Here is a 288,358-nt window from a genome sequence, read left to right as displayed (position 1 = left end):
AGGGAAACAATCGATCTAATAGTAGTACAATAGGAAACAGGAGAAAATATATCATCATAGTATCCTCCCTCTTTCTGGGAGAAGCCTCGGGCCATGAACCTTGCTTTTTACTTCTCAATGCTTCCACTAGCTCCATACTTGATCTTATATATCCATTTTGAAGTTACGATGGACTTTCCCTTAGGTCTTGACACAACATCCCATACATCATTATTCATAATTGATTCATATTCTCTGGCCATGGAATCCTTCCAAATGTGTTCCTTCATATCTTCTTCAAAAGTAGAAGGCTCAATCTGGATCATAGTTCTCATAACTACAATGTATCCCTGATATCGACATGGCTTATTACTTTCTATAAATATCCTTTTGGCAAGAACATATCTCTAGGCATCTTATAAAGTATCACAAAGCCATAATGGTCTCTTTCTAGAAGGGGGGTCACTTGGAGGAGGATCCAAGGGGTCTATAGGCTCCACGGGATCATCAACAATGTCATTCTAAGATTTCAACACAAAAGTACCTTCTAATATGTTCATATCATCATCTTTCTTCTCAGCGAGAGGAGGTGGAGGAAGGTCCCTTACTTCTCTAAGGGAAACATCTTCATAGAAAGTTACGACCTTTCTAAACTCGATCTTCCTTTAACCAGATATGTATATTATAAATGCTTTAGAACTTTCATTGTAACCAACAAATGTACCTTTCTTTGCAATGGCTTCCAACATTTTCCTCTTTTCCTTAGGCACATCGAAATATATGGGGCAACCAAATATCCTAAGATGTCCAATTACGGGCTTCATATCTGTGAATACTTCTTCGGGAGTCTTGTTGTCCAATTATTGATGAGAAATCTATTTTTGAACATTACTGTTGAATTTGTAGCTTCTCCTAAGAGGAAATTCAACAACTTTTTGATCATGCAACATAGCTCAGGAAACTTCCACAATGGACCTATTCTTTCTTTAGGCCACTCCATTATTCTCGGGATTATAAGGTACAATGGTTTCCTTCTTGATACCTTCCTCCTTGCAGAAGTTAATGAATTCAATTGAAATGTACTCTCCAGATTGTCAAACCTGAAGATTTTGATTTCTATCAACACCTTGAAGTCCTTGAACATATCAAAAGCCTCATCCTTATGCTTCAAATAGTATATCCATGTCTTCCTGGAGAAGTCATCAATAAATATTATATAGTAGAGATGTCCACCAATAGAGTGCATAGGCATGGGTCTGCATAGGTCATAATGAATGAGTTGAAGAATATCATCGGTCTTGTTCCTGTTAGAGGGGAATGGTCCCCTTGTCTTCTTTCCATTGGCACATCTTAGACATACTCCATCATGATTGGCTTGAACATTAGGCATCCCAGAGACTAACTTCTTCAATTTTGGTAGAGCTTCATAATGTAGATGTGCCAACCTTCGGTGCCATAGCTCACTTTGATGATTAGTGTCATGGACCATTGCTAGTAGAGGTCTTCCATTGACTCTATAAAGTCCTTCAACTCTATATCCCAAGGTAAAAGCATCCCTAATGCGAGATTCCACAAGCCAAGTGAGGACTTTTCCTTTGATGAAAGCTACTCTCATGCCCTTATCTTCCAAAGAAGAAATAGAAACCAAGTTCTTATTTAATCCTGGAACGTACATCAGATCATGAAGAAGAATGGATTCACCAAATTCTAAATGAAATTTGATGAAACCAAAACCCTTCACAAGATGAGAATTGTCTCCAAGAATGATTTTCAAACATGTCTCCCTCTCAACCAGGTTAGAGAGGACTTCCTTATACCCAGAGAAATTCCCAGAAGCCCCATTATCTACCAAATAATTGTCATACAAATCTAAAAGGGAAGAACTAGAAAGAGCACAAATAAGAATATATTCAAATTGACTATAAACTGCCTTATTTTCATACATGGGATTCCTTGACCTTTGAGGATGACAACCTTCTTCGTAGCCATCTGGAGTATCTCTTCTCCTCTTGTCATACCTTCTTCTTCTATCATCTCCTCTTCTTCAATCATCACCTCTTCTTCTATTGTTGAACCTGTTATTGTTGAAGCCACGATTATTGTTGTAATTGGACCTTGAAGTATCTCTCTTCTTTAGGCAGTCTTGAGCATAGTGACCATGCTTTTGAGAATTGTAGCATTCAATATCCCTTGATCTTATATTAGAGTCCTTTGATTTAGGAGGAGGCCTTCTTAAACCAGATGGTCTTCCCCTTCCTTTTATCTTCTTGTCTTGAGTGAAAAATGTAGGGGGCTCTCAGTCTTCATGCTTTTTAATTCTTCCTCTGGAAACCATCCTGACCTCTTCTTGAGTGCATTTACTAGCGATATCATCAAATGACAGAAGAAAATTATTATTGCTTAAATTAATAATGAAGGTTTCGCAAATATGAGGAAGACCTTGAATAGTCACCACCACTAACTCTATGTTAGATATTTGTTCACTAGCAAATTACAATTGATCCCTTAAGCGGTATACTCTCATGATATAGGCTTGCACAGATTCTGTTTTATTCATCTTAATTTTTTGAGTTGATTTTTCTAAGATAGGATATGATTCAAGTTGTTAACTTCATACATCCCAACCAAATTTTCATAAATATCCTTAGATTTCTTCAAGTTACCAACATAAACAAGAAAATGATCTTGCAAACCATCAATGATAATCTTAATGGCTTCAAGCTCACCTTTCCTGTCTTTGGATTTGATAACAATAGAAGCATTTGATGGAGGCTCAGATACCTTTCCTTGCACATATTCCAAAATATTGTTGTCATCTAGTACAACTTCTAGCCTGATCTTTTGAGCAAAAAATTTAGGTGAGTCACCCAACTTCTCATTATCCTTGAAGTTAGAGGTAGACATCTTGGCCAAATCAAATAAGATCCTTAATCTTCTTTCAAGAATGATTGCTATTGTCTCTTGTCTCCTTAGGCTTGTCTTCACCTGAGCTCTGATCCTGTGTTAATTTTCCACTATTCTATGCTAGTACAATCACTTTAGCCCAATAATTTTCTCTAATTTGCAATATTTCAACACAAATTAATCTTCCAATGATCAATAGAAATTGTGGATAGATTGATAAATGCAACAGAGATTATAATGCAATTAAGAGCAATAAGAGACATAAGAATATGGTCAAATACTAGGGGAAAACCCACAATGGGGAAAACCCTTTCAAATTTTTCTTCTAACTAGATTGTCATAAAATGTTCAACAAAGAAAGTACAATGCTCCAATTCACCAATCAAGATTCAAAGTCAATCCCAAAGCCAACCAAACAATATCCAATAGATGAGCCCTGTAGACAAATCTGATCAAAGTCAAAATCTCTTAATTTTGCGGTCAACGGTTAACAAAATTTAGGTCAAGATCATAGCCGCATGGACCAGTGATAGTGAGTGTGACTGAAGCTCTCCAGCCACAGGGAATACCCTATCAAGCAAGCAAATGCAGCCTAGATTTCCACGAACCAACCTTGCGACTCCAAAACAATATCTTCTTTTCGCACATGTGATATCAGACCCTACAATTTCATACGTACAACCAATTTCAAACCTGTGCGAACCAATCCAAAGAAGAGAGAGAAGAAGATACTTGATGATGATGTCCAAATGAGGTTAACTTGTCTTATATTTCTATGCTTCCAAGGGTGTCCAATTTCTCTTAAATTCAACCTATACTTTTTTGCACATGTGGGTTTCCTCCTTAAAACTACATTTTTCCTTAACCAAATTAATTCTACCAAAGGCTAGGAGGGGTCTTTCTTGATGAGGAAGATTGTCCAAAGGAGGGAATTGTCCTAGAGTTTCCAAATTAATAATGTCTTCATTTGTCCAAATATTGAGGCTAAATTTCATGTAGGTCGAAACACCATCTTCCTGTCAATTTCGTCATCTACCCATCAGAGCTTTCCAATCTGAGAAACATGATCGACATTTAACAGTGTTAAAAATCATGCATGTTTCATCACTATCCACCATTGATTGAACCACTAAACCTTGATGCACCCAAAAGATGTACACTATTTAACAAATTTTGTGTCAGTGATTTTTCCCTATAGTTTATGTCCTTCACCTAATGCTCATCTTCAAATGGTCATAACTTCTCATTAGGGAGGATTTTTTCAAAGTGTGATATACCATTAGAAAGTTCTTGACAAAGACTAGCCAATCATACTATCCATATGCTTATTATGACATAATAATCTTGTCAAAAACTCAAAAAATTTCAAACCTATTTGACTTCAATGTATGAGGGTATGCAAGAGCTCAAGCTATCATACTACTTCATGGATGATACTATTGCTTCCTTATGCATCCCCTCTGACATCAATGACACATGTTATCATCAATGAAAACACTATGTACAATGTAACACCCTCCGAGGTAAATGTGCATATAAAAAACATAATAGGAACATAAATACAATAAACATATCAACCATCAAAATCCATATATATATCAGTACATATGCACTTGAAAATCAAGGGAATGAATTTTCATTAGTAAATGCAATAAACCAACCGGTGATGGGACTACCATGTTCCACCCTACCATAGATTGGTTGAACCAAGTCTCTCTTCAGCCAATCACCCTTGTGCCATATTCTAAGTATGAATGTGGGACTCATAGAACACATCAAAAACACCAAATCAATGTGGATGCCACCGGAGTTCTCCGCCTACACTGTGAGGAATTTGAGTGCCTCCTATTCTCTCAGGCTTTACAGTGCATCCGTTGTCTAATCCAGGGATCACTAGGCCCTACATCGATACATACTCTCCAAGCTTTACTGTGCATTCCATCCAAGAATCACTAGGCCCAACCGAGAGAAAATCCACCTCTTGGCTTTACCGTATATCCTGCCATTCATCGGCAAGGATTCTAGGTCCACCAAGGCACATGATCTAGCTTTACCGCAACCCACAGTCTGGTTTAGGGGTTACTAGGCCAATGGCTTCGTGCATCTTTAGTCTGGTTCAAGGACCACTACGACCATGTGTTTGTCAATTCAGAGATCCACCCCACTCAGCTTCAAATCCAATCCGGCCATCCCCCACAAAACGCATGAGAGAACCCATCTCATCAAAGCTATCGGGAAATGGAAAGGCTAGGCTGAAAATATTGTCACACTTAGCAAAACCCATGCCATGGTAGAAAAGAAACAGATGCAATCCCATGCATGCCAAATCTAGCAAGGAAAATACACATGTAATCCCATGCATGCCAAATCTAGCAAGGAAAATACACATGCAAGTTGATACCTGCAATGAAGCCTGTTGTAGCTACTTGATCTTGCCTTTGCCTGCTTGATCTTTGCTTCCTCTTGCCTTCTTTTCCTTTCTTGCTCCAATGCCAAAGTGATCCAAGAAATATCTAAGTGTCCAAGAGTATGAGAGAGAGAGAATAATGAGAGAGCTCCAAAGCTAAACTGACCAAGTCCTCCCCATTGATCCTTAGAAGCCTTGTTATTAATGAGGCCTCTATTTTCTTCATTTTCCATTATTTTCCTTCAATTTCCTCCTCACATGCAACCTGTGACCTTTCACCTTCCTTTTCTCCTAATTTCCATTATTTTCATAAATAAATGTGCCAAAATATCTTTTTGCCTCTTTAATGCCTTAATCGTTGCCTTTGCCAATTTCCTTAGCCATAAACAACCAAATGAACACCCCTAGGATGTCTTTCCCACCATTCAGCTTGGAATATGTGTCCCATCATCTGTGGTATTTATATATTTTTACATGGAATTTTCACCAGGGTTGTTACAGAACCCTCCCCCTTGGGGGAACACCGTCCTCGGTGTTCAATGACACCTATAACCAAAAGACAATTCAAAACAAAACATACTGCCCATGGAGCTTTATAACACAACTCGTTGTAGTATTTACAATGAGCGACCTACTCAAAAGCAAAACATCATGACAACATGACCAAATAAAAACCATACCGCATATTGGAGCTTTATAACACAACTCATTACAGTATTTACAATGATATACACATATACACATTTTCTTAACCAACAAATAAATGATACGATGTCATATCAATCAACAAGGGAATCTAGAGGCTCACACCTCCACCCTCAAAGTAATACCAGGATTCACCTCCTTCCAAGGAAGTCCAGAATCCACTGCAAAGTCAAATCTGCATCTAATGTCCTGCACTATAATCCTGCACTACTTGTCCTCTCAGCAAACGGTTATCGGCTCATTGTTCTAGGGCGCACTCCCAATGTGCATATGATTCCATATGGCAATGCTAATGACCAAAGCAAACCCATCCATGACCTTCCCTTCTCTGGTACACAGTCCCTCGGGAATTCGGTCACCCCTTCCATGTAGTCACTCACCTTCCAAGTTCTGTTGGCACCCCCATCCTGGGAAGTCCATCCCTTGGCAAGGCTTCCTCGTATCGGAAGATTAAAAAACCAAGGCATATACCTACATCAACACATCATACTAGTCATAGCATGCTCATGACAATCAATGGACACTATTGGGTACCAACGTCTCACAATGGCCCTGCTCCTCAAGTGTTTTACCAATATACTGCTGCATGTTTCAATTCCTTTGCTGCTGCTACTAATTCTTGCAATCAATTTCAACCACCCAACTGGGCATTTCATTTATTCTTGTAGCAAGCACCTAAATAACATTAGATTTAAAATAAATTGAAATAACTTCAAATCATACCTCATTGGTAGTTCGTCAATAAGGTACACTTGGAATCATGTTTGCTTCCTGTCACAAGAAGTCAAACTAGCATCTTTGACCAAATCAACATGTATAAATATCATATCAGATTAGCTTGAAACACAACCATCATAGATCAAAATCATAAATCACATGTAACCATCATAAACCATAATCATATATCATAAACCAGAATCATAGATCATAAATCAAAATCATAGATCATAAACCATAATCATAATTCACATGTAATCATCATATACCATAATCATAAGTCACGTGAATAATAAAACTGAAATACAATACCAATACCTATCCTTCATTGATCCTTACTTCTGCCTTTGTTCTTTTGTATAGACACTGGATTGGTTGCCACACCCAACAAACACCCAGTGCCTTCTTCTCTACCAGGTGCACATACGCATAGTGTGCATCACACACATACAACCACACCTGACACACAACACCATGCAATACATGCACCTGCACCTTACGTAGAACGCATAAACCTATACCCAGTGTACAACACAATGCATCCGTCTATACTTGATGTGCAATACTACCCAATACATGTACCTACACAGAGTACAACACAATGAGTACACACATTGCAATACCACGACTACATGATGCACATACATAATACCACATGCCCTCAACACAACATGTATTACACGCACACAATACCACACGTGTACCAAAACCATATGTACAACATGTACACAGTACCACCTGTACATGACACCACCTACACAACGTGTGCACAACATCACATGTACATGGCGCCACTTGCACAACATGTACACAATGCCACAGGTACACTACACCACTGTACAACGTGTACACAATACCACATGTACATAGTACCACACGCACGATGTGTACGCGACATCATATGTACATAGCATCACATGCACGACATGTACACAACACTGCACACATGATGTGTACACAACACCATATGTACATAGCATCACATGCACGACATGGACACAACACCGCATGCTCATAGCACCTTATGTACAACATGTACCCGACACCACATGCTCACAACATCACTTATACAACCATGCACACAACACCATATGTACATAGCACCATATGTACAACATGCACGCAACACCAAGTGTACATAGCACTACATATCCAACATGTACATAGCATCATCTATACACAACACTGCATATCCAACATGCACAGAGCACCATATGCACACACACCGCATATACATCATGAAGACAATACAATATGTATACAACACCCCATATGCAATATTCGCACAACCCTATTTGTACCATCTTGTACATAACATTGCATAAATAACATGTACACATGCTATGTATACACAACACCACAAGTGCACACATCATAGATGCAACATGTACAACATATACAACATATGCTCAACAATAGTACCACACATCCAAAACCACACTGTCCTTACCAAGAAACCTTGCTTCTAGTATCTCATCCATGCTTATCCTAGCATGCCGCAGACCACACTGCTTTCACTTTATTGATGTGTCCTTCAACATTACCTTTTATAACATAGACATAGGCATAATACAAGTATACAATATCAAATCATATCCACATGATATTGACCTCATATATTTGTCATGACTGTTCTTCCCAATTGATTCCTCATAAGACTAGGAACCTCTTCATGTTTTTCTCCTGCATAAGGAATCATTCCTCTACAAGAATGATCCCTAACAACCCTGTTAGATAGTAACATAGATACATGGATACATACATACCTATATAAATGTTAGCATAAAACAATTGTGATCCTGTTAGACAAAGACATGCATTCATACATGTATACATATATAAACTTCAACATAATCATGACCATAAAATAATTATGAGATAACATAAGGTCTAGGTTAAGAGAACTTCCTTATTTATGCACAAGCATTGAGAGCAATAGTTCCCAACATAGCCAAAGCATATGACACCTCAAATCCATTTACTTTACATTTTCATGTTACCTTTCTCATGACTATATTGCTACCATCCATTTACCCTAATGAACCCAACCAGGCCAAATGATTGTCATAGTCTTACCTTTCGTTGCGCTCACTCATGCACAACGCTTCATCTGAGTCTTACAACACTTGTTGGGTACCACATAGCTCTCCTCGAGCTACATTAACTTTCCTCTTCCCAACCAATTCCCAAGACCCAAAACATAAAGGCAAGGCAAGAAACAAACAAGAAGAATACCATAAAAACCAATAACAACATGACTCTACAAACAAAGTGGTATGGCCATACACTAGACATAAACAAAGCCACAAATCAAGCTCAACAATTCATAAAATACCAAAAGCACAAGACTAACAACAAACACCATGACTCAATCCCCATGGTTCCTAGGGAAAGCTCAACCCAAGCCTTCTTCAAGATTTCATGGCAACCTCTCTTTCCATGCAACTCCCTGAATCATGCTCACACATGTCAACCACATGTTCCAAATATCAAGACAATCATATCTATCCATTTGAAATCAACTCTTACAAACAACCATGTCATAATCCATAATTAACTCATAGTCATTAGACATAATGCTACAACTATCACCTACTAAACTCAAGTACATATCAATTGTCTCAACACATAAGTGTTATCATAATTATCTTAATACAATATCAATCCTTCATGCCACTCTATAGACTTATACTCATATCATGAAATAAATAAGTCATTCAACAAACAATAAATATACCATGTTAGATCATTCAACTAGGCGACATAATAGGCACCAAACACTCAAACACCAAATAGATGACATAATCAACTATGAAACACCAAGTATAATACATAGGCAAACTCATACCTTAGTGTACCTCTGGGGAGGCTATCTTGTCTACATAATCAATCTAGTTAGCGATATATAACTTACAACATGTCAACATAACAATAACTAACTAACATGTTCATGATATCCATTACAGTAACTAACTAACATGTTCAGATTACAAGCTCATAAGCATCTGTCGTTCATGCATAATAATCACATATGTATGATCAATCTAGATTAGTATGACACCATATCACAAATATGTCAACTCATACCTTAGTATCGCAACCATAACCATCTACATAGGTCAAACCAGGTTAACACAATACATATAACATCAAGATCTTCAATGCAATGAACATAACCATCACACATATGACCAATCCAAATTACAACATTAGGATCTCAATGAAATAACCCTAATGATCAAGTTAATAGCACATAACAATAATAAGCTATATATCATGCTCATCACAACATAAAACTTAATCGTCAAGCTAACTATCCTTGAACATAGTCAACAACAATATATAACATAATCATCAATTTATCTAACATAAACAACAAAAGCAGTGCATACAACCACATGTTACTATCACTCATGACTATCTGACACATGTGCATATAACTACACTAATCATCTAACATTTATCATGAATGTAACCATAACATCAAATGCATGTACATAAACCTAATGTATATAACCCTAATTCATATAATAATCCTTAACTTACATACCTGCATGCCAAACATACACTACCTGTACGATGATCTGCTCTTATCCCAAAGTCTAATGCTGCAACCTCATTATGATGATCTACATCCCTTGCTCTATCTCAACTAGTTCATTAACATCATAATAATCAATAGCATCATGATGACCTAAATTGCATACAATGACTTCACAAAGCATGTTTGACCTACTATACATGCATAATCATAGCCACGGCCATACATGCATAACACCTACATATACACACATAACAAATGAGTACAAAACCATATACGCATCATTCTAGCTAGAGTCTAGTCATCAATGCATGACCATATCAAGTACACAAACCATGACCTCATGCATGACAAAAACCATTACTCCATTGTACACATTGCCACATGCAACCAAAAGTATGCATAAGCAATGCCTAATCAACTACACATATGCATGAATTCATGTAGTTGAACATAAGTGATCAGATCTTGTAATCAACCTACAATACTGATGCATGTAATCAAAATATTAAAAAATGCAACCTAACATACAAGGATGTAAGTAGGTATCATGAAATCAACATGTAAGCAACATATAATCCACACATAGTCAATCACATGTTCAAAAAAATCAAGACATCGTGTCTATTAATTTGAAATCGACTTTTACCAATACTAACAACCTATAAGCATACCCCCTTACTATCCATGGTCCACACTAAGGTATAAGGAGGAAGCTACTATAATGGCTTGATCTCCAATGTCCAATTATGGAAATGGGATCTCCAAAACTCTACTAAGTTTAACCACACTTGAAAATAAATTGATTTTTATTTCTCATACACTTGTATGAGGTTAAGTTAAAACATTGCACTTATTCCACTTGTAACATAATAAACAAAAACATGCCACTTTTCCATTTCCTTACATGCAACTTTTCAAATTCCTTGCATGCAACCTTTCAAATTCCCTACATGCAACTCTTCAAATGATTTTCATGAAAATAGGCATAGATCAGCTACTTCCATATTATAATACAACAATACTATTACATTTAAAAAATAACATTTTCTTCAAACAATTACCATACTTTTACATTTTCCTCAAACAACTACTATACTATTACATTTGCATGTAAGCATTTCTTCAAACACTTTACATGCAAACTAATATAGCAAAGTATTTGCATAAAAGTAAGCATATATCACTACAACAATACTATTACACATCAATGATATCCCCAACCACAAACAACATACTCATTGGGGCATTTTATCAAACAGTTTGTATGCAATTAATCATTGAACCATTTAAGCATTTCATCAAACACGTTGCATGCAACTATAATACTGAATGATTCAATACATATATCTTAAAATGTAGTAGTACAAGTTATGGAAACTGAACCATATTATCATTGGTATTTTCCCTCATTATGGTTCAAGTTTCAACTTCTGATATTTCATAGATGAAAAGTTATAACAAAAATACCAACACAATCCTATTTGGTGCACAATTATAGGAGTATCCAGAAAGCTCGACTTCCACTGGTCATATCTCCTAAAATATAGCGAATAAATGTCTAAATTTTTTATCACAATATCAGTGGGATTTCCACTCATTGTGGAAAAAATCCTAGCTCCTGAGAGTGCCTAGAAGAAAAGTTATAACAAAAATGTTTTCGTGACCTATTTGAGGCCTGATTTTAGGAGCATTCAGAAGGATCGACTCCCTCTACTCATATTGTTGAAATATGGCAACAAGAATATTCCAATTTAATTTGTCCTTGAATTAAAATCGAATTTAGTCTTAACAACTACTTGAAAATAATTAATTAATTTATTTTAAATTAATTAGTTGGAAAAATTCAAGTTAGAAGTCTTTCTGAAGTCATGCAAGGGTTATCCCTTAAAATAAGGAGATAAGATTGAGTTATATTTTAGTTGTAATTAGTTAACTCAATTTACTGAGTTAAGTCCAATTAAATTAGTTCCAAACTGTTTGAGGAACTAATAATGAGTTAATAGTCAGTTGATGCATTAATGCACTCAACTAGTGCCACTCCAGTTAACTGAAGATTCTCTCATCAGAAACTCATACATGTCTATTCTGAGAAAGACCCATATGAGATTAATCTTCAAGGATGGTGTACTATTAGTTGCATGTGTTTTCTCATGGATAAAACTCATGCATGTAGTCAAGGATTCATCCTTGAGGATTGCGCAGTTTTGAAGGCTTGGTTTTCCACTCGGTAAAAGGAAAATCATCCACAAGGAACAACACAAGGAAATAGGAGCTTGGAGGGCAAAGAGGAAGGCTAGATAGAAGCCAAGATTGCTTGTGAGCATTTGTGAGGATTGTTGTTGGACATGGAATCCCCCAAATCTTGTTGTAAAAGCTCTGCAAATTGCGGGCATGGGGCGCGAAAGTATGATAGAGTCATAGGGTATCAGGCTGCGAGGAACAAAAGGCACGCGAAGCCACCTACGCAAAGGAACAAACAGTGGACCAGTCGAACTCATTAGACATCTCCAGGGTGCGGAAACCTGGTTCTAGCACCCTCCCATACTACTTCAGGTGAGACCTCAGTCCATGCTCCGCGGACTGTTGCCAAAAGGGCCAGTAGTACAAGGATTTGTTTGGCTAATTAACTCCAAACCTGGGTCAAGCCCCAACAAGACAACAAATGGTTCCATTTCCAGGACCAGGATCTGCACAGAGATGTCTGATGTCGTATCACTGGAATCTGACAAAGAAAGGAATTGAAGAGTGGTTGGACAGAAGGATTCATGAGTTCATCGTGCAGGAAAACAGGAATCTGTGACTGTCAAAGGACGAGTGGTTAGATTGCTACTTGTATACGGAAATCCATGAAATTTTATTCTCATCCTTCCCTACTGAGTTGTACGAGTGGATCACGAAGATAGCAAATAGCCAAGGAAGGTGTAAACTCGACAAACCTATTGTGTGGACTCCAGAATTGGTGCACGAACTGGAAGCATTGGAAGATAAGATCGTGCATGCTGTCGATCACTGGCTCGATCGAATCATAGGAGGATTCATCACCGAATCCATGGTAGATACTTCAGTCAGCTATATCTAGGCAGAACGACACTTCTTCAAGGGACCACGAGGTAAGTATGTTAAATCTTTGAACATTTGGATTAAAATGCTACTGTGTGAAAACCAGGTTATGTGAATAAATTGATGATTGGGGCTACGCGAATTGGGAGAATCTACGAAACGAAGGTAGCACAGAACTAGAGACTAGCCCCTTGATTTCACCTCCGCGAGGAGGCGAAGAAGAGCTTGTGAAGGTCTCACAAAGAAGTGTGATCAATCTAATAAGGCAAATAATTCCGCACATACCACCTCCACCCACACCACCACCAGTTTCACCGTCTTCACCCCCGACTTCGCCCATCCCACCTCCGCCACCACCGCGAAGCAGTATGGCCAGTGCAATAAAGCTACCAGTATTCAAGGGAGTAGGGAATGAAGATCCAGAACAATTTTGGTTCATGATAAAAGCTGTATGGGAAGCACAGGGTGTCACAGACGACAATATAAAAAAAAGCAATGTTGGTCAGCGCTCTACAGGATCGCGTGATGACCTAGTACATTAAGCATTCCAATGACAATTCGAATGCAAGGATAGAGGATATCCAAGTTGCGCTAAAAAAAGAATTTAGTAGGCCAAAATCGGAGGCATAGTCGATTATTGGATTCAAGGAAATCACAATGCTACCAGAAGAAACCCTGTGGGATTTGGATCAAAGACTGAAGTGCACAATTTGCAAAGCAAACATGAAATTAACAGATGGGAAACACCGCGAATGGTTTGTAGCATCGTTAACGCCGCATCTACGAAATGCACTGGCGCAACAAATACTAACCACTCAGGCTGAAGCTTTGGAGGTTGAAATGAGATTGCATGAGACTCCAATACAAGATCCTAACCTGCGAGTTCAACAGATTCACGCGCAGCTAAAAAACTTGTGCCTTGAGATGCAGAGTTTGAAACAAGATAGGATGGCCCATCCAGAAGTGCGCAACGGGGTATGGTGCATAAAGTGAAAGGGTCAGGGGCACGACAAGGACCACTGCCTAGTGTTCATGAATTACCTCGCGGGAGGAGGACCAATGCCATTGAGACCAGAGGCAAAAGTAGGACCAAGCGCAGTGCCTGCATTATGGTGCGTGATTTTTCAAATAGGAGGAAAGCATGCCACAGATAACTGCCATCTATTACAAAAGTATATGCATAATTCCCAGCAGTTGTTCCGTAATTTCTGCAGGTCAGTAGGCCATGATGAGTGCACTTGTAGAAGTTATGAACTGATGATGGATCGGACTCCTACCTACAGAGTTTAGGCTGAAACACGGCCCCTTGACCAGAATGCAGGGATGGAGCGAACCGGATTTCAAGGGCGTGGATGAGGCCGAGGTGGAATGGGACTAGGAAGAGGTCACAGACAATTGATATGTTACAATTGCGGAGGGCCAGGAAATTATGCTCGCGATTGTACGAATCCAATGCAACCATCATGCTTGTACTGTACGTTGTTTGATCATGAGACAGAGGATTGTCCCACACTGATAGCAAGGTTGCGCGATAAAGGAACACTCCAGCCTCCCTTGACTCAAAACCTACAAATGATGAGGTTTGAGCCGCACAAGGAATACCCTAATGTAAATATCATGCTCTAGAATGGTATTATGATGGGGGGATGACAAAGGCAAGCAGCCTGAAGAAAGTACTTGGGTTCACAAGGCTCCAAGGAAGGAACTAGAATTTGATTTGGAGCACGCTAAGGAGACATTCATGGAAGCTAAGAGGAGCTTCGCTGATGCCTCCACTTCAGGAATTAAAATAGACTAGAGCCAGAAATGGACCCATCAATGCTCACTACATTCTTGGAGACATGCATGAAGCTGTTGCGCAACGTCAAGGCTATAAAGGGGCTGCAAGAACTCATAACTAGATGCGCTAGGACCATGCCAGGAGAACCACATGTAGTCTAGAAGCTCGGGAAGCACACGACGCAAACAGGGAGGGAGATGAGATTGACCACGCAGATCGAGGAATATGAGATGGATCAAGTGATTTTGGACCTAGGATCGGACGCGAACGTCCTGCCGAAGCAGACATGTGAGCGCATGGGCAGACCTGTGTTGCAATGGTCTCCTATCCAACTGCGGATGGTGAACTAGAAAAAGATCCTACCTATGGGGAGATTGCAAGGAATCACAGTAGATATCGAAGGAGCGAGCGCGCTAGCAGATTTCGAAGTGGTAGAGATTGTTGATGACAGCAATCCCTGCCCCACGCTATTGGGAATAGATTAGGCCACTGACATGAATGGAGTGATAAATCTAAAGAAGCGCAAGATGATTTTTGAGAAAAAGTCACTATGCGTAGTAGTACCTTTAGACCCTGCGAAAGGATCGCACTACACAGAGCCAGCATGCGACTACAACAACGACGATGACTTGTGTTGTATTTACAAAATAACCACGCTGGAGCAGGACTGGGTAAATCCAACCGTGGATGGCCGAATCTTGTGGGAGCGTGAAAGCTCCTGCACATCAGATTCTGACGAGGAGATAGAGCGATGGAAAAACCGTTTACACGAGGTAACTGTTGGAAATAATACTGAGAGGGGGGGTGAATCAGTATTATCAGATCTGTAAAACTTTTTCAATGCTCAGAAACATATACGCTACTTCAGTTAAGTAAAACTGCGTGTACACGCTACTGTGTCTAAAGAAACCAGCGTATAATCAGAAAACTTATGATTCAGCAGTTTATCTTCAGTAAATGCATCAGGACATTATTAACCATGATAGTAAAACAGATGCAGTATAACAGAACAGATCATCACACAAAAACCACACACATGAACACCAAGATATAAGGTGGAAACCCAATGTGGGTGAAAACCACCTGCTGCAAGTTGTCTCTATCTTTCTTTAATATGAAACTTCAGTTTACAATCTTTTTGTACTGGTGCAGCCTTATACCAGTACGCAGGCTACAACCTGCAGAAGGCTACAACCTTCTCTCGTTCTCCAAACTTCCTTGGAAGGGAGCTCCAACCCCCTTTGCTCTTGTACTAGCTAAGATACTAGTACGTAGGTGCTGACCTACAATCTTCTTTCTTTCAGGTACCACCTTTCATACATTTTCAGACTGGATATTCCTGAAGCACAACATTACAATCTGAAGACCACAATTCATTCAACTTTCACAACAGATCATTGAAGCACAAAACAACCAATACTAGCATCATCAATCTTTGAATCACTGAACCACTGAAAACCCTGTCAACACCAGTCACAAGAACACAGAGCAGATTACAGAACTCTGCAATAGCAGTCAGATCCAACTGCAACCCCAAAATCAAACTTCAAAAGATATACGCTACTTCAATGAGAGAAACCCGCGTATACACGCGCTTTTACCGAAGGCAAACAACGTACAGATCTAAAAATAAATTCTCTTAACTTGCAGCTGTACCAGACATCAGTTAGACCCAGAACATAACATTGCGTCAGTATGCAGATCTAGAAATACGCATGATCAACCATATCATAATAGTGCATTTCAAACCAATAGACCTCGATCTATCCTTAGATCTAGACTTCCATCAACCGATGTGATCTCTCCTTAGCTTAGATCAAGCAACCCAGAACCTGCATACCAGATCTCTTTCTTTTCAGATATTCAAGCCTTTTCAAGATGATCTTGCCTAATGATCTTCTTCTCCTTATATAGCCTTAGGCCTTGCTCAATACCAAGAGCCAAAACCATAGAAATCCAAAACCATCAACTTCAAAACTAGAGATCTACACGTCTGTCGAGGTACTTTGGTCCAAAGACATGGGCACAAGTACCGAGGACTAACTACCATGGACCAAAAGGAAACTTCCCGACATATACGCCCTTTTCTGTTCATACATCTGCGTGTATACACGCCTTCGTATATAGATCTCCTGCGTATACGCGACTTAGTATGCATATCACCAGCGTGTATACGCAACTTTGACTTAAATAACCTGCGTATATGAGATTTCTTTTCATTCTTGTAGTCTGAACGGAGATCTGTCATCAAAGAGAGTTGCCATCAAGGACAACACCTGTATCATAGCGCCACACCTGAGCCAAAATGCCAACAATCTCCCCCTTTGGACTTGATGGCAACCTTCAAATCCTTAGAATCATTCTCCCCCTTTGTCATCAAGGGCAAAGGGCTGTGCTCCCCCTGAGTACATGCTGATACCTCTGCTTGGCTGTGCTGAAACATGCTCCCCCTGACTGTAGGCCAGATCTGCAAAAGATGTTCTTCAACAAGAACCAAGACTTATACACCATAAGGGACCTTCCTATCACCAAAAGACTCAATACATACATCCATACTCCCTACCAAGAGGGGACACATCAGAAACAATCAATTATATTACATCATTCATCCCAGGCATAGTGGGGAAACCAACATAGGCCTTTACATGACCTTGACACCATAAAAGAGATATCACAAAAGAGAGACATGACATAGAGACAACAGATCCAGACCAAGACTTATGAAAGTCACCAGCAGCATCTGATAAACATCTTTTAGATCAGCAACCAGGATTTTTTTTTTTTTTTTTTGAGCTCCTTCTCCTGAAACCAACAACCAAAACATCTAAATGCCAACAATGCTTAATGAGACTTTTAAGCTGCTCCCCCTGAACCTGTGCCTGCTGCACCCCCTGAAACTGAGTCTGATGAATTCTGACATACCCATCTCAGACCTTTTCAAACCATAGTTTGCCCTTGCTGTTCAGAACTCCATATACGCGATTTCTCCTGCATAAACCAGCGTATGTACGCGGATATACTTTCTGCAACAAGCGTACAACATACACGCGACTTACCTTTACGTAACCTGCGTATACCAACTTTTCTGTAGAACAAACATGCTTCAACAGCAGGATGAAGCATCAACTACTCCCAGCTTTTGTCTGAGATATTCAAAAGTTTCCCTGGGCAGTGGTTTTGTGAGAATATCAGCAACTTGTTCCTTAGAAGGAACATACTCCAACTTGACCTTCTGCTCAAGCACTTGCTCCCGAAGAAAATGGTACTTGATTGGTATGTGCTTGGTCTTTGAGTGCATGACTGGATTCTTTGAAATGCTGATTGCACTTGTATTGTCACATAAGATAGATACTGGTGGAGTGCAAGTGATTTGAAAGTCCTGCAAGGTCTGCATCATCCAAAGAAGTTGTGTGCAACAAGATGCCGTAGCCACATATTCTGCTTCAGCTGTAGATAAGGCAATCGAACTCTGTTTCTTGCTGAACCATGATACTAATCTGGAACCCATGAAGAAGGCACCACCACTTGTGCTTTTCCTATCATCCACACTTCCAGCCCAATCTGTATCTGTGTAAGCATGAAGAGTGAGATCTGTATTTCTAGGATACCATAAGCCATAGTTTTGGGTCCCTTGAAGATACTTGAAGATTCTTTTGACTGCCTGAAGATGAGTTTCCTTTGGGTTGGCTTGAAATCTTCCAACAATTCCTACTGCATGTGTAATATCTGGTCGGGTACCTGTCAAATAAAGCAAACTCCCAATCATGGATCTATAAGTGGGTTGGTGAACGGCTGCTGATTCATCATTTGCACTGAGGCTGCATCCTGTAACCATGGGTGTACATACTGGCTTTGACTCTTCCATGCCATACTTCTTCAAGATCTGCTTGAGGTATTTGATTTGAGACAAGAATATACCTCCTTCATTTTGTTGGATTTGCAATCCAAGAAAATATGTCAATTCTCCAAGTAGTGACATTTCGAATTCTTTCTGCATAACCAAGGCAAAGTTTTGACTCATAGTCTCTTCATTGCTGCCAAAGATAATATCATCTACATAAACAACAAGAATTAGCAATTTGTTATTTTCAACTTTTATATAGAGATTGCTATATGCTGATCCTTTTGAAAAGCCTTGTTGGTGAAGATATTTGTCCAACCGATAGTACCAAGCCCTTGGAGCTTGTTTGAGTCCATAGAGAGCCTTTTTCAATCTGCATACAAGGTTTGGATCATTCCCAAGAATGAAACCATCTGGCTGCTCAATATATACTTCTTCTAAGTCTCCATTCAGAAAAGCTGATTTCACGTCCATTTGAAATACCTTGAAGTTTTGAAAGCTTGAGAGAGCAAGGAACATTCGGATGGCCTCAAGTCTTGCTACAGGAGCAAAGGTCTCTTCAAAATCTATTCCTTCTTGCTGAGCATACCCTTTACAAACAAGTCTGGCCTTGTTTCTAATTACTTCTCCATTTTCATTCAATTTATTTTTGAAGACCCATTTTGTCCCTATGACATTCTTATCTTTTGGTCTAGGGACCAGTTCCCAAGTGTTGTTCTTTTCTATCTGCTCAAGTTCTTCATCCATTGCTTTGACCCAACATTCATCTTTGCATGCCTCTTTCACATTTTGTGGTTCAATGGAGGAGAGTAATGCCAAATAGCTTGAAGCTTCTGCAAGTGTCCTTCTTGTTTGTACTCCTGCTTCTTTCTGCCCCACAATCTGAGATTCTGGATGATTCTTTTGAACATATCTGGATGGAGTCTTCTCTTCTATTCTTTTCTGCTCCTCTGGTTCTTCTTGAGATTCTTCTTCTTCTTGAGGTTCTTCTTCTTCATCATTCCGCCTTTGAGGGTAGCCTTCATCTTCTTCAATGTCTTCATGATGAACTTGCCTAGGAATATATCCCTTCTCATCAACCACTACATCAATGTTGTCAACAATTCTGCCAAGTTTTTTATTGTAGCACTTGTATGCTTTTCTATGTGGAGAATAACCAAGAAGAATACCTTCATCTGCTCTTGGTTCAAGTTTTCCAAGTTGCTCATCAGTATTCTTAATATAACATTTGCTCCCAAAGATTTTGAAGTGCTTCACCGAAGGAGTCTTACCACTCCAGAGCTCATGAGGTGTTTGAGTGCTGTTTACTCGGACATTTGTTTTGTTAAGAATAATAACAGCAGCATGTGCAGCTTCACCCCAGAAGGTTGCGGGAGTACCTGATTCATCGAGCATAGCACGAGCCATTTGTTGGATAGTTCTGTTCATTCTTTCCACAACCCCATTTTGCTGAGGAGTTCTAGCTGTAGAGAATTCTCTTCTTATCCCATGTTCGTCACAGAAATCGAAAAATTCATTTGAGGTGAACTCCCCACCTCTGTCAGATCTGAGGCACTTAATTTTGTGTCCTTATTCATTTTCAACCAAGGCTTTGAAGGATTTGAATTTTTCGAATGCTTCATCTTTGTGCTTCATGAGCCCTAACCAAACAAATCTGGAGAAATCATCAATGAATAATATCAGATATTCTTCTCCTCTAGGTGTCCTCTTCCTAAATGGACCTCATACATCTGTATGGACTAGCTCGAGAGGCATGCTAGCTGATCCTTCCTTCTCTGGAAAGTTAGTTCTGGTTTGTTTTCCAAACTGACAAGATTTGCATATGGTATTGTCTGGAATTTTGATATCTGGAAGACCACGAACTGCCTGATATTTGCATGCTTTCCTTATTTGTGAAAAGCTTAGATGCCCCAACCTCCGATGCCATAGCCAATGTTCATCATTCTTGCTTAAGTAGCATTGTTGTCCTTCCTCAAAGATATATAGATTATTTGGAGTCCTTCTTCCTTTGATCACAGTTTTACCTGTATCAAGATCGCGAACACAACATCCATTTGATCTAAATATTACCTCGGTTCCTTGATCGCACATCTGACTGACACTTAGAAGATTATGCTTCAATCCATCAACATATAAAACATTTCCTGCTTTGACTTTCTCTTTCAACGGAGCAACACCTTTTCCTTTTATGGCTGCAGAGATATCGTTCCCAAAAGAAACTTTCTTCCCTTTTTCTAATGCGGTATATGATTCAAGCTTTTCTTTGTCCCCTGTCATATGCTTCGAACATCCGCTGTCAATGTACCATAGACTTTCTTGACCTTCTGCATAAAAGGCTATCCCACATTTTTCTGGTTGTGATTCTTTTATTCTCCATGTTCTAACATTTGAGGTTTGTTCCTTCTGAGTTGTCTTCCGGAATCTGCTCCTGCATTCAGAGTCTTCATGACCAAAGTTATTACAAATAGAGCATTCAACTTCATTTTCAAGAACCGAAAAATTGTTATAAGTCCTTTTCATGATTCCAGTCATTCTCCCTTGCTTTTGAGCTTCTCTAGTCATGATTGTTTTGTAGGCAACACATTGAGCTGCTTTGTGACCGAAGTTATGGCAAGAAAAGCATTGGCCATTAAAGAAACTTTTGCGATAATCAGATCTATCATCCAACCGATTGTAGCTTCTATTCATTCTTGGAGCAAATTGGGAAGATTTTACCTGTGGCTGATTGTAGCTTCTGTTTGTCCTTAAGGCAGTTTGTCCCTAAATTTCTTGATGGTCTTTATTTGTTCTTGAGATAAACTATCCCTGATTCACCTGATGACTTTTATTTGGCCTTTGCTCGCTTCTCCTTGCTGCATCAAGATAACTTTTAGAGGTAGAGGCTTGAGATGTTTCTCCATTATATCCAAGACCTGTCTTGATCAGAGGAGATCGCTGCACATTGATAATCTCATCCAAGGTTTCAGATCCTTTAACAAACTTAAGATTAATTGCTTTGGTTTTCTCAATCTCCTTTCTAAGACAAACAATCTCACATTCCAATTTTTCAAGATGTTTTTCCTTTTCAGTTAGTTGACATTGTAGAGAATCAATAATAGCATTCTTCTCTTCTAAACAAACTTTGAGATCTTTCATTTCTTCATAAAAGCCTTCTACATCTATAGCATCCATGTAGTCATCATCTTCAAAAGCCATTAAAAGTTTATATCTATTACCTTGTTCATCTTCATCACTATTTGAAAGACCATCACTATCCTCATGAGTGTAATAGCTTTTCTTCTTTTCATTCTGTTTCTTGTTCCATCTAATAGGTTCCTTTCCCTTGTCATTCTTATCTTTGTGAGGACATTTGGCAGCATAATGACCTACTCTTCCACAAGCAAAACATTTAAAAGGTAACTTACCTCTGAACCTTCCGGAACCCCTTTGAAGATTTCTGACAAAATTTGATTCTTCTTCTTCATCTTCTGGCACATGATTTGCTTCATAATAATCTTCTTTGCCTGAAGCTTTGAAGGCAGCTTCTCTTCTGTCTGATGGACCTCCCTTTCTCATTTCATAAGCGGTTAGAATTCCATGAAGCTGAGACATAGTGAGAATTCGGAGATTTTCCTTTTCTTCTATTGCAGATACTTTAGATTCAAACTTGGGGGACAATGATCTTAGAACCTTTTCAACTACTATAGCCTCTTTTATTTCTTCACCCAAATTTTTCATACAATTAACAATCTCATCTACCCGAAGAAAATAATTAGCCACACTTTCATCATTATACATCTTGAGAGTCTCATACTGAATCCTAAGAGTTTGAAGTTTAGCACGCTTTACCTGTTCATCTCCTTCATAGCTTGTGACCATTTTGTCCCATATCTCTTTTGCGGATTTGAAGTGCATTACCTTCATGAATTCCGTTTGGGATATACTTCCTAATAGAGTACTGACTGCTTTTGCATTTGTTTCATACTTCTTTTTCTCAGCTGGATCTGTAGGAGTAGCTGAAGGAAAAGCATAGCCTGTTTCTACAATGTCCCACACTTCTGTACCAAGAGATTGAAGATATGAAGTAACTCTTACCTTCCAATAATTGAAGTTTGTCCCATCAAAAACCGGTGGCCTGATTGATGCTTCTTTCTCGTAGTTGCTCATGATGAATGATCTACCTTCAAGCGATCAAGCTTCTCTGAAGGACCGGCTCTGATACCAATTGTTGGAAATAATACTGAGAGGGGGGGTGAATCAGTATTATCAGATCTGTAAAACTTTTTTGAATGCTCAGAAACATATACGCTACTTCAGTTAAGTAAAATTGCGTGTACACGCTATTGTGTCTAAAGAAACCAACGTATAATCAGAAAACTTATGATTCAGCAGTTTATCTTCAGTAAATGCATCAGGACATTATTAACCATGATAGTAAAACAGATGCAGTATAACAGAACAGATCATCACACAAAAACCACACACATGAACACCAAGATATAAGGTGGAAACCCAATGTGGGTGAAAACCACCTGCTGCAAGTTGTCTCTATCTTTCTTTAATATGAAACTTCAGTTTACAATCTTTTTGTACTGGTGCAGCCTTATACCAGTACGCAGGCTACAACCTGCAGAAGGCTACAACCTTCTCTCGTTCTCCAAACTTCCTTGGAAGGGAGCTCCAACCCCCTTTGCTCTTGTACTAGCTAAGATACTAGTACGTAGGTGCTGACCTACAATCTTCTTTCTTTCAGGTACCACCTTTCATACATTTTCAGACTGGATATTCCTGAAGCACAACATTACAATCTGAAGACCACAATTCATTCAACTTTCACAACAGATCATTGAAGCACAAAACAACCAATACTAGCATCATCAATCTTTGAATCACTGAACCACTGAAAACCCTGTCAACACCAGTCACAAGAACACAGAGCAGATTACAGAACTCTGCAATAGCAGTCAGATCCAACTGCAACCCCAAAATCAAACTTCAAAAGATATACGCTACTTCAATGAGAGAAACCCGCGTATACACGCGCTTTTACCGAAGGCAAACATCGTACAGATCTAAAAATAAATTCTCTTAACTTGCAGCTGTACCAGACATCAGTTAGACCCAAAACATAACATTGCGTCAGTATGCAGATCTAGAAATACGCATGATCAACCATATCATAATAGTGCATTTCAAACCAATAGACCTCGATCTATCCTTAGATCTAGACTTCCATCAACCGATGTGATCTCTCCTTAGCTTAGATCAAGCAACCCAGAACCTGCATACCAGATCTCTTTCTTTTCAGATATTCAAGCCTTTTCAAGATGATCTTGCCTAATGATCTTCTTCTCCTTATATAGCCTTAGGCCTTGCTCAATACCAAGAGCCAAAACCATAGAAATCCAAAACCATCAACTTCAAAACTAGAGATCTACACGTCTGTCGAGGTACTTTGGTCCAAAGACATGGGCACAAGTACCGAGGACTAACTACCATGGACCAAAAGGAAACTTCCCGACATATACGCCCTTTTCTGTTCATACATCTGCGTGTATACGCGCCTTCGTATATAGATCTCCTGTGTATACGCGACTTAGTATGCATATCACCAGCGTGTATACGCAACTTTGACTTAATTAACCTGCGTATATGAGATTTCTCTTCATTCTTGTAGTCTGAACGGAGATCTGTCATCAAAGAGAGTTGCCATCAAGGACAACACCTGTATCATAGCGCCACACCTGAGCCAAAATGCCAACAGTAACCATGCTCAATTGTAACATGATGACAAGGTCGCTGCATTGTGTAACAACAGAGATAAGGGATTTGCCTACGTACGACAGGTTAGGTGAAGTGGAGGATTTCATGAACAAATTTGGAAGAGAAGTGCCGGAACAACAATGTTTCGACACTCTGAAATGGATACTGCACGCTATGCCCACAAGGTGGTGGGATATGCACCAGAAGAGTTTTGAGGACTGGCGTGACTGCCGAAGGATGATGCGCCTACAATTTGGGAAGCCTCGGATGCGGTTAAAAGTCAAGTATGATGGACGAAACAGCCCACGCACCCACCTTTCTAGGTGGATACAAGCATATGGTGCATAACTTACCGGAATTCATGCCATCCTCACGATAGGAGACACAATAGGTAAGCAGGTGCAGGTAAGGCAAGGACGCGAACGACCTCTCCGGTCGGGACCACGAAGTATGGAAAGACCAAGTGCACAGAAGAATATCCACGCAGAAGCTTTTACAAAGTACGTGAAGCACTGAACAAGGTCCACAATGTGAAGCGGACTGACTGGGACCTGTGCATACCAGCGGTTCTATGGGCTTATAGGACCGCGTGCAAGAACCTGACAGCGCAGGCACCGCCAAGGCTGGAGTATGAAGCAACCATAGTAAGCCCTATAGTACTTGGAGAACTTAGACCGTGCACAATAACACTGATAGACACAACAGTACGTGGAACCTTGGAAGAAGAAATCTAATAGAGAAATCTCAGACTTCGGGAACTTGAAAAATAAAGGGTACAATTAAGGAAGAAAAGTGCTCTAGTGGATGCAAAAGTTAAAAAGATGGAGGACGAGATAAAGGAAGGTTTTCTGAAAAAATAGGGTGATAAGGCAGGATGCGTACGATCGTGATGATAGGTTTAAGGCATATCGCCATGAATTGATCAGTCTAATGCCTTGGCTTGGATCGCACATTGCTAAGCATATTGACCAGGGTAGCGCGTTGCAGATGGTAAAGTGCGCGATGCCGACCGTAACAATAAAAGGTGGGTATTCTCTAGGAAACATGATGGATGATAGGATGAAACTTTTCACGAGTGGTGCGGCCACCTGACTAACCGAAGAAATTACAGTCTTAGTGCTCCAAGCAGTTGAAAGGAAGCGCGGGACTATAAACTACTCTGCTCAGGAGCTGCGCGATGTTGGAACTGCGTGTAGAAACAAAACGTCACAAGGTCTGCGACCATGCATGGGGGGCAGCGCTGCCGAGCGAGTTGGCTAGAAAGTGATCGTTGAAGTCACTATTCACGATGGGATTCTCGACTTGAGGCCAAATGGAGTGGGTGGCAAGCATTTAAGACGTGATTTATGGGCAAGATTTGGAAAAATCTGTCTCCAAGGGAGCATTAATGAACCGGATTTAGGGGGAACGGTCGAATTCAAATTCAAAAAGCGCTATAAAATAAAAAGGGCTGCCCAACAAACAATAGTTGGTCATTTGCGAATTGAGCCATTGAGCAGAGCCTTAATTGTTGTGAGTCGAGCGTCGATTGAGCCCCTGAGTTAGAGAGTGCTAGATTCCTGGACAAACACGATGGCAACAGCTGCAGACATTATGGACATAACTGAAATGAAGGCCAAAGAGGCGCGCAGGCCTGACTGTGGGGGATGCTCCGAAAGGCGTCGGGATTGTGGCAGAAATCCCAAAATCACCGCGCACGCAAAGACCCAAGAAGGTCAAACAAGAAATGATTCCCGTACATGTGTCCTTGTGGAATTCGCTGCGCACTAAGCTATCAATGGAGGAGAAGGGGAAAGTCATCACCATAGAAACCGATGAAGAAGAGGAAGACATAGAGGACCTAATCATCGCAAAAGACGAGGATGAAGGCATGGAGGAGGAAACTCAGCCTGCGGACCCCCAGAAAAATTTACCCGCATATGTCCCCCCCCCCCCGAAAATGGAAGGCTAAAGTGCCCAAGGACCTGGATGAGACCAAGAGCTCACTCCAGACCCCACTCCTTCCAGACAACATTATGCTTCAGGGCACGCACCTGGGATGGGTGCCAAGCCTAAAATTCGAAGATTAGGACCTCGCTGAACACGAGAAGTTCCCTCACCTTGAGACCAGGCACCTCATGAAGCCCAAGTAGAACACCGCGGTGGGGGTTACATAATTAGAGCCACAGAAGTGGTTGCGCGGAGTGGAAAAGGCTGAACTACTGAATCTGCTCTTGGTGTCGCATTTCCACCGTGCCCCAATAACAATTTTCATCATCAGGCAGCTGCTCTTCCTGGTGCATGATGGGTGTTTGTGGCTAGAGGAGCCCATCCCCATCACGGGAGAATTGATTCACCGATCTCCCAGCTTCCATGCAAAGGAGAGGACCTCGCGGACATATCGGAGGGGAAGAGCAACGAATTGGTCATTGCGGAGGCCATGAAGAAAAAGTACAAGTTGGAAAAGAAGAATAGGGGCTATGCCATCTCCAGCATCAATGACAAAGCAATACACGTGGCGACCTAAATCCTGGCTGGAAAGGTTATGCATAAGTGTCGTGCGGAAGCATAAGTGCGAGCGGCGCGGGACGCTGCACAAAAACCAACTGAGCAAGAAAGGGCCACAGCAGCACAAGAGGGAGCTGCAAAGGCGGGCAAGGGCCAAGCGATGCCTTCGCAGAGGCAGGAAGCAGAGGAAGCAGAGACAGAAGAGGGAGGCACGGACCCAAAAACTGCGTCAATGCAGTTGAAGCGCCAACAACCAACAGAGCAAGCAGGGTCGTGTAAGAAGGTCGCATCAAAGTTGTCTATTGACCCAATCACTCTAACCAAAGGTGATCTGCATAACATCGACGAGACGGTGCGCGATGGCACTAATGAGGCTCTCCAAGGTTTCATGTAGGAGAACCAGATTGCGTTGGAGGCCCTTAGAGCGTAGTTGCAGGAATTATAGGTGTGCCTTCCTTAGGTTGGTACCCTTTCGACCAGCCTCATAGTCAGAACAATGCTAGCAGAACAAATGTTGCGCGCGCGGATGACAAATACCATAGTGCTGCCAAAAGGGGCACTCATGACAACAAATGAGGTCGACAGGCCTACAGTGAGCGTGTTGAAAGGTCTCGATCTCAATATGGTTGCACTCCTGTGAGAGACCTTATATGTTTTGCAGGATGGGATAACTGCAGAGTTGCGCGCTAGGGAGAGCCGCACACTGCAAGTCCTTAGTGAGCAGAAAATAAATATGGAACAAATGAGCTTGCAGCGCGATGAAGTGTTGTCGCAGAACCAACAACTGTTACAAGTAATAGATGATGCTTGCCAAAGCATCCCGGAGCTGGCCATCCCATCAGACATTCCAGTAGAGGCGCAGATCCATAGGTTAGTAGCAGGGGTCCGTGAGGCAAGGGAAGAAATGACAAAGGTTCAGCTGGAGCTGAACCTTTAGATTGCCAAGTTGCAGTTGAAGATGCAGCCATCCACCCCCCCGAAAGTCAGAGAACAGCGCGCTAATGCTATCACAGCGGGACTGGATGAGATTGATGGTGCAGTGTGAGACTGCACCAGTATGTTGGAAGAATCGCTTGAGGTCCCCTCAAATATGCAGGAGGACCCCAACATCCAGCGTTTAGAAACATAGGCATGAGAACTCCAACAACAGTATGACAACATTCGAGGAACTGCGTAGACAGTGATCCTCACTCAGAGGCTCGCGCGAATGCAACAGGATAAGGTGCCAAAAAAACAAGTGGATGCGGCACGACACAAGGAAGCAGTCCTGAAGGCGCACGTTCAGCTTTGGATCGACGAGGCCTTCACCATCACAGTAGAAATTGAAGGTAAGCTCGCACACATGCAGGGGATGCACATACTAATGTAGAGAAGCACTGCCAACATAGAGGTCTTGGAACAATGTATGCAGCAGATCCAGCAAGCAGCAGCTCAGTGCGTTGCTGACCTTGCCGCAGTTCGAGAATAGTTGGAGGGACTCTGTGCAAAGATCTCGGCGCCGACAGAGTGACTCAAGGGCAAGTCACGATGTTTGTGTTAGGGGGTTTTTGGGCATGGAATCCCCCTAAGGCATGTTTTGGGGCATAAATCCCAAGTTTTGACCAAATCTTGTTGTAAAAGCTCCACGAATTGTGGGCGTGAGGCGAGAAAGTGTGATAGAGTCACAAGGTTGTCCGCCCTAGTTTTGTAATGTAATGTCGGCTAGATAGACCTATGGGATTGTATAAATAGAGCGAGGCTCTAAGTATAAAAGAAGAAGGAATAACAAAGAGAGGTTTAAGGGATTGAGTCAAAGTGTAAAGTGTGTCTGTGGGTCGTAGAGTAGGAGAAGGCTCTGCAGCTGATGCGCAGACGCCTAGTAGTCCGTAGCTGAGTGCGCAGACCCCTGTAGCTGAGTGCGCCGGGCGGGTCGAGTCTATAACCGTTGGAGAATCAATAAAGAGAAGTTTGGCTATAATTCTGTGTATCTTTTCCTAGTTTAATGCATGATTGGATATAATTTGCAAATATACTGTTTATTTATTGCGTGAACCTATATGAATGTTTTAAGACTCTTAAGTAGTCAAAGGTGATTAAACAATATTGGAAGTTAAATAAGATCTCGGGTAATAGCGCAGAGCGCGGCACAGCCCTTGGTTAGGGATGCGCGAAGGCAAGGTATCAGGTCGCAAGGAACGAAAGTTGTGTGAAGCCACCTGCGCGAAGGAACAAACAGTGGACCAGTCGAACTCATCAGACATCTCCAGGGTGCGGAAACCTATTCTAGCACCCTCCCATACTACTTTGGGTGAGGCTTCAGTCCACGCTCCATGGACTATTGCCAAAAGGGCCAGTAGTACAGCGATTTGTTTCGCTAATTAACTCCAAACCTAGGTTAGGCCCCAACAAGCCAACAATTGTACTAAGAGTTGGCTAGTTGTGAGAGCTAAGGCTTTGTATAATTCCTATGTATTTCCACCATGTATGATAATACAATAGTGTGGGGTTTTTAGCTGAGGCTTTCCCCAAAGTATTTTCATGTGTATTGTGCCATTGATCTTCTTCTTTTGGTTATATTTTTCAGCTCAATCTTTAAGCTTCCGCAAATTGATAGTAGAAGTAGGTTATAATATTCTGCTTTGATTTATATTGCATTATCGGGTTAACCTATCATAGATTTTCTACATGGTATCAGAGTTGTGAATAGTATACTGAGAAGAGAATTCGAAGTTTGAAGTTCGGGGTTGCAAGTGCAAATCAAATTCATATCATACTTCAAGGTTAGCCAATGGCATTCTATGGCTTGTGACTCGAGTATGCCTTGGAAGGTAGCTTGAATTACACAACATGGAAAGATAGAATGGAGGTTGTATTAGAAGACAATGGCTTGAAGGAATTCATTAATCAAGAAATCCCAAAGTCAGCTCAACTAATGCACAAGAGTTGGCTGAGTGGAAGAAGTGTGTGGCGAAGGCGAGACAAATCATCCTTGAGGGAGTTCGAGACCATATTGTCTTAAGTCTCCATGGAAGGATACTCCATTTTCAATGTGGAAGACATTGAAGGACCTCTACCAAAATAGTAGCGACCAGAGGAAATTGGCGCTCAAGGATAAGCTTCGAAGAATCAAGATGGAGAAGGGCGATACTATTTCCACATATTTGAACAAGCTCACCACCTGTAGAGATGAGCTTGGCAGTGTGTGAATAACTACTGCCGATGATGATATGGTGAGCCTCGCTCTCCTTGGCCTTCCAAAGAGTTAGAATACCTACCAGGACTCTGTGAATGGAAGGGAGAAACTAGCGGATTGGGAATGACTGTGGTCGGATCTTATGCGGGAGGAGATCAGGAGGAGCACACAAGATGGTTCTTCATTCAAGAATGATGATGAATAAAATTTGGCCTTAGCAAGTAAGGCAAGGAAATGGAAGGGGAAGGCTTCCCATTCAATATCGAATCCTTCTCATGGAGGGAAGAAGGGTGACATGTCTAAAGTAAGTTGCTTTAATTTTCACAAGATGGGACACTATGCGACTAATTTCCCATCGAAGAAGTCCAAGAAGGGATCCTCGGAAGGATCGGATGGTGAGGCATTAGCCTCTCAGTTTGAAATGGGCTTTACCCTCATTTCATGCATGGTGTCATCGATGATGGGTTGTGTCTGGTATCTGGACAGTGGAGCCTCATTCCACATGAATAGTGATAAAAATTTATCTAGTGCCTTAGAGGAGAAAGACCTCAAGATGCGCATAGACATGGGTGACGACTGAAGGTATAGCGTTTTAGGAGTGGGCACGGTTGCTTTTCAGAGGGAGCATGGATCTCCTCTCACCTTGACAGATGTGATGTATGTGCCTGGATTGAAGAAGAACTTGGTATCGGTCGTGATGTTGGAGGAAAAAGGATACGATGTTGTCTTCAGTAAAGGAAAGGCGTTCTTAAGACACATAGCCATGGGTCAGACCAAGAGGATAGGGATTCGGGTGAAGAATCTATATAAACTAGAGGTAGATGATTGTGCAACATTGAGTATGAAAGCAGAATTGGTGCAAAGCCAAGACATTGGTGAGTTGTGGCACAGGCGGTTGGGCCATTTGCATCATGGGGCTTTGAAGATAATGCAGCAAATATCTACAGGACTTCCCAAAGTTAAACTTGAGCAAGTTGACACATGCAAAGGTTGTACCTTGGGAAAGTACACTAAGTCTTCCTTTCATGATCGAGACAGTCAAGCAGAGGCTATCTTAGAGCAAGTTCATATTGATTTGTGTGGACCATTCTCGACAACATCCACAGTGAAGCAAAGGTATTATGTGATTTTCATTGATGACTATTCTCATAAACGCTAGATTTATTTCATGCAGAAGAAGGACCAAACCTTCACAAAGTTTTGTGAGTTCAAAGCTTTGGTCGAGAAAGAGTCAGGGAAGAAGATCAAGGCCTTGAGAAGCGATAATGGTGGAGAATATGTCTCTCAAGAGTTCAAGGACTTCTTTGCAGCGGAAGGAATTAAATGAGAGTTAGCGGCACGTCATAAACCACAGCAGAATGGGGTGGCCGAGAGGAAGAACATAACTATTGTATGGGTAGCACAGGCAATGTTGCATGACCAAGGCATACCACTTCACTTGTGGGTTGAGGCATGCAACATAACGGTCTATTTGCAGAATAGAAGCTCGCATCACATATTTGTGATGAAGACACCAGAGGAAGCTTTCTCCGGTAAGACACCAGATGTGGGTCACTTCAGGGTATTTGGCTCATTGGTATATTTCCATGTGACAAAGGATGCACGAAAGAAGCTTGAGTCGACAACAAAGTTGGGGATGTTTGTGGGGTACACTAATACACCTCACAACTATCAGGTGTACTTGCCTGCTAGTTGGAGGATAGTGGTTCGTAGAGATCTCAAGTTTGATGAGCAGAAGGTCATGCGAGTTTCCCTTGAGAGGGAGCTCCAACTACAGGCTATGGAGGAACTGTGGATTCCTAAGGAGGAGGAGCCTCAAACTGATGCGGAGCAACCGCATGCAGGGGTTCTAGGAGTGGAGACATCCACTCAAGCAGAGTCTTCCAGAGATGGATGGAAGCGCACAAGAGAAGCTGACAGATTGTTTGAGGATGTGAGAGAAAACGTGGGAGCACCATCTTCTCAGCACAGATAGAGGAGGTCACTTGAGAGGTACACTAGATACATGGCCCTTGTTAGGGAATGTGTTGAGACCGAGCCATCTTCCTTTGAGGAAGCAGTGTAGTAGCCGATTTAGGTTGATGTTATGGTGGAGGAGTATGACTCCATAGTTCGTAACCGTGTTTAGGACGTGGTTCCGAGACCAGAGAACAAGTCAGTTGTGAGTTCCCGTTGGCTTTACAAGGTAAAGCAAGCTACTAATGGTAGTGTGGAGAAGCATAAGGCAATATTTGTTGCTCGTGGCTTTTCACAGGTCGAGAGGATCATGTTGCTACAGTATATTTCGACAAAGGAGCATGATGCTGATATTTTGACAAAGACATTGTCAAAGTGTAAATTCGAGTTCCATAGAGACAGGATCGGGGTGGCAAATAATCCTTTTCTTGTTGAGAGGGAGTGTTGAAATATGGCAACAAGAATATTCCAATTTAATTTGTCCTTGAATTAAATTGTGAATTAAAATCGAATTTAGTCTTAACAGCTACTTGGAAATAATTAATTAATTTATTTTAAATTAATTAGTTGGAGAAATTCAAGTTAGAAGTCTTTCTGAAGTCATGCAAGAGTTTTCCCTTAAAATAAGGAGATAATATTGAGTTATATTTGAGTTTTAATTAGTTAACTCAGTTTACTGAGTTAAGTCCAGTTAAATTAGTTCCAAACTGTTTGAGGAACTAATAGTGAGTTAACAGTCAGTTGATGCATTAATGCACTCAACTAGTGCTACTCCAGTTAACTGAAGATTCCCTCATCAGAAACTCATGCATGTCTATTATGAGAAAGACCCAGTTGAGATTAATGTTCAAGGATAGTGTACTATCATTTGCATGTATTTTCTCATGGAGAAAACTCATGCATGCAGTCAAGGATTCATCCTTAAGGATTGCGCAGTTTTGAAGGCTTGGTTTTCCACTTTGTAAAAGGCAAATCATTGACAAGGAAAATCACAAGGAAATAGGAGCTTGGAGGGCAGAGAGGAAGGCTAGAGAGAAGCCAAGATTTCCTTTGAGCATCTGTGAGGATTGTACTGAGAGCTGGCTAGCTGTGAGAGCTAAGGCTTTGTATAATTCCTATGTATTTCCACCATGTATGACAATAAAATAGTGTGGGGTTTTTAGCTAAGGTTTTCCCCAAAGTATTTTCATGTGTATTGTGTCATTGATTCTTCTTCTTCTGGTTATATTGTTCAGCTTGATCTTTAAGCTTCCGCAAATTGATAGTAGAAGTAGGTTATAGTATTCTGCTTTGATTTATATTGCATTATCGGGTTAACCTATCATAGATTTTCTACACATATTTCCTAAAATATTGCGACCAAGTATCTGAAATTTATACCACATAACCAGTGGTATGTCCCCTCAATTTCGAAAATTTTTTAGCTTTTGAAAGCCTACAAAAGATGAGTTATTGCAGAAATTCCAACATGACCTGTTTAATGGTGCATTCAGGAAGGCCATCTTCCTTAGATCATAACTCCTAAAGTATTGTGAACCAATATCTAAAATTTTTACCACATTATCAATGGGATTTACCTTCAATATGGACAAATTTTAAACTTCTAATATGCCACAAAAGAAAATTTATAACAGATATGACAGAAAGTTCTAAAATTTAACCTTTGTTCTTCATTTCACCTATGATAGAGCCCATCTTGTTGAAGTGTTTGAACCATGCTCTGATACCACTCTGTAACACCCTCCGGGGTAAATGTGCATATAAAAAACATAATAGGAACATAAATACAATAAACATATCAGCCATCAAAATCCATATATATATCAGTACATTTGCACATGAAAATCAAGGGAATGAATTTTTCATTAATAAATGCAATGAACTAACCGGTGATGGGACTACCACGTTCCGCCTGACATAGATTGGTTGAGCCAAGTCTCTCTTCAGCCAATCACCCCCATGCCATATTCCAAGCATGAATGTGGGACTCATAGAACACATCAAAAACACCAAATCAATGTGGATGCCACCGGAGTTCTCTGCCTACACCGTGAGGAATTTGAGTGCCTCCTAGTCTCTTGGGCTTTACCATGCATCCACCGTCTGATCCAAGGATCACTAGGCCCTACACTGAGACATACTCTCTAGGCTTTACCGTGCATTCCATCCCGAAATCACTAGGCCCAACGGAGAGAAAATCCACCTCTTGGCTTTACTGTATATCCTGCCATTCACCAGCAAGGATTCTTAGGCCCACTGAAGCACACAATTTGGCTTTACCGCAACCTAAAGTCTGGTTCAGGGGCTACTAGGTTAGTGGCTTCGTGCATCATCAGTCTAGTTCAGGGACCACTACCACCATGTGTTTGTCAATTCAGAGATCCACCCCACTCAGCTTCGAATCCAATCCGGCCATCCCCCACAAAACGCATGAGAGAACCCATCTCATCAAAACTATCAAGAAATGGAAAGGCTAGGCTAAAAATACTGTCACACCTGGAAAAACCTATGCCTTGGTAGAAAAGAAACACATGCAATCCCATGCATGTCAAATCTAGCAAGGAAAATACACATGCAATCCCATGCATGCCAAATCTAGCAAGGAAAATACACATGTAAGTTGATACCTGCAATGAAGCCTGTTGTAGCTACTTGATCCTGCCTTTCCCTGCTTGATCTTTACTTCCTCTTGCCTTATTTTCCTTTCTTGCTCCAATGCCAAAGTGATCCAAGAAAACTCTAAGTGTCCAAGAGTATGAGAGAGAGAATAATGAGAGAGCTCCAAAGCTAAATTGACCAAGTCCTCCCCATTGATCCTCAGAAGCCTTTTTATTAATGAGGCCTCTATTTTCTTCATTTTCCATTATTTTCCTTCAATTTCCTCCTCACATGAAACTTGTGACCTTTCACCTTCCTTTTCTCCTAATTTCCATTATTTTCATAAATAAATGTGCCAAAATACATGTTTGCCTCTTTAATGCCTTAAACATTGCCTTTGCCAATTTCCTTAGCCATAAACAACCAAATGAACACCCCCTAGGATGTCTTGCCCACCATTCAGCTTGGGATACGTGTCCCATCATCTGTGGTATTTATATATTTTTACATGGAATTTTCACCACGGTTGTTACATACAACATGAGTTGTTAGTATTGACAAGGTTGGCTTTGTCATGAGAGAAATGGGTTAGGCACAGTGAGATTAGAGCCCTATAGGAGCTTCCTTTGCCTTATTGGTATCATGGTTTAGCTTGGGGGTGGAATCTATAGTTGATTCCTATGGTTGAGCAATGAATCACTCCTTAGTGACTCTTTTGGTAGGTTTGCACTCATTTACTATTAATTATTCATATGTGATTTTCTATGGAATATTTTATGTTTGTAATCTATTACAAGGTCTCATTAATTCAAATGGGTGTTGAATGATTTTGAAATATGCAATGTGATTTTTATTTCTATCTTTATGTTGCATATGAATATTGTTTTCAAAGTTCAATTTTAGCCTAATAGTTAGTTAATATAAAGAAGGAAAACTGTATGGATTTCCCTAATGGTAAAAGGATGCATCTAGGTACATTACAACCTATCTCGTAGCTTAGGTTAGAGGAGAACCCCCTCATTCAATGTATGGAAGTAAATTTGATTCTAACTTCTAGTGAAACTTTCAACTGGCATGTTGTAGGAAGCAAATCTAGGTAATGGGAAAGTGAGAACTTAGTCTTAAGTCCTCATTAAGAAAGTGATGGAATCATTTTCCAAAACAAGAGGGATGAATGTCCTATGATTATTTATTAAAGACTTAGAAAAATGTGTTTATAGATTTTCAAATCTTCATAAGACTATTGAACACACCCTGGAATAGACTCTTTGGTAGTCAATGAAATCTTCAAATTTTCATTTACTTTCACCTAATTTGTTAGATATATAAATGTTATGAGAGTTTTCCCCACCTTTAACACAACCTAATTGACCCTTATCACCTATTCAATCTTAATGACACATCATCTTAAATATTTTTGCACATAACTTATTGATAAAGTGTTACCTGTGCAATTTTTAATTAACTTTTACAAATTATTTCATAATTACCTTACAAACTCTTATTCTAATATATTCCACTAAATTAAATATATCATTCTACTACTCAATCTAACTTATGTAATCCCAATACAAGTCCAAACCATTTTAACTTATATAGTTCACACATAAAGGTCCAAATCATTTTATATTTTTCATTTAAAAAAATGTAAAACATTAAACTTAAAAAGCGGGGAAAATATATATATATACTTCTTAATCAATAAACAAAAACACTAATTCATTAAATTTTAACATATATAAATATTAAATAATTAAATGAATAAAATACAATTTACAAATATTACGTATTCCAATCTTTTCAAAATGGTTGGAATTAAGTAAACCAAATATTACAACATTATTTTTTGGCGGTAACAAAACTTCCACGTAAATACAAGACCTTTTCATTGAGTTTTTTCAGTGTTACATAGTCACTCATTGGAAGTAGTATATACTTATCTTTAAAATACCTATTGTATTGAAAATTTCATCATTAACCATAAAAATTCATCACACTCTTTTAACTTACATATTGGAATCACAAATACTTCTAAGCTCAATAAACAACTTTTTATACAAAATTTATTCCAAATAAATTGATGAGTTTGGATCATTTCTTCATTCTGAGGATATAAAACATTTTCCAAAAGAATTAATGAGTTGGATCAGTTCTCCGATCGACAAATAGTAAAGTTTAAATAATTTAATTTTTATGTTGTAATATATATATATATAAATATATAAATGATTTACATTTTCAAAAATAAAAAATATTTGGATGCGTTTGTACATAATATATATATGAATTAAAGTTTTTTACTTAGAATTAATTTGAATTTTATTTCTAAATAGATTATATTGAGATTTTCAATATAATAAATTATAAAATTTCTAATAATTTTTTAATTTTTTGGGATAATCACATCAAAATTCATTTGTGAACGTCTCTCGAATTAACAAGTGTGATTCATCGTCAGGTTAAGATGAAGAATCAGATCATAGCAACAAGTTAAATAGAGAGACCAATCACTCTAAACTAGAAAGAAATAATATTTTTGACTGACCAAAAATTAAAGAAAATTTTAATAATTAATTAATTTAGTTAATTAATTAATTTAAATATATATAAAAATAAATAAATATATTTTAGAGAACTAAAAAAGTATATATATATATATATAAAAGTTGTTTTTATGTCCATGGGGTTTTGGATTGACGGTGAATGGGTGCATTGTTATGGCACTCCTTGTGATAGGTCACTGGTTCAAATCCTTGTGGGTGCACTTACCAAAAAAATATAATAGTTGTTTTACATTTTAATAAATAACTAACAATATATATTAGTATAATTTATATCCCTGAACGAAAAGAATTATACCCAATATATAATTATTAATTTATTATCTCAATATATAAGTATCCCATATATATATAAGTATCCCATATATATATATATATATATATATATATATATACCTAATAATTTATTAATTTTTTATTTTAGACTTTTGTGATCTATATTGATTTTCATAAATTCTCTCGGATTAATCACATTATGAGTTGTTGGTCGACATTTCAAACCATCTAATGTGGTTCATTCTCAAGATTATTTATTAATTCTTAATATTGATTGATAACACTTCATAATAATAATAATAAAATTGAAACAATTGATAATCTGAAATATGTGAAATTGTTGAAATTCGAAAGACCCATATTCAATGCCCCGTTTGTGACCCAGTGTATGAAGAAGAAGACAACCCATAGACCCCACACATTCACTAATAGTTACGTGTAAGCGACCTACTAAATTCCCCTAATAAAAATTAAAAATAAATAAATTAAAATTATGGTATGGTTGCTCTAACCGGAGTCAATGGCTTAAGAACAGTTTGTAAAATAATTAATTCTAACCAGGAAAGGAATCTCAATGTTTGTGTTTTATGCCTCTTTTCTTTATTTATCAAGAAATAGAGGGCATGTCCCCATCATGCATCGTGATGAAATGGGCCCTTTGGTTTTATTGAGAATTAAATGACATGTCCACATCCTTATCCTGCATTGTCATGAAATGCGTCGCTTCGATGAAAGTAAATCTAGAAGCAGAGGCACGACTGAACACGGTCATTATTGAAGATACGGGGTCGAGAGCGATGTTCTCCAACTTATTTGAAAAAAAAAAAAAAAAATGTCATATGATTGTACTTGAGCCCATGTTTATGTGAATAATAAATGTTATGGAAATAGGTTCGATTCCATGTATATATGAATGAATGAATAATAAATGTTATAATTTTTTTTTTAATATGTTGGGTAATTTTAAAATTAAAATATTTTAAAAATTATGTAATTTGTTACATTTGGGATTTTTAAATGATTTATTTAAAAAAAAAAATTAAATTTTTTAATTAAAATAAAATAGTTATAAAATATGAGTTGAAAATTTGTTTATTAAGATAAGGTTTTTATTATTAATATTAAAAAATAATAATATTCATAATAGTATAATTTTCTGGTGTGACAGCAACTTAAAATTAAAATAAATATTGAAATTTTTATATAATGATCAAAATATTATATAAAAAGAAAATTGTATTATTATAAAAACATCACTGATGTATCTTATTAAAGTTTTTAGGAAGGAAAAAAATAATTACCAAAGTTAATAATTAATTTACATTAGTGGTATAATAAAATTAAAGTTTAATTATTTTGTGTTTTAGTTAGTCAGTTTGTTTGTTTTGTTTTGTTTTGTGTTTTTTTTTTTTTACAATTTTGTTGAAAGAGCGCTTTGAATATCAAGACTGGTATTCATAGTATGTTTCAAATTGCAAAGCAGATCCATCTTTGAACAAAAGAAAACGACACTGAAATTTAAGATTATACAATTAAAGTTTTTGTTATTTAAATTACATTTTTGAATATATAAATCAATTCAACGACTTGAAAAACCCTAAAGCATTAAGATTGTGTCGACTACACAACTCAAATTTACAATTCCAACAAATCTATGTTGAAACAAAATTGACCCAAAAAATATACATCTAAAAAAACCAAAGCTTATAACAATTATACTACACTCATAACAAAACTATTATATTATTATAAAAACACCATTAATGATAGATTTGATGATTTTTCTTACCTTATTAAAGTTTTCAGCAGGAAAAAAGATAATTACCAAATTAATAATTAATTTAGATGAAGGGTATAATAAAGATACAATATAATTATTCTAAGTTTTAGTCCTTTTTTTTAATTTAATTATACAATTCTTATCCTCAAAAGCATTAAGATTATGTAAACTACACAACTCAAATTTACAATTCCAACAAATTTATGCAGAATTTAATATATATATATATATATATATATATATAAAACAAAAAAATTATGTCCAAAAAACCAAAACTTACACTCATAACAAAACATATAAATAAACTATATTAAAAACCTCTTAAATATTAAATCTTTATGTAAATAATTTATTCCTTTTTAAAATATATTTTATAAATAATATTAAATATATTATGTATTTATAAATATTTTCTTGATTTTTTAAAACAAGTAAGTTTGAAACATTTATAATAAATCAACCAACACTTATATTAAATATATTGATGGTGGTGGTGGTGGTGGTTAACGTCCACTGAGACCAAACTTTCGTCTATTAAACCTAAAGAAAAGAATTATTTAGTTTGATTCAAGATTTTATTCCTATGCTCAAAAAACTTATTTATAAATATTTTGATCAGTTTTTTAAATAAAAGTAATTGAATTAGTTTTAAAATCTTTATTATAAATCAACCAAATCAAGTTCGAGAACTTTATTATAAATGTATACTCATATTAAAATAAATATCCAATTAATTTTTTAGGTTAGTTTAAATGGATTCGTAAAAATAGTTTTTTTGGATTTTGATGAAATTTAATTGAAATTTTTGGAAATTTAAATTATATTATTAAGTTTTAGAATTTTAGATACTACATAAATATTAAATCTATTTCCACTATTAAAAAATAATTCAAACACTCTTATTATTTAAAAAAAAAATTATAAAATTCCAAAAAAAAATAATCACATAGATAAAATTATCCATTGCTATTACTTTTCTTTTTCTTTTTTTCTTTTTTTCTTATCTTTTTTCTTTTTTTTTTTTTTTCTTTTTTTCTTTTTTTCTTTTTTTCTTTTTTCTTTCTTCTTTCTTTTCTTTTTTTTTTTTTTTTTTTTTTTTTTCAATGGGGGAGTGAATCCTCGCTAAAGAATCATAATACATCATATATCGCCAAAGCGAGCAGATTTCCTCATACAATATTAATCGTCGAAGCGAGCAGAATACGTGCAGAATATGTCAACATCGGAACACATACGTCATCATTGAATCATAAACTGCAGCAGCAACGCGCAGCAGTGGCAAAAATCGATCCTGGCTGAGGGGTGCGAAAGCCAACCGCCCCCACCAACGCATCATGCACTCATGTGTTACTTTCTTAAATTATATATTTCTTTCTTAAAAAAATTTTGACCAAACCAATTTTAAAATTATTAAAAAAACCAGCATCAACCTCTCACACATATAATTTTAATATAATTTTTTTGTCAAAAGCTATTATTGATCAATAGTTAGTGAACGCTCTAAATAATGGTTGGAAGTATTTTTTAATGTTAATCAAAAGTGGATTATCGTCGAAGCTAAATTTTAATTTGAATGGTATTTAAAATGGAACCATGGTCTAGTAGGATTATCTTAAGTTTTTGAAGAGCGCTAGAGATATATTTTAAGAATTTGTTATTATATTTTTTTTAAGAAAATATTATGTCAGGAAGATATTTGAAGTTTTTTATTTTAAGTATTATGGAAAAAGTTTAAAAATTAAAATAAGTAAATTTATATTTTGATTTTAAGACTTTATTTTGAATGGTTTTAATTTATTTTAACAAAGATTAAGATTAAGAATTAAAAAACAAGTTAACCAGGGTGGAATTTTGCGTGGACTAAAAAAGTTGATTATGTTCGTTTTTTAACTCATTCCAATTTTTAATGTTGTTTTAAAGAAGAATATCTTAGAGAGTAACTCAAAGATAGTAATATCTATCATCTTATAATAGATCCAAAAGTTTCTTAATAGGAAGTGGCTAACTCATAGTACAAAAGACTAATTCAACTTCTAAAGGAAAATGAGATTATCATGTTAAAAGATCAACTAATCATAGGTGAATTAGTAGGCAAATTGGGTTATAGCTACAAAGAGTATATGTGTGTGGGTTGTATTGCACCCCCTTGGTGGAGAAAGAGAAAGATGAGTTATCTAGGTGCCTAGACCCACCATGTAAGGCTTTTACTTGTGACTACTCAATTTGTTAAGGCAAGCATGAAAGGAAGTAACAATAGGTTATGTTGTAGCTCCCAGAGACAGCCTTGGATTGCTTACAGGACTAGTGCCTGGGCACATCTAGATTTTGAGTGTCTCAAATGATTCTCAGTAAAATGGAGGCCTCACATATATTCTATATGTATATATAAGATAGAATGGGTTGGTTCAATCATCTAAAGGAGTAAGACATGGATTTATGGTATTTCTTCACATGTACAAATCATGGAAATATAGGCATAAAACAGTGGAGGCCAAGTAGTTCAAGGACTTACAACTTAATAAGATTTTGTAGAGAAAATGAGAGAGGATGAGGAGAAAGAGCAACTCATTACATAGAGCTTAAAACCTCAAGAATTCTATCTTCAACACATAGAGCTTGAAGCATTAAGGATTTCTACACTTGATTGCGTCGGGGATAGAAGAGGGATTGAATGATATGATTCATGGAGTACAACCTTTAAAGATATAATTTCAATAATCCATATAGGCACATGCCTTAACAATGTCGATGCAAATGAATCTCTAAGTAGGTTACAGAGACATGCATTAACATATCAATACAAATGAATCTGTGAGGCAGTTTGAAATATTTCTAGCAATTATGATTACATGAATTCAGTTAAGAACATGAACATAATGGGTTTTAACAGAGGGATAACATATTGTAATACTCGAAGGGGCAATCACGACCATATGCTTGATATTCTGAAAGATCTATATTATCAAGTTATACAGTCTGAAAATAACATGTAGTGTTTTCTTTAGAATTTCTAAACCTTTGTGAAGTGTTGCTTCCCCCTATTTATCTAGAGAGGGGAGCATAGAATCATTGATTACAACAAAATATCTTCAGCCGAGTCTTAGTTGTCAGGTTGACTAGTTGTCTTAGTCGGGGATGGCTTTGTGGCCCAAAAACATTACAACATATTAAATGCCTCATTAAGGGTAGTACATTACAGGAGACAGATCAGTCAAAATCAAATGAACATGATAAGGAGATATATTCGCGCCCATATCTGTGATCGCCATTGCTTCAGGTTGAATTGTGCTCGTGGTCTGACCTCCTATGTTACTCAGCTAACTCTTGTCGCTTTAGTCTTTACTGCTTGTATCATCCCTCCTTTAAAGCTGGGAGTGGGTGCTATCATTTTCATGTTACAGTACTAAAGTGGAGGACCCCTAGGTGGTACCTCGTTTCCCCTCTCTATGGGAGACAATGCCGGATAATTAAATCCTTCTGAGCCACTAAGTCCCTTTTTACTCCTGTCAGTGTTGACCCTGGTTCTGTGTCACAGTAGGCCTTTCTGGATCAGCCCATGTCGGGTTTGAATGCACCACATGTTTTCTTAAAAGCCACAGTTACCGACCCATCACACTTTTAAAGTCCTACACTGCACTATCGACGCCCTGATATGCTTGGTGATGCGCTTATGGTGCAATATGAAGGACTTTCCGATGCTGGCCTCTATCACTAAATCATTGCGAAACATGTGGGTCTCGATCCTCTTTAGGCCCCTTTTCTTGAGCCTCTTTCTATAATATTCTTCATATGACTAGGGTCTTGAACCAGGTGCTTAGCTCGAAGGCGCTAGAGCCTTTAAAAGCTTGTCCAGGGGCATTTTTCGTTTGATACATGAAATCCCACACGTCGGCGATTTCTAATGTTTGCCATTGATATTTCCTTTGGACCCTTGCAATCGTCGATTTGCGGGGTTTGGCCCACCGAAGGTATCGCAATCGCCATACAGGAGAGAGAGAGAGACCCCTTTTCCTTCTTTCATAGCTTTGGCCAACAGTCCGGATGTGAAATCCTCACAAGATATAACACATAAAATATCGTGTCCAGGAGGATCTTCGCATGTCGCAATCGCAAGTCGGAGGGGACTTTAGTGGATGAGGTACCTTGCCTCACGCGATCACCGATCGCCAATTTGCAATGGATGTTGTCATCACTGCCACTTGTCACCCTGTGAGTGGTGACATGTGTCACCCAAAAATGCCCCCTTAGGACCACTAAAACTGCCAAATTTGTGTGCCATGTGTCCTTTATACTACCACGTCATCTCCGTATTGCCACATCATGGTGACATAAGATGCCATGTCATTTATAAGGACCAATGGTATTCTGCCATGTGCCCCCTAAAGGAGAGAGAAAAAGGCTTGCCCGTCCTTGTTTTTGCATTGATTTCCTTTGTTAAGTGTTTTTCGACCTTCCCCGATGATTTAACACTCTTATCACAACATAGCGATATCACAAGGTTTTTAGAGTTGTATCCCCGTTGTCACGTCGATTCATCGATTGCGATGCCTTGGACCATGAAACCCCTCAATATGCCCGATACGCCAATAGGCCAGACCCGTGGGTATGCAATTTGCAATATTGGCGATCGGCCAATCGCAACTTCAGGTGTCTTCCTCTTTGTAGCTACTTTGGTAAGCCTCAATCTGCGACTTGCGATGAGCCCGACCCTTAGCCATTTTTCCTTTGTTCAGTGGCATTGAAAGGGCATCTTTAATATGCTCTAACTTCTGATCCAGGAGTCCGTTTTTGGACTTCCACCCACCGTTGGAAAGCTAGTTTTGAGCACTATGAAATGGAGAGGGTCTTATTCAGCTTTGAGTACTTCAATGGCCTAGAAGATGGCTCCAAACTTCACTTCTCTTTGGTAACTTTGATCAACTGAAAAATCATAATGCAGTGAGTGACAACATTGGCTCCAACTGGGGAGAGTGCCTTGTTGGAAAGGTGCTTAGAACCTACAGACCAGTAGCTTTCCTTGCATTGGGCATTGAATTATTTCTAAACAAACGATAATTCTGTGAAATTGAACTTTTAAACATAAATTGGAAATTTCATATAACAATTACAATACAGTATTTACAATGAGTGCAAGACAGGTACCTCTAGTTTTCAAAATAAAGTTTGAGGAATTGACCATTTACTGGCAGTTCTAGAGATTCACTGTCTAGATTTTCAAGTATGTACATGTTTGGTGAGTGCTAGTATTGCAGCAAGAATGCTACAACTCCCGGGGTGCCAACTTTACTTTTATCAACCCAGTAGTTCATAACAAACTTGGAAGCATCGGTGCTATATGCACAAGTACTAGTTCTCACTATAGGTTGTCACTTGGTCAGTCGGCGTGAGATCACTAGGAGCTCAAGCAAACTTTTATAGATTTCATAAGAAGCTCTATGTATGATGAAAGGAAAGAAAGATTACTCTACAGATGCTATTCTAATTGCAGAAAGGAGAAAGACTGGAATGTAAAGCAAAACCTAGTAAGGCCTAATTAACAAGCTAATTCTAGTTTTTCCAAAAACACTATGAAAGCCATGAAATAAACGCCATTACCTACTTAAGGAAGTAAACAACATCTAACCATGCTATTTCTGGGAGTAAATAAGAAAAATACATATTTTTGGATTTTTATGTGTTTTTATGTGAATTTAACATGCATCTATTTTATTGTGTGTGTGTGGCAGCGAACAGGTGGTGTTAGAGGGCGGTTTTGGAGCTTGGGAGGAAATAGGATGATGTGGATGGATCCTAGGAGGTCTTAGGTGGCCTTCTGGAGGCTTTTCCCACACTCGGCCTTCAAAAGAAAGCCTACAGGAAAACTACAGGAGGACACAGGAAAACCACAGGAGGAAAACAAGGAAACTACAGGAGGCCGAGAGAAATTTTCACTGTTTTGAGGGTGTGAGAGTGGGTGGAAAAGGTGGATGAAGGTTGGAATGAGGTGTTAGGGCACCTAAGGTCCACCATGAATCACTAGGAGAGAGAAAGATGATTGGGTTTGTTCAAGGAGAGAGGAAGAAGTTTTATGAAAAATGAAGGAAACTAGGGAAGAATTGAGGTGAGGTTTGGGAGACCTACAGGGCATGGATCAGATGGAAGGTGTGATTGCTGGTAAGCTAGCCTACTTCTGGAAGAGATCTGCTACATAGAAACTGACAGTCAACTAAGAAAATCAAGCAACCAATGAAATGAGTGCATCCTAGGAAAAACAGAGTTTTGCATTAAAATGGCCTAAACTATGTTGTATAAAAGGAAATGCTAGGAAATGTTGTAAGGAAGGAAAGCATGAAAGAAAAATATTGAAAATCAGGAAGTGAACATGATAAAGAAGATCTAAAGCAAAGCAAAACTGGACTATCAACCTACTAGAGAGCTGCGAACACTAAAAGTCCTAGGAATGAGGAAAATCTGTGTTTTTGGGGCAGTAAGAGAGTCTTTGCCTCAAATAATAGTCCCATAAGGAGGAAGAGAGGTAAAGGCATTGCTGCTAGCCTTTTGAATCTTCTCTGATCACTACTTAACCTACTACAGAAAGCATAAATGGAAGCAAGCTACTAAATCATCAAAAGCAACCTATTCTTAACCATAAAGGAAATACATCTAACAACAAATTAATCTATAAACTGAAGTAAAGCATACAAATACAAGTAAAGAGAAGCTTGGCTACTTGGATTGGGCCCTAACCCAAGAGCTTCAGCCCTCTGAGGTAACTCAGTGCTAGCTCAAAAAGGATTCCATCTTCATTATCAAAAAATAGCAAGATTACATAAAACTATCACAATCTAGTAAGCTCGAAATTTGAGCAGAGTTTACACAAGAAAAAAAAATCCGACCCTAGTGAGGCCCTAGGCCTCTCTACTTATACATCTGAAGCTACCAACAACTTCCATAAAATCAAGGAGGCTTGGCTCCCAAAACTCGAGATAACTATCAATCATCTTCCACTTGCTCAGCTGCCTTCTTAGTACATGATTTGGTTGCTTGTACTCCGAGCTGAATGAAGGTGAATTCAAAGTGAGGAGAAATAAATGAGGGGGATTCCCTCCTATAAGTCCTCTCCTCTGTCTACTTTGACTTATTGCTGCATTTTGACCACTAGATCCTTGACTTTGACCTTGAAATCCATCAATAATCTGCATTAAATACATGTTAGACCACATGGCATAATAATTAACTCAACTCACCCTATAAGCATAAATATAATCAGAAAATCATACAATAAGCTAAAAGAATGGTTGAGGTTAGGAGGTAAAATGAGCCCATATAATTACCCATTTATGAGGCTCATCGTCACCCCCCTACTGAAGGTGTTGCTCATCCTCTAAGAAACCTAGTCAATCTCTTCGTCTTTTATGGCCCTGGTGGCCTCCCTAGCATCCCAGGATTCTGATGTGGTTTGCTCATGTTCTCCATAAAATCATGTCTTTTTGTATATGTCCTTCCACTACTCATCCTCTTCTTCTTCTCTTCTGCCTTCCAGCATGCCTAATATGAGTGGAGGACTCAGTTTGAGGCCAATCCAGTTGACCTTCAGCCTCTGCATGGAGCGCTTGTACAATGACACTCTTTTCAATGCCTCCTTTAGCCTCATGGGGGAATGGTATTCCCTGATCTCCAAACTGTGGGGTAGGGTGTTCCATCTTCTCATGAATGCATGCACACAATCCTCCCCAAGTAGCCTAAACATATCTTCAAAGTGTGCAATGGCTTGTTCCTGATTGGCTAGATATTTAGGGGCAATTTGAGGGTCATTGGAAAGCAGGTTGTGTGTGCTGATGAGTGCCATAGGATATGATGGCTCAACTCTTATCATCAATGGTTCATTCTACTCTTTTATTAACAATATTTTCATTTCTGCTGCCCTCAATTCTTCATGGTTCATCCATGATGCCATGGCCATTAATTGCAGATCCCCTAGCTTGGCATTGGGGTCCCACACATTTAGGTCTGTGAGGGCCATGTTGTGTAGATAGAACTCTACCATATTTTCTTTGTCCTCGGAGGTGCTTTGGTCACACAAATCCATGAACTGCCTATAGTCTTGGAAAGGCATTGTGCCTCTTTGTGCCAAAGTTTTTATTTGGAATTGAAGCCATTGATCCTTCAGATAGAGGCCATAAGATTTGGCTGGTGTTCTGCATTGTAATGCTTCCATGGATAAGCTGGCCATGTATGCCAAATGAGTCTCTTTCTCCTATAGCTACCTCCTTAGTATTTCATTCTCATTCTCAAGGTGGCTTCTTGTGATGGCTTCTCTGTCTCTGACAACACTCAATTCCCTGCCCATTTCCCTGAGTTTGTTTTCCATGTGGCCAATATCCTCAACTCCTTTGGACTTGGCTATCGGCATCCACCTATGTTCCTCACTCTCTCTTTCTCCAATTCTAAAAACGGTGGAATTGCAAATTTCTGTGGGATTATATTGCCTCCCTCAAGTAGTCTACAATAGGAGTCAAGATTAGGTTGAGGGTCAGGTTCTTGTAGCTCTTGTTCTTTCTCTTTCACCTCTGGCTATCCTCCTATCTTTCCCTCAAGTTTTTGTGTCTCCTATAGTTTGGACAATGTCTCCTGTAAGACTGTTTTAGCCCCCTGTAGGTCCGGCTTGGGGTCCTGTAAAATTGCCTTCCCCTTCCATGTAGAGGATCTTGGAGTCCCCCTTTCATAGGTTATGGGTGTCTTGGAAGGAGATTCTTTCACCTTGGCAAATGGTGAATCTTTGATGGTAATGGGAGTCTTTGATGAGGGCTGAGGTTTACCTGTTTTAATTCTTGTACTCTTCCTTGCCCTGAAATACATGGAGGTTTTTCTTTTCCTATTCTTCTTCTGCTTGACTGGTGTATTGAGAGCCACAAGGGTAGCTGCTACTTCTCTTTCCCAAGTTTCAGGGGACTCTTCTCTTTGCTCTACTCTCTCTGCCTCCTTTTCTCCCTCTTCTGCCTCTTTTTCTTCCTCCTGCTCTGTCCCTTCAACTCTCTCCTCCTCTCTTTATTTTCTTTCCTCCTCCCTCTCTTCCTCTGCTATGCCACCACTGGCTTCATCTTCTTCTCCTTGCTATTCTCCATCCTCACTAATAGCAGTACTGACATCATAGGTTAATGCCTTGATGTCATCCTCAACTGTCATATTTCTAAAAACTTCCCATGCCATAGGGATTGTAAGGGTATGGAGGGATTCTTCTACTAGGATCTTGATTAGGCCATGTGAGCTAGCTGCTGTGAATTTCCTACTTGTACTTTGGTGCCAGAGTCAATGAGGGACTAAAGGAGAAAGTAAGGGATATTGATCTTTTGATGTGCTGGGGTATTCATGCCATATCTCAAATATTGGAGGATCCTGAAATGTTATCCATAAACAGTGTTGTGCCTCCCCTCACAAGAAATGTATTTGATCTCTTGGTAGCTAACCTCATCCCAGGGATATGGTATACTAACCCTCCTAATTCCATTCTTGTCTTCAACAGGGGTTTCATTCTCTTGGAAAAATCTCTTCTTGGCAACCTAGCCAATTGGTTTCTCATGTTTACTCCAAGGCAACCCAAGAGGAAGGGTAGTGACCCTACTGATGAATTCAGGGGTTATTTCGATGGAGAGGCCTCTAATGGTTACAGTAGCATGAATTTTTATGTGAGGGACCAAAGAGAGAACAAATTCATGGGCAATTTCCTCATCAAACCCTATAAACTTCTCAAAGAAATTCAGCCAATTTGCCCTTGTAAATATTTCCACCACTTGAGGATGTGCATGGAGTCTAGTGGAGTTAGTGGGCTCTTTTCTCATAAACCCCCTTGTTATATTGCCTGTACTTCTTTTGAAAAACCAAATATGGAGGTGGAGACATAGAGTTTTGAGTGAAATAGAAAAACAGAAGGGACTGTGTTTTAAAAAAAAAAACAGATATATATATATATATATATATTATTTATTTATTTTATTTTTTTATGTATTTCTACCCTCTTAAAGACTCATTTCATCTTCAATTTGAGGCCACTTCTTTCACATTTTGATATTCAACAGAGGCCATTCATGAACCCTACCTCCTCAGACTGAAATTTGTGCCAGAAATCACGTTTCCTCCCTTCAAAATGATTCACTGCCCCTCCTGTAGAAGCCTGTTGTCCCTCCTGTAGATTTCCTGTAGGTGCTCCTATAGATTTCCTGTAGGTGCTCCTGTAGAAAATGCCAAGAGAAAAAGTATGAGGAAATCGATGGAGGATGGTGGATATGAGGCTGTGGGGGCATAAGAAGATTGTTGTGGCTGAGTTACGAGGAGAAAACTGAAGAAAAGTTGGTGAGAATGCGTGGGGAAGAGTGCTCATTAACTTTTATGGATATTTTCGGTTATGAGTGCTGAGCTGGAAAGGTGTACGTTGCCCGGATTAGGACCGTTGGTCCCCACCTGCTTGGTCATCATGACCCCTCCTCGTAATCATCCCCTCATGACTACGGCAGAGTTAACTCTTCCTCCCACTACCTGTCCTTGGCATCTTGTGCTTGAGTTGATTGTGCACATGTGTGGGTGACATCTCGGTTAAGTGGAGTTGCCTTTGTATGATTCCTAATTATACAAATGCAGATGGAGGAGTGACTTAGCTACTTACCTGTGATTTGAGTGTATTTGCTTCCATTGACTGTGAGGTGTTGTGGCTTTCTCTATTGCATGCCTTCATTTTCCTTCATGCATGTTGTCTATGCTTGCTGATGTGTTGTTGTGTGCTTTTGCAGGTTCTTATTTTGCTGGAGCTAAGCTACATGTGCCTTTCCAACCTGCAGATGTGCACTCTCTTGCTATTGGTGTTGGACTTCTATGGGAACAACTGCTATAGGAATTCCTATAGGAGCTCCTGTAGCTGCTTCTCCCCTTGAAACTTCAGCTATTTCCCTATGCTTGGAGCTTGAGAATGATGTCAGAGGTGGAGATGAATGATGGAGGGATAGTAGGTAAGCTTCAGGTAAGGTTACTAGTGCCTTTTCCTCCTTTTATTTTTGTTTTTTTCCAAAACTAACAAACTGTTTTTCTGTGTTTTTCTTGGACAGGGAAAAAAATAATGATGCTTGGAGTGTGATGCAGGCTTGGAAATGATGGCAAGGAGGTTTGAAGATGGTAATAGGGACTATGGGTTCCTCATGAAGCTTTTCTTGTCCCTCAAACCGCCTCTTGTAGACACTTTTGGCTCTCTGTAATTCCTACAGGAGCCTTCTATAGAAAACACAGAGCCTCCTTTAGAAAACAAAGTTTTGGAAGAAAAAGGTACAATGGGGTGAAAGAGATGCCAAAAATGATGGAGGAAGGTGTGGAGAAGATGAGATGGATGCTAGTATGAATGTCAGAGTTCCCTTGGCACCTTCTTTTGCTCCCTATAGTCCTCTTGCAAACCTACAATGCAATACAAATTCATTTTTCTGTTTCTCTCTCTTTTTTTTTTTTTGAAAACAGCGAGGGTGCCTCAAAGAGGTTTTCACCTTAATTGCTTGCCCTGGGGGCCTCAAAGAGGTTTTCACCTTAATTGCCTACCCTGGGCGCCTCCAAGGGGGGTTTTCACCCAGGGATCTTATTTTTCTTTTTTCTTTTTTCTTGACATCACTAGGCCGCCTCAAAAGAGGTTTTCAACCCAATGATGGGACTCAAGCACCTCATGGAGGTTTTCACTTGAGTCCTTAGTTTTCTCTTTTTTCTTCAGTGAGTGGGTGAAGCGGAAGCTAAGACATGCTCCACTGCCATCACTGTTTGATTCAAATCTTCAATAAATTCTCGCTTGGAGAGGGGTTTCTTATATACTTTCAACCGATGTCCATTGACAAGCATGGGAATGGCTTCATCATCAATGGTTCTGACTAGAACTGAACCATTGTCATTAGATTTATCTATAGTGTAGGGTCCCAGCCATCTTGTCCTCAGCTTGCCTTTGAAATCCTTGTATCTTGAATCATAGAGTAGTGCTCAATCTTCCTCTTGGAATTGCTTCTCCTTGATATTTCTGTCATGCCATATCTTTCTCTAAAGCTGAACTACCTTTGTACAGAGAAGGGCTTGCAATCTGTATTCATCCAATCCATTGAGCTGAAGTAGTCTCTCCTTCTGTGCATGGTTGAGGTCTAGGTCCAGTTGAGTTGCCATCCTTAGGGTATTGAATTCAAACTCTATTGACAGCAAAGCCTTCTTCCCATAGACCAGTTCATAGGGTGTGAACCTGGTAGTGGTCTTCCATGTTGTGTTGTAGGCCCAAGTGGCCTCAACTAATTTGTCCGCCCAGTCTTTTCTACTGCTGCTCACTACCTTGGTTAGGATCCCTTCCAATACTCTGTTAGTGACCTCCACTTGCCCATTGGCTTGTGGATTGTAAGGCGTGGAAGTCGTGTGCTTGATCTTATGATGTGTGAGTAGGCCTTCAATCAGGTTGGAAGTGAACTGATTGCCTTGGTCTGTGACCAACTCTCTCGGATACCCGAACTTGTAGAATATGTTTTCCCTCAAAAACTCAGCTACTTTTTCCTATGTTGCTGCTTTGATTGCTTTTGTCTCCACCCACTTTGTCAAATAGTTGGTGCACACAATGATGTACTGCTTCTGCTTTGAAGGGGGGTTGATAGGCCCCACAAAGTCCATGCCCGAATTCTCAAATGGTTCAAAGGTCACTTGACGTTGCATGGGCATTTCATCCTTTGGAGTGGGTTTCCCCATCCTCTAACACTGGTCACACTGGCTCGTGTATCTCCTCACATCCTGATGAAGAGTGGGCGAGTAGTAGCCTACTTGCAATATCTTGAAGGCGGTTCTTTTTGCTGCAAAATGACCTCCACAAGGCCCGTCATGTCAGGTCAGGGGGATGTCAAAGACTTCCTCCTCCCTGACACATCTTCTCAAGATCTAATATGGGCCAAGTTTGAAGAGATTGCCTCCAATCCAGGTGAAAGGGGTGCTTTTCCTTACTATCTTGCTCTTCTCTTTTGAGGATAGGTGTGGTGGGAACTGTGCTAAAACCAAGTAGTTTTCTATATCAGTAAACCATGGAGAGAGTACTGATATAGAAAATAGGTGTTCATCTAGCATTTGGTCATCCACCATTCCTTCTTCACCTGCAGGCAAATTTACTCTAGACAAAAAGTCAGCAACAACATTCTCTTTACCAGGCTTATCAATAATGGTCAAATCAAACTGCTGCAGTAAAAGCAACCATCTAATAATGCGAGCATTTACATCTGGTTTTTTCATTAAATATCTAATTGTAGCATGATCAGTGTGCACGAAGGTTTTAAAGCCTGTGATATAATGTTTGAATTTGTTTAAGGAATGCACGATAGCTAGGAGTTCCTTCTCGATCACTGTATAGTTTAACTCTGCCTTTGACAAGTTCTTGCTTATAAAGTATATGGCATAAGGTAACTTTTCATCAATTTATCCTAAGGCTACTCCTATTGCTTTGTTCGAGGCATCTGTGTGAATGTGAAATGGTAGGGCCCAGTTTGGGCCTCTAAGAATTGGGGCAGTCACTAGCTTGCTCTTCAAGGTATCTAGGGCTTCTTGACAGTTTTCTGACCATATGAACTCAACATCTTTGCCTAGGAGGCCAAACAAAGGAGAGGCTATCTTGGTAAAGTCTTTAATGAATCTCCTATAATATCTAGCTAAGCCTAGGAAGCTTCTGACATCTATCACATTTTGAGGAGGTGGGACCCTTTGGATGATGGAAATTTTGTTGGGGTCCACCTGCAGTCCTTGTTGAGATATTGCATGACCTGGCACAGTCCCTTCAGTCATCAACAATTCACATTTTTCCGGACTGAGGGACAGGTTCATTTCAATACACTTATCTAGAACTTTTCCTAGGTTAGATAAAGCTTCTTGAAAGTCAAAGCCATAAGGAGTAAAATCATCCATGTATATTTCTACTGCATCATGAACTAGTTCATAAAATATACTCAATACTGCTCTTTGGAAAGTGGCTGGAGCATTGCACAAACCAAAAGGAAGGACCTGGTATGCAAAGGTACCCCAAGGACAAGTGAAAGTGGTCTTATCTTGGTCTTCCGGGCTGATTTGAATCTGATTGTACCCGCTAAACCCATCTAGGAAGGAGAAAAACTTTTTCCCTGCCAGACCGTCTAACACTTGATCTATGAAAGGTAAAGGAAAATGGTCCTTTTTAGTGGCTTTGTTCAATTCCCGATAGTCGACACAGATTCTCCACTTACCATTTTTTTTTGGCACTAGCACCAAAGGAGAGACCCATTCACTGTCAGAGATGGGATAGATGAATCTTGCATCAAGCAATTTCTGCAGTTCTTCCTTAACAATATCTTTAAGTGTTGATTTCATCCTCCTTTGTGGCTGCCTGACTGGCTTGCTATATTTCTTGATGTATATATGATGAGTACATACGTGCACTCCCTTCATCTCCTTATAACTCCAGGCAAAGGCATCTAGATGTTTTCTCAGTATGCTGCATAACTCCTTCTCCTCGGAAGTAGATAGGGATGGATTGATCTTCAATGTTCTTTCTGGGCTGAACTCTATGTTTTTAACACGGAGATAAGTAGGGTCGGCCACACAGAGATCAGTTGAGGGGTTGTTTTGGGTTTCTCTTACTATGTCTTCTAATGGTGATACACTGGGAGGTGGATTTTGAATCAATTTTTCAATCATATCATCCTCATCATGCGGTTTCCTCCCCATGGCGATTTCTAATGCACAAAGTGGTGAAGAATAAACTTCATCCTCATCCTCCTCCAACCAGAGAGGTAGATCATGTTCTAGCAAGGGTTGGGCAGGAGGATATAGGGTTAACTGCTTGGACATGTGCCCGTTCTTTGTGGTCATGTTCCTAGCTCGGTAGCTAATGTAGGCATTGGTTGTAGCCAACCAGGGTCTTCCCATAATGAGAGGATACCTAATGAGCTTTTCCTTTGGCCAGAGAACTAAGAAATCAATAAAGTACTCCCAAGAATCAATGGAGACCATCACATCTTCCACAATCCCCTCAAAGGTCACTGTGGAGCGGTCAGCTAGCTGCAGCACTATCGTAGTCTTCCTCAAGGAGCCTTGAAGATTAAGTTTTAGCATTGTGTCCTTTTTCATCACATTAAAGGCAACTCCCAGATCAATCAAGGTATGTGGGACCATTGTGCCATTGATGTGGACATCAACTACTGGGCTTCCAGGGTCTAGATATTTTGGACAGGTTATCTGCCCCAACATTAGGTCGGATAGTTGTCCTATGACATTGATGGTTGGGGCATCTCTCTTGCGCCTTCCTAGATGCCTAAAGAACTTCTCTTTGATAAACCTATTGTAGATAGGCACATCTTTTATGGATTGGAGAAGTGGTATCTTCACACATAAATGTTTCAATTCTCCCAAGAGTTCAGTCTCTTCCAGGGTAGGTTGTATTGTCATGGATAGTCTCTTAGGAAAAGGTGGATTTGCTTTAGGTTCTATTTCCTTTTTATCTTCCTCAACCTCCCTGGGTGGAGGCTGGCTATCTAGGAGAACTTTCCCAGATCACAAGTTAATTTCTTGAATCTCCACAGCATAAGTTGGGCATGATGGTTCCCCACTATACACTTGCTGAGCCTGTCTGTTGTTCGGGTTTGGATTTGGCTGGGCAGGCATTTGGGGCTACCTTGGTGGAGAAGAAGGTAACGGTTGTGGTTGGGTAGGTGGTGGAGGCAGAATAGTTGGAAGAAATTTGTAATGGGGCCTCCAACCCTGATGAGATTCATTCCACTGAGGTTGCGGCTGAGCATAGGATTGAAATGAATGGGTGGCTGGTTGGGCATGATATTGAGACGTGAAGGACCAAGGAGGAGGAGTGGACCAGGAAGGATGAGCAGGTGGCCCCCAAGAAGGTATTGAGTTGACTTGGTTGGGGTTGTAATATTCCTAAGATATCCCTTGCATCCCCTGCTGGTATGGTCTAGGTCCATGCGGCCTCCTTTGGTTTATGTAATAGATCTGTTCAGTGACTCCTTCAGCCCCTTGGTATATAGCTTTAAGTCCAGGCAAGGAAGGGCACTTATCTGTAGAATGATCTTCTACACAAACTGAACAAACCTCTATAGAGTTCAATGAGCATTCATTCCTAGGATGCCTCCTGGTGCATCTAGGGAAAAAAATGGCCAAAGCCCTCTCTACTTCCTCTTGTTTTATTTTGATATGTAAGGTATCCATTTGCATGGCAAGAGTTTGCAACATCTCACTCTTGAATTCTTCCAGCATGTTTCCAATTTCACCTTTAATAGATGAATTGGAAGAGGAGGCATTGGCTATGGGTTGACTCCCCCTACCTTTCTTTCTGGCTACTCTAGAATGGTTTCTAAAAACAGTCTTTATGTCCTCATAGGATAGTTGGTAGATGTCTCCCCCGGCCAGTAGATGGAGGGTGTCTAAAAGGTATTCCCGAATTCCCCTGAGTAGGACCAACTTCAGAGACTCATGGTTAAGTGTACACCCGACCCTTTTGTAACTGAGCTAGAACCTCTCTTCATAGTCTTCCAGGGACTCATCACTTCCCATGGTCATTCAGAAGATTTCTTCTTTAGTATCTTTTGACCTGTAATAGTCTCGATACTTGTTGTTAAAGGCCTACTACATCTGAGCCCAAGTTGTGATGCTATTTCCAGGTAATCCCATGAACCAGTGCAGTGCTGCGTCCTTGAGAGTAGAAGGGAACAATTTCAACTTTTACTCGTCTTCTACATAGTCATAAGTTCGACAGATGATAGCAAACTCGAAAAAGAAGGTGTCAGGATCTTCTGTAGTCAGACCATGGAAGTGAGGTAGGGCTGAAGGACTTATATTATTCATTTTGGTGTTCCCATTGGTCTCCCGAATGGGGAAGGTACCCTCTATTCTCTCTCCATTTCCCCTAGCATTTCTGTTTTCATCCATTGGCTCCAGAGGAATGTTTTCTTCTTCTTCTTCCCCTATAGGTTCTTCAAATATGTCTGGCTCTTCACCTAAGGATTCTTCTTGATTGCAGCCACCGAAGAAGAGAGAAGGTTGGCTTTGTGAAGTAGTGGGGGTGTTGGGCAAGAATTTTCCTAAGTTATCTCTACTCCTACGAGGCATGAAAGGAAATATTTTTGGTTGTTTTTTGTTTCTTTTTCCCCACTCTGAAAGTACCTGCAGAAATTGAAATTGTGATTGAACAAAACAAATTGCAACTAGCTAAAATGAACTTGCTGAATGGAAATTTGCAGAATTGAAAAGGAAAGCAAGCAAATGCAGGACTGAAAGAAAAGAAATGACTAGTCTACTTTTGCCGAAATAAACTATTAACAAAATGTTGCAATAGGTAATAGAAGAAAGCAGTAATCACAGAATACTCTGACGCTTCCCCAGCAATAGCACCAAAAAGTGGTGAGTTCCAGTATTGTAGCAAGAATGTTGTAACTCTTGGGCTGCCAACTTTACTTTTATCAACCCGGTAGTTCATAACAAACTTGGAAGCGTCGGTGCTATATGCACAAGTACTAGTTCTCACTGCAGGTTGTCACTTGGTCAGCCGGCGTGAGATCACTAAGAGCTTAAGACAACTTCTATAGATTTCAGAAGAAGCTCTATGTATGATGAAAGGAAAGAAAGATTACTCTACAGATGCTATTCTAATTGCAGAAAGGAGAAAGACTAGAATGTAAAGCAAAACCTAGTAAGGCCTAATTAACAAGCTAATTCTACTTTTGCCAAAAACACTATGAAAACCATGAAAGAAATGCCATTACCTACTTAAGAAAGTAAACAACATCTAACCATGCTATTTTTGGGAGTAAATAAGCAAAAAACATATTTTTGGATTTTTATGTGAATTTAACATGCACCTAATTTATTGTGTGTGAGTGTGGCAGCGAATAGGTGGCATTAGAGGGCGGTTTTGGAGCTTGGGAGGATGTAGGATGATGTGGATGGGTCATAGGAGGTCTTAGGTAGCCTTCTGGAGGCTTTTCCCACACTCGGACTTCAAAAGAAAGCCTATAAGAAACCAGGAGGACATAGGAAAACTACAGGAGGGAAACAAGGAAACTACTGAAGGCCTACAGGAGGAGGCCGAGAGAAATTTTCACTATTTTTAGGGTGTGAGAGTGGGTGGAAAAGGTGGATGAAGGTTGGAATGAGGTGTTAGGGTGCCTAAGGTCCACCATGAATCATTAGAAGAGAGAAATATCAATGGGAACAGAGACTAAACTGACTTCTGCAGCGGAGAAGATCACGTATTTCAATAAATTAGATGAACCAATTAGGCTGATATGCCTATCAATTTCCAGAGAACTCCTCTTTCATGTCAGCAGAGCCACTACTCCTAATGCGTCCTGGACCACATTGGAAGGACTATTCGACAAGCAGGATGAAATGAGAGTGCATCAACTAGAGAATGAACTCATATCCCTCAGTCCAACTCATTTTAGCAACCTGCAAGAATACTTCACCAAGTTTAAATCCCTCCTTGTTGAACTTGATGCATGTGGATTCAAGAAAGAGGAAGATCAACTCATCCTTTCGATTCTCTCGAAATTAGGCCCTGAATATTCCGTATTTGTATCGTCTTTTCAAGCATCTAAATTGACTTAGGAAAAATGGAAAATGCCTCCATTGAATGACTTCATTGCAGCATTGACTCAAGATCAATCTAAGTTAGTCCAAATGGGTGCCATCAAGTGTTCAAAGAACCAAGCACTTGTGGCTACTGATGCTCCAAAGAGCAGTGGAAGAGACAAGCAAAAAGGGAAGGGTAAATTTAATGAATCGAAGAAGGAGAGACCCGTACAATCTTTAGAGAGCTCTTCTTTGCCTAAGGGTAAGAAGAAGAAGGAAAGAACACTTTGCAGCTACTATTCCAAAGGTTTTCATCCCGAAGAAAATTGCATGAGGAAAACAATCGATGAGATGGCTAAGCAATTGCAGCAGCACAATCTCACCATGCCCAAGAATGCAAAGAAGAAGGATGATAACAAAAGGAGAGATGGGAGAGGGAGCAAGAGATGGTCAAGATTTAATGGCTTTCATGTCCACTCCATCAGCTTGGATCCTTGATTTAGGTGCATCAAACCATATGGCAGCATCAAAATATGAATTTTCCTCCATCGAAGAAAGCACCAGATCCCCAATTTACTTGGGAGATGCCACACCCGCAAAGGTGTGCAGAGAAGGAATTGTAGACCTTAAAGGGGGTTGCTTCAAAAATGTGCTTCATGTTCCCTCGCTGTTCACAAATCTTCTCTTGATATATTAGATCACTCATTCTGGCTCTATAAGGAAGGTGGAGTTCACTCCGGACTCCGCAGTGATTACCGACATTTCCATGGGCTCACAGCCTGCACATGGAATTGCAGATCACGGTTCTCGTTTGTATTTCTTATCCCACTTTGTTCCTAAATCTATTAGCATTGTATTTTTATAAAAATCTAATGATATCAATAGGTTATGGCATGAAATATTTGGCCAGCTAAACTATAAGTACTTGCATCAACTCAGCAAGGAAAACATGGTAGAAGGATTGCCCACTATTAAATTCACAAGCGGTGTATGTCAAGGATGCATTCTTGGCAAGCATCTAGAGCAAAAGTTTGACAAATGGAAGGCACAGAGAGCTTCTTCACCTCTTGGGTTGATTCACAGCGACATCACAGGCCCATTCCCACAGCCTTCAATCAGTAAGGCTCGATATGTACTCACCTTCATAGATGATTTCTCTTGCTTTACTTGGGTACTCTTTATGAAATTAAAATTAGAAGTATTAGAATTTAAAGCATTTGCTGAGAATGAGTCTGGGTGTAAGATTAAGATACTTTGTACTGATAATCGGGGGGAGTATGTCAACAAATATGTGCAACAACTTTGTATTGATGCAAGTATACAACTACAACACATAGTGCCATATACACCACAACAGAATGGTGTTGCGGAGAGGAAAAACTAGTCGTTAAAAGAGACGACCAATTGTATGCTACAGTCCAAATCATTAGCTCCTAAGATATGGGCTGAAGCTATTAATTGTGTAGCACACATTCAAAACCGCATTCCTCACAAAGCACTCAAAGGCACCACTCCATTTGAATGTTGGAGCAGTAAGAAACTGAAAGTGTCGCACTTTCGCATTTTTGGTTCACGAGCATGGGCTCACATTCCGACAGATAAGAGGAAGGCTTTGGAGCCTCAAAGTGTTGAATGTATCTTTTTTGGATATCCTGGCAGTGTCAAAGGATATAGATTGATGGACTCTCACACTGAAAAATTCCTTGTAGCTCGAAGTGTGAAGTTTGAAGAAGAACCACTGCATGATTTTTCAGCAGACCCTATCGAGGAACCGCTTGTTGCCACTGATGAGGAGGAGTATGAAACTTCTTCAAGCACTTCAGAGAATCCATCAGAGAAGCCTCTTGGGTCTCATTTAGAGGATGAGGAGTAGGTCATGGCTGCTCCAACTCAGCTGCCAAATTGGGCAGAGAAAACCCTACAAGATGCGGGTGAACTAGTTGGTGATCCTACAGATGCGAGAAGGACTAGATCACAGTTTTTTGGGGATTTTCAAGCCCTGGCTGCCACCGAACCATTGCTTCCTGTACATTGTTATATGAAACTTTCTTCAGATCCACAGCCACACTCTGAGGCTGGTGGAAACCCGCTTTGGGAGGCTGCCATGGATGAAGAGTACTTTGCTTTCATGGAAAACAACACATGGGACTTGGTTCCACTTCCGAAGGAAGAAAGCTTGTTCGATGCCGATGGATCTATCGAACAAATATTGCTGCAGATGGTGAGATTAGCAAGTACAAAGATCAACTTGTTGCAAAAGGATTTTCACAGGTACATGGCATAGACTACACAGAGACATTTGCACTTGTTGCAAAAATGGACTCCATTCGACTAGTTTTAGCCATTGCTGCTTCTCGCAGATGGCAAGTTCATCACATGGATGTGAAGAGTGCATTTCTTCATGGAGATCTCAAGGAGGAAATATATATGGAGCATCCAGAGGGATACATTCAAAACTCTTCCCTCATTTGCAGATTAAAGAAATCTTTGTATGGCCTAAAACAGGCTCCCAGAGCTTGATATGCAAAGATGGATTCTTTCCTGCTTTCCATTGGATTCATTCAATGCAAATCTGATCCGAATGTTTATTTGCTGCAACATGATGATTCCCTTTTGCTGATAGTACTTTATGTAGATGATTTACTAATAACAGGGAACCTTACCTTAGCTATTGATTCGGCAAAATCAACATTGCACGATCGATTTTCCATGATAGATTTTGGATTGTTGCGCTACTTTCTTGGTCTTGAAGTTTCTCAGTCTACTTCAGGGATCAAGATGGCACAATATAAGTATGCATTAGATCTACTTGTCTGCTTTCAGATGACAGAATGCAAGCCAACATCATCTCCCTTTCTTTCGAGGATCAGATTTGAGGATGCGGGTACTATACCTTTGGTGGACAGTACACTATATCGACAGTTGGTTGGGAGTTTGTTGTATCTTACTCACAACTGACCTGATATATATTTTGTAGTAGGAGTTTGTTCCAAATATAGGCAGGATCCCCATGAGCTTCATTGGAAAGCTACAAATAGAATCCTTAGATGTGTGAAAGGTACTTCCAGTTTTGGTATCTTTTATGCTGCAGATTGCCCACTTTCACTAATTGGGTACACAGATTCTGATTGGGCTGGCAATGGTATAGACCGCAAGTCCACCTATGGTTATGTTTTTAGCTTTGATTCAAAGGTTTTTTGCTGATCTAGCAAGAATCAATCCATGATTACTTTATCTACAGCCAAGGCAGAGTATAGAGGTGCAATGAATGCAGCTACATAGGTTGTTTGGTTGCAGGGGCTTCTCTCCGAGTTTGGTATTCAGTATCCACTTCCAACTGTCATATTTTGCGACAATCAGGGGTCCATTCAGATATCAATTGATCTAGTTCAGAGGCAGAGGACCAAGCACATCGAGATTCACATGCATTACATCCGCGAGCTGATCCCTGACCGAGTCATATCACTGCAATGCTGCCCCACTGAGCAGCAGGCTGCAGACATCTTCACCAAGTCTTTCACTGAAAAGAAATTTTCAGAACTAAGAGTTATGCTTAGAGTGGTGGAGACAGTTGAGTAGGCCCTTCTAGTCACTTAGCCCCTTTTTCCTATTTTGGGGGGGAGGTTTTCCCACGAGGTTTTCCCTTTTTCTTCATTTTATGAGGATCTTTTATTTATTGTACCTAGCATGGCATCTTGGTCGGGACTCAATTTAGATAAGTGAGTTAGGATGAAGGGGGGGTGTTGGAATATAATCCTAACATCTACATTTATTTTTTAGCCTAAGTATCCTTGACTTAGCCACATGCACTGAAAATCATGTTCACACTTGGTTTTTGGTAAACTAGCTCGGTGGACCAAATTTCCCTTGTTTTTTGCCTTTAAAGGCTTAATATTATGGAAATATTGGTCCAACCACTTTCCTAAACCATTTAGACATCTAAGTGCATGTTCACACCTAACCACACCTCATCCACTTGAGTTATTTGAGGATTGGCGCCCCACATCAAGATTCCCCCTTAAACCAAGGGATTTGGTCCCCCGGACCATTTTAGCATGTTTTTAAAGTTTCCTTCCTTGGGAAATGTGCCCCTCCTCATGCTTTCCTCGTGGCTGATAGTTGGCATAGGTTGTCTTGAGTCATTGTTGTTATTTTAGGCCTCCCTTTAGCTTTTCTTAGCCTTTTCTAGTTTTTTACTAGTTTTTATATAACCACCTCCCTTTGGGATTAGAGTTTTGGTTGATCATGTCTTGCTATTGTTCATTAATTTAATACATTGATTTTATGGAGCAAATTCTTTCTCTCCTCTCTTGAATATCAGCAAATTACTTGTGTTTAATTTAACTAGAATTCTAGATCTATCGGAGCTTCTGCAGGAATTCCACAGATTTCAAAGTCATAACCCAACATCTTTGTGACCCATTTTTGTTGCTCTGCTAAAGATAATATTTGTTCTAAAAAGTATTTAAGTCTATCATGACCTGTTTTTACCTTGAACCATTAGGTAAGGTCACCGTTTCTTAATTGCATGTAGTATTGCCAACATTTCCTTCTCATAAATAGCTTTGTGTAAATACTTTCCTTTTATTGGATGACTTTCAAAAGCAATGGGTCTTCCTTCTTGCATTAAAACAACACCAATTCCATTTCTTGAGGCATCACATTCCATAATAAAGGTTTTTGTGAAGTCTGGCGTAGCTAAGACGGTGCTTGGCACATTGCCTCTTTAAGATGCTCAAAGGCCTTAGTTGTTTATGGAGTCCAAGAAAATGCATCTTTCTTCAGTAACGTTGTTATAGGTGCTACTATTCTCCCATAATTCTTAACAAACTTGTGATAATACCCTGTCGACCCGAGAAATCCTCGCAGATGCTTTATGGATGTGGGTATTTTCCCTTCTTTAATGGCTTTAATTTTGTTACGGTCTACATTAACACCCTTACGAGATACAATATGACCCAGATATTCCACCTCCTGTACTCCAAAGAAACATTTGGAGGTTTTTGCATATAATTGTTTCTCCTCCAATAGCTTGAGCACCCTGTCAACATGTTGAACACGATCCTTCCAAGACTTGTTGTATATTAGTATATCATCAAAAAAATACTAACCCAAATTTTCTAAGGAAGGGTTTGAAAATGGAATTCATTAAACCTTGAAATGTAGAAGGTGAATTGGTAAGGCCGAAAGGCATGACCAAAAATTCATAATGACCCTCATGAGTTCTAAATGTTGTTTTCAGAATGTCTTCAGTATTCATTCTTATTTGATGATATCCTGAACGAAGATCCAACTTGGTGAAGTAAATTTCTCTGTGTAATTCATCCAATAATTCATCAATGACAATAATGGGAATTTATCTTTAATAGTGAGCTTGTTGGGCTCCCTATAATCGGACACATGCACCATGATCCATCCTTCTTATGCACCAATACTACTGGAGCAGAGAAATAACTTTGACTAGGTTGAATTATACCAACCTCTAGCATTTCTGCAACCATACGTTCAATTCCACTCTTTTGGGCATAGGGATATCTGTAAGGCCTGATGTTTGGAGGAATACTTTCTGGAATCAAATTAATAGCATGATAATGATCACGAATAGGTGGGAGGCCTTTAGGAGTCTAAAATACCTTGGAATGATTGTCCAAGACTTTTTTGAGGTATGGAGAAATAGATGATTTCGATGTTTGAGCCTCTATTAAACATAATTGTGCAATTACGCCCCATTGTTCTTTCTTTAGAAGCTTTTTCATGCCATTAGAGTTGATTATCTTTCCTGGTTTCCCTGTGATACCACTTAATTCAACTTCCTTCCCTTCCCAAAAAAAATTCAAGAAAAGTTCTTGAAAATAAAAAGTTATCGTACCCAAAGATTGTAACCATTGGACTCCTAGTACAACATCGGCACCACCCATTGGAATGGAAATCATTGCACTATTCAATACATATTCTCCCATGGATAGCTTGATATTATGGCACTTTCTCGAGAAATTTATGGTTCCTCCATTTGCAACCATCACTTGACACTCTGGAAAAAATTTAATTCCTTGGATATCTTACAATGAATAAAATTATGGGTATTACCTGAATCAATCAACACTATTACCTTTTTCTTCTTGATATGTCATTCTATCTTGAGAGTTTTGAGAAGTGGTAATTCCTTCCAATGCATTACAAGATATGGTCGGATTCATTTCTTCTTTCTCTGGGGTTGGTTCATGGTGTATATCCTTTTCTTTTGACATTTCTTGTTCCTTTTCTTCCTCCTCTTCACAATCGATGTAAAATCATTTCTTCTCAGCACACTTATGACCTTTAGTGTATTTTTTATCACAACTGTAACAAATCCATTTTGCCTTTTTTTCTTCCAATTGTTGTGGTTTCAACCTTGTAGGTTGTGGGAGGCTAGGAGCAACCACACTTTCATCTTTATAGTTGTGAGTGGTAGGCTTCCTTGTTGCCATAATTTTGCTTTCAATTTTTCTTGCCAACCTGAATGCTTTCTCCAATGAATCAGATTCCCAAAGGTGAACCTCATGTTGGATGTTATCCTTTAGAGTCCCTATGAATACATCAATCCTATGCTACTCTGGAATATCATTTACCCTTATATTCAATTTTTGGAAGTCCTCAATGTGCTCCACTATTGAACCCTTTTGTTTGAGATTTATCAATTGGCTAAAGAAGGTGTTGCTCTTTGTATCCTCATAATGTGCTATCATTTCCTTTGTAAAAATTGACCAAGTGACAATTTGTTTACAAGAGAAAATCCATCGATACCATACAAACTGATTGGGTTCTAAATATAAAGTTGCAATGCATACCTTTTGTGTGTTTTGCACATCATATAGATCAAAATATTGCTCCATTTGTAGTATCCATGTTACAAGATCCTTGCCATCAAAATTCCTCATATCAATCTTTGGAATATGATGAGTCTTCAATCCAACGTTAGAGTCTATGAAATCATGATTAACATTTCTTTTGTTCTCATCATGAGTTTCCTCTACTACCTTTTCGCCATTAGGAAGCATTTCTTGTAGCAACGTTGCAAAACCTTCCATGTCTTTTTTCAAATCTTCAATGTTCCCTTTTGCTTCATTGGTGCCATTTTTAAAACCATCCATCTTAGCTTCCATTCCATTCTTCAAACCATCCATCTTAGCTTCTGTTACTTTTTGTGAGAGTGAAATTTGTTGCACTTGGTCTCGTAATTTTGATATATCATGTTGCATTTCTTCCTCTTCTTCATGAATCATAGTACAGCTTTCAGGTTGCTTACTAGGTGTTTCCTTTTTCTTTCTTCAAGACATCAATTAATGATAATTATGCTTCGCTATTTTTTTTGAATCACTTCAAACTAATTTTTCAAACAAAACTTATGCAAAATTTTAAAAAGACTACACACCTTTTTTTTGTTTGTAGGAGCTTGATATTGGATCTGATGTATCTCTGAAATTTTGGATCTCCAAGGTCTGAAATTTCGACCTGTGGTAGCCTTTGAGTCCTCTTTCCAACTCCACATTTCTAATCGAGATTGGATTCTCAAAGAAAGAGTTATGCACAATCTCCCAAGATGACCTGATTATAGACTTTTTCAGTAGAGTGAACTTGTATGAAGTACCACGTGTCACTGTTTCGACCTTGGCTCTAAAAACGCTACCCAACAAACTTCAGTCCGTAATATTTCTGTCACTTTTTACGAAATTTGAATCCAATGCTCAGAGAGAAAGTTGACGATTTTCCCAAGGTCACCTATTTGATATAAAATTTAGGATCCTACAAACACCCTAACTTCCTCAGATCATATCTCTGAAAATATAGCGAGAAAAAATCTGAAATTCATATACAAAGTTCACCAGGATTTCATCTCAAATGGGTTTTAATTTTAGCTTCTGAAGCTTCGTAGAAAAAAAATTATAGAGAAAATTCCACGATGGTCTGTTTGAAGCAGCGGAACCCTAGAATCCAAAGGCTCTAATACCAAATGTTATGCAACCAGCTCACAAAATAGAAGAAAAGATAGATAAACAACTTCAAAATAAGCCTCTTCGAGGAGGAAACCTCCTTTACATTACACAAATGAACAATTATTGGATGATTCAAATGACAAAACCTCCTTTCTATATATAGGAGCTTAAGGGGTCACAATATCATCAGAGCCAACTTAACAATAATAATGTAAGGGCACAACAATAACAATATGGGGACTACATGGGCACAAAAATAATAATAAGGGGCTACACTAATAATAATGAGGGAATACACTAATGTTATAGGGACCTAACACATTCATCTAATCCTATATCTACAATTTAATGGTAATCTAGGGAATGTTTCTATGTATTTGATTTTTTGTCCTAGTGTTTGGTTTCCAAACCTAGGGAGATCTCTCTTGTTCGTAAGAGCTATTTGTCTACCAAAAATTCGTAAAATCTTACTATTTGTGCTCTACAACCCAATGCAAATGAGAAGTTATCATGAGAAAATGAACAAATTAACATAACATTACTTTTAAAATAAATAAATAAATTATAATAAAACATAAATCGACTCCATCTTTGCGTCAAGAGATGGTTAGCATCCCAATATAGGAGAGATTTGTAGGTGTAATGTAAGAAAGTATGTATGTCAACCTTTTTTTATCTTTTTAAGTGGGTTAAAATTATAATATTCTTAATATAATATTTTATAATTTACAAGTGCCTTACAGTTATTCTAATTTAACATACATAACATTTATTATAATATATCATTTATAACCACAGGTTAAGGTTAAAGCACTATAAGTTTGATTTAAAACACACACTAGGCCATAATAATATACTTCTTAATATATCATTGTATAATTTATACTTATGGTTAATATAATTTAATACACAACATTTTATAATATGATTTATAGTTATTGGTTTGCGTTCAAGCATGAGAGATGGCAAAATATATTTCTTAATATAATATTTTATAATTTACAACTATCTTATGGTTAATCTTGTATAAACCAATATGGGGGTGATGTGTAGGTTTAATGTAAGAAAGTATGGATGTCAATATTTTTTATTATCTTTCTAAGTGGGTTAATGTTCTTAAAAAACATAAAATATCTGCGCGCGCTTGCTCCCTGCCTGCTGCAGGCCGTCTCTCCTCTCGGCGCCCTGCGTCCTGCTGATCGAGCTTCGCTCTGCCGCCCCAATGGCGGGCATTGGGGACCCCGATCCCCCTTCAACTCCTCTGGAGGTGATCGTGTTTCGAGCTATGATCGCTTCAGGCCCAAAGCGCCCTCCTTCGGTTTCTCAGCAGAAATTCGTCAAAAAGCTGGACTCGATCCCATCTGTGGCGTTACCTGAAGAAGAAACCTGTAAAGCTGCGTTGAATCTTGCAGAGAGAGGCCTGATAGGCCAGTTCACAGGCCTCTGGCCATCTCCTAAGTCAGTGGAGGATTGGATTCAAAGGAACTGGAAGCCTCTGATCAAAGAAGAAGTGAAAAGCTATTTCGTAGGTAAGGGATTCTTTGTGTTTGTTTTTGAAAACCCTGATGACAAAGGCCTGATCTTTAGAAACGGACCGTATTTCATGGGGCCTCAGGGCCTTTATTTGAACAAATGGTCCCCGGACTTCGATCCCACCCAGGACATTCCATCAGCTGTTCCGGTCTGGGTCAGACTCCCTCATTTGCCTCTGCACTGCTGGAACCAAAAATCCCTTCAGATCATAGGTAACGCCCTGGGAAAATATATAGATCAGGCAGCGAGAAAAGACCAGTATTCATGTGCCCGTATCTGCTTTGAAGTGGATTTAGAGGAGGGGCTACTGGAAGCCATCAAACTTATTGTAGTTGGGTGGACGCATGTCCAGGAACTGAACTACGAACAGTTACCTTTTAAATGCAGACATTGCCATAGTCATGGCCACTTTGCAAAGAATTGCAAGAAGAGAGCAGAGGAGCAAGTTGATAAACAGAATGGGGAACAATGGAGTCTGGTCCAGAAGAACACATAAAAAAAAAGGCATCGGCAAAGGAACCAAGGAAGGAGACCCTAGCAGCAGCAAAGAAAACCAGGAAACAGAAGTAAACCCAACAGGAGCAGAGAAGGCTCAAAGCCCTCAAGATACCCCAGCCCAAGAGAAAGAAGAACATGTGGATATTCCTCCACCAAACAAGGAAGCGGGTGAAGCAATCCAAAGTCAGGCAAATCAGGGAAGCCCATCTAATCCCTCATATGCAGAGATAGCAAGGAAAAAACTAGTCGAAAGCTCTAGCTCCTCTGAAGACGAAACCTATGAGCGCTAGCCGAAAAAAGCTAGAAGGAAATCCCGTAAAGAAAAAAGGGAGGAGGAGGCAGAAAGACTTAAAACTCAAGGAAGCCAAGCTATAATAGAAATGTCTATTGGGCGAAATACCAGACGAAGGCCCTCCAAGGGAGGGCTCAACACCCCCTCAAGTAAATAATGAACCTAGTCTCTTGGAATTGCAGAGGACTGGGGAACCCCTCCAAAATAGAAGCAGTCAAGGATCTGATGAAAGCGGAGCCCACAGACATCCTCATGCTCCAAGAGACCAAAATAGAAGGACATGCCCCTCTAGAGATCAGCAGAACTAAGTGGAATAAAAGAGCAGGTAAAGGGGTCAACTCAAGGGGTACCTCTGGAGGGCTGGCAACGCTTTGGAACGACGACCTCCTTCAGCTGAACAACCACAAGGAAACTCAGCACTGGATCCAAACTGAACTGATCCACAAAACAAGTAAGTTGTCTATTAACCTTTTCAATCTTTATGTTCCTGTTTCTTATAATGAAAAGAGAGAATGTTGGAACTCCCTCTCAGCATTTCTAGAGCAGACTTCCCCATGCAACATTATTATAGCAGGGGACCTTAACATCGTTATGAAAGCAAAAGAAAAGAGGGGAGGGGCAAGTAACAGAGACCCCATGCTAGATGAAGTGGAGGAACTCTTTCAGCGGTGGGACTTGCTGGACTTAAACCCCATTAGAGGCCTATACACCTGGTCCAATAATAGAGCAGGAGAGGACCACATCTCAGCTCGATTAGACAGATTTATGGTCCAAAGCTCCATATTGATGAACAAGAAGATTATTACTACTAAAATCCTGCCGAAGCTAGCTTCTGACCATAAACCCATCCAGCTCCTCCTGAAGGATGAAGAAGACCTAGGGCCCATTCCTTTCCGATTCAGCCCCTTATGGACCGAGAAGGAAGGTTTTACAGAGACAGTAAAGGCAGCCTGGGACAATACTTTCACGGGATCCCCTAGTTATGTCTGGGAGCAAAAGTTAAAAGCAACAAAATTTGCGTTGAAGAAATGGATTAAGAAACCTGGATCCACCCCTACCGAGCAAAGAAAGGAATCAATTTATGGTCTGCAGACTTTGCAATTAGAGATGGAAAACAAAGACATTACTCCAGAGCTGTTGGAGAAGGAAATGAGAGCCCAACGCACAGTACACCAAACCTTCAGAAGAGAGGAAGAATATTGGCGATTAAAATCCAGGAGCTTGTGGCTGAAGGCTGGAGATCGCAATACATCCTTCTTCCATCGTCAATGCAGAGCGAGGCTGATCAGGAACCATATATCAGAGATCAAATCGCCAGAGGGCATCATCTGCAAAGATTATAATGAGATCAAAGAAGCAGCAGAAACCTACTTCAGGAACCTTTACAGGATCGAAAATCGCAGCGATAATGAAGAAGTCGATGACTTCACTGTTAACATTCCCACACTTATCAGCGCTGAAGAGAACGCAGCCCTCTGCAGGCCAACCACAGAGGAGGAAATTGTAAATGTCATCTGGTCCATGGACGCAGACAAGGCGCCCGGGCCTGATGGATTTACAATCCATTTCTACAAATCATGCTGGCACATTATAAAGGCCGATCTCTGCAAGATGATTTGTTGGTTCATGAGGAAAGCCAAGGTGGGCGGAGGAACGAACTCTACATATCTCACCCTGATCCCCAAAGAAATCAACCCGGAGACCTTTGCAAGGTACAGGCCGATATCACTGTGCAACGCCTCTTATAAAATCATGGCAAAATTGACTGCAGGCAGGATCAAGACGCTCTTGAAAAATCTGATCTCTTCCCCGCAAGGCGCTTTTGTTGAAGGCAGGCATATTATAGATAACATAATTTAGGTACAGGAGATCATCCATTCCAGCAAGCTGCGAGGTGAAAAAGGTATGTTGGTCAAGCTCGATATGGCAAGCGCCTTTGACAGAGTGGACCACTCATTCCTCTGCAAAGTCCTGCTCTCATTTGGATTTTCGCAACAATTTGTCAACCTTATTAAAGCATGCATAGAAAAACCCTGGATTGCCCCATTAGTCAACGGTCGCCCCACGAATTTCTTCCAAAGCCAGAAGGGCATAAGACAGGGGTGCCCCCTCTCCCCATCCCTGTACATCTTGATGGCGGAAGCGCTCAGTCGCAGATTGTCTGCGGAAAAATTAAAAGGCAGTATCCCAGGTCTCAAGCCCAGCCAAGGAGCTGAAGCCCAGAACCATGCGCTGTTCGCCGACGATACACTCCTGTTAGGCGGAGCATCCCTAAGAATAGCCAGAGCCATGAAAACAGTCCTGAATAATTATTGCAGAGTTTCTGGGGCATTAATTAATGAGAACAAAACTGAAGTGTATAGCTGGAATGTTGAACAGAGGGAGCTCTCTGACATTACCTCTCTCCTTGGATTCAAAGGACAATTAAATTGGGACAGATTCAAGTATCTGGGCCTTCCCATAATATCAGGTGCAAATAAAAGAACGCTCTGGACAGAAATAATTTCAAAATTTAAAGCCAAAATTGCAGCGTGGGGAGGCCACTGGCTGACGAAAGGAGGCAAAGTAATCCTTATAAAAGCAGTGCTGTCGGCGCTACCAATCTATCAGGCAACTTTCCTCTTAGCTCCAAGAAATGTCTCGGAGCAAATTTCCAAAATGCTCAGAGACTTCCTGTGGCAGGGAGGAAAGGGAAATGAAAAAAAAATGCACCTAGTGAAATGGGAAGTTGTTAAAAAAACAAGAGCAGACGGAGGCTTGCAAATAAGAGATCCAGCCCTTGTTAATTTAGCAATGGGAGGAAAAATTTTATGGAAACTGATCCATGAACCTACCCATCCGGTCAGCGTATTGCTTAACTCTAAATACAGACCAAACAAAGACCTGAGTAATCTCCAGAATATAAATACAGCTAACAGCATGCAGGTGTGGAAATTATGTTGTAGGAGTAGCAAGTTTTTCAATAAACAGGTTTACAGGATTCCGGGCAATGGCAAGCGCACCCATCTGTGGAATGATAGAATTATGGGGAAAGAACCTCTGAAGGACAATGAGGACATAGCTGATCTCAGGGATTGGCTGAAGCAGGCAGGAGTTAATACCATATTTGAACTGTCAAAATGGGATCAACGTGGAGACTGGATAGGGTGGGATTTCCATGGAGTCCCAGAGAGGTTAATACATCAACAAACTATGCTAGAAGACTTGCTGGAGGAAGCAGCGCCCACCAACAGATATATGAACGACAAATGGGGTTGGGGCCAGACAGGAGTGTACACAACAGCAACAGGATATAGAGCTTTGCAAGAATAAAAAAAATAGCAGTCAAAACCCAGCCTTCTAGAAGAATGTCTGGGACCCTCTAGCCCTTCCAAAGGTGAATTTCTTTTTTTGGACTCTGGCCCATAATAAAGTCTTGACCGGAGACAACCTCGAAAAAAGGAACATAGCTGGACCTCACAGATGTCTTCTATGTAGCAGCCATGCAGAAACAACCCAACATCTTTTTCTGGAGTGCCATTTTGCAAAAGAGGTATGGAGTATCATTTTATATAATTTACAGATTTCTATGCCTTCACCATCCTCTGTTGCAGATCTATTTGCCATTTGGAACAGTATCTATCCATAGAGAATCCCTCTTAAATCAATCTAGAAAAAAATATGGACAGCAATCCCAAAGTATGTGTGTTGGCAACTCTGGCTTGCTAGAAATCAGCAGATCTTCAGAGAGACAAAGCACACTCCAATGCAAGTTGCAGCAAAAGCTAAATCGTTCCTTCTAGAAGCAGTTCAACAACAGTATGTTAAAGAAGATCCATTGCTCTTGCCTGAAGAAAAAAGATGGATTGGCATGCTGGAGCCCAGGCCGCATAGGCAGCTCCTCTCTCCACAAAAGGCAAATCAGGATTGGCGCATAAGAGAAGAAAATGACAAATTCCAACAGTGGTGGCGGTCTCAAAAGTTAACTACAATTTTCTTTGATGGAGCATCCAAAGGGAACCCCGGTGATGCAGGTGCAGGGGGGGTCATATACTCAATTGATGGTATAGCAAAAGACTGCTTTAGCTGGGGACTCGGCCAGAAATCTAACAATCAAGCAGAGATACTTGGGTTGCTAAAAGCTTGTCACATTGCAAGAGACAAAGGAGTTAAAGAACTTCAAGTTTTTGGAGACTCAGAGTTAATAATCAAGAGCCTGAAGATGGGAAGCTTATTTAGAAATGCCAGCCTCAATAAAATCCTGGACAGGCTGAAGAGAGTACTTCTAGATTTTGATACATGTAAATTTTACCACATACTCAGAAAGTCAAATGCTGAAGCCGACCAGCTTGCAAACAAAGGCAGCTCCCTGCTGAAAGGACTGCTAATTGTAAACACTGAAAGCACAATTCAAATGCCCTGAACATCATGCTGATTGAGAACAACAACAGCCCAGAATCTGAAATATGTATTGTAATGTAACTCGAGCAGCTTGGGCTTAGACCCAAGGTTTTCAATCCAATAAAATCGTAACCGTTTTAGTTAAAAATAAATAAATAAATAAATTATAATGTTCTTAATATAATATTCTATAATTTACAAGCGCCTTACAATTAATCTAATTTAACATACATAATGTTTATTATAATATATAATTTATAATCATAGGTTAAGGTTAAAGCCTTATAAATTTAATTTAAAGCACCAACGAGACCATAATAATATATTATTTTATAATTTATACCTACAATTAATATAATTTAATATATATATATAACATTTTTAATATGATTTATGTCTATTGGTTAGGGTTAAAACATGAGACATGGGATAATATATTTCTTAATATAATAATTTTGTGCTAAGAGCCACTCTACAACCTAGTATAGGGGAAATGTGTAAGAGTGATGTAAGAAAGTATGTCAACATTTTTTTAAATGTTATATATATATGTATTGACTTCATATGTTTTATTTAATATTCAAATTAAAACATACATATATTCAAACTGTAAAATATAAGGCATAGAGCTACCAATTTGATCATGAGCAATTGGTCTGTCTATAATGTAAATTTAACATACTATTGTTTCTTTATATATTTTTATTGGTATAATAATTAGTAATGTTGAAGCCCCAAGGGTTAGCTTAGTTGGTCGAGTTCTTGTTGTTAAGTACCTCGCCATTTGGGAGGTCACAGGGTCAAACCTCCTCGACGCCCTTGGGGTTAGGCCTTGCTTGTTTGGCCGATAGGTAGATCCCTTCGGGTTGATCTGCATAAATTTTCCCACAGATGTAACGACCACCCAATGCCCATGAACCACCCTTAAAAAAAGTAGTGATGTTGTTTATTATTATTCCAATATATTATAATAATCATCATCTTCAGTACAAGTATTATTATATTAGACCTTACATATATTATTAATTACACAGTGACAACTCTTGATCATATGGAGAGAGAGAGAGAGAGGAGAGAGAGAGAGAGAAGAAGGAAGACATAGAGGAGGGGAGAGAGAGAAGGAGAGAGGGAGGGACATAAATATGTAATGTAATATAAAATGTAAAATGTAAGGCATAAAGCTACTAATTTGATCAAAAGTAATTGATCTGTCTGTAATGTAAAATTAGCATACTATTGTTTCTTTAACAAGTTGTTTTTATATATATTATTATTGGTTTAATAATTGATAATAACAATAATTATTATTCTAATATATTATAATGATGATCATTGACATTATAAGTTTTTTTTTTTTCACTTACTGGTTCACGGATACCTGGGTCAGTGGGTAGCCGCTACGTCCAAGGTTTTAAACACTGAGTGGACGCCACCCGAAGGGCATCAACACCCCTCGGCCTATTTACTGACCTAACCCCAAGAGCTTTCGGGATTCGACCCTGTGACCTCCCATTGGCAAGGCACTTGATTTGACCGATTGAGCTAACTCTTGGGGCTGACATTATAAGTATTATTATATTAAACCTTACATATATTATTGATTACATAGAGTGATGATTCTCGATCATATGGATGGAGGGGGCAGAGAGGGAGAGAGAGAGAGAGAGAGAGAGAGAGAGAGAGAGAGAGAGAGAGAGAGAAGGGAAAGATAGAGAGGGATACAGATAGATGGAGGGGGGGAGGAGAGAGGGAGGGATATAATGATATAATTGGGGGTAGAGAGAGAGATAGAATTGCAAGGGAGAGACAGAGGGAGATGGGAGAGTAAGAGAGAGAGAGGAAGGAAGAGAGAGAAGACTTGAGAGAGAGAAGGAGAGAGGGAGGGAGATAATGATAGAGTTGGGGGCAGAGAGAAAGAGAGTTGCAAGGGAGAGACAAAGGGAGATGAGAGAGAGAGGAAGGAAGAGAGCAAGGACTTGAGAGAGAGAAGGAGAGAGGGAGGGAGGGAGAGAGATGGAGTTGGAGGGGGGCAAAGAGGTAGGGAATAAGATACATAAAAGGTGGAGAGAGAGAGAGGGAATGACAAGGGAGAGATGAAGAGAGAGTGAGGGAGAGAGGAGAGTGAGAGGGAAGAGAGAGAGAGAGAAGGAGAGAGAGTGGGAGAGACAGAGGGAGATGGGAGAGTAAGGGAGAGAGAGGAAGGAAGAGAGAGAAGACTTGAGAGAGAGAGATAGAGAGAGAGAGATAGAGTTGCAAGGGAGAGACAGAGGGAGATGGGAGAGTAAGGGAGAGAGAGGAAGGAAGAGAGAGAAGACTTGAGAGAGAGAAGGAGAGAGGGAGGGAGATAATGATAGAGTTGGGGGCAGAGAGAAAGAGAGTTGCAAGGGAGAGACAAAGGGAGATGAGAGAGAGAGGAAGGAAGAGAGCAAGGACTTGAGAGAGAGAAGGAGAGAGGGAGGGAGGGAGAGAGATGGAGTTGGAGGGGGGCAAAGAGGTAGGGAATAAGATACATAAAAGGTGGAGAGAGAGAGAGGGAATGACAAGGGAGAGATGAAGAGAGAGTGAGGGAGAGAGGAGAGTGAGAGGGAAGAGAGAGAGAGAGAAGGAGAGAGAGTGGGAGAGAAGAGGAAGAGAGAGAGAGGGAGAAGGAGAGGAAGGGAGGGAGAGAGTGTGTGTATGTTGGGGGTTAAGATTGAGAGACAAAGAAAGAGAGACCAAGGGAGACAAAGATATAGATGGAGTGGCGAGGGGGGGGCATGGAAGAAGAGAGAGACAAAGTGAGGGAGGGAGGGAGAGATAGATGATATGGAGAGAGAAAGAGAGTGTGTGTTTTTGGGGGGTTAGATAGAGAGACAAAGAAGGAGAGGTGGAAGGAAATATAGATATAGATGGCATGAAGAGAGAGAGAGAGAGAGAGAGAGAGAGAGAGAGATGGGGGAGAGAGGGAGGGGGAGAAAAAAGGAAAGAGGGAGGGAGATAAACACGAAGATGGAGGGAGGAGAGAGAGGGTAGAAGAAAAAGACACATAGAGACAAATATAAATATTATATACTATTATATAATATTGAACATTATTAACCATAGAGGAAGAGGCAGTAAGACTTTTACTGAAGGTAAAAGAAGTTGGATTTAGAAAGTTATGAATATTAAGTTTTTCACTGAAATAGATGCATTGCTTTTAGTGTAGATGTTTATTTATGATTTGATGTAACTAGATCTATTATGTACATTATTTTCAATGTAACTAGATTAATAGTGTGCATTGATTTCAGTGTAAGCACAAAAAAGTTTTGACGACACGCATTGGTTTATATGTTAAAATAATTCAACCATAAATAAAATACTTGAATTTTCATCTTAAATAAAATGGTCACTTACCTGAAATGTTTGCTTCTTGAACTATAAACTATTTGTAATTGACTCCATTCATATTATTCCCATTTTCCATCATTCAACATTATTAGTCACTTTGCATTCAAACGAGGTAATAGGAAACAATTATCATTGAAAATTACTTGGGGTTTAACACTCCATAAGTCACAATGTTTGAGTTTAGAGAAAGTTACTATTAATATTGGAGAGCAAGCGAGACAAGGTATGACATTTACTACAAAAGCTCGAGTTAAAGATTTGAATGGTTTATGACTTCAACCGCCTTTTTCATATGATATATGAAAAGATGAAAAAATTAACAGGTGTGACAATAAGAACAATAGAAGGAAATAGTTTGAGATTGATCACAATGAAGATTGTTTGTAATTGACTACATTTTAATTATCCACATTTGCTATCATTCAACGCTATTATATTGTCAATTTGCATTCAAAATTTTTATTTCATCATATTCATCATTCAAGTTATTAATATTCTCTTTCATCTCAACAAACTATGGTAACTGAGCAAATTTAAAATTAAAATGACCACATCAATCTTAGACATACTTAGTATATTTAAAATTATCAAAATAATTATATGTTCAACAAATTTTGTGTGATTTTGTCCAAATGAAACCAACCTAGATCCATCTTAACCTCTTATCCATCAAGCATAAAGGGGGATCAAATCTCTCGAGGTGCAAACCTTTCCTCAAGTTGTGCACTTAAAAAAGTGGTTTGCACCTCGAAAAATTTGATCACTCTCAGCGTCTGATAGATTCAAGATTAAGATGGAACTAGGCTATTAAATAACACAATTTTCAATTAAATACAAAATAAACTACATATATACATATGCATGTAACAACATCTAAAAATAAATAAACCAGCCCGGATCCACCTTGAACCTTAATCTATCAACTTACCAAGAGGGGTCAAATTTGTTAATCTATAATTTTTAATATGAAGAAATTAATACATGACATAAAATTAAATGATAAAAAAATATTTATGTTTTAAGAAATTTGATTCATTTTAATGCTTAATAGATCTGAATTTAAGGTGGATTTAAACTGAGGATATTATACCCTAAATTAATTATGGTAATGTAACCACCCAACCTTTAACCTTAAAATTAAAATATATAATATTACCATTATCTATAATTTATTAAATTATGAAAATAATTTTAAAACATTAAATCACTCTCATATACTTTTTATTGTGTAGTCTAACTCTTCTATGCTTGGGCCTTCAGCGCCTTTTTGGGCATAATTTTTTGGTCAATTTTGCCCAAAAAATTAGCAAGGATTTGTTGGAATTGTAAGTTTGAGATGTGTAATTTGCATAATATGAGCGCATCAAGGATTTTTAGGGCGTTGGGTCCATGTACGCATTGAAAAACACATTTTAAACAATTAGAACTCACAATCTTGCCTAAAATTCTAAATCCCGGATTTTAGTGATAAAAAACCAAAACACACGATAGTTAGATTGCAACCCTTTTTTGTTTAAGTTTTTTCAAACACCTTTTTAATTGAGAATTAAAAACAATAATTTGTTACAAATTATATATATATATTAACATTAACAATAGACAAACACAACAATTAATCTAAAGATCACATCATGTTATTTAGATTTTAGTTGTTACCCTATTTAGATATTTGATTTTTTTCCCAATTATATAAAGTACATAAAGTGTTTTTAACTCTTTTTTCAAAATCTTTGCTATATATATATATATATACTTTTTTATTAACAATAGAAAAACATAACAATTAATCTAAAGATCACATCATGTTATTTAGATTTTAGTTGTTAAGCTATTTAGATATTTGATTTTTTTCCCAATTATATAAAGTACATAAAGTGTTTTTAACTCTTTTTTCAAAATCTTTGCCAATTGGATATACAAGATTGTGAATTCATAATAAATATATCTTTGTAATGACTTTGAACTTTGTTATATAAGAGTCCCTTGAGGAAAGAAACAAAAGTATTTCTTCCCAAAAAATCATTTTTTTTTCAAATCTCAAATTATCATTCATCTTCGATTAAAAATAAAACATTATCCTCATCAATATAAAATAACTATTTTTTTTTCACGTGGAAAATATTTTTATATTCCATATGACAAATATACATGTTGGGAGAGATGTTGTTATTCTCCATACCTGAGTTCAATTGCCGAATGCGACATGTTGATTTCATAATAAGTATAGCTTTCTAACCGCTTTGAACTTTGTTATCTAAGAGTCCCTTGAGGACAAAAACGAAGATAATTTTTCCCCAAAAACCATTTTTTTCAAATCTCAAATTACCATTAATCTTCTATTAAAATAGAACATTATTCTCATCATTATAAAATGATTTTTTGCCCATGGAAAATCCTTTTATATTCCATATGACAAATATACATGTTTCAATCCTCAAGGGATTATTCATTTTCAACCACGAGGCTCAGAGTCATTACATCAAAGCACATCATGTCACTTAGGAGAATTGAACCTAGCATCTTAACCACGCAAGATAAACATAATTGACAACCATTATAAATATTAAAAGTTTAATATTTCTACTATAAACTTCTAATGAGATTGATCCAAAAACAACAGAATTGACTATTTGCTCACTTTCTTCAAATATTAACTAAGATTTCTTTTTAAGTGAATTAATAAGGAAAATGGATTTGTATATGCCTTAAACTTAAAAACTTGAAATTTGAAATCAACCATGAACAACAAAAATAAGAAGCAAACACGACAAATTTGATGACGGAGTTCATCCCTCCTGGACTACATTTCTTGGTCTGCTTCCAATGGGCGTCCAATGTATTGAAAATGCTCATAAAGTCTATTTACATTAAAATTCTCCATTCTGGAATCTGCTCACGGGCTTCAATGACCACTGTTAGTTGAAAGGTCTCGGCCTCAACTTTCCAACGCAACATTCAAATTACAAAAAGGCCCAATATTGGCCAAGATATGCCTCAAAAGGCATTTACATGCAACACTAGAAAATTACATAATGCACTCTTTATATGTCCTTGGCCGATGGCAAATTGGCTAAGTCTTTTATAATGCAGACGGGAGGTCCTAGGGTCAAACCCGCGGGCCTCCCATGATTTGTTTGGTTATATATAAGATTACAAATATATGATATGGCTAACATTGGAGCACCATTGATAAATGATATATATTGTAATGTTTTACAATGGTTCAACCCGCGCCATATTCGTAGTTTGATATAACATATGTTTAACTTTAGAATGAGTGGTGATATATATGAATCCCCCGCGCTAACTTTGGAATCAGCGTTAACTTGTTTGGAGCATCGCTAAAACAATCTAAGGGTTTGGCATGCCTGCTGGATATGGCAGGCTCGACCAACCCTTTTCCTACCATATCAAATCAACAAACTTTAAATATATTTGGGCATCGTTGATATATAATGACAACCCCATGGTCTACTAGTTAAGGTTTTGGGCCGACAGCCCAGAAGTCGTAGGTTCGATCCACGATTATGTCTCTTAGTAGTTTGGATTGTGGGGTGTGCTACCTGCTGCCACGTGCCCTGCTCTGACATGCCACTTGTCTTGCTCTAGCGTTGCCACGTGGTCGTTTCGTAGCCACATATTTTTTGCCACGTCAACATCTTTGGGTCCCACACTGCTCACTGTGCAATCTTTTTGCCTATTTCCACAAAACTTCAGAACACCTTAACTTCCTCATACAGAGGCCATTTTGACAACCCAACATACCACTGGAATCAGTGCAACAAGCTCTTCAACTTGGCGCTAGTTTCTCGATCATTTGAGACTGTTAAATTTTGAGCATTTTGAGGATCCCCTTGGATCATTCCTCTCCACTAGAAGATTTTAGACGACCAAAAGTTTGGTTTGAAGCATATATGAGGTGAGGGTATTGTTCCCTCACCCTTCTGATCTCCATCCACCTTTCTTTGCTTGGATTCATGCCTTTGAGTCCCACTCAAAGATACTCTACATCTCCTCGCCTAGAAGTGCAAACCTTCCTATCCAAGATGGTATCTTCCTATAACTTAGTCATACATTCAGGTGCAAAATCATCTATTGTTGGAATTTGAGCATTTTCCTCTTGATCCATGATCATTGGAGGTTCATACAACTTCAATTTATCAACATTTACAATTGAATATATGTGCATGTATGGAGGCAAATTTAACCGAAATGCATTGTGCCCAATCTTTTCAACAATTTTAAAAGGACCATACCTTATGGGTTTCAAATTTTTACCTTCACCTTTCATCCTTTCTCTGTTGATGAATATCCATACTTGATCACCAACCTAGAAGTGATGATCCATCGATGCTTGTCATGACGCATTTTGTGTTTGGCCTCACTTTTCTCTAATTGATCCTACACTACTTCATGAATCTTTTGGATTCTTTGAATGAACTTTATTGCTTTGTCAGTATCTCCATGTTCATCCTCCTTAGCTTCCTCACCAAACATAAAGTCCATTGGTGATTTTGGCAGGCATACATAACATGTTTCAAAAGGAGATCTACCAATAAAAGAGTGGAAATCCCTGTTGCAAGCATGATGGAGATAATGTAAGGATTCATCCCACAACTTAGGATGTTTTCTACAATAACCTCTGAGAAGATGTACCACTGTTTTGTTCACCACCTCTGTTTTCCCATTGGTTTGTGGATGAAAAGTTGTGCTCTTTTTCAACTTAGTGTCCACGAGTCCCCACAAAGTGGACCAAAACTCCCCAAGGAAACGAGAGTCCCGATCTGAAATTATAGAAGTAGGCAACCCAAAATGAACCCATACATTTTGAAAGAAAATCTGTGCAGTCTTTTCAATAGTAACTTGCTTCTTACATGGAACAAGAATACACATTTTGCTAAATCTATCAACCACAACATACAAATAATCATGCCCTTTTCTAGACATTGGAAGCCCTCCTACAAAATCCATAGATATACTTTCCCATGGCCGAGAAGGAACTGGAAGTGGCATATACAAACCTAACTTTCTGTTGTTTGGTTTGCTTGTTGAACACATGACACAACCTTTGATGTACTTAGCAATTGTTTCATTCATTTGAGGCCAATAGAAATACCTTTGTAATTGTGCCATTGTCTTACCTACACCAAAATGCCCTAAAACACGAGAAGAATGTGCTTCCCTGATCACATGCACTCTTTCTCCCTGTGGTATGCACAACTTGCCAAGATGGTACAATAACCTGTCATGAATATGATAATTCACTTCTTCCACATGAGAATCATGAGATAGTGATTCATAAACATCTTTAAAAACAATATATTCAACATATTGTTCTATATAACTTTCATGTGCTAAAGAACTATTTTGCAAAATAATTGAAGCATTCAAAGAAGGTCTTGATAACATATCAACTACTTTATTGGTGGTACATTTCTTATATTTGATTACTAAATGGAATTGTTGCAAAAACCCCATCCATCTATAATGTCGAGACTGTTGCAACTTAGTTTGTGATTGAAGGTACTGAAGTGGTTGATGATCTATATGAATCACTGTTTCTTTGCCCATTAAATAATGTTTCCATTTTTTAACACTTTCCACTAATGCATACAATTCTTTATCCTAAGTTGGATAGTTATCAACTTCTTTAGAAAAAGTTTCTGAATGAAAACAAATAGGTTTTCCTTTTTGTAATAACACTACACCCATTCCATACGCACTAGCATCAGTTACTATTTCAAATGGTTGTTGAAGGTCTAGCAAAGCGAAGATTGGAGTTGTAACAATTTTCTGCTTTAAAGTATCAAATGCTTTTTGTTGTTTTCCTCCCCAATGGAAGGAGACTTTAGAACTTTTTAAAGGATGAAGTGGTGATGCGATAAAAGAGAAATGAGAAATAAACTTCCTCCAATATTGAACTACACCCAAGAAACTTCTAACTTCTATCACATTTTGAGGTATTTGCCACTTAATAATTACTTCAATTTTAGTTGGATCTATTTTCAGTTGACCTCCCCCAACTATGTAACCAAGATATACTAAGGAAGTTTTTCCAAATTCACATTTAGGGAGTTTGAGATACATTTTCTCTTTTTGCAACACATCAAAAATTGGTTTAACATGCTTTATGTGTTCTTCCCAACTTGAACTGAAAATAAGAATATCATCCAAATAGACTATGACAAACTTATCAACAAAAGGATGAAAAAACATTATTCATCACTCTCATAAAAGTTGTTGGCGCACTGTATAACCCATGACGTAACCAACCATTCAAAAAGCCCTTGTCTAGCCTTAAATGCATTTTTCCATATATCATTCTCTGCAATTTGAATATGATGATAACCACTTCTTAAATCCAGTTTTGTAAAGTAAACAACATTCTTTGATTGATCAAGCAAAATATCGATTCTAGGAAAAGGATGCATGTTCTTGATGGTGATTTTATTTAAGGCTCTAAAATCAACACACATTCTCCAAGTACCATCTTTCTTTGGGACTAATATGATCGGTGATCCACATGGAGAAGAACTAAGTCGAATAAAGACTTTATCAATTGATTCCTGAATTTGTTTCTTAATCTCTTCATTTTCTATGACCGGCATACAATACAAGCCAATGTTCGGGAGATGAGCATCATATTGTAGTTGAATATCATGTTGTATTTCTCATTTTGGACGTAAACATTTTGGTTATTTAAACAATTATTTATAATAATATACTATTTCAACCAATTGGTCCTTAGACTGAGAATCACACCCTTGAAAAGCATCATACTTATCTTTAGGTTGTTCTTTAACAATCACGAGAAAATACTTTTTACTTGAATTTATTAACCTTTTCATATGATTAACATTGATTAAATCCAAGTTTGTCTTAATTCTATGTGCCCTAACAATGTATTCAATTGCATCTTTAAAGAGATGATACTTATTCTCCTTTCTATGAAATATGGCATCTCTATCATAAAGATATGGACTACCCAACATAACTCCACATATATTGAAAGGAATCACATCTAGCTCAACTTCATCAACAAAATTAATTGTAATTGCAAACCTTAATCGACATTGTTTTGTGACTTACATCTGAGTATTTTCTTTCAACCATCCTAAAGGGTATGGTTTTGGATGATTTTTAGTTTCCAATCCCAATTTCCTTATTAGTTCCTTAGGAATTAGATTTGCTTGTGATCCACTATCAAATAATGTGTCTATCTTAGTGTGCTTGGATATTATCCTTATGTGAAACAATTCAACTCTCTTCTTTTCTTCAATCATATTATTAGCTTTTGAAGAAGATGCATAACAAGTAGAACTAGAGCTAGTTTCAGAAGGAATACCTGTCAGACCCATAGCAGTAATCTTATTTTCGTCACCGAAGTCAGATCCCAAATCTAGTTGGACTACAGCATTAGCTTTCATTTCACCCTTCTTCTTAAGTAACTTCTTTGGTTTAAGTTCAGGATGAAGCTTCCAACATTTGGAGTCGTCATGTCCAACCCTCTGACAATGAGTACAAGTAGGCCTTTCTCCTTCCTTCTTTGTTGTTGCCGATTTCTTCCCTTTCAACTTACTCTTTCCCTTGCCTTCTTTGGAATCTTTGTTCTCTAAATGCTTGAATGGTTTCTTTGAAAAGTTTGACTGAAAAGGTTTGCCACCTGATTCAATATGAATGCCTTGTACACACACTTCATCAAAGTCAGTTGGATTAAACATAAGCAATTTATGTCGCAAATAAGAATGCAAACTTCCAATATACTTTAACAAAGTTTCTCGTGTGTTTAATGGAACATTAAGTGCTAATGCCTTTTTCTTGAATTCTTGTGTAAACTCTTGCACACTCTATCCTTTACCTTGCCTTAAATGAGGTCAATCCACTATAGCCTTTTGCATATATCCCAAAGGATAGAAATTTATTTCTAAGAGCTTTAACAAACTTAGACCACAAAGAGATAAGTTTACCTTTTTGCTTCAAATCTGATTGAGTTTTACTTTCCCACCAAATCAAAGTTGTTCCTCCCATTCTAAGTGTAGCTAATTGAATTTTTGCAGATTCATCAACAACATTTTGAATTCTACAATACACCTCAAGTTGCTTTATCTAGTTATCTAACTTTTCAAGATTCATTTCACCATCATATATTGGCAACTCAAACTTAACATCAAGCTTCAAAAAAGGAGATTTCTTTTGTTTCTTTTGTGATTCTGAATCTGAACTTTAATGATAAGAGAATAAAGAAGATGAAGATGAAGATGGAGGAGAAGGAGGTTCATTACCATCAACTTTTTCCTTGCCCTTTTTCTCTTTCGTGCCTTTAGAAGATGAAGTTGCATCTCTAGTATTATTGTCTTCATAAAGTTATGCAATCATCCTTTACATATTAAGGAACATTTGCTGATATTGCTCCTCTCCAATAACCTTTGTTTCAGGAGCTTCTCCTTCATTTGGCTCTCCCATCTTCAACTTTTGAGGGACTTTCCTCTTTCCAATCTCTGGATTTATCTTCTCAAGTTTCCCTTCTCCACATTGCAACCTGGATCTAGTCACATTCACATTGGAAAATATCATCCTTATACATGATCAGCCTTGCTTTGATACCAAAATATGATCCAAAAACAACAGAATTGACTATTTGCTCAATTTCTTCAAATATTAACTAAGATTGTTTTTTAAGTGAATTAATAAGGAAAATGGATTTTACATGCGCCTTAAACTTAAAAAATTGAAATCTGAAATCAACCATGAACAACAAAAATAAGAAGCAAACACAACAAATTTAATGACGAAGTTCGCCCCTCCTGGAGTACATCTTCGGGTCTGCTTCCAATGGGGGGTCTTATGTATTGAAAATTCTCATAAAGTCTCTTTACATCAAAATTCTCCATTCTGGAATCTTCTCACGGGTTTCAACGGCTACTATCAGCTGAAAGGTCCTGGCCTCAACTTTCCAACGCAACTTTCAGATTACAAAAAAGCCCAATATTGGCCAAGATATGCCTTAAAAGGCATTTATAGGCAAAATTAAAACAATTACAGAATGCACTTCTTATATCTCCTTGGTTGATGGCGCATTGGCTAAGCACTTTATAATGTGAACGGGAGGTCCCAGAGTCAAACCTGCGGGCCTCTCATGATTTGTTTGGTTATATACAACATTACAAATATATGGTATGGCTAACATTGGAGCACTGTTGATATATGATATATATTGTAATGTTTTACAATGGTTCAACCCACACCATATTTGTGGTTTGATATAACATATGTTTAACTTTGGAATGAGCGGTGATAGATATGGATCCCTGCGCTAACTTTGGAATCCACGTTAACTTGTTTGGAGCAACGTTAAAACAATTTGAGGGTTTGGCGGGCTCTGCCAACCCTTTTCCCACCATATCAAATCAACAAAAGTTTAAATATAGTTGGGCGTCATTGATATATAATGACAACCCTACAACTTGTCAGTTAAGGTTTTGAGCCAATAGCCCGGAGGTCGCGGGTTCGACCCACGATTATGTCGCTTGGTAGTTTGGATTGTGGGGTGCGCTAGCTGTTGCCACATGCTCTACTCTAATGCTGCCACTTGTCCTGCTCTGACGCTGCCACTTGTATTGCTTTGGCGCTACCACGTGGCCATTGTGTAGCCTCATATTTTTTTGCCACGTCACCATCTGCGGGTCCCACACTGCTGGCTGTGTAGTCTTTTTTACCTATTTCCACAAAACTTCATAACGCCTTAACTTCCTCATACAGAGGCCATTTTGAAAATCGAACATACAACCAAAATCAGTGCGACAAGCTCTTCAACTTGGCACTGGCTTCTCGATCATCTGGGACTATTAAATTTTGAGCATTTTGAGGATCTTCCTAGATCAAAGATTTAATTAAATTTATCTTTTGAATAATTTAGACGAATGATTGATATCATTTCTATCCAAATTCAATTCCTATAAGTAACACGTTGAAATTATAATGAACATATTGTTATAATGATTTCAAAATTTGTTATTTATTGACTTAACCTGAAAATTCTAAAATCCTTTTGAAATTTTTCCCAAACTTTATAACTTAAAAAAAAAAAAAACTTCTAAAATATATTATATTTACACTCTATACCTATATTTTATAATTTAAAATATAAATTGTTGAATTTAAAATACATAGTTGAGTTCAGTAACATACATTTTAAAATAAATTCTAAAAATGTATTATACATTTACACTATATACCTATATTTTATAATTTAAAATATAAATTATTGAATTTAAAATACATAGTTGAGTTTAGTGACATACATTTTAAAATATAATGCATTCAATGCTTCTTAACCAAGTATTTTCTACGGTAATATATTTTATACCCATCTTTATCCTATGTACTTTTTAACCTTTTCCATTGCATTTAAGTTTACATCACTATTTAATTTCATTAATGTCTGAAGTTGCTTTTGGTGGAATACTTAGTTGTTTGATCTCATATCACTTTAATTTCCAAAATGTTCGTGGAAACTTCACACATTCTCTCTTTGATTTCATATCTCTATTTAATTTCATAAATGTGTATGGATTCACTGCACATCTCTATCATTTATAAGAAGTTTGATCTTAATTTATTTTGAAGATAATATTTATAATTATTTATTTAATTGGTATAATATTTAATATATTTCAATTATAATGTATAAAGAGTTTTTTGGAAGAAATCACATTGAAGATTTGGGTCGACGCGTTTCGAACCAACAAGTGTGATTTATCTTTAGGACACGATGAAGAAACACATCCAGTTAGACAGGTCAACCTAACAGGTAGAAGAAAATGGCTATGTTTGACTATGGGAGGGAGATAGGACAGTTTGATAATATTTAAATCAAGAGATATATATAGACAGATTGATAATATTTAAAACTCTACCTGTTAGGTCTCTTGATTTAAATATTATCAATCTGTCCTATCTCCCTCCCATAGTCAAACATAGCCGTTTTCTTCTACCTGTTAGGTTGACCTGTCTTCCTGGATGCATTTCTTCATCGTGTCCTAAAGATAAATCACACTTGTTGGTTCGAAACGCGTCGACCCAAATCTTCAATGTGACTTCTTCCGAAAAACTCTTTATATATATATATATAATTTTTAATTTAATTAGCTAACTAGCTAACAACTATATATTCAATTCATTTTTACTTTATATATATATATATATATATATATATATATATATATTTATATATATATATATATATATATATATATATATATATATATATATAAATAAATAAATATATATATATATATATATATTTATTTATTTATTTATTTATATATATATCTATATATATATATATATATATATATAAATAAATAAATAAATATATATATATATATATATATATATATATATTTATTTATTTATTTATATATATATATATATATATATATATATATGAGATAAAGGATTCTTAATAAACACCTACTCATATTAATAAATAATATTAATGTTATGATATTGTATAGATTCGGTCTTGATCGCTGAGCTCTGGAGCGTTGCCATGAAACCCTAGCTACGTCTCAGTGCCTCTGCGCCCTTGCTGCTCTGCGGCCCGTGGCTTTGGGCCCTCTGCCCTCCTTTTCTGCGTTCTTTTTTGAGTTCCTGCGGATTCAGAGCACTCGTCTGCTGCTGGGAGGGACTAGTAAGCCGGGCTCGCCCTCATGGAGGTCCCAAGCTTGCCCCAGGCAGGCCCGCCTTCATCTGTCGAAGCCTTCTCTCGGCTCTTGGTCGGCTTGCCGCAGAAGAAAAAGAGTGAAGCAACCAAGTTTGTCAAGAGGCTGGAAGACATTCCTGAAATCTCCCTGTCACCTGAGACCCCGATTCAAGTTGCCCTCTCCCTGGCTAAGCGAGCTCTCATTGGCCAGTTCACCAATCTATGGCCTTCTCCTAAGACCACTGAGACCTGGGTTAACAAGAACTGGGCTCCTCTGATCAAGAGCAGCGTCACCTCTTACTTCTTAGGACGAGGGTTCTTCCTCTTCGAATTCACCTCAAAGGACGACAAGGACCTGATCTTTCAGAATGGCCCCTATTTCATGGGCCCCCAGGGCCTGTACCTCAACAAATGGACGCTAAATTTCAACCCTACAGTAGATGTTCCCACGGCTGTCCCCGTATGGGTTTGACTCCCTAATCTCCCAGTTCACTGTTGGAACCGAAACTCGCTGAAACACATTGGAAATGCCCTTGGGAAATTCATAAATAGGGCAAACAGCAAAGATTAATACGACTGTGCTCGTATCTGTGTAGAGGTAGACCTAGAGGTGGGTCTCCCGGAAGACATCAAAATCAAAGTAGGAAACTAGACTCATTTGTAGAAGTTGGACTACGAGCAGTTGCCTTTCAAATGCCGAAAATGTCATGTCTACAGTCACTTCGCCAGAGGATGCCCAACCAATGTGGAACCAGATAAGGGTAAAGAACAAGGTTGGAACCAGGTCAAGCGCGCCAGGAAAATCCAAAAGTAGGTTGGGCCAAACGGAAGAGGTCCTCAGGCCCCTCCTCAGCAACCCCCTCCCAGAATGGATCAAGAAAATAAATTCGCTCCTCTAAGCTTGCAAATAGAGGAAACTCAGGAACCAGAAAATCAAAAATCAACCCCACCCTCCAAAGGTACACCCTCTTCTCCCAAGGGGGCAAGCCTTGCTGAGAGCTCCAAAGGAAACACTGTCGAAGTAGAGGAAGAAGAGCATGAATCGGATTGCTCGGAGGAAGAAGGGGAAATAGGAGAATCCCAAGCTTTGATAAGGAGATCCACAAGAGGCTATAAATCAGATCGGGAAAAAAGAGAGCATGAAACTTTCAAGGAAAAGCTCCAAGGTAGCCAGCCAACCCTTGAGAAGCTTCTAGCATCAAAAGCAAAGATGGTAAGAAACCGGCTCCAAGGGGGCCAACCAGAAATACAAATGATGAAGATAGTCTCCTGGAACTGTAGAGGTATGGGGAGCAGAATCAAAGAAGAAGTCATCAGAAGTTTAATAAGAACAGAAGCTCTTGACATACTTCTCATCCAGGAGACGAAACTGGCAGACTCTGCCTTCCTTCAACCAAGTAAGAAACTCTGGAACAAATGTGAGGCGAAAGCAATCTTAGCCTGAGGGGCTTTTGGTGGGTTGGGCACTCTTTGGAACGCTAGCGAATTCTCAGTGATTTCTGAGACCCTCAATACTCACTGGCTATTTTTAAAATTGCAACACTTAAATTCAAAAGAGATCATCAGTCCCTTCAACATGTATATCCTTGTGAACGCTGTGGAAAAAAAAGGCCTGCTGGGACTCCATTAGAACCCAAGCAGATCTCGTTAATCTTGAGAATACCATCATAGCAGGAGATCTTAACCTCACTCTCTTATCAGCAAACAAGAGAGGAGGCAGCATTGTTCGAGATCTGGCAAGGGAATGGGCAGAGGACCTTATGCAGGACTGGGACCTGCTGGACATCAAGCCAATCTCTAGTAAGTACACTTGGACTAATAAAAGAATTGGTCCTGGCCACATTGCTGCTAGATTGGATAGATTCTTACTTCAAAGCTCTTTTCTTCTACTTGGATTAGAGGCTAGAGTTCATATTCTCCCATGCAGCACTTCTGATCATAAACCCATCAAGCTGGAACTGGTGTTTCAGCTTGACCTAGGTCCAATTCCCTTCAGATTTAGCCCGCTATGGGCTAAGGAATCGGACTTCATGCAATTAGTTAAGGGCATCTGGATGCAGTCGGTCAAAGGCTCCCCCTTTTTTGTCTGGGAGGAGAAGCTCAAAAGAGTGAAAAGGGCTTTAAAAAGCTAGGCCAAAACTCTGCCCAATCTAGCAAATGAAAGAAAAAAGCTCCAATGCATTCTGGAATATCATCATCTTCAATTTGAAACAACTGACATAACTAAAGAGATTCTAGACAAAGAAGCCCAGTTCTAGCAAAACTATCACAAGGTTTGTCTAGCAGAAGAAGAGTACTAGAGACTTAAGTCACACAACCTTTGGCTTAAAGCAGGGGACAGGAACTCTTCCTTCTTCCATAAACAAGCTCAGGCAAGGAAATGTACCAATTCCATTTCCGAAATCAAAGAAGGCATTATTATTCATAAAGATAATGCAAGCATCAAAAAAGTTGCCTCCCTTCACTTTAAAAGCTTGTATAGTGAAGATATAAATCTGGACCAAATCTCTGATATGATTGACGTGGTTCCCTCCTTGATTACTATTGAAATGAATCACCTTCTTGAAGCTAAAGTCACCAAGAATGAAGTCAAGGATGCCCTCTTCGCCATGGACCCAGACAAAGCCCCTGGGCCGGATGGATTTACAGCCAGATTCCTCCAATCTTGCTGGCCAATTGTGGAAAAAGATCTATACAAAATGGTTATTAAGTCCCAAGCTTGCCAGAAAATCAGAGGCAGTATGAACTCTGCTTTTCTTTCTCTCATCCCCAAAGAGAAAGGAGCCAACACCTTCAATAGGTTTCGACCGATTTCGCTATGTAATATTGGTTACAAACTGATTACTAAAGTCATCGCTAATAGACTTAAGCTCATCCTCCCCAAAGTTATTCTGGAAAGCCAAGGAGGTTTCATTCAAGGGAGACAGATAGTGGACAATTTCATTCTGGTCTAAGAGGCAATCCATTCAAGTATGAATCGCAATGAAAAAGGTATGGTGGTCAAGCTCGATTTAGCAAATGCTTTTGATAGAGTCAAGCATAGTTTTCTATTGAAAGTCTTACACAAATTTGGATTTGGGGAGAAATTTATAAATTGGATTCGGGCGTGCATCTCGGAGCCTTGGATTGCTCCTTTAGTAAACGACAGAGCTGCTGACTTTTTCAAAGCCACGAGAGGGCTCAGGCAGGGGTGCCCTCTCTCACCCCTTCTATTCATTCTTCAAGCCTCTGTTCTCAGCTTCTATTTAGAAAAAAAAATGATGGACCATGAAATTGTTGGGCTTTGTATTGCAAGAGGTGTTAAAAACATTAATCATGCCCTCTTTGTGGATGACACCTTGTTATTGGGAGCTGCCTCTGTGCTTATAGCCTCCAGATTTAAAGGAGTCCTGGACGAGTTTTGTATGATTTCGGGAAGCAGTCTTAACAATGGAAAATGCCATATCTATTGCTGGAACACCACTTCCAGCTTGCTCAACTCCATTTCCAGAACCTTTGGTTTCGCAGCCTCCTCAAACTGGACTTCCTTCAAGTACCTAGGCCTTCCTGTATTTCTTAAAAGAGCCTTCAGCAGAGATTGGCTCCCCCAATTGGAGAAATTCAAGAACAAGTTGCTTGCCTGGGGCTTTTCCTGGCTCAACATTGCTGGTAAGTCTGTCCTTATTAAATTAGTCCTTAACAGTCTTCCCTTATTTCAGTTTTCAGTTCTTCTAGCTCCCTCTGGCATTCTCAAAAAAATGGAGGAGATCATTTGAAATTTTTTTTGGAAGGGGGGCAAGAAAAATGAGAAAAAGATTTCATTAGTCAGCTGGGAATCCATCTCCAAACTGCTCTTGGAAGGAGGCTTGAACTTCAAAAATATTGGATATCAAAATATCGCTATGGGAGCTAAGCTCATCTGGAGAATTATTGCTCCTAATCCTGGCTGGGCTCAACTAGCTCTTTGGAAAAAATACTTTAATGGCAAGCGCTCCCACTGTCTAGACCATCCTCTGCCGCTCCTGAATACGCCCTTCCAGAAGCTCTGTTCCAAAGCCTGTCCGCTTATAAATACTCATGCCTACTGGGTCCCCGGCAATGGAAAAAGGATCAACCTTTGGACAGACAGAATTATGAACAATGAGCTGCTGGGAGATTGTCGCTCTCTTCAAGCGTTGCGCAGTTGGATGAACGATGCTGGATTGCACTCCCTGTGGGATATCTCAGTCTGGCAGGATTCACGCTGGGCTGGCTGGAAACTTGAAACGCCCCCAGATTTGTCTATGGAACGCGAGGAACTGCTCTCCAAGCTTCACGGATTGGCTCCAACGTGGATGCGAAGTAGGGATTCAAGAGGTTGGGGTGTGCAGGCTGGTGGTTATTCCGTTGCTCAGGGATACGCCAAGCTGTGTGAGCGCCCCCATGTGGCCACGAACCCAGAGCCATGGAAAGGGATATGGCATTATCCCTCACTGCCAAAAATCGATTTCTTCAATTGGCTGTTATGCCATTCCAAAATCTTGACAGATGATAATCTTCAGAAGCGTGGCTTCCATGGCCCTTCAAGGTGCAAACTTTGCAAGGTAAACCAGGAAAGTGTTTCTCATTTAATGCTTGAATGTTCCTTTACATTGCAGATCTAGACCAAGCTGCTGGAAACTTTGAGTTCCAGCTTTGCGTTGCTTGCCTCCATTGCTGATTTTTTTGTCAAATAGCTGCAAAGGTACCCTGGTCCTCCTCCAAAAAACAAAATTATTAGAGCTTCTTGGTTTATTCTCCCTAAAATTACCTGCTGGCAGATTTGGCTTGATCGAAACAAAAGGATTTTCAGAAACTGCGAATAGGATGTCAAGCTAGTGGTAGTTAAAATTAAATGCCAGTTAAAAGAGTGCCTGAGAGACCAAAAAGATTATTTAAATCTCACCCAACAAGATAAAAATTGGGGATCTTCTCTTGATCTTCAGTTCCAAAAATTGTCAAAGAGTATCTCCCTCTCAAAACATTGGCAAATAAGGGCTACAGCAAAAGAGTTCCAGGGATGGATTGCAAACCAACAGAGGCACTCTCTATTTTTTTATGGGGCTGCAAAGGGAAATCCTGGTAGAGAGGTGCTGGAGGAGTTCTATTGAATCTAGCTAGTTTTAGGATCCACAGTTTCGCCTGAGGTTTGGGCATTGCTTCCAGCATTCAAGTTGAGGCTTTGGCTCTTTTTCAAGGACTCGGAATTTTGTAAGTGTTGAACATCAGGGAGGCTAATGTTATTGGAGACTCTCAAGTTATTATTAACACTATGGTGACTCATTCTAAGCCAATGGACCTAAGGCTAGCAAGGCTGATTCACAGAATTTCAGACCTTGGAGATTCTTTCCAGAACTTGAATTTCTATCATGTGTTGAGAGCCAATAATAAGGAGGCAGACACTGAAGCTAACAAAGCAGCCCTTCTTTCGGCTGGTGCCCTACTTAGAGGTGGACAGGAAATATGGGAACCAATTCCTTAATTTAGAAAATTGTCATGTTTTATTGCCTTCTGTTAAATCAGTTTGTTTGTATCCAAAAGCTTGGGAAAATCTCTAAAATTGACCGCATAGTAGCAGCAAAAAAGAGATGTGAGCTAAACATATTTGTCACGGTCTTGCAAGGTTGTTCGGCATTTCTGGACTTAGACTCACCTTTTGTAATCTGCTCTTTGGCATTAAGGCCAAGTTTCTAATATATCCACTACCCGTTTCTGTAAAATATATATATATATATATATATATATATATATATATATATATATATATATATATAAAATATTAATGTTAAATTGTATATATATAATAACAATATCTATATAAATCACTATGTAAAAAAATTAATATTAATATAAAATTGTATATTAGGGTTAATAATATTCAATTCATTTTTTACTTCATCAATATATATATATATATATATATATATATCTATATAACGAAAGATTAAAACTAATAATAACGATTAAATATATAATATACATATAAAAATAATATAAAGAATTCTTAATAAACACCTACTCATATATATATATATATATATATATATTTTTTTTTTTAACATCATCAGTTGCTATATTACGTTTCGAAAAAAAGGAGAAGATGGAGACTGCTCTTCTGTAGTACATGATTATTCGCCGAGTGTTGCTAGGAGTGAAGGATTTACAACAGGATCCTCCAGGTTCCGGCCACTTAGGCTTTGAGATGAAAGCTAAACTGGGGTATATCCGGACAAATTGAAAAACTAAAAGGCAACATTTGCAGAACATTTTCACTCAATATTAAGGTGATTGATATGCCTGACTATGATAATTGAGGAGAAGCCTGATTTGCCAAACTGAAACGCCTGATGATCTGCGCCAAAATTGAGGAGAAGCATGATTGCCTATTTATAGAGCCTGGCTGACCTGCGACAAAGAGGGAGAAGAGGACAAATCCTGAGGGGTCTGAGGCTCGATCCTGGTACGCTGTCGTGGGAACGCTGTTCTTGGAGCACTGTAATTGAGGTATGCTACCCGGATAGAGGATCCATGAGGGAGGGGTGCCCGAAAGCATCCAGGGGAAGGGGAATCTGAGACAGGAGACATATACAGGTCCACATGACCGAGCGTTCAATTGAGCAGAAAGGGAGAGAGGTGGGCTTATGGAAGAGAAGGGACTGAAACGGGGATGCAGGAGCGAGGAGGTTTGAAGGAGGAGCGACCACCTAGCTGAAGTCTCGTGCACATGAATTTTCTGAATGCGCCAGACCCCTTTGTCTATCTTAGTCACAATGAGAGAGTTATAATTCTTCGATCCTTCCACTATGTCTGAACTTATAGGTTTACTGCAAAGCTGATTGAGAGAAAAGTTGTAAACAGTCATGGCAATGGTGATAAGTCTCCACTCCGTTGCAAACTAAACAACCCTGAGGTCTGGCGCACGCCTTATTGGCCTGTTTATCTGCATCTTTGTTTAAGCTGCGCAAAACATGATGGAAGCGCAGATCTTTCATATGGTGAGCTAGGCTTTGACAGCGGCTTAAAGTCTGCTGGAGGCACACATTGAGGGGGTCTCTCTTCTGGACCATTGAACTAATGACCACTGCTGAATCTCCAAAGATGGAGGCTGCATCGGTGCCAAGCTTCCCAAGCTGAAGAAGTCCCTGATATAGGGCCAGGGCTTCTGCCCTGTTGTTGGAGATGTGTCCAAGACCCCATTCATATGATAAAACAATTTCTCCATTTTCATCAAGGATCACTCCTCCAGCCCCTGCAACCCTTGGATTTGACTTTGAAGCTTCATAAAAAAAGACTGTACCTTTTGGAATTTTGGATCCAAGCAGCAAACTCATTTTCTTTGAGTCTTATTTTCCAGTTCTGAGGGACAGTGTTTTGCCTGTTGCTAGCTATGCTACCTGTGTGCCTGCTGTTGTTTTTGTCCAACAAATGACCAATGAAACTTCGTTCTTCCACACTGAGCTCGGTGATGTCTATTCCCCTCTGATTTTTGGCTGATATGGTTTCAAGGGCGAGACCCCTTGCTTTGCTGCAGAGACTTCTAGTATTCGATCCCTTGTCCTTAAAAACTTTTCGATTGCGAGCCAACCAAATATTCCATAACATGGTATAAGGGAGAAGGTCCCAAACCCTCTTCGCTATGTTGTTCTTCCTTCTCTGCCAGGGGAAATTCTTTTTCCATTTGTGCAAAATTTCTCCTATGGTAATTTGGCTGGTCCATGGAGTCTGGTTGTTCTGAGACAAGTTTCCCCAACATTCAGTAGCAAAGGGGCAGCCAATAAAAAGGTGGTGGATGGTTTCCTCAGCAGCCAAGCAATTGGGACAGCGAGAAGGGCCGATGATACCACGCCTTTGCAGATTTTCAGCGGTGAGAGTCTTGCCTTTAAGAAGAGTCCATATAAAAAATTGATTTTTGGAAGGGCCTCAGACTTCCAAACAGCCTTCCAATGATTCCAGATTGGCATCGGATGATTGCTGCTGCAGAGGGATTGGTGAGCAGCCTTAATGGTATATAGAGATCCGGAAGGGTCCCATCTGAATCCATCTAAATCATTTTTTTTTACAGGGGCTATGCTATGCAGGTGGGACTGAAGGGCTGACAAACTGATTTTGAGATTATTGGGTATAACAGGGAAGGACCATCCAGACCATAGAAGGGTTGAAGGATCCCACTGAGAGATCTGATCCAAATGGTGAATACCAGCTCTTTCAAAAAATGAGAGGATGGGGTTGACTCCTGCTTGCGTATTGATAGGTTGTTGTCCCATGATTTTGTCCGCTCCAATGTTGATGCTTGCTCCTCCCTTAGGAATTTTGGAGGTATTTTGGGCAATTATAGGAATTGCTTTTTTGCATAAGCGCCAGATTTTGGTGGAGTCTCTGTTGGGGATGTCTTGATCGAGGAGCTGTTGCCTTGGAAAATTTAAATATTTAATTTCTAGGACCCTTTTCCACCATGCAGGAAGACCAGTTATGAGTCTCCAAACAATTTTGCCTCCGAAAGCTAAGTTGAGAAATCTGGGAGATCTGATGCCAAGACCACCTCGATCCTGGGGCTGAATTACTTGCGTCCATCTGATCAAATTAAATTTCTTTTTGTCCTGTTTCCCTCCTTGCCACAAGAAATGTCGAAGGATGCCTTCCATTTTGTGGTGGAAGGAGGCAGGGGCTTGAAGAAGAGTGAAATGGTATAAAGGCAAAGAGGATATACCAGATTTGAGAAGGATGAGGCGGCCAGCTGGATTCAGCCATATTGAGCCCCACTGCTGGACTTTCCTTTTCATCTTATCGATTATAGTGTCCCAAACTTCTGCCCTCAAGGGCCCTGCGCTTACAGGAATGCCCAGATATGAAAAATGAGTCCAGTCATAGTTGCATGAGACCCCAAATGTTGCTGCTATATTGTGGAGGACCTGCGCTGATGTGTTCCAACCGTAAATACAACTTTTTTGCTGATTAACCAGGCCACCAGAGTAATCCATGAATTTGTCCAGAAGGACTTTGAAGCACCTAGCTATTGTGATGGAAGCCCCCCCAATTAGCAGGGTGTCATTTGCAAATTGCGAATGATTTATATTCTTGACTCCATTCCCAAATTTTATTCCTGTTATGAGGCCAACTCTCCGATGGAAGTCCAGCGTTTTGCTAAATGATTCAGCCATCAGAATGAAAAGATAAGGTGAGAGGGGGCAGCCTTGTCTTAGACCTCGGGTGGATTGGAAAGCTTCACCTGGTCTACCATTAACGAGAGGGGTGATCCATGGTCCGGTAATACATGCTTTGATGAGGTTCAGAAAGCCTGCGTCAAATCCCATCTTCTTCAGGACGACAAAGAGAAAGGAGTGCCTCACTCTATCAAAAGCATTGGCCAAATCCAGTTTGAGAACAAATCCTTTCTCATTCCTGGACTGGCTCGAATGAATGGCTTCTTGTACTAGAAGAAAGGAGTTAGTTATATGTTGATTTGCTAAAAAACCCCCTTGGTTTTCAGAGATGAGGGATGGGAGAAAGGCATTGAGACGGGAGGCGATGACTTTGGACAGAATTTTGTAGGAAGAATTACAAAGGAATATTTGGCGGAAGCTGGCAAATGAAGAGGGCCGGTTTTCTTTGGGTACGAGGGCCAGATGAGTGGCATTGGTGTATCCCCCTACTTTTCACTTTCGTGGGTCCACTTTAACATTTTTATCAGATCTTTTTTTATGATTCCCCAGAATTTTTGATAGAAACATATGGGGAAGCCATCAGGACCTGGGGCTTTATCAGGTTGAAGAGCCCATACCGATCTACTGACTTGTTCCTCATCAATCTCTTTGGTTAAATTGTCATTTATTTGTTTGCTTATCCCCACAGGCAGATGTTGTAATAGCTCGGTATAATCCTCCTGATCTTTGGTTTCTGTTAGAAGGTCTCGAAAATGCTCTGTTGCTGTCCTTCGAATGGCATCCTGGTTTTCTTGCTTGTTTCCTTCAGCATCTATAATGGAGCTTACACTGTTCCTTATCTTTCTAGCAGTTGTTTGTTTATGAAAAAAAGTTGTGTTTCTGTCTCCTCCCTGCAGCCACAATTGCCTCGATTTTAGCCTCCATTTTAATTCCTCTGCTCTTTTAACTCGGCACAGTTGTGAATAAAGGTCATTTTCTTGTTGTTTGCTTTCTTGGGTGAGCCCAAACTCTTCTATCGCTCTTTGCGTGCTATTGAGATTATTTTTAAGCTCCTTTTTTTCCTCTTCAGGTTCTTTGTAGCTTGTTTTGGCCCATTCTTTAATTGCTTGTTTGGTTCTTTTTAATTTGGACTCCCAGATGAATCTAGGGGACCCTTCGACATGCTGACTCCAGGTACTGAGAACAATTTCAGCTACCGCTGGTTTGTCATTCCAAAGAGAGTTATACCTGAAGGGTATAGGCCCAGAATTGCTATGATTTTCCAGCGTGAGCATAATAGGAAAATGGTCTGAGACAGGGCATGTCAAAATGCTGGCGTATCCAACCGAAAACATGGAAAGCAGCGAAACGTTGATTAAAATTCTGTCTAATCGCTCCATAATGTTGCCTGCGCCAATCCTGCGATTGCTCCATGTGTATCTCCGATTTTTGGGTACAATGTCCATTAGCTCATATTCTTGCATGATGTTTTCCAAATGGATTCTGTAGGGGTCAGAAATGAAACTGCCGCCTCTCTTTTCATTGGCGTGGAGGATAAGATTGAGATCGCCTCCCAAAATAATGTTAGAGCTCCCTTCTTCGTCAATATTGGACTTTAGATCGCGCCAACAACAATCCTTGTCTCTGTAATGGTTGGGCACATAGATATTGTAAATAATTACAGTTTGCTTATCTTCTTTGTTTTCCAAGACTGTTTTGATCTAGTGTTGGTTGATGGTTTCCGAATTGCAGTTCCATATGCTATGATTCCACATAGTGGCTATACCTCCTGAAGCTCCTCTTGCTTCACTAATGCTTCCTTTAAACTGTTTATGTTGTTCAATAATACCGTTCATTTCCTGCTGACCTTGCTTTGTTTCTTGCAGCAAAATAATTCTAGGCTTCTCGTGATGTATGAGATCTCTAAGGGCTACTATCTTGGAGGGGTGCCCAAATCCCCTGCTGTTCCAAGACAGGATTTTTATCATTGCAAATGTGATATCCGGGGTGGTGCTCGCCCCCCTTGTTCCTTGTTGTCTGTATCTTTGTCATGCTGACCCAGGATGAAAGATTCTATGGGTGTCTGAGTTCCCATAGCTATATCTTTCTGCGCGTTCTCGTCCTGATGCTGCTTGGCGGATTTCCTGCCCGGACCAGGCTTCTTATAAGTATCACTCGATCCTCCATGATCTTTGGAAGAGCTCCTGGTGATTCTGTTTAAAGGAGGGTCTAGAGGGGGCTGTGAGGAGATGATCAGGGGCAGGGAGGATTTGGAAGAGCTTTGGGGGTGGCTATCATGAGAGGGAGGGTCAAGGGGATGGCCTTATGGGAGAGAAAGAATAGAAAATGGGTTAGATGAGGGGGGCAGAGGAGGCGAGCGGGGGGGGGGGGGGGGAGATTTGGAGGGTGCAGGAGGAGAGGGGGAAGGATGACCTTCTGTTGAGGCCGATGGATCTGCTTTAGGGGTGGCTTTAACCAGGGAGGTCGATTTCTTTTTTTTTTTAACAACTTCCCATTGTTCCTCTTAAGGACCATTTTCTACATTAATAATCTTAGTACATCGATTTGCAAAGTGGTCGTACTCGTGACATACCTTTCACTTGAACGGGATCTGCTCGTAGTCCAGCTGCTGAATATGGCTCCAATCATCCACTTTGAGCTTGATGGCTTCAGGGAGGCCTTTGTCGAGATCCACTTCCACACAGATCTAAGCACAAGCTTGCATGTTGTCCTTTGGCTCGCTTCGGTCAACATATTTGCCCACTGCATTCCCTATGGCTCGAACCGAATCGTCCCCCCAGCAATGGAGGGGGAGATGAGGGAGCCGGACCTAAACTGGGACAGTGCTGGGAACATCAAGCTGGATCAAAATCAGGGGTCCATTTGTTAAGATACAGGCCCCTAGAATCCATGAAATAGGGCCCGTTTCTGAAAATTAAATCCTTATCTTCTTTAGATTCAAAATGAAATGTGAAGTACCCTTTCCCGCATAATCTGATGGATATTTTCCCTTGTATCTTATCTGACCAACTTCTCTCAACCCATCTCTGGATGGTTTTCAGAGAGGGCCAGAGGCCCGTGAACTGACCAATGAGTCCTTTTTCTGCCAGCGAAAGAGCGGCCAAGCGAGGTAGGGCAGGAGGCAAGAGAACTTCTTGAAGGCCATCGAGCTTCTTAACAAATTTTGAAACAACGGGTTGAGGGCGCTGAGGAGGCAGTGATTTCACTAAGTTTGAGAACGCCTGTTGAATGTCGATCCCCTCCGGTGGAGCCTCCGGAGGGGCCATGAGCGATAAACGAAGAACCAAACGACTGCGTAGCAGGAACCCTTCGCAGCGCGTAGCAGCAGCTTGAGTTAGGTCTTGATTCTATATTGTCTTCAATAAACACCTACTCATATTAATAAATATTATTAATGTTAAAATGTATATAAATAATAACAATATATATATAAATCACTATGTATAAAAATTAAACATTCATATTAATATTAGAATTACTAATATTTATATTAATATTACCACAAAAATATTTATAGTGCAAGAACAAATTCTATCAAAAATTTTAATAATTGTTATTTATATAAAAGTAATCAATAAAAAAAGGGAACAATAGGTCAGAGAGAATTAAGAAGAGAGGGTGGGAATCCAACAACTACTAATTTTCCAGCCGTTGTCCCTATTAATATTACTATAAGACCTCTTAATTTCAATGGCTTCCCTAAACTTACAATGATGAAAATGAGGAATCTTAGCGATAACCCTAGCCTCCTAAATGCATATATGATGCTTAGTCTTCTCTGCATGTTCGGCTAAAGCTAAGGATTTTGTCCTCCCGTTTTTAATATCAGCAACGTGTTCCTTAATCCTCTGGTTTATAGAACAACCAGTTTCACCTATGTAAGAGGTTTCACAGGAAGAAGGAATGATATAAACACCTTTCATATCCATAGGGTTCAATTGGTCTTTAACAGACTTGAGGGAACTCTTAATGGTGTTGAGTGGTCTAAAGGTCGAGGAAATATTATGCTTCTTCAGGATTCTCGCAATCTTGTCAGTTGTTCCTTGGATGAAGGGGAGGCGGACTCCTGAACTGTAGTCGATGGGTTCTTTCTTGACCTTGGGACCTTTGCTCGCTTTGATGAAGGCTTTGACACCCTGTTGCCTGCTATAGCCATTCTGGACAAAAACATTAATGAGGTGGGACTTTTCCTTAGAAAAGTGGTTTTCATAAAAAATTCTTAGAGCACAAGTGGTTAACGTGCTGAGAACACCTATCTTCTGAGCAGGAAAATGATGGGAAATGGCATGAAGATACTGCTCAGTGTGAGTATTATTTCGATATACCTCATGGGAGAAAGATCCATCAACTTTCCTATAAATGAGGACATCGAGAAAAGGAAGGCAACCATTAACCTCATGCTCCATTGTAAACTTGATGGAGTTAGACTGATTATTGAGATGTTGGAAAAAGAGATTTAATTTTTCAAGCCTGTGTTGCCAAATGGTGCAGGTGTCATCAACAAATCTTTTCCAAAGCTTAGGTTTAAATAAAGCTAAGGATAAAGCCTTGGATTCAAAATCTTCCATGAACAAGTTAGCAATGATAGAGGAAAGGGGGGAACCGATGGCAACCCCACAAGTTTGTTCATAGAACACACCTTCAAAACATAAAAAAGTGGAAGTGAGGCAGATCTCAACTAACTTAGCCGTGTCGGGATCAGTAAGGCAAAATATGACATCAAGGGCTTCTTTAATGGGGATGCAAGTGTACAGGGAAACCACATCAAAACTGACAAGATTATCGTTAGGTTCAAATTCATATCTTATAATTCATTAACAAAAGAAGAGGAGTCTTTGACAAAGGACTCTGTCCGCCCCACCAGGGGTTTTAGCTTCATGGCTAAGAATTTAGCTAGAAGGTAGGTCGGCCCACCAATGGTGTTGACAATGGGTCGAAGGGGGACTCCCTCTTTATGGATTTTGGGAAGCCCATAAATCCTGGGAGTGATAGGGCTACTTTCAATCAGCTTATGGCTAAAGGAGCCAACCGTGCTGCTGGATTTTATAGCAAGAGCGACAGTCTTAGAAATCTTTTTCAAGGGATTCTTGTCAAGATTTTTGTAGCTACCACTATTGACCAGATGATCCAGCATCTTCTTGCGATAATCATCCTTGTCAAGGATAACAACAACCCCCCCTTTGTTAGCTTTCAGAACAACAATATCAGGGTTCCTATTCAGGGATTTGAGGGCTTCAAACTCACCTTTGCTGATGTTATTCTTAGGGGGCTTCGCTTTTCTAAGAATAACAGCGCAGTCTTGTCAAATAATATCTTTAATATTATCTGGTAAGCCCTTTATCCCAAATTCGACGTCACACATAATATCAGCCACCAGAATCTTTTTAGGAGCAAGGGAAAAATTCAATCCCCTTTCCAAAAGATTGAAGACCAGAGAATTGACCTGTCTTCCTATTTAACCTTCTTCCTGGATTTGTTTCTTCATCGTGTCCTGAAGATGAACCACACTTGTTGGTTCGAAACGCGTCGACCTAAATCTTCATTGTGACTTTTTCCAAAAAACTCTTTATACATTATGATATGGATCACAGAAGCTTGAATTCGAATATTTCAATTAATGAATATTTAATTAAATTTATTAATTAAATAAATTAATGATTTTTAATATTTTACAAAAATATAATTGAAATATTATTGTTGGTTTTTGGTAAAATATTTTATAATTAATTTTGTTTAATATTTAGTTAGAAATTTGTTGATTAGTTAAATTATATAATTTATATTTAGAAAATGTAATTAAAATAACAACAGATCAAGATCTATCTTATATTTGTATTGGAGAAATTTAATAACAAGGTCAACATATAGAATATTTGAATTTCATGTCTTATAAATCCAAATAAAACAATTTGAAATGAAACCTATCAGTACTTGTAATTCTAAAACTCAATCCTAAGTTCTGCTTAAAGCATAAATGGTTAATCACCATATGTTCGAAGGTGATTACGACTTACCAAGATTGTTGATATAAGGTTATTATTTGTATCTGAAAATAAAATAAATAAATATGTGTGTGATATACAATTAAAAAAAAATGTATAATCTTAGTTGAATTTAAATTAGTGTAATAATATTTTAACAAATAAAAATATTTTTAATTTTTTGACATAAAAATTAGAAAAAGGAATAAAAGGAAGAGAGTAGAGAGGATATTTTACAATCGTAAAAACTATTTTTAATGTTGCACATATTATGATTCATAAGAGAATGAAGGGATTGAATAGATCCAACTTGTAAACCATAATATCTAAAACCGAGAGAAATAAAACAATAGGACTTATAAAATAAAACCCTAGCAAGTGTGCTCCAAAGCTTATCCATGAGTGCACTAGAGAGAGTCCATAAGTACTTTAGAGAGAAGAAAATGCAATCCAATAACAAGAGGAATGTACTTATTATGGTGGAAAGAGTGACTCACTTGTACATTAAAATGAATTATTTCCAAAAAACTAATGAGTGGGTATTTATACATCATTTGAGGGGTAACGCACCCTCCCCAAAGGGTAACATACTGACAAGGTCAACTTTAAACACCTAGCCATATAATAAATGTGTGTTGACTAGATTAACTTTAAGCCAAACCTTATAAACACCCTAATACCCAATAATAAAGTGAGGTTGGCCATGGCCGTTTATGAAGATCACATCTCCATTTTAACATCCCCCCTAAAGTCAAGAAGCAGGCAATTGAGAACACTAAGATACAAATAGGAGAGTGAGTTTATGGATATCCAACTCAAATTTAGGGTTGGTTATAGTTAGAATGCATATGAGAGTAGGTTTACAAATACCCACCTCAATACAAGTGAGAGTGGGCTTATGATTACCTAGCTTGATACAAATGAGAGAGCTTGAGTGCAATTGAGAAACCTTTAATACATTTAAAGATTAGGTTTATGGATATCCAACTCAAATTCCCTCCAAATATCTTAAATAAATTGAGAAAGAATGAATATAATAATGAGTTCGTGTTTGAATAACTCATGCAAATATAGTTATGCCTTGGAAAAAATACAAAATGAGTATATTTATGGATACTCAACTCAAAGTAAGGTTGATTCTACTCTCAATATCCTCCCTTAATTTGAATATGAGTCCTTGGAAAGAAGGCATTACACCTCCCTTAATGTTTAACACAGGCCACAACCCCCCTTGAATGTTATATTTCCAACACTAATAGCATTCCACAACCTAGTGATGGTGGTGTCTAATGAAGGTATAGGAAAAGGATCCATTGAATCATGTTAATCCATTGAAGGTACAAAGACTAGTACAAGTTGTTCTTAAAGATGAAGCTATTATATATTATATCCAAGAAATCCTAACAACATAGTGTAGATAAAAGAGATCATTGAAATATATAGAGAGCCACGCATAGAATCATCTATAAAGGATAGTGGGATAGATCTTGTAAAACTATGATCATAAATTGCATGAAAGAAGGTGAGTAAGCACTCAACTTCTCCTCACAAACAAGTGGTACAAGTGCAAAAATGCCAATATGCACTAGCACTAATAATCGAGAAGTATGCCTCGTGTCACTAACCAAAGAATCCCCTATAAAACCACCAAATCTAAAGCATAAAGATCATCTCCAAATGTGGCAGGATTAATAAGGACTGTATAAAAACACATGTGTGTTTCCAATCACCACATAAGTAGAAGGATCATTTAGATAATATCCCAGAAGATGCAATCGTGTACTTAATCCAAACATTGAAATGTGAAACTTATGAAGTCGTTTCTTCAATATCGAGAGAAAGGGTTTTTATTGAGTACATCCACAAATCCTTGCTTGTAAGAAGGATATTTATACTCTTGGCCCAAATATCATAATCAACACCATTTAACATGGGGAATATGCATTGTGAGTCCATAACTCAATAATAAAGAAGATGCCTCTATAAACTCTTCCAAAATTTATCTTTATAGACTCAAGTGAAAAAGAGGCACCAACTTCTTTCGACCATTTGATAAAGGTCACCCACCACAAAGAAAGAGGAAAAAATAACATTGAATTAATGATTTTGAGTAGTGGGAAAATTGTAGTGACCCCTTGAAAAGCGTAATTGGCTTTGAAGGAGGATTTATGCCTTAGGGATACACTAAAAAGAAGTGTTGGAGTAAAAATTCTGGGAGAAATCTAAAATCCACATTCCATTATCAAGAGGAAACAATGATACCAGTGACCAAAAGATTCAATCAACTTTTGAAACATGAAAAAAATAAATTAGTAGGCAAGGCCTCAAGCTAGGTGCTTCCACCTCATGCATAATATCTCGAAAAAGGCATGTAAAAACAAGATTAAATATTCTCAAACAAGATGCACTTCTCCAACTAATGACAACATGAAGAAACAACCCCAAATAACTCCTTGAGTTAGGCACTCCTCTACATGGACAATATGATAACAAAAAATATCAATGGAAACAACTAAGAAGAGAACCCTAACTAGTGGTACAACAAGTAAGGGAGGTTCACACCGACTTTAGAACCATGTCGAGATTAATAGGAGAGTAAAGGGATCAAATGGAAACAAATTGCAAGCCCTTATTCTCACAATCAATAAAGAGAGAGACAACATCATGGTAGAGAAACATAAAATATTATCAAGTTTTCCCTAGGGCTAGTCCATAAGTGTGCTATAAAGAAGAAACCCCAATCTAAAAATAGGAGGCCAACACTTGACATGGTGCATATAGCCCGAAGAATGAGTCACTTGTATATTATAATGATTGATTTACAAATGACTCTTAAGTGTGTATTTATATGTCACTCGAGAAGTAAGGTACACTCCTTGAGAGCAGGAATGGGCCCACATGACAACTAGGTTGGTCTTAACTACATAGGTATATATAGTAAATGTGCGTTGACTAGGTTGGCTTTAGGCCAAATCCTAGAAAGACACTAACACACAATAACAAAGTGAGGCCAACCATGGCCATATGTGAAGATTGCATCATCATTTCAACAACACACACATATATCCAACTATTATTATTAATATCCACACGTATATACGATGGACAAATGAGTGAGGGGAAAGCTAACAATTAAGCATATTATTCCTACAAATAATGCCTCCATTCCCATAATGATCATGGGATGTTGGAGGCCTTTATGTTGCACTAGACCAACCCTTGTGATCAATATGAAATAAGAGGAGAGAAGATTTTATAATTGTAGAATTTGTTCCAAGACACCATAAATAGGCATATTTGGTTATCATTGTTATTATTCATACACACATACATGGATACACACAAAGGATGGGGCAGGTCAAGCAAGCAAACATATCAACCCCACAATCAATCAACCAATATATTCATAAAAATGCCACAAACTTTTTGGATGCCCCTTTGACATAAGGATCGTGGCATATTAGGATGTTTATGTTGCTACAAACCAAGCCCTGCAACCAATGTAGGATAGAAGGACATGAGAGATAGTTTTTACCACCTCCTTAGCAAGCTTAAACACATACTTCTAATGAAATTTTTCATGTTAGTTTTCACAATTCATTCCTTGTCACAATACGTGAGATTTTTTTGTATAAAATCTTCTCATATTAATAAAAAAATTATAGGTACTAGTCATTGGGAGTTTCATTGGGTGGTGAAGTGGGGAGTTTCACTAGTTGGTCAAGTGGGTATGGATTCCAATTCAAGTGAAGTAGATAGGGATTCCAATTCACCTTAAATCAAGGTGATTGTTTTTTAAAAGGAGCCATCATACCCATATGAATGAATTGAACATGGATGATGAACATAGTTCCTAACACTTGATGTGATGGATTTTTTCTTAAAGTTTTTGATGAAAATAAATAAATACTTAAAAAGGACTTTGAAGTTTTAAACTACAATTTGATCATTGTTTGAATAAAACATAAAATGAAAATGTAAATAAATAAATTAAATCCCATAAGCTTTAAATTATCTATACATATCTATCCTTTTTTCCTCATGCAATTTAGACAAAAATATTCGATAAGAATTGATGACATATCATTTGGACAACCTTTATCATCATTGCCTTGGTCTTTGTCTAAATCTAAGGCAATTAAAAGAGCAACATTAATGGGATGAAATTCTTTGAAGAACACCTCCCATCTATCCAGCCTAATGTGCTCAACATTTTCCTAAAACTAGAATATGTTTAATCCTCATAACCTATTTAGATCTACAACAAATCTGAGATGTTTTTCTTCCATGGTTTGTCATCGTTGTTACAAGTCTTTGATCAATGTTTACATTAGCTTTTAATTCCCCCCCTCATTTCTAATTCCTCAATCTTAAATGGGACCAAACAATCTGTCAACTGGCCCGTGATATGAACATTCTCTAGTTTATAAGTAGATTATTAGAAATATAATAAACATAATAAATGTTTTATTAATGCCATCTTAAACTAATTTGGTATGTGGGGCATGTGTTAATTCCTTTTTAATGATAGAGTGAAACTAAACTCACACACACATAAGGAATCTACATCTATTGGGGTATGAATCTACTTTATTTGCATGGCTCTATAATCCTTAAGGTCATTTAAGAGGAAGGTTTCCAAAAATTTTGAACCTCACTTCTTGCTAATAAATTTGATTCAAGGTTACCACCAACCTATTGAGCTTAAACTCTTAGTTCTTTCATATTGCTTTGGATCACTTCTCATGATCAATCTCCCAAAAGCCAAACATTGATCAACATAAAAATGTATTATCTAACACGTGTTTGAAGCAAAATAACACTTTACTTTATCATGTTCAACATATTACAAGATTTATGAAAAATGGAATTGCTTACTTAGAGACCCTCACACTTGATCTTGGCATTCATTGCGAAGACCATAAGTGCAATGTTTTCCTTTTTCATTAGAGAGCTTATGTAGTGTTGAATGTAGTTGTTAGAAATTTCAAATCCAACTTCATATAGGATCTCATCTCTTAAGTCCCCTTTATTTAGTTCTTGCAATGTAAGTTCCTAAAGTCATCCTAAGAATAGGCTATGGGTTTTGTTGTCAACTCCTCACCTTAAGATTAATTGAAAGGCCGACTTTATAAATAATTGTCTTCCTTTGATCATTGAATTTAACACAACATAGTAACTCATTGGGTTTGAAATTGTTTACTTGAATAGGAAAAATATAAATGAATATGATTTTAAAATGTGCATAATAATGACATGCCTACCTAGCATGAAGGGCCATTAATACATTCCTACCTCCACTTTCACATTCAAGTTGAATGTGGAGATGGAAATGAACTATATAGCTTGATTGGAAAGTTATTAGGGTTGTACGTTGTGCGCCATGAACGAGGAGCCCCATGCAACAACCTCTTCCTTTCTTTTGACTCAGTACCAATGCTTTGAGGGACACCCTCACCATTGACATTGTTGAGCAATGCATCACCCTTGGGAACTACATCACTATTAATCTCATCCATATTCCAAAGAAGGACAAGTACCCATACTCATGCCTTGCAATTTTAGAAGCAAAAAATGCTATTCCTCAATTTTTGTACAGAGGGTGAACAATGGATGGGAGCAAAAATTATTGGACCTTGGTCCCAAGTATAATGATGATCTTCTCATGTTGGTTTTATTCATATATTTATAAAAATAATAGATATATTTGTATTAGAAAGAGTTGTGGCCACATAATTTGGCATCACAATATAACTAAAAAAAGGAAGCTTCAACTCACATCAAAATTTTCAATTATAGATCCAAAAAGACTTCTATACTACTTGGCCTAATGTTGATAGTACAAAATCACATCAAGTGAATTACCTTACAAACTGACTGAACAAAAGCAAGAACTTGTAAAACATTCTATAATGCTTGGAGATTCAAAATGCAATTCCATAAATGACCCCTTCTAGAACATATGATTCAACGAGAATTGTTGGATTTTCAACTGTTGCCCTTACACCTTAGATACACTCCTTGTTGACTTCCCAAAGTTTTACAAGATGACCAATTAGATGAGGATGAGAGTGCCAAGTGTTTTTTTCGATAGCAAATAAAACCTTTTCAATACTATCCACCTTGGCCACCATAACAGCCAAACTCCTCTCTAGAGTTAGATATCTGATATAATGAGCATGCATGTAGTCTTTCATAGCTTTTTCAGTGTCATGTAGCTTGAGTTTGCATAGTCCCCTAAACCTTTAATTTGTCTCTCCTTTGAGCTTCAATTTATAAATTATTTTCCTACATAGAATGTGAATCACTCCATTTTAGTGTTTCCTTCATTATTTCATGTTAGATTTTAGGGAGGCCCTTCTTAAATCCCTTTACGTGTCATTGGCACTTTTCAAGCTTACACATAACACAATGCCTATTCCTCCATTGAGCCACTGCCAATAGTAGGAGGATAAACACCAAAAAAGAAGCATCCACAAACACTTAGTGAAAGAAGCTCAACTATCCTCCCTAGCTTATCTTTTGACCTCAAGCCAACTCCAAAGGATGGTGAATTTGAAAGGCCAATTAATCCCATTGAATCCAAGACTTAGTGGCCCTCCTCCATGTTATTGCATCATGTGTCAAGTTGATGTAAGTAAATGGTGGTGCGGGAGGTGGCTTTAATTCTGTGCACTTTCATCCCTTATAATGCATCCACATATTCATCTTCATTGTTTGTGATTTAATGCGAAGAGATGGGCACAATAATGAGGATCTTGTATTTAATAGTGACCTTCCTTCGTTCAATTGTGCACCAATATTTGATAGTCAATCTACTTACTTATTAAGAGATTGTTGAACCTAGAAGAATGACCCAAAATCGAAGTGCCTTATCAAATCCATGACTTGTTAAATGATCCTATTTAGCCTCGTGGACTTGAGAGATGTGAGATGAAGAGAAGACACACTATAATTGATCAATCCCCTACTATTGTGATCCATTTGATCCCATGCCTCTTTGCTCTTTCAAGGCATTGCTAGGCACCATGTGCCTTTGCTTCATTGTTTGAGGTGATACATAATTACTTTCTTCCTTTCCTCTAGGGTCAATGAAGGCTCCCTTGTACCTACCACCCCTCCTCAATGTCGTATTGTTACCTATTGTTCTTGATGTAATATTTTATATTATTTAACACACTATTATGTTGCCACTGATATGCCACTTTGAAAGTCTGACCTTTTTTTTCTAATCATAGTTTATATGGCGAAATTTTTCACTTTGAACTCTTAGTTGCAAGGTCTAGTAGCCCTTTTTTCTAGTGCTCATGATGATTACCTATACACACACACACGTGTTTACTTAGTAGATACAAGAACATATTCTATATTATTTTATTATTATCAATATTTAAAAAGGCTAAACATATTTATGGAAAATATAAAACAACAAATATATAAAAATGTACAAGTATTGAAAATGTTAAAAGAAAGTCATTCAAGTTACATTATGCCATAAGGAAACATCCACGTGCATCTCTTAAAGTGAGTGTTTTTAACTGTAAAACACAAAACCAAATTCTTAAAAAGAAACAACAAAGTATATAACTACAACTAAACATGACTTTCCCTTATACTGTATTTCCCATACAATAGACAAAGTAACCATATGCATAAAATGTCAAACCCTTTATAGTGGGAAGGACAATGAAGTCACCATTATATAAGAGCGCAACTTTCCAATCAATCTCATTGAAGAAAATATATCTCTTGAGGTCTCAATTAAAGCTCCAAATTTAATAAGTAGAATTCTAATTTTAGAGTAATGGGGAAATGCCTCATCTAATGATAATATGGAGATGCATTATCAATGAATTTCAACCAAGAAAGGGGTTCTTTGAATGGTAGACCACAAAATACTATTAGCCATGGAAATCCCAACAATTTATAAGGGAGTCTAAAGGATCACACTTTATGAAAGTGATTCACTCATTTCACTTTTACATTTGCGAGGCTTTAACATGTATTCATGTTTTGTCTAAGAGATATTTCACCATTAAGACACTAGCATATTCATCTGAGTTTGTAGATCCATATATGTTTATCATATTTCCACATTCAATCTTATCAAATATAACCTTAAGTGAACATATTGAGTTTATACAACTCATCTGATGAAATACATTGTTAAATACGTAACTTGAACATCACCATAATGCAATCACATTAATCATAATTTTATCAAATGAATGAAACATTTTATTTTTTAAGTTTTTGGATATCTAAGCCACAAGCACAAGTAAAACATAAGTAAAAACTAAAAAAATAAGCTCCAACATTGCCCCTTTACATCCTAGATTAGAGTGAGAAAACAATACAACATTATGGACAAAAAAACAATCTCTTTATAAAAACTCAAGGATATACTAGGTAATATCATGAGCCCAAACTTTAAAGCTAGACAAAATTGTCGATACTGTGTGCAGGGAAGAGCACACTCTTAAGGCTTGCATCCGTTTAGAGTGAAGAATCCCTAAATCATGTTAGAACACACTAGCGTCGGGCCAACAAAAAGGATGGGAACTCCACTAAGAGGTAGCACACACTAATGCACCGTTGTCTATGAACAATACCATAATACATGTGAAAGGAGCCAACCACCAATAATAAAAGGTCAAGCTTGGGTTGTCATCACAACACATTGAACAAGAAAACACAACACACACAAATGGTTTTAAAAACACAATGCAGGAGGACAACAAATCATGTCTATGAAAGTCTTCTAGAATGCAAACATGGCTATAAAAACACACTAACTACTATTGTAAATAAAACTACCTTTAAAATGTGACACAATAATTTGAATTTAATTTATTGCAAAAAAAAATATAATTCAAAACTTCAAACTTAACTCTATTAACAAAATTTAAATTTAATAACACATAAAAAAATAAATCTATCCCAATTTGACACCATCCCTCTGCACACTACAAACACCTCATTAAATAAGCCTCATTATTGTACTTAATTATTGACATGCTACCTACCTACCATGGAGAGATAATAAAATTTGAGACCAGGGCTGTAAGAGAGGAGGAAGGCAAAAGGAAAACTCTCCTCTTCTCTCCCTTCTCTCCATCCCATAAATAAATTTAATGTGATATTTGTCGCAAAGCTTAAAATAGACAGCAATATGTGATGATCGTATGACGGCACTAAATGGAATAATAAAAATAGCGGTCACTACGTTGAGACGCGACAATTTCACGGATGACAACTCACCTGCGGTAATTTAAGAAAGTTCGGCATCAATATTACCAAGCCTGCCACATAATCTCTCGTTTACTCGGGCTTCGACAAGACAACTACGTTGCTGACTCATGCTTTAACTCTTCAATCCTCGAAGGCCTTTTTCACATTAAAATCATCGCCGTCCACATATTCTTGACATATCGTTCCAAACCTGGTAACAACAAATCCCTGACGACCCCACGCGACCGCGAAACGGCCTTCAAAGCACGTCCTGTAAATAACGGATATACCATCGCCGCCTCCGGAAAGCGTGACCTATTGGTCATAGGTTAAAAGAGCCTCCGTGTCGTCATGGGACCGTAGTCTACTTGTTGGCAGAACCGACTTGGACTTTTATCAGCGAGTAAAATAATTGTGTTTCAATCCGCCGTGGCCTGGGTTGGATGCATTCCATGAATTGACTTTTAGCTTAGTGCGTGTGAAGTCCGCAGATTGAGCAGGAGTTGAACCTCAGCAGAAGCCAGCAGAGCACAGAAGCGGACAGGTCAAGGGATCGAATCCTATTGCCAAGGGTTTCCGTTTGAATTTCTCATCAACTGCCCAGAATCTTCCGAACTCAATATGGCCGGATGGAAAATAAGGCATGGATCATGAAGACAAGCCTTTTTCTGTTTTTCAGCATGACTGGCAGAGGGAATAGGGATTTCAGGCAGGCGGTTACCTATGGTACTATCTAAGCGGGGAGGAGGAGCAGCTATGGGACCAAAACCCTTGCCTGTGCCTGCGCCGGTTCTTCCGTCTCCTTACAGACCGGTGGATGCAAGCTGGGACTCGGAGGAAGATGCGCCCGGGCCGCGGTGCGGGCATACGTTGACGGCCGTTGCAGGCACTGGAAATCGCGACTCGCCAGATTACGTTGGACCGAGACTTATTCTGTTCGGCGGCGCTACTGCAATTGAGGACGGTTCCTCTGCTCTCGGCGGGGGGATAAGTATGTTATTGTGTTTTATGTTTCCTGTGAATTTTTGCTGTCTGGGCTCAGAGATTGTTAGTGGAATCTTATGGCTTACCTCAACAATGCGCGTTTGCGTACTTCTTGAAAGTTCTAACCTGTAAATCTGTTAAAGAAATGATTGCTTTAAAGTGTCCGCGATCGCACTTCTTAGATAATTTTAGTATCTAAGTTTCATAAGTCTATGAAAATTGCGGAAATTTAAAAATGGAAATTTGTGTCTAAGATATTTTTCGTTAAAAGTCTGCGGGAATGTTTCACGATTTCATGTAAATCGAAAGCAGTTCTTTAAGTTTTCCAGGATTTTATGTAAATTGACCGCAGTTCTCCGAAGTTTCAGGATTTCATGTAAATTGACTGAAGTTCTCTAAGGTTTCAGGATTTCATGTAAATTGACTGAAGTTCTCTAAGGTTTCAGGATTTTATGTAAATTGACTGAAGTTCTCTAAGGTTTCGTCAACTTCCACTAGTTTATAAATTTGTCAAGTTTATGAAAATTTCGGTAACTTTGCTTGGTAAATTGTTACTGCAATGTTTAATTGAAATGCGTGAGCAGGTTCGCAGTCGTTAAATGTTTAAGCTTCTGTAATGGTTGACAATCAATTCTTTGTATTGTATCTCAGGATTAGCGGGTGTTACAAATGCAGTGCATGTTTACGATGTGCTTTCCAGGAAATGGAAAAGGTATTTGTGAACTTTATTTTGTTTTCGGGGCTGTTTCGCACAGACAGTTAATTTCTTTTTGGACTGCTTTGTACAGACCATTCATTTTATTTTAGGGCTGCTTTGCATAAACAGTTTAATTGAGATGCGATATGAAGCAGTATCGCATTCTACCCTGTTAATCGTCTAAAATGCTTATATTTCAACACTCTTGATTGATTTTAGTTTTTAACTTTTTAAGTCTCCCATTCCACATTTTTTAACTGAAATTTCGGTTGTTAAATAATAACAATAAAATTTTCTAGTGACATATTTCCTTAATTTGTCTGCGTCAACAGGCATTGTGAATTAAAGCTTAATACATTAAATGCTTTCCAGTAAGCATGAATATCCATGAATATCTATCTATATATGGTTAACTTATTTCTCAACGTCTTTTTTATCAAAGAACATATTCCTTTGTTTTCTTTCCCCCCTTAGAAAAAGAAAAATCTTTTATTTTGTTGATGGAAAAAAGTTACATTCTCAAAGAGCCGTATAGCTCTCTGATTACCATCTCAAGGAATGTGCTGAAGTGGAACTATATACAAAAATAAGCTCAAAAAGATAAAATTCTAGAGCATACCCTGCTCATGTACATACTGTTCAATAAACTATATCTACATAAGCATCTAAAATTGCTTTGTGCCACCTTCAACAGCATATACATCAAAGTATCATCACATAAGCAGAATTCATAATTTTGCAAAAAAACAGTGAGTTTCAGGTATATAAGGATCTTGAAGAAACTGGGATACTTCCCCATCTTCTTCCTCGTTAATTTTCCCATAACCTCTCTGGAATTTTCAAAGCTTTTTTTGATTTGAGTGTTTGCTTCCATTTTGTGTTCTCGGTAGATGTGAGAGAGAAATAAAAAAGAAGGATACTATCAATGTTTCACTTGTTTGAATAAAGGTCTCTGAATAAGATTCTGTATCCTGATTGATCCTCTTACCCACTAATAACTAGATTAGAGTCTCCCATTACCTGTGCATTTTGATTTTTGTAATGCCTTTCCTGGGCCAGCCTCAACAGAATTGCCAAATCCTTAGCAATGTTATTGGTTCCTTCCCCTAGTCCTGCTCTGAAATAAATTTTATGACATTCTGATAAGAAAACCACTTCTCTAGCTCCACACAGTCCCAGTCTTCCTTGACATGCACCATTTAACGAAGCCCAAGGTCTGGACTTGTCTACCTTCAACTCTCCTATCTTCCTCAACCTTTTGAGTTTTGATACCTGTTTAATTCCTTCAAAAACGTATTCTATTGTTGTTGCAATTTAAATTTTATAGGGTAGAGATTCCTTTTCTTTAAAGATGCTTGTGTTTTATTATTTTAAGCTATCGATATGTCCCAGGACACTATCAGAGGTAGAACTCTATACTTTTCGAGGCATTTCCCCTCATTTTTTTTTTCATATATTCCAATAGTGTGTCTTCACACCACCTACATTTTCCATCTGTCATCCTCAATATAGATTCCAGTACTTCCTTTGTAAAATCACATTGAACTGGCCCATGGGGTGTAGCTCAATTGGCGATTGCCTTGTTATGAAGTAATATGTAAATCACGATATTCAAAGTTCAAATCCCCGTGGGTTAGACTAACAAAAAAAATAAATCACATTGAACTGGCAGGTGGTCTGTCTTGACACATTCCTTTGTTATAATCTTCAAGGTCGAATTCAATATTGTTAGTCATTTAAAATTAATTTTTGTACATTTAACCATGTAATTTTCATCTTTTAAGGCAAGAAATATGTTTCCTGTGGACAGTTCTTTCAGGTGGAATTTAAAGAATGGTCCAAATTTCTGAAGCTGCTTGCAAGGTTAGGTTTTGCAGAGAGAAGAGTATACATATCAATCAGAAGGTCAATTTTGAAGCTCCAAAATATATGTGAAGATAATACAAAGTAAAGAATCATTGTCTGCTCTTTAGTGTTGAAGACAGCTCCAAGTACTGATTTACAAAATAAATTCTTCTATACATAAGGTGGCAATCAAAGATGACTTTGTGAATCTGATTTGAAATAAATGAACATTGTTCAACGTTCCATTGGAAAATTGAATAGAAATGTGCATGACATACACATGGAGGATCCTACAAGAACCGATTGAGGTGGATGGGGTGGGTGGGCCCATGTCTGGTGCATTCATGCCTATGTCCACATGATGTTAACCTTGTGCAAAATCAATCGTCCAAACTCTAAACGCTTTTGAACGGTTCCATTGGTGTTGTTTCTTAGGAATCCATATGGGAAAATGGTTGGACTAACCCATGGCTGTCCATTATAGCCAGATGAGAATTAATTTTCAAGGATATAATACTTATTGTGGACATCATTTAGGTTGTAGGTCAATCCATCAATTTCTTATGAATCTTTACATATCATTGTTGTGGAAACAAAGATGCTTGAAAGCATATTTATTCAAAATTTTGTTGAGGGACAACAATTCTGATTATGGATGTATTTTAATACCTCAAAATCTACTTTCCAGCTTTGGAGATAGGCAACTCCAGCTTCGGAACTCTTCTCCACGTTTTATGGATGCAAACAGCTAATGTAATTGTTGCCATTTACTGAGCTTATATTAAATGTAGGATTTGATTTAAATTCTCATTCCAAAACTTAATGATGCCTGTTTGCTTCACTGCTAAAAGGAGTCAGTTTCCTCTTTCCAATACCTTGTGACTTTCAAGGCCCAGCTCAATGGTAATGGACAAAACTTGAGGTCTCCAACGCAAGACCCTCTACTTGGACATAAAAGAAGTCGAAGTGGTGCTCCCACCACAAAAAGTATGGTCATTCAAATGATGAGTGGAAGGTTTGATAGGCCAAGGTTGCAAGATACAATAGCAACAATTAGCTGGAGACATAGATGCAGAGATCACTAGTCCCACCTCTATAACTCCACATTTAATGTTGATGGCCGCGAATTAAACAAACAATGATGAACAAGCTCCATTCACTGAAAATTGCTAGATCAGAATTGATTGGCTTCCAAGTTCCATCATTATGGACAGTGGTAGCCGAAAGAATTTGGCACCCCAACAATGGGAAGCAGACCTAAATCTACCAACAACACTTCATCTTAAGTCTTATCAACTTGGACGGGTCACAGAGTTTGGACAACCCACCCTCATCACTTGGAAGTTTTCCATTAACTTTGCTATTGGACCTGTTAATGACATAGCGGAGTGTGATGTCACTCCTTAGATGTTGTGATTCATGGTTTTTAAAACCAGCCCAGTCCGACTAGGAACCAGTCAAACCAGTTGAGCAGATAGAGCCTCAGATCAACTCAATGAACACCCTGGACCAGTGGACTGGTTTGGTACAAAACCTGTACAAATCAGTCCTAACTGGTTGAGCCCATCATGAATCGGTCGAACAGCTCACAGACCTACATGTGCAGAATTGAGGAGGGGTTTTTAAGCTCTTTTTAATGAAGAAAGGGTAAAATCCCTCTCTAAACCTTGACATTTTGCTATAAAACAACCATCCTCCTATTTTCCTCATACCTCTCATGTGTGAGCATATGTGAGCTTCCTAAGTTCTGCAACAGCACTAAGATTTTAGCAGTAGTCTAGCAGCAGCAAGCTTGGAGTTGGTTTGGCATCTTGGAGATAATTTGGAGCTGGTTTAGAGCTATCCAGTGAAGTTGTGGCATCTTTGGGAGGAGCCTATAGCCTATCTTTTCATGCTCATGTATGTTTTCCTTCTTCTGAAATTGCATATCTGAATGCTGTCCCTGTTTTTTTACTTCTATTTTTCTCTTTCAAGTTAAAGTCTGCCTGTATTTGTTCCTAAATCTACCCTCTTTGTTTTTTAAATCTAAGATGGGATTTGCATCGTAATTTGTTTTTTTTTTTTCTATAGTTTGCAGATTTATTTCCGTTTAAGTTCCATCATCCATGGCCCCAAAAGTCAAATACGTTGCATGGATCCATTGTGATGTTATTGACAACCAAACGATTTGTGTTGGCTATCAATCTTTTGGAATTCAATTGTGTATATTTTTGAGTCGTCCAACGTTTCGGGTGGACTCACCACCCATCATCAGGGACAGAAGCAAACCTTGGTGGATTGGAAAGGAGTGCCTGAAGGATTATATAGAATGTGATATGTGTCGTAATTAGTAATGTGAATGTTAATATTAACATTAAAATGAAAGTTATAAACACAAATGATTGGGATTTTTGACCTAGAGAATCAATTTATTACTAAAATATCCAAGAATTAGCCTTTGACCAAAATTAGTTTGGATTAGATTAATAAACAAATCAAATAGATATTAATTATAAAGATATATTTAATTGAGTAATGAATATTAAAATAAGGATATATTTAATTGAATAATGGATATTAAAATACATATTAATTGATAGAATTGATGTTTAACTTTTAAAGATGTGAACTTAGGATAATAAACAAAGAAATAATAAAATAAACTTTGAATAATGTACAGTAAAATAAATTAAAATGTACTAAAAATAAAGTCAAAAGTGAGATGATTTAAGGTAATAATAATGTATATATATAATTTTTTTCCCTAGGGAAAAGACCTGTAATTTCTATTAATAAAAATAAAAATTACACTTTGTAAACACATCTAGTGTGTATGCAACTGAGATCCAAAAAGAGGATCAATTAAAATAGCAAGAAGAGTACTGTGAATCGGCATGTGGGGTCATCATACACTATGCCTCAGAAAAAAAAAAAAAAAAAAAAAACATAATATGTACAGAAAGCTATGTTGCAAGAAATGTGGTATAGAGGTCCGTTTCCGTACTGAAACTGGTAAGAAACGCGGAAATGCGTTTGGTACAGCCGTGAAACGCGTTTCTGGCCGTACTGCCACGTTTCCTCAGTAACTTGTGTTTTTTTATTTTTTATTTTTAATTTACTTTTAGGGTATGTTAGTGACTTTTAGTTGCTTCTAGATGCATGTCTAAAGTTATAAAAGTGAATTTTTGCCCTAGTGGTGTTATGCAGTTCATCAGGAAGTTTGAGGCATATGCAGTTCATGGTAATGTTAAATTCTTAAAGTAAAAGTGATATTCTCCTTTATTTTTCATTTTCATCATTTTACTTAAATTTTTAACATTACCATGAAATGACTCAGGATGTTTGAAAGTGGTTTCGCCCTCATTGGATTTCATATGGAGAAAGTAGAACTTTAGATCTCACTCAAAATCTAGCAGACTTATTTGTTTTTCAAGATTTCAGGATTGGGGGGATTGCAATGTTTCCATTGGATTTTATCATGTACTAGGGTATGGAACTTGTATTTAATCAAGAGAACCAAGCCCTCTATGCAGGGGAAACTCCCAATTATCAAGATCATGTAGGGTACTAGGGTATGAAACGTGTATTTAATCAAGAGCACTAAGGTCGTTCGACTATGTAGGAGGAGACTCCCAATACAATAGTGGTCCTTCTAAAGAATGGGATGTGGATGCAGAAAATCCTGATTTGGATCTCTCTCTTGCAGCCTTATAGTCTTTATTGTACTTGCAGCCTCATATATTAATATAAATAAAGGCTGATTTTGAGATTTGGATATATAATAAAGGTTGCTTTTGGATATTCCGATATTTTTATTTTCATTATGTGATCATTCATGAGTAAATGTGATGTAAATTAAATCTTAATGTTTAAGTGTAATAAATTATAATGTATCATTTATGCTTTATGATTGCACATATATATATATATATATATATATATATATATATATATATATATTTTCAATATATATATATATATATATATATATTCGCGTTTCCCCGTTTCCAAAATTTGGGGAGGTCGTGTTTCGTATTGCTTCCTGTTTCGGAAACTCGTACCCGTTTCGTGCAACTTAGACAGAAAGTCATGGCTGACTAGTGCAAAGTTTTTTCTTTTTCCTTTCCGTTTTTGCACTTTTTGCCAACCATTGGGATTTACTTCCACAAGAACCAAAACCAAATCTAGTCTCTCATGTGAAACCTCCTTGTCAAAATCTGAACTTTCTGATACATGTGCTCTTTTGGAGCCACCAGATCCATCCGGTGTCATAAAGTCTTCAAGATACTTTTCAGCTCGATGCACAATGTCAGTGGTCTATTGTATCGTGGCATCCCCTTCTTGGGCAACATTCTGCAATTCTGTTCCACTGGTTCCATCTTGGCCTGGGTAGCTTTCTTTTTTCTCCTCTTCTTCATCCTTAGAGGGGCTTTGTTCTGTGTATTGCCATCCTTTTGTTCTATTTGCTGGTTTTTCCTTCTTCTTGGGATTCTTACTTGCCAAGGGGCATGAATGCTGTAAATGGCCCGTCTGATAACAAATACGACACCTAAATGTTGTATTTTCATAGTCTAAAACTTGTGACCAACAAAAGTTTTAATGCTTCAACTTTATGTGATCGGGAAGTCCTTTGTTGAGGTCGATCTCGACACATATTCTAGCACAAGTGAAGATACCATTTTCTGCGCTTTTCTTATCCACTTTTTTGAATTTTCCTAATGTATTGCCGATATCATCAAGAACTTCGTGATTCTAGAAAGGGAGTGGAAGGTTTGGGATTCTAACCCAAACCGATATTGTGGATACCACCATAGAGTTTGCATCAAACTCAGGGAACCAAGGAGCAATGAAAAACCCTGCTCTTCCGCAAAACTAGGGCCCTGCATTTAAAGCATAGTCCATATCCTTCTGTGTTTCAAACTGAACTATAAGGAATCCTTTAGAGCATCAAAAAAAAAATTAGGAGTCCAAGTTGTGGCAATCCATTGAATGAGTGCTTCTGGTTTGGGCCAAAAGCCATTAAATCTGCATATGACAACCTTTGTTTGTAGAACAGAGAACATGGAGTTAACATCAAAAAGCTTTATTTCCATTTGTTCAACTATATATGGGCATGGAATGTTTTGTGGTTGAGCTGCAGGGGCTATAGCCTTCCCTTGAGCTGCTCCTTTAAAGGAGACAGATGGCCCTTTGGTGGAGTTTGTAATAGGAGCCCCTCCTCGGAGTCTTGATTTCAGAAAGATGGAAAAGTCTTTTGTGATGTTATAATCTTCCAGAAAGGAAGAGACTGTGAAAACTTTCCCATTATATTGAAGACATTGATAGCAGGATGGAATGCCCCAACAAGATTCAATGAATAGTTTGATAGATAATACGGAGGATGAGCCATTTACCCAAATGAGTTTGGATTCCCCTTTGAATTTTTTTTATGAAAATTTGAAAAAGGGTCACCCTGCTGGAGCCTGACAGAGGCGGGCATATCTCAGATTGAGCCTCAGCATGAGAAACCACCAATTTGGAATCCACTTGTGAAGATTGAGGAGATAGAGCCACTGTCGGCCTTGTAGAGAGAGTGGCTTGACAGGAGGGTGGTGTAACAGTGAAGGGAGTATATGCTTTCAAACCCAACAAGAAAGAGGATGCTCCTATAATAACTCGGAGCCTCCACGCGTCGAGAGAAAATTCCAGAGGAAAAAAACCGTAATGAAAAGCAGTGGGAAGAAGTTACCAAAACAAAAGATGGCTGCCAACTTGAGGATGGACCGCAAATCCTCGCAGAGGAAAGACTCCCATAAAAACTTGTTTACACATACTCTCCAGCAGCCACACGTAGCAAGAAGACTTTGCTTGCATCCGTGAAACAACGACTGCTCTCGGCACAACCCCATTGAAACAGAGGATGGGGAGATGCTTTGCCCAGGAACCCTATGGCGACACCATGAGAAGATACTGCGTAATTAGGAACCCTGGCCTCTAGAGTTTGTGCCATTTTTTCCATCAATGCTCTCTATATGTCGATCGAAGGTTTAAGGTAATAATATTATTATTAAATGGTTGAAATTATTAAATAAATAATCAATAATGATGATTAAAAAAACAAAAAATCAATAATGATGATTTTAAAATAAAAAATGGGGGGATAATTTAACATAATAATATATTATTAAAATAATCAATAATGATGATTTAAAAATTTTAATAAAAAATTTATGATCAAAGTGATTTTTCAAGGAGGTGCCCATGAATATTAAAAAATTGAGGTATAATGGATCTCTTCATTAATTAATTTAAAGTAAAAAAGGGGGTCATTATAAAAAGAAGAATGTAAGAAGAAAGATAAGAAGAATAATAAGATCCACTAGTAAGAAAAGAGGGAACCAGATAATGGAATAACATGATTTAAGAAATGTACTAAAGGATTGGGGGGTTTGAACAAGGAGCCTAGGAAAATTGAAATTTGTTCATAGATAAAGAGTAAATAAGAGCGATGGGGGAGGGATAGGCTGATAGGTTGAGCAAGTTGGGGGGGGGTTAGGATAATAGGGGGCGGGAGAATAGGGAAGGAAAGCGAGGAGCGTCAATTATTGACAAAGCCAGTGGATAAAGGGTTTCCAAGAGTGGCTCAATTTGTATCCATCTTCCCTATTGAAGCTTTCAGGGTGCTTTTTGATCTCAAAAGGTGGATTGGAAAGGAGTAGGAGCTACGATCTTAGCTCGGTCAAAGCTAATGTGGTGTTTGGTGTTGAAGGAGTGTTCAACTAGTAAAGATTTCAAGACCTGGTTGTAAGTCATGTCGATTATGTGCTCCTTCAAACTGACTTTAAAAGACTTGCCAGTTTGGCCAATATATGATTTGCCACATGAACAGGGAATAAGGTAGACTCCAGGACCAAGCATAGAAACCATCTTGTCTTTAGGAGACCTAAATAACTACTTGAGGGTTTTATAAGGTTTGAATAAGATGTTAATGTTCTTTTTGGCTAAGAATTTTGAAATGTTATCTGTGGTTCCATTTATATATGGAAGGGAAAGGAGGGCTCTGGGAGGGGGAAGAGGGTCTTTTGGATGGTGCAAACGAGCTAATCTATATGCTTTATTGATTTGGGAAGAGGAATAATTGTTCTTGATAAGGGTGTTGGTGAGGTGATATTTTTCAAGGGACAAAAATTGAGGATCAGAAATTCTTGGCGCTTTATTGAAGAGGATCATTAAGAAATACAATTCTAAGCCGGGTGATGATGAGAGTTTGCATGAAGGTACCGTTCAGTGTGAGTTTTCTTCTGGTGCACTTGGAAGGAAAGGGAACTGATACTGCTCAAACTAGAAAGGGTGGGATCCTATAGAGCAACTACTAGGTCAAGTGGCAACAATGGAGCAATAGCCCATTGTCACCTCAGCTATAGCTCCCTGCTCTTTACAGACTTTCACTGATGGGAGGAGACCCAATATAGGAGGGATCACAAGGATGAATATGTCAATGAATGGGTGGAGAGTGATCCCTAAAAAGTATTCACAAGAGAGACTCAATTGAATGGCTTACTTGCTTAAGAAGCAAGGTGATGGGCTCTCTAGGAAGGGTTAAGAGGATGCTTAAGCCTAGGTTTGAGGAATATCCTTTGACAAGAAGCTTCCTTGACCTAAGAATCCTTGTGGAGAAATGGCTTCTATGCAATCCTTGTGGAATTTGAGTTATAAAGTTGTGGGACCACAAAGAACCAAAGTGGACCCAAACTAGGTCAAGGATGTGGAGTTGATCAACACTAGAAGGGCTTGACCAGTTTAGGGAGGAGAATAGGATCAAAGGACAAATTCTCTTTTGAATTTTAAATGCAATGATCCAAGTGAAGCCACTAACCCAAAGCAAACTAGGGAAATGGTTTATGAGCTAGGGCTTGGGATATCTCGAGATTCCACCATCGGAATAGCCTCAAATATGGAGGACCTCTAGAGGACTCACCAACGCAGCTCTAGACCAATTTTCATTAATTTTTGATGGCTACAATAAAATTCATGTGATGCCCTAGATGGCCTTCTAGGTTAGGGCTAAGAGAAGAGGAAAAGGAGGTGTAAAAGATATTCATTTGGTGATCACCTTGGACTAGACTAGTGCCTAGCCAATTGAGAGAATGGAGTCAAATGAAATCAATGTTTAGATATGCTTGATTCCAACTAAGGAGTTCCTTAACAACCTCGTATGGCCTTAGAGAAATTTATACTTCTCTATATTGCAAACGATGACTTATCAAGGCAATTCATGAACATTCATTTACCTCTAGGACAATAATTCACCATACTTCAGATGATCATATGAAAATCCCTCACAAAGACAAGCCCAACAACTTTGCATAAAGAGCAATTACACTAGCTTCATGAACGAAAATATTCCATAGACAATTTATGAGACAAATTTACAAATAAACATGAAAAAGGTACTCACAAGTATAGCATAATTATTCCAATCATCAAAATGCAAAGAAATTGAAGCTCTAAGACAAGACATTAAGCTCTTCCAAACATCGAAATGCATTAGATCTCCAATTCATCCATCAAAAGGCCCAACGAAATTTCCAGAAGAAACAAATGATCCAAATCCAAGTGATGATGAAACTCAAATGAGCTCTCATCAATTTATATCCTTCTTAATGAGTTTGATTTGCCTAGTTAGGCCTAATTAAGCCCCAACTAATAAAATAATGTATAATAATGACATGACTTGGTGACAAGCCCACCAAGGTAGTGTTAAAATTTGGGTACCAGAGGACAAGTGGTTCCCTAAGGCTTTGATCTTTGGCCTAGGGAAAAGTGTCCAAATTTATTTGTACTTTCTTCTAAAGTGACTTTATAAGTGGTAAAGTCAATTTAATTTAAAAGCGACTTTATAAGTGGTAAAGTTACATTCTAATTTAAAAGTGACTTTATAAGTAGTAACATTACATTCTAATTTAAAGGTGACTTTATTAAAGTCAACGAAGAATTAGAAAGTGAAAAAGTGACTATGGAAATAAAATAATAAGTGGGTCTTTATTTAAGTGGGTGAGTTAAAAAATAGAAAGTGAGAATTAAATGCACATATATTCTCATCCCTAGATCTAAATGAATCTCAACCATTAGATCTTAGGGTAACCCAAGAGGTCATTTAGAGAGTAAAAGGAGAAGAGAAGAGGAAAAGATCATTCATTCTTTCATGAACATTTGAGAGAAAGAGAAGAGAGGGCAAGGAGAAAATTTCTGAGCAGTAAGTAAGTGAAGGAGAGCAGCAAGAAGACATTTCAAATCTGGGCAGCAACATTTATTGGCACGCATCCCAAGGCAAAATCGTACAACAGGAGAAAGGCACAAAAATCAAGGAAGAGGGACAACAAGGGCACGAATTTCGAGGTAGATTTGGGCACAAATTTCTAGGCAGTCGTACTACTAAAATTTGTATGGTCCATACAATAAGTTATGGGCACGTTTTTTGAGGCAGACCGTACAACATTTAATGCTGTTTTATTGCTGGAAAATTTATGTTTTGGTTGTTTGCTGATTGGCACGATTTTCGAGGTGGAGTTCAAGCACGAAAATCAAGATAAGTTGTAATTTGTGGTTGCTGGAATTTTTACTGTGTATTTCAGTTTCTCTGTAAAAGCATTTTTAGAAATAAAGAAGAGCTCTTAAACTGGTTTTTCCGAAGCGTTGTAGGGGGTTTTTCCAGGGTCACATAGACCAAAAATCAGTGTGTTATTTTCTGTGTGTGGCTGTTATAATTTTTCTGTGTTTTATTTCTGCAATTTCAGCTGTTGTGAAATCTCTAAATTTGTGTTTTCAGAAAATATTGTCATTTCCAGATTTTAGAATTTTTATCATGCTTGGATTTAAAATTAAATGCATGGAGTGATAAGGAAAACTGATAAACGGAGTGGGGGTTGAAATTTCTTCAGATAGCGGCATAATACAAAGATAAGCCACTCAAAAGGGCAAAATAGTAAATACAACGAGTCGTCGGGCCCTTAAAGCGGCCTAGTGGAGTCCAAAGTGTGCCAAGGTGAGAGAATAAACTCCAAACATAGTGAATTAGGGGTTGGCTCCTTGATATTCAAGCAAGTCACATGTGGCGTCCCTAAGTGGGTGTGGGGGCACAATGACATCCTCATGGGTCTCCAAGCGGATCGATAATGCCTATAAACCATCTATAAGGGCTAGGATGATGACATAAGCCCTCCCTTTGTCTCCTGCGGTGAGACACATTCTCATCTTGAACTTGGAACCTCTGCCGAGTGTGTGGTACAAGTGTGAAGTTGGTTGGGCACAAAGATCTCGGTGCATCATCTTCATCCAAAAAGGTGGAACACAAGCAATCACTGAATGGTGAGGGGGATCCATGAAGTGCTCTTTGCTATGGTGGAGGCCTATGGCTCTCTACTCTCACCCTACAAGTGCCATTGTGGCCCTCTGGAGGGCTTGGACCCCGTATAGGGAGACCAAGCCCAAAATGGAGACCCACCCGCAATCTTATATAAGATCCAACGCGTCCCCTTGCCCTCTAATACATAAAATATTAGAGTAATAAAGTAAAAGAGCTTACAAATCATGGAATCAAATGGGCACTTCATAATGGCATGCTTTTCCATAGTTGGCTTTGGCATGTACAATTTCTCTCCAAACCCAATAAGGGGGTTAACTAAGGACCCTATTAGGTGATTTTAACTTTTAAAGGGGGTGACATGTCCATGGTACATTCATCAAGTGGTAGGTGGCATGTGATATAATGATAGAATGGAGTGGGGATGAGGGGAAGCTCCAAGCCACATGCCATGGTACAAGGGTATCTATAATATGGGAAGCCAACAATTGGGTATATGAGTGTAGGAGGGAGCATTAGTGGTACATGAGTTACCCAGGCCTTTGTTTTTCAACCCTTCTTCATATGCCTTTTGCCTTTGATTTAATTTTCTTCGTAACTGCTCAAGGCTCTAGGGAATGAGAGCATGATGTGTAGGATACAAATTACAACAATAGATACCCCGTTTAAGGTGGGGCAGTTCATTGCCCACGAGGGGTTGGGACAATCACGGGTTCCTTAATGTGGAGAGGGCTCATCTAGGGCCCATAGGAACCATGGTGATGGCCATAGATAAGGGGTAGAGCTCATGTTTGACTTTGCTCACGTGCTAAATTTGTATGCTCTGACCATCTTTTGCATTTAGTGGTGCATTTCCTGTTGTAAGTGGCCAAATTATGCTTTTTTTTTCTTTTAGCTGCATCAACCTTCGGGGCATCATTGCAGCCCTGACCCAAGGTGTGGGCAAGGAGACAGTGAGGTTAACCCTTGTTGAAAAATGTGTAACTAGGTTCAGTATTCATAAATATGAAATGTACTTTTGATTATTGTATATTGTGAAATGAAATAAAATTTATTATTTTTATTTTTGGAGCATGGGTTTCATGCTCAAGGCCTTTTATTTTAGAGGTCAAGCACCCATTTAGTGTTTCTAGGGTTTGTCCTAGGTCAATAAGTCAAAAGAGTCATTATCATAAGTTGAAGACCCCATTGGGCACATTGTAACTTCTAAAGAAATTTTTTTTTTTCAATAAGTGTCAAAAGACCCTTCAAGACCAAGTTGGCTTGGTAGTTGTAAAGTTCGCCTAAATTGATGCACCACGTCCACCTTAAGAAGCCTATACAAAGGGGGGAATTCGACCTCCTTGGAAGACATTAATTCACTCACTCATCCAAGTGAAGAAGAAGAGTAAGAAAGGCAGCGGAGAGGGAAGAGGATGAAGAAATCTTGTTTTGGTGTATTTCTCTCACACACGTGCGAAGGAAGGCTAGGGTTTCTGCTGCTGGACTAAGGTTTTTCTTCTGCAGGTTCGATCTTGAAGAAGGAAGAGAAAGAAGGTCAACAAAGGCCACATTGAGTTACCCTCAAGCACTAGAAGGAGAAAAGCCAAGCGAAGGTTTGAGGAAGCCTTAGGAGGCAAGAACAAGCTCACACATGTGACAACAGTTGCTGCTACAGGGGCCGAAATTTCAGACATGCAGTAAAGGCCGAAATTTTGAAGTTGGAGGTCAAAGTTGTGTTGTTGGAAGAGATTTGACTGGGTTTGACTTGATCCAAGGAAGCACATGATCCAGAAGGGTTGGACTTGGTCTTGGAGGGTATTGGTCTGGGTCTAGAGTCGTAGAATCGTCAATTGAAGAATCTATAAGAGGAGAAGAGATTTATGGGTTTTCCTCTCAAGTGGAGAGGTTTTGGCCCTGGCTTGCAACTTACATTCTGTGTTCTTGTGTACTATTGTTCTTCTTGTTTTGGCAACTGTTTTATGATACACAAACAATATAATAAGTGAAGAAGCTAATAACTAAGAAAAAGTAAAAAGACATCACAAGCAGTGGTCAAGAAAAGAGAAATCACTCTAATCATTGCCCTATAGATTTCTCAACATGGTATTAGAGCTAAGGTTGGCTAAGGGCATTATGAAGATCTCTACCACACTGAAGAAGGTTCTAAAGAAGTGTTCAAATGTAGCAAGCCATCTCAAGAAGAGCTTCAAAGAAGTATGGAATCTTCTATTTACTCCAAAGAAGGAAGTGATCAAGACAAAGGACGAAGGACTCTTCTCAGCACTCATTGGCACATTTTAAGATGAGAGCATTTGGGTGATCGATAGTGGAGCATCAAGACATATGACTGACCATCACAAGCAACTAAAAACATTGTCAAAAAGTGTTAATTTTTGTTAATAATGGTATATTCTATGCTTAACACAATTTACTTCATTGTTCCTTAGTAGCCCAATAACAATTTGCAATTTCCAATAGCAATCACAATAATCACATTGACAGTAAAAGCAGATAGAACATGAAACAGAAATGCAGAAGACAAGGCAAGACAAGAGGACACTAGATTTGGTGGATGCTAGGGAAAAACCCCAATGTGGGGAAAACCCTTTTATCAATTCTTCTTATTATTAAATCAAAATTTCAACAGAGAGAGAGTACAAAAGCCAAATTGACTTGCCCAATTCAAAGTCAAAACAACCCTGTAAATTTTTGCAGTCAACTATAGTCAAACTTCAGCCCTAACTAGCAAGTCAACATTGGTCAAAACAACAACAAATCATCCTCAAAGCAACTCGGTCTTCCTCAATCAAACTCAGCCTAATTAGGAGGACAAATTCAGTCCAAAATAGCTTGGTCAAACTCGGTCAAAGGAGAGAGAAAACTGCTATAATTTTTTTGCGGTCAAACTATAGTCAAACTTGAAGTCAACGCAGGTCAAACAACCCATAATTTCTCGGTTTTTGTCCCCGAGATGCGGCCTAGAAAAATCAAACTTTTGAGGCCAAAATCGCAGTCAATCTCGGTTAGCAAGTCCTTAGTGAACGCTTGTCAAACCTGTCACAGAACTTTGAAATTGCAGCATGTAATTTTGTCTAAAAAACTCGTCCTCCTTGCCGCACGTGTGAGAGAGAGAAGATGCCCATTAGTTGTACGAACCAATCAGATGAAGAGAGAGAAGAATGTGTGAGTGATGATGATGCCGAATGAGGTGTGAGGTCTCTTGTATTTATACAATTTGTTGTGGGTGAAGAGACACATCCAATGGGCTTCTTGAGCCTACATGATGATGAGGTCGACTTGAACAGTTTGCACATATGTTGGCATAAATTCAAAATCACACTTCTGCTTGTCCAAATGAGATGATCTTTATATCAATCTTGGTCCTCTCGAAAAGAGGAATCTAATGCAATCATCATCTCCATCAAATGAGTTGTCCCAAGGTGGAATTTTTCCCTAGTTGCTAATTTTAACAAAAGGAGTCTTCTTACTCCGTGGAGCTTGGTGATAATAAGAGCTATCACTAGAGTTGGAGAATGGAGGATATATCCATCTCAACAACATCCCATTTGTTGCAGGTTTGCATAAGAATTTACTTTCCATTTCAAGTCTAGAAGATAAAGGTGATAGAGTGGCTTTCATTGATGGAAAAGTGTTAGTTTGGGGTAAAAACTCAAGCATAGAAAATGCAAGAATGATTGGGATTCGTGAAGGAAGACTTTACATGCTGCTAACTCCCCTTGCTCAAGCATTAGTTCACATTGAAAGCAACCCATGTGAACTTTGGCACAAAAGATTTGGTCATCTCCACTTCAAAATCCTTCCAACCCTAAATTCAATAGTAGCTGGAATCCTCGAATTGAAAGATCATGACGGAGTATGCAAGGGATCTGCATTGGGTAAGAAAACCAAGAGACCATTTGGAAGCAGTGCTTCAAGGTCAAAAGAAATATTGGATCTTATTCATTCTTATGTCTGTGGTCTTATGACTCCTAAATCACTTGGAGGTCATCTATGTTATGTCACATTTATAGATGACTATTCAAGGAAAACTTGGGTTTACTCAATGAAATTCAAGGATGAAGTATTTACCAAATTTCAAGAATTCAAAATTGAAGTAGAGAAACTTACAGAAAAAAAGATCAAGATAATTGAGGAAAATACACATCCAAGGAAATTATAGGCTTTTGTAAGGAGTCTAGGATTAAGAGGGAGCTGATAGTCATAGTCCCATATAATCCTGAACAAAATGGAGTTGCAAAACGAAACAATCGGTCCATTGAAGACAATGTAAAAGCTATGCTACATGATCAAGATCTACTAAAATTTCTGTGGGGTGAAGCTACGAAGACCACTGTATACATACAAAATCGAAGTCCTCATAGGTCACTAGATAACCAGACTCTTGAAGAAGTATTCATTGGAAAGAAACCAACCGTGGATCATCTCCGAATTTTTGGTTGTCCTGTCTATATTCACATACCTAAAGACAAAAGAAAGAAGTTGGATCCATCAGGTATGAAGAGAACATTTGTTGGCTACAATAACTCTTCTAAGGCCTATAGGATCTACATAAAGGAAGGGCACCGAATAGAAATCAGTCGAGATGTGATATTTGATGAAAGTATTGCATTCAAGAAATCAAAGGATCTCCTTATGTAGTCTGATGATGAAGAACTTCTAGTATTTGAAGAGGAAGTTACTAGGGAGGAAGAAGAATCAAATCATGAAGATGAAGGTCCCAGTGGACCTATACAATATGTGTTTATCCACGAAACTAGAAAGAGACCTAACTGGTTGAAGTCTACACTACTTGATGCAGAAGGTCATGGAGCAGTTCAAGGCACATTCAGGGAAAGTAAGAAGCCAAAACGATATTCTGGGTTATGCAACATATATGACGAAATTGATAGAAGTTGAGCCATCCACCTTTGAAGAAGCTGTCACACACCAAGAATGGAAGGATGCCATGAATGAAGAGTATCAATCGATAATGAAAAATGGAGTTTGGGAGATCGTACCTAGGCTTGAAGACAAATTTGTGGTAACTTCCAAATGGCTCTACAAGATTAAACATGCATCATATGGAAGTATTGATAAATATAAGACAATATTTTTGGCTAGGGGCTTCTCTCAACAGGAAGGCATCGATTATGAAGAGACATTTGCTCTGACAACAAGGTATACAACTATATGTTCATTGGTCTCTTTGGCAGCATCGATGGGATGGAACATCCACCAAATGGATGTCAAGACTACATTCCTGAATGGCACAATTGATGAGGAAGTTTATATAGAGCAACCCTTGGGATTTGAAGTTAAAGATAGAGAGATATAGGTGTGAAGATTGAAGAAGGCATTATTGTTAGGATATTCCGACACATAGGAAATAGTTAAGTATAACTTGGTCTAGTGTAGAGTTAGAACTTAGGTAAAGTGTGTTTTTTTACTATGTACTTTTGTAACTTACAATCCGACAGTCACGATATGTTCTAAACATGAAGTGATCCGACGGTTCATTCTCTCCTCGGTATTGCCGACACTTGATCTGTGGCTTAACACTCGATTGGTCCATGATCTCTATTTAAAGAGCATGGAGGGTCATTTGTAAGGTGATTGTTCATGAGAGAAGCTTATATAAATTTTCTTTCTTTTATTAATAAATTGCCTGAAGTGGCCGCGTTGGCTCAGACCGTGGACTGTTTCCCTCTTTGAGGGTTTTAACCATGTTAAGAATACTGGTGAATTGATCTGTGATCTGTTTGTGAGCGGTGTCCTTTGGTGTTCTATCTGAGGAACTTACCCGGTAAATTCCTACATGGTATCAGAGCTATTTGAGGGCCACATCCATTGGTGATCCAAATCCGAAGTTAGTACAACTGCATCTGATTGTCGTTTCCTAAATTTACTGTTTCTGACTGCTTTCGGGTCGAGAGGACTGCTCTATTGTGTTAGGAGCATCTGTTCCAGTGAGGAACCCCTTTCGTTTCACGCGAAGAGGTCTCCGGTAGCCCTAGCTACGTCATTTTTAAGATCTGGAGGTATACAATCTTTATTTGCAGTTTTAGTTCTTTATCTCTCTGTTTATTTCGGTTTATTTATCTCTTGGTTTTTTATCACCGGATCTATACCTTTCATTTTTGCATATGCTCTATGCCTCGCGACTTTGTGCGATTTGGGCAAATCAGAAATAGAAAGGAATGATTTTTCTCATGCGTATGCTCTTTTCTGTCGTGCCTTAGTGTGATCTTAGAAAATCAGAAACATTGACGAAAATGTCTAGTTTCTGGCGAAATCTAACCTCAAGCCATAAGGTTTGGTTTTTTTTGCATGTCCGTGTTGGGTTGTGTTTTTTTGTTTTGTAGGCAAAAAGGGTTTTTTCAAGTAAGCACGCACCCCAAAGCTTCAGTGACTAAAAAAAACCCCTTCATATTTTCCAAAAATTACCAACCTTTTAAACTAGCTCACTTGGTTCAAAGTTACTTTATGAGAATAGAGGTATTGGGTTCAAGTCTTTCTTTTTGTTGAGTTACTTTTTCAAAAAGCACATGTAACCTATGTTTTGAAGTTACTTTATGTAAAAGTGTTTTGACACATTATAAAAGGTGAGTCACTTATAATTCTAAAGTCTCTTTATCTTTTATTTAAGTTACAATTTAGTGGGTAACTCATAAAGTACCATTGTAAAAGTGACTTTCACTTATTTATAAAAGTGGGTCACATAATTTTTTTTTAAAAGTGAGCTAATTAGATTAAGTTTGGAAAGAGGGGGGAGTTTTTTTAAAAATATAACATTATCATTCACTTCCGCACATTCACGTACTTTGTCGGCATCTTCAACAACTTTTCTTCAAAAAACCATAACTTCTTCATCCGGAAGCTGTTTTTAGAGTCGTTTTTCTGAATCGGTCTAATTTTTTGAGATCTTTCCATTGGAACACTTAGTTTCAGCATCTACAGCTTCAGTTTCTGTTAAAATGGAAAGTCCATGCCAAGTTATTCTTGACAGCACCAACTACTTCCAATGGGTGTCCTACATGGAGGATTTACTTAGAAGTAAAGGTCTTTATAGAATAGCCTCAGGCCAAGAGTCTAAACCTAAAGATGAAGATAAGACAGTCAAATGGGAAAATAAGCAAGATTAAGCACGTGGGTTGATAGCGATGTCTATTTCTCTAGACCTTAGATTTCATATCGCAGAACTTGATACCCTTGATGAAATCATGAAACAACTCAATAAAGTTTTTGGAATTAAAAATGAAATTAGAGCCCATCAACTCAAAAATGAGTTGCTTACGTTGGACCCCAATAATTTTTCTTCTATTGAAGATTTTTGTCCAAGTTCAAGACCCTTAGACTTCTCTTGGAAGGTGTTAAGGTTAAGAAAAAAGATGGTAGCCTTATCTATTCCATTCTTAATAGGTTAGGACCAGCGTACTCTGTGTTTGTTTCCACCTTCCATTCTACTAGAGAAGCCTTTATTTCTCAAGTATAAGCCTACAAGTCCCCTTCTTTTGATCCCTTTTGTGATTTTTTAATAAGAGAACAAGAAAAAGTCTTACATCTTGGTCTTCTTAATCTTGGAAACTCTTCTAAGAAAGCCTTAGCTGCCTAGCAGCAACCAAGTTCAAAGAATCCTAAGAAGTAGCATCTTAGAAAGAATGGTCCTAAACCAACCAAGGGTCCTAAGCACTTTCAGTCTCAAAATGAAAAATCAATTCAACAAAATGATAAGGCAATAAAAACAAAGGGAAGAAGACTGATAGACATTCCAACTTTTGTAATCAATATGACGACTTAGAATCCAAATGCTTTAAGAAGATGGAAGCCTTGGAAGCAACAATGAAGAAGCATAACATCCATTTGGAGCACTCTTCAACTTCAACTTCATCTTTAGGAATAACACTTTCTGCATGTGGTTGTCAAGCATCTTGGTCTGGTTATGCACTAAATGTATCTTCTTCTTCTCATTCTCATGAGTGGTTCATTGATTTTGGAGCTTCTTATGACATGGCCAAAAACAAAGCCATGTTTTCTTCTTTAAATGATTGTAACACCAAAAATATGTGTTGGTGATGATAGATCTCTTAGTGTTGTAGGGACTGGAACTATTCATATAGACAATGGTCAATTTAATGATGTATTATGTGTTCCAACCTTATCCTGCAACATTCTATCTGTATATCAGATAACTCATTCAGGTGAAGGTAAAATTGTTGAATTTTCACCTCATGATGTTGTAATTAAGGACCTAAGAGATCCTAGACAGATTTTAGCTACTGGCATTGCTTATGATTCTACAAGGTTGTATAAGTTTAACAACTTTGGGTCATCAACTCTTCCTTTGGTATTTATCGCTCATAATGATGAAGTGAGCAAACTTTGGCATGAGCGATTTGGTCACTTAAACTGTTGCTCCCTTCAAAATCTATGTAAAGAAAATATGGTGATAGGTCTTCCTATGGTATCTTGCAGAGATGGTGTTTGCTCCAGATGTGTACTCGGAAAACATCATCGGGATAGTTTTGAAAAACGTGCCTCTTGGCATGCCTCAGCCCCTTTACAACTTGTGCATAGTGATTTATGTGGTCCACTTCCCGTTGTTTCATTCTCTGGCTACAAGTATTTCTTAACTTTCATTGATGATTTCTCAAAACGCACTTGGGTATACTTCTTAAAACTCAAGAGTGAAGTATTTAACATGTTCTTGGCCTTTAAGGCCTTTGTTGAGAAACAATCTGGACATCAAATTCGTAAGCTAAGATTTGATAATGGTGGAGAATATGTTAACAACAAATTCATTAAATTTTGCATTGTGCATGGAATTCAAATGCAACATTCTGTTCCATATACTCCACAACAAAATGGTGTAGTTGAAAGGAAGAATCACACCTTAAAGGAAATGGCTAATTGTATGCTTCAATCTAAAGGACTTAGTCTTAATTTTTGGGCAGAAGCAATTAATTGTGCAAATTACATAGTAAATCGCACTCCTACTAAGGTTTTAAAGAATATCACTCCAGAAGAAGCATGGAACTCAATTAAACTAAATGTAAGTCACTTTCGTGTTTTTGGAAGTGAAGCATGGGCCCATATTCCCGATGAGAAACATAAAGTCTTAGAACCGAAGAGTGAAAAATGTATTTTTGTTGGATATTCTGAAGATGTCAAAGGATATAGACTTCTTTCACCTAAATCCAAAAATGTTATCATTAGAAGAGACGTAAAGTTTGCTGAAAATATATCAGTCTACGAGCCTAGTTCGACGGATGTGCCACCTTTCTCTATCCCTTCTACTTCTGAAAATATTTCTTCTTCAGATGATGACAGCGAGGGTGACAATCCTCCCCCACTTTCTCAGGATCCTCCTTTAGCTCCTCAGCTTCCAAAATGGGTTCGTGCTACTCCGGATGCAACAGGTTCTCTTGTAGGTTATCCTACAGATCAATGACGTACACGTTCTCAGTTTGATAGAGCCTCTTCTTTACTGGCTCAAGCTTCAACGAATTATGATCCTGACACCTTTGCAAAAGCTCAAGCCATCCAGATTGGGACGCAACTATGAATGAAGAATATCGTTCATTATTGGCAAATGATACATGGGATCTTGTTCCTCTTCCAAAAGGAAGAAAACTTTTGTTAGATGTAAATGGATTTACAGAACCAAGTTTGGACCAAATGGAAAAGTTGATAAACATAAAGCTCGTCTTGTTGCTAAGGGCTTTTCACAAGTTGAAGGCATTGACTATACTGAAACCTTCTCCCCTGTTGCCAAAATGAACTCTATCCACCTTCTTATTTCCCTTACTTCCTCTTTCAAATGGGAAGTCCATTAGATCGATGTTAAATCTGCCTTCTTGCATGGGGACTTGCACGAAGAAATCTATATGGAACAACCTCATGGCTTTATAGAAACAGACTCCAGCCTTGTATGTCGGCTTAAGAAATCCCTTTATGGTATGCCAAAATGGATAGCTTTCTTTTAGATACTGGCTTTTTGACAATACTGTCTACACCAAGAAAGTGGGTAAGTCTCTTATCATTCTTGTTCTTTATGTTGACGATCTTATCCTTACTGGTAGTGATCCCAACCTTATAAACCATGTGAAGTCCAGCCTTAAAAAGCAGTTTGAAATGACAGACTTAGGACACTTGCATTATTTTCTTGGTCTTCAAGTCTGGCAATCCAAGGAAGGTATTTGCCTTTCCCAGTCCAAGTATGCCTGTGATCTTCTACGCCACTTTCACATGGAAGACTGTAAGCCAACCCCTTCTCCCTTTCAGTTTAAAGCCAAACTTTCAGTCACTTGTACTTCCCCTGAAGTTGATGCTACCTTATACTGTCAGCTTGTAGGAAAATTTTTGTATCTGACCCATACCCATCCTGACCTTTCCTTTGCTGTTGGCCTTATTGCTCGGTTTATGCAAAACCCACATGAAAGTCATTAGAAAGCAGCTAAAAGAATACTTCATTATGTTCGAGGTACAATTTAGTTTGGGATTCATTATAGTGCCAAATCATCTCCTCTATTGGTTGGTTTCACTGATTCCGATTGGGCTAGTGACCCTGATGATCGGAAGTCTACTATAGGTTATGTCTTCACTTTTGGTTCTGGACCCATTACATGGGCTTGCAAGAAACAAAGTGCCATTTCTCTTTCTTCAGCAGAAGCAGAGTATCCTGGCGCCGTAGAAGCCAGTAAGGAAGCCCTGTGGCTTCGTTAGATCCTGTCAGAGTTTGGCTTTCAGCAGCAACATCCGACTACACTTTGGTGTGATAATCAAAGTGCCATTCAACTATGAAAAGATCCAGTCTAACATCAGCGCAACAAACATATTGAACTACAAATGCACGTCATCAGAAAGCTCATTCATGAGCATGTTCTTGATGTGCAATATTGTTCAACCGATGATCAAGTTGCAGCCATCTTTACAAAGGCTTTCATAGAGGCAAAGTTTACTAAACTTCGATTTATAGTTGGAGTTCAGGAAGTTGTCACTAAGGGGGGAATAGGCTCTAATTCCTCCTTCCTTCTGCTATTGTGTCATATTTGTACAGCCTTCAATCCTATCCCAAGTTGTTCTTAAGGGGGGATGTTAGGATATTCTGACACATAGGAAATAGTTAAGTATACGCTGGTCTAGTGCAAAGTTAGGTAAAGTGTGTTTCTTTACTATGTACTTTTGTAACTTACAATCCGACGGTCACGATATGTTCTAGATATGAAGTGATCCGACGGTTCATTCTCTCCTCGGTATTACTAACACTTGATCCGTGGCTTAACACCCGATTGGTCCATGATCTCTATTTAAAGAGCACGAAGGGTCATTTGTAAGGTGATCGTTCATGAGAGAAGCTTATGTAATTTTATTTTCTTTTATTAATAAATTCCCTGAAGTGGTCGTGTTGGTTCAGGTCGTGGACTATTTTCCTCTTTGAGGGTTTTAACCACGTCAAGAATACTAGTGTATTGATCCGTGATCTGTTTGTGAGAGATGTCTTTTGGTGTTCTATTTGAGGAACTTACCCTGTAAATTCCTACAATTATATGGCCTCAAGCAAGCACCAAGGGCATGGTATGCTAGAATGGATGCATACCTACAAAGATTAGGCTTCACAAAGAGTTTTGTTGATCCGAACCTTTACATTAAGGTTGTGAAGGGAGATCCGTTAATCATTCTTTTGTATGTGGATGATCTTCTCTTGACAGGGGTGGAAGGTCAAATTGAAGAATGTAAGAAGCATTTAACAACATAATTTGACATGAAGGATCTAGGGCTGATGCACTACTATTTGTTACTGGAAGTCTGACAAGGACTTGTGAGATCTATTTAGGTCAAGAGAAGTATGTGATCAAGATGTTGAAGAGGTTTGATATGATGGATTGCAAACCAATGAGAACCCCGATGATCACAAACTTGAAAAGACCAAGGAGTTCTGAATCGAGCCATGTGGATCCTTCTAGATATAGACAATTGATTGACTCACTGATGTACTTGGTGAATACATGACTAGACATATGTTTTGCACTAAATGCTCTTAGTCAATTCCAAGTGGAGCCAAAGCATGATCATTGGACAGCAACAAAACATATACTGATATATCTGCAAGGAACCATCCACTACTGCCTAAAATATGATTGGAGGAATGATGTCCATTTGATTGGATATACAAATTTCCACTAGGGAGGCAGTTAGCATGATGGAAGGAGCACTATAGGAGGATGTTTTAGTTTGAGATCCTCCATGATCTCATGGATGAGCAGAAAGCAAGATATGGTTGCTTTGAGTAGTGCTGAGGTTGAGTATATTGTAGTCTGTAAAGTAAGCAGAGACGCTGTTTGGTTGAGGAAGCTGTTGTCTGACTTTTTTGAAGGACCAATGGACCCTATAGTGATACATTGTGATAACACTAGTTGTATAAGATTGTTTGAAGATCCATTGTTTTATGGAAAGACAAAGCTTATAAACAACAAGTATCACTACATTCGGAAGCTAGTACAAGATGGTGTATTGCAGCTATTATGGTATATCTCCATTGATGAACAGGTAGATGATGTTTTGACAAAATCTCTTCCTAACAAGAAGCTTGTGTATTTGAGAGATAAGCTTGGTTGGGTTGATATATCCTCCCTGACTGAGAGGGAGAGATAGGCACATCATTCTTGTCTTCACTTGGGAAGAAAAATGGAGGATTGGGTAAGCATTTGGCATCTGATACTCTTTGAGGATGAGTTAGGGCATCCAAGATAAGAGTAGTCGTAGGGGACCAATATTCTTTGAGGGTTGGCTATCCAAGATAAGAATAGTCCTGATGGAACATACTCTTAGAGAACCCAGGTAGGGTATGTTTCGAGAGAGACAATGATGATGGTGTCTATAAATCATTGTTCTCACCAACATTGTGCTCTAATCTTGTGGAGAGATAGAGCTGTTAGTCAAGGCTTTGCTATATGACAATGCCGGTTGGTATGATGCTAAACAGATGGGTTACCAATTCGACTCTTCTTATGAGATCTCTTCAGATTGAGAATGTCCATGTACCATTTATGAATACCTCTCTAGTTAAGAGGGAGTGTTGAAAAATGTGTAACTAGGTTCGGTCTTCATAAATATGAAATGTACTTTTGATTCTCGTATATTGTAAATTGAAAGAAAAATTATTATTATTATTTTTGGAGCATAGGTTTCATGCTAAAGGTCTTTTATTTTAAAGGTCAAGCACCCATTGAGTGCTTTTAGGGTTTGTCCTAGGCCAAGAAGTCAAAGGAGTCATTGTCATAAGTTGAAGACCCCATCGGGCACATTTTAACTTGTAAAGAAAATTATTTTTGTCATTAAAAGTGTCAAAATACCCTTCAAGACCAAGTCGACTTAAATTGAGGAGTCACATCCACCATAAGAAGCCTATATAAATGAGGGAACTCGACCTCTTTGGAAGACATTCATTCACTCACTCATCTAAGTGAAGAAGAAGAGCAAAAAAGGCAAAAAAGAAGGAAGAGGATGAAGAAATCTTGTTTTGGGCTATTTCTCTCACACACGTGTGAAGGAAGGCTAGGGTTTCTGCCATTGGACTAGGGTTTTTCTTTTGCAGGTTCGATCTTGAAGAAGGAAGAGAAAGGTGGTCACATTGAGTCATCCTCAAGCACTAGAAGAAGGAGAAAAGCTAAGTAAAGGTGTGAGGAAGCCTTGGGAGGCAAGAACAAGCTCACATGTGTGGCAACAATTGCTACTGGGGGGGCCAAAATTTCAGACCTATAGTAGAGGCCGAAATTCTCAAGTTGGAGGTTGAAGTTGCGCTGCTGGAAGAGATTTGTCTGGGTTTGACTTGATCTAAGGAAGCACATCATCTGGAAGGGTTGGACTTAGTCTTGGAGGGTATTGGTCTTGGTCTAGAGGTCGTGGAATTCGTCAATTGAAGAATCTATAAGAAGAGAAGAGATTTACGGGTTTTCCTCAAGTGTAGATGTTTTGGCCCTGGCTTGTAGCCTACATTTTGTGTTCTTGTGTACAATTGTTCTTCTTGTTTTGGTAGCTGTTTGATGATGCACAACCATAATAATAAGTGGAGAAACTAATAATTAAGAAAAATTAAAAAGACATCACATGCAGTTAACAAGCAAAGAGAAATCACCTAGTGGACAAATGTGGACCCGGATGGGGAAAATGATAAATGGGGTTGGAATGAGCGGAGGGAAGTGATGTATATGGTGTCGGGAAGCGGGATCACGCAACCAAAATTAGGATTTCTCATGTAGTGCCAGGCATAAAGCTAATAGCTAGTAAAGGAGATCCCACGGGACTAGGATACAAGGCTAACCACCAAATTGGGCGGAGGAGACAAGAGTACAGACCTTGCCCACTCTTTCTACCGAATCTCCCCACCAATCCATGCCCAAATGTGTCCATGATAAGTAAGCAAAATTACTCACCTATACCAATGAAAAGCCATACCCTTGGGGTCGGGAGGCCCACCTTCAAACATACGATCATAATAGATGGGTGAGGGACCACATGGCTGGCTCAGGTGGCGGAGATAGTGGCACATCGAGCTATCTGGTGGCTGCAAGGGGCTACTGGTTGCCGAGTGAGGACCATCTAGGAGAAATTTTTTCTCCTATGGATATTACCCACATGTGGTGGGTGACAGGAACCATTGGATAGTTGGGTGCATGGACATCCAAAAATAGGAAGGGAGGAGTGTTCCTTTAACTCCATGGTAAATTGGATATGTGAAGAGATTGTTGAGGTGGTTAAGGAAATTATGAAGAGCAGGAAGCCCATATGGCCCAACCACAAAAGTATCGTTAACTAAACGATATTAACATTTTGGTTTGTGATGCCACGAATTAAGGGCTATAGCCTTGAAATGCTCCATAAAGATATTTGCGACAACAAGAGACAAGGAAGAACCCATTACTGTGCCTTTTGTCTATTTATATCAAGTGTCTTTATAGGAAAAAAATGTAGAGGTTAAACAAATCTTAATGAGATTGAGGGTTTCAACGTCCACTAGCTTCGAGATCAGATCTAAGGTTTCAAGAACATGGATTTTTGTGAAGAGGGAGATGGCATCAAAGCTAACCTCTTGCCAAATCAATAAAGCATATAGATCAGCTCGTTCACATTGCCCTAAAGACCCTCTTCACCCCTCCCATATCCCTCCCTTCCCTTCCATATATAAAAGGGACCACAGATAACATTTCAAAATTCTTAGCCAAAAAGAACATTAAAACCTTATAAAACCCTCAAGCAATTATTTGGGTCTCCTAAAGACAAGATGGATCCTATGCTTGGTCTCAGAGTCTACCTTATTCCCTAATCATGTGGCAAATCATATTTTGGCCAAACTGGCAGGTCTTATAAAACCCGTTTGAAGGAGCACATAGCCGACATGACTCACAATCGGGTCCTAAAATCTGCACTAGCAAAACACTCCTTCAACACCAACACCTCATTAGCTTTGACGAAGCTAAGATCTTGGTCCCTACTTTCCAATCCACCTGCCTGATTCAGGAGGCTCTTGAGATCGAAGAATACCTTGAAAACTTTAATAAGGAAGATGGATATAAACTGAGCCACTCTTGGAAACACCTGACTTTGTCAATATTTGACCATCCTTGCTTTCCTTCCCTGTTGGCCCCCTCGAATTACTCAACCGGTCACCGTACCCCCCGCTCTTATTTATTCTTTATCTGTAAAAAATCTTCATTTTTCCTAGGCTCCTTGTTCAAACCCCCCTAATCCTTTGGTACATTTCTTAAATCATGTTATTCCCTTATCTGGTTCCCTCTTTTCTTACTAGTGGATCTTCTTATTCTTCTTATTTATATTTCTTCTTACATTCCTCTTTTTATAATGACCCCCTTTTTTACTTTAAATTAATTAATATCGAGGTCCATTATACCTCAATTTCTTAATATTCATGGCCCTCTCCTCCTTGAAAAATCCCTTTGATCCTTTGTAATTGTTTTTTTTCTTTGTTGTATATTTATTTATTTTATTAATTTTAAAGCATCATTATTGATTATTTTAATAATTTAATCATTTAATAATATTATTAATATGTTTAATTACCCCCCCCCCCCCCTTTTTTCCTCTGATTTTAAATTCATCATTATTGATTTTTTATTTTTTTTTGTTTGCAAAGTTGTGTGAGCCCTGAGATCATTGCACACGTAACCTTTGGCTTGAGAAACTGTGACCCAGGGGCATCTAAGTCGTCAAAATCACCCTAGGATCACACCCAGCCTGGGCCACACCAACTCTTAACATGGTTGGATTTTTGCTCACAGAGTTTCAAATCGGTGATCTTCACATCACAGAGTGCCTTAACAATACACCCCATCACTGTGTATTGTACGCCCCATGGGCTATTGATTTTTTGTTTTAAAATCATCATTATTTATTATTTATTTAATAATTTCAACCATTTAATAATAATATTATTAGCTTAACTTTTCTCACCTTTGACTTTTTTTAATACATTTTAATTTATTTTATTGTACATTATTCAAAATTTATTTTATTATTTCTTTGTTTATTATTCTAAGTTCACATCTTGAAAAGTTAAACATCAATTCTATCAATTGATATATATTTTAATATCCATTTTTCAATTAAATATATCCTTATTTTAATATTCATTATTCAATTAAATATATCTTTATAATTAATATCTATTTGATTTGTTTATTAATCTAATCCAAACTAATTTTGGTCAAAGACTAATTCTCGGATATTGATTCTCTAGGTCAAAAATCCCAATCATTTGTGTATATAACTTTCATTTGAATGTTAATATTAACATTCACATTACTATTTACGACACAGATCATATTCTATATAATCCTTTAGGCACTCCTTTCCAGTCCACCAAGGTTTGCTTCTGTCCCTGATGATGGGTGGTAAGTCCACCCGAAACGTTGGATGACTTAAAAATATACACAGTTGAATTCCAAAAGATTGATAGCCACGTGATGACTAGCTATGGAAACATACAAACCAAACAATTTGCAAATATTGCTAGCGAAAAATTGGCCTGCGGGGTGGGAGGTGGTTATTCACAGGTTGAAACGACACCTCGCTGGAGTAAGAGGCCAAGTAAGCCCATGTGATGCACCAAATGAAGTGATAGGGCGTATTAGAATAGAAATACTTAGATAATTTGAAAAACTTGAAGAGGAGAAGGCCAGGGAAACTTATTAAAAGAAGTTGCAAGGAAGAGGCGACTTTTACTTATGAGAGCAAGTGCTAGTGGTGATTTTGAACTTGAAAACTATTCCTCTATCTCTTCCACCAATGTGCATGACTACTTTTGTTATGTCCTACCCCCTACCCCCTCTTAAGTCTTACTGTCAACCTAAAAAGAAGAAGAACATTAAGAGCTATTTCATACCTTTACTTGGCTTTGCCTTTGCTAGTGCCCCTCAACCAAGTCTAACTCAACCCACCTTAGATACCCATTGGAAGAAGCAATGCAAAGAAGTTGCTTTTGAATACATTGCAAGATGGTGGTATGATGTAGATATCCCCTTCAATGTTGCCTGTGCTCACCTTATTATTAAGCTATGTGGCAATCCGCTACCACTGTAGGAAAGGGCTTCAAAGGCCTTGACATGCATAAATTGAGGGGATCTCTCTTACAAAAAGAGATTATGTTCATAGAGGAATATTTGAAGGAGTTTAGAGAGCCATGGGCCAATACAGGTCGTTCCATCATGTTAGATGGATGGACTGATGGAAAGAATTGTACGATCATAAATTTTGTTGTCTCTTGCCTTCAAGGAATGATTTTTGAAATTAGTTGATGCAACTGATAGGGTGAAAGATGCGAACATGTTATTTGAGATTTTGGATGAGATGGTTAGGATAGTGAGGGAGCAAAATGTTGTTTAGGTCATTGCAGATAATGTTTCAAACTATATTCTTGTTGGTAAGATGCTAGAGTCCAAATATAGGACCATATTTAGATTGCACGTGCACGTGCTGCACATTGCATAGATCTCATGCTTGAGGACATAAGCAAAATGGATTAGCTAGAAAACACTATGGAGCATGCTAAGTTTATTGCAAAATACATCCACAACCACTCATGGGTATTGAGCCTAATGAGGAAAAACATCGGGGGCCAGGAGCTTGTTAGTTTTGGCATCACAAGATTTTCTATTAACTTCCTCACGTTGCAATCCCTCATTTCCCAATCACAAAACTTGCAAAAAACCTTTTTTCTTTGGTGATTGGAATGTATCTTGGTGGGCTCTTAGATAAGATGGGAAATACACCAAAAAGAAAGTTTTTGACAACATTTTTTGGAAAAACTTAAAAGGCATAAGATATTGTGAAAACTGGAGAGCCCCTTGTTAACTTGTTGTGGTTGGTGGGTCGGGAAAGTTGGTCATGGGCCACATCTATGAGGATCGAGCAAAGGATTATGTATGAGCAACCTACAAGGATAGAGTAGGTAAGTATGGGCCTGTTTAGGAGATAATTGATAATAGATGGAACAGTCAACTTCATTGCCCTATAAACTGGGTATTTCCTAAATCCAAGGTATCATTACAAAGCTTGGTTAGAAGAAGATCAAACCAGGGAGGTCAAAGATGGGTTGTATGAGTGTTTGGAACACATGGTCCCTGATGAGTCTGAGCAGTTGGAAATACATTGATAGATCGGTGCTTTCACTAGGGCCACAAATACATTTGGCAAAAACCTAGCAAAAATTACAAGAGACGTGGACCAACCAGGTAAGCAATTTGAATTTTTTTTTTTAAGTTTAGTTGTTTAAAATTTTAACATTAAATACTTGACTTTTCAGCCAAACGCACAATCTAAATTGTTGCACAATGAATTAACTTTAGTCTGTCTTTGCAGCTCATTGGTGGAAGTCATTAGTCTGTCTTTGCAGCTCATTGGTGGAAGTCATTTGGAAACGAATGTCCTCAATTGCACAAAAGTTTGCAGTTAGAGTCCTCAGTTAAACTTGTAGTGCTTTTGGGTGTGAGTGCAATTGAACTGTTCTTGAGCAGATTCACACGAAGAAGAGAAGCCATGGAACAAAAATGGTTAGATGATCTCATCTTCATGCAATACAATCTTAGAATCTTAGTCTAAGATACCATCAATTGCATAATAAAAGACCTGGTATAGATCCCATTTTTGGATGATGTTGATCCAACTTCAAAATGGGTAGAGGAGACTCAACTAGCAGAGTCTGATGCTGATTTTGATATTGATGCCATGGAGTTGGGGGAGGGGGGTTGATCCCAATGCAGATCCAATAGTCGGACTAGGAGTTGAAGGAAGCTGAGCACCAAGTATGGCACATGCAAGTACTAGTTGTGCAATTCGGCCAACTCATCCTTCTGCTAGTCCTAGTAGTAGTAGTAGTACTACTGAGGCTGTAGATGTCCTTGAGGAGTCTGAAGACTTGAGCCAGAAGATGTTTTTGTAGCTACTGTTGATGATCCCATTTCTAGTAATTGTGTGAGTTTGATGAGTGATCATGTTGATCAGTGATTTGTAGCAGGTCAATGGCCCAGTAGCTTGTAGCATGATTTTTGGACTCTAGAGGCCATTTAGAGCCTTATTGATTATGTATTTTGTTGCTGATATGTATTGCACTTGGTACCATTTTGATATACTCACCATTAAGAGTAAACTTTGCATATTTTGTCTCTAATGGTTTGGAATCTTTTTTTTTGTTCATTAAGATTTATTTTATGTATTTTTTTGAAAACTGAGTGATTGAGTCTGAGTAGATCCGAGTCCAAGTCGAAACCCGAATTAATGGGTGGCTGATTAAAGTCTGAGTCTGAGTTTTAAAATCATGGAGTGAAGTGACACAGAGCCAGTCACATTGTGAAGCAAAGAGAGGCACATACAGAAAGGGGGGTTGATCCCAATGCAAATCCAATAATCGGACTAGGAGTTGAAGGAAACAGAGCACCAAGTATGGCACATGCAATTACTAGTCGTGCAATTCGGTCAACTCATCCTTCTGCTAGGCCTAGTAGTAGCAGTACTACTACCGAGGTTGTAGATGTCCCTGAGGAGTCTGTAGACTTGAGCCAGAAGATTTTTTGTAGTCTCCTGTTGATGATCCCATTTCTAGTAATGGTGATGAGTTTGATGAGTGATCATGTTGATCAGCAATTTGTAGCAGGTCAATGGCCCAGTAGCTTGTAGCATGATTTTTGGACTCTAGAGGCCATTTAGAGCCTTATTGATTATGTGTTTTGTTGCTGATATGTACTGCAATTGGTACCATTTTGATATATTCACCATTAAGAGTAAACTTTGCATATTTTGTCTCTAATGGTTTGGAATCTTTTTTTTGTTCATTAAGATTTATTTTATGTATTTTTTTGAAAACTGAGTGATTGAGTCTGAGACTCTGAGTAGATCCGAGTCCAAGTCGAAACCCGAATTAATGGGTGGCTGATTAAAGTCTGAGTCTGAGTTTTAAAATCATGGAGTGAAGTGACACAAAGCCAGTCACATTGTGAAGCAAAGAGAGGCACGCACAGAAACTTCATAGCAAAATGTGTTGCAGACTTGTTGCTGCCTTTCAATTGTGAAACCACACCAGATGCGAGGTTATAGTTTGAACTTTGCACTCAGAAATAAACCTTGAAGAAAAGTCCAGTTCAGCCCAGAATAATAAAGACATTCTGCACAGATATTTGTGTCTAGAGATTGACATTCAGTTGCCATCCGAAGAGGGGTTTTATTTCTTGTGCTGATTTTGGTTGTATTGCTCGAGAAAATCCCCATGTTTCTGAAGAAACAGATAACTTTTTCTTTGAGAAACGGTTCTTGAAACATAGGTCAAATATGTTACCCATTAATAAATGGGAAATGCATGCTGGAAATAACATTTCTGACATATTTCCCTTTTCTGACATGTTTTTTGTAACAACCCCCAACTATCACGTATCTGGTAACTCCTCTTCTAAGTTCCCTTCCTTTTGACTAAAGTTGCTTCATCCAGTGTCTAGGAAAAAATTATGCTTGTTTTTAAACATAGGCAGTTTCTCTGAGAAATGGCTTGTGAAACACAGGTGAAACTCTTTATGCATTGAGAAACAGTAAATGTACCCGAGAAGCAACATTTCTGATGCATTTCCTGTTTCTGACAGATTTTTCGCAGAATCACCTCCATACCAGAATGTATTGGGTAACTAGGCTTCTCAATTCCGTACCTTTTGAGTGAATTTGCTTCATTCAGTGTCTAGGAAAAAATTTCTGTTGCTTGCTATTAACTTTCCTTCTTTGACGTTTACCTGCATTTGGTGACTGTGTGTTTATCCAGGTTCTAATTCTTCAAAATCTAGCATGAGAGGGATCTTTTTCTTCCCTGTTCATTCATCCTCTGAGCTTCTTTTCTTCTCTAATGCTCTTGCTCTGTCTTCCTTGGAGTGGTCTTTTTTACCATTTTTTTGTCCACCAGATTGTCCATATCCTCCTTCGAGAGCTTGCCCAGATGATCCCTTTCACGACTCTCATAATTGCCATGGAATATTTTTGTACTTACCTTGTATCTCCTGGAAAGCCACAGGATACGTCCTCTTCTGTTTGAAAGAAGAAACTGCCATCCTTTCAGTTATATGAAACTAAAGGGTCTGATCTTTAAAGAACCAAGGCCATCAATGCTTGGGAAGGGTTCTGAGACCATCCTCCTCCCTTGATATATAAATCAATTAAGCCATCCCAGTTCTTTCTTTTTATTCTAAAGCTATTATATTAGCCACTTTCTCTGCAAAATTATTTTTGATTGTTTGACATTACAGAAATCATATTGGACAGATCTCTTAGTATGTTTGGGGTTTCCTTTAATGGTGGACTCAGTCCTCAACATCCATCATTTAGATTGAAATTGCCTTCCATTGATTGGGTTGATATATTTGAGCCAGCTGCAATGATTGGGTGGTTTATTGCTGCACTCTTTACAACATTTGGTCCTAGAATAATCTCAGGGTCAAGGCCCAAAATCTACATAAACTGTAGTTGTTTCTCCAAGACAACCAGCGTCCAGAGGATAAAACCCTGCTCATCCTAGTCTCTCCTGATTTCCCTTTATGTACTTTAAATACGCTCTCAAAATTCTGGGTACAAAATCCCATAGGAGGATGAGATAAGATCAATTTTATTAATGTCCAATGAATGACCAGAGAAGTAACTCAATGAGATTAAAAGAGTACATCCAGTGAAAATTAAAAGTGGGAGTGTGGAAGAAACTCCCAGATCAATGCTAAAAGCTGAAAAAGATGAAGTTTGAAGTGTCTAGCTATGGGAAGAAATGTCTAGCTAATATAAAGTATATGGGAGAGTGCCAGTACAACAAAAATTCTATAAAAGATATAAAAACTGAAGAACTGCTGGTGCTGGGCTGAAGAGAGGATGTCAAGGTCGGCTGGTGCTGACTGCCAAGGATGAGTGGGACTGGTAGGTTCCTCATCAGAGTCATCAATAATTGTTTAAGGACTGATGCGCTGGTGGAGAGCTCCACGGATCCTACCTCATCATCTTGGGGAGCACTCTTCTGTTCTTTACCAGAAACTTTCTGAAGGCATGTTAATTGTTATGAAACATTTTCAAGGTTTGTTTTTAGCTACAACTTCAGTCACACCTAAAAGTGAAATAAACATTCATTCAAGGCTTTTAAATGCCACCTCATGACCAACTGACTTTACTTGGCTTTGGTCTGCTGGAGCTGGCTGCTGAGGATAAGTGAGACCATTTTGTAGGTTCCTCATTAGAGTCATCAACAATTGTGTAGGGGCCGATGCACTGTTGGAGAGGTCCATGGGTCTTACCTCATTATCTTGGAGCACCCTTCTATCCTTCACCAGAAATTTTCTCATGGCATGTTCATAGTTATGGAACATTTTCAAGGTTTGTTTCTAGCTACAACTTTTATAAATATTTCTGGGAGAAGTCCCACCTAAAAGTTGAAATAAATATTCATTAAAGACATATAAATGCCGCCACATGATCTAACGAACCATGCAGTTTCCACTTTTGCAGAAACAAAAATGAATTTTACTTACATATTTTATAAATTTAAACTAAATGTTTATTTTATGTATTGAACATGTCATATTTCTTTGCATCAGTATTAATTTTAGAGATAGATTGGTTTTGGGTGTTTCTGGATTTTATTGTCTTTTCAAAACTGTATCAGATCTGATGAAGGGATGTCCAAAATCATTGTTGCTGTTAGATATGCTGATTTATTAGGCCTAGGATCTATATCCATTGGTGGATGTATTGTTGTGTCAACAATATGACTTTATACATGATGTAATTGTAGTAAGAATAAGTTGTAGTTGGATGAGTAGATTAGATTTATGTGCAATAAGGTTTAATCAGGGTTTACATCTGTGCTTTGACTGACGATATAGTTTTGAAGCTTTTCATCTTTTACTAGATAACTTTTTGTTGAGTGTTTTTTTTTGAATTCTTAATTGCATAAACCTTCTGATATTTTGTTGTTCGGATAAGAATAGAATGTAGGGCCTTCTGCATGGGCTGGTTATTTGTACTATACTTTTTATGATATTTGTTGGAACCTACAGATATTTACCTGTGGGGGAGCCTCCATCTCCAAGGGCAGCACATACCGCAACTGCAGTGGGTACCATGGTTGTCATTCAGGTAGAAGCTTTAGTGGAAGGATCACATTACAATTCCAGGCTAAATAAGTTACAAATTCTGGAAAACTTAGAATGCTTTTACAATTCTGTTATTCTATAAAAATTTTAACTCTAGCATTTTCTAGTTATGCTTGTTGTTAGGGCTGACCAGGCAAATCGTCTTCTAGGGTGGCATTGGTCCTGCAGGGCATTCTACCGATGATTTATACGTGCTTGATTTAAATCATTCAAAATTCAAATGGCATAGGTATACATTGCTTGGTATCTGATTCACATATATCAAATTACTCTAGATATGACTTCTTTTGGATAAGGTTTGAATGCAAAGCTTTGTATTCTAGGGTGGTTGTGCAAGGACCTGGGCCAGGACCACGCTATGGGCATGTAATGGACTTGATTGCTCAATGATACCTTGTAACTGTTAGTGGAAATGATGGTAAGCCATAATAACTTGAAATTGTTTCATGTGATTTAGAATACTTGCTAATTTCCTTGAAAAACTCTGTAGTTTGAGAATGCCACAGAAAGCACACCTTTCTTGTTACAGCTTCATTGTTAGCTGACTGTTAGTTTTAGAGCTATGATGTTAAGATCAACATTCTTACAGGGAAGCGGACATTATCTGATGCATGGGCACTGGATACATCACATAAGCCATACCGGTGGCAGAGGCTTGAGCCAGAAGGAGATATGCCATCTGCGAGAATGTAAGTTGTCCTTGTTTTCTCAAGTTACATAGTGTTATGAATTTGTGTTTGATTAGATTATGATTTTGATTAAAATATTGCTAGTATTTGTGTCTGAATTATGAGATTAGTGTCTAACATCTGTATTTGAAACTCGCAAGATGGCATGTTAGTAAGCACACCTTTCGTTTGCATTTTCTTGCATGAGTTTTTCATCTTTTCCTATGGCCTGTTGTTTCCCATTTTTACAGGTATGCAACTGCTAGTGCACGTGCAGATGGAATGCTGCTGATGTGTGGAGGAAGGGATAGTTCTGGTCTGGTGAGATATATTTAAACTGCGAGCTACTTTTGTTAATGCTTAGTATGGTGGGAACCCTTTTCTGCTGAATCAAATCTATAGAATGTTTTTCCTGAAGAAAACCTTGCGGCATCCTCTCTTCTCTGGAATATTCGGATGGAAGGTGGTTCAACTGCCAGCCACAATAGTGGCAGTAACCCAGAGGAACTTGACTGGATTTGAACCTGTGATATTTGGGCTGCTTGTCGATCTCTCCAATCTCTGCACACCATGCAGTTCTCGCATCAACCTGTCCTGTGGTTAATCTGTTATCTATAACTAGTCTAGCCTCCAGTCCAACCTCCTCCTTTTCCCAGCAGCTGAACGCCTCTTCCATCCATGCCATCCCTTTTATGCTTGTTGCTCAAGCTAGTTGGAAGGTGAATGGCCTTCACAATCTTTTCCCCAAGAAATAGTTATGGTCCAAATTGATTCACATTTTGTTGAATTTGACTGTTTTTGGTTTTAGAGTTCTGATTGCGGTGAGTGCATTTGTGAATGTAAAGTGTATTTCCTGTGTTTGATTTCCTGGAGAGTCTTGTATACTGTAAAAATTACCATTAATAATAACCAGAGGAAGATGTTTTTGAAGCTGGAGTTTTTCCCAAGATGGGTTTCTCCAGGGTATATTTTGTGTCTCTGTGAGTGATTGCACAGCTATTTCTGTTCATAGGCTCATAAAAAAAATCTTATGAACAGTAGGTCATTAAAGCTTTCTGTTTAGAGTTCTTTTCATTCTGCATTAAGATCTGGATTGGCAAATCATTTGGTGATAGGACTTTGATTATGGATAAGACTTAGGGACTGAGTCTCAGTAATTCCTCCCTGCTTAGAGGAGTCATCTTTGAATTCTATTGTAGTAGATGTACAACATAATCCTTGGGGTTTGTCTAGTTGAGGTCTTGTTACAGAATCTGGTTCTTACTGAAAATTGAGTGTTTGAACCACTGGCAGAACCCTGTGTCAATTGAAGAAGGTTCATGGTGGAAAATCATTGGAGAGCCTTACTGCTTAAGAATAAAACTATTAGAAGCATGCTAAAATTCAAGAAGGAGAAACTCCAATGTAAAATCCGTTGTATACATTGTAGAAGGGACATGAATAGGAGGAACTACACAAGTAATTATGTTTGCTAAAGTGTGTAATTTATTTTGCTTAAGAGTTGAGGTGCATGGGAGCAAGGATCTGAGGGAGTCCTTGCCGATGAAAATGGTAGATCAATTGGTTCAAGGGTTGCTTCTCCTTTCTTAAGTGCAAATCACTTGTGAGAATGTCCAATGCATTATCTAGAAGTTTTCTGATAGGATAGAAGACTATTAAAGCATCCTTGGATGGACAAATGGAGAGAGATCCATTGAAGGTAGGAATTGCTTGAGAAGATGGTGTAGAGGCCTGTTGGGCGAGTCTCCAATATTACTTGGTTTCCGTGTGATCTGTAAAAGTTCAGTGTGTTTCATCTGTTTCAGCAACTGGAAAAACTATTAGTGAACTATCCTCATTGAAAAATAGTAGGCACATGAATGGTTTGCAGGTGAGGATGTCTTTGCTCATGAAATTCTTCATGTTTGCTTGCATTTGCCAAGGATAATTTTGAGGGGACACAAGTTTTTGGGGCATGATGAAGATGAAATTTTAAAGGAAATCCGAAAAGTAGGCATGAAAGATACCAAGTTGGGCTTTCAGTGAAATTTCAAGGGGTTTGGAAATGAAACAAAAAAGGGGCCAAAATTTACTATCCAAGATCATGGTTGTTTCTGCTAGCCAGTAGCCACTAGGATCCATGCAATTGTCAAAGGTTTTCCAATAGATATGAATGATGTGAATACACTAGCTGATCTAAATATCATTTCATTGGGATCTTATGATATCCTAATTGGAATGGACTGGTTGGACAATTATCATGCTGTCCTAGATTGCCATAACAAGACTTTCACTTGTCTTAATGAAAGGGAAAATAGAGCATTGTACAAGGAATTTGAAGACCAATTTCTGTAAGGGAGATTTCAGCCTTATAGCTGAAGAGATGATTCTGGAAATGATGTCAATTGTTTGCAACTCATGTGGAAGAGCCAGAAAAGACCAAAGGGCCAAGTATTTTCCAGTGTTATAGGAGTTTGAGGATGTATTTGAAGAAATACTAGGTTTGCCACCAAATAGGGTTATAGACTTCTCTATTGACCCAATGCTTGGAACTGCACTATATCAAACACTCCTTATAGAATGAGCACATCGGAATTAAACGAATTACAAATGTAGCTATAAGAGATGTGGAAGAAACAATATGGATACCCAAGTGTCTCAACTTGGGGAGCACTAGTTCTTTTTGTGAAAAGGAAGGATGGAACATTAAGTCTGTGCATTGACTTTAGACAATTGAATAAAGCCATAGTGAAGAATAATTACCCTTTATCTAGAATTGATGACCTCTTTGATCAGCTAAGAGGTACAAAGATATGTTCAGAGATAGACCTGAGATCAAGATATGACCAAGTGAGAATCAAAGAATAAGACATCAATAATACAACTTTTACAACAAGTATGGGCATTATGAATTTCTAGTGGTGCCATGTGGATTGACTAATGCAACTAATGCACTGGTTGCCTATATGTGCTTGATGAATGGCATATTTATAAGTTATTTGGATAAGTTTGTCATTGTCTTGGATGGCATGCTTATCTATTCTAAGTTAGAAGAACATGAACATCACTTGAGATTGGTGCTACAAGTGCTAAGGGAGCATCAACTATATGCCAAGTTGAGCAATTGCTTTTTCTACCAAGAGCATGTAATGTCCTCTTCTAATTAAATTGCCCAAGGGAGGACGAAGTAGCCTATCCAACCTCGTAGGGTATAGTCATTTATAAAGGGGGAACCCTTTATTCAATGTTATTGGGGTAACATATGATAAATTTTGGGTAATTGGAGGAAAACTTGTGAAAGAAACCAAATTTGGGACAAAATGGAGGGAAGCTTGTTAGCCCCTCAAATTAAAATTAGGAGAAGAGACCCCAAAGGGAATCTATAAATAGGAAAGAGGAGAATCATTTTTCTCATCATGGATATCTGATATTCTCCGACTTGTGAGCTGAGGCTCTTGAAGGGTTTTAAGACCCCTTTCTTTTTGATTGGTTTCGGTTGTGAAAGATTCTACCCGTGCCAATCCCTTCTGTCTACTCTGTTTGGCATAATTTTCTGAGTCATCTTTCATATGTTTTTGGCAATCAAGGGAGAACTTCCGTGGATTGGCTTGTTTGAGCAACTAAGGAGCAATTCTGTGGCAACAAAGTCTGTCCAAGACAATTCTAGGGATAACGAAGATCATATCTGCTGCAAACAACCTTTTCTGTGGCAGCGGATTCATTCAAGGAAGAGATCGGGGCAATGACTTTCCTTTAACGACATTTCTGTGGCTTAATTTGTGGTAGTGTATCACTTTGGTGCTAAACCTAAGTCGACAGATCCCCCCTTTTAGGGCTTGATCTATGGGAAGTATTTTTGAAGCAACAAAGGTGTTTTTCTGTGGTTCTAGCCTCTAGGGCACTTAACTCCCTTGATCCTCTCTCCTTGTGGCTGCAGCCCATTTGAGTGAGATCTCCTGTGGCAATGCATGGACCTGAGGCTCTATTAGACACGCAAACAACATCTCTGTGGCAGCGAGGGTAACTAGTTCAGTGTGGGCAGAACATTACCATCTAAGCCAGCAGCACACTTACTTGTGACAGCGGATAGGGTTTGAGGTCATTTGTGACAACATTTTACTGTCTGAGGCAATTTTGTGGCAAGCCCTAGTTTGTGGCACAAACTGTGGCAGTATTAGAGAGCGGGGGTTCTGTTGGAGGCAACAGATCCCTTCTAGGGTCACTTTGTAACAACAGACCTGGGCTGAGGGGTTAACAAAGTCAGCAGGATCTTTTTGGATGGTTTGAAGAGTTTTGCTGAGGTATTTCACGTGGCAGTGACACCCTTTTGAGGAACTAATAGTTGCAATGGATATCTACTGAGGTGGTAGATTCTCTTTTGCAGTCAGGTCTGGGCAGCGAGATCCATTAGGGCACTCTGAATAGCAGTAAGGTGCAACTAAGCAGTAATGGTATTGCTAGGAGGTTTCCTAAGGTAGCCATGAGTCTAATGTTGAAAAGTGCAACTAGGTTTGGTCTTCATAATGACATGTAATTGTGATTTTTGTAAACGATGTAAAGAAGAAAATAAAACTATTATTGTAAGGCTTGCTTCATGGGTTTCATGAGCAAGGGATTTTATTTTTTGATGGCTCCCATTGTGAGCCCTTAGGATTTGTCAAAAGAGTCAATGTCATGAAAAACCCTTCTTGGGCATGTTACAATGTATATGGGTCTATAGGATTGTCAAGTAGCCCTCCAAAGACAAGCACAAAGTTCTCCTCTTCAAGTCAGCTACAAGATAAAGTGAAGAACTCATGCCGGCTTCACCTAATGAAGACACACCTATTCGGATGCACATGTCGGCTTATTTATGTTGGACAAACCACTATATATATGTGTGAAGGGTCTTAGAATTACCATAGAAAAACAAGTTCAGATCTCTCTGAATTCGGGTGGCCTAGTGCAAAGATAGGTTCAGATATCTCTGTAATTCGTATAGGAGACTACAGTGACATAGTTCGGCGAGGAGACTACAGCTCGGTGTTGAGAGAAGACTACAGTTCGGTGTTGAGAGAAGACTACAATTCGATGATCTCAGAAACCTACATTTCAGTGCAATTTTTGTTTAGATGAAGGGGTCTTGGTGCTACCACAGGAAGAAGGATCCAGTGCTAACTTCGCTCAAGTCACAATCTCAGTGATATCACAGTTTGGGCATTGTTACAGTTCATGAAGTCTCGATGTTCCTATAAATTGATAAGATCTTGGTAATGAAGATCTTAGCGCAATGATGAGGTCTTTGATGATATTACAATGATGTATTATGGAGCCATCTCATTGCTTTCAGAGTGAATGTCTCAGTGGTGTAGTCTCAGTGTTACGAAGTGAAAGAGGAATCAAGAAGACGAAAAGAGTAGAAGGTTGACAGTCAAGAGAAATAGCGTCTTGGTCTTGGAGTGGCTTGTTGTTGCACAGATTGTCACGACAACGCTCAGACCGGGGGCTGTCACCCTGATCCCCGATCTCTCCGTTTAAGCCATCTCCCGCGGCTAAGGGGGGTAGACCCTATAGGATGAATGAAGACCAACTGTGGACCAGTTGGGTTGGGAGACAGAACAAGGTGATTTAGCACTTGATTGATTTAGTAATTAATGTACCAGTGCCTTTAATGATTAAATGATTATTTATCAAATGCTACAGAAATATGAACATATTAACAATCATTTATCATCAAAATACAAGATATTCAACAAATGCACAACGCCTTAACGATGATCCAGCAGTTAAACTTCAAGAAAAATCAAATGCTTTAAATGATCATAAAATTTAAATGCTGACCAGTTACAACTTTCACATAGCTAACTTCAAAATAAGCATTAAGTGCGTTTAACTATAGAGAAATGGAACATAGAGACATCAAATATGCAATTTTCAATTTTTTGCTAAGCTTTTCAAAAAAGAAAAAAGAAAAAATATTTTTTATGATTCTAAGTTAAAAAATCAAAATAGAACTAAAAATTAAAATCCTAAATTAAAATCTAATCTAAACTAAAATCTAATAAAAATAAAAATGAGCTTTTTAAGCTTTTATGTTTTTTTTTTGGATTTATTCTAAAGTAAAATAAAATTAAACTAAGCTATAACAGAAATGAAAACTAAATCTAAATTCCAAAAATAAAACTCAGACCTGAATATAAATCAAATAAGAATCTAAACTAGATCTAAAATTTAATCCTAAAAGAAAACCTAAAACAAAACTTTTTTATGCCATTTTTTTAATTTTTTACGATTTTTTTTGAATTTTGAGAATAAAATTAAAACAAAACTAAAGTTCTAATAAAACTAAAATCTAATCTAACTTAAATCTAAAGGGACCTTTTATGCTTTTTCATATTATTTTTAAATTGAAGCATAAAACAAAACTAAAAAATAAAGATTAAACTATACTAAAACTAAACCAAAAATATAGCTGCTGATTTTATTAAGTTAGAAACTAAGTAAAAGGGAAAATCGAATCTATATATATATATATTTTTTATGATTTTAAAATTTTAAATTTAAAACTAAACTAAAATCTAAAAATCTAAACTATAGAACAAAATCCTAAATAAGAACAAACTTTTCTATGCTTTTGTTTGTTTGTTTGTTTTTTTTTTTTTAAATTTTTTTGTTTTGTTTATTATATATTTTTTGTTATTTTCAAAGAAAAACTGAACAAAATAACTCAAAATCTTTAAATATTAATCTAAATTTAAATCTAATTTAAATACTAAACCATAGAAGAACTTTTTGGCACCCCATAATTGTTTTTTTTATTTTATTGTTATTTTTTATTTTTTCTTGTTTTTGATTTGTTTTATTATTTTTGGTTTCTTTGTTGCCTTTGATTTTTTAAATAGAACCAAAATTAACTAAGCAACATCAGAGTAAATACAATTAATTTTTTTTATTAATACTAAACCAAACTAAGAGTAAAAAAAAATTAAAACTGAAATCTATCTAAAAAGAATACGCTAACCTAAGGAAGAAAAATTCCAAACTAGAAACTAGGATAAAACTAAATTAAAACTAATATGTATAGTCCTAAAACTAAAGCGTAACTTAAAAAAAATAAATAAAATCAAACGAAAGTAAATCTAACTCTAAACCTAAAATCCAAATGCATGAAATTTTTTTTTTTTTTGATTTACACAGGCTTGGGAGCTCAACTGCAAAAGGAGGAGATTGCGTGGAGGAGAGCAGACTTCAGCAGCTAAGGAATCGTCGAGGGTTTTGAATGTTGCTTGCAAGTGCGGGGACAACAAGTTTTTTGCAGGTGGATTGGTTGCGCGTGGGAGGTTTTCGACTTGCAGGTTTGCTGCTTGGGGATTAGAAAATCGATGGCAACTGAATGTGGAGCAGCGTAAAAAAAAAAAATAAAAAAAATCGAATGGCAGCGTGGATGCGAGGGAGGAGAAGTGAAGTGAATGTTTGCAGGTGGACAGAAGAATAAAAATGGTAGAGAATGGATGCGCAGCAGAAAGAGATTCGTGGAGATTGAACGCAGGCAGAGAGAACTGAGGTATAGACGCGGGGTTTTGAGAAAAATACGTGGAGAGGTACAGAAACTTGCGAAATGGAAAGGCGAGGGTGAGCCACAGGCGCTGGGAAGCGAATGGTGACAGGGTGAGTAGTGAGCAACGAGGAGAGTTGATGCCAGATTGAAGAAATCGCAGAAGGGATGGATTTGCAGCGTGAGTAAGTGGCTGCGCTGCAGCAGAAACAAACGTTGAAGGCAGAGACAAGATGCAGGCAGCGTAATGAGGTTGCGGTTTTGTCATTGGCAGCGTGGGTGTGCCAGGGTAATCAGAAAAAGGGATTCACGCAGGAGTGGTATGGCTTGTACAACCTTGAGCTCCTTCTGAAAACTGAAAGAAAATTTAATTCCCTTTGCTTCAAAACCCTGAAACAAATTTCCAGATTTAACAGTGATTGAATTTGAAACCCTCGGGCAGCAAAACGGTGACCCTGCAAAAACAGGTTGTGAAGCCAGATCTTACCCCCCAGGGCCTAGATCTGGCTTCCAACAAGAAGCTCTTCCTGCAACTTGCAAAAACAGAAAAACCAGAGGCAAAATATGCAAGGACAAAAACCCAAAATTTAACTAAATAATTACAAAATAACGACTCTAGGTAGCCAGATTTGTCAATAATCCACGGAAATATTTTCAAAATTTAAATTTAATGTGAGATACTTCAGAAAACCCTTCATGCATTCATAATTTTTTTTCGAATGATAAACCTGGGATTAAGAACTGGCTGGGCTCTTTCAAAAAACACAATCCGTGAGTTGGCTGGTTTAGCTGAGAACTTCCCCTAACGCCCGGTAATCTAAAAAAAAAGATTTCCTGCACAGCTTAAAATCAACCATTAACATAGAGGGAGAAAACAATAGTGAAATCCAGATCAAATGGAGATACCTGCCACTATATTTCAGAATCTAAACTACCATTCAAACCCTAGAGATCAGACAAGATACGTGTGCCTAAATCAATCTTCGTCAAGCTATTATCAATGACTGAAAATAAAATTATGCAGAAAAATAAAACATCTTACAACATTTCTAGAAGAGTAACACCAGCAAGATTTTCAACCCCAAAGTCTTTCTTTATTGCACAAAAAATGACTACAAGAGAGCTTTCTTCAGCACAAGACTCTAAGATCCAATCTTATCTCAAATAACCCCTAGCACTCTATTTAAAGGAAAAATTCCCAACGGCTAGTTCGAGTGATCCATGTCAAACTAATCTCGACCGTTGATGAGGATCAAGATTTCTTTTAATCTCATCCATCGAATTTTTAAATGCATTTTAATATACAATTAAAAGTCTGCATTTATTTACTCAAAAATTTGACTTCTTATTATTTTATTATTTATTTATTATTTAGTTATTTTATTTTATTATTATTTATATCTTTTATTTTTTATTGTTTTTTAATTTTTAATTTTTTGGATCTTCGAACTTAGCCTTTGGAAAAATCACCTAGGACCTAGGACTTAGGACTTATGAGGGGATTAAAACATTTTCTAACCCTCAAGACACTTTACATCATGACTTTTACAATTTTACATCTCAAGGGGGAAAACTCATTTGACATAGACCCTCATGGACCACCCAGTTCTGCGACCAAATATAATCTAGCAGATTAACACACTAGGATTCCTCTAAGATTCTAATGACAAAATTCATTCCGGCTTTGGGGTTAGGCTGAAGGAAAACTCTGCCGATCATGGATCGGTGAGACAAAAAAACCTTCTGGAACGTAGATTATCACTAGAAAAATAGGTCCAGCTAGGCAATTTACATACAAGACTCAGATCTTCTAAGATTATTTACAATTTACACATGCATACTGGGTTTACAATATAATATGATCAGGTCGATGATGACTGTCGAATGGCACGGACATGTCGATTAAGTGCTACCCCTTCTGCGAAAAAGGGGGTGTACTGTTATGGGTAGTTGACACGTAGTGGTCAACATGGCTAATAGGTCAAGGGCCTTGGTCTTGGTATTCGTCAATTGGAATCTCTATAAGAAGAATTTGTGCGGGTTTTCCCCTCAAAAAGTGAGAGGTTTTGGCCCTAGCTCATAGCCTACATTCTGTGGCTCTTGTCTACTTATGTTCATGCATTGGTAGCTGTTTGATGAAGAAGAACACTAATAACTAAAGCAAAGAAGATCCTAATCTAAAGAAATGAAAAACACTCACAAGCAATTATTACTAATGGAAGAGAAATCACCTAATTATTGTGTATTAAATAGTACATAAACAATGTTGTTGATATCTCATATTACTATTAAAGGTTCTCATTGTTTTTTATACTATAAGCTTGGCAAGTGTAACAATACTATTATACATTGGTAATCAACTATTTGTTTACATTGTCATGCATTCATTATCATCCCTATTTGAAATACTATGATGCAAGCTTAGGATGCAATTTTGTCATGTGCACTTTTCATCACTAAGGGAAAAATTTCCCTAATGGATATTACAATGGTATCAGAGTTGTGCATTTTGCCAGCGTATGAGCATACGAACCTTGGATGTTTTCGAAAGACAGGGAGAAGGTTATAGTCTGGAAGAAGAGCGGTGCGCACAACTCAGTCATGGAAGACAGGGAAGATTAAGAGAACCCTTTTAGCATCTTAAATGAGCTGTCAAGGGGGCAACACCAGAGAGCCCAACTGTTAGCACAAGGGCAACCATAGATGGTCGAAGGACCGCAACAAATGACCTAGTTTTTTGCCCAAATCATGGCAAATCTAAACATTATAGTTAACATTGTTGCTTGTGGAACTAATGGTGGTAACTGGAGTTTTACAGAGGGGAGCAACAACCATAATCCTAGCTTCTTAAATATATTTACACAAGAAAACACTGAGGCAACTAGTAGAAGGAACTATAGGCCTCTACTACCCTAGTTTCTAGATGGTCAGGGGGCAACAACCCATGGAGCAACAGAACATAATGGAGACTTTACAGAATATTTTCGGGAGTATGCATCAATAGGGGAAGATGTACGGACAACCATGACTTTTCATGAGTTTGTTGAAAAGTTGTGAAGGAATGGATTCCTTGATTTGTACCTTAATTCAAGGAATCAAATTTTGTGATCTTCCTAGTTATGTACGAGTTCCAGTGATGTGGACGAGTTCAAGAAGCAGTTTGACTAGTGCGAGATTGTGCAGGACCGAGTTATCTGTTCTCTAGTATGAGTTAGTTTGGGAATTGAAAGAACAAGTGGAATTAGCCTCCTAAATTTTAGGAGGAACTAGTTAACATCTTGTGTTGACTTTTATTACTAAGAATAGCCAAATAAGAGTGCTTATAAGGAGATCGAAGGCACAACTTGTATTCATAGTTGAGCATGAGTTTGTGAGCTTGTGGAGAACAAGCCAAGCAATTTTCTCTTGTGCGAATTGTTGGAGAAGATTTCCCTTGGAAGTTTGCATGAAAATAGGAGACTTTCCTATTTTTTAGGAGCTAGGAATGTGTTAGGAAATAGGGGCCTATGTCCTAAGGAATGCACAAGGATTTCGCGTAGAGTGTGGGCAGATCAACATTCTAGCAGGTGTTTCAAGCCTAGTTTAAGGCATGAAAAATATTATATTTTTTGATTTAGACAAGCTTGTTGTAAGAGATCTGTAGTTTATTCTTCTTCAATAAAATTCTGAATCAAGTGAGGGTTTCCCTAGTTGGGTTCCCTAGAAAAATTGTCGTTGAATCGTGTAATTGTGCTTTTAATTTCAGTTCCTATTCCGTTGCATCTAGTAGAGAAATTATTTGATTATATGGAAAGAAAATTGTTTTCAGACAGTTCATATTAGCAGACCAAAATTTCGTGGATTTTCTACATTGTCTCAGAGCTGTGAATAGGAATCGACCAACACGGTCTTCAAGGTTGAAAGATGACAACTCACACAGGATTAGGATCGACAGAGTATGATTGATTGGATGGTGCTTCAAATTTTGGTGATTGGAAAGTCTGGATATTGTTCTTGTTGGACGAGTTTGGGTTGAAAGAATTCGTTGAGAAAGGTGTTGCAACACCTTCAAATCCAGACGAGTTGAGGCTTTTCCAAAGGCAGATGGCCAAGACCAAGAGGATGATCCTAGATGGACTGCGGGATCATGTAGTCCCACATGTTGCAGCCAAAGATACAACTAAGGAAATGTGGGATGCCTTAGTCCAGCTCTACTAGAATCCTTCCAAGAATCAGAAAATGGTCCTCAAAGAGAAGCTGAGGACAATCAAGATGCAGAAGGGTGAGAGTGTAACTGCCTATCTCACCAGAATTCAGGAAGTCTGTGATGAGCTAGCAACTATTGGAGAAAAACCTGTGGACACAAAGCTAGTGCATGTGGCTTTGAATGCGTTTACCAAAGATTGGCATACTTTTGTTCAAAGTATTATTGGACAAGATAAGTTGTTGGATTGGGAAAACCTATGGAGTGACTTCACTCAGGAGGAGCTACGGCTCAAACTAGTTGAGACTTCTAGCAGTAGTGGTAAGGGTTCCAAGGGTGAGAAGGAAGAGAAGAATCTTGCTCTTGCAAGTAAAGCAAAAGGGAAGAAAGGGAAAGCGAAGAGCGAGAACAATTAGAAGAATGACAAGAAGAAGGATCTAAGTAAGATCAAGTGCTTCCATTGCCATGAGTTTGGACACTTCGCTTCTAAGTGCCCTAACTGGAAGAAGGGGTTGAATAAGGAGCATGTAGCTGCGTCAACTGAGGTAGATGAGTTTGCCTCTCGGTTTGAGAAGGATTTCTCATTGATAGCTTGCATGGCAAGCTCAGTAGGGAGTGACACATGGTATATTGATTCAGGAGCCTTCTTCCATATGATTGGGAAGAGGGAGTATTTCAGCCAGTTGAATGAGAAGGATATGTAGGTGAATATTGAGCTTGGAGACAATGACAAGTAAGAGGGAGTCAGGTAATTCTCTTCATCTCAAAGATGTTCTCTATGTTCCAGGGTTGAAGAAGAACCTGGTTTCAGTAGCTATCCTTGAGGATAAAGGATATGATGTCACCTTCAACAGAGGTAAGGCTTACCTCAAGCATCTAGCTTCAGGAGCAGTGAAGTAGATAGGTGTGAGGGTGAAGAATCTCTACAAGTTGCAGGTAGAGACAGATGCAGCCTTGAGCAGCAAGGCAGGATGTGCAAATGTTGGTGAACTTTGGCACAGGCGCATGGGACACTTGCATCATGAAGTGCTGAAGATTCTTCAACAGATTGCCATAGGATTACCAGTAGGAGGTCTTGACAAGAGTGGAGTGTGCAAGGGATGCATGCTTGGCAACTATGCCAAGTCTTCTTTCCATGGTTAGGATAGCAGAGCCAAAGGGATTTTGGAGCTGGTGCATCTGATGACATTAAAATTTGATCTCCAGACTCTGTCACCATCCTAATTATAATTTCAAGGTTTCCTCTCACACCCAAGCCCTCCATCCTTGGCTTAAATTTTTTTAGACTTCAGCACAGCACATTCCTTCCTAAAGCCAGGGAGTACCACCCCCTAGCTCTGATCTCCCATCCCTTTGCCATACCCTGATGGGAGCCTCACCGGAGAGAGACAACGCACTGCCGCACCTCCCTCCCCTCCTCACCCATCACCCCTCGAACAACATGAAACGTAGATCGTTACTACACATGAGACTAGGGACCGGCTTGTGGAACCTAATTTCCAGGATGATGACAGATATCAGATCGCATCCTACTACTCTCAGTTCCTTGATTAATAACCTAAAGGTGTGACGTACTATTATTTGCACCCAATGGCTTACGGCTCAGTGTTGCTCTAAGCTCAATATTGCCCGCACGGAGTGAGCCGCATACAAGTATAGTCAATTTCATTCTTGAGATGGCGACAAACCCAGGAACACCTTGTTGGTATTAGATCCTTGAGGCTACTACTCTCAGATCCTTGATTCATACCCATAGGGGTGCTTAATTTTGTATATGACTTTTTTGATGTGTGCGGCCCTTTTCTTCTCCATAACTAACGAGGCACAAGTATTATGTTACTTTCATTGATGATTTTTCTCGGAAAACTTGGATTTATTTTATGAAAAAGAAAGATGAGGTCTTGGACAGGTTCATGTAGTTTAAGTCCTTGGTAGAGAAGCAGACTGGGAAGAAAACCAAGGCAATGAGAAGTGACAATGGTGGAGAATATATCTTCAATGCCTTAAAGGAATTTTGTGCAAAGAAAGGTATTAAGAGAGAGTTGATAGCACCTCACAACCATAGTTTTAAAAACCGGAACCAGTTACCGGACCAGTCCACCTAATAAACTGGGTTTCAAACTAGAACCGGTCAAACCGACACTGGTTAGGTCTCAATGAACTAGTTTTTAAAAAAATACATGAAATAATTAATTTTAAATGAAAAAAACTAATTTTAAGATTTAAAACCATGATTCCAAACCAATAGAGACAAAATATGTAAAATTTGCTTATTTATATGCCATGTAAACATGAATATCTCAAAATGGCACCGAGGGCAATACATATCATCGACAAAATACATAAGCAATTATTGAAGAATGTAACTAGGTTCGGTCTTCATAATTGTACTTGAAGTCAAAATGTAATATATTTGTCAAAAGAAAGCAAAAAGAATTTTTATTATTATTGAATTGACTTGTTAAAGCATGGGTTTCATGCTTGGGTCAATTGTTATAGGTCAAGCCTCCATTGTAGGCTTTAGGATTGTTTATTTGGGTCAAAGTCAATTTGTTGATTGGTCAAAGACTCCTCCATCAAGTCTCCTTCTGTCAGCTTCAAATAGATCATCATCAAGTCGACTACATTCAAGTGAAATCATGTCAGCCTAACCTTAAATGAAGATGCAATTGTTCATGAAGTCATGTCGGCCTAACCTTAAATGAAGACGCAATTGTTCATGAAGTCATGTCGGCCTATTTCAAGAAGAAACCACTATAAATGCAAGCCTAAGATTTTCACTCAAAAAACAAGTTCGGACAAGGCATTTTAGAGAAAAAGTTTCGGTGTCATTACAGGAGCTCGGATAAGGAACAAAGATGATTTCGGTGCTATGCCATTGACAGTTCGGTGCTATTACATCAATGCTTCCACAGTTCGGTGCTACCATAATAACCATAGTTCGGTAAACACAGTTCAGAGCTATCGCAGTGAGAAGGGCTTGAAGGTCTCACAGTTTTAGTGTCATTACAGTTTGATGCTACCACATTAAGAAGGGTTTGGTGCCTCACAGTTTCAATGCCATTACAGTTTGGTGTTACCATAGTGAGAAAGTCTCTATACTACCACAGAGAAAAGGTCACGATGCAACTACAGTAATGAGGTCTCGTTATAATTACAGTGATAAGATCTCGGTGTTATTACAATGATGAGATCTCAGTGCTATTATGAGGTCTCGGTGCATCACAGTGACAAGAATTCAATGCTAACACAGTGACATGGATTTTGGAATGCAAACACAGTGAAAGGAAGAACAAACAAGGATGACTTGATGGAGGGAGTCTTGAGTCTAAGTTGTAAGGGTCTTGGTCATCTCATCTTGAATCTACTGAAGGAAGAAATTTGACTGGGTTTTCCCCTAGAGTGGGGTTTTGCCCTGGGAATGTGCCTACATCTTGTGTTATCTTCTATTTGTTGCTTGGAATTAGCCTTGATGACAAGAAAAGATAATTCGAAAGAACAAATAATAATAATGAAAAACATCAAAAGATAATGTCATAATAAGAGAAATCATTTAACTGCCTCTTTCGATTTCTCAACAGCATTGAGGCTCTAAATGGCCTATAAAGTAAAGAAATAATGCTACAAGCTATGGGGCCATTGGCCTACTACAAGACTACAAGTCTACTGGTACATATTAGTGATCAACATGATCATTCCTGATCATGATCAAATTCATCACCACTACTAGACACAGGATCATCAACAGGAGCTCTACATAAACATCATTTGGATCAGAGTTTGAGGATGCCTCAGCCTCATCTACAACCTCAATTGTAGCATTGCCACCAATAACAATAGAAGTGGACCTAATGGAAGCACGACTTGGTCGAGCTACATGATGACTACTCCAAGCCTCCAAGATGACTACTCCAACAAAAACGCAACACTCGCCAAGCTCCAATGAAACTCACAAAAACTCCAAATGAGATGTGTGAGGCAAACGATGGGTGTGACCTTTTATTGGCTTGGAGAGGGTGTTTTTGGAGGGAAACAACCCTTAGTTTCCCTCCAAACCACCTAAGAAGCTTCCAAAAACCAGCCTGATGGGTCCGCAGTGGCCGTGGCAATGAACCGACCGGTTAGGTCCGATTTTTGTGAAAAATCGGCGAAATGGTGTCATAAGCCCAATTTTGTGGCCGGTCTAGCTAGATTTGCCAGTGAACCGACTGGTTTGATTGGTTTCTGGTTTATGCCGACTTTTTTTTAAAACTATGCTCACAACCCTCAACAAGATGGGGTGGCTACGAGGAAGAACAAGAGCATTGTTAGAGTGGCCAAGGCTATGTTGCATGATCAGGGGTTGCCTATGTTTTTGTGGGCATAAGCATGCAACACTGCAGTGTTTCTGTAGAATAGGAATCCACACAGTATGCTTGGACGAGTTACCCCAGAGGAGGCTTTCGTAGGTAAGAAGCCTGGTGTTTCACACTCCCAGATCTTTGGCACAAAGGGCTACTATCATGTGTCAAGGAATTTAGCTTCCAAACCATAAATTTTGTGATAATTCGATCCTTCCTTCCTGAACAATTGATCTAAGATGGCTTTATAAATTGGGCTGAGCAAATGACCCAATGAAAATCACTCGGTCTCTACTGTTACATATATTTCCCTTGGCTGAGCTTGTCTCCTTCGCATTGGGCAAACTCGGCCTAGTGAAATGGCAAATTGAGTTCAGATTCCGGCTTGCTTAGTGTAGACTATTGACCTCTTGGAGAAATCTTTAATGGCCCTTTGGGAGAATTGATAATTCCGGAACTTCTTGGCCTCTTAATAAATTCAACAACGCGACCTCCAATAATCATAGACTCTCGGCCTGGGAAGAATTGTTCTTGGCCTCCACGAATATCTGGCATAGAATATCTCGGTTTCTGAAGACAACAAGCTCAACTCCACAAAGAATGGGCTCTTGGCCCCACATGAAAATGATGGCAAAGTCTGCAAGGAGGAAATGGATCAGCCTGGTGTATTATGTCCTTCATCATTCCTGGGTTTTAATTAACCACAGTCTCCTTTAGATTTGAGAATTCAGCCTCTCATGATCACATGAATTCCAGCTTCACCTTAACTCGTCCCTTCTGGAGAAAACATTCGGTCTGGACACATTTGACTGCATTATGATCCACTTCACTAAATCAATTCGACCCTCTAATAATTGGTGAAGTCTGGCCTTTGAGATTTAATTTTTAATACGACCTCTTTAAAAATCAATAATAATCTACTCCACAACCTTCACAAAATGTAAGAGTCAGCCCCTTTAATAAATATTTGGCTTTTAAAAAAGAGATAATATTTTCCCTCCTTAATAAGAGATACTTCTTCTGCAAAAACTCTTCACTGTTGCACTCAAATTGTCAAAGCTCCAAGGAAGCAGAAGTACCAAATTTTTCGACAGGATCAGATTGCCTATCAACAGTCCATGTGTCATGGTCAATCCATTTTGCAAGTTATATGATGTAAATGATCCTAGTAAGACCTTGAGTATATGTAACAACCTAGGTAAGTCTATGATTTTGACGACGAATTTCATCTTAGGAGGTTTTTTAACTTCATCTTAGGAGGTTTTTTAACCTCACTGATTATCTGTGTTTCTAAACATGGCTAATCAAAAGAGTTTTTTCCCTCCATCGTAAATGCCAAAGTTAGGGTGAAATTTAAATGTCGAAATCTTAGGTGAGTCCTAGTGTTTTTAGTCGAGTTTGATATAAAAGTGATTTGGTAATAATTTAAGCTAGTTGGCTTAATTATTTGATTACAAATCACTTTGTCTACTGGATCATATTATGTTGCAGATGGGTTATGTGCCTTGAGGGTCTAAGCCGAATGTGTATTTCCCTTTGAGGGTTGTAAATATAAAATCTTATGTATTAGAGGGTGGAAAATATTAAATCCCCTTGTGTAAATTAATTTTTTTTTTTGCAAAATAATATTAAATCCTAAGCTAGAAAATTAATTAATTAGAGTCAAGTTAGGTTGTCTTAGAAAAATTAATTCTCTAAGTGGAAAAATTCGTGGGTCCTAAAGGAATCAATTTTTAAAGGTCCTCCACCAAGGGAATATTGTATATTTCAAGAAAATTTGGACCCTTGGACCTTGGTGGTTAAGTCAAAATCAAAATTTTGAGGAAATTAGCTCAAAATAATTAATTTTGAGCTAATAAAAATGGAATTAAATGATAAATTCGAAAATTCCTCAAAAATAAAAAATTAAGCGCCAAGATTAAAAGATCTTGAATTGTTTATCAATGACCAAGATTATTTTGACAAAGATCAAAGAAACTAGCCGTTATTTTTCCACTTGGAGGATAAATCTATAAATTAGCATCTTGATCTCTCTCAAGAAAATTTATGCTGAAGCAGCTTTGTAACTATTGTCCTGCTGGGAACTATTTTTTCAATCATAATAAAGACTTTGGGGTGCAATTCAAGGTGTTCTTGCTTATTGATTTGTGGTATGCGCTGACTACAAACATCTCTATGTTGTGCTGAATATTGGTAAGATTTTTTTTTTTCATTAGATGGAGATAACCATGCTATTGATAGTATTGGGCTAATCTTAGGTGGTTTGATTCCCCACGTGATCTAACAAATTATTTTGAGATAAATTCATAGTGCTAGCAGATACTTCAGTCCTTGGCCTCCAAGTTTACAAACTTGGGCAAGAATCACTGTTGCTTGGACTCCAAATATTTATATGGTAGATTAAATCTTCGTTAAGGCTATAGTATACATTGGGGTTTCTAAAGTATTTTTAGCCATTCTCCAAAGGGAAAAACTACATAAAAATATATTTTTCAAAAATTTATATTTTTTTAAAATCCTTGTATATTTGTAGATCTAACTCGTAAATTATTTTTTTCTAACTTGGGTTTTGGGGTTTTTTAGTATTTTTGTATATATTTGGGGTTTTGGGTTTTGAAATTTAAATTTTTTTATATTGGTTATTTGGGTTTCTATTCTAAATTTGTTTTAGGATTGAGGAAGAAATTGACATTGGAGACCTCAGAAACCCTAGACGTCTAGGGTTTTCAGACTATTTTTGTAGGTTGCTTATTTTCAAGTCCGGGAAAAAACTCATTTTCTGAAGGCCCTAACCCTTACCCGACTTAAAAGGCTAGTGTTTGAGATCTATTTTGCAAGTATCAAGAAGGCCATAAGCCTTACAAGGGCTAGATCTCAATGCAAACAAGGGTTTCTTCAAAGGATTGACATTTTATCTCTAACAATTTGTTTTGCAACATTTTTTGGCTCAAATCTTGTGTTTTCAGGTGCCAAGTACTTTGGAGAAATTTTGACAAATTTGGGTAAGTAATCATCAAAGCCTTGGGGCTAGTGTTTGATCTCTAAACCCTAGTTTTATCTCTGATTTATTACAACAGTCAAATCAATAACAAATAAGCCCTAAAATCACTAGCTACATGGTTAAAATTATTTAAAATTGCAAAATCTTCATTTTCATAAATTTTGGCCACTTGGGCATCCTAGATCTAACTTTTATGCTTGCTGGAATTTACTGCATAATTGAAGTTTTCAGATCTGAAATTTCTGAAGCATACACTTAATAAGGGTCGAAAACTTGAAATTTTCAGTTATTGGTAAATTTTTCTATTTCTAGGCAATTTTGGCATTGATTGTAACTGCATTAGCTTGCTGATCTGTCAATTATTCACTGTTGTAGTAAATAGATCAAATCTGAAGTTTTTTGAATCACACACTAAAAACCCTAAAAACCCTAAAAATGATTTTTTTTAAAAGTTGGGTGATTTTCACTATTTTTGGGTACATTGGGCATTGTTTCTGACATCTCCAGCTTGCTGATCTGTGGGTCAATTTACTGCTGTAATAATTTATTACAGTTTGAAATATTACTGAATACATCTTCATAAAGTAAGTTAGACTAGTGTTGAAAATATCGGTATCGGCAAAACATCGGCGAGGGTCCAGAAAACATCTTATCGACAATATTGGCAAAATATCGGCAAGCATAAAAAATATTTTTTTCAAATTTTTAAACATAGCCGATATTTTGAAAATATTGCGATATCGACAATTTCTCGGCGATATATCGTTTTAGCCGAAAATATCGCGATATTTTCGAATATCGCCGATATTGTCAACAGTGAGTTCGCACATAAATTTACTTTTGCTAGTCATTGGAAAGTTTTGTACTTGATATATTGGGCAAATTTTATACTTTAGAGTGATTTTTCTACTGCTGTCATAACAATAATAAGCGCTGAAATTTTCTGAAGTACTACTGCTGATTTAGCTTTTGATCTAATACTTGTGTGGTTTACTCTAAGTTTGTAAAATTTCTAGAATTTGGCACCTAAAACACTCCTACATTTAAGCTCTAGATTTGATCTTGTGATAATTGGAATCTAATTGGTATCTTTGTCTTTGGTAATCACTCTAAATCTTGGCATCTAAGTTTTCATTTGGCTAACTTGAATGGTGATTAGTTTATCTTAAAGTGGTATCGAACATTGTTGAAAAATTGACATTTTCCATCTTGTGAGAATTTGTTGAAATTTTGCATTGGTGTATCTAAAACAATTTATCTTGTTCAAGATTGTCATCTCATCATTGTTAAGTACTCTCGCTATAAATTAATTCACACTAAGTAATTAAGTAACATAAACAATCTTAATTCAAGATAATCTCACTCATAATCTCTTGCATAAGCATCCTAGATCTAACTTGCATTAAAAATTACCTCCTAGCATAAGCTAGATTGATAGAAATCTAGGGCAACCCTTCTCACCTAGCTTGAGGGGCTTGGCAACTCTTCGGTGGTTAACACGATGACCTTGAATTCGTTAGAGCTACAGTCTCTGCAGTGCCGGAGGCACCGGGTGATAGGAGCACAACAAAAGGTATCGTTAATCAGGTCATAGCCTGCTCCCTGTTGGCCTCCTTCCCACAACCTACCTTAGAACCCAAGTTCAAAATAGTTAAGAGAAGGCATACTTAGATTAGGCATATAATTAAAATAAACCAAGATCACTGCATCTCACATAGATCCTAGGACTTGCACATCATATAGGATAGTTAATCATTCAAGTAGTGGGTATCCATCTGGTCACTTGGTTTCAAATTACCATAAGCAAGAATTGTGACTCCATTAAGGCACTGGTCTCATACTTAAAATCTAATCTAATCATTAATCTTGCTAAATTTAAGCAACTAGGCCACTCATTCGTGTCTCCCAAACAAGTTGATTTCCAACTTGTTTTCCTTCACCTCATTCCATAGGGACTACCCCCCATAGCCTGCTTTTGGGAGGAAACTAGAACAGAGTAGGTGGGGATCAGATTGATGGCCCTGCCTTGAGTGGTTGTCATGGTGCGTGTACAATCTGGGCGACAACATTTTTTGGCGCCATTGTCGCGGACGAGTTTGCTCGTTGTCGAGGTTTATGACAATCTTCATAATCTTATAATCCTTTTTTCCGTTCATTAGCCCGTCAAGCGGCACAACATTTTTGGCATTGTTGTCGGGGACCATTTTTTTGGACCTTGTCGTTGGCGACATTTATCATCAATCTTCATAATCTTCTAATACCACATTTACTGACACTTTGATAGCTCACTAATCTTCTCATTGATTTATTCACTTCTCTATTTGCACCTTAACACTTGGACATTTGGGTTAGTTTCCAGTTTGGGTGGTGACTCCACTAATTCATCCATTCATAAAAGCTTACTGGTAGCTTGGTTAACCCCACTCTTTGGGTTCGGTTAAACAAATTACATTCTAGTGAGCATTCAATTTTCTCAGACAAGAAGCCTTCCTTGATATCCACCTGCTTCGCCCTAACTGACTTTTCGGTTTTTGCCTTCTGGATTTTGGAGATAGGTTCATGTTCAAGTGGTGACTCCACTTCTTCAATTTTCTGCAAGAATTTATTCTAGAAGCCTTCTTCTTGTAGAATTCTTGCTTATCTTGCACACTGACCTCTCACTGATATCCATTTGCTCTCAAGTGAGCAAGTCATCATGAATGACTTGCTTGCCCCTTGTAATTTTACTAACATTCAGAGTTATCCCCATGATATTCTAGAAAAAGCCATTGATAATTTACCTTCTTTTCAAGGCAATGGTGCAATTAATGCTAATGATCATCTCAAGAAATTTAATCTTTGTATAGCTAAGTGGTGCAGTAATACTAACTATAATCATGAAGACATTAAGATGCGTCTTTTTGTCTTTTCCTTGGAAGATAATGCTATGGATTGGTTTCATGATTTTCCTAATGGTTCTTTTGATTCTCTGCAAGCTATAATCAAGGCCTTTATTAATGAATATGGAGATAAGGAGGATGAAAGGGTTTACTTCGCACGATTTACAGTATGAAAAAGAATGAAGATGAAACTGTTAAAGAATTTAATGGGACATTCAATGGCATTATAAGAAAATTATCTCAAGATTACAAGCCTCCTGACAAACTTTTGTTAGACCATTACATTGATGCATTTGACGCTAACACTTACGAATTGATGCGAGGGAAGCTTGCTAATGTAAGGGTTGCTCAAACTTTAGCTGAGGAATTAAACAATGACAAGAGAGCATTCGGGAAGTTTGGGATTCCAAATATAAAAGAAGAGGAAAATGATCATGTTAAAGAACTAACTTAGAGCATTAAAAGTATGCAAGACGAGCATACAAATCAAGTCACTGTCATGCAAAACTGCCTAGTTAATATGAAGGAGTCTCAAAAGAATAAGCTGCAGGATAATGATGATCAATCTTCGCCATATTGCAGTACTTGTGAAAATTTTCATGATGAATCTACTTGTGCTTTTGCGAGAGCAATCCTGGTTAGTGGCATTGCAGGGACGAGTGGCCAAATTAACAATATTATTGAGGAATCACATTGTTTGCATATGGAAGATCATGATGAGCATCTTGTTAAGGAATTAACTCAAATGATCAAAGACATGCAATCTAGTCAAGCAAAGTTAATAGCATGTCACGCCAGAGAAATGAATTCTTTTGGGATCAGGTTACAAGCAATGGAATTACTTAGTATAATCAAAAGATCAATTTTCAGAACATGATAGATAACATAGAGGAAGAACATGCTGAGGAGCTAAGTTCAATAAAAGCAAATCATAAGGAGGAAATAAATTCTATTCAAGAAAATCATAATAGAATTATAAAGGACATGGAAGCTAATCCGTCTCTCTTCATAATAGGTTATTAGCTAGAGAAGAAAAACATGTTGAGGAACTAAAAATCACGGAGATTAATCATTCTAATCAGATGACCACCATGCAAGACCATTTGATCACCATGGAGCACATTCACTCACAGGAAATCAAAGTCTTGGAAGCTAAGCATTTCACTCTTCAAGACAGATTCGTAAAGACAAAAATTGATCAAGCAAAACAAATAGTAAGACATGCCAAGCAAATGAGTTCCATGCAAAGGAGGATGGAAGAAATGGAAAAATTACAAAAGGTGGCAGGTGCAGGAATTTCAGCATAGATCAAATGATGAGAGAAACAAAGAAATTTCGACAAACCATAAGCCTCACAGTTCGTCAAAACGATTCTCATCTCACTGCAAAGAGGTCTCTTGTCCCATTGGACACAGGTTGACTGGAAATGCCATGATTGGAAAAGAAATCGATCAAACTTATGTGTCACCTTTGACAAAGTATATTCAGAATAAGGTTGGGCATACTTCAATCTCTTCAGATCTTTCATCCGAGCATACTCAGGATCAAGACAAGAAATCTACACTGGGATCGTTATTGACATCACAACCCACTGGGAAGAAAAGTAAAAGGCAGAGGAAGAGAAGGAAGAAGTTTGATGCATCTGATGGTCGAGAGCAACTCGATATTTAGATAAGACAAAGTCCCACAATATGCAGGATTAGGTGTGGCACATCAGAGAAGCAACCTTTAGACTTGCCGGAAAGTCGGCAAATGCTCAGCATGCATTATGTTGAGGACATCTGATGCCATAGGGAATCGTTTTGTATAGTATCTCTAACCCTTCTCCCTTTAATTTCATGTCAGTAGATGGTTTTACTTTTTGCATTTTGTTATGTCTTTTATATTTCAGTTTAATAGAGTAGATTTTTCTATTCCAACGATATTTCTGTATATGCATGATGATTTTGATGTTGAATGGATATCTATTTGATGGACTTATGTTTTCTTAGATGCATGATTATTTGATTCTCATGTTATTTCATGAAAGCAACGTGTCCCCATATGGAGCCAGATGTTGCACTCAAATTATCAAAGTTCTAAGGAAGCAGAAGTCCCAATTTTTTCGACAGGATCAGATCACCTATCAACAATCCTTGTGTCATGGTCAACCCATTCTGCAAGTTATATGATGTGAATGATCCTACTAAGACCTTGAGTATATGTAACAACCTAGGTAAGCCTATGATTTTGGCGACGAATTTCATCCTAGGAGGTTTTTTAACCTCACTGATTATCTATGTTTGTAAACACGGCTAATCAAAAGAGTTTTTTCCTTCCAGCTTAAACCCCAAAGCTAGGGTGAAATTTATTGTCGAAATCTTAGCTGAGTCATAGTGTTTTTAGTTGAATATGATGTAAAAGTGATTTGGGAATAATTTAAGCTAGTTGGCTTAATTATTTTATTACAAATCACTCGGTCTACTGGATCATATTGTGTCGCAGATGGGTTATGTGTCTTGAGGGTCTAAGTTGAACGTGTATTCCTCCTTTGAGGGTTGTAAATGTAAAATCTTATGTATTAGAGGGTGGAACATATTAAATCCCCTTGTGTAAATTAATTTTTTTTTGGAAAAAAAATTAAATCCTAAGCAAAAATTAATTAATTAGAGTCAAGTTAGGTTGTCTTAGAAAAATTAATTCTCTAAGTGGAAAATTCGTGGGTCCTAAAGGAATCAATTTTTAAAGGTCTTCCACCAAGGGAATATTGTATATATCAAGAAAATTTGAACCCTTGGACCTTGGTGGTTAAGTCAAAGCCAAATTTTTGAGGAAATTAGCTCAAAATAATTAACTTGGAGTTAATAAAAATGGAATTAAATGATAAATTCGAAAATTCCTCAAAAATAAAAATCAAGGGCCAAGATTAAAATACCTTAAAGGTTTATCAATGACCAAGATTATTTTGACAAGGATCAAATAAATTAGTCGTTATTTTTCCACTTGGAGGATAAATCTATAAATTAGAGAGTCATTTGAGTCTCTAGCATCTTGATCTCTAGCTAGAAAATTTCTGCTAAAGCAACTTTGTAACTATTGTCCCACTGAGAACTATTTTTTCAATTATAAAAAAGACTTTGGGGTGCAATTCAAGGTGTTTTTGCTTATTGATTTGTGGTATGTGATGACTACGGGCATCTATTTGTTGTGCTGAATATTGTTAAGATTTTTTTTCATTAGATGGAGATAAAAATATGTTATTGATAGTTTTGGGCTAATCTTAGGTGGTTTGATTCTCGATGTGATCTAACGAATTATTTTGAGATAAATTCATAGTGCTTGCAGGTACTTTAGTCCTTGGCCTCCAAGTTTACAAACTTGGGCAAGAATCATTGTTGCTTGGATTCCAACTATTTATATGGTGGATTAAATCTTCGTGAAGGCTATAATATATATTGGGGGTTTCTAAAGTATTTTTAACCATTCTTCAAAGGAAAAAAACTACATAAAAATATTTTTCTAAAAAATTTAAAATTTATTAAAACCCTTGTATATTTGTAGATCTTGTGAATAATGTTTAGATCTAATTTGTAAATTATTTTTTCTAACTTGGGTTTTGGGGATTTTTAGTAATTTTGTATATGTTTGGGGTTTTGAATTTTTGTACAGTATTTGGGGTTTTGAAATTAAAATTTTTATATTAGTTATTTGGGTTTCTATTCTAAATTTGTTTTAGGATTGAGGAAGAAATTGACATTGGAGACCTCAGAAACCCTAGACGTCCAAGGTTTAAAGACTATTTTTGTAGGTTGCTTATTTTCAAGTCGAGGAAAAAACCGACTTTCTGAAGGCTCTAACCCTCACCCAACCTAAAATGCTAGTGTTTGGGATCTATTTTGCTAGCATTAAGAAGTCGATAAGCCCTACAAGGGCTAGATCTCATTGCGAACATGGGTTTCTTCAAAGGATTGACATTTTATCTCTAAGAATTTGTTTTGTAGCAATTTTGGCTCAAATCTTGTGTTTTCAGGTGCCAAGTACATTGGAGAAATTTTGGCAAATTTGGGCAAGTAATCATCAAAGCCTTGGGGCTAGGGTTTGATCCCTAAACACTAGTTTTATCTCTGATTTTTTTCCCCATGGAAAAAGTCGTAATTTTCATTAGTAAGAGAAAATTACATTTTGTAGATGCAAAGCATATGCAGTATGTGAGGCATTGCCTGTCCAGTATAAGTTAACTATGATAAAGATGCTCCACACAAGGAGCGAATTGTTCAAGAACCAAAAAAATATAGTCTCTTCACAGAGAGAGTATGGTTCATCTTAGTTCTGCAAATATAGTGACATGAAATAAACATAAATATTTACACATATTCAAAAACTTCCTGACTCATATTTAGCCATCCAGTTATGCCTCAAGGTCTATGAACGGTCTATGATAGTGCTGATAGATAACACCATCCTTCTCCTCATGGATCATCCAAGTGCCATCATGCCTGTGCGCTGCCTCCTTGGATAGGAGATCGACAACTGTGTTGCGCTCCCTGAAAATATGATGGCAAACAAAAGTGTCAAATATCAAGATGAGCCTGTGGATTTCATCCAAGATATGCCTCAATGTGTATGCATTGCAATTTGATTTTTTATTTATCCAATTGCAGACTAATTTTGAGTCCCCGAAGAGTTGGAGGTTCATGCACTGTTTGTTCAAAGCAAAATGGATGAGGAATTTGGTTGTTATGAGCTTTGCATAATTATTAGTGCCTCTACCTAGGCCCATTTGGATTTTAAAGGTATGGGTTTCTGATATATGAAGTATGGCTTCCCCCCACAGCCTATCTCCTGGGCCGATCCATCAAAGTATGCCCACGGAATGGAGGTGTTTATGATTTTCGGGCTGATATTCCTGTTGTGCTGTTGAGTGGTCTCTTCGGGGATGAAGTGATAGTCAGCAAGTATTCTTGACAGAATAGAGGGCCAGTGAGGAGCCTTCTGTTGAAATATGATGCGGTTCCTGGCTATCCATATAGCCTAGCATGTAAGTAATGGCAAGTTCCTCTCCTCTCCTGTGGTGGCATTCCACCAGTTATTCCAGGCTTCTTTTATATTTGCACCTTGCCACCGACATAATGAGGGGAACGATGTATGAATGTTGTTCCATAGCTCTTGTGTGACAGGGCAATCCAGAAAAAGGTGATTGTTGTCTTCACAACAATTTCTACAAAGGTGGCACCAGAATGGTCCTAGATAAGATCACTTCATCAGGTTTGCACCAGTCGGGGTTTTGTGGAATAGTATTGACCACATTAGCAGCCGAGTTCTAGGAGCTGCTTTGAGCTTCCACATCAGGTTCCACCAAGGCTCAATGGTTTGAGGTTTATATGGTTCCATCAATGCCAGATATCCATCTTTGGGTGAATATGAGCCATGTTTGGCATATGCCCATATGAGTTCATCATCCCCTTCTATGATCCAGATATGGGCCTCTGTCAGTGCAGTTGTGTAGTCATGTCAATGTTGTTGCCAGTGCAATGGGATATTTAAAGTGTTCCCTGATTTCCAGGCCTGTTGAGTCATGGTAGAACGAGCATTGTTGGCAATATGGCAGATATGGGTGATGCCTTGATCAACAAGGTGTGTTTTCAACTCCTCGAGTATCCTGTGTGCATTGCCACATCCAACCTAGGGGTCTTCCCCAATGCGAACTGATGATCCAGATTGAATTCTGCAGGTCAGACCATTCCGAATAAGACTCATTGCATTTGTAACTGCCTTCCAAATGATAGAGATGTCTGAGGTGTTTCCTTGTGCTTGTCTGATCCAATCAAGAGTGTTGAAAGGGGCAATGTATTTGGAGACTGTTACCTTTGTCCATAGACTGCGAGTGTTGATCAATTGCCATCCTAGCTTTGCCGCCAACGCTTTGGAGAAGACATCCAATCTTTTAATCCCCCATCCTCCCCACTGTTTGGGCAAAGCAATGGTCTCCCATCTGGCCCATGCAAATATTCTCCCAGGCTATTTCCCCTTCCATAAGAATTGACAGCAAATGTTTTGTAATCTCGCTAGTATCCCTCTAGGAATCCAAGCCAACGTCATCCAGTATACTGCTGTTGCTTCCAAAACAGCCTTGATCAAGACCAGTTTGCCAGCTCTTGACAAATATTTGTGGTACCACACATTGAGTTGTTTTTCTGCCTTGGTAATTAGCCAGGTCCAATCAACAATTTTGTATCCATGAGGCTTGAGTCGATAACCAAGGTACCTCAGACCTTCTTCCAGCGGAAGGAGAGTGAATGAAAATCTCTGGAGCGCATATTGTATTTCATGTTGAGAGCATCCTGTAGCTGTAATAGTGGACTTTGCTTCATTCAAAACCATTCCGTGGCCTTTTGAAATATTCCAAAAGCATTGTGCAGTGATGTTAAGTCTCCTATGCCCCCATTGAGGAAAATAAGTACATCATCGATGAAGAGCAGGTGAGTCAAGATACAAGTATCAGTGATCTTTATTCCTGCAATCCATCCTTGCCTGTGTTCTTCTCCAATTAGTCTGCTAAGACCCTCCATGATAAGGAGAAATAAGAGAGGGGATAGAGGGCATCCCTGCCTGAGCTCTCGTTCCGCATGGAAAAAAGGGGATGCTGATCCATTGACAAGTACGCTATATGTAACATTGGTTATACAACACATGATCCATTTAAAGAAGGTGTAGGGGAATCCCAAGTGTGTTAACAACATTCAGATGTAGAGCCAACTCACTCTGTCAAAAGCTTTAGATAAATCAACCTTCATATCATGCCTTCCAATTTTTTGAGCTGTACATTGTGAAGTAGTTCCTGAGTTGTGCTGACCGCTTCGTGAATTTGTCGGTTCTGAAGAAAGGCAAATTGTTCAGGAGAGATATGCGAGGACAGGATTGGCCTTAGATGATTAGCAATAATCTTAGCATTGATTTTGAAGATGCAGTTACACAATGATATAGGCCTGAAATCGTCAAAGGTAGAGGATTTATCAGCTTTGGGAATGAGGGCGATGAAGGTATTATTAAAGGCTTCAGACATCCTCCCGCGCCTTCGACAGTCTTCAGTGATCCTTAACAGGTCTGCCCCTATGATGTCGAAAAATGCAATGTAAAACTCCACTATCCAGCCATCTGGCCCCGGGCTCTTGTCCTTCTTGAGCCATTTTAGAGTTCCTTCAAGCTCCTCTAAAGTGACTTCTATTATAAGTTCTAGTGCTGCCTCCTGATCTACGAATCTGGGGAAGAGCTGGGCAGTGCGCATCACTTCTGCCAGGGTGGCGATGGGGGAGGCCTTGTATATGCCCTTAAAATGTGAGTTAGCTAGTGCTGCCAGTTCTCGAAAGGTTTGTGCAACTTGTCCATGCTCATTATTTAACTCCCATATTGTATTAATCGCCTTCCTCCCGTTGGCAAATTTGTGGTAGAATTTGATATTGTCATCCCCATCCTTAAGCCAAATTGCCTGACTCTGTAACCTCCAGCTCTCTTCTCTGTCCTTCAGGATTTGCGTCCTCTTGTGCATCAGAGAGGCAATCTTCTCCTTGTGCTCTTGGGTGGAAAAAATCCCTCCAATATTCTCCTCAAATGTGTAGATTTCCTCCTCAGCTGTCTTGAGCATGTGGTCTTCCAGTATTCTTTTCCTGTGAGCCCAGGTTTTGGATAGGGATTTCAGCTCCCTCAGGTTGTGGGCAAAGTCTTCTGTAATATTCCCGCCAACACCTGGTGGGTGAGCCTTCCAGTAGTCAGCCACCATCCTCATATAATTTGCATCCCTAAGCCAGGTGGAGTTAAATTTAAATGGGGCCTTTGGCTTATCAATGGCATCCTGCAATTCCAGATAGATGGGTTTGTGATCAGATAGTCCCCCAGATCCCACCCATTGTCTGATACGAGTGCCTCTATTGACCAAAGGTTCTTTGATTAGGAATCTATCAAGCCTTCTGGCAAGGCTAGCCTCTCTTGTTTTGTTGTTCCTCTAGGTGGGCTGGATCTTAGCAGAGGGAATGTCAATAAGGTTATGGTCCTCCGTGAGATTTGCAAAAAATGCTGATAGCATATCCACCTGTGCTTGATGGCCCCAAGACTCCGCAAACCCAATGGAGAAGTTTAGGTCCCCTCCCAAGATTATGTTGTCATGCTGGAGTATGGATGAATTTAGTAGTTTCCTCTAGCAATCGGCCCTATCGTGACAGGGGCCATATACATTGATAATTCTGTAATCAGATTCGAGGGTGGATGAGTATATATCATCTCCCAGGAATCCATATCTGCCCCATACTCTATCCAGCTTAATAGATCGATTGTTTATGCCCAATGCCACCCCCCTGATCTCCAGTGGCATCCAGCAAATGAAATGACCATCCTGGTAACCATGTTTTAAGTAGAGGGGTAACCGTAATAGTGCTAGCAGGGCCTGGGGTTTCTTGGAGAAAGAGTATATCTACAGCTTCAGAGGCAATCAATCTTCTCATGGCTATTTTTTTCCCAGGGCTAGCCAACCCTTGACAGTTAAAGGAGAGCATCTTCATGGGGGGGGGGAGAGGGGGGGGGGGGGGTCAAGGGTTTGCTCTGCTCTAAGAACCCAATCTATATTTTTTGTTTTCCAGTGGCAATCTCCTCCCTTGCTAGATGTTTAGCTTTGGAGAGTGAGGAGGGGCGGCCCCGAGGTGGTTTAGGAAGCAAGGTGGTTGTGTCAATACCAAATCCTATGGCATCAAGGTCTCCTGGGCGAGTCCTCGGTGCTCATAGGAGCAACATGGGGGGGATGCAAAGGAACCTCCGGGATGTGAGGCTGGGAGGTAGAGTAAACAGGAGGGGGGGACCTGATAGGGCAGTGATGATTATTAGAGGATAACAAGTTGAGGCCAGGGGGCTGATGTGAGCCAGATGCTTGTGCAATGCAATGTGATGCAGCCGTAGTAAAAACATAGGATATAGCAGGAGAGTGTGTAGAAGTATTACTAAGAGATGCAGATGAAATAAAAGCAGTGGAGAGTGCAGGAGTTGACATACTCGTGGAAAATGCATCCCCTATAGCCGCCCCAGCTCTCGTTAGAGGTGGAGAGGGTGGCCGGAGTGGTGCTTTCCCACACTTCTTCTTTGTCTCTTTCTCGTGTACCTTGCTTGCTTCTTCTATTGCCTGTTGTGGCAACTCTTCTGCTTCCATTGCACGCTGCTGCTAAGTTTGAGGGTTTGGTGCATCCATTTCCTTTTCATTTGTCCTCTGTCCCGCCTTATTATTCAGGGGGCAATCCCTGAATATGTGTCCCACCTTATGGCATCTTCAGCATCTGTAAGGTACTCCTTCGTAATCCAGAAGCTGTTTCTGGGAGTATGACCTCCATTGTATAGTGATATGTTCCTGTAGTCCCCCTCTGGTATGCATGTGCACCAATATCCTGACATAGGCCATCATGCCCGTGGATTGATAAGACTTGTCATACTCCAGATATATGCCTAGAGAATTCCCAATGCGACGGAAGATGTCTTTAGACCAAAACTGTAGCGGGAGCCCTGATAACCTGATCCATATTGGGCCAACCCCAATCTGCTTTGTTTCTGGGTCAAATAGCGGAGTCCATCTCTTCAGAAGGACAGGTGCATGCTCGAAGTGCCAGAATGAAGACAATACCCAATTCGTGTGATCAGGTCTAGTGAACCTTAACGCGAACCAACCCCTCACAGAGGTTTGCACAAATGGTATGTCGGCCAAGTGGTGTCCCCAAACCTTAGAGGCCCATAATTTTAAGCAAGCCGCAGAGTAATTCCGTCCTCGGATTCTTCCAACTAGTATTGTGTCTGCGAGGTCCATGGTATCCCCTAGCTGTCTGTCCTCCCCGAGCCTGAGTATAATGTCTTCGACTTTTGTTCTAAAGCATCTGGATTTCTTGCAAGGCCGCGTTGCGGCTACTATGTCTCCACGCCAGTCAGTGTTTTCCTCATATTCAAATGGATCCTCAGATGGAGGTGGAGGGTCAGAAGGAAGGGCATCCGATAAGGGTGGGATGATCGTATAACTGCCAGATGGGGGGGTAGATGTGTGCGGTGTGATTAGGGGTTCAGAGACGTCGGCAGCAGAGGAGCTGGGTAAAGGGTTGTTGACACCGGAGGACGATGGGTGAGAGGGTAGGTCAGAACTATTATCTGCAGGGTTAGGGTTAATGCAACTCGAGACAAACCCTAGTGAGGATGGTGACGGCGGGGGGGTGGAAAGGGCCAGCCAGGTTGGGGGGTCGACCGGCAGGGTCATTGAAGTATTCGAAGGGCCCGAAAACGGATGTAAACCGACAATGGTGTCTATCAACATGCAGCTGAAAGGGGTCATGCCATCTGCAGTAACATGCGGGGTCGACCAAATAGAGCCTTCCACCAATGGTTCTTCCGAGTAGTCAACGAGGTCGAGGTCCATTGCTGTCGGTTAGCACAGTTCGCCAACTGCCTGAGGGTAACCGTCGAGGAAAACAACGATTAGAGCGGGTAATAGTTGAAACAGAGGCCTGAACACCGGGAGCGAGAGAGGTAGGGTTACGACACATAGCAACTACAGTGAGAATGTCCGTTACGGTAAGAAAAACGAGGGGTACAGTTGGGTGCCCATCGCTATCGAGAGTCCTACATGTGTTCCTTTTGTCTGCTGCTAGCGGCAGTGACCCGTACTGCAGACACGAAACCCTAACCATACTCACCCGCGCGTCCCTTCTCCATCGCTGAGATCCTCTTATTGAACATAAAATTCCATTAAAACCAGAGGAAAAACCTTTCAAACAAAAATTTCTTTGCTTATCATATCAGGTTATCGTTTTATCTCTGATTTATTACAACAGCCAAATCAATAACAATTAAGCCCTAAAATCACATGCTACATGGTCAAAATTGTTTAAAATTGCAAAATCTTCATTTTCATAAATTTTGGCCACTTGGGCATCCCAGATCTAGCCTAGATCTAACTTTTATGCTTGCTGGAATTTACTGCATAACTGAAGTTTTCAGATCTGAAATTTCTGAAGCATACACTTAATAAGGGTCTAAAACTTGAAATTTTCAGTTTTCGATAAATTTTTCTATTTCTAGGCAATTTTGGCATTGATTGTAACTGCATTAGCTTGCTGATCTATCAATTATTCACTGCTGTAGTAAATAGATCAAATCTGAAATTTTCTGAATCACACTCTAAAAACCCTAAAAATTGTTGTTGTTTTTTTAAAAAATAAGTTGAGTGAATTTTACTATTTTTGGATATATTGGGCATTGTTTCTGACATCTCTAGGTTGCTGATCTATGGGTTAATTTACCGCTGTAATAACTTATTACAGGTCTGAAATATTACTGAATATATCTTCATAAAGTAAACTAGACACATAAATTTACTTTTGCTGGTCATTGGAAAGTTTTGTACTTTATATGTTGAGCAAATTTTATAATTTAGAGTGATTTTTGAATTTTTCTACTGCTGTCATAACATTAATAAGTGTTGAATTTTTCTGAAGTATTACTGCGTATTTAACTGTTGAGATCTAACACTTGTGTGGTTTACTCTAGGTTTGTAAAATTTCCGGAATTTGTCACCTAAAGCACTTGTACATTTATGCTCTAGATATGATCTTGTGATAATTGGAATCTAATTGGCATCTTTGTCTTTGGTGATCACTCTAAATCTTGGCATCTAAGTTTTCATTTCGTTATTGTGAATGGTGATTAATTTATGTTAAAGTGGTATCGAACATTGTTGAAAAATTGACATTTTCCATCTTGTGAGAATTTGTTGAAGTTTTGCACTGGTGTCTCTAATGCAATTTATCTTGTTCAAGATTGTCATCTCATCATTGTTAAGTACTCTTGCTATAAGTTAATTCATACTAAGTACTTAAGTAACATAAACAATCTTAATTCAAGATAATCTCACCCATAATCTCTTGCATACACATCCTAGATCTAGCTTGCATTAAAACTTACCTCCTAACATAATCTAGGTCGATAGAAATCTAGGGCAACCCTTCTCACCTAGGTTGATAGTCTCTGCAATGTCGGAGGCATCGGGTGATAGGAGCACAAAGGAGGTATCGTTAATTAGGCCCGAGCCTGCTTCCTGTTGGCCTCCTTCCATAACCTACCTTCGATCCCAACTTCAAAATAGTTAAGGGAAGACCATACTTAGAGCATGCATATAATTAAAATAAACCAAGATCCCGACATCTCACATAGATCCTAGGACTTGTGCATCATATAAGATATTTAATCATTCAAGCAATGGGTGTTCATCTGGTCACTTGGTTTCAAATTACCATAAGGAAGAATTGTAACTCCATTAAGGCACTGGGCTGGTACTTAAATCTAATCTAATTATTAATCTTGCTAAATTTAAGCAGGTAACTAGGCCGCTCATCCACGCCTCCCAAACAAGTTGGTTTCCGACTTATTTTCCTTCACTTCATTCCATAAGGACTACCCATAGTTTGCTGTTGGGAGACAACTAGAATGGAGTCGGCGGGGATCAGAGTGATAGCCCCCCCCCCCCGAGCGGTTGTTGTGGTGCCTGTACAATCCGGGCGACAACAGTGACAATGGCTTCTTCAAAGATCACCTGCGGACAATAAACTTTGGAAAAATTTACAATAATGAGCCAGTTAGGGTGGCTAGAGAGAACCATCAAAACTGTCGAGATTCTAGCTAAGGTGATTATGGAGGATCACGAAATACTAGTTTTTCTTAAACCCTCGATCTTCCCCGAATTTGATCTGCAATAAACCCTCAGGCTGGTAGGGTGTGTTGGTTTTCTAGTGCAATTAGGGTTAGCACAATATTTCTAAAATTCTAATAATTAATTTTGATGTATATCTTCTTTTAACTTGTTCTAATATATATCATTCAACGATTATACTTTAGAAATTCAACAATAAAGAATAGTAAAAGAATAGTGATCACAATGCACAAAAGAGAGACAAGATTTACCCTAGGAAAACTCACTACGGGGAAAAAGTCAACAACCTTTTTCAATTGGGGAATTCTTCTTGTTCATTAAGAGACACACCTGAACCTATGGTCAAACCTTGTCTTCTCCTCCAAGTCAAGTCACCTAAACTGATCCTGCACTTTGCTCTTGATATTGCACTTCTAGAATTTCGACCCTCCTGAAATAGCCAGTTACCCAAAATTTCGGCCCTATAGCAGTTTCTCTGGTAATTCAGAAAATTTCAGCCCGCTGCAATAGCTGCCTTGGAATTTACGAATCATAGAGAGAGAGAGTTTCCTTCACACGTGTGATTTTCTAGAGAGAGATAAATTTGGCCTTCTTCTTTGTCCTTCTTGTCCTTCGCTCACTTGCCCAAAAATTGTCTTAAGAGAGGAATGCGAATTTCCCAAATAAGGAGCTTGAGCTGCCTTTATATTGTAGTCTGTCCAGAGTGAATGGGCGTTTCTCTTGACTAGGGCTGACTTGACTTGGAGAGAAGCCGACTTGTTAGTTTTGGAGCCAAAAATTTCATTTAAAAAATTCAAATTTACATCTTTTGAAAGTCGCAATGGGACTTTTACTCAAAATAAATTTTCCTTTGACTCAAGCATTTATAAATATGCTTTACAATGATAAATATCATTACATCAAGTGACCAAAAGGTACCTTATGAAGACCGACCATAGCTACAAATTCAACAAGATGCACAACTCTGATACCACTGTAATATATGAAATTATAAATTTGCTTCAAAAATTTACATTTTCAACTTGATAAAACTAATATCAGATATTGAACCATAAAATTGGCAACAAAATTGGAAACTATAATCTGCAACTGTAGAATAAACAAGATAAACATGCATATATTCTCAGCGTTATTTTATTAATATGGAAATATGCTGATACAAGAAACAGGAATATGGCTGAGGTAATGGACCCAAAGAGATTTACAATAATGCCACATCGGTCTCCATAACCACTGCTTTGATGAAATCATTGGTGAATTCTAAATGAATTCACCAAGGGAAGAGATGGGTTCTCGCCCACTCCCACTAAATCGCTCGAGGGTTTCCGTCTTGGGGCTACAAAATTGAGAACTAAGTTCTCCAACCCACACCAAAGACAAATACTCAAATCCAAGATGTTTTCAAATGATGTCCTCCTCCTCTTTTTATAGATCTGATGGACCCCTCTAGAACCCTTTATGTTATTATTATTTTAGTCACTTAGCCTTTTTCTCCATCTAACACTTTTTCCCTCCTTTTATTTAATTAAACCACCTTTTTAATCCGGGAAAATGGTAAATCGACCACCATCCCTCCACAGGCCATTGAAAGTTGTTTCTCAACATCCTAGCCTGTAGATCTTCTTGTTGTAGTTCCAATGAGCTAGTACGCTAAAATGTTCTATCAAATATTCCTCGCAAAATGCCACCTTAATAAGCGTAATTAATTAAGTTAGGCTCAATAATAACTTTGTTTTACGAGAATTATCGGAATGCAATAGATCCAAAAGCAAGTTGTGCGGAACTGACCTCGATGATGGAATAAGGCAAGCGAACTCTACAAAACCCCATAAAGCCTCTCCAGAAGCCTCTGAGTCCGCTGATGGAGTAAAATTGCTCCTGTGACCTGGCTGCCACCAACCCTTGAAGTCCATCCTGACCACACCATGAGGGAATCCAGGAAAAGGAACATTATAGTTGGAGAGAGTGAAATAAGATTAAGAACCACATAATGGACAATGGAGATTAGCTGCCATGGGTTTGGATAATGAATCGATTGGAAACCCATGTAGGAAGTAGGTAGCACAAGGGTGCCCGAAAGGCAAGAAATAGTACAATAATATTTTGGCTTGGAACCAAATTGAACTCAACACATACAATACTAGAGTGAGGATTTGATCTTTGGGCAAACAATGGGAGAATATCCATCAAGTACCTTATAAGTGTAATGATGTCAATATTTGTAGGTGTAGGTTTAAGTTGAAATCTAGAGGGAGGGGAATATTGACAATTGTAGGCCTTAGAAGCATGATGGAGAGGAGGTTTACAAACCTGTTAAAGACCATCCCGTGACCTAACACCATTGAAGTTGTAACACTTTGTGCACTTTTATCTTAAAATTGAAGGGAGCCTGCAATTGACTAGACATTGTCCTTCAGCATAGAAAATCACATGACATTTGATTCGTTTGGAAGAATTAAGGCATGAGGGGTTCTAGATGAATACCCCAGGGTATAAAATTTTCCTCATAGTTCTCGCTATTAAGATCCAATATGCTACATTCTTGGATGGTTCCATGAACTTGTGAGCATATAGGTAGAGACAATGAGCCAAGTGAATCCACAATCATTCTAGCTTTGCGAGTTGTTGGAGATTTATAGTTTTCAAGGAATATGAAACTGTAATCCATACCCTCATTTTGATAGCAATATGGAGGTCAAGTGCTTCCTTTCCCACAACCAATATTAATGCCTTTATTTGGTGGGTTCCTAAATGCCCTGACCATGTTGAATTTCTGAGCTCTTCGTCAATGTGGTTGATTGTGAGCTTGCCATTAACACCTCAACCAAACTACTCAAAAGAGGAGTAAGTCAGAGACTACATGCAAAAAATTGTTTTCTGTGGCTACTTGGACCAAGCAAAGGCATATGGGCTTTTGAATCCATGTACAAATTGTGTTCACAAGATTTACAAACGGATGATGGTTTTTGGTTTGTAGTTGGAAAGTAAACTAATTTGCAGGACGAAAGGATGCAAGGTGATGGTAAACTATTAGGTGTTATAATGTGCAGGTTGTAGATGATGAAAATACTTAAGAAGAAGTAGAAGATGATGCTGATTAAAATGGTAGAAAGTCTTCAACTAAATTGTATCATTCCATGTTGAAATGCGTGGATGTTGGGCTCTCACAACATGGTGATGAGTTTCTAAGTGGAAGGTGGAAAATAGGTAGTGGGCTAGGTGTACAACAATTTTATTTTGTTTGGTTGTCTGTTGTGTTAAGATATAATGAATTTTATTAATGTCCAACAAATGACCAAAAACATGGGTCAAGGGGATTAAAATAGTACATCTAGTGTAAGTAGAATGTGGTTGTTTGAAAGCAACTCCTAGATAAGTATTGAAACAGGAGAAGACAAAAAAACTAAATGTCTAGATAAAAGCTACATATCTAGGCAAAATAAGTTACAAAAGAAGAAAAAGAAGCTGACAAATATAAGTGGAAGATAATAGCAATGGTAATTGGAGAATAAAGGTTGACTCTGTAGCAAATCTAGACGTATCAATATTAGTTCCAGCTATATAAATGCAATTTGGTTAGGAGTTTTGTAGGTTGAATGTAAAGAGTGGATGTGTAAAAATCAGCCACAAAGTTTTCATTTTCCCTATGAGAGCAACCTTGTAAACATATGATTCTTTATGGGTTAGGTTGAGATTCAAAGGTCTAGTTTTTGAGAATTGATTTACTTTGATATGTAGGTGTAGGAAACAACCCCTTGTTGGAGTTCAAATCAACTTCTACAACTGTGGTAGGTGGGTGGAAATTATTAGCCAACTTTAACTGTAATCAGTCTAATGATTTAATGGTCAAACATGTCGCTAGTGACTTGGCATATATTGTATCAACCAGCCCTGATACACATCATGCTGTCATCTTTATCTCTCATGTTCATCGAAAGCAGACTTTTGGACCTCAGTTCAGAGGGGTCTTTAGAAGACATATTGATCATCGTCATCTTCAATCATTGGTTGAGAATGGAAATCTCAAGCTGCATTATAACACAACAAATAGGTAGGTTGCAATTATCTTCTGTAATGCGCTTGGTGTAGATAAGTTTGTGATTTTTTGGAGAACACGTTTGTTTCCAGCATGACCGTTATGTGAGGGTGATAAAATTAAGTTTTAACACTAATGTTCATATCATTGTATTTAGCAGAGGTGTTAGCATTATATAATGAAGTTTCTTAGAACATAACGTAAAGTCTCATGTCACATTAATAAAGGAGGCTAAGACATGTAATGTGTGTTGGAAAATCAAGATACTTGTAGATTATAGATGATTTTCCTTAACTTGATAATTACTTGTGATATTTGTTGGCCTTTTATTACTTATTATATCTTGTTCATCAAGCAATTACCAAAACAATGAAGATCACAACAAGACAAAGTACACGAGATATAGGCTCCAAGCAAGGGCAAAACCCCTCCAAGGGGAAAACCAAGAAAGAATACTTCTCTTCTTATAGAATTTGTTCACAATGAGACTTGCAAGACCCAAAGACCAAAGCCAAGAATCCTCCCAATACCAAGTCAGCCTAGCAAGATCTTCTTAAAGGCAACTTCAAAATTTCAATCACTTCTAGAATTTTCGCCCTGCAACTATACTTCAGAACATTGGCCGTGCAATTTTGACCTTTTGCAGCTTCGCAACTTCACAAAAACCCTAGCAGCTTCACACGTGTGGACAAAAAGAGATGATCTCCAAGAGACTTCGATTTCTTCATTTCTTTGTCCTCCTAACTCATTTTTCTTCTTCGCTATTGCAGATCGAACTTGAAATGAGATTTTTATACAAATGAGTCGAGTTCCTCTTATTTATAGCCTTCTTGAAGGGTCGAATATCCCTCCTTTGGGCCGACTTCACCTTAATTGCGCTGACTTGGCCTTGGAGGAAAAAATGACTTTTTTTGACTGAAAATAAATATTTTTCTTTGTTACAAAGAGTCCAATTGGGACTATAATACATGATACAAATTCCTCTTTGACCTAGAAAGACCAAGAAAAACCTATAAGCACGAAGAACATGCTTTTGACCTAAACTTGAGCATGAAACCCATGCTTTAAATAAAATTTCTTTTTCTTTCTTTTTTTTGTCATGTTTACAGAAGGTCATTATGAAGACTGAACCTAGTTACAATTTCCAACACTCCCTCTTAACTAGGGAGGTATTCATAATCCCATCATGAAGTACAAGGAATCTCAATCTTGAAGCATTCTCATTAGAAGAGTTAAATTGATAAGCCATCTGTCAAGCATCTATATCATAAACAACACTATCATTGGAGGGCTTAACTAGACAAGCTCAACTTCATTTGAGAGCATTATGTTGGGAGGCTTTACATGAGCTGCCACACTACCTCTAAGGCACATACCCCATCCGAATGTTCACCGGGTATGTCCTTTTAGGACTATTCTTATCTTGGATTTCCAATCCTGAATCCTCAATGAATATCGGTCCTCTTCGACTACTATTATCTTGGGTGCCCTACCTCATCCTCAAAGATCATTGGTATACAACTTCTTTCCTGGATTCTTTAATCCATAAGAAGTTCCAATCTCAGATGCTTATGCAATCCTCCCGACTCCATTCTTTCCTTATGGCCTTCACTAAGACTTATGACTGTTAATCTTGGTCTTGTGCATGACACATAAAGAGAAGAACTATCCAACATCACTCCTTCTCAATTAGGGAAGAGATGTCTACCAGACCAAGCTTGTCTCTCAAATACTCAAGCTTCTTGTTTGGTAAAACTTTAGTTAGAATATCTGCTACTTGTTCATCTGTAGGTAAGTAATGCAACTCCATGACCCCATCTCATTCCAGGCTTCTAATGTAGTGGTACTCATTATTTATATGCTTCGTCCTAGCATGAAACATTGGGTCTTCTATCAATCTTATGCAACTTTCATTATCACAATGTATATGTGTAGGGGTAAGTGATCCTTCAAATAAATTTGATAATAACTTCCTGAGCCAAACAACTTCCCTGCACACTTGCAACAACATTCTTAGCTTTAGCACTACACAAAACAACAATTTATTGCTTTTTGTTCATCGATGAGACCATAGAAGATCCTAAACTGAAGCATCCACCTATTGTGCTTCTTCCATTTGTCTCATTGCCACCCAATCAAAATCTCTATATCCCATAAGTTGGATCTCATTACCATCATATCGAAGGAAGTGATGTATGGTTCCATGCAAATATCTAAGGATGTGTTTGGTTGCTATCTGAAATTGACTTGGCCCGATCTGAAATTGACTTAGGACATTTACTGGAAAACAAATGTTTGACCTGGTACTCACAAGATACATCAAAGAGCCAATTACTTGTCTGTAGCAAGTAGGATCTACTGGACTAGAATTTGCACTCAACTTCTTTAGATTGGGAATCATTGGAGTTGTCATAGGCTTGCTATGCATCATTCCAAATTTCTGAAGAATCTTGATCACATATTTTCCTTGACCAAGATATATTTCACCTGGCTTTTGCCAAACTTCTAGCCCCAAGTAATAATGCATAATCCCAAGATCCTTCATATCAAGCTTGACTGCTAACTGCTTCTTGCATTCCTGAATTTGATACTCTATACCTTTAACAAGTAGATCATCCACATACAATAGTATGATGAAGGGTTCATCTTGGACCACCTTGATGTAGAGGTTAAGATTTGCAGAACTCTTGGAAAAACCAAGTCTGAATAGATATGCATCCATTCTTGCATACCAAGTTCTAGTTGCTTGCTTTAAGCCATATAGAGCTTGCTTCACTCTACAAACACGAGTTTCCCTCTGATTTATTTCAAATCCTTGAGGCTGCTCAATGTAAACCTCTTCATCAATAGTCCCATTTAGAAAAGCTATCTTAACATCCATTTGATGGATGTTCCATCCCATAGTAGCAACCAATGAGATAAGGGATTTGATTGTTATATATCTAGCTATAGGAGCAAAAGTTTCTTCGTAATCAATACCTTCTTTCTGTGAGAATCCCCTTGCTACAAATCTTGCTTTGTATTTATCATTACTCCCATCCGTAGCATGCTTTATTTATATATCCATTTTGAAGTGGCTATTGATTTGTCACTTGGCCTAGGAACAATTTCCCATACATCATTCTTCATAATTGACTGCTATTCTTCCTGCATTACATTCCCCCACTCTTGATGTTTATTCGCATTTTACAAGAGGAAGGTTCAACTTTAATGAGCTTCGTCATATATGCTACATATCCAAAATACCTTTTAGGTCTTTTACTTTCTCTGAAGGTTCCTTTTGCTGTATGTCCTACTTCTTGTAGAGTTGTCCTCAACCAAGCAGGTCTCTTACGGATTTTCGGAACAACAACTTGCTATATAGGTTCACTAGGACTTGCAACATCTTCTTGAGTTGATGTAGGATCTTGATCATTGTTGTCCCTAGAGATATCCTAAAAAATGGGTATCTCTTCTTCATCAGAATCAGCTGGAACATCTTTTGATTTCTTGTAACCTATACTTTCATCAAAGATGACATCCATACTTTCTTCAATATGACGATCTTCTTTAATATAGATTTTGTACGCTTTTGATGAAGCACTATATCCAACAAAGATGCCCGTCATATTGGTAGGATCCAACTTCCTCCTTTTGTCCTTTGGTATACGTATGTACACATGACATCCAAATATACAAAGATGATCCACATTGGGCTTCTTTCCTGTAAATGCTTCTTCTAGAGTTATGTTGTTGAGAATCTTGTGAGGACTTCGGTTCTGCAAGTAGACAACTGTTACACATGCTTCTCCCCATAAGAATTGAGGGAGATCTTGATCGTGAAACATGGCTCTGACATATTCTTCTATCGTTTGTTCTTCCTTTCAGCCACATGATTTTGTTTAGGATTATAAGGAACAATTAACTCCCTCTTAATCCCTGCTTCTTTGCCAAATGCTATATATTCTCCACTATTGTCGGACCTCGTCTTGATCTTTCTTTCTGTTAGATTCTATACTTCATTCTTGAATTCTTGAAACTTCTCGAATGCCTCATTTTTGTTCTTGAGGAGGTACAACCATGTTTTTCTTGAGAAATCATCAATGAAGGTCACATAATATTGATGCCCACCAAGAGATTTTACAGCCATAGGACCACATACATTTGAGTGTATGAGATCTAAAACTTCCTTAGATTTGGTATCACTTTTGCAAATGGCTTCATGACATTCTTGCCTAGAGCACAACCCTTATAGGTCCCTTCATGTTCTTCCTTCATTTCGGGGATACCATTAACCATTTGATTTAGAGATGGCAAAATCTTGTAATGAAGGTGTCCATACCTTCTATGCCATAGTTCGGAAGGGCTCACATCTAAGTGAACCAGGGCTTGAGAGAGAGGTGTAAAAATTCTATATAATGTTTCCTCACCAATCCGAATTACCCTAGCATGATCAATATTAGAGTCATTACCCCAAACCAAAACCTTGCCATCAACAAAAGCAATTCTATCACCTTTATCCTCTAGACAAGAAATAGACAATAAATTTTTCTTCAAACTTGGAACCATAGTTTTAAAAGCCGCTCAGAAAAACTGGTAACCGGTCAAACCGGCCGGTTAGCTAGCTGGCCGGTCCGAACCGGCCTAAAAACCCGGTCAGACCCTTCATTTGCCCGATTTTTGGCCCTAACCGGTGAAAACCGGCCGGTTTAGGACGGAACTGGCCGGTTTGTATCAAACCGGCCGGTTTATGGCATGCCCACCGAATCTTGGAAAAAGGCGTTGGTGGTTTGTGGTTTAGGGGTTTTGGGGGGGAGGTAAAGGTATTTTCCCTCCAAAAACACCCTCTCCAAGCTATAAGAGACCCCTCTCACTCTCATTTGTCTCACACAACTGATTTGGATTGTTTGTGAGTTTGTTTGTGAGCTTGGAGAGTGTGGAGTTTTTGCTGAAGTAGTCATCTTGGAGTTGGAGTTGGAGCTATTTTGGAGATAGTGTGTAGCTGTCAGTGGAGTTGCCATCTTCAAGAGGAGGCTAAGGGAGCTAGTTTGCATTTCCAGGTAAGGATTTGCACTTGATAATTCCTCATTTGAGTCTGCTGCCCATGAATTTTTTTTTAATGTGTTATACTTATAAACTTCTCACTTCTATGATCTATCATGTATGCTATAAACTCTCTAGCTCTATGCTATCAAATTTTGTAGCTTGAGCCTTGCATGTGCATTTGTTTTCCTACATTTTTCTTTGGTTTTCCATTTTGCTTAGCTGCAATTTTTTTTTTAAATGGCAGATTTCTTTGCAAATTGTTATTATTTCAAGCAAACATGGCTCTAAAAGGAAAGGACAGTGCATGGGCTCATTGTGATGTAATTGATGGAAAAATGATATGCAAATTATGCCATAAATCTATTGGAGGTGGGGGTATTCTTAGGTTGAAACAACACTTGGCTGGGGTAAGAGGCCAAGTAAAGCCATGTGATGCACCAAATGCATTGTTAGGTCCTATTAGGGCAGAATACATTGCCAAGCTTGAAAAATTTTATGAGGATAAGGCTAGGGAGAAGGCCATCGAAGATGAAATTGCAAGGAAGAGGGAATTATTAGAAGCCATGAAAGAGAGTGGGTATGATGATTATGAGATTCAAGACTCCATTCTATCCCTTCCACCAATGACCCCTTTCACTATGTTCATCCTTCTGTTGGACTTGGCCAACCATCAAAAGGAACAAAGAGAGCAAACATCCAAAGTTATTTCTCATCTTCTGCCAACATTGCCTCTTCTAAATCTAATCCCACTTCCTCCCAGCCAAGTTCTCAACCCACTTTGGATCAACATTGGAAAAAACAATGCAAAGAAACTTCTCACCAATACATTGCTAGATGGTGGTATGATTCAGATATCCCATTTAATGCTGCTCGCTCACCTTATTACCAAGCTATGTGGGACTCTGTTATAGCTGCAGGAAAGGGCTTCAAAGGCCCTAGTATGCATGACTTGAGGGGAGCTCTTTTGCAAAAAGAGATATCTTCCATTGATGAGTATTTGGTTGAGTTTAAAGAGTCATGGCTCAAAACAGGTTGTTCCATTATGTCAGATGGATGGACCGATGGAAAGAACCGCACTATCATTAATTTCCTTGTTTCTTGCCCTCAAGGAACCATGTTTTTGAAATCAGTTGATGCATCTGATAAGGTAAAGGATGCAATCCTTCTATTTGAGCTTTTGGATAACGTTATTCAGGAAGTTGGGGAGCAGCATGTTGTGCAGGTCATCACTGATAATGCCTCAAACTATGTTCTTGTTGGAAAGATGCTTGAGGCCAAATATAAGACCATATTTTGGACTCCATGTGCTGCACATTGCATAGACCTCATGCTTGAGGATATAGGCAAAGTGGAGTGGGTAAAAAACACTGTAGAGCATGCCAAGTGCATTACAAAATACATTTACAACCACTCATGGGTATTGAACCTAATGAGGAAACACACTGGAGGCAAAGAGCTTGTTAGGCCTGCAATTACGAGATTTGCAACTCACTTCCTCACGTTGCAATGTCTCAATGGTCAACATAAAAACTTGCAGAAAATGTTTTCCTCTGAAGAATGGTCTGAATCTCGGTGGGCTCATAGACCAGATGGAAAAGACACCAAAAAGAAAGTGTTAGACACTTATTTTTGGAAAAGGTCTGTAGAGCTTGTGAAAATTACCGAGCCCCTTGTTAAGGTGCTAAGGTTGGTGGATGGGGAAAGATTGGCCATGGGCTACATTTATGAAGCTATGGATCAGGCAAAGGAGCAGATATGGGCAGCTTACAAGGACAGGTTAGCTAAATATGGCCGTATATGGGAGATCATTGATAACAGATGGAACAATCAACTCCATCGTCCTATACATGCAGCCGGGTATTTTTTGAACCCAAGGTATCACTATAAAAATCGGCTAGGAGATCAGCATGATGGGGAGGTCAGAGCTGGATTGATTGATTGCTTGGAGCGCATGGTCCCTAACCATGTAGACCAGTTGGAAATACATAGACAACTTACTATTTTCAATATGGCAAGTGGTACTTTTGGCAAAAACTTGGCAAAGATGGCAAGAGATGTGGACCAACCAGGTAAGAAATTCCAATTTCCATTTTGTTTTTCATTTCAAGTTAAAATTGTTTACGTTCTTTAAAATTCAAATTATAAACTAAGTTACTAATTATTGTCTTTTTCTTTGCAGCACATTGGTGGGAGTCATTTGGTGGCCAGTGTCCTCAATTGCAAAGGTTTGCAATTAGAGTCCTCAGTCAAACTTGCAGTGCTTCAGGTTGTGAGCGAAATTGGTCTGTTTTTGAGCGCATACACACGAAGAAGAGAAACCGTTTGGAACAAAAACGGTTAAATGATCTTGTTTTTGTGCAATACAACCTTCGACTGAGGAGGAACCAAATGATGAGCAAATCACCTGATCTAGATCCCATTGTGTTGGACGATATTGATCCAACATCAGAATGGGTGGAGGAGACTGAAGATCCTGTGTTTGAGGCTGATTTTGATATCGACATGGCTTTAGCGGGGGATGAGGCAGATTATGTGGCGGCATCAGAACCAGGATCAGTAGCGGCATCAAGGAAAGGCAAGGAACCAATGGAAGGCACTAGTCGTGCAGGTCGACAAACTCGTGCTTCCATTAGGGCCACTTCTATTGTCATTGGTGGCATTGATACTGATGTTGCAGATCAGGCTGAGGCATCCTCAGACTCTGAACCAGATGATGTCTATGTAGCTCCTGATGATGATCCTGTGTCTAGTAGTGGTGATGGACTTGATGATTGATCATGTGTACACTGTAGACATGTAGTAGGCCAATGGCCTCATAGCTTGCAGCATTGTTTTTGGACTTTATAGGCCATTTAGAGCCTCATTTCTTATGTATTTTGCTATTTTGTCGATGATATGTATTGCACTCGGTGCCATTTTGATATATTCACCTTTGCATGGTATATAAATGAGCAAACTTTGCATATTTTGTCTCTATTGGCTTGGAATCATGGTTTTACATCTTAAAAATAGTTTTGTTTCATTAAAAATTAATTATTTAATGTATTTTTTTAAAACCGGTTCGTTTAGACCAAACCAGTCCCGGTTAGACCGGTTCCGGTCGGTAAACCGGTTCATTAGGTGGACCGGTCCGGTCACCGGTTCCGGTTTTAAAAACATTGCTTGGAACATATAGAATGTTGTTGAGGTGAATACTTCCACCAGACTCGAGCTTCAACAAAGTAGATCCAATTCCTTTCACTGGATAGCTCTTCTTGTCTCCAAGTTTGATCGAATGAGAAGAGGTTCTTTTTGACAAAGTCTGGAGTTGACTGCATTCACCTGTCATATGTCTGGAAGCACCACTATCAATAACCCATACATTCTCGTCTTTGAAAGTGCCAGATAAAGCAAAGAATAAACTTCCATCCATCACTTCTTTTGTTAGCTTGGAGATGATCTTTAAGATGTAACCCTTGATGGATATAGCAAGATTCCCCAGGAACTTGAAACCCTTCTTAATAACCCTTGCCACAGATTAGAGAGTGCAATCAAAGATGTGATCTTCAGTCTCTTTCTTGCACCTTAGCTCTGAAACCATGTTGGAAAATCAAGAGACCTCTAAATTATAGATGATTTTCCTTAACTTGATAATTACTTGTGGTATTTGTTGGCTTTTTATTACTTATTATATCTTTTTCATCAACTATTTCCAAAACAATGAAGATCACAACGAGACAAAGTACATAAGATATAGGATCTAAGCCAGGGAAAAACCCCTCCAAGGGGAAGACCCAAAAATAATACTTCTCTTCTTATAGAATTTCTTCACAATGAGACTTCCAAGACCCAAAGACCAAAGCCAAGAATCCTCCCAAGCACCAAGTCAGCCCACCAACAAGATCTTCAAGGCAGCGCCGAAACTTCGACCCTGCAACTTCACTTCTAGAATTTTGGCCCTGCAGCTATACTTCAGAACTTCAGCCTTGCAATTTCGCAGCTTCACATACGTGGACAAAATGAGATGATCTCCAAAAGACTGCGACTTCTTCTTCTTTTCTTTGTCCTCCTAGCTCATTTCTCTTCTTTCCTGTTGCAGATCGAACCTGAGATGAGATGATGCTACAAATGAGTTGAGTTCCTCTTATTTATAGACTCCTTCTTGAGGGGTCAAATAGCCCTCCTTTAGGCAGACTTCACCTTAACTGGGCTGACTTCGTCTGGGAGGAAAAAATGGCTTTTCTTGACTCAAAATAAATATTTTTCTTTATTACAAAGAGTCCAAATGGGACTATAATACATGATAAAAATTTCTCTTTGACCTAGAAAGACCTATAAGCATGAAGAACATGCTTCTGACCTAAACATGAGCATGAAACCCATGCTTTAAATATATATATTTTTTGTCATGTTTACAAAAGGTCATTATGAAGACCAAACCTAGTTACAATTTCCAACAACGTGTTTATTAGGCATTGATTGTGTCTTAATCTAGTGCTTGTTTTCTTTGTTAGTGATTGTTTTCCTCCACGAGACTTTGTGTTTTACCTCTTTCCAAGCTTGGAATGATACAATCATCTCTACTTTTATTTGTGCTTAAATCTTAGAAAAAGAAATCTTCCGACTTCAAGCGAAGACCAGGACTTGTTCATGAATTATGGAAGAGAATTGAGATATTTTACATGAATTTGCAAAATTACAGATCTATATGACTTTAGCTTGCTTGCTTAAAGATGGTAGGTGACCTTTATAAAGAAAACAAGGCTCATCTTACAATTTTGACATTTGTTGGCTTCTCAAACCACATATCTAAGCATATTTGCTCTTAAGGATTTTTGGTTACATGTCAAAGTCAGTTATCTTAGTTTGGAAAATGTTTAATTTGACTACTAATATGTTTATTACTATTGATTAGCACTGAGGAATGCTTAGACTACCTAAAAAGCTTAGTAATGTATATATGTATCATTTATTTTAGACTACCTAAAATAAACCAATCGATGAAGATTCAAAGGTGCTAATAAATTATTCAAAACAATGTGCACTCTCATTTGTTTATTATGGTCAAAAAAGTAGAACTGGAGAGACTAGTAGCCTTTATTACAAACAGCTATCAAGTTAAATATTGTTTGGTAAAATATAATGATTATGATAGCATGAAGAACTTGGTATCTTAAATTCTTTTTTTAACTTGAGATCTATTTGAAGTATTCCATTGAAGTTTTAATTTTAGGGTATGCAAGGATAATAAGATAAGATGATTTGATTAATATTCAGCAAATGACCACCAAAGTAGGTCAATTGGATGAAAGAAGTACATCAGTAAAGATAAAAAGTGCTAGTGCAAAAGCAATTCCTCGGTCAATACTGAAAGCAGAAAAGATAAAGAGCAAATTGTTAAGCTCAAAGCTAAATATATAGGAACCAAAAAGTCATCATAAGGGATTCAGTAGACAGATTAGATGACTTTGTATTTGAATGTATCCCTAACGGTGAATTTGAATTTCTGCCTACTATTAATACTGTTTCTGCTTTTTTTTTGAATATCTTTATTTTTCCCCCATTATTCTTTTTTATGAAGTGAAAAAATCTTGAAAGTGATAAATCCATTTCACAGGTGTTTTTTGATTGTAGGGTATTCATCTTGTATGCTTCAGCTCTTAGAAGGTTGCAATTATGTAGGGGAGATAACAAATCTGGATCGATTTTAGTTGAAAATTCTAGTATTCATATATGCAGGGAGGATACTGATATGCAATTCTCTGTTCTTTGACTTTGTAAAGTATGGCATGTATTGCGTGTGACTTTAAAAACACAGTAGATGTGCATTGGCTTTCATGGGTTATATAATCCAATTCTTGAAGGTATGCAGATTTATATTCTGGTATTTACATGTCTTTTTTATGTTTACAGCCCCAATCAGATGCATATGGCTTGCTGAAACATAGAGATGGACGTTGGGAGTGGACTCTTGCTCCTGGAGTGTCTCCATCACCTCGGTATCAACATGCAGCAGTGAGTTTGAAAATATAAATCATTAAACTTCAAAGTTGATCTTGAACCAGTATTTATTGATTATTGGTTCCTAAAATCAGACTCTCATTGTAAAACAATTTTTATGATAGTCATAGAGTCGGATGATTGGATTGTTTGAACTCATTTGGACTGTGTTGGTTACAGTTGATGCTTTTAAAACTAAAATAAACTGGTTTAACATTTGTGAAAATATGTCAGATGACAAAATACATCATGTGTTGTAGACTTGTAGTCTTTGTATGCCAAAAGTGGTTTTAACAAAAAATGTTTATGGTTTGACCACATTGTGTCATGCTATATTCAAGTTAATGTTTTCCGAAATATACAAAAGCACATTCTCACATTTATGCATCAGGACATGTATTTCCATATGCTAAATATTACTACTGCTTTGATTTTATGTCATTTGAGCTCAAACAATTATCAATTTTAGTGTGAGGTTGAATTTTAATGTGTATGGCCTGAGTGGGCCTAATGGTTAAGAACATGTGTTTCCTGCTTGGGGTCATAGGTTTGAACATGGAGAGGGGCAGGATATGGACCTGTTACCACAAAATCTAGCAGACCTTGGAGAGGGAAACCATACAAGATAAGAGATAGACTAAGTGCTAACAAAGGGGTAGAGGCCCAATGTCACCTCAGCCAAAACACCCTGCTCTTTATGGACTTTCACTGATGGAAGGAGTCCTGGTAGATAGCAGATCACTTAAAACAGATATGCTATGTATAAGGCACAAAGTGATCATGCTAGAACTCATTCAAGAGAGAGACTCAATAATGGTTCAATCCTCAAGGTTTCAAAGAAGCAAAACACTCTCAAAGAAAAGCCCTAGAAAAGGATGCTCAAGACCTAGGGTTTTGAGATTTTTGATGGTGATAGGTATTCACAATGTCAGGGCTTGGGAGAAAAGCCTTCCTATGATATACTTCAAGAAGGACTAAGTTCATACAACCTTCAAGGAAGTCCTCAAGTTGAGAGGAAAAGAACTAGGGTTTCCCTCTTAGAGCAACACCTAAGGCAAGATATTTTATGGATGAAATTTGAGTGGATGCCCACCAAACATGGAGAATAGGTAGCCTAGACTCTAAGCTTGATGTTCAGGCTCTCAAATCACGAAAAAGCCGCCTCCCTAAAATTTCGTTGCAAGCCCTAGATTTTTGCCCCAGCCTTAAAAGGACTGATGTTAGGAGAGGAAATTATGGAGAAAATTTAGGATTGATTACCAATTACTTGGAATAGTGCCTTGTCCTTTAGGCATATGGAGTCAAGTATGTGATAGATAAGCTAGATCCTTTCTAAGGAGGCTTAAAATTGATGCCCTAGGTATCAACTTTTATCATTTACCCACTGCAAAAGAAAATGGAGTTTGATGGAGAGATTAAAGATTTCCTCCACTAGGAACAGTCATTATACGTTGTACGATGAATAACATATGCAATACTTCAAGTTGTAACTAGGTTTGGTCTTCATAATTATGATTTTGTAATGAGTCAAAAACTAATTTATTTGACTCGAAACACAAATTATTTTGTTGATTTGAGGCTTCTGCGATCTATATTCTGTGTGGTGTTGTCTTCCGGAGTCATCACATTTATCATGACTCCGGAAGACAACACTACACAAATTATTTTATCATGTCCCATTTGGACATTTAAAAGAAAGAAATTGAATTTTAAAAATATACTTTTATGTGTCCACGTAGACCAAGTGGACCCTTCAGAAGACAAACTGGCTTGCCTAAGAGACGTGCCCCTTCGCATGGAAAAAGCACTATAAATAGAGCAAATTTGTCTCCATCAAACACACACTTCGATGATCTGATATTAGGCAGAAGAATGAGATTCCTGAGGCAGATTTGCGAGGTTTCTGAGGCTAACTTATGAGCAGTTTGAACTGTCATGTCTGAGGCATATATACAAAGTTCTGAAGAGGCTTTTTTTGTGGATATACGAAATTCCTGGTTATGTAAATTTTGAGGCACGTCATCTCTGGTCATGTGAGTTATTTTCTCTGGTTATACAAGATCCTGAAGCAATTCGTCTTTGTGGCATATAGTATCAAAGAACAGGCACGTGACATCTTGCGAACAGATCTTTGGAGGGCTGACTTAGCAGTTGGAAATTGGTCAGTTTGTCTATGACGTGGATTTCTCTCTTTGACAAAGATTCTATAAGGAAAGGATTGCTGGAATTTACCCTTGTGGGGTTTTCCCTGGCCTCTGGCCTAACTTTTGGTGTCTATTGTCTTTTAGTGCACTGTGATCTTTACTTTCTTGCATAAATAAATGCATAATTGCTTGTTGACATAATGGAATAAAGAGAATGCTAAAAGTGAACATATATATCAGTCACGACTCAAGTAATTATAATGATCATAATTTCTAGATTGCACTCAAATTTCAACATGGTATTGGAGCAAAGAATTAAAGAGCTGTTTGAAGCAAGAAGTCTGAAACATCTATCTCTGTGGAAGGTCGACATTACTTCTCTGTGGTACGAAGTTTTGTCTCTGTGAAAACTACAGATCTGAAATCCTGTCTCTGTAGAAGCTACATGCCTGTCTCTGTGGAAGCCAACAAGTTGGTTGTTAGAAGGTCAAAGTTATGACATTTTCAAGCCTTGAATTCTTTGCCAAAGATCAATCTCAGTTAGGAGAAGATCAAAGCTTCCAAGCAGAGTGAAAGTATGAATGGCAAGTCTCTGTGGCATAAGAGCATGATCTAAGTTCATTCATGTTGAAATTGTAACTAGTATCGGTCTTCATAATTGTTGTTCGGCTCATAACATGATGTAATTCTTATGTATTTGTCAAAAGATGAAATGAAAATTATTGTAAGGTCAAAAGGAAATTATTTTATAAGCATGGGTTTCATGCTCAATTTATGTTTAGGTCAAGCACCCATTGAGTGCTTCTAGGCTTGTGTCACGAGGCAAGGTCCTTTCTAGACCCTTCTTGGGCTCTTTGTGTCAAGAAAGAAATTCATTTTGTGTCAAAATAGTCATTTATACCTCCTCCACCAAGTCAGCCTCATTAAAGGATGTCAACCACCCTTGAAGACTATATATAAGGTGTGCATTTGACCTATTGAGCAACCAATTGGGAATCGTTCGAGGTGCAATTCATAGAAGAGAAAGCCTAATCTCTAACGAAGGAAGGAGGAACCTCAAGCAAAGGAAAGAAGGTCTGAAATCTGTCATTTTCTGTCACATGTGTGAGAAGTCTGAAGTACTGCAGGGCCGAAGGTGCAAGGCTGAAATAGCAGGCCGAAATTTCAGAAGTTGCAAAAGGGATGATTTGCAGAAGGCCACGTTGGAGGGTTGACTTGAGTTGACCCTTTTGCAAGATTTTTGTCTTGTCTTGAAGGAAGATTTTTAAGGGCTGATTGGAGAAGGTCTTTGTCTTGGTCAAAGGGTCTTGGTTGTCTTGTTTGATTTGGTTCTAAAGGAAGAAAAGAGAATTTTTGGGTTTTTCCCTAGTTCAGAGCCTACATCCTGTGTCCTTGTTGTTTTGATCTTCATGCATTTATGTTTTGGTAGTTGCTTGATGATAAGAAGATAAAATAAGAGAAAAGAAGTTAATAAGATTACAAAGAAATCACAAGTAATTATCAAGAGAAGAAAATCTTTCTGCCTTTCTGATTTTCTAACAATTCCTGTGGTATAAGTCCAAGGCTACTTAGTGATGGTGCATTAATCTGAAGAAGCCTTCACTGTAGAGACCATCATTTGTTTAATAAGGGTTAATTATTTTTTTAACCTGGAAGGTGTCATAATGAAGAAAATCTCAGACCAAATACATGGAGCTGCTCTTTAACATAAGTCATTTGTTATTTAATCTCAAAAGATCTGCCCTCTTGTGTGAATAAGCATTGTTCATTGCTTAGTAACAAAGTGTGTCTCTAGCAAGGAAGCTATGTCACTAACAAAGTCTGTTCATTCAATGAAAGGAATAAGTGAAAAAGAACCATGTCACAGTAGGTCAAAATACTACTGTATCCTCGATTGCAAAAAGGAAAAATTCTTATATAAAATATGACTATATACTTTAGACCCAAGATTCTCTGAAGGATTATTACAGTCACGAAGGAGATTAAAGAGTCTTGTTTCACTGTGATTCATACTGCTACATAGAGATCGAGAAAAAGGATACCTCAGACCACTGAAGATCTTCACCTCAAAAGTCTGCAAATACTAAGGCTTGTTCTGAAAAACTTCAGAAAAGAAATCAGGTCTCCTTTATATCTCTGATAAAGCTGAATCTGATGCTACCCTTCAAGGATCTCTGATTTATACATAATAGAGATGAGACCTAGTTGAAATATACATTGAAAAGAAGACCTGATAAAGCAACTCGAAGAAATATTTGATGGTACCAAAGTTGATGACAAGTAAAGGGAAACAATTACAAAATTGTACATGCAAGTGATCAATAATGAACTATCTAAATATAAAGTCTGTTAGTATGAGGGGAAGGTCTTGGAGGACGTTTCTTGAACTTGTTGCAGGACCTCTTCGAAGGATGACCCTTTTTGTGACAAAGACCTTTTTGATTGATTTGGAAAAGAAATCCAAGATACAATACAATCTGAAGTCTGACGTGTGAGATCTAGTGTTAATAGTCCAAGGACATTGGAATAAAGGGATCTAATCTTCTAAATTATTAATGCCATAAGTGCTTGGGTATTGCAGATCTACTGTGATGAAATACAATGATTCTAAGAAGCCAAGTTGCTTGGCCTGATGAAATCAAGGTCAACTATTAGTTTATGACATAAAGAATCTAGGATCTTGACATTTGGGCACTTGCAGTTTGAGAGTATAGAGTTTACAATACCCTAGCAAGATGAGAAGAGGCTGAAGGGAAAATCTTATCAAGCTACAATCAGTGTGGTCTATAAACCCTAGCAAGGGTTTGAACAAGAAAGGTCTAGATTGCTTTTGCAAAGAGAAGAAGAAACCCTAGTCTATGCAAGGAAGATATAACCCTAGTCTATGCAAGGAAGATATAACGTAAGCTAATTTTTGGTTAGTCTCTTGTCTCTGTATCCTTTGCTTGGTTATAATTGTTCTACCATATCCTCCAGTGAGGATTGTAGGCAAATAACTAGGGTTGTCTAGGCTTTGGCAGCAGAAAAATGATATGGAAGAACGAAGCATAGCTAGAGGACTTTCCAGATTTATATAAGAACTGAATATTGGAGGAGCAGACAGTTTGAAGTATGACTTGTTTAATGTCAAGATCTAGTCTTTGACAACGTAAAAGCTAGAAGGCTCTCCCAATATAAGGAAGACATTCATAACAATACATTTGCCTTAGTTAGAAGAGTTACTCGATATTTTTGAAGGACATGAAAAAGGGAGTCTCATGATTGAAGAAGATCTTGTACCTTGAGATTGATTGGTTAGAGCAAGAATGACCTCAATAATTGTTTTTGACAAAAGAAATTCATGAATCAGAGGAAAAGACATTGCCTTCAAAGGGAGTTGAAAACATAATTTGAACATGAAGGATCTTGGATCGATACACTACTACTTAAGACTTGAGGTTTAAACATGGGAAACATATGATCATGATCCTCCTGGAATTTGGATGATGGAAGCTGATTGGTTCTTTGATGTATTTGATTCGATTACAAAGTTGGCAGCGCTGATGACGAGAAAAGGTACTACTGATGGTTGTTTCTACTTAGGCTCTGGTATGGTTTCTTGGAAGAACATGAAGCAGGATTTTGTTGCACTAAGAAACACAAAAGAGGAATATATGATAGTTCGTGCAAATAGATATGAAGCAATTTGGCTCCGTAAAATGTTTGATGAACTGTTTGAAGGCGTGCTAGATTTGACCATAATCAAAGCAATATGAAGACTGTTGAAGATTGTCAGTGAACCTAGTCTTTAATGGAAGGTTGAAGCAAATGATTATTTGAGATGTGATGTAGATGGGACTCGAGAAGCTACAATAGATCTCCATGGATGAACATGTAGCTGATGAAAGGGAAGTATGAGTACTTCCAGGACAAGCTTGGGTTTGTGGATTACTCCTCCCAGGTTGAGAGGGCGTGAGGATGGACACCTAGTTCTCCATATTCCATGTACTATGGCTAGGATTAACAACCATAAGTCAAGTACATGGACATGGTAGGGAGAATGGTGGATTGAATAAGCATCTTGGACAAGCATTCTTGAGTCATGTAATGTGGCCGAGTAGGATAAGCACCCTAAGTCAAGTACATGGACTCGGTTAAAGAATGGTCTGGTGGATTGACATTTCCTTTTGACAAGTAGGAAATGGTCCTGTGGAGGACATACTCTGGTGAACCTAGGTGGAGTGTGTGCTTCATAGAGACAGTGTGGTGTCCTATTAAATGCCTCCCAACATTGTGCTCTGATCTAGTGGAGAGATAGAGCTTACTTATCAAGGCCTTGGTATTTTGACAATGCGGGTTATGATAATGTTATCATCGATGATGCTTATCAATTTGGATCCTTTCTTATAGAAGTCCTCAACTTGAGAATATCTCGATGAGTCATTATGAATACCTTCCTTGTTAAGAGGGAGTGTTGAAATTGTAACCAGGGTCAATCTTCATAATTATGATTTTGTAATGAGTCAAAAATAATTTATTTGAGTCAAAATAAAAATTATTTTATCATGTCCCATTTGGACATTTAAAAGAAAGAAATTGAATTTTAAAAGTATATTTTTATGTGTCCAAGTAGACCAAGTCGACCCTCTAGAAGGCAAGTCGGCTTGCCCAAGAGACGTGCCCTTTCTCATGAACAAACAACTATAAATAGAGCCAATTTGTCTCCATCAAACACACTCTTCGATGATCTAATCTGAGGCAGAAGAACGAGATACCCAGCTAGAAATGCGAGATTCTTGATGCAGTAATGTGAGGCTTCTGAGGCTAACTTATGAGGAGTTCGAACTGTGATGTTTGAGGCATATATACAAAGTTTTGAAGAGGATTTTTCTATGGATATACGAAGTTCCTGGTTATGTAAATTCCGAGGCACGCCATCTCTGGTCATGCGATTCCTTTTCTCCGGTTATACGAGATCTTGAAGCAATTCATCTTTGTGGCATACAACATTAAAGAACAAGCATGTGACATCTTGTGAACAAATCTTTGTGTTGAGAAATTATGTTGCTTGCATATTAGGGTTGATTTCTCTTACATGATAATTACTTGTGAATGTTTGTTGGCTTCTTATTAAAGTTTATGTTCTCTTATTCATCAAGCAATTACCAAAATATAAAATCATGAAGATCAGAAGAGACAAAGAACACAAAAGTTTAGGCTCCAAGGAAGGGGAAAACCCAAAAATTCCTCCTTATAAAATCAGATCAAAGAGAGATATCCAGGACTGAAGACAAAAACTCCAACCTTCAAGAAGCCTAGTCACGACTCACACCCTCCTTCAAGATATGTTTCCATCAATAAGTCCAGTATCAAATATGGCAACAGATTCAAAACTAGCAACAACCTTCAACATACTAGCAAAAGCATGTGAGCTTCAAGAAGGATCAGAGTTCAACCTCTCTTTCTTTTCTTAACTTCGCTCCTTCTTGTCCCATTGCAAAAGAGTAGATGAAGAAATGCCATGAATTCTTGTCACCAAAATGAGCTCAACTTATTCTTTGTTTATACTTGTCTAAAGTAAGTCAATGGGTGTCTCTTCCTAGGCAGAGCCGACTTGACAAGTAGGGCCAACTAGGCTTCTTGAGGTGATTTGACCCACATTAGATTATTGAAAATTTGTTTTTCCCATTTCTTACAAGAAGTCCAAATAGGATTTTGACTCATTTACAATTCTTTGGCTTAATAAACCCTAGAAGCATGAAGAACATGCTATGACTAATGAAAATAATAATAATAATAATAATAATAATAATAATATATTTTTCTTTTTCATGAAATACATAATGATACAAGTACAAAGATGATTATGAAGACCGAATCTAGTTACATTTTCCAACACTTCCTCTTAACTAGGGAGGTATTCATAATTACACAACAGGATATAAGGATACTCTCAAATTGAAATAATCTCATAAGAAGAGTTAGGATTGGTAAGCATCATCAAGCATCTTTATCATAACCAACATTGTCAATTGAAAAATAGCAAGGCTTTGACTAACAAGATCTAACTCTCCACTAGATTAGAGTGCAATGCTGGGAGGCATACATTTGGACACCACCATCACAAGACTATTGTTATCTTGGATTCCCAATCCTAAAAGTATATCAATCCTCGTCAGGACTACTCTTGTCTTGGATGCCCTATCCCATCCTCAAAGAGTATCAGTCCTTGGGTGTTAAAATTGGCAACTAGGGCCAAATTCCACCTTAGGACAACTCATATGATGGAGATGATTATTGCATTGGATTCCTCTTTTCAAGAGGTCCAATTTTGATATAAAGATCATCTCATTCTGACAAGCAAAAGTGGAATTTCGAATTTATTCTCTCTCATGCACAAATTGTCAAGGTTGGCCTCAGTGAAATGTAGGCTCAAGAAGCCCAATGGATGTGTCTCCTCACCCTCAACGAATTGTATAAATAGGAGTGACCTCTCTCCTCATTTGAACATCACTCATCACATCATACATCTCTCTCTCCTCTCTTGATTGGTTCGTACAACTTGGGCAACCTCTCTCTCTTCTTTGCACGTGTGGCAGGAGGCCAAAAATTTCAAGACAAGAAGAGGCCGAAATTTTAGAGCAACAATGCAACATTGACCAAGATTGATTTGACCATCTTTGACTTCGGTTTTCAGGGTAGAATTCCGATTTTTCTAGGCCGAGTTGTTGGGCACAAAAATCAAGGTGTTTTGGGCATGTTGACCAACGTTGACTTTAGATTTGACTGCAAAAACTACAACAGTGCTTATCTCTCCTTTGACTGGGTTTGACTGAACAGTTTTGCGCTGAATTTGACTCTCCTTGAAGGCCGAATTGAACTACTGTTGAATGAGCTGCTTGGAGGACGTTTTGGTGCTGATTTGACCAATGTTGACTTTTTGGTTAGGGCTGCAGTTGACTATTGTTCATTGCTGATTTTGACAGGGCTGTTTTGACTATGTATTGGGCAAGTGAATTTGATCTATGTACTCTCTCTCTCTTTGCGTCGATCTATTGAATAATAATAAGAAGATTTGATCAAAGGGTTTTCCCTACATTGGGGTTTTTCCCTGGCATTTGCTAAATCTTGTGTCATCTTGTCTTGGCTTGTCTTCTGCACATGTTTTTATGTTCTATCTGCATTTACTGTCAATGTGTTTAAGTTAATGTGATTGCTACTGGAAATTGGAAATTGTCATTGGGCTGATAAGGAACATTGAAGTAAATTGTGCTAAAGCATAGAACATACCATTGTTAACTAAAATTAACATGGTATCAAAGCTCAAGTGAAGACAAAGCCCAAACAAGAGTGAGGAAAAACAATCACTAAGGGAAGTTGTTGGACAATAACTTGGAACTAGTCCTAATGACGACAACATCTTACTTCAAATCCGAGGACAAGCTTAAGGACAATTCTGACTATCATGCATGGAAGATGTATCTAGATTTGACATTGGAAGAAAATGATGCCATGGACTATGTCAAAGAAAGAATAGTGGAACCTCCTTCAAATGCATCCGCAACTGCACAAACAAAGTACAAGAAAGGTGAGGTTAAAGCTAAGAAAATTATTGTTGATTCTATTCACAAGCCTTTGGTTGCCTATATTTCTGATTTGGAAACATCTAAAGAGATGCATGACAAGCTGGTTGGGATGTTCAAAGTAAATAATGCAAAGTAAGTCCTCTTTCTCAAGAACAAGTTGAAAGACATAAAGATGGATAGAGGAGAATCCATTCAATTCTACTTCATGAGGATTATCGAGATCAAGAATGGTTTCCTATCTATTGGAGAAATCATTAGTGACACGGAGCTCACTCTTATTGCACTTGGAGGCCTTCGAAGAGAATGGGATGTGTTTAACACCACCATCCTCAACAATGACAAGATTCCGGATTTGATGAATTATTGGCGAGATGCACTCAAGAAGAAATAAGGATGATGGATAGAGACAAGCTCTCAAATGGAAACAATCCTACCACCTTCTCCACTCATGCTAAGAGGAAGAACAATGCTGGGCCAAGAAGACAAGGTCAAGGGTTCAAGCTAGGATTCAACGAAGGAAGAAAAGGGAGATGCTTCAATTGCAACAGGTTTGGACATTTTGCTAGAGAGTTTCCTCACAAGAAGGATACGCCAAGAGATGATGACAACCATAACAACAACTACAAGGGCAATGGCAATCAAAGGAACAACATGTTCAACAACAAAGGAAAGAGGAATGCTCCCGCTATTCGAAGTGGAAATGTTCATCCTCCCAAGAAGTCAAGAAACTCCAGGTATGAGGAAATTAATGTTGGTGAAAAGCAAAAAGAATTTTATCTTATTTCTGCCCTCACTACCGCCTCTCTTAAGGATACATTAGATCATTGGTTGATTGATAGTGGTGACTCAAGGCACTTCATTGGGTACAAAGAGGCTCTCTCAAATTTGATTGAAAAGAAGACGAATATGGAGATTATACTCGGGGATAATGCCATTTATCCCATGAAAGGAATTAGGACTGTTACTCCTCACTTAAATAAAGGTCAAACCCTTCACTTACAAGAAGTGTTGTATGTACCCGATCTGAAAAATAACTTGGTCTCTATTTCTACGATGGAAGATAAAGGTTTCAAGGTGACATTCATTGAACCCAAGAGACACATTCACTCTTGGATTCAGGGTTGAAGGTCTCAATCATGTTGGAGGAAGTCCGTTGGGAGAAATGACTTGTGATACTTCTCTTCAATCCGAATTATGACACCGAAGATTTTCTCACCTTCATTACAAAGCCTTACTTGATGTAAGGAAGATGGTCACAGGTCATGAAGGTATGTCTCAAGGTTGTGTAGATGGAAAACATACAAGGGGACCATTTCCCTCAAGTCAAAGTCAAACTACCGACATTGCTTGTGACATCTTTGGGTGGATATTTGTACTATGCAAGTTTTGTGGATGATTTCTCTTGCAAAACATGGATCTATTTCTTAAAGAAGGATGAAGTGTTCAAATGGTTCCGCTCTTTCAAAGCCTTGGTCGAGAATCAAACAGGGTAGAAGATCAAAATATTGAGGACTGATAATGCAACCGAATATGAGTCAAATGTATTCATTGACTATTGTAGAGAAGCTGGGATTAGGAGGGAGACCACTACTACATATACTCCTGAGAAAAATGCAGTTGCCGAAATGAAGAATCGAACTATCATAGAAGCCACCCGTGCCATGTGTCATGACCAAGGCCTACCGAAGTTCTTATGGGGAGAAGCTACCAACACTGCTGTGTATGTTCAAAACAGATGCCCACATCAAACATTGGATTTCAAGACACCCGAAGAAGTATTCACCGGTAAGAACCTTGATGTTTCTCATTTTAGAATTTTTGATTGTCTCGTATGCGTCATGACCAAGGCCTACCGAAGTTCTTATGGGGAGAAGCTACCAACACCACTGTGTATGTTCAAAACAGATGCCCACATCAAACATCGGATTTCAAGACACATGAAGAAGTATTCACCGGTAAGAACCTTGATGTTTCTCATTTTAGAATTTTTGATTGTCTCGTATATTTTCATGTGCCGAAAGAGAAAAGAAACAAGCTAAATGTATCTGGGAAGAAAGGAACATTTGTGGGCTGCAGTGAAACTTTGAAGGCATATAGAATCTATTTGCCTGGTCAAAGGGAAGTGGAAATAAGTCATGATGTCATTTTCGATGAAGATTCTACCCTTAGGAAAGTCCGAGATGTTCCTATCCCTAGGAAGGACAATGATGATGATGCAGGAAAGCAGGACGAACCTTCGACTAATGATCCGATGCTCGATGTTGAAGGTCCGATGGATCCCATTGATCCACCTACTAGTGAACCCTCTTCAAGAAAAGACCTTTGTGGCTCAAAGATACTCTTGAAGATGTTGAGAAACATATTGTACCAAGGGGGACATTTCGTGGAATCAAGAAGCCGAACAAGTACCAAGGGTACTTCGCTGCCATGAGTATCATTGTACAATTTGAGCATTGTACATTCGAAGAAGCCATGAAACACCAAGTTTGGAAGGATGCAATGAACGAGGAGTATGAATCGATCATGAAGAATGATGTCTGGGATGTGGCTCCTAGACCCAAGGACAAGTCAGTGGTCACTTCAAAATAGCTCTACAAGATCAAACATGGAGCTGATGGAAGTGCTGAAAAGTTCAAGGCTAGATTTGTTGCTCAAGGCTTCTCTCAAAAGGAAGGAGTAGACTATGATGAGATATTTGCACCTGTTGCCCGATATACCACCATCCATTCGATCATAGCCCTTGCTACCTCACAAGGATGGAGCCTACACCAGATGGATGTCAAAATTGCTTTCTTACATGGCTTGCTTAAGGAGGAAGTCTATTTAGAACAACTTGAGGGGTTCGAAGTTCAAGATCATAAGACACATGTATGTAGGTTGAAGAAATCCCTCTATGGGTTGAAGCAAGCCCCCAGGGCTTGGTATGAGAGGATTGATAGCTATCTTGTGAAGCTGGGATTTACAACGAGTGATGCTAAACCGGACCTATAGTTCAAGGTGGAAAAAGACAGGCCTCTCATTTTGGTCCTTTATGTGGATGATCTCTTTCTGACATGTGATGAACCTCTCATTCATCAATGCAAGAGGGAGTTGGATTCTGAATTCGAGATGAAGGACCTAGGACTGATGCACTACTTCCTAGTACTGGAGGTCTGGCAAAAGGCAGGTGAGGTTTTCCTTTCTCAAGGAAAATACATTGTGAAGCTACTTGAAAGATGTGGGATGGTGGACTGAAGTCCGTATCTACTCCGATGGAACTCAACTTCAAGAAGCTATGTGGAAGTGCTGCTGGGCCTGGATTAGTAGACCCTTCCGAGTATCGTCAACTTGTGGGGGCCCTGGTGTTCTTGGTAAACTTCCGTCCTGACATATGCTTTGTTGTGAACACGTTGAGTTAATTTATGGTTGAGCCTCATCACATTCATTAGATTGTTGCTAAGAATCTCTTGAGATATCTCTCGGGCACAATCCACTATGGACTGCGATACGCTGCCGGGAACTTGAGGCTTCATGGATATTCAGATGCTGACTGGGCTGGAAGTGTGGTGGATCGTAAGAGCACGTCTAGGTGCTGCTTTTCTTTGGGGTCTGCTTCAATATCTTGGATGAACAGGAAGCAAAAATTGGTTGATTTAAGCACCACCGAGGCCGAATACATTGCTGCGAGCGAGTATGGATTGTTGTGAAGCTATTTGGTTGAGGAAGCTCTTTAGTGAGCTATTTGAGCACGTGCTAGATACCACCGTGATCTTCTGCGACAACCAGAGTGGGATTTGCCTATCAGAGAATCCTGTGTTCCACGACCGCTCCAAGCACATTGATATCAGGTACCACTTTATCCAGGATATGGTACAACGAGGAGCAATAAGGCTCCAACACATCAGGACGGATGAGCAGGTCAAAGCCTTTGGGGAAGGTCAAATTCTTAACCTTCTGAGAGAGACTTGGAGTCGTGGAATGACTCTCTTATGAGGTTTCCCTATGAGTTGGACATTGACCTTTGGGAGCTCCTAGGGGCTTGGGGTACTTCTTGGAGCTATGAGCGACCATAGGGTGAGTGGTTCACCTCCCTCTAGTGGTGCGCTAGATACAGGGTGAGTAGTTCACCTTCCCCTATGACACCCCATTATGGTTGACATGTGTGTAGGGTGAGTGGTTCTCCTTCCCCTACGATTGCAGACACATGTATGTAGGGTGAGTGGTTCACATTCTCCTGCTGATGCCCCAACACACATCCTATCCATGGAGTTTGGGACTCATGGGAAGTACCTCTCATCTGGCCAATGAGTTGGGAAAATATGGTTAGGGACCTAGCACTACCGATGGACGCATCGTGTACTGTTGTACTCCCTATGACTAGGATGCACGATGTTCAACAACTTGATCTTTGATCAAGGACTGACTTTTGTTAGTGGAGAGTGGTATGATCTTGTGACTCACTCGCGATCACTTCTTCTTCATTATTACTTCATGGTTCAGCAGAGCAAAGCAGAGCAGTGATGACAGATGGCTTGGCATGTGTAATTCTCCCTAATTGAGAGGGAGTGTTAAAATTTGCAACTAGGGCTAAATTCCACCAAAGGACAACTCATATGATGGAGATGGTTATTGCATTGGATTCCTCTTTTCGAGAGGTCCAAATTTGATATAAAGATCATCTCATTCTAACAAGCAGAAGTGGAATTTTGAATTTATTCTCTCATGCACAAATTGTCAAGGTAGGCCTCAGTGAAATGTAGGCTCAAGAAGCCCAATGGATGTGTTTTCTCACCCTCAACGAATTGTATAAATAGGAGTGACCTCTCTCCTCATTTGGACATCAATCATCACATCATACATCTCTCTCTCCTCTCTTGATTGGTTCGTACAACTGAGCAACCTCTCTCTCTTCTTTGCACGTGTGGCAGGAGGTCGAAAATTTCAGGACAAAAGCAGGCCAAAATTTTAGAGCAACAGTCCAACGTTGACCAAGATTGATTTGTCCATCTTTGACTTCGGTTTTAGGGCATAATTCTGATTTTTCTAGGCCGAGTTGTTGGGCACAAAAATCAAGGTGTTTTGGGCATGTTGACCAGTGTTGACTATAGAAATTACAACAATGCTTATCTCTCCTTTGATTGGGTTTGACTGAACAATTTTGGGCTAACTTTGACTCTCCTTAAAGGTCGAATTGGACTGCTGTTGAACGAGCTGCTTAGAGGATGTTTTGGTGCTGATTTGACCAATGTTGACCTTCTGGTTAGGGATGTTTTGACTCTGTATTGGGGAAGTGAATTTGATCTATGTACTCTCTCTGCTGAACTATTGAATAATAATAAGAAGATTTGATCTAAGGGTTTTCCCCACATTGGGGTTTTTCCATGACATCCGCCAAATTTTGTGTCATCTTGTCTTGGCTTGTATTCTACACATGTTTGTATGTTCTATCTGCATTTAGTGTCAATGTGTTTAGGTTAATGTGGTTGCTACTGGAAATTAGAAATTGTCATTGCGCTGATAAGGAACATTGAAGTAAATTGCGCTAAAGCTTAGAACATATCATTGTTAACTAAAATTAACATCGGGACTGCTCCTATCTTGGATACCATTCCTTAAGGAGTATTAGTCCCAGATGCTTATCCAATCCTCTATTCTCCCTACCAATGCCTTCACTAGACTTATGACTGTTAGTCTTGGCCTAGTGCATAACACATGGAGAATATGGTGCCCCTCATCCCTCCCTATCAAATAGGGAGGACTGACCACAAGCCTCAACTTGTCTCGTCAAAACATCATTTGTTGAGAAATCAATGCTAGTAGGATTAGGGTTAGATTTCTCTTTCTTTATAATTACTTGTGAATTATGTTGGCTTTTTTAACTTATTTGACATATTATCTTTTATTAAGAAATTACCAAATTATGTGTGCATGAAGATCACAAAAACACAAGACACAATATGTAGGCACTTTGTTAGGGCAAAGCCCTTATCAAGGGGAAAACCTAGTCAAAATCTCTTCCTTCAATAGTTTTCCTTGAGACTCTTCAACTTAGACAAAGACCTCCTCCACACCAAGCCAACCTCTCTTTCTTCTATCCAACCTTCGACCTAGTAGCAACAACACTACGACCCTAGCAACTTCGACTTGGCAACTTTCGGCATTAGCAACAACTTCGACTTGCTAGCTACCGGCATCAACAACAACTTCGACTTGGCAGCGTCTGGCATCAGCAACAACTTCAACTTGGCAACTTTCGACATTAGTGGTAGCTTCGACTTGGCAGCTTGTGGCATCAACAACAACTTCGACTTGGCAAGGAGACTTCGATCTCCTAAACTAGCCCACACGAGAGAGAGAGAGAGAGAGAGAGAGAGAGAGAGAGAGGGAGAGAGACCAAAACTTCGATTTTGTCCTTCCCTTCCTTCTTGACCAAACTCACACTCCTTTTAGCCTCCTTCTTCACCTTCACACTTTTCCCAGCTTCCAGCTTCTAGCTTCAGATATTGAACTATGTGAGAGAGAGTGATATTCTCCAAATGAAGTCAAATTGCCTTGTATATATAGCCTTCCAATGAGGTCGAATTGCCTTCCTTGAGGCCAACTTGATCTTTTTGAGGCCGACTTAAAAATAATTCTTTTTACATCATTCGAAAGTCTAAGAAGGGTCTCATAAAATATACAATGACTCTAATGACTCTTTATTAATCCTAGGAGTCCACAATGGGGACTTTGACTAATAAAATGATGACCCAAGCATGAAATCCATGCTTTAATAAGTCATTGTAACAATAACAAAAATTCTTTTGACAAATACATTTTATGAAGACCGAAGCTAGTTACATTTTTTCAACACTCCCTCTTAATTAGCGAGGTATTCATATGGAAGATCTCAAACTATATGATCTATGAAGAGTTTAGGCACTGCAATGCCATTGACTAGATTCCTGACCAAGGCAATCTATCCAAGGTCTCTTAACAGTTTAGGCACCGCAATGCCATATACTGGATTCCTGACCAGGGCAATCTATCCAAGTGGGACTAAGATGGACCAAAGCTTTCAACCTCTCTAGGCACCATCAAGCTTACTTACTAACCATTAACTTAGGGATCTAGGTGCGTATCCGAGGTCAGAGCTTCATGACCAATGCTACCCTCCGTACTTTGGGAACTAGACATCAACACAAAGCGCTGGCAAGATGTCCTCCAAGGCAATGTCTCACACGCAAAGCCTCAACTTCTTGATTATTCCAATCAGTAACAAATCCTCCCCGATCGAATAGATTCGCAACAAATCTCTCCCAAACAAACTGATCGACAACTTTAAGCATGTAAAACATGCTATCAAACTTCCGAGAGATTTCCTTGTACAAACACAACCCCAATCAGTAACAAACTTTCAAATGTACATAAATAGATACAAACCTCCGGGGTCTTCCAGACAACTTGATGTTGCTTCTCAACTTTTCACAGTAGGACTAAGGGCTTTCCCAATGAATCTTTGCAGAAGATTCCTAAACCATACAACTTCCTTACCTACTTTTCGTGTAGCAACATATTCTATAAATAGATTCAACTCCTCCTTATCTCAACAGCCCTTCAAAATACATTCTCCAATTTTCCTCTCAGTCATGGCCTTCGCTAAAACTTACGGCTATTAGTCCTAGTCTAGTGCATGACATATGAAGTAGAGAACCACATCCATCGCTCCCTCTTAACAAGGGAGGATCGAATCATTCCTATACAAGGAATATACCCAAGCTCCCTCTTAACCTAGGGAGATTCCTTTCATTCAAGCTCCTTCCTAACTTCGGGGGCTCAACTTCTTTTCTACGACATCGGAGAATCTTTCATGGCTTCCATCCTTCTCATCAAAGTTATCATGACCATCATTATTCACATCATGCTTATCACATCAACTTTACTTTACGAACATCTTCACCATCTTGAAGATTGTGTACCTGCACAACTTAGATAGCAAGTACAACCAAATCTATAGAAGCATGAAGTTAGCCATATCAAAATCATGGAAGCATTCAACTTTAGACATCAAATACTTGGTTACATGCTCTTTGATTTCTTGCTAGGGTTTTTGTCATAAACCCTAGACTGCTTCATCAAGACTTTAAGTACTTTATAACAACCTTCATTACATCATTAAATGTTTCTTTCAGAGGTATGACATACCCTACGACATCATATTGCAAACCCTAGAGACAATTCAACCAAATATAGATCTAGAATGTACCTAACAACTTCAGAATTCATATGTTAGACTTCTCACTAGGATTTAGTGCGAGATCCTAGATTTCATACATGAGCTTTTAACAACCAAACCAATCACAACTCAAAGTAACAACATGCCTAGCTTCCACTAGGATTTGATGTAAACCCTGGATTTTACTTATTCCCAACAATCATAGCTCAAATTCAGATTTCAACAATCTTAGACAAATCTCAAATTATCATTTCATCATCATATATAAGAGATTTGGACTTCTACTAAGGTTTAATTACAAAACCCTAGAATTTACAAATACTATCATCGTAGAGAATCAAACTTCGACTAGGGCTTAGTTCCAAACCTAAGTTGCACGAAACGCCGAAACGTTTCGGAGTGTCTGAAACGGGTACATTTAGAAACGTCAATTCCCAAAAATGGAACGTCGGCCGAAATGTCATATATATATATATATAGATATATAAGTGAATAACACATTATCTTGCAAGAAAAAAGGGAATAAGACCCATAGATGACAATTTAGAAGGAAAAACAAGTCTATATTAACTCTAATAGATGATTACGTGATGGTCGAGTTTCGACCAAGTTTTAGAGTTTCAGGTATGGGTATGGCCTGAAACGCTGGGTTCCTTGAAGTGAATCAAACTTCGACTAGGGCTTAGTTCCAAACCTAAGTTGCACGAAACGCCGAAACGTTTCGAAGTGTCTGAAACGGGTACATTTAGAAACGTCAATTCCCAAAAATGGAACGTCGGCCGAAATGTCATATATATATATAGATATATAAGTGAATAACACATTATCTTGCAAGAAAAAAGGGAATAAGACCCATAGATGACAATTTAGAAGGAAAAACAAGTCTATATTAACTCTAATAGATGATTACGTGATGGTCGAGTTTCGACCAAGTTTCAGAGTTTCAGGTATGGGTATGGCCTGAAACGATGGGTTCCTTGAAGTTTCGTGCAACATAGTTCCAAACCCTAGGACACATGACCATCAACAATTAGGTCAACTCATATATCTAGGATTCCATCATCATGCGCAAGCATATCATAACGTGTTAGTCAAACCCAAAGACACAAATATCAATAAAAGTTAGACATATAACAAACTTGATCAGATTAGGGTTTGATCAGACAAACACACACTTGCCAAGGATTTCATTTTTGGGACATTATAAGGGTCTTGCTTATACACCCTACCAAACCCTATTGATCTAGGGTTTCAATACAAAACATAACAAACCTTAAATTGCCAATACTTCAAAGGTTCGAGATTTCAGACATTACCATTCAACCCTAACAAGTTAGGGTTTCCATACCAAGACCTAAATCATGACATCATTAAAGGATCAAACAATTTTCTTTTGATTTTAACAATAATCCTAAGTAGTTTAGTGTTTCACATATCGACATACCCTTAAGTTAGGGTTTTTAACAAAGAACCTTTCTAGGGTTCCACAAGAGTAATCAAAGATAGGAGGAGGGTAGATTTATCTAATGATGAATCACCCAAACAAGAATCTTTTTAAGATTCAAGAAAGCTAGACACAATGATGTTAGTAATAGTTTATTAAGAATAAGTATGAAGAAAACAAAAACATATAGTTTAAGACATACCTTTGTTTCTTAACAAACCTTGTAATTCCAATGCTTTGCCTTGTGAAACCTTCTTCCCTGTTTCTTGAGTATTCAACAAATCTTTTCTAAACAAAAATATGACTAGGAATGTGATTAGTATTTAATATAAACAAACTTAGATAAGTAAGTGAAACCAAATATAAAAGACAACACAAGGAGTAAGATACTTATCTTTGGAAGTTGGTAAGGGCTCCTTCCAAGCTTGAGGGATAGTAGAAGGATATGCAAGAGATAGAGTCCCTAAGAGTTCCTAGCAAATAGGTCTTTGACTTTGGGTCCTTCCATCATGTTCTTCTTTGGTGAAACTTCTTTGGCAAAGTTTTCTTGATCTCTGTCCCTTCTTTCTTGGCCCTTTAGACTTCTTGATTTCTTTGTAGACTTCTTCACTTTTCCTTTTACTAGATCCAAGACTTTATTCTTTTTGAGGATGAGATCTATCCTTTTCTTCCAAGCATTGTAATTGAATGATTCTTCTAATTTGTTCTCTTCCTTTAGACATTGTCCTTGAAGATAGTAAGCTTCTTTCCTTATAATGTCTCGTCATATGATCCTTAAACTTGTCTTTTTCCATTCTCCTAATGATGTTGATCTAGGCCTCTAATAGCTTTTGTTATCTCTCAATTCCACTGTATGAGTGAGGTTGTTTACTCTTTCTTGTCATATTCCTAGATGCTTCATTGTCAATGATCCATGCATTATTTTAAGTGAACCTGTAGTTGCAGGCAAGAACCCTTGACTTTTGACTTTGTTGAATAAGTAGTAGAAGATCTTTTTGATACAACTTCCTGCAGTATTGAATCCCATTCTTTTCATAGAGGGAGTAATCATTTCCTTCAAGTCAACGAAGTGATATTCAATCTTCTTTGATCTTAGCTCTGATACCATGTTAAGAAATCAATGCTAGTAGGATTAGGGTTAGATTTCTCTTTCTTGATAATTACTTGTGAATTATGTTGGCTTGTTTTATTTATTTGTTATATTATCTTTCATCAAGCAATTACCAAATTATGTGTGCATGAAGATCACAAAAACACCAGACACAAGATGTAGGCACTTTGTCAGGGCGAAACCCCTATGTAGGGGAAAACCCAGTCAAAATCTCTTCCTTCAATAGTTTTCCTTGAGACTCTTCAACCTAGACAAAGACCTCCCCCACACCAAGTCAACCTCTCTTTCTTCGATCCAAACTTATACCTAGTAGCAACAACACTTCGACCCTAGCAACTTCAACTTGGCAGCTTTCGGCATCAGCAACAACTTTGACTCGGCAGCTTCCAACATCAGCAACAACTTTGACTTGGTAGCTTCCAACATCAGCAACAACTTCGACTTGGCAAGGAGACATTGATTTCCTAAACAACGCACATGAGAGAGAGAAAGTGAGAGACCAAAACTTTGATTTTGTCCTTCCTTTCCTTCTTGACCAAATTCACACTCCTTTTAGCCTCCTTTTGCACCTTCGCACTTTTCCCAGCTTCCAGCTTCAGATATAGAACTATGTGAGAGAGTGATATTCTCCAAATGAAGTCGAATTGCCTTGTATATATAGCCTTCCAAAGAGGTTGAATTGCCTTCCTTGAGGCCGACTTGATCTTCTTGAGGCCGACTAGGTGTGGTGGTTACATATTTCATTTTTGACTTAAAAATAATTCTTTTTACATCGTTCGAAAGCCCAAGAAGGGTCTCATAAAATATACAATGACTCTAATGACTCTTTATTAATCCTAGGAGTTCACAATGGGGACTTTGACATATAAAATGACGACCCAGGCATGAAACCCATGCTTTAATAAGTCATTGTAACAATAATAAAAATTCTTTTGACAAATACATTTTATGAAGACCAAACCTAGTTACATTTTTTCAACATCATCTACCTGTTCTTCCGTGGAGATCTATTGTAGCTGCTTGGATCCTCTCTTGCATCATATCATAACAAGTTTCGACCTTCCTGCACATCTAACATGTCATCAAACAAAACATCTCATGGAGCCATACTTCTTCATCGTTGATCGCACAAATCTTTACATATTCTTTCTTCATGATAGGGTTTTGCCTTCATTTTTTAAGAGATTATATCACTTTCCACTAATCAATAGTAGTATCTCTGTTAGCATTATTATTTGTCAAAGCCAAGGTTACTTGGGAGCGGGAGTGAAAGTGGGGAGCGACATTTTCAAAAGCTCTCAGTTCGGGAGCGAATTTTTATATAATATATATATTTAGATATTCTGATGCATATATGTCAACCAAAGCATGTAGAATGATGAATTAGATATAAAAGCATAAAACCATAGATTGAACAATATAACATCAATCATCTAGAAGTTATAATCTTCATCTACTACGTCCACAAGTTAGTAACATACAACATATCGAGTCTCATGATTCATCAATCTTAAAGTTTCAAGCTTTAAAAATTCAATACACAACATTTATCATCATTGATTACCAAAATTATATAAAATTTCTAACATGAAATGAAATGGTTAAAATTGGGAACTAGGGGCAAACTCCACATGGGTCATATTATTTATGACAGTTGATATTTTTCTTGGATTCCTCTCTCCGAGAGGTGTAGGATTGATCTAAAGATCATCTGATTCTGACATGTACAAATGAAGCTATGAATTTATTTTGATTATGGACAAATTGTCAAGGTTGGCCAGCAAACTTATGTAGGCCTAGAAGCCCAACAGTCACGTTTATTCATCCTCAACTTTTGCTATAAATACATTATGCCGTAGCCTCATTTGGACACACTCATCTTCACACTTCTCTCTCTCTCCTCATTGATTGGGTACAGATTTCTAGGCCTCTCTCCAAACGTCCGAAATTTCAGGAGAGCAAAATTTCAGAAGTCTGAAATTTCAGGAGTGAAATTTCAGGAGAGCGAAATTTCAGGAGGTTGAAATTACAGGAGACCGAATTTCTGGATAGTTTGACCAAGCATTGACCAGCATGCGTTGAACTCCTTTGACTGCATTTTTGTGAGGGCTATCTCCTTTTGGGCAGACCACATTTTTGGGCACAAAAATTGAGGCTAAACGTTGACTATAGCTAGGGCTGACCGCATGTGGGCTGTTTAACTAGACTTTGACTGGGCTGAATTTGACTGTTTTGAGGGCTGTTTTATGTTGCTGTTTGGAGGCTGAAGTTGACTGATTTGCTGAGGGTCAAATCTGCCCTGTTGACCAGCGTTGAATTTTCTGGTTAGGGCTCTTTTGCTGCTGTTATAAATTGTCAGATTTGTAAATTGTACTATCTCTCTTTGCTGAACTATTAAAGACTTAAAGAAGATTTGATCAAGGGTTTCCCCACATTGGGGTTTGTCCCTGGCTCGTGCCACATCTTGTGTCCTCTTGTCTTCTACTGTGTATGTTTATGTTCTATCTGCATTTTACTATCATGTTGATGTGATTGCTAAACTGGATATTGATATTGGGCTAATCAAGAAAAGGAAGTAAAATTGCTCTAAAGCATAGAACATACCATTGTTGCCTAAAATTAACATGGTATTGGAGGTGAGGTGACGACAAAGCCCAAGCAAGAGTGAAAGAGAAATCACCAAAGACAGTTGGACAATGACAAAAGGTTCAATGGGTTCCTAATCCTACTTCTTGGTTGAAGACAAACTCCATGATAAATCGGACTTCTTGGTTGAAGACAAACTCCATGATAAATCGGACTATCATGGATGGAAGATGTCTCTTGATTTGACCTTGGAAGAAAAAGAAGTGATGGGCTATGTGCAGGGTAAAATCCCTGAACCTCCTTCAAATGCGCCGACTGTTGCGAAGCCCAAGTACAATAGGGCTGAAGTCAAAGCAAAGAAGATTATCAGGGATTCCATTGACAAGCATCTGGTGGCCTACATCTCTGAATTGAAGACCTCCAAGGAGATCTACGACAGGTTGGTCGACATGTTCAAGGTTAGTAATGCTAATCAAATTCTATTTCTCAAGAATAACTTGAAGGATATTAAGAAGGGCAAGGACGAGGATATTCAATCCTATTTCTTGAGGATTACTGAGATCAAGAATGATCTACTCTCGATTGGAGAATTCATTCCTGACATGGAACTTACTCTCACCACTCTTGGAGGACTCCAACCTGAGTGGTATGTATTTAGAACCACTGTCCTCAACGATGATCACAATCATTCCAAGGGGAACTTCAACAACAACGATCAAAGGAATGGCAGGTCCAATGGCAAAGGAAAAAGGAATGCGGGACATCAAGGAAATGGTCGACCCTCCAAGAAATCAAGGAACTCCAGGTATGAAGAATCCAATGTTGTTAACAATAAGCAAAAATAGTACTATCTTATATCGACCCTCTCCACTGCCTCTCCCCTGGACACTTTGGGAAATTGGCTGATTGATAGTGGTGCCTCAAGACACTTCACCGGATACAAGGAAGTCCTCTCTAATTTGATAGAAAAGGAGACAAACTTGGAGATCATCCTTGGAGACGATGCCACCTATCCCATGAAGGGAGTAGGGAATGTTACCCTTCAATTGAATCAAGGTAACACTATCCATTTGCAAGAAGTACTATATGTACCTGACCTCAAGAAGAACCTGGTATCTATCTCGGCGATGGAGGACAAAGGATTCAAGGCGACATTCATCGATGGAAAGGTACGTGTTTGGAAAAGAAATTTTAAAGATGCTTTTACTCATGGGTTCAGGGTTGACACTTTGTATCAAGTTGGAGGAAGTTGATTGGGAGCCATGTCTTGTGACACATCTCTACAATCTGAACTATGGCACTAGAGGTTTGCCCGTCTTCATTATAAGGCCCTTCTCGATGTGAGACAGATGGTGACAGGTATGCCCGAGTTCAAAGTAGAGCATGACGGTGTATGTTTGGGATGTGCCGAAGGAAAACTTACAAGGGGACCATTCCCCTCAAGTAATAGAAAGACCACAAATATATTGCAATTGATCCGCTTCGACAAATCTGGTATGATGCCCGTAAACTCTTTGGGAGGATACTTATATTATCTCACCTTTACGGATGATTATTCTCGCAAGACCTAGATCTACTTCTTGAAGAAAAAGGATGAAGTGTTCACCTGGGTCCAACATTTCAAAGCCTTGATCAAAAACCAATTTGAGAAGAAAATCAAGATATTGAGGACTGATAATGGGACCGAGTACGAATCCAATGAATTCCAAGATTATTGCAGAGAAGCTGGCATTAAGAGGAAGACTACAACACCATACACCCCCAAGCAGAATGGTGTGGCTAAAAGGAAGAATCGCTCTATTGTAGAAGCTGTTTGTGCCATGCTTCATGATCAAGGCCTTTTGAAGTTGCTATGGGCTGAAGCTGCAAATACCGCCGTGTATGTTCAAAACCGATGCCCTCATCAAGCATTGGACTCCAAGACTCCTGAAGAAACGTTCACTAGTAAGAAACCTGATGTCTATCATTTTATAATTTTTGGAAATCCCATATATTTGTGCTGAAAGCGAAAAGAAGCAAATTGGGTGCATTTGGGAAGAAAGGAATCTTTGTGGGCTATAGTGAAAATTCTAAGGGATATAGAATTTATGTGGTTGGTCAAAAGGAAGTTGAGATAAGTCATGATGTCACCTTCGACAAAGATATGGCCCTCAGGAAGGTCAACAACCTTCCTATCCTAAGGAATGACAAAGTAGGTAACACCAGAAATTAAGGTGAAAAAGAGGACGAAACGATGCCTGATGTTGATGAACCTATGGATCTTATAGATCCTCCTCCTCATTAGCCTTCCTCCTCTAAGAGGAGACCCTCATGGCTGAGGGAGACTCTCGAAGATGTCGAGAGACATATTGCACCAAGGGGGACTTTCCGTGAAAGCAAGAAGCCGAACAGGTATCAAGGATACTTGACCGTCATGAGCACTATCATTCAAAATGAGCCTTCATCATTCAAAGAAGCTGTGAAGCAACAAGTATGGAGGGATGCTATGAATGAAGAGTACGAGTCAATTATGAAGAATGATGTCTGGGATGTGATCCCTAGACCCCAGGGCAAATCGGTTGTCACCTCTAAGTGGCTCTACAAAATCAAGCATGGAGCTGATGGAAGTGTAGAGCCTCTCATTCACAAATGTAAGAGGGAGTTGGCTTCTGAATTTGAGATGAAGGACCTAGGATCGATGCACTATTTCCTAGGGTTGGAGGTTTGGCAAAAGCCAGGTGAAATTTTCCTCTCTCAAGGAAAATATGGTGTGAAGATATTGGAAAGATTTGGGATGGTGGACTGCAAGCCAGTGACTACTCCGATGGAACTTAACTTTAAGAAGTTATGTGGTAGTGTTGCTGAACCTGAATTGGGAAATGCTTTCGAGTATTGTCAACTCCCGTTCGGACATATTTTTGTAGTTAACACATTGAGCCAATATATGGTTGAGCCTCATCATATACATTGGATTGGTGCCAAGAATCGTTTGGGATATCTTTTGGGCACAATCACTCATGGACTAAGATACACTATCGGAAATGTGAGGCTGCATGGTTATTCTGATGTTGATTGGGCTGGCAGTGTGGTGGATCGCAAGAGCACTTCTGGATGTTGTTTTTCCTTGGGTTCTGCTTCGATATCCTGGATGAGAAGGAAGCAAAAGTGGGCTTCTTTGAGCACCATTGAGGCTGAATACATTTCTTCCAGAGAGAAAAAAATGATATTTTGATCTCTCGTGAAGTGAGAAAGGTGTTTGGTAATGCGGAAAAAGAAGAAAAAGGAGAAATATTCTCCCAATATTGTATGGTTCATTAACTACCCTCCAAAAAGCAGTGTGATAAAGCATAAGAATCATCTTGATTCATTCAAGCAAGATTGAAGGAATTCAGTTTATGAAGGAGAAAGAGCTTCGGGTCGATGGAAACTAAGGAAATTGATTCCGTAACAGATGAAAAGAAAGCTCCATTGCGGAGGGAAGACCTGGGCATTTAGATAGAAGCTATGGAACGATGGAACCTATGACTGCATAAGATCATATAGGAATTTTAATCATTCATTGGATAGGATGGCGAAATAAACCAAAAACCAATTAATCTCATTGGAGTCTATAGGTAAGTCGACCCCATGGAGCAAATACTGGAAGAGTAAATATTCGCCTGTGAAATTCTTTATTAAGACATTGGATGGAAATTTAAGAGTTATTCGTCCTGTAAATTAGATTCTATATACAATATGTGTAATGCATAGATATAGACTCATTTATCTACACATTGATTATTCACGAGGAGCCGGATGAGAAGAAACTTTCATGTCCGGTTATGGATTAGAGATGGGATCAAAATACTATTAACCATCGACTATAACCCAAAAAGAACAAAATTTCGTAAACAACATAGGGGAAGAATGAAAGGAGTATCTTACCCCGGCAATCGCATTTGTTTCGGTAGATTCGCTCTTCAAGCACTTGAACCCACTTGGATCACATCTGGGCAGATAGAAGCCGGACGAAGAACGATTAATCGTTATGCCCGTTGTGGCGGAAAAATATGGGTACGTATATTTCCCGACAAATCTATTACAATGAGACCTGCAGAAACACGTATGGGTTTCGGGAAAGGATCTCCCGAATATTGGGTATCTGTCATCAGACCAGGCGAATACTTTATGAAATGGGCGGAGTATCCGAAACCGTCGCTAGAGCAACTGTTAGAATAGCTGCATACAAAATGCCTATACGTACTCAATTTGTTACTACTTAACCCAACCCATCCATACAGAATCAAAGAGTTATTTCTGGTGGAAGAAGATTACTAGTTCGTAAGAACTCTTCCTTTTTTTTCATGTTATCTGCCGAGGTAAAAAATATTTTGGAGGAAAAATGATTCAGTCTCAAACTTATTTGAATATAGCGGATAACAATGGAGCCCGAAAAATAATGTGTATTCGAGTTCTAGGAGCAAGTAATCGTAAATGCGCTCTTATAGGTTATGTTATCATTGCTATAATTAAAGAAGCAGTACCTAACATGCCCCTGGAAAAATCGGAAGTAGTTAGAGCCGTATTGCGACAACCAAAGTAGGATTCGTCTTTCTGAGAATCTCGTGTTTCATGACCGCTCCAAGCATATTGATATCAAGTAACACTTTATCCGGGATATGGTAAAAAGGGGAGCAATAAGGCTCCGTCTTATTGGGACTGATAATCAGGTCGCAGATATTTTTACGAAGCCCATGGGGAAGGTCAAATTCTTAACCTTCCATGAACGACTTGGAGTCATGGAGAGACCCTTTTATGAGGGTCCCGTATGAGATGGATTTTGAGCTCTGGGAGCTCGGGGGGCTTGGGGTACTTCTTGGAGCGATGAGCGACCATAGGGTGAGTGGTTCACCTTCCTCTAGTGGTGCGCTGTGTACAAGGTGAGTGGTTCACCTTCCCCTGTGATACCCCATGTCGATATATGCATAGGATGAGTGGTTTCAACTTCTCCTATGGCATATGAGTAGGATGAGTGGTTCACTTTTCTTGTCGGCACATCCTACCCATGCAGTCCGGGACTCATGGGAAGTACCTCTCATCTGGCCAATGAATAGCGAAATGAGGATAGGGACCATAGTACTACTGATGGACGCATTGTGTATTACCGTACTCCCTATGCTAGGATGTTTGATATTGATCTGAGATCATTGGAGACAGACTTCGGGTCAGTGAAGAGTGGTATTAAACATTCTCGATCACTTCTTCTTCTTCATAGTTTAACAGAGCAGTGCAGAGAAGTGCATTGATGGCAAAGATAGTACAGATTGGCAGATGGATTAGCAGATAGAGTTCTCCCTAGTTGAGAGGGAGTGTTAAAATTGGCAACTAGGGCCAAACTCCACATGGGTCATATTATTTATGACATCTGATATTTTTCTTGGATCCCTCTCTCTAAGAGGTGTAGGATTCTGACATGTACAAATGAAGTTATGAATTTATTTTGATTATGGACAAATTGTCAAGGTCGGCCAACAAACTTATGTAGGCTCAGAAGCCCAATAATCACGTCTATTCATCCTCAACGTTTGCTATAAATACATGATGCCTTAGCCTCATTTGGACACACTCATCTTCACACATCTCTCTCTCTCTCTCCTCATTGATTGGGTATGGATTTCTAGGCCTCTCTCTCTCCACATGTTTGAAATTTCAGGAGAGCGAAATTTCATGAGGCTGAAATTTCAGGATAGTTTGACCAAGTGTTGATCGGTGTGCGTTGACCTCCTTTGACTATGTTTTTGTGAGGGCTATCTTTGTTTGGGCAGGCCGCATTTTTTGGCACAGAAATCGAGGCTAAACATTGAGTGTTGACCAACGTTGACTGTAGCTAGGGCTGACCGTAGGTGGGTTGTTTGACTGGGATGAATCTTACTGTTTTGAGTGCTGTTTTATCTTGTTGTTTGGAGGCTGACGTTGACAGAAGTTGACCGATTTGCTGAGGGTCAAATCTGCCCTATTGACCACTTTTTTGGTTATGGCTCTTTTGTTGCTCTTATAAATTATCAGATTTGCAAACTGTACTATCTCTCTCTGCTGAGCTATTGAAGACTAAAAGAAGATTTGATCAAAGGTTTCCCCACATTGGGGTTTGTCTCTGGCTGGTGCCACATCTTGTGTCGTCTTTTCTTGGCTTGTCTTCTATTGTTTATGTTTATGTTTATCTGCATTTTACTATCATGTTGATGTGATTGCTGAATTGAATATTGATATTGGGCTAATTAAGAAAAGGAAGTAAAATTTCTCTAAAGCATAGAACATACCATTGTTGCCGAAAATCAACAGAAATGTTATAAAATGAAATGAAACAACTTTCAACTTTCATGAAGCATCATATTCATAAGTGTTAATTTTAGGAATGTTCTATGCTTAGAGCAATTTATTTCAATTTTACAGTTAGCTCAATATCTTTTCCAGATTAGCAATCACATCAACATTAAAATAAATTGCAGATAGAACATAAACATAGATCGCAGAAGACAAGCCAAGACAAGAGGACACAAGATGTGGCGCTAGCCAGGGACAAACCCCAATGTGGGGAAACCTTTGATCAATTCTTCTTATATGTTCTTCAATAGTTCAGCAGAGAGAGAGAGAGATAGTACATATACAATAGAAGTCAACACTTTGGCTTATCTAAATAAGTGCATAGATCATCTCTAAGAAGATGATACATGAGGTAGCTGAACTCAGTTGAAGACATGCTGCTTCAACTGATTCTCCAAGGTGACTCCACCGCCTTGTTGCACCTATCGTTGTGTTACTCCTCATCATCATGCTGCACTTCACCGTGCTGCACCATGCTGCACTCATCATCACTATGCTGCATCTCATCATGCTTCACCAATCATGACTGTACCCATCACTGTACTGCATCATGTATCATTGCTCCACCATGTGCCATTGCAACACCATGTACTTGCTGCACCAAGTATCATTGCTGCCCCAAGTACCATTGCTGCACCTTGCTGCACCATGTACTTGCTGTCCCATGTGCCATTGCTGCACCATGCTTGCTACTGCTGTCCCATGTGTTATTATTGCACCATGCTTGCCACTGCTGTCCCATGTGGTATTGCTGCACCATGCTTGTCACACTACTAGCACTGTTGTCCCACTGTTAGTGACATTGCCATTCCATGTTTGCCATACTGCTGTCCCATTATTAGTCATTGTTGCTCCTATGATTGCTTGTTGCCCCATTTGGGTTTGCAGCGCCGTGCTTGCTGCTGTCCCATTGTAACCTACAACAACCCCACAATCATGCCCCAAAACATACCTTGAACAACCTTAATGAACTGCGGCCTAATCTAGGTAGATCGCTGCCTCCTCATGCTGCTGTTCTGAGCATATGGCTGCCCCTAACACTTCCACGCTAGCCTGTTTTGGAGTGGCTAAGCCTGTGGCCTACCACAGACCTTTGTTGCACACTAACAGCCTTCCGAAATAGTCTTACCTTACCTTTTGCTGCCCTCAAACAATCCGTATTTCTCCTTTCCAAACTCAGCCTCCCGACAAGTATGAACGAACCTCATTTAGAATAGCATATGGCAGTGAATGACGCGTCTAGGGTATTCTAGGACAACAACATTAGGCCTGTGTTCAGGCCTCTCCATACAACGTTATGTTCCTCCTTTACTTAGCATAGGAACTTGCCCTCTCGACCCTAGAACCTTGGCCCTCCTTACATCAATTCAGTGACTTGAAGTGGCCTGCGGCTAGGGCATCATAGTAACCCTCCTTGACTGCGGCTAGGTATCCTTTTAGGACTGCAGCTAGGTGGGCTTTTAGGATTGCGGCTAGGGTAGCTTGTTTAGCCTCCTGCATCGCTACGTTAACACTCCTTCCATGGCTGCGTTAATGGTAAGGACATCTTCTTTGGGCCAGTGTATAGGTCCCTTGCATAACTGCGGTTTGATCTCCATTAGGGTAGCATAGATCAACCTCCTTCCCTCCTGCGTTTAGGGCTTCCTCTCCTAGATTTCTCTTCCACTAAAACCCAAAGCGAGTGGAGAGAAATAAAGAGTGGAGTGTGTGTGAAATGACTCTCAAGTCATCTCCTTTTATACTAAAACATTGAGCACATATGGGGGTTTATTTGATTGTTGGCCGACCTTGACGAATTGTCTTATAACACAAATAAATTCATAACTCCACGAGTACTTATCGGAATCGGATGCTCTTCAGATGAATCCTACACCTCTCGATGAGAGGAATCCAAGAAAAATATCAGCTGCCATAAATAAGATGACCCACATGGAGTTTGGCCCTAGTTGCCAATTTTAACACTCTCTCTCAACTACGGAGAATTCCATCCGTTGATCCATCTACCAGACTGTACTATCTCTGCGATCAGTGCCCTGCACTGCTCTGCTCTGCTGAACCATGCAGAAGAAGAATTGATGGAGAATGTCTCATACCATTCTCTACCAATGTTTTTAAAACCGGAACCGGTGACCGGACCGGTCCACCTAATGAACCGGTTTACCGACCGGAACCGGTCTAACTGAGACTGGTTTGGTCTAAACGAACCGGTTTTAGAAAAATACATTAAATAATTATTTTTTAATGAAAAAAGCTATTTCTAAGATTTAAAACCATGATTCCAAGCCAATGGAGACAAAATATGCAAAGATTGCTCATTTACATACCATGTAAAGGTGAATATATCAAAATGGCACCAAGTGCAATACATATCATCGACAAAATACATAAGCAATGAGGCTCTAAATGGCCTCTAGAGTGCAAAGACAAAGCCTACAAACTATGGGGCCAGTGGCCTACTACAAGACTCCAGTCTACATATATGATAATACTATAATAGTGATCAACATTATCACTTGAAACTTCTCATGAGTCATCATGATCAAACTCAGTTGGTTGAGTCTCGACTCCCAAACTTTGCAGTCACAAACTTCTCTATTGGTTCAGTGACTTGAGTTTCAAACTTCTGAAGGTATTCTGCCCTAATATGTCCTATTATTTCATTTGGTGCTCCACATGGCTTTACATGGCCTCCTATCCTAGCCAAGTGTTGCTTGAACCTGTTAATACCCCCTCCTTGAATGGATTTTTGGCAATATTTGCAGATCATTTTGCCATCAATCATATCACAATGAGCCCATGCAGTATCTCTGGCTTTTGGAGGCATGATGACTACCTGGAAATGCAAACTAGCTTCCTTAGCCTCCTCTTGAAGATGGCAACTCCATTGACAGCTACACACTATCTCCAAAATAGCTCCAACTCCAACTCCAAGATGACTACTTCAGCTGCGCAAAAACTCAACACTCTCCAAGCTCACAAACAAACTCACAAACACTCCAAATCAGTTGTGTGAGACAAATGAGAGTGAGAGGGGCCTCTTAAAGGCTTGGAGAGGGTGTTTTTGGAGGGAAAACACCCTTAGTTTCCCCCCAAAACCCCTAAAACACAGTCAGAATTCCGCTTTTTTAACTTTACGGTGGGCGTGCCTCTAACTGGCCGGTTTAGGACGGAACCGGCCGGTTTGATACAAAACTAGCCGGTTCCGTCCTAAACCGGCCGGTTAGCACCGGTTAGGGCAAAAAAAGGAGAAATGGGCTAATGAACCGGGTTTTTTGGCCGGTTTAGACTGGCGGGCTTGCTAACCGGCCAGTGAGACCGGTAACCGGTTTTTAAAAACGGTTTTTATAACTATGGTTATAAGACAATTTAATAAGAGATTTCATAATATTGTAAGATCTGGTTTGATGAACTATTCTAGTGGAATATTCACGGTACTTCACAATCATTGGGTGACCAAAATTTTGGTCCACAAGCATCTGCCAGTGTGATGTGTCCAGCAGATTTTCGGATGCTTATGATCAGAAATATAGAGTGGATCTAGGTCTGGATCTGTTGATATACGATCGTACCTTGATCCAGTAACACAGCTTTTTGTATTTGTTTTATAGTTTGGGGGGATCTCTCCACATGTCTCCAGGATTTTGGCGGGTCACTCCCCAAATCCCCACATCCTTGAGTCTTGGTGGAACATTGCGTGAAATTTGAAATTAGATATTGATACTTATTATTCTATCATAAATCTGCAATATATGCATGATAATAACTCAATAATTATACAATAAATAAGTCACCTAAAGTCCTAGTACCCAGAAACAATGCAATAGCAGATAATGCATTCCAAGAATGAAAGTGATGAAGAAATATATATTACTTCAGTGGACTTGGAAGCCTGTTGGAAATCACGATTTCCATTACACCAAAACCCGCAGGTTTTAGTGTAGCTCTCTGAGTTAATACCACCTTTGGGGTCTTGATGACATGGATCAATCATAACTAACAACTTCAGTATATCCCAGCTGGTGTGGAGGTTAGTATCCTTATGATTGATGCATTTGACTCATTCCGCCTCTTTTATTATGGTTCATTTACCATATGGGACTTGTACCTGTGAGTTAATGCCCTCACCTTGAAGTACATAGTTCCATACATAGATCTGTATTCCCTGTTACAAGGAAGGCATAATTGTTGCAAATTCAAGTGCTTTCACATTTTAAAGGCATAAAGATTTCATGTGGATGTGTGTTAGGTCTTGGTGATAATTTTTTCAGGTCTTTCTGCAAGTTTAATCTTTGAGCCCATAAATATTTTTGCTCTGTGTAGAACTTTGTCAATGCATATCTCTGGAAAAGATGATGTTCCAAATTGTTCTTTTTATAAAAGTCCAATATTAATGGCTCCAATAATTCTGTGTTGACCATTGATTTATTTCAAGCAGGTCTTTGTAGACGCAAGGTTGCATGTTTCAGGAGGTGCTCTCAGGGGAGGAAGAATGGTAGAGGGGCTTCCTGCAATCTCAGGTTGGATAACTAGGTTTCTCTGCCAAAAAAACTGTTCTATTATTTTATAACCTTTTGTTTCCACATGTTATATTTTATTATGTCTATAACTGTGTTTTTTTTGCTTGCAGTACTTGATACAGCTGCTGGATTTTGGGTTGATCGAAATGGAGTTGTTTCATCTCCTAGGACAAATAAATCTCACACAGAATTTGATTCATCTTTGGATCTTCTAAAGCGTTGTCGGCATGCAGCAGCTTCTGTTGGCAATCAAATATATATATATGGTGGATTAAGAGGAGGTATGTTAATTTCTGATCCAAGAACTGCTATACTAAAAAGTCTTAAAGATGCTGTGGGGATTGAGCAGGAACTGTGTTTAAGATACACTAAATGTGATTGGCTAGATGGGACATTTATAAAAGGCATTGAATCATGTGCATTGCCAGATCTTTCAACGTCTAACGGACTTGATAACTTACTCTTTCTTGATGTTTTATATAGCAGCGGAAGATATTCCCTTCTGGACAACAATGTATAATATATATTATATTATGTACAACAATGTATATTTATATATATAATATAATATATAAATATAAATAATCAATAATTAATTAATAATAAAAAAGGGACAAGATACCCCGACTATGTATAAATATCGGGGTCCTCAATTGTAATCTGAAATCAATAAAGGTTGTTAAGTTTTCAAGTGTGTGATTATTGATCATAAGGAAATAATTACCAAGATCTGAAAATAACTAAGAATTCAACATGGTATCAGAGCAATTAGATCTTGCAAGAAAAAATACGTGTTAAATTTTTCGATTGTTACAATCTGTATTTAATTTTTACTCCACTACCTAAATTTATGCAAAGAATTCCATAATTATGGTGAGCAGTAATTCCTGGTAAATTTGTTTAATTACCATAATATAAGGAATGCATTACATCTTTACTTTCTACTTCTCTAAAATTTATGCAAAGAATCTCATAAATTATGGAGGAACAAGTAAAACAAAGTCAAACACTATGTGGATGGATTATAGCCTAATTTCAATGGTGTAAAATACAAATGTTAATGTGAGGCGAGATTTACCCTGATAACACCAACGGGTAGATGGTTAGAAAATATGTGCGGAGTGAATAACAACATATATCCACTATTGTTCATAAGAAACTAACCTAGGAGATTTAAAGGGTGTCTTAGAGGATTCTCCCAAGATTGAGAAATTGTCTAAGATCTCTTAAGAAGTTTGGACCATTCTCATGCTGCTTGAAGTTGGATCAATTGTTTCAAGAACAAAGTTGAAAGATACTCTAGAGCCAGAGGGAGTTGAGGAGAAGGGTTTCCAGTGATGTGATTCATAGGGTGTCGATGAAAGTTGGAAGTCTTAGGGTTTGTAAACCCTGGAAGACTAGATGTATTAGATAAGAAAGCCCTAGGGTTTATAAATAAAACCCTAGATCTAGACCTAGATCTATGCTTCCATAGAAAAGAAGAAACCCTAGTTGATGCCTAAAAGGAAAGGAAAACAAGATGTTGATGATGAGGACAAGGATGAGCATTTCTAGCTTGATGAGATTGCAGTGCTTTCTAAAAGTAGGCAAGGATCAAAAGGGAATTGCCAATTACCTACAATCCTCAGATTAAAAGGACCTCTTAAGGGGGGTGCATGTATATAAGGATGCCAAGGCTTTGGTGGCAGATGGAAGCATTGGGAAGAACGAAGCAAAGTTTATGACAAGAGGATTCTCCTAGGGTGGAGCACAAACTCAACTAGAGAGATTTGTGTTCAAGAGGGAGAAATGGAACAAGACATCTAGAACTTGTTGATAAATCTATAAGGCAGTAGTTAGGATGATTTCTATTTCTATGATAACTGCTTGTGATATCATTTTACTTTTTCTTACTTACTAACTTCTCTTATTATTATGTTTGCTTATCATCAAACACCTACCAAGAACAAGAAGAACAATAGTACACAAGTACACAAGATATAGGTTGCAAGCCAGGGCCAAAACCTCTCCACTTGAGAGGAAAACCTGTAAATCTCTTCTCTTCTTATAGATTCTTCAATTGACGAATTCCAAGACCTCTAGACCAAGACCAATACCCTTCCAAGACCAAGTTTGACCTCTCCTGATGATGTGCTTCCTTTGTCCAAGTCAAACCCAGTCAAGTCTCTTCTAGCAGCACAACTTTGACCCCCAACTTAAAAATTTCTTTAGCCTCTTCTGCAGGTTTGAAATTTTTTGGCTTGCAACAACTGCTATTCTATCCACACGCATGGGCACAATTTAGCCTTCCAAGGTATCCCAACAACTTTGTTTGCATTGCTTCCTTGTCTAGGGCTAGAAGGTGACCTAGTAGGCCCTTCTTCCAACAACTTTGATCCTCTTTCAACAAATAGAGCATTTTGACCTTGAAGCAGTAAACCCAACAAACTCTAGCCTTCCTTCTTCGCACGTGTGAGATAGAATTAGTCCAGAAACTTCTTCCTTTGTCCCTTTCCTTCTTCGCTAGCCTTTTTCTTCTCTTCCTTTGCTTGAATGAGATGTGAAGTGAATATGTCTCAAGAAGGTCGAGTTTCCTCCTCTATATAGGGTTCTTAAGGTGGGCGTGGCTCCTCAAGATAGGCCGACTTGGTCTTGAAGGGTATTCTGACACTTTTAATTACAAAAATAATTTTCTTCACAAGTTACAATGTGCTCGATGAGGTCTTCAACATATGATAATGATTCTTTTGACTTCTTGACCTAGGACAAACCCTAGAAGCACTCAATGGGTGTTTGACCTCTAAAATAAAAGACCTTGAGCATGAAACCCATGCTCCAAAAATAACAATAATATTTTTTCTTTCATTAGTGTTGATTAGCCCAAACAACATTCGTTTGAATGTGAACGTGCCCCACTTCATTCTGAATGTGGTCTTAAGTCTGTGAGACTTTGCAACCAGAACCTGGTTGTAACCAGAATACCCATCTAACAAAGAAAACATTTCAGACCTCGATACTGTTTGCAATATCTTTTCCATGGACGGCACAGGGTAGTTGTCTTTCTCTGAGGCATGGTTGAGATTTCGGAAATCTACGCACAGGCGGATTTCCTCGGACTTCTTCCTTACCAGGACCAAATTTGACACCCACGTTGAGTGCCACACTCTGTATATGATTCGGGCATCCAATAATTTTCTCAACTCTTTCTGAATAAGAGGCTCAAGCGTTGGATGTACTTTCCTTAGCTTTTGTTGGAATGGCTTGGCCCCTTCCTTAATTGGTATCACATGCTAGATGATTCGCGTGCCATATGTTTTGAGTTCATCGTACGTCCACGCAAAGACATCACGGTACTGCTTGAATAAGCGGATAAAGGCTTGCTACTCTTGTGGTGTGCAACAAGTACTAAGATTGACATATTTCAGATCCTTATTTGTTCCCAAGTTAATCTGCTTGTGCGACAACATGGAACTGTGGGTCTTGGCATTGACAGGTCCCCAGAAGCGATTCTACAGGTCATACAACTTTTCCAACGATACCACACCCTTGGGGATGAGGTTTCCTTTACTTGTACTGGTTGCATCCTACAATGCTTTTTCATGGTTGTCCTCATCGACCGCTGCGTCTTTAAATACGTTAGCGTTCGCCGTGAAGCACAGTTTCTACTGGTCATCATCAAAAGCGCGTAAATTAGTGATATTATCGGGGATGGAAGGCTTATGAAGAATTTGAATAGAAAAACTGTCCCTCAATGGTAATAGCTTAGCAATGACATTTGCTAATGCATCCGCAACTGAGTTACGCATTTTTGGAACAAAAATAATATTAAAAGCTTGAAAATGTGAAATAAGATGCCATACCTCTTGTTGATAACTTCTAAGATGAGGTGACACACAATGTATAGTGTTACGTACCTGTCGCACCACAATTTTTGAGTCACCTACCACTTTTAGGATGGAAACATTGAGGTCAATGGCCTTTTGTAAGCCCAAAATGAGTGCCTCGTACTCTGCAGTGTTGTTCGTGCACTCAAATTCCAAGTAGCTAGAGATCAAATGCTTTCTCTGTAGTGGGTCTATTAAAACGCAACCAACTCCAAAGCCCTCTCGTGTTTTGAAACCATCGAAGTACATAGTCCAAATATCATATGTACAGGGACTGGGAACTACACTAATACTAACAATTGTTGAAAAGTGTAACTAGGTTCGGTCTTCACAATGACATGTAATTGTGATTTTTGTAAATGATGAAAAGAAGAAAATAAAATTATTATTATGCCTTGCTTCATGGATTTCATGAGCAAGAGGTTTTATTTTAGATGGTTCCCATTGAGAGCCTTTAAGATTTGTCATAAAAGTCATATAGAGTCAATGACATGTATGAAGAATGTATATGAATCGATAGGATTGTCAAATAGCCCTCCAACGACAAGCACAAGTCCTCCTCTTCATGTCGCTTCAAGTTGAAGTAACAAACTCATGTCGGCTCACCATTTTGGAGACACACCTATTCATATATTCATGTTGGCTTAATATGATGAAAAAACTACTATATATAGGAACCTCAACCTATTTCACAGCTAGGGAACTCGGAGAAGGGATGAAGGGACAACGAGGACCTTTCTTTTGGGCTAATCACACACAGTAGTTCGGATTAGTTCTGAGATTCGAATGACCATTTCAGAGAGAAAGAAAAATACAGTTCATTTAGGAGACTTCAGTTTGGTGAAGAGTTAAGGATTACCTTTGTAATTTGGATCAAGGTTACAGTGACAGGCATTTCGGAATGGGAACTCAGATAGGTCTCGATGCCATCTTAAAGGAAAGATATCGGTGTTGTCTCAAAGGTCTCGGTGCTAGAAGAAGTCACAGTGCTATGACAGAAGTAAGGTCTTTGTAGTATGACAGCGAGGAGGTCTCACAATAATGGAGATCTCAATGTGAAGACAATGAAAAGATCTCGATGGTGACAATGTCTTGATGCTAAGAAGGTCGAAGTGGAAGAGGAGTCAAGAAGAGGATTAACTGTCAAGCGAACTTGTGTCTTGGTCTTGGAGTGGAAAATAGGTCAAGGGTCTTGGTCTTGGTATTCGTCAATTGGAATCTCTATAAGAAGAATTTGTGCGGGTTTTCCTCTCAAAGGGTGAGAGGTTTTGGCTCTGGCTGATAGCCTACATTCTCTGTGTCTTGTCTATTTATGTTCATGTATTGGTAGCTGTTTGATGAAGAATAACATTAATAACTTAAGTGAAAAAGATCCTAATCTAACATTGTAAAAAGCACTCACAAGTAGTTACTAATTAAAGAGAAATCACCTATTTCATGATGCCCTAGATTTTTCAACAACAATTACTACTAAATGTACAAAGTTCCTTATCGCCAGTTGGACAGGGAAGGAGATCCAACTGTGTATCTAGTGGAACTGGGGATGGCTATGCGAGATAACACCCCAATTGAGTTTCAAGGAAGCAATTGCCGAAAAGTAATTTTGCGAAAGCCCTTGGTTCATTATGCCCGTTCAAGGGAATGACATTATGTTTCATATATCTCTTTGATTCTACCTGGATCTGATTATTTCTGCCCTTGTATGGAAGCCACAAGTGTGACCACTGTGTGGCAAAGTACCCTTGTAGCTTGCTAGACTAATCTCTGCTCAACAACATTCCGTATGCTTCCAGAATGTCCACAATTAATATGTTGATACATTGGTGGACTCGTCCATCGGATGATAAGCAAATGATGACATCTTTGAGTTCACCAATTGCCTCGACATGAGTCCTATCGAGCTGAATAATCTGTGCATTTGTTTTGTCCCATTTAGCATTGATTTTCTTGGCAACAAATAATAGTATTATGTTTATTGATGCACCAGAATCAACCAAGCAGTTGTGTACAATGAAATTGAAGATTTCAAAAGTTAACAAGAAATGTGGGTAGAGTGTATTCACATCCATTGTAAGTGCATTGAGTACAGAGTCAAGAGAACTAGGAGATTTACCAGATCGCTTGTTTGAAGAGGTAGCGTTACCTGTGGAGGTCTGCTAAAGTGCCCGTAGAAGGATGCCCCACTGGCTTGTGATCTTTGTTAATTCAAACATTGAGATATTCGCATGAACCTTTTTCATATCATCAACTATGTTATAGTCAACAACGGGAAGACTGACCGAGGTTTCTGGGGATGTAACTTGGTTGTGGTTTTTGGAGTGATGGTTTTGTCCTTACTGCTGACGGAAACACTTTTTGTCAAGACTGCTTTCCCAGACTTGCTCTGAGTGTCCTGCGTTGAGTTGGCTGGTGGGTTGATTTTCCATAACAATTTTTCTTTGAATTTCTGCTTCGGCAAGTCAATTGTAGTGGCTGACCCTTGGCTTCTCAGGTTGTATTGGTTGGTCTGCTTCTATGCCAGACCATCACTCGGAGGTTGCTTATTGGTAGTACTCTTTTGGGATGTGAGTATACAGTTAAACATGTTCACTGCATGCCCGACACTTGGAGTTTCATCGGCTGTAGTAGCTTCTTCCTTTTCTTTTGTAGGCTCAGTCTGCTCTTCAACCATTATCGAATCAACAAGTTGCGTAGCAACCATGCTCATGGCTTGATTCCACTGTGGACACGTTTTCTCTGAATGGTGTTCTTGATGAAATACACAATATTGATCTGTGCCCAACTTCTCAATGTTCAACACGACATTGGAGCTCTGTGCAGACTTTGCCAGTTGGTTGCTGCTACTGCTAGAAGCTACATTCCTTCTAAACAGGTTGAATCTGGGAGGCTTGCTACTCAAGGTTGTCTCGCTTGACCTCTGTTTGAGCAATGCCATTTCATTGGACAAAGACTTGACAAGACTAGTCAAGCTCTCAAGATCAGATGGTTCTTTCTCTTTAGCTCTGCTCATAGAGGTTTGAGACATCATACTCGTGTCCTTGGAGTCTTTTGTTGGTTCGTCGTTTGAAATGACTCCAATAGCACGCAAGTCCTTCTCGAAAGTGATAGCCTCTTCATAATTTTCTGTCAATGTTTGTTTCGCAGTTCGCGTCACAAGCTGCGTAATGCTTGCTGGCTAGGCAGAGGTGTAGTAACTATGGTGATGGAGTCATGAGGTTTCATGTTTTTCGGAAATTTGTTCAAGATACGATTGAACCTCTAGTTGAAATCTTCACTTTTTCCTTCTACTCCATCTTAAGATTACCTAACTCTTTCAATAACATGGTGGGGGTCTTATCATCAACAAATTTTTCAAGGAAGATCTTCTTAAACCCCCTCCAATTCTGGATGGAGTTTGGAGGAAGGCTGTGATACCATACAACTGCTCTACCATCCAAGGTACATGGGAAAAGTCTACATGCAACATCATCGTAACATACCTCAAGTGTTTGCAGATGCAGGTAAAAGTTGTCCAGATGGTCTTCAACCTTCATTGTCTTATCAGGGTCATACTTCGTTAAGAGCTTCTCCGAATGCCTTGGCATCTTATGTAGAACACCTAAAGTGCGAGTGGGCCCTGAGTCATCCAGTCCAGATTTTGGTCTGCCATGTCTTCTTCTTCATTGTCCTCCTCTTCTTTATCAGAATCTGATGGCTCTTCTTCCTCTTCTTCTTCTCTGTCTGTCTCACCGAAAGTTGTGTCTGAGAGTAGAATGTTGTCTCTGTCACCACTGTGAAAGAGTGGAGGCTCTTCTTATTTTTCCACAGAGTCTGCTAATTCTTCAAGAGTGGCAAGAACCACGTCTTCAAGAGTCGAAACTAATATCCCTGTGGAGGTGGTCTTGTTCTTCTTTGGAGAATATGGAAGATTGATTACTCCCGGGATCAATCCAACAACTTTTGCAAATTGACGGGTTATAGGGCGGATGGCCTGAATCTGATCATACGGAATTTCACGTTCAGGCCTGGGTTGAGAAGAGTCACCAACTTCAGAAGCACGAGTAGGGGAGGTGCAATGAACGTTGCTGCCTTCACCAAAGATGGAATGATGGGGTCGGTGGGTTTATTAGCCATAAAATATTGGCCACCCTCCTTCTAGCGCCAGAAATGTTGATGCTGCTGGAACTGCCAACATTTAGGGGACCTCCCTGGTATGACGTCCCAATTAGACCTTAGATTGTTTGGTATATGAGTCCCATCCAGTATAAAGGTTCGGTTGCCGAATCCTTAAAGATTTGCCTTGGCTCTAGCTGTTAGCACCAGAGAGGGATGTAATGGTGTCTTCGAAAAGTAAGGGGGTGTGCTTGGTGAGTGATCAATTGCAATTGTGTCAAGGTTCTTCTACTACAGAGGGGGGAAGAAAAGTGAGCCTCTAAGTAAGAGGTAATAGTACCACCCAAGAAGAGACACACATGAACTAGGAGAATCCGTCTAACATCCAGCAGAATAGTCCACAGCGGATGCAACAATCGTTACAACCAATGAATGAAGAAAGATCTGTCTAATATCCTGCGGAATAGTCCAAAAGGATGGGACAACAATAATAAACATTACAACACATTCTCAATAAGATAAGCACTAAGATAACCGCAATAGTTCAACTATCTTAACACATGTGAAAGCAAACATGAAATACAAACGTCCATTGAATAGTCTTACAAACATTCATAGTCCATGCATGAAGAGTGTGCTGGCCTTAAAGGCTTTTGTTATTAAGTAAAAGTTCAAAGACACATGTTTAGAATGTACATCACTAGCCCCAATAGTAGGACATTGGAGCCACTCCTTGCTCCTCAAAGAACTAGCTAATCTCTCTAATGCCTTGTGGGAGGAGCTAAGGTGAAAAGTCCTTTGCTCATACAATGAGGGAGTATATATAACCAAGGGTGACTCTTTGACTACCCTCATGACTGTTTGACTTTCTATGACTTTTCAAATTACATGACTCTTTACATCCCATGTGTGTCCTTTGGACTTCCACTTTACAATACATTGAATACAATATACAATGGTCCACAATAGTGATGTGGCATATGACCACTCATGACATGACATGATATGACACTGCTGACATGGATTGCTTGATGATGTGGCAATGTCAAGTCACTGTTGTTGCTAAGTGTTGGATGTCTTCTTGGATATGCTTTCTCTTCACCTCTGCATGGCTTGGTGATGCAAAGTCTTCAATGATCTTTAGTCTTGGATGGTAGTTGCAAACTTGTGTCCCTTTGCTTTTTCTTGATTGATCCACTTATGAGTTTAGCTATAAGAGAGTCTTTAGGCATGCTTCCATCCTCCTTCTTCTTCTTCATCATCTCGCCATGACATGATAGTGTACCTGTTCCTGCAATTCACTAATGACGAGACGACATCAATTCGAAAACCGCTGGTCTAAGATGATGCATTCTCATCCATTAACTGAGCCCGGGACAAGTGACAGATTGGGAAGAGGGGCTTAGTGACTGCGCATTGCGCAGTTCTAGTAGTCATGGGGAGAGCTTGGGCTCTGAGACTGCACAATGTGCAACTCAGAGAGGCTTGAAGGACTCAACTGCGCAGTTTCTGGAGGTTCAGCTGAAGGAAAGGGCACTAGGAGAACCACCTGCGCAGTTTTGGATGTCAAGGGAGGTTGGTCTTCTGCGCAATGCGGAGTTCCAGCAGACAAGGGAAAAGCTTGAGGGTTGAAGATGCGAAGTGCGCAGTTCAAGGCAGACTGGGAGACATAATTGCACAATCCAGGGGGTCAAGATCAGGAGCTAGGCACAGGAATTGCGCAAAGTAGCAACCCTCTGGGATTGGGACTGTGCATTGCGCAGTTCCAAGTAGCAAGGTCACAACTTAAAGGGATGAGACTGTGCAATGCACAATTCAGTTGGGGCCTAGTGAAGCTAAGTTTCTAGGTCGGGAGGATTCTTCGAAAATGGCTAAGTGTGGGATGGGTGATGAACTGTAATGAACCTTGACTATGATCATACACTTAGCATACTTTGATGACACAACAACATAGATCATTGGAACACATGAACAAAGCATTTCCCCCTGCGTGACTGCCTCATGACAAGAGACGACAAGTGCCACACTTAAGATAGGCTTTAGGATGACCGTGACGACACTTGTGCAATAGTGCTCAAGACTGTGTATGAATGCGATAAATGTTTACATGGTTGGGACAACTTTCGAAACCATCAGAATAGGCTTGCAAACATTACACGACAACCAAACATGCCAAAAGACGACAGTTAACCCAACATGCAAAAGGGACCAAAGCACTGCAAGAAAGCTCATGAAATGAGCTCCAGTGTTTGCAACAACAATGAAAAAGACCAAGGAAGGCCCCAAAATTGAGTGCAAGATTTTTTTTTTGGAGGGTGTTGCAACAACTACAATAGATTGCAGCCATGCCTCCAAGAGTGAGGTGGGGTGAGTTGGAGTTGTAGCACTAGAGAGCTACAGATATTGGGCAAGATCCTTCAGGAGTCCACCCCATGGATCATTACCTTGCTACAAGGGCCCATAGTATTCAATAACAAGATGGATTAGGGGCAGTTGATGTAGTTAGTCCCTAAGTGACAGTTGCAGACTAGTGGCAGTCAAACGCTGAGGAGTGTAGTGCAGTGTTGGCAGCAGAGCAAGTGGCTTAGTAGCAGAGTCAGCAACAATGCAGATTCTTCAGTGACAATGCAAATGCTAGTAGCAGTGAGAGACTCGGGAGACAGATGCATCATATTGAACACAAATAATTCGATATTTTGGATGCTTCTCAGTTGTAGTAGTTGCAATTGCAACAACAACAGATGAGAGGTAGTTGCAGTGCAGATGCAATGTTGGTCGCGGTATGGTAGTGTCAACAGCAACACAGATGCAATGTCAGAGTTGCGCAGTAGTTGGTGGGCAACAATAGCCAGACATCAATAGCGTGACAAGAGGTGATACAAAGACAGGGTGTTGTGACAGGATGTGCAGCATTGGAGAGCTTAGAGAACATAATCCTCGCTAAGAGGGAGTGTTAGTTTCTGTAGCATCGGATGTGTTCTAGCCACAAAATTTGGTGGAGAGGCTAGAATATATGAGTTCTCTAAAACCCAGAAACCGTTTATGGAAATTCCACATAGAGATGACTTAATTAGATTATTAATCATTTTTTAATACTTCGTAAGTCTAAATTTAGGAAACCTGGTTAATTAATCAAAATTAATTAAGTCAAGGTGAAAATTCTCTAGAAACTCACATGGATCGATCCATAAATGATCTGAGCCATCGATTGAGATTTAATCTTGGTCGTTGGAGTTCCAACAGGAAGATATAAGAAGATATCAATGTGGTGATGGAGAACTATTAAAATTGGCAACTAGGGCCAAATTCCATTTTGTACAACTCCTCTGGGGAAGATAACTGCAGCATCAAATTCCTCTTTTCGAGAGGACCAAAATCGATCTAAAGATCCTCAAATTTGGATAAGTAAAAACGGGTTTTTGAATTTATTCTCTCACACAAATATCATCAAGTTTGGCCTCATCTATATGTTGGCTCAACAAACCCAATAGTCACATCTCTTCAACTCCCATCAACTACTATATATTGCGGTGCCTACAACTTCATTTCTTACATTCATCATCAAGAATTGCTCTGCGATTTGGACAACGAGTTAGAGGTAGCCTAGGGCAAGGAAGTCAAGATTCTTGAGGAACAGTTTTTGGGTGCAAATTTGCCGTGAGAAAGAGCCGCAGCCCTAGCGCAGCTTGAGCGAAGGATAGTCTAACTGTTTGTGGCCACTTCTCCTGTGATCTAGTGCGACTTCTCTATCAGATCAGGCAGCCAGAATAAAGGTGAGTTTGAGGTCTAATATTTCATATTCTTATACTCTGGTTTGGGCCACAGGAAATTCTATTACAGCAGCTGATTGGAAGCTCTTATAGAGAGGTCGAATGACCTAACTTGAGTCCTCTACTTCAGCCGCAGTCAAGGAAAGCAGGCCGCAACATAATCAGAGGATGTTACCCTTGTGTGAGTGCAGATTCATGTCATTGTTATTTCAGATCTGCTGAAGGGTACCTTGTCAAGAAGCCTCAAGCCCTTGTTCATTGTTGAATCCTTGGAAGAGGTCACCTATAGGAGCAGCTCATTGGGAGAAGGTTGCTCAGTAACCTCTTGGAACCCTAACCAGGCTGTAAGCTACATCAACCAGATTTGCTGCCCTTGCAAAACAGTGATTTGACAAGCCTATTTTGACTTATGTTATTGTACTCTCTCTCTGCTGAACATTTGATATAATAATAAGAAGATTTGATCAAAGGGTTTTCCCCATCTTGGGGTTTTTCCTTGGCATCCGCCAAATATGGTGTTCTCTTGTCTTGGCTTGTCTTCTGCATTTAGATTTGATGTTCTTTCATCAGTTACTGTCATGGTTAATGTGATTACTTATGGATTAAGAGAATTTTAATGGGCTAATGGATAAATGAAGTATCTGATCTAAGCAAAGAACATGTTAACTCAAAATTAACATGGTATCAGAGCTCAAGAGAGGTCAAGCCCAAGCAAGGGAAATTACAATCACTAAGATGACTTCATCACATCAAATCAAATTCTGGGCATGATTAATATGATCTTTGTGACTAATGGATCTCTATGACACTATCTCCTGCATCAGTCTTTAGGGGATATATATATATATATATATATCTATATATATATATATATATACATACATACATTTGTCATAGTTTAGAGCTGACCTTTGTGCAAAAGCCTGTGTAGGGAGTGTAGAGAAAGCATTTAATTCGAAGACTCTTTTATGGTCGAAGATTTAAGCAATTTAAAACCTATTGGCATTATTCAAGTGTCAGTATCTCGGCTCATTATTTGTATCTTAAAGTACTCTTCAAACCTCGGCAAGTAAGAGTTGTGTACCTCATAATTTACATCTGTCTGATATGAAAGAGTTTTGGGCTATGCTCAAGGATTGATCTGTTAAGGTTTTAAGTTAGTAAGTAAGGCAGTCCAAATTCTGTGATAAGGGTTCAGTGGTTTTGCAGCATCTCATTGATGCCTTAACATCCATACCCTAACCTTTTCTCCAATCTTGATATCAATATCATTATCTTCATAAACAGAACTTTATCATATTGTGGCAGCATGGCTCTTGGTTGTCAGACCTATTTGGCCGACTCTCTCTCTTGAAATTTGAAATCATTCAAAGCACAGGAGGAAATGAAACATTTCCAGGAGCGAGGTTGAAGGGCCTAGGTATCAACTTGTTGAATAGAAAGTCAGTTTGCAAGCATGTCTGTGATATCAGATTCAGTACAGTTTTTTGAAGTTATGAGTTAAATTCAGGTTGAAAATTGGCTCTCATGGCAATATGATCACTTGTGTTGATAAGAAATAAAGCTTCCCTTCTTTTGTTGTTTATAGGTTGTATCCCTGATACACGTAATCAACAGAATGTTGCTATGAACTTGACAGAGGCTATAATATTCAGATCACGAACAAATTTTGCTTCACTGTTTGAACATGAATAGGGCAATGTTGCTAGAGGTTCATCGCCAAAAATTTGCTATTCTGACAAAGTGCACATCTAGGTGCTATATCTCTTAAAATCCACTTTACTTCGTGAATAATCTAAAATATGGGATCACCAATGAGGCTGAAACCAACAAGCATAACTTATCAAGATGAATGTGCAGGTTTCTGTTGTATCCCTAGGTAATGATAGGTTTAACTTCCTTTAGAGAGAGGCTGGAAGTCATGAACAGACCCTACTATGAGGGTCTTTGTTGAACATTAAGCTCTGGGAGCTCCTGGGGGCTTGGGGTACTTATTGAGTTCTGAGCGACCATAGGGTGAGTGGTTCACCTTCCCCTATTGGTGCACTGTGTACAGGGTGAATGGTTCACCTTCTTCTATTGGTGCACTGTGTACAGGGTGAATGGTTCACCTTCCCCTGTGATACCCCATGGTGGATGACATGTGTGTAGGGTGAGTGGTTCACCTTACCCTATGATTGCAGACACATGCATGTAAGGTGAGTGGTTCACCTTCCCCTACTGTTGATGACATATGCATAGGATGAGTGGTTCACCTTCTCCTATGGCATATGAGTAGGATGAGTGGTTCACCTTTTCCTGCGGATATCTCAGTGAGAGATGCTTGTGGGCATCTGTGGACATGTTGGCGGGACGTGGTTCATCCTTTCCCCACATGTAGGATGTTTATTCCCTACGATCCGTGGTTGACATGTCGGTGGCAATGTTGCACGAAGCGGGAGCGAAGCGGAAGCGCGAAGCGGAAGCGCGGAGCGCGGAAGCGTCATTTTCCAAAAATCTAGGGAGCAAAGCGTCCGCGGAAGCGTCTGCTATATATATATATTTTTATATATTTTTTTGCATTTATACTCAAAACAAACATCCCAAATACCAAATTAATTGTAGAAGACATGAAAACATGCATATTTTTGCATAAATCAAGATAGATATGGCATCCATGATTCCATTGTAGTTACTAGTATGTACAACAATCATCTATATTCTAGCTATTACAAACATACATCAAATTTTTAAGCATATTATAAAACATAAAACATTTAAGCATATTATAAAACATAAAACATAGAGCATATTATGATTTATCTAGCAAGTGAGCAACTGTCAACATTTGTCATGTCCAAAATTCAAATAATAATGTTTACAAAATATGTCACTTGGTCACCGCCAAGCCAAAAAGGTTCAAAATTCAAATTCACAAGTCTACAAGTCTAATGAGTAATCTATGACAAAAAGAAGTAGATTGTGAATATATCTACTAATCTCTCCTCCTTCCACCACGAATAGAACGTGATGGCGGGCCTCCACGTGGTGGCAATGAAGAAGATGGTCCCTGTGTAAGTCGTGGCACTGGAACTGATGAAGAAGAACCCCCTGCCGTTGGTGTTGAACCATGGAATCTAGAAACCAAGGGACCAGATGGGGGTGGGGGTGGTGGCATATCAACACCCGTGTCATCATCCTAGAATCGCTCAAAAAATTCATGCAAAAAAAAAAACACTAGTTAACAAAAAAATTAAAAACATGAATTCTTTATAAGGGAAAATTGGAAAATTCATACCACAATGGACATACCTGGATAAGAGAATCCTCTAATTGCTCTAGTCGCAACACTCCATCCTCCAAATTGGGCTCCTCTGGATTCTTGTCCCAAGTCAACAAGTCTTTATTAGACTTTGCATCTTCACAGTAATGGGACAACAATCGCAAGTTGTAATGAACATAAACCAAGCTCTCTGCCCGGTCTAAATTCAACCTGTTCCTTTTAACACTGTGGATGAAAGAATAAGAGCTCCAACACCTCTCTGCAGAAGAAGTGTTTACCACCTGTGATAGCACCCGCAATGCCAAACTCTGTAGAACTGGAGTAGGCCCTCCATGCATGTTCCACCACTCAAGAGCAGAAAAATTCTCTCGATCTTGAATTGCATGCATGCTCGAAAATGGACCAGTGCTGCTCGTATAGTTGCTCACGTGTCTCCGTACCAATGCAGCCTCCTCCTCATCAGGGATTAATCTACTCAATGCAGCCATATATTTTTCGTGAAGCTCTTTATCTTGGTGTGGTTTTCTCCTGACTCCCCCCCCAGGTGCTGGTTTTGAAAGCCATGATGGATGATAGTATTTAGGTGTCAAAACATATGCTAATGCATGCAATGGAACATTTAGCATATCCCATCGTTTTTCCACCTCTTCACGAATATAATTGTACAAGGTGGTATCTCTAGGCTCAACAATGTCTTTAATCTGCCCCAACATGCTATCCATTTGCTCATACACCTCCCCAATTACTGGTCGATCTGAATCTGCAAACTTGATCATGTAATAAATTGGTTTGGTGAATTGCAAAACATATTTAACCTGTGACCAAAAGTAACTGTCAAGAACAGTGTCCTTGACTTCATTAGCACCATCTGTACTGACGTTAATTTCATCCCATGTTTCAGCACACACCAGATTAGTTAAAGCTTGTCTCACCCTCACTAGCCGCCTAAAGGTGAGGTAATAACTAGCAAATCTTGTCTTTGCAATTTTAAGCAATTGCAACTTGGAGTAAGTGCCATAGAAGTAGTTTACCCTTGTATGCCCTGTGATGAATTTAATGAGCTGCTTCCCTTTCCTGTAAACCTCAGCAATCCACCCACAATCTTTGTGTTTCACAATATCATGCATCAAAAGGTTCAATGTGTGAACCAGGCACCCAGACCAAAAGATGTGTGGATGAGTACGCTCAATAATTTTTCCTGCTAACTTACAATTTGCTGCATTATCTGTGATCACTTGAACCACATTATTCGGACCAACATCTTTGATTGATTTCAATAGGAGATCTGCAATGTTTGGTGCAGTTGCACTGATGGAGGAGGAGTCATGAGATGCAATAAATACTGCACCACTAGAAGAAACACCAAGAACATTTATCAAATGTTGGTTTCTAATATTTGTCCACCCATCTGATACAATGGATACCCCAGAATCCACCCACTCATGTGTAAAACGTGTCAAAGCTCTTTGAACCTTAGCTTTTTCTCTTTCTAATAACACTGTTCTAGCTTTCTCATAGTTGGGGGCCTTGTATCCTTTTGGGGCTTCATTGATGGCCTTTACCATGTCATGCCAATAGGGAGAGCGAAGCACATTGAATGGTACACCGCAAGCACAAAGAAAACGGACTATCTTTCCATCCACATCATCCCTCCCAGCAACATTAAGGAAATCCCCTATTGTTTTTCTACCTCCAGAGGTTGCAAAAGTACCATGAGGAGATGGGCAACTACCAAATTTAGAGGTTGCACTTGATTCAGAATGAGTTTTTTGTTTCTTGTTTTTTCGTTGTGCAGCCATCTCTATTTTGATGTATTTTTGTCTTTGTTCACTTGAAATGTTTGGGCAAATGGTTACCCCCACGGAACCCTTTTTTTCATCACTGTCTAGCACCCCACAAAGATGCCTCCTCAGACGGGTATATGAACCCGTATATGGTTTTCCTCCATGACAACCATGAGGGCACATCCATTTGTAAGATCCACCACCCTTTCCCCCTTCAAGTTTGGTCACATAGTTCCACAAGGGATTTGATGTACCTTTCCCATCTTGTGCTTCAGTGTCCTCTTCAAGTTCATCCCCTTCCTCTTCAAACCCTTCCTCCTCATCATACATTGGGTCACTACTATTAGGACCAAGTTCATCCCCTTCCTCTTCCCCTCTATTCCTCACCCTTGCCATCATTAAAACCAAGAGTGGAATGATACATAGAATCCAAAAGAACACCATCTTGGAATATGGATATAGGTGGTGGACAACCTGTAAATAAAGGAGCAAGTAGAAACAATGGGAAAGAGTAGGAGAGGGAGGAGAAAAATACAATTTTTTTTTCAAAAAAACAAGGGAGTTTGGGGTTTGAACTTACCTCTTTAGCTCTTGTAGATGAAGTCCTCCAAGCTCTTGCTCCAAGCTCCTCCTCCTTCTCCTAGCTCCTCCTCCTTCTCCTAGCTCCTCCTTCTTCACTCCTCCAAGCTCTCCTCTCTTCTCCTCTCCTTTCCTCTCTTCTCTTCTCCTCTCCTCTCTTCTCTTCTCCAACTCTCATAAACTCAAAGTGAGAAAATGAGAAGAGAATGGGGGCTTTATTCTTTTCTAAAGTCACCCTAAACTCACCTAACCCACCCCCTCATGCTAGTTAAGTTACATTTTAAAACAAATTAAAAAAAAAAGAAGTAAAAATCGCTGGCCCGCGGGGTTGCGTCCGGGTTGCGCCTGGGTGGCGTGCGGGTGGCGTGCGCTTCCGGGCAGGTTGCGTGGCGCCACCCCGTGCCCGAAGCGTCCTCCGATCCGCGGTTCCGGGCGGCCGCAACAGCAATTGGCAGGAATCGTTATTTTCTGCCGGAATCGCGCCACCTCCAAATCCGATCCGCGCTTCCAGGGTGGATTCCGGGACGCTTCGCTCCGATCCGCGGTTCTGGGTTTGGATCCGGCGGGGGGGGGGCGATTCCTGCAACCCTGGTCGGTGGGATGTGGTATATCCTTTCCCCATGTGTAGGATCCTTCCTACTATTGTTGGTTTGCATGCGTGTAGGACATGGTTCATCCTTTCCGCACTCTCGGTGTTTTGCATGTGTGTAGGATGTGGTTTATCCTTTCCCTACGATGATTGTTTAGGAGGTGGTTCATCCTTTCCCTACGTATGATTATGATGTGTGTTTGTGGGATGTGGTTTCTCCTTTCCCTACATTTGATTGTAACTTGTGTTCATAGGACATGGTTCATCCTTTCCCTACTTTCGGTGATTTGCATATGTAGGATGTGGTTCATCCTTTCCCTACGTGTGGTTGTGATGTGTGATTGTAGGATGTGGTTCATCCTTTCCCTACGTGTGGTTGTGATGTGTGATTGTAGGATGTGGTTCATCCTTTCCCTATGTGTGATTGTGATAGCAGGATGTGGTTCGTCCTTTCCCTACATGTGATTGTGAGCAAGATGTGATACATTCTTTCCCTGCTATTGATTCAGTGTCATCCTACTCATGTAGTCTGGGACACATGGGAAGTACCTCTCATCTAGCTAATGAGTTGGGAAAAGTGGATAGGGACCATGGCACTACAGATGGATGCATCGTGTATTGTCGTACTCCCTATGTCTAGGATGTATGATGTTTCTTCAACTTGATCTCTTGGGATCAAGTTCGATGGTTATGAAGACTGACTTTTGTCAGTGGAGAGTGGCAAGGTCTTGTGACTCACTCTCGATCGATTCTTCTTTATTATTCATATTAGTGTTCAACAGAGTAGAACATAGCAAAGATGAGGTACAAAGAGGGTCCATGACGACAGGTTGGCATGATGATCAATGATGATGGATGGATTGGCAAGTGGAATTATCCCTAGTTGAGAGGGAGTGTTAAAATTGGCAACTAGGGCCAAATTCCACTTTGGATAGCTCCTTTGGGGAAGATAACAACATTAAATTCCTCTTTTCGAGAGGACCAAAATCGATCTAAAGACCGTCAAATTTGGATAAGTAAGAAGGGGTTTTTGAATTTATTCTCTCACACAAATATTATCAAGGTTGGCCTCATCCATATGTCGGCTCAACAAACCCAATAGTCACGTCTCTTCAACTCCCCATCGACTACTATATATTGAGGTGCCTACAACCTCACTTTTTACATTCATCATCAAGAATTGCTCTGCAATTTGGACAGCGAGTTAGAGGCAGCCTGGGGCAAGGAAGTTGAGGTTCTTGAGGAACAGTTTTTGGGTGCAAATTTGCTGTGAGAAAGAGCTGCAGTCCTAGGGCAGCTTGAGCGGAGGATAGTCAGACTGTTTGTGGCTGCTTCTCCTGTGATCTAGTGCGACTTCTCTATCAGATCAAGCAACTAGAATAAAGGTGAGTTTGAGGTCTAATATTTCATATTCTTATACTCTGGTTTGGGCCGCAGGAAATTCTATTACAGTAGTTGATTGGAAGCTCTTTTAGAGAGGTCGAATGACCTAACTTGAGTGCTCTACTTCAGCATCAATCAAGGAAAGCAGTCCGCAACATAATCAAAGGATGTTACCCTTGTGTGAGTGCAGATTCATGTCATTGTTATTTCAAATCTGTTGAAGGCTACCTTGTCAAGAAGCCTCAAGCCCTTGTTCATTGTTGAATCCTTGGAAGAGGTCACCTATAGGAGCAACTCATTGGGAGAAGGTTGCTCATTAACCTCTTGGAACCCTAACCAGGCTGTAAGCTACATCAACCAGATTAGCTGCCCTTGCAAAACAGTGATTTGACAAGCCTATTTTGACTTATGTTATTGTACTCTCTCTCTGCTGAATATTTGATATAATAATAAGAAGATTTGATCAAAGGGTTTTTCCCATCTTGGGTTTTTTCCTTGGAATCCACCAAATATGGTGTTCTCTTGTCTTGGCTTGTCTTCTCAGTTCTGCATTTAGATTTGATGTTCTTTCATCAATTACTTTCAAGGTTAATGCAATTACTTATGGATTAAGAAAAATTTTAATGGGCTAATGGATAAATGAAGTGTCTGATCTAAGGAAAGAACATGTTAACTCAAAATTAACAAGAACACACCAGAGTCACTTGGAGAATTCAATTTTTCAAAGTAGTAACAGTCAGTTGCCAGAGAGTTCGAGCTACATTAAGGAAGCAGAGATGGTGAGGGGCAAAGATAGTGATCCGGAGGAAGTTTTCCAAATCCCGAGAGGTAGCAGCAAGGAGGCTGAGTTATTCCAAGTGAGGCAGTGCAGAGGACTACGCAGTTGCTTCAGAATAGCAATTCGATTTAGTTGGAGAAAAAATCGATTCGTCTTCCAAAGGTCGGGAAAGTCTTCTAGAGGGTTGGAGAATTAGTTTCGTTAGCAGAGACAGGCAAAACAAATTCATCAGACGCAGTTCCGGGCTCAGATGTCTAGGGGTCTGTGCAAGCACTGTGTAGAGGCTGACGTAGAGGGTCCATGAGGACAAATTTTCTGAAGGGAAGTTGTGCTGCGGTTGCTTGTGGAAGAAGGGAAATTCCCTTAAATAATTTTTGCCAGATTTTCTTGCTACGTGGATTGCCAGTTGGGCATCCATAGATTGTACTCAGATTTCACTGGTGCTTAATAATATAAAACCCTCAGCTGCTGCACCAGTTTTCCCAAGTTGGGTTTTTCCGTGGATATTTGTCCAAAAATAAAGATGTTATTTTTATGTGTGTATGCGCTAGTTTTTTCTTAGTTTCAGGCATCCATAGATTGTACTCAGATTTCACTGTTGCTTAAATATAAAACCCTTAGCTGCTGCACCAGTTTTCCCAAGTTGGGTTTTTCCAGGGACATTTGTCCAAAAATAACGGTGTCATTTTTATGTGTGCACTAGTATTTTCTCAGTGTCCAACGCTATTATTTCCTTAAATTTTATTTGTGAATGCTACAATGTGATTTATTTGATATTTTCTGTTGCAGATAAATTGTTAAGATAATTAACAATTAGAAAAAGAAATTCCAGTTGCTGCAATAAGATTTCAATTTTGGATTTTTCACACGGGGCTGTCATTGGTTTGCAATCCATCATGTCAAACCTCTTCAACATCTCAATTGCATGCTTCCCTTAACCTAGATAGATCTCATTAGGTCCTTTCCAGACTTCTAGTCCCAAATAGTAGTGCATCAGCCCAAGATCCTTCATATCGAATTCTGCTGCTAGTTGCGTCTTGCATTCTTGGATTTGACCTTCCACACTTGTCAAGAGAAGATCATCCACATATAGAAGAATAATCACATGCTTACTTTTTACAAACTTGATATAGAGATTCGGATCGACATAACTCTTTGTGAAGCCCAATCATTGTAGGTATGCATCCATCCTAGCATAGCATGCCCTTGGTGCTTGCTTAAGACGATATAATGCCTTCTTCAACATGCAAACATATGCCTCTGTATCTTTGACTTCAAATCCCAAGGGTTGTTCTATATAAACTTCTTCATCAATTGTGCCTTTTAGGAATGCAGTCTTGACACCCATTTGATGTATATTCCATCCCATCGATGCTGCCAAAGAGACTAGTGAGCGTATAGTTGTATACCTTGTTTTTGGAGCAAATGTCTCTTCATAATCGATGCCTTCTTGTTGAGAGAAGCCCCTAGCCACAAATCTTGCCTTATACTTGTCAATACTTCCATCTGCCACATGTTTAATCTTGTAAAACCACTTGGAAGTTACCACAAACTTGTCTTCAGGCCTAGGTATGATCTCCCATACCCCATTCTTCATTATCGATTGATATTCTTCATTCATGGCATCTTTCCATTCTTGATGATTGACAACTTCTTCAAAAGTGGATGGCTCTGCTTCTATTAACTTTGTCATATATGCTGCATACCTTGAATATCTTTTGGGCTTCTTGCTTTCTCTAAATGTGCCTTTAGCTTCTCCATGACCCTCTGCATCTAATAGAGTATATTTCAACTAGTTAGGTCTCTTTCTAGTCTCGGGGATTACCATAGGTTGTATAGGTTCACTTGGACCTTCATCTTCATGATTTGATTCTTCTTCCTCCCTAGTAACTTCCTCTTCAAACACTAGAAGTTCTTCATCATCAGAGTCCATATGGAGACCCTTTGATTTCTTGAATGCAATACTTTCATCAAATATCACATCTTGACTGACTTCTATTCAGTGTCCTCCTTTTATGTAGATCCTGTAGGCCTTAGAAGAATTGTTGTAGCCAACAAATGTTCCTGTCATGCCTGATGGATCCAACTTCTTTCTCTTGTCCTTTGGTATATGAATATAGACAGGAAAACCAAAAATTTAGAGATGAACCACGCTTGGTTTCTTCCCAGTGAATGCTTCTTCAGGAGTTTTGTTATCTAGTGATTTGTGGGGACTTCGATTTTGTATGTATACAATTGTCTTCGTAGCTTCACCACAAAGAAATTTCAGCAAATCTTGATCATGTAGCATAGATTTTACACTTTCTTCAATGGTCCGATTCCTTCGTTCTGCAACTCCATTTTGCTTGGGATTATATGGGACTATCAACTCCCTCTTAATCCCAGACTCCTTACAGAAGGATGTGTATTCTCCTCCATTACCAAACCTTAATATCTTGATTCTCCTTTTGTAAGGTTCTCTTCTTCAACTTTGAATTGTTGAAATTTGATAAATACTTCATCCTTGGATTTCATTAAGTAAACCCAAGTTTTCCTTGAATGTTCATCTATGAATGTGACATAATGTAGGTGACCTCCATGTGACTTTGGAGTCATAGTACCACAAACATCAAAATGAATAAGATCCAAGATTTATTTTGACCTTGAAGCATTGCTTCCAAATGGTCTCTTGGTGTTCTTACCCAATGCACATCCCTTGCATACTCCTTCATGATCTTCTTTTAGTTCGGGGATGCCATTCACTATTGAATTTAGGGTTGGTAAGATTTTGTAGTGAAGATGACCAAATATTCTATGCCAAAGTTCACATGGGCTAACTTCAATGTGAACCAAAGCTTGAGCGAGGGGAGTTAACAATCTGTAAAGTCTTCCTTCATGGATCCCAATCATTCTTGCATCTTCTATGCTTGAGTTTTTACCCCATACTACAACCTTTCCATCAATGAAAGCAACTCTATCACCCTTGTCTTCTAGACATGAAATGGAAAGTAAATTTTTGTGCAAACTTGGAACAAATAAGATACTATTGATTTGAATGTTTCCTCCATTTTCCAGCGCAAGAGAAGTTAATCCAATTCCTCTCAAGATATCTTTTATTGTCACCAAGCTCTACAGAGTAAGAGGACTTTCCTTTCGATGATGTCTTTAATTGCTTGTGTTGACCAGTCATATGTTGACGCGTTACTGTTGATCACCCAAATATTCTCATCTTGAAATGTGCCAGTGAGTGCTGAGAATAGTCCTTCATTCTTTGTAGATGTCTTTGTCACTTCGTTCTTAGAAGAAAATAGGAGATCCCATACATCTTTGATGCTCTTCTTGAGTTGACTTGCCATCTTTGTACACTTCTTTAGGAACTTCTATAGTGTAGTAGAGATCTTCATTATGCCCTTAGCCAACCTTAGGTCTGATACCATGTTGAGAAATCTATAGGGCAGTAGTTAGGATGATTTATCTTTCTATGATAACTGCTTGTGATATATTTTTATTTTTTCTTACTTATTAACTTCTTATCTTATTATTATTTTCGTTTATCATCAAACAACTACCAAGAACAAGAAGAACAATAGTACACAAGTACACAGGATATAGGCTGCAAGCTAGAGCCAAAACCTGTCCACTTGAGAGGAAAACCCTTAAATCTCCTCTTATTATAGATTCTTCAATTGATGAATTCCAAGACCTCTAGACCAAGACCAATACCCTTCCAAGACCAAGTCTGATCTCTCATGATGATGTGCTTCCTTTGTCCAAGTCAAACCTAGTCAAATATCTTCCAACATCACAACTTTGACCCCCAACTTTGGAATTTCGGCCTTTATTGTAGGTCTTAAATTTTTTGGCCCCCAGCAACTGCTATTGCATCCACACGTGTGAGCGCAATATAGACTTCCAAGGCCTCCCAACAACTTCGCTTGATTTGCTTCCTTGTCTAGGGCTAGAAGGTGACCTTGCAGGCCCTTCTTCCAGCAAATTTGATCCTCTTTTAGCAAATAGATAATTCCGACCTTGAAGCAACAAACCCTAGCCTTTCTTCTTCGCACATGTGTGATAGAATTAGTCCAGAAACTTATTCCTTAGTCCTCTTCCTTCTTCGCTAGCATTTTTTTGCTCCTCGTTCGCTTGAGTGAGATGTGAAATGAATGTGTCCAAAGGAGGTCGAGTTCCCTCCTTTATATAGGCCTCATAAGGTGGATGTGGCTCCTCAACATAGGCTGACTTCTCAGCGGCCAGGCTGACTTGGTCTTGAAGGGTATTTTGACATTTTTAATTACAAAAATAATTTTCTTTACAAGTTACAATGTTCCCGATGGGGTCTTCAACATATGACAATGTCACTTTTGACTTCTTGACGTAGGACAAACCTTAGAAGCACTCAATGGGTGCTTGAACTCTAAAATAAAAGACCTTGAGCATGAAACACATTCTCCAAAAATAACAATAATAATTTTTCTTTCATTCTACAAAATACAAGAATCAAAAGTACATTTCATATTTATGAAGATCGAACCTAGTTACACATTTTTCATATGACTAGAAGAGCTTCTAGTTCAGAGGGAGCAGACAGTTTGGTAGAGTGGAATGGTGCAACCTACTAATGATGTGGATTCAGGTCCTTATAAACCTATGGAACATCCTTTAGGTCATGAGAAAGAACTAGAAGGGCCCATTGAGCTAGTGGATCCACTTAGGATCGTTGTTCCAGAATCCAAGAAGAGGTTGGCATGGCTTCAAAATACATTGAAGGACGTAGAGGGACATGCAACTCCCCAAGGCACCTTCAAGGAAAGCAAACATCCTAAGAAGTACTTAGGACATGTGGTAGTGATGCGCCACACCATTGATTTCGAGCTACCCAATTATAAGGAGGCATCGTACCAAGAAGTTTGGAAGGATGCCTTTATGGATGAATATCAGTCCATCATGAAGAATGATGTGTGGGAAATTGTGCCAAGACCCGAGGGGAAGTCAGTGGTGACTTCCAATTTGATCTACAAGATCTAGCATGTGTAGTAAATGGCAACATTGAGTAGTACAAAGCAAGATTCATGACAAGTAGGTTCTACCGAAAAGAGGGAGAAGACTGTGATAAGACGTTTTCTCTAGTAGCTAGGTACACTTAGATATATGATCTTTATTGCTTCTGTTATGGGTTGGAAATTAGCCCAAATGGATGTAAAGGTTGCCTTACTGAATAGTGTAACTGAAGAAGTGTACATAGAGCAGGCACAATGTTTTTTGATCCATGGGAAGGAGTCCCATGTTTGTAAATTGAAGAAAACTTTGTATGAGCTTAAGCAAACACCTCAAGGCATGGTATGCCATAATAGACAGTTATTTGATGAGCTTGGGGTTTACCAAGAGTAATGCAGATCCCAACCTTTACTACAAGGTTGAAGATGGTTTCCCCTTGATATTGGTACTATATGTAGATGACTTGTTTCTTACAAGGGATGAGAATCTCATAGATGGGTGCAAGAGGGAGCTCACTACAAAGTTTGAAATGAAGGATCTGGGTCTAATGCACTATTTCTTGCGATTAGAATTGTGGTAGAGACCAGATGAGATATTCCTTAGCCAAGGGAAGTATACAGTTGATATCTTGCCAAGATTCGAGATGATGGATTGCAAGTACATGGCCACACTTATGGTTACAATCTGATGTTCTTGAGTGAGTACATCGCCACACTTATGGTTACAATATGAAGTTCTTGAGTGATTCTTCTTCAGATTTGGTTGATCCCACGATGTACAAACAATTGATCAAATCCTTGATGTACTTAGTTAATACCAGGCTGGATATATGCTTTGCAGTGAACACATTGAGTCAGTACATGGTTGAGCCTAGACATGTACATTTGGTAGCAACAAAGCATGTATTGAGGTACCTACATGGTACGGTTGGATATGGACTTAGATATGTCTCAGACAGTGAAGTGAAGCTACAAGGTTATACAGACTCTAACTGGGTGAGGAGTGCAGTAAACATGAAAAGCACATCAAGATGTTGCTTCAGTTTGGGATCAGGTATGATCTCATGGACTAGGAGAAAACAATTGTCAGTGGCACTCAGTACAACAAAGGCGGAATATATAGTAGCTAGTGATGCAAACTGTGAAGCAATGTGGCTTCAGAAATTGCTTGCAGGGTTATTTGATCTAGAGTTAGAGCCAACTTTGATATACTGTGATAAACAAAATTGTGTGAAGCTTTCAGAGAATCTAGTCTTCCATGACAAGTCAAAGCATATAGAGATCAAATACCATTTCATCCGAGACATGGTACATAGAGGGGTAGTGGAACTCCAATACATTTCCACATTTCCACATGAGTAGACAAAAGCCATTCTCACCAAGCCTTTGTCTAAAATGAAGTTTGAATACTTCAGAGACAAGCTTGGCGTGATGTAGTGTCCACCCTCGTTGAGAGGGGGTTGTGATGTTTCTCCTACAACGAACAAATACTCTACCTTTGGCCAAGGGTTTCCCAAATCATTCATGTGAAGTGATTGAGGGAGTAATGAGTAGCCTGGTACAAGTCTTGCCTACACCTTGTGAAGTGGCTAGGTGTGATTGGGACTACTAAGAGAGGAGAAACATCATAGATACTTGCAGTGTAGTCTTGAGACTATGGTGGTTGGGTGTGATTGGGACTACTAGAGGAGATCATCATGGAAGAATACCTTCCTCGCTAAGAGGGAGTGTTGACGTTCTATATAGCAATGAAAGGTATTCACTTCTGGACAACAATGTATAATATATATTATATTATGTACAACAATATATATTTATATATTATATTATATCTAATATAATATAATATAATATATAAATATAAATAATCAATAATTAATTAATAATAAAAAAGGGAAAAGACATGTCTTATCGAAAAGACATATCTATTATGAAAAGACACCTCGACTATGTATATATATTGGGACCCTCATTTGTAATCGTAAATCAATAAATATCTCATATATCTTATATCAATTTAATAATGTTTACTCAATCGTAAAAACAAAATTAAGGTTGAAAAATTTCAAGTGTGTAATTATTGATCATAAGGCAATAATTACCAAGATTTGAAAATAAGAAAGTATTCAACACTTTTCTTATTTTTTTATGTCTTTAAGAGGGTTCTGGAGTCTGGACCTTAGTTTTGCTGAACTTTATCATAGATTTTGTGTGCAAATTTTTTCACTTGAGATATCCATAAATTTTGCTTAACAAACACATCATGTTTAAGAATATTAGCCACCAGGGAATGCTTATTGTTTATGAACATAGACATGGTCATGGATGATTCAGCATTGGGGTTTGTGCCCTGAGACCCCATGTCTTATAGTGTGAATAGGGCCCCCCTATGGACATAATCGCATAAAAGTTTTCAATTTTTCAAGAAAAAGTTTTTTCCTATCTTGATTTTCCTTTTATTAAATATGGCATATTAGTTCTTCTCCAATACCACGCATCAATAACACAGCCAAATCAAAACTTTTAGTCTGAAAACTTGATTTTTATTAAGGGTTTTATGATCATAGGAATCCTTAACTTTGACATTCTGATTTTCTCTGTTGACTTTTCTGTTATATGCTTTAAAAGTTTGCATTCTTTTCCCTCATGTATGTTGTTGCATATTTATGTATACTTTTCATACATCTTTAGGATTTGGTTTTTTAGATGTTGTTCGTGTTGATGATGATAACTGGGATAGGTGCTTTCAATTTTTCAAGAAAAGTTTTTTCCTATCTTGATTTTCCTTTTATTAAATATGGCATATTAGTTCTTCTCCAATATCACGCATCAATAACACAAAGCCAAATCAAAACTTTTAGTCTGAAAACTTGATTTTTATTAAGGGTTTTATAATCATAATAATCCTTAACCTTGACATTTTGATTTTCTTTGTTGACTTTTCTGTGATATGCTTTAAAAGTTTGCATTATTTTCCCTCATGTATGTTGTTGCATATTTATGTATACTTTTCGTACATCTTTAGGATTTTGTATTTTAGATGTTGTTCGTGTTGATGATGATAACTGGGGTAGGTGCTTCTGCATATGCTAGGTGTTAAACATGCAAAAGATGTCCAAAAGCATCTTTAGGTACTTGCTTATGTTGAGTAAGTGATTTTATGATTCTTTCCTAAGTTTAACTTACAAAAAACACATTGATTAATCTATTAATCAATGTTGGCTATTGGGCTAAAGCTTTCTAATGAAAAGCAATTTAATTTACTTTAGTGAGCTAGATCTAACCCCTACCGTTGACCTTTAGTGAGGCCTGAGATCTAATCCTAGCCATTCATCACTTAGAAGATCTAGGGTTTGAGATCTAGATCAATGGGAAATTATAGAAGAAGCCTAGGGGAGAGGTGAAAGATACATTGAATTATTGGGAGAGTGAATTTCTCAAGAGGAGTGAGCGACTCAAGATTGAAGGGAGAAGAAAAGTATGTAGTTGGGACTTTGTGTGAGCAAAATTTTTGCAAGTATAACGTATAAGAGGAGGGACGATATTTGCTTGAGGTTGAGGTTGAGGTTGAGGTGTGTCGTGAGCTTGGAGAGGTTGAGTTCGTGAAATTGTGCTACGAGTGTGGGAAGGTCGAACTTGTGAGAGATAGGAAACAATGTGCATAATGAATTTCGGGGGGGGGGGGGGGGGGGGTCAAATTTTCCATGTTCCATTAGCTATCTTGGCATACTTTCCCATGACTCCCCAAAATGGGTGCATGGGGAAACACATCCCCAGATGTCCCCTCGTCCTGGGTGCGTGCACCCGACCTTGGGGGATGCGTCCTCTTTGAACACTGATTTGAAGACAACATTCCTCAACGAAGTTATTGAGGAAGAGGTATATGTAGAGAAATGATGGGGGTTTGAGGTACATGACAGAGAGTCACATGTATGCTGGCTCAAGAAAGGCTTGTATGGACTTAAACATGCATCGACGGTGTTATACTCCAAGATAGACAACTATTTGCGGAGCATGGGCTTCACCAAGAGTGAGGCAGATTCCAACCTATACTTCATATTGGTTGGATCTAAGTCCCTCATCTTGGTTCCCTATGTGGATGATTTGATTCTTACTATGGCAGAGAAGCTGATAGCTGAGTGCAAGTTAGACTTGGCAACATAATTTGAGATGAAAGACATTGCGCTGATGCATTACTTTTTGGGGCTTCCATTTTGGCGGAGATCTAGAGAGATCTTCCTTGGACAAGGGAAGTATATAGTGGAGATCATGAAGAGATTTAAGATGGACGATAGTAGATCTATGGCTACTCCGATGGTGACCAACCTAAAGAAGGTGGATTCTTCAGAGTTAAAGTTGGTAGATTCCAGACAGTACAAATAGTTGATTAGCTCATTGATGTATCTGATCAACACTCGACCAGAAATTTGTTATGCTGTGAACACCTTGAATCAGTACTTGATGGAGTCAAGAAAGGTGCATTGGATCGAAGCAAGGCATGTGCTCAGGTACTTGCAGGGAACAATGGAGTATGGCTTGAGGTACCTTGGTGAATATGGGGTGAAGTTGCAAGGCTATTCAGATTCATATTGGGTAGGGAGTGATACAAATTGGAAGAGCAGCTTTAGATGTTTCAGTTTTGGGTCTGTAGTGATTTCCTGGTGTAGCAAGAAGTAAAATTCAGCAGCATTCAGTTTGATAGAGGCTGAGTATATGGTAGCCAGTTTCATGATACCATGTCATCAGAGACAAGGCCTCGAAGTGAGCAGTCAAGCTCCAGTATGTTCTGACAGATAAACAGGTTGCAGACATACTCACCAAACCTTTGGTGAAAAGAAAGCTTGTTTTCTTTCAAGATAAGCTTGGAGTGGTGGAGAATACCTTCCTTGCTAAGAGGGAGTGTTGATGATTGTAGCTCTGACAAATATTTCCACAAAAGCAAAGTATCCAAGTTGTGGGAATTGTCATTAAATGACTCTTAGACTTAGGAGTTCACTTTATTAATTAATTAACAAACTGAATGTCTTTTTATATCGTGAATTTAATTTAATAAAGTGCTTAAGTTTGGGAACTAGTGATTTTAGTTGAACTTTGGACCGTTGATCTCAACTCAAGATTAGATTTAATCTTGATTGTTGAGATTAGGGATTTGGCTTTATTTTGTTTTTCAGAGCCATTTTCCTAGTATGGGAGCTCTTGTAAGTTTGGAAGTTATTTGAATGATGAACTGATGTCGAAGAGCAGAAAAAATGTGCATGCTCAAGATTTGCTTTTTTCTTGCTTTTCTAAGTTTTTCTGTTGCTTTATTTGGTTAAAGAATTCCAATACTGTAAATCTAGATCCGATCTGTTTAACTAGGCACTGGTTTTCAGAAATTAACTTGGTATCAGAGCTACAATCATCAACATAAAAGCTTGTCATTCAGCAATTGTAATTGCTGTAGCATTACAATTGCAACCATGTTATTGGAATGAAATACTAAAAGCTTGTCATTCAACAATCGTTAATGCTGTAGTATTCCTGTAAGGAACCTATTTTAACAGTTTTATTTATATGAGAAATTCAATGAATAATAATAAACCCTGATTTAGCACATTCAGATGAAACTCTGTATAGACATTAAAAGAAAAATAAACTTGGTGATATCTCATCAGTGAACTTATAGTTTTGCAATTGATGGTATGGGTTGAACCCATGATAAAGTATAATGGATGCGTGAACGGTTAGCTGTGGGAAACCTTAATCGTACTTTAGTAACATAAATAAAATGACAGAGTAAATTTAGCTTGTCAAATTGGTAGGAAGTTGTACTGATTTCATGATAGCTGTCAATAATGCAGTGGAGCTCAAGTATCAAGTAAATGATACCATATCCTTATTGGTGTAGGAAAAAAAAGTAGTGTTTAATTTCACTGTCATTTGTTAGCTTGGACATAAGGTGCTGACTGTTGGACAATTAACTGACTTAATAAATCTTAATGCCATTTTGAGGGTTTTTGCTTAAGGAGCAAGTCACAAATAAGTGGCTCGTTTTTGCAGAGATGTTGCTTGATGATCTTCTAGTATCAGAAGTTTCAGGATGTTTTGGTTAACAATCATCTCATTAGCAAAGTGGTTCTTGTTTGCAGAGATTTTGCTTGATGATCTTCTAGGGTCAGAAGATACAGCAAGCAGAAGGGGCACTGAAGTTAATTATTACACACTTGAACAGCTTCATAAATCAGCCTTTTCAAATAGAACGCCTACGGAGAATAGTGCTCCTGATGTCGACTCTCCTAGTGTGCCCATGTACTGCTTTCACATAGAACTTTTTTGTTTGCTTGAACTTTTATTTTTATTATTTGTTGAATCCATTTGATGGCATAAAGACTATTTTAGTTTTGTACAGTGTAATTTTTTTCTTAAACAAGTTTGAATTGGCTCAAATTTATTGATCGTTGTTATATTTGTAGCAGGGACAATAAAGGGCTTGAGACATTGGAGAAGGCATCTGCTGCTGAGGCTGAAGCAGTGATTGCACATTTTAATGCTGCTAAGGCAGCTGCGGCGATGGATATGGAAGGTGAGGAGAGGCCAAAAGAAGAGAAGGAATCTGCTCATGAAGGAAGTGAGAATAATGTTGCCTCAGGGTCTAACTTGGCATCTGATTTAGATGATCCTGTTAAATCGGATGTTCGCCTTCATCACAGAGCAGTATGTATTTTCTAGCTTTTCTTTCACCGTTTTCAGTGTTTCTGCATACTCGTCATTTGTATTGACATTGTTGAATACTATATGCATTTAGGTTGTAGTTGCTAAAGAACCCGTAGGTAGCTTGGGCAGTCTAGTGCGGCAGCTATCTTTGGATCAATTTGAGAATGAGGGCAGGCGAATGAGCCCCTGGAATCTTGACCAGGCACATGCTGCTAAAAGGCTGCTTACAAAACAAAAGTCTCCTGTTGCTTTGCATAAAAAGGCAAGTAGAAGTGTAGGAATGATAAATTTCATCTCTAAAAGTGACTTCAAGATAATTCTAATGGAAATCTCCTTATATTGGTACAGGTCATTTCTTCTTTGCTGAGGCCTCGTAACTGGAGGCCTCCTGTAAATAGGGGATTCTTCTTGGATTCCTATGAAGTGGGTGAGCTATGTTATACTGCAGAACAGATATTCATGCATGAGCCAACAATCCTACAATTAAAGGCTCCAGTCAAAATATTTGGTGATCTTCATGGACAATTTGGTGATTTAATGCGATTGTTTGATGAATATGGATTTCCTTCAACTGCGGGAGATATTACGTGAGTCAAAATTTTTGTTTGTTTTGACTATATGGGAAGATTTAAATGAAGATCTGGAGCTGGTAAAATCTTAAAAAATTGAGAGTGATATTTCATTACCCAAAGCATCTTTGCTTGATACATGCTTATTGTTATTGCAAATATTTTTGCTACTAAGCTGGTCTCTGCTTCTGATATAAAAGAATTTGTGTTAGCTATATATAAGATGAACTGGTGAAAAACTGGTTGTTTGAGTTGATGCTTAACCCTTATGGGAATGCTAATGTTCAGCGTAGACGTGCATAGAATGAGTTTTCTGATCTATGTTATGGTGGTATCATGTGTGGATGTTTTAACTTTTGAATTATGGGGTTGTTTGGTGGAATGAAGAACTTGTTTGACATAATGCATCCCATGATTACCCAAAGAAATATAATTCCATTCTATTACCTTCTGGATTGCTGCAGGATAGTTAGTTTGTAAATTCTTATGAAAATGTATTTGGGTGTGTAATATGTATGCCAGTTGAGTAGTGTTTCTGAGAGGACAACTATTGTTTTCCATAAACACCTCTTACTCACAACATTCCTACAGAGTTAATATCGGCTTCTATATTTCTTATGCTCTTCTTCTGTATTATATTCTACCGATTCTTTCATGTACAGTAGCTTAATGTGAAAAAGCTTAAATAACCATTGGTTTTCTGTGAAATTCTTTACTATAACTTCTGTGATTGATCATCTATCTATGCCATTTCTCTTTTCGCTGGTATGGTTACTGTTTCATTGGCTTAGTATAGTTTTCTGTCATTTATGTTTCTTATCTTTTGTCTCATGTATGATTGAGCACATAGATTATATTTCATCACTGTTGTTCCTAGGATGATCTTTGCCTATTATTTACACTTTGTTTCAGGTATATTGACTACCTCTTTTTGGGAGATTATGTTGATCGTGGTCAGCACAGTTTAGAAACTATTACCTTGCTTCTTGCGCTTAAGGTAAGTTCTTTAGCATCCTTTAGTGATGCTAAAATGGATTACTAATGTTTTTCTTTTGTATATGGTTCTAAATATTTTATTTAACATGTGTGCAGCATCATGATATAGAAGCATTTTATAATCTGCTATTTTATTCACCAAGGGCTATGTTCTACCACTTTTCTCTTTTTGCAGATTGAGTATCCTGACCATGTACATTTGATTCGTGGAAATCATGAAGCTGCTGACATCAATGCACTCTTTGGCTTTCGACTTGAATGCATCGAACGAATGGTACACATTATGTAATCCCAGATGCTCCATGCATTTTATTTTGTATAAAAATTCAGTCAGTTGGATGATAATCATATTGTTTATGTTTATCATTGCTCTTCTTGATGTTAATTCCAGGGAGATAGAGATGGCATATGGGCATGGACACGCTTTAACCAGCTTTTCAATTGGTTACCCTTATCTGCTCTTATAGAAAGAAAGATTATCTGTATGCATGGTGGGATTGGAAGATCTATAAACTTTTTGGAACAGATAGAGAGCCTGCAACGGCCGATAAGCATGGATGCAGGATCAATTGTTCTTATGGATCTTCTATGGTACACTTTATTTTCTTTATTTGATTCATGAATCCATCCTTTATGTTGAAACATCTTTTGGTTCATAGGTTTAAAATCTCAGGTGAAGAGGCCTTCATGTTTTGCTGCCATGTGCAGGTCCGATCCAACAGAGAATGATAGCGTGGAAGGCTTGCGTCCAAATGCGAGAGGTCCAGGTCTTGTCACATTTGGGGTATGGCATATATTTGAAATTCAGTTTTTATTTTTCTGTGTTCCCTTCTTGTATTCTTTGAAAACTTCATGTTGTAATTTACTTTAGAAATAATCTTATTCATCCATATGTCAATCAGATAATCATAGAGATTGTCTAAAATATTAGGATTGCCACATAAAATGTTTTCTAGTCTGGAAGAACAATAAGAATTATTGATCTTTGGAGTTTACGCTTCTGTGAGATGAGTAATTATGATATAAGACTTCAGGATCCATGACATTTATGTTTTTGACTGCCATCACATTATGTTTTTGCGTGAAAAACATAATGTGATGGATCCAGAAGTCTTATATCATAAGAATTATTGATCTTCAAGGTGAGGCTATTACCTGACAGGAATTTATACAATAAAAATTCTGTACAAAGGGAGTTCTACTTGATGGGCTGCTGTATGGATTCTCGAACAAATCAAGCACTGGATATTCAGCAATCTGGTTATTAAAATGTTCCTGAAACGTTGATTTGTTTGATGTTTATATATTCATTTGTTTTATATTTTTTTGGATAGAGGATACATTATGGGAGACCATCTAACACATATCTTGAATAGATCCATCACAAATCCAAGTTATATCCCTTCTAGATATGGGTCATGAATTATTCAAAGACCTATCTACGGAGGAGTAGGGTTCAATACTTATCTTGACATATCCGAGGAGGAGGGGGAAAAGATCTTGTAACATTGGTTATGATACATTTAAAGGTGATGATATTATAGTTTCAAATTCACATACAATTATCATTTAAGAGTTGTAGTATTTTTCTTAATCTTCTAGGTTGTGGTGAAATGAGAAGTTGAATTTAGTCAATAGTGATGTCCTAGGAGTAGAAAAGGATAGCCAGTGCCTCACTAGAATGCAATTAGATGCTAATTTGGCTTGTAACTATCCAATCCATCTATATTGCGACACTATTTTGGCTTTAAACCATTTGAAAAGGTTGACCTAATTTTAACTTGAAGTATGTGTTACTGCTCAATTTAGTAGGGGTCCTAGGAGGGATTCCTAAGGGACTACTACTAGATCAAGTGGCAACAATGGGACAAGGACCCACTGTCACCTCAGTTGATGTCGCGTTCTCTTCACGAACTTTCACGGATGGCAGGAGTCTTGGTGTAGGGAGATCACAAGAAAGGATAAGCTAATGATAGGGTGTATAGTGATCTCTAAAGCCCATTCAAGAAAGAGAGTCAAATAGTAAGGCTTGCTTGCTTTAGAAGCAAGGTGAAGGGCTCTCTAAGAAAGGCTCAAAGGACACTTAAACGTAGGGTTGAGGAGTATTTCTTGATAAAAAGTGCCCTAGACCAAAGAATCCTAGGAGAATAGGGTTTTTAAGCAATCCTTGTGAAGTTGGAGTGACAAGGTTGTAGGACCACAAAGAAGCCCTAGTGGACCCAAATGAGGTCAAGGCTTTCGAGTGAAGCTTCAAACAAAGAGTCTTGACCAAGTGAGGGAAAAGAAAAGGATCAAAGAGATGAGATTTGACTTTGTTGTTCAGTGCAATGATCCTTAATGAAGCCACTAACCAAAGGCAAGCTAGGGAGAATGGTTCTCGAGCTTAGGCTTGGAATATCTTGAGATTCCACCTTTAGATTGTCTTCAAATTTGGAGGACCTCTCAAGGACACAACAACGCAGTTGTTGACCAATTTTCATCAATTTTGGATGGCTACAATGAAATTCATGTGATGCCCTAGAAGTCTACTAGGGTTAGGGCTTAGAAAAAGAGGAAAATAGGTGTATATATATATTATATATATATTGGGTGATCACCTAGGACTAGACCAATGCCTGGTAAGGAATCTAGTCCATGGCATTATGGTGCTTAAAAATTGTTCATGATTCATATAGTTGAGATCTTCCTTGTAATTGTATATGATGAATACCTCCTTAGTTAAGAGGGAGTGTTGGAAAATGTAACTAGGTTCGGTCTTCATGAATGTATTTGAGTCATCATGTAATGTACTTGTGAAAGAATAAAGAAAATAATAATAATAATAATAATAATTATTATTATTATTATTATGACTTATTAAAGCATGGGTTTCATGCTTTAGGTCAAAGTCCCCATTGAGGACTTCTAGGATTTATTCTGAGTTAATAGAGTCGTTGTACTTTTAAAGATATCGTTCTCGGGCTTTTGAATCATGTAAAAAGGTTTAATATTGAGTCAAAAATGAAATATGTTGCCTCCACACCAAGTCGGCCTCAAGGAGGGCTATTCGACCTCACCTAAAGGCTATAAAGAAGCAGTTCGAATTCATTTGGAGGAGAATATCTCAAGCAAGTTCAATATCTCTCTAGAAGCTGGAAAAGGTGCGAAGTAAAGGAAGAGGGCTAAAGAAGTGCGAGTTTGGTCAAGGTGAAAGAAGAAAGGAAAATCAAAATTTTGGTGCATCTCTCTCTCTCCCTTGTGCCCTAGATTGGAAGATCAAAGTTCTCTTGTTGATGCCGCTGCCAGTTGCTGCATGTTGCTGCTGCTAGAACAAGTATAGGTCGAAGTTGTTGTTGTTGGGTGCTGCTGCCTCAAGAAGTTGTATTGGGCCAAGATCGAAGTTCCTAAGTCAAGATCGAAGTCTTTCAACCAAGATTGAAGTCTCCAAAGCAAGGTCGAAGTTACTGGGTCCAAGAAAGTGCTGATATTGTTGCTGCTACTGCCTCAAGAAGTTGTATTGGGCCTGTTGTCGCGCGGATCGGCACGACAACGCTCAGACCGGGGGCTGTCACTCTGATCCCCGGTCTCTCCGTTTAAGTCTGTTTCCCACGACTAAGGGGGGTAGACCCTGAGGAAAGATGAAGGCCAACTGCCAAACAGTTGGGCCAGGAGACGAGATGCACTAAAATGGTTTTATTGATTTGATAGACCAGTGCCTTAGAAGATCTAAATGATTACTAGCTAGATGATATAAGAACATGAACCACAGACAGAAATCATCAGATAAAGAGAGCAAAGCCTTAAATCTCAACGTGAAAGATACAACATGAACAAAAAAGGACTGAAACTGGCAAAATAAATTTTCCACAATTTTTTTTTTTTTTTTTTAAAAAAAAAAAAAACTAAAAATAATCTAAAACTAAACTAATAAAACTAAGCCTAAAGTCTTTTTTTTTTTTGTCAATTTTTTTTTTTTTATATCATAAAAATCTACTAAAAATTAAAATCTAAACAAAAATTTAAAGTTAAAATCTAAATTAAAATAAAACAGAATTTAAATCTAACTAAAATTAATCTAAAACATTAAAAACTAAACTATATAAAACTATGACTAAAATAAAATGCCCCTTTTTTATTTTTTATTTTTTGAAATATCTGAAAATGAAAATTTTTAAAATCTAAGCTATACCTAAAGTAAACAAATTAAAATCTAAATTAAACAAAAAATAAAACAAAGTACCAAAATCTATTTTAAATGTTAATGAAACTACATAAATTTTAAATCCTAAACATCTAACCTACGCTTAACTCTAGACTATACCAAACTATGAACCAAAACCATGAACCCCAAAAAAACGATATGCAAAAATCGTGCGGCTCTTTTTTAAACGCGTGAATGCAAAACCCTGGCGACAAACAGACTTACGCTGAAAGGAGACGAAGACAAAGAGAGGACGGGGGTACGGTGAGGCTCAGCAGGCATAAAACGGCGGAGATACAAGGGTCAGCGCAATGCCTTGACAAGGTAAACCAGTGACTCGAAATCACCATGGCGGGGCGAGAAAAAGGCTCAACGCAGCTGTATGAGCTTCTTACCTGAACCAGAACTCATAAATGCGAATTCAACACTAAAAAACCTCCTACGTCCAAGTGATCACAGCGTGACAAATTCAGATGTAAACGCAGGCAAATGCAAACTCAAGGTGTTGAACGATGAGACGGCTTTCGTGACAGGGCTCTGAGGTGAGAACGATAGCTTCGTTGTGGTGATACACATTACCAGATGCGTGGAACGGCTCAGACACAGCAAAACCGGAATCTATTGCAGCCACAGGACAATGCGTGGGAGTAAGGCTTGATTTTGCTGATGTTTAGAGCAAAAGGGTGGCGTGATACAAGCCTCAGCACGTCAATACAGGAAGCCGACAGATGAATGGATACCAGAAATAGCAAAATCGTGCCCCTGGCTCAGAAAAGAAGATGAGAAATCGAGAGTGTGCTCGATCCGATGAGGAAAGGCCGTGACTGGGTTCACGCTGCGGGGAGATGAGGTTACGTAAGGCAGCAAAAAAAACTTCGGTTTTGAGGAATTTGATCGCCAACGCATGTATTGAATCCCAAGCAAATTTTCCAGACACCCACCAAAGAAGCTTCAAGACTAAAAATGCAGCGAAATCTCGATATAAGAAATAGTGACGGTGAGGATTTTTTTTTTTTTGGAAAATACCTGAGATGATTTGAACCACACAGAACGCACCTTTTCACGCTTGGCTCTCACGCATAATGCTTAACCCTTGACCTGGTCACTAAAATTGAACTGCAACATCACCTGATGACAGATATCCTGCAAGAAAAGAAACTCTGGCAGATATACACAAAATTTTGCAGTAAACCCTTGAAAATTTGCCCAAAATCACAAAAAATTTACAGCTCTGGACAGCTAGATTTAACAATAATTGCAGTAATATTTTGAAATGTCAGAAATTTGAACTTTTCTGTGAAAATAAAGGAAAATCTCTCATGTAAAACAGGAAATAAACTCTTAATATTTAACCCAGGGCCAAAATCAGCCAGGCTCTGCAAAGAAAAGCCTGTGGGAGTCGGCTGGTTCAGCCCAGAACTTCCCCAAACGCCCACAAATAGCCTTCAGCTAAAATTTTCCTGCACACCTCAAGCAAACATCAGCAAAGAGGGCAAGAAATGCTGCTAGATTTCAAGAAATAATGGAGATACCTGCCATTATTTCAGAAACCCTACAACATTCAAACCCTAGCACGTGAGCAAGATACCTGTACTCACAATGCTCTGAAAAACCAGCTATTTTAACTGCTGAAAACTAAAACATGCAGAAAAGCAATAATCTCACAGCAATTCCAGAGAGTAACACCAGCCAGTTTGAACCCCAAAGTCTTCTTTATTAATCAGAAATCAGATTACAAGAGAGCTTTCAGGACAGACTCACAGATCAGATCAAACTGTAAAATGACCCCCTAAGACCCTATAAAAAGGAAATGATCCCAACGGCTAGTTTTGGGTGATCCATGTAGAACTGATCTCGACCGTTGATGAGGATCAAGACATCTCTTGATCTCATCCGTCGATTTTATTTAAAAATGATATTTTGCATGTGTTCACAAAAAATATTATTATTTTATTATTTAGGGTTTTTGCTTTGTTTTATGAATTTTTTATTATTTTTTATTTTTTTATATATTTATATTTATATTTATATTTTTTATTTTTTTAATTTTATTTTAATATTTTATTTATTTTCTAAATGGATCATTTGAACCAAACCGTTGGAAACATCCCCTAGGACCTAGGACCTAGGACTCATGAGGGGATTTAAACATTTCTCAACCCTCAAGACACATTACATCATGACTTTTACAATTTACATCTTAAGGGGACGAACCCACTTTAACATAGACCCTCATAAACCACCCAGTTCTGCGACACAACTATAATCTAGCAGATTAACACGCTAGGATTCTCCTAAAGTCCTAATAACAAAATGCATCCCGGCTTTGGGGTCGGGTTTGAAGGAAAACTCTGCCGATCCATGGATCGGTGAGACTAAAAACCTCCCGGGACGCAGATCATCATTAGAAAGTTAGGTCCACCTAGGCAACTTTACATACATGACTCTGATCTGCTTAGATTATTTACAATTCAAACATGCAGACTGGGTTTACAACAAAAATGATCAAGCTGTCGATGACTGTAGGCTGGCACGGACATGTCGCTCAGGAGCTACCCCTCTCTGTCAATCAGAAAGGAGGTGGACTGCATGGGCAGTTGACCAGTAGTGGTCAACAGGGCCAAGATCGAAGTTTCTAAGTCAAGATCGAAGTATTTTAGCCGAGATTGGAGTCTCCAAAGCAAGGTCGAAGTTACTGTGTCTAAGAAAGTGCTGCATAGTGCTGATACTGTTGTTGCTACTGCTGCCAGGTCAAATAGGATCATCTGCAAGACTGCAAAGGAAGAAGAAGGCTGACTTGGTGTGGAGGGAAGTTTGTGTCAAGGTCTAGAGTCTTGGATTATCTCAAGAAAATTATTGAAGGAAGAATTACTGACTGGGTTTTCCCCTCGCTGTGTGCCTATAGCTAGTGTGCATTGATTTATGTGCTATTGCTTTGGTAATTGCTTGATGAACTAAAAGGAAAAATGATATAAAGGAAATCTAATAAGAAATCAAGAACATCACAAGTAATTATCATGTATAAGAAAATATTTCTGTCTTTCTGATTTTCTAACATGGTATCAGAGCTTTGGTGAAGAAAGAAGAAAAAGTCAGTCTCAAGTACTTGATCAAGGAATCATTCAAAAGGATTATTCAAGGGAAGAAGTCTACTATCTTCAAGTACAATGTCTAACTTAATCAAGGGAGAGAACAAACTTGAAGGAGCCTCAAACTACAGGTCTTGGAAGAAGAGGATTGACCTTATTCTTGTAAAGAACAAGGTACTAGACTTGGTCAGAAGTAAAGTAAAGTAAAGAAGCCTACAGAAGACTCCAATGATGATGATAAAGTGAAGTTTAGAGAATTAGAATTAGTGGCCATGACTCTAATGGTAGAAGGAATAAAGGACAACCTTGTCCCATACATAGCCGACATTGACCATGCTCAAGAAATGTATGAGGCCTTGTAAGAGTTATTCACTATTAAGAACTTTGGTCAAGTAGCAAGCTCGAAGAATGAACTAAGGACCACAAAGATGACTAAAGAAGACACAATGGCCTCCTTCTTTGTGAGAATAGCAAGAATCAAAGATGATCTTTTGGCCATTGATGAAGTTGTTCCAGACAAATAACTTTAGATCATTGCTCTATTAGGGTTGCCACCTTCTTGGGGTGCATTTGCTGTAGGACTTAATAGTTGGAAGGTAGCTCCCACTTTTGAAGAACTATGGACTGCTTGTAGCCAAGAAGAATTAAGGATCTCATTATTTGCCAACCTTGAAGAAGTTTCAAATGCCTACACTGCTCATCACAAAGGAAACTTCAAGAAATAGAAAGCACTGAAAAGGAAGGTAGACATGTCCAAGGTAGAATGCTACCAATGTCATAAGAATGTTCACTACAGGAGTGACTGTCCCAACAATCCAAGGAATAAGAGGAGAGAAATAGATCAAGTTAATATCGCTGGAGAAGGATCCCTAAAGAAAGCCAAACCAGAAGAATTTGGCATAAGTTTATAGGTATCCCTCAAGCTTTTGGAGGGAGCTCTCAACATCTCCCAAAGCTCTATTGTCTTGATTAGGGAAACGTCTGCTAAATCCTCAAGTAGTATAGAAAAGGGCCTCCCAAGGCAAGGTTTGTCAAGGAGCAAAGGTATGAGTTAAATTACAGAACATTGATCTCTTCATAATAAAGGTTTATTCATTTGATAATCTATTACTAACATCATTATGTCTCGCTGTATTGAATCATAATGATTCCCGTTTTGGGTGGTTCATCATTTGATAAATCTACCCTCATATTCTTGATTGATTATATAGAACCCTAGAAAGGTTCTCTGGAAAACCCTAACTTAAGGGTATGATAATGTGTGAAACCCTAGCCTGCTTAGGGTTTTTGGAAATGCTATTTGAAGTTTTTTTATGATGTTTGGGGTTTTGGTATGATCATGAAAACCTAACTTGTTAGGGTTGAATGATGTTGTCTAAGATCCCAAACCTTTGAAGTTTTGGTATAGTAGGGTTTGCTTTGCTATGTTATGAAACCCTAAATCTTTAGGGTTTGGTTGGGCCTATAAGAAAAACCCTTGTTATGTCTTTAGAATAAGATCCTAGGAATGAAACCCTAGGTGTATATGTGTCCATTTGGTCGAAACCCTAATAATGTTATTTGACATATGATATGCTTATGCATGATAATGAATTCCTAGATGTGTGTTGACCTAATTATTGATGGTCATAAGTCTTAGGGTTTAATATAAGCCCTTGTCTAAGTTTGATATTCTAGGATGATGTTGTTTGGGAAATCTAGGGTTTTGCAGCTAAACCCTAGCAGTAGTTAAATTCTAGTATGTGTGATATGGCAATTGTGTAAATGAGAAATCACACAACTGAAATAACTGAGACAATCACACAAGGGACATTGTTATTTTTGGACAATTGTCCTCGAAAAAGTGCAATGCGGGAAAACCGATGTAATATATGTGAGGGTTTTATTATTATGCAGTTTCTAAATACAACTAGGGTGTCAGAAATGGCTCACCCTTCAGAGATTTTCCTTGGCAGAAGTACCTCTCCTCGGAGACAGATATTCCGGCTGATCAACAACCAGATGATTGATCCCACAACAACTTCGACAGTTCCTTAGCTGGACAATGACAACTGCTCCAAGCTTCTCTCTAGAACTACGTTACCCTCTTCTGCTCTACGTCTGCCTCTCAACTCTCAGTCTGCCCCACGAAAATTCCTCAGCGCTGCCTCTTTTGCCCAGCGTCAGCTCTGCACCCCTCTGCTGCCTCTGCGTCTTCTGCGTTGGCCTCCTCAGCGTTTGCGTCAGCCTTCCTAGGCTCTGCGTTGTCTCTTTGACACTTTTCTGCCTGTCTGATATGTATTCTCAGCCTTTTGTCGAACTACCCTCGCTGCAACATATCACTAACTCGATTTCTCAGAAAACCCTGCCCCAGAAAATCGAATTGATTGATCAACTTGGTGCGTGTCCAACTAACCCTCAAGCCTCCTCTTATACTTTTCCTGTTGATGATTCAATGACCGAGATTAAGTCCCTAATGAACAACTAATATTAGATTTGGCTTGATCCTCGTCATTTAGAACTTTCTCACTCATTTTATATTAATACACATTAATATTTTAATTTTCTTAGACTTAGGAACCCCATTAAAAATATTAATTATTTTAATCTCTCTCCATCCTGGTGGAATTTCCCCAAACGATTTCTGGGTCTTGCAGATCTCATGTGCCTTAGCCTTTCCACCAATTTTCATGGCTAGAGCACATCCGATGCTACCAAAAATCAACAACTTGCATAAGTGTAAATTGCTTTTAAATAGAATGTGAACTTGCAACTTATAGCAACAAAGATAAATGGTGCAAGCTTGTAGCAAACATTAAGAAAGGAAATTTGATTTGTGTTACTTTCCAATTAGAGCATGCATATTATGTGAAAATGCAAGAAATGGAAATATTAACAATCAATCCACCCACAAGCTTCTCTCCCTAAATGGAGAGATAGGATGCCATGGGTAAAACCCACACTCCCACAACAAAAAAGGAGATTTTATGGTGTTACAATGAGGTTAGAGCCTCTTAGAGGGTTGCCCAAGGAATAATGGGAAATATACAATATGAGATCTTGCAATAACACGAAATTCCCTTCAAACTATGGGAGCCTCAAGAGGGATGAAATGATTCTACAACTTGAAAGAATAAGCTCCCAAAAAGGTGCACGGCCTAGCCTCCTTGATAAGTCCTCCTAATGCCCATGACCTCCTTGGAAATGAGCTTGAACGCTTGAGGGAAACTACAAGAAAGATTGTTAGGGCTGCAAAACTAAGACATGGTTAGTGTGCAAAAAAGAGAGCATGCAAATAAGTGAGTATACTACAAAATAATGTACAACGCTGTCTAGCTTGCGAAAAGCTCTTAATTAGCTATATAAGGAAATGAAAGCGCAAGATCAAAATATATAATTTTTTTGAGATTTTGACTTATGCACAAACTATGTCAAAAGGAGAACCCTGCAAAACAAGCACTTCGAAAGATTGGACTTATGAGATTCAAATAACGATGAGAGCTCCTTGAAAACTATGCCAAGAGAGTTGGTCTCTTGAAGACTTCCCCTCACTCTTATTAATTGATAAAAAAACTGCTACTCTACAAAACCTCCAACACACATTAGCTCATATGGATTAAATCAATAAACAATGGTAAGATAACTCTAGAAATTTATATGAAAATAACTAGAGATTATCTACACCTAGAGCATATTCATAAACCAATTGCAAATGTAAGATAGCTCTACATCTACAATTCTATAAAAGCATATGAGAAATGAAACACAATTTAAAGCACAAGTAGAGAAGATTATACCATCAATGAACCAAGCACATGCTCCAATGGAATAATAGTCATGAATGAACCCCAAAGTCTTTTTATTCAAATGAAGAACAAGTGTACATAGAAGCAGAGCTTCCCCAAGCACAATAGCTCGTAACAAGCTGATACTTAAGTGAGAGCACAAAGCTCTTGTTATATAGAAGCTTGGGAGCGAATCCCAAGGCAAATGGTGACAATCCCAAAGCAAATGGGTGACAATCCCAAAGCACCTTCATGCAAATTCGAATTTCCCAAGTGGCATCAAGAATCCTTCAAGCAAAATCAAATTCCATGATGAAATGACAAGTGTATATGGGTGGGAACCAATGTGGGGACAAGTTCCCATAAAAATCTCTGCCAAATATTCTCCCAAATCCTCCCAAATGTGCATTGACTCCACAAAGTCAAATTTCCCAGTCAAAAGCTGCTACATTTATGTCAAGAAATTTGATTTCCTTGAGTGGGCCATGTATTTATGATGCAAGGTTCCAAATCATCCTCCAACTTGTCCTTTGATTCACTCCTTTGACTTGAGATAAATTCGAAGTCATTTCCATGTCATTTTGTCATATGAAGTAATTTATTTCTAGTTTAATTTATTGCCAGATTTCCCACTAAACTTAGGAAAAATGGGTTTTGAGGGGTTTAGAAGACATTTTTAACCCCTCAACGCGTGTCATAGTAGAAATTTGAGGGTGATAAGTGTAATTTTTACTACTCATATCCCATACAACTTCTCTAGACATACTTATTACATTTCATATACAAATTTATTCCAATTTCTGCGCTGCGAGAACATTTAAAAATTAAAAAATGGCCCCCTAGACCTAATCAAATCCCATGAAATTTTTTGTGTGATCTAGCATGGTAATATACAATGACCCTAGACACTAGGACTCACCCAAGGCCTCACCATCAAGCCGTACTCCGACTTTGGGGTTATGCTTGGAGGAAAAAATCTCAATTAATTATTAAGTCCTGGCAAGGAGATGATAATTAACCAAGTGAAAAAAACCTCCCAGAGTAATACTCAGTCGATGATAAGGTCTTAGGCTATCTAGGCCTGTTACATGAATCGACTCCTCATACTAGTATCACTTTTATATTGTCATCGTAGGGATTGTGGAATTTGAGTACAACAAAAAATGATGAGAAGAAGAAGTAGAGTTGAAAAACTCTGATGATATGATGATCTATGATGGTACAAGAAACCTTTGGTACATCCTTAGGCACGGAGTTTTCAAAAAATCTTTAGGTGCCACTCCAGTGGTCAACAGGAAGGATACTGCAACATTTGAAAAAATGTAGAATGTATGCAGTCAAGAAGAAGCTCGAGTATCATTAGTAAACAACAAGAAGAAGGATGAAGAAGAAGACATCTCTAATGCCTATTCTGCTCATCACAAAAAGAAGGGAGCCTTCAAGAAGTTCAAGGGACTGAAGAAGAAAATTGACCTATCAAAGATTGAATGCTACAATTGTCATAAGATGGGTCATTATAAAAGTCATTGTCCTCAGAATCCAAGTAATAAGAAGAGAGAAAGGGAACATGCGAATGTTGTTGATGAAGCTCCACCTAAGAGAAACAAGATTGAAGAATCGAGATCAAAGTTCTATTTGCCAAGGACTCTTAGGGAACACTATCCCTCACATATCCTTCTATTTTAAATTTTGCATTGTTTTCCTTTATGTTTCGATACCTAGAGTTTGCAGGTCTAACATGTCTTTTTAGAACATTTTTGTATTATTTTGATGAGTTATAGGTATCGCTCGAGATTGGATTAAGGCGGAGCCCTAACCATTTCACCAAAAGATAAGTAATTATTTTGATGAGTTATAGGTATCCCTCGAGATTGGATTAAGAGGGAGCCCTCACCATTTCACAAAAAGATAAGTATTTTGTTCTTTGTCTCTTCCTTATGTTTGGTTTGAGGTTTCCCTTTTGTTGACCACTGTGCCGTTCAGTGATCATCATCAACTTGATTTCCAATATGTTATAATGTAAACCCTTTTTGCTTGTATATGATGTAAATAAGCTCAACAGATCCGTGTCGTGTATGTAATTGCCTAGGTAAACCTAATTTTCTGGTGACGATCTACATCAGTGTTGATAATATCGGTATCGGGAAAATATCGGCGAGGGTCCGGAAAATATCTTATCGGCAATATCGGCGCAAATATCGGCAAAATATCGGCAAATATCGGCAAGCATAAAAAATGCATAATATATTCATTTTTTTCAGATTTCTAAACATATAAAGCAATAACAACATGAACTAAACACATTGGCACATAAATATGAAGAAGGCATTGATATATATGATGTCAAATAGAAATGATACATCAAACTTCAAAGGCGATACCAAATCCTGCTGATCCCTGATAATTGTCCAATCAAGGACTCAAACAAAATAACATCACATATCCTACTGATCCCTGATAGTGATAAATTGATAATTGTCCAATCAAGGACTCAAACAAAACAACATCACATATATAAAACTTTAAAAGTATTTCATCATCATGAGTTATAAACTTATATGTAGCAAAAGTTGCAAAACAAATAAAACTAGCAGCTATCTATCTGAGACCATTGGCCTCTCCCTAGCAGCTTTCTTTCTGTCTTGTTCAGCAATTGCTTCACGAGCTTTTTGTATAACCTCTGCACTAGAAACCATACAAGGCATCACATCTGCATCATATGCAGAGAGTTTAGCCAGATGGTATTTCAATCGTGTAATCCCTCCTGACATCTTGGTCCCACACAAGTTGCATGATATATATGCCTGATTTGCCCCACCAACAGCCTCCCCATACTCCCAAAATGGGTCCAAGGCTTTTGGCATATTTGACATTTGTAGTGAACTAATTCAAACCTAGGGCACAAAAAAACAAAAAAATGGCATTAAATGAGTATAACTATACAGTGCCCAACAAACACTCAAGAAACTATTTTAATTTTTAAAGCAACATCTTCATGTTCAGAATTTAAACAACAAAAGCAAGCATAAAAAATGCATAATATATTCATTTTTTTTCAGATTTTTAAACATATAAAGCAATAACAACATGAAATAAACACATTGGCACATAAATATGAAGAAAACACTGATATATATGATGTCAAATAGAAATGATATATCAAAGGCGATACCAAATCGTGCTAATCCCTGATAATTGTCCATTCAAGGACTCAAATGTGGAGAACCAATACAAAATAACATCACATATAATAATAAAAGTATCTCATCATCATGAGTTACATGTAGCATAACAAATAAAACTAGCAGCTATCTATCTAGATTCTACTGCCCTCTCCCCCTTTTACGGGAAAACATGATGGGCTGTTTGCCAGGCCTGCCCCTAGTAGTAGAAGGCCCTGACACTGCCTCTGCACCTAATGTCAAATAATGAGTGATAGGCATGGAGCTATGCTCTCCTATATCTATAGCAGATGGTGTTGATGCTGATGCTCCCGCAGTGTCCTCCTCCTCCTGCTCCTCCTCTAAGTGCTGCTGCTCCTCTGACTCCGAGTCCTCCTCTTGCTGCCCCTGCTCTAATGGATCATCTGCCACTGGCTCTAACCATGAAGGTGACTCCTCCAATATGGGCTCCTCAGACTCCACCCTCCACGGAGACAATACATCAATATTGTCTAAGGAAATGGCATCTGGATCCATTGGTGATTCTATTTGCCTCACTCGAAGTCGGATGTTGTAATGCACATACACCAAATCGTTGAGGCGTGCGAACTCCAACCTGTAAGAGTGTCAAAAAAAGTAATGAGTCTTGACTCTTGACTCTTGACACTTGAAGGTCATAAATTAAAAATTAAAAATTACAATAAGTGTAATTGCTCAACTGAAGGCTTGAGTTCAAAGTTATACCTGTTGCGCTTTTTGGCGTGTATTTTCTCAAATACACTCCAATTGCGCTCACACCCTGAAGAGCTACATGTTTGACTCAAGATTCGTATAGCCAATTTTTGCAAATTTGGTGCCCTTGCACCATAGCTTCGCCACCAAAGATCTACAACAAAATAATGAAATAAAAAATTCAAAAACTTAAAAGTTAAAAGTTAAAAGTTAAAACATAATTAAATTCAAATTTCTAATTTCTAATGAGTGATGACTTGTCACTTACGTGGCATGAAGAGGTCCCTTTCCTTAATGGCATCATCAAAGCCAAATAGGCCAACACAATCCTGATAACACTGTACCTCGCGCTTGATTTTGCTACGAAGCTCAGAATCAGGTACCATCCTCTGAATACAGGAATGGAGCCCTTCCATCACCTCGCCATCAAAACCAAAGTTGCATTTGTATGCAAATGCAGGGTTGAGGAAGAGTGCTGCTGCATGAATGGGTCGATGAAGCATCCCTGTCCACCGACTATCGATCACATCCCATAACATCATCTGCCTATTAAGGCCAGCAGAACCCTTGTCTGCATAATAGGAACGAATGGCCTCCTTGGCCCTATCCATGCCCTCATACAAATAAGGCATTGCAGGCTTCTCTCCATCCACCAATCTAAGAACCTTTGCTATAGGTTCGCTAACTGCACATGCTTCTTGTACTCCACGCCAAAATGTCTCAGAGTACACCATTTTTGCAATGGCTCTCCCATCAGGTCTCCTGCTGTATCTACAATTACGCCAATCATCAGACACAAACATTTGCTTCAACTCGAACTGACATCGAAGCAAACACTGAAGAGTAATGAAGGTTGTGGCAAAACGCGTGATGGCAGGACGCCGCAACTCCTTGTTTCTAGTGAACCTCCTCATAAGGCTAAGAACAAAAGCATGGTTATAAATAAACTTGGGGATGCTCCTAGCCATATCAACTGCCTCCTTGATGAAGGAGAGTTTCCCCATATCCTCAAGCAACAAATCAAGACAATGCGCTGCACATGGAGTCCAGAACAATGTGGGATGCCTCTCCATAAGCATTCTGCTGGCAGACACATAATTAGCTGCATTGTCTGTTATGACTTGCACCACATTCTGCACACCAATCTCCCGAATGAACCCATCTAACAACTCACATATCGTTGCTGCATCTTTGATATGTTCTGATGCATCCAACGATTTAATAAACATGGTACCTTTAGGACAATGTACCAAGAAATTTAGAAGGGTCCTACCCTTCCTATCTGTCCAACCATCAGACATCACTGTGCATCCAGTGAATTCCCATGTCTTTTTCAACTCCGCCAATCTAGAGTTGATGTCCTGTTTTTCTGCTTGAAGAATTGGCCCCCGCAACTCCTCATATGTGGCACTTTTGTACCCTGGGCCCACAACAGCAATAACATCACACATTGGCTGCCAATATGGATTGGTTTTTGTGATGCTGAGAGGTAAGTCGCTCCAAAAAATACACCTCCCCATGACTCTATCTGCTTCTTGCTTCTCCTTTTTTTTATAAAGCGATTTTATGCCAGGTTGTGCTCCAGCTCCTGTTCGTGGAACAAAAAATGATGACCTCGCATTCACACTAGCAGTAGCGCTAGCATGTGATGGTGTGCCAGTTGTGGAGCCCCTCCCACTAGGGCCAGTAGGCCCACTACCCTCAACATCAAAATCAGGAGAACATATCCCGAAAGATCTACCTGCACGTTCAGCTTTGTTTCTTTCCGCCTCTTCCTTCTTTCTGTCCTTTTCTTCAATTGCCTCAAGAGCTTTTTGTATAAGCTCCGGACTAGAAACTGTACAAATGCCAACATCATGTCCAGTGAGTCTAGCAAGATGGTATTTCAGTCGTGTAACCCCACCTGTCATCTTGGTCCCACACAATTTGCATGAAAGATATGCACGATTTGTCCCACCATCAGGGGTCCCATACTCCCAAAATGGGTCCAAGTTTTTTGGCATATTTGTATTTTGTAGTGGGCTAACTCAAAAGGAAACCTACAGCACCAAAAAAAATTTGGAATTAGTAACTTAATAAGTAATACGAAATTTTTCAAATTACAAAATTCAAATAACCACATCATTACAAAACAGTTTTAACTTGACTGTTGAATAGAAGTGTAATACAAGTTGACTGTTGAAGTGTAATACAAGTTGACTGTTGAAGTGTAGTGTAAAAAATTAAAAATATATAACTGTTATGACTCATGATGACAGTGACATAGATTGCTTTCTTGCTTTCTTGTTGATCACTGATTCACTGTACATTGCCTGCAAACTGTTTACGAAAACTCCTCAGTGAACTAAACCTTACAAACTCAAATATATGTATTATGGACTGATATTTAACGTAGCATGTAATCATCAGAATAGGCAATTACTTCAATAATTCAATTACCTCTACAGGTAAAAAACATCAAATTAATAAACAGTTGTAGAGGCTTTGTTAATTGATATGCCTACAACTGAAGGTGTGCATTTTTCCATCCAACCATAGGTTCATCTGTGCCTATCTCTATCCACAGTTGGTCAGTTCCTAGCCAAGCAATGAAAGGCCGAAAGGTTCCTCAGGTAGGCTGAATATTTCAGACAATTTAAGAACAATTTCTAAGAGATTGCATATGTGCATATAGTTACTCATAATGTGGAATAAAGTTAGTGCTACATGTCTCGAAGGCTTAGAGGGCTAGGTATAAGAGCTATTCATATTTCAAAGCTTCACCACCGATACTTAAGACTCTGTTATAACTTATGATATATTTTATATGCTCAGGAGTCATAATACAGTTACACCATGGTGGTTACATGCAGATATGCCAGTTATAGTCAACCAGGTCTCCAAGTTGCTGGACTTCACATGACTGAGCATCAGTCGCCAAACTGATGATGCAATGGTTCTGTTCCTTAGCATCAACCGCAATCTCCTCAGGCCACAGTCAGTTAGTCACTATATCCCAGGCTGCTGAGTCTCAAGTCATCAAGTCTCAACTTATATGATTATGCTTTATTCTACGATATATTAGATATTATATTATTTTAGGAATAAAATGCAGCCTTCTTAGCAGCCTTACAAAAGCCAAAAACGAGCTCTTCAGTAAGATATCACACCCAGGTAGATAAGATAGGATAGGATAAATGTATTAATGCCAACAAACAGGTCAAAGGGACTGCTAAGTACAAATGTATAGGATACAAAGTGGGTAGAGAGAAAACATTCAAGAAATGTGAAGTCCTCTATAAAGTTATAAACACAATCGCATTCTAGGAGTTTTACCTACCTAACAGTGACCATGGTTTACTACAGATGGAAATTACTTTCGTTGAAGAGAAGAAACATTAAAATATTAGTGATAAACAGATCACATAGCGTGCAGAGTTAAGAGTCCAGACGTAACGTATATTGTAAGGCATATATTGAAGGTATAAGAGCATATATTGAAGGCATATATTGTAAGGCATATGCCATATATTGAAGGTACCTGTATCAGCAGCAACCTTCCAGCGCCCCTCAAACGAAAACGACAGCACCCCTCAAACCCCAATGGAAAACGACAGCGCCCCAATGGAAAACGACAGCACTCCTCAAACCCTCGGGCCTCCTTCGCAGCAACCTTCCAGCGCTCAGAAGATCATTAAAAACCAAAATGACTAAACAGAAAGCGCAAAAATTCATTTATACAGCCCGCGCGGAATTTTTTTAACCGCAGCCGCGATATTTACCATCGTCGCGCGATATTTTGGAAAATATCGCCGAAATATCGGATTTCTCGCGCGATTTTCAAAATGGGAAAATAGCGCGATATTTTCCGGCCGATATCTCGTTTCGCAGAAAATCGCGCGATATTTACGAATATCGCCGAGATATCGGCGATATTATCAACACTGATCTACATTATGGGAGGTTTTTTGTCTCACTGATCCATTCTCGGATGGTTGACAGAGTTTTCCTTCAGTCTCACCCCAAAGACAGAATGTATTTTTTCACTAGGATCTTAGGCGAGTCTTAGTGTTATAGATCGAGTCTATGTAAAAGTGATCTGGAAATAATCTTAACTATTTGGTTAGGTTATTTTATTACAAATTGCTTGGTCCGCTGGATTATATTTGTGTCTCAGAAATGGGTAGTCTGTGAGGGTTTATTACAAATGGGGTTTCCCCCTTATGATGTAAAAAGATATGAAAATTATGATGTAAAGTGTTTTGAGGGTTGGAAAAATAAATTATCCCCCCCCCCCCATAGATTAATTAATTAAATTTTCTCGCCAAAAATTAATTAAAATTCTAAGTCAAAAATTCAATTAATTCTAGGGCCTAGGTAAATTTAAATGCTCCAAAGGAAAAATTCGTGGGTCATAAAAAAGTCAAATTTTAAAAGGTCATGGGACTAAGATAATTTAATTATTTTGCTAAATTTTAAGCCTTTGGTCCCTGGGGGTTAAGTCAAAGTCAAAATTTTGAGGAAATTAACTCAATTTTTTTATTTTTCGAGTTAATTAAAATGCATTTAATTAAAAATTTCGAATTTCCTCAAGAATTTAATATTTCGACAGATGAGATTAAAAGAAATTTTAATCCTCGTCAACGGTCGAGATTGCTTTTGACGAGTATCACTCGAATTAGCTGTTGGAGGATTTATCGTTAAATAGGAAGTCATTTGTTAGTTGATCCATCCGATCTTTGAGTTGTGTGCTAAGCGAAAAGCTCTTGTATAATCTTTTTCTAAATAATAAGGAAAGACTTTGGGGTTAATTTTCGTCGGTGTTACTCTTCATGGAAATACTGTAAGATGTGTCGTTTTCATGCGTAAATTTTTTTTAGCCATTGATGATAGCTTTTGAAAGAGTAATTTGAGTACAGGTATCTTGCTCAGTCGCTGGGGTTTAAATGATAATTTAAATTTTGAATGTAATAGCAGGTATCTCTATTTATCTGAATTTTATTATTATTTTTTCGCTCTATTTTGATCGCTGAATTGAGTTTTGCAGGAAAGTCTTGATTTTTAGATCCTCGGGCGTTAGGGGAAGTTTTCAGTTGGACCAACCAACTCCCGATTCGTGTTTTCTGAAAAGCCCAACTTAATTTGATCCTGGGCTTATCATAAGATTTTTATTGGTGATGCATGAAGGGTTTCAAGCTAAGCACCTCCTTTAAAATTTTAAAAAATTATTTTTATGTACGAAATTGATAAATCTGGCTGTTGAGAGCCTTAGATTATCAGATCTGGGAGTGGAGTTGGACTCACACTCCTTAGATCTGATAGATCTGCCATTCCTGTGCATATATCTGTAAATTTTTTTGGGTTTTCTGACTTGGATTTCTAGGGTTTTATTTATTTTTTCTATATCTGGGTTTTGGGTGTTTTTTTTTTCAGGTACAGGTTGCAGATCTGAAGGTGAAGTTTGATTTGAAGCCAGATCTAGGCCTTGGAGGGTAAGATCTGGCCTCAAAATAATTTCTGCAGGGATATTATCCTGCCTTTTTTGTGGTCCAAGGGTTTGAATTTTTTTTGTTTTTGTTTTCTTTTCGTTGTTTTTGTGTTGGTTTTGTTAATCTGGAAATTTTTGTAAGGGTTTCATTGATAAATATGAAGCATAAAAATACATTGGTGTGAAATTCATTTTTCTGGGTTTATCTTGAGTTTTGGGCTACAGTTTCTTTGCTGCCTTGGGTTTTCCAACAAAAAATTTCGGATTTGTTCGCTGCATGCTCGTAGTCTTTCTCTCCATCAACTTGCGTAATCCCTTATTGCTGTCATCGTGCTCCCTTTTCCTTGCGATTTTCTCCTCTCTCTCACTTTCGACCCTCAACCCGCGTCCCTTCCTCCCTCCGCGCGTTCTGCTCGCCACCTCTTCGAAAACCCTAATGCAACCTTATCCTCCTCGCAGCCGTATCCAACTTGCAGCTCCTTGCCCTTCGGTCGAGCTGCAAGTCCTCGAATATTGCCTTCTTTGTCCTCCCACACTGCTCTGCAGCTGCCTCTTCGAATCCCCTTGCTGCTCCGTCCATCCCACGTTTCCAAACCTTCAACATGCGTCCTCTCCTCGTTGCTCCGTCCTTGCTCCTCGCTCCTCGACCTGCGTCAAAGTCCTCTGTTGCCGTCGAGCCTTTCCAGACCTGCAGACACACAACAA

General features: G+C 38.7%; 2 protein-coding genes across 2 annotated transcripts; one reads left to right on the top strand and one right to left on the bottom strand.

Annotated features, from left to right (window-relative positions):
• Positions 1-97,471: 97,471 nt before the first annotated feature.
• Positions 97,472-98,431, bottom strand: LOC149145642 (uncharacterized). Its single transcript, XM_089452515.1, has one exon. It carries the CDS (start codon positions 98,429-98,431, stop codon positions 97,472-97,474), a length of 960 nt encoding a protein of 319 aa, XP_089308641.1.
• A 14,131-nt stretch (positions 98,432-112,562) lies between these two features.
• BSL1 (BRI1 suppressor 1 (BSU1)-like 1) lies at positions 112,563-268,131 on the top strand. Its single transcript, XM_089452514.1, is given in 18 exon segments — positions 112,563-113,189; positions 113,834-113,894; positions 149,607-149,685; positions 149,852-149,931; positions 150,026-150,120; positions 150,292-150,391; positions 150,622-150,691; positions 199,940-200,041; positions 233,848-233,929; positions 234,040-234,210; positions 265,131-265,290; positions 265,458-265,695; positions 265,787-265,957; positions 266,044-266,282; positions 267,177-267,261; positions 267,436-267,534; positions 267,652-267,851; positions 267,969-268,131. Coding segments are annotated over 18 exon segments (2,463 nt in total). The 5' UTR covers positions 112,563-112,921.
• The last annotated feature ends 20,227 nt before the right edge of the window (positions 268,132-288,358 follow it).

The sequence above is a fragment of the Pinus tabuliformis genome, chromosome X (assembly GCF_031772625.1).
Source record: "Pinus tabuliformis cultivar Carrire ecotype Pingquan chromosome X, CPIR1, whole genome shotgun sequence".
Taxonomy (NCBI): domain Eukaryota; kingdom Viridiplantae; phylum Streptophyta; class Pinopsida; order Pinales; family Pinaceae; genus Pinus; species Pinus tabuliformis.
Note: the sequence above shows the minus strand (reverse complement) of the source record. Positions and strands in the feature narration are given on the sequence as shown.

Coding starts and splice junctions, on each gene's coding strand:
- LOC149145642 (XM_089452515.1), bottom strand. CDS start 98,431: ATGGACATTGTACCCAAAAATCGGAGATACACATGGAGCAATCGCAGG.